Consider the following 288,358-nt stretch of genomic DNA (forward strand, 5'->3'; position numbering starts at 1 on the left):
CTTATTTTCATCTGCAAAACATCTTGGAATTTTCCTGGGTTGTATATATATATTGGGGTCTAATTCTGTCTGACTGAGCAATGATGAATGGCTGATATCATCTGGCAGTTTTAGGGCTGTTATGTCAGCAACTTTCCCTGCTGAGACGTACAAAATAATCCCTTATTTTTGGAAAGTCCTTTAAATAAAGTCACAAAATCTATAGTAACATCCAATTAACCTTTTCATTGGGTTGACAAATTCACTGGAATTTGGTGTGATTACGCCCATTATCCTGAACACTTTAATCCTGCAACAAATATTACAGTTCTGCCTCCATCTGCCTTTCATGAAAGCAGGTTTGAGCAGAGTCACCCATGTGCCAGGCACCTGGCAAACTTGCAGGTCATTACCACTGAAGTAGAGCGCATACAAAGAATAATAGCAAAGGTATTTGTCCAACATTGACAATTTTAGGGAAGATGCTTTTAAACAGAACTTTATAGTTGCTAAAAAGATTTAAGTTGGTATCATTTTTTCCCCCTCTGGCAATCTATCACGACAAGCATTCTTTCGGTTAAATAATGCCATTCATGTATCACCTTAGTGACTGCATACTTTGGTTAACAAACATCCAGTAATTCCTTTAAGTTCACATAACAGGAAACTGCACATACTTGCACACTCTGAGATTGCTTATCTGGAGTTCAGGTAAGGTCAAAATGTGTGCAGGTTCCATGGGATATGAACCCTGACCAAAAGAAGGGAAGTATCTCATTTGTTACCGGCTCCAGAGATTAATTTTGTGATTGAAATGCCATGTTTTTGACCTAAGTAAGAAAAAAACATTTCTAAGTGTTTGTAAAATACTTTACAACCATATCAAAGGCCACATAAGTCTGCTATTTTTTCACATACGATGTTGAAGAAAATGTTTCTTTGGAAGCGAGGGCATCCTTTTACCAGGGGTATTTTGGGATTTGAAAGAAGCTGGTAAACCTTGATGGTGTCCTCATTTTTGTGTGAGCTGAAGATAGTCTAGCCATGCATTATCACAGTTTTGGTCCAGTTCAGAGACCTGGACAAAACATGGTGCGATCTGCCCAGTTTTGTTAGTATTTCTTCTGGGTTTTAAGTTTATGCATAGATTTACTCATATCTGGATGCTATTCATATACAATTGAGTTACATGGTCAAATAAATAAATAAATAAAACCAAAAAGCCTTAAAAATGTATATAGACACAATTATAGCAATTTTTTTCTGCTTTCTGTGTTTACAAAGTGGAGAAAGATTGTAAACAATCTGGAAAAATGCTAAACTATCAAGAATTAAATCTAGTTTCCCCTAAAAATTTGCCAAGGTATAAAAAATTACAAAATCATGATAACATTACATTCCATAAATTATTATTGAAGTGTAAATTGACCAACTTTTGACTGGAAAATAAAATAAATTCTGTGAAGTTTTGAACTGGTATATTGGAGTAATAAATACATCTTACTTTGCACACTAATGATTTTCATTTCTTCTCAGCAGTTCCCTTCTCCAGACATCCCAGCAAGTGTCAGCTGATGCTGTTTTACCTGTATTATTTCTACTGCTATAGCAGAGATTTTTCTGAGATAGCTCAGAAAAATACTCTGAGCTTTGAAGCTCATCTTCACCCACCTTTTTAGTGGCCACTGGCTTTGCCACAGGGCAATGGAATTCTCTATTACTTGAATATTTGAGACACTGGGACAGAGGAAACTGCCCTTTCCAGTCTGTATGCATGGCACAGGAGAAGTGCAATATGGACACACCCAGGCCTATGCTTTCTTAAAAGATTGATCATTTGGTACCTGATGAAAAAGACCTGCTACTTTACCCTGTTGCTCTACCAGAATTAAAAACCGCAGATTGAGGGTAGGCAAAATGGAGTAGATCAGGAAGTAAACTCTATATAATTCTGTTTTTTTCCTTCCCACTGGGTTAACTGTAACTACCTCAGAACATGGTTCTTAGTTTGAAAGGATAATCCTGTTGTACATTCATGTTCTATTCATTCTTGTATTAGCTTCCACTATTACAAGGTGGTAGTTGTCACTGAGAGGCACCAGGAGACTTAGATGAGCCTTTAAGTCAAAGGTAGCAGAACCTTTCATGTCACATGAAATGTCCACGTGTGCCAGATCTGACCTGTGTGCTCCCAGTTTGCCTTACATTTGCTCTCTGTGCTCTAAAATTGTGACAGGTTTAAATTAACTAGAAGACCAGAATAAGGAAAGCTGAATTAGCTGATGAATGGAGGCAAGGCTTGTCTACCAATTAGGAATATTATACATACATTCATACAGATTGGTTCCTTCTCTGAATTTCTCTAACTATATAACATAAGCCAATGATTTTCTTGTTTCAGAACCTTTCATTTTACAATTTAACAGCCAATTAAAAAAAAAAAAAAGTGACAAATTTCAACAATGTGAGAGAGAATACCCTAAAGGCCTCATAAACAGTAAAAAGATAATACAAATTTTCAATGGTTTAATAAAAAGCTGTTGAGTGTTAACTGTACTTTTCATTTGAGGGCCTCCTTAAAGCCTTTTTTACTGCTCAGAGTTGCCAGTACAGGGTACAGTTACTCTCAGCCTGTTAATTAATTGCACAGCCCCTAGAAAATGTTTGATGTCAGAATCTAATTTGGTGTTGCAAAAGCGTCTGGATTGGCACAAGTTCCACTATCATCAACCTTATTAATTTGACTCTCTGTGTCTGATTCACAGGTAATTTAGGCAATCTAAGACATAAACTTGATAGAAGTTTCACATATGTAGGAGGCTGGGCCCTGAGTTTTATGCTGTGCTGAAAACCATGACATTAAGGAATAGACCTTGGGGTGTATCAGCACATGGAAGCCGGCAATATTTTTAACCTTAAAACGTGGGCACTCTTGGTCAAATCTAGAATGGAAAGGCGAAAAGGAAGAAAAGGGAAGGGAGAGCAAAGGTTGAATAGCTAAAGAATACAACCATGCTGACCTAATTGTCAGATCTGAGAAAAACTAGAGCTTTTGTCCTACCCTCAAACCCTGCCCAGGGAAGTCTGGCATACAAATGAAACATTTTCTCTCTCTTCACACCAAATCATCAATGAGGCTTTAAGCCAAGGTCCATAAACCTACAATTGCCTTAAGCCAAGAGGTTTTCCACAAGTTCCCAGGAATCTGTATTTTTCTCTCTGTCTCAGTTTCTGTTTTCTGCTGCGTCTGCTTGAGGGAGGTAGAAGACGATGTGGGCAGGACCTGTGTGAAAATACACTGGTTTTCTGTGAGTTTCTACCTTTGATGTAAGACTATTAAATTTAGTTTGCTCAGGTTCCACTAGTAATGACCAGCCAGGATGAAAGACATATAGTTAGCACCTTATATATACAGCTCCTTACTGATGTCCCTACAAGGATGGTCCCATATGCCAACCCACATCCCATAGCTCAGTTCACAGCCCATGTAGTTAGAAGCTTCTTTTATTTTTAAACATATTCTAATAAATAGCAGTTTGGGGAGCAGAAAACCCGTTTCTCTAAAATTTAATCTTTACATGAAGTGTCTGGAATAGACATAATCAAGGGTTCTTGCCACCTTCCTCACCTCTGTTTCTATGTGAAGTCATAAACAAATGTAAAATTTAACCAAATTAAGCACTTGGATGGACAAAAGAAAAATTGTGCAAATGGGTTTCTGGAACCAGGGAGTTTTTTCTCATTTTCTCTGGGGGTACTGGAAAAGTAATATTTCTTAATTGTCCTTTTTTCCCCTGAAACACTTCCTCTTATGAAACACTTTCTGAAATATTTTATTTGAGGAAAAAATGTGGCAATAAAGAAATTAATGAGAGAGCCTGCTTCAACACATGTCTTCTCATTTATTCACTCCACTTTAAGCATGCTCTTTCCTTGCAGAACTTTTTCAGGAGATTTATCTGTAAAGCCCAGATACATGAATTATGTGATTAAAACTACTGATAGGTTTTGTTTGTGACTCGTCTGTGATTCTGTGGAATGTGGGTATTTTACTGAGTAAGGCTAATTATAACATATAGGTGCCAGTTCTCTGTAATGAATGCAACACAAAGAATTTCAATGGCAATCTGCAACTGAGCTGTCAGATGATAATAAAAACATTAAAGTATATTGAAAAAATGGGGAAGAACAGTCTCCTCTTTCTCACATGACAAGTTCTGAAGCGCAGTTGTGGAAGTCATTCAGGTCTGAGCATTCATGCATGCACACTGAGCTCAAGATTCACAATTAGTTCCCGTTTCCACCTCCCCCACAGCCTGGCCATCCCTTCTGTTTGTGCATTAGCGGGAAGCCCCCACACTGCCCGGTGCCCCAGGCTCTGTGGCAGGTCACCTGGCTCACCCACAGCCCTGTCTGACAGGGGGAGTGCAGAGAAGGGGAACGGCTGTTCCGTGCTGTCCTGGAGCCCCAGGCTGCGGGGCATTGCCTAGCCCCGTGTCCAAAGGATCCCATCAGTTAAGGGCCTCCTGCTCTTCAAAAACAGAGCCCAGCCACAGCCCCCAAGGGCGACCACGTGTGCAGAATGAATGTGACTGCAAGGCCTTTGTGAGAGATCTGTGCCTTCCTCTGGTCACATCATGTTTCACAGCAACTCTCTAACTGACCTATTTTATCTTTATTTGCTGCTGTGTCCAGTCAAATAAAGAAATGTGCCTGAAGTGCCCTGTGTTTTCTGACCCACAGCCGTGCTTGCCTACTCCTCGGGAAGAACGAGCTCAGTGTCTCATTCGCAAGATCTAGCGGCTCAGATCTTTGGGAACCCAGAAATGTGTGGAGACACATTAATGCAATCCATACAGTGATAAAGACAATGCAATTTTGGCAAACATCCTAAACCAGTTTAGAGACATAAAATACACATTTATTTTTGCTCTTAGCAATTTTAGGACGTTTACATTGGCTTCATATGATAACTTTTTTTTCCAGTAGGAACATATTTTTTCCTATGATAGCAGAGCTTTTATTGGGATACAAACCATAATGCAGAGAAGTGATTGATTTGAAAAGAAGATATAATGCAATTTTATTTCCACTCTGAGCTGAGGAAAGTTTTGGGAATTATGCCACACAAGCTGAGAGCCAAATGCCCAAAGACAGACCCAAAAATAATGTAGTTATAACCATACCCTACACTGCTGAGTTTTTCCTTCAAACTGTTCACAGAATTATCAGTAAAAATGCCCCACAGAAAAACCCTGGGCTTTGTGGAAGATGGAAACTGGCTAATCATGTTAATTACAGACCACACAGCTTGTCTTAGCTCCCATTCAAAGGAGAGATTTATTAACGAAGCCATCACATTTCAATAAAGACAGAAAGAAATCCATTTCATGTTTGATGTCCTTCTTGTTGTTTTATGTCCGAAGGTCCTTTGGGGTAGGAATTTTTCATCCGGAAAAGTAAAGCTGATGCAAGATAATTTGTCCTTCAGGCAGACATACTCCTTCAGTCCTCTCTTAGAAACTTATCTGAGTTGCTGAGGCAACAAACACTTTGGTTTGCCATAGGTCACACATACAAACTGGGAATCTCATCCACAGTTGTTTGAAGTTAATAGGATTTCTTTTCTGCTGGATGTTTACTTAGGCCACGTCATAGAAGACACTGAGTCTCCATGAGGGAAATTTATTAGAGACTGGGGGAACTTGACTGGCCTTGCCATTTCTCATTCTGAGAAGTAAGGACACCATCCGGTGACCAGACAAGTGTCCCTCTCTCCCAAACATGTAGTGACAGCACAACACAATAATTCATGGATTCCACTCAAATGAATCCGAGTAACCTTGCTCAAGTCTATGAACTCTCACAAGGAGATAGAACCTTGGTATTTTTCTTCGTATGTTTTTATTAGTGCAATACAAGTGTCTGAGTGGGACTCGTGTAACATGATTTTGGCCATCTGAAAGTGACAGCCTCTGTGGGGGTAATGAGCTCAAGGAATAGGATATGTTCGGTGCCTGCAGAGGTTAATGTTTCCACACTCCCCTTATAGGTACAGGAGACAGAGTTGTTATCAGCAGCGCGGCCTGGACAGTGATTCAGCTGAGCAGTCACTACTCCAGGGTGAATCTGTGTGTTCTTCTCGGCTTTTCATCTAGAAAATAGAGAGTTCCTCTTGAGATTAATTTTTTTTCTAAAACGCAGGTCATTTAAAAACCAAACCAAACCAAACCATACCCAACCAGGTGTACTCTATACACTGTACTTTGTAATCAATATAACTAGTGGTTTAAAAGGAAACACAACCATGGTTTAGCCTAGACAACTGATTTCTTAAAAGCTACCGTTGGTTAAACTGACTCCTAACCCTAATATTTGTGGAAGTTCTGAAAACTAGATGCTGGGAAGAATGTAGATCTAAGAAAATTATGTCCTAATGACAACAGCCCAATAACTCAGTGAGGATGTTCTGTTACCAGTATAATTTCCACTGCCAGCTGTCAACTTTTCAGCTCATGTGAAGCCAAGTTTACTGTGGCTCTGTCCCCTACAGTCAAGGAAGGCCATACCAGAGCCATACCAAATACTCTGGCAGGATTCCAGTTGTTGTGCAGGACAGCTGCTGAATTGCCCCACCCAAAGCCCAGCATGGCACTTCTAATATTTTCTCACTTTTAAAAGACCCTGGTCTCCATTGACTCCCTCTTGTATTCTGCCAGGCTTCTTCTTCAACAAAGCTTTCAGCAGCAGCTGAGGTTAGTGCTGTCAGCCAAGTACAGCACACACAAGCAGGAATCACCCAGGAAAAGCTGGCAGCCCTTGGGCATGCAGAAGCCCAGTTACTACTGGTACACTTTTTTTTTTTTTTTTTTTTTTTTTTTTTTTTTTTTTTTTTTTTTTTTTTTTTGTCACTGATTTATCTTTTGTATTTATCTGGACTCTTTATCCTGTAAAACAGAAAAAAAAAAAAAAAATCCATGTACTAAAACAGCGAAGCTTTCTTCTCCTCTGCTGTAAACTGTAAAATAATACAACTGATTCACTACATTGTTACGCTGTGATATTTCTGCCACTTCAATCCAATTTTGGAGATGTGATCTAGAAGAAACAAAGGCAAGAAAAACCTTTGGGGTTATATATGACTTCATCAATATATAATATGGCAAAGAGTTTATGGGATATATAAACAACATGGTAATATTTCTGACGGCACAGAATTGCCTGGGATGTTACTCACTGATTGCAGTACATAAATACCCAGCAGGTGAATGTTAGGCATGAGTGTTATGCTTGCTCACAAGGTCATTTTGAGGATTTTTAAAAACAGAAAGCGACTTTCAAAGCAAGTACAAAAGTCAGCCCTCATATTAATCTGCTCAATATCCCTCTCATGCCAATGCTGTTTAAAAACCTGGTGGTCAAAATTAGTGTCAGAGTGGTGAAGCTACTGTTGAAAAAGCAAACATGACTTTGGCTTGCTAAATTTTACATGTATTGGAGAGGTTCTCAGTCTCTCTTATGTTAATAAAAAACCTGTTTATTTCTGTTCATAATTCATAACAAGTGATGTCTGACAAAAAACTCAAAGAAAGATATTTTCATAGCATAATGGGACCTTAGTAACACTTCCTTTCCATAGGTGCCTGTGAAAAGGCTGACATTACACCAGTGACAATGAAAAATAAGGACAAAGGAATTCAGATGTTCAAATGAGTTAAAATTACTTGAAATGGGGTTCACCTGTTTAAGTCAGTCTTTTTCATGACATGTAGATATCTTTTTTTCGTCTTCTGAGTGATGCATAAGTCATCCATGGTTCTTTTGTATGGACCTTACTAGAGACAGCTTTGCTAAATATTAATAATAGGACAACTTTAACCAAGAAGCCAAATTTGTCACATTGTTACTCTATACAGCCAGGTTTCACTCGGATACTTCTGTCTGTTTTGCACTTTTGCTCTCATGCCTTTCTCTCCATAGTAATAGCAGGAGAGCAACCATAGGCTGGGCTCCCTCAGAACAGTGCTATGAGACAGAGCTTGGCATAAGGGGCTCCTGATGCTTTGTATGTGGAAATTATTTTACAGATGCTGCAATCTGTGAAGCATGAAATGTTGTCTTGGGGCATCAGTCCTTATACCAAAACACAGAGTTAGCTGAACAAGGAAGACTGTGTGGCTAGCAGGAGCGAGGATTGTTGCCACACATTGCAAGGAATGTTGCCCTCCAACACACCAATACATACCAAGGCACACAGAAGTACAGACAAATTATACACTGAACTGCTTTTGAAATGGGGTTGCAGGTGTCCAGCTGTCTAGTAAACCAAGTTTGTGCCTTTCCTCAGAACAGGCTTAGTGTAGCACCTCTGCACTCTCTGCTTCTCTGGGCAGAGGAAAAGTGTCCAGATTTACCAGTATTTCTTCTGCCCTTCCTATGATTTGCTATTTCTGCTTCTGTCTCAGTTATAGGAATAAAATGTTCCATTAAAGTGCTTTTCATGATGTATGGCCAGGTCATGTTCTGCGGGTGAGCCCGAGGGCCCCCATCGTCCCCAGCCTGAATATACCTTTCCTCCCCTGGTACTTCCAAGAGCACAAGTATGATCCAGCACATTCTACCCTGAGTATAGAAAAGCCTGTGAAATACTTCTTGGTGTTGTATTCCAGTAGGATACACTTCAGATGCGAATGAATGCCATCTCTCCATGGTGTGAAAAGTATTCTTCACAGGCGTGCCAAGAACTGGCTTTTTACTGCCAAGTTTTCCTTTACATTTTTCAGGGGCAATGTGCATAAATGTTACTACCCTTCACTAGGCAACTTGTAGCTGTTAGAAGGAAGAAAACTTCAGCAAAAGCTTGCATTTTTCTTCAGCTCTTTTAAGGGGCATGAAATCCTGGAGCACAGGGAAAAGCATTTTCCTATTGCTGATGTTAATGATAAGCCATTATTGCTGATGAGCTCAGTGTGGAGCTGGAGAAAAAGGGTCTGGCTGCTCATCAGACTGAAGGTACAAGGCATTAAAGGGGATTAAACCAGCACAACCTCTGCCAGCCTAATCCACTTGGCACCAATGAACTGTAGGGAGGCCTGGCTGCTTTGTGCTTATGGCATGTACAAGGAGGCTTAGAAAGAAAAGAAGTAGTAAGTTTAGTTGCTATGGAGTCTTTTGCTGGTGATTGACTTTCGTGATCCTTCCTTTTCTCCCTTCTCTTTTTTGTAACTGTTGATTAGAAACTGTGAACCACTCTAATGCCCATGAAATAAAGGACGTTGTTATTTCACAGTGAAAAGTCAGGACTTTAGGGCAGTACAAGGGCTTGTGAATATGCCACGTATGGTCAGAGCACTGCTGCAGCACTGCCTTTGTTCTGACTCTACTAAGGCAGGTCCAGGTTCATTTGAGGCAATGGAAACACTCCATGAAGTTAACTGAGACTGAGATTGGATCCCTACACCCTTTTTAAGTGTCCAGAAGACAGTATACCATAAACCCAGGAAGGCAGCTTTCAGTGGTGGTACATTGTCCTGCAAGGAAGCAGGAGCAGCAAGAGAAAATCAGATCTTCTACAGTGAATTTGATCCTGATGGAAACAATTTCTGTTTTGAATGTGACTGATCCACATCTGATGGCTTCTGATCCCAGACACATGCTGGAGACAATAATGAAAGGTTGTATATGTCTGCAAAGAGAAAGAAAAAAATATTCTTAATATTCTAGGGATGGAGATAGCCTCTTCTCAAAAAAGGTCACAAGAGGAGCATAATGCTGGGTATTTGCTCTTACCCAGGGAAGAACTATCCCGAGCTTTGACTGTGAAATGAGTGTGGAGAGTTTATGTTCCAGCCTCCAGTAGAGATTAACCTAGCAGCATCTCCAGAGAAAAATCTAAAAGCAGTTTTTTTCATCTGCAATCAGCAGTGAGGAATATATAATGTTGCAGCTATCTGCAAAGAAAAGAATGTTTTTTTCTTTTTTGAGCACTGGATGTTTGGTTGTAATTTAGTTCTCTCTTTATTAACTCAGTGCCTAAATTCAAAGGGTAACATGGTTCAGACTGACTCCAGCAGGTACGACGTGTGTGTTATTCTCGTAATTAAGCTGTTGGAAAGAACTGAAATTGCATTGTCAGTAGGGACAGGTCTGGAGTAGTGCAGTATTTGCTAAAAGGTAATTTTTAGGGATTAATGTAACAATGGTTCTGAAGACGTTTCCTCTTTTCACTTTTACTTCTGACCTTTTCTGTCTAACAGAGTTTTCTGATTAAGGTTTTGAAGGGTGTAATATAAAACCAGTGAATTACTCCTTTGGAACAAGAAACCTGTTAAAATAAAGAACTGGGTATATTTATTTGTAAGCTGAAGAGAAAGACGACATCAAAAAATCCACTAAACACACAAAAACTCAGAGGCAGAAGTTTTTTAGAGGAAAAGCTATTTGAAAGGCTTTCAGTTTCTTTGCTTTTGGAGTAACCACTATGGATGTGAAGATAAGAGATCATTAGACCTACATCAGTATGTGGCATAAGGGCTGCTCCTCTGTAGCCCATCAAGCATGCAATAACCCAACTGAAATTCCCACAGAGGTTAAACAATAGCCTCCTGTTTGTAGCTGCCTCCGGTTCATTTAGTAGAAAATGTATAACCCAAGTTTTATCAGATTCAGCTATAAAGACGAGGTGCTCAATATTTCCTGCGCTAAGTGGAGTTCTTTGATCCATTGTCCTGCTAATTACCAACGGGGTTGACCTCTTCCTGGATTTAACTGCTCTTGCCCATTTTTTTTTTTTTTTTTTTGGCTCCGTGTATTTGCTTAATTAGACACAGCCATGAATGCTCCCACAGTTCAAGCCATCTTGAAGCACTCTGACTTGTCTGTGTGGATCCGGCACCTTATGAGTTAAGAGTCAGTCCTGCTCAAGGACTTGTTGCAAAGGCCAGGGAAGTCAAGGGGAGACTCTAAGTCAAATGGCCAGACCCTGGTATGATAAATAAAATCCAGCAAGAGTCCATGAGTGTAACTGGAGCCAGGCCAATTTGTACAAGCAGAGAATTTGGTCCAAAAGTTTCCTTCTTAGTTTTAAATTCAGAGTAACACTGTTTACACAATGGACGTAAGAAAGACCGAATTAAGTGCTGTGGGAACACTCTATGTACAACTAGCTGAGGAAGAAAATGTTTCACTGTCTTTAAAAATGTTCCATTTTCTTTGCGTGATTCAGGTGTGAAATGTGGTAAGAGAGCTTATTTTCCAGTCTATTTATTGCTGATTTTTAGTTATTTGTAGACTTGTAGACAGCTGATCTGGAAGAGATGCTGAAAGGCATTGCAATCCCAGCCCCAAGGAACGTGCTTGTGTCATTTCTGGCATTTATTTATCTACTGCACTTTCAAAACCATGATAGGAACTCCTTTCTCCTTTAGTAATCTGTTTTTGCACTTCTCTGTGCTCGAAAATAGATTTTTTTTTTCTCTCCTTTGTATCTAATTCTCCACAGCTGCAGTATAGACCCATTAGCTGTTATCTTCTCATTGGATAAGGAAAATGATTTACTCCTCTTTTTTTTTTTTTTTTTTTTTTTTTTAAATTATATCCTGTTATAAATTTGAAAATGGTTCCTATATTCTTCTCCTTCCAGATTAAAGAAACTTCTCTAAATCATCTCTGTTTCTATCGGTCCTGGCAGTGTGTAGGACAAATTTGTAGGATTTTAGGGTAGCAGAGCTTGGGTTAGACCTTAATTTAATGTGAAGGCCCCAGGATCTGTGGGAAGCTCAGATGCTTCCCTTCCTTAGGAAGAGCTCCTCTTCTTAAGTGTTGATTTTCTGCCAAAACCTACACACAGCCTTAACAGAATGCCTGGACTGATGATTAGTTCAGGGAGAAGCCGTATGGCTTCCTTCTCACTTTCTTTAGGGACCTGGGCATCCTGAGGGGTGTAGGAATGCAAAATCCCTTGTAGAAATTATCTAAGTTTTGCACAGTCTATGACAAGATGCATTAATGGGGGAAAACCATGCAGACAATGACCATTTTAATAGTAACCCATGCTGATGGACCAGACAGAGATAGAATCTGGATCTTCCTTCCATAAGGGATAAACCATGCAGGTCACTCCTGTGAACAGGAACTGGGTGGATTGTGTCATGTTTCATTTTCAAGAGAGGTCATGAGAAGTTTTTCGCAATTTACATTCTGGGAACAAAGATCTGAGATAGAACTGGTTTAGCTAGATCTAAATTTTATAGGTAGAGAGAAGGGAAGTAGAAGAGAATGGAAAAGGAGAGTAAAAACCAAGAAGGCCTCTTAGTTTTATTTCTTGTGTGGTTGCATGCTAGATATGTTTAAATAAGTTTGAAGATTTACCTTTGAGAATAAGGCATAGATTAGATATCATAGAATATGTGGTCCTCCTTTCATTAAATATGTCATTATCAGGCTTTTGGTGCCTGCAAAATTAGGTGTGAACATTCAGTGGATCCATAGCTCTGTGTGTGAATTTATGCTGGAGAAGAGCTTTTCTCAAAACTTAGGATATATCAAAGGCATTGCCTGAGACAGCCACATTGACAAAGGTTAAAAATGAAGTGTTTTAGCAGCTTCAAAGTACACCACTGGTTAATTCTGTCTCAGCAATATCTTGAACAGGAAGCACAGAAAGTTAGGATTTGCGTTTTTTTCTCTGATCACAGTGCACAAATGATTTCAAAAGTGTTCTTCAATTTGTTTATATTTTAAGGAATCCATGTGGTTTCTCGTATCATTTGTAGCTTTTTCTTTAGAAAACTGCATCTCCTTTTGTAAGCTTTCCAAAACCTGTAAAAAAATCCTGGAAAACAAAAAGCACGTGTATGATGTCTTGGTGTGATAATCAAATGCCCCAAAAGGCTTGCTATGATGTGGGATTCAGAGGATTACTCACTTCTACAAGCAACACCTACACCCATATCTCTTTTCATCCCTAGATCCCAGTGCTTATAAATACAAAATATTTTTTATAGTTCTTCCTGTTAATTTTTTTCTTAATTTCCACTTCAGAAATGGAGTGAGTGTCATCATCCATGTGTTACCAACAGACAGTCAAATACTAGGCAAATTCCAAAGCTACACAGTGCACATGTAGGCATTACCTCTGTGTTCTCCTATATCCAGAAATATTCTGGTTCTAGGGAATTTTGAATCTCAGATGCAGAAAACCTTCAGAAGATTTCAGAGAGTGTAGTATATTCTTATCATCAAACTCCTAATTAATGTGTGCTATGGCTCATGAAACAGCTACAGACATCCTCTCTGGGTCACAGGCACTCCATGAAAACACTGAGCCAGAGAACATTTTCCTCTGCTTCTCATGAGTTGCTGAATACTAGTTGCTTTTACTTGGTTGGTTGATTGGTTGGCTTGTTGTTGTTGTTGTTGGTTTGGTTTTGTTTTTCTTCCTAAAAATAAAAAACTGTTTTGCACTTTCAAAGCACAGTTCAGTTGAGTGTGTCATTAATGCTACAGCAGCTTGGGGAAGAGCTGAACTTCTTATATTCTCATGGTTAAGGAAACCAATTTGGAGAATTGAAAGGAAGGATAACTGAATTTTTTACTGTTACTGTGCACAATCAATACAAAAAACATGCTGCAATTAAAATTCGCTGCTCCTAGGAGCATTATGAAGGTGTTAGAGCACACCAAACTCTAGAGCAACGGTTTCCAGAGAGAAAGATGTTTTTTGACTGTAAAATTTAGATTGCTGGTCTTCTGTCCAGCACACTTGTTTAAATGATATCTAAATGTTTACCTGATGAGCCTTTCTTTGGCAGAGCACTGGTACAGTTTTCACATTAAGTGCTCACACTCTCGGCATCAGAGTGGCAGGAGGAACATGCAGCATACCCATTCCCTTCCCTTCCCTTCCCTTCCCTTCCCTTCCCTTCCCTTCCCTTCCCTTCCCTTCCCTTCCCTTCCCTTCCCTTCCCTTCCCTTCCCTTCCCTTCCCATGAGATACTGTGTGCTTTGCAGACAGCCATATGGTTCCTAATCAGCGAAAATTAAAAATTTCATCTGACCATTCTTGAAGTGTTCATCCTCACAGATTAAATCTTTTCATAAGTTTCGGCTGAAGGATCTTAACATCTCTATCACTACAACAAAAATAACGTCAGCAACTGGCAAACATCAAAACGGGTTTTTTCCCAGCTGATAGAAATGTCTTTTGAAAATGATAAATTACAGCTGTACTTCTACTGAGCTTCATGGAGATTGATCACAATACTGGCAGACCTTAGGGACACATCTTGTCAGGACTGACATTCCTGGCAGCACTGTCACACTCCTTGCATTTATCTTTTCTTTTACTCTAAATTGTAATTCTCAAAATAGCATGTGACAAAAAACACTCATCAGCTTCTCTCCTTAGTGGAGACCTTTTGGGCAGCTGGCTCGCTGTTCCTTTCCCGGACAGCGACTTCACCTTTCTGCAGAGTTCAGTAGGGGTGTAACATGAAGACATATCCATGGTAAGAGTTGCCATGCAGAGGGAGAACTTAAATTTAGGCCTAACTATTCTTGCCCCAAGTAAGCAAATGCCTAGAAACTAGCTATATTCAGATGCTGCAAAGTGCTGTACTTACACAGAGAATCCCATTGTTTCACTAAAGATATACAAGCAAAAAGGTGGTTAAGTGTGCTGACAGGTCTCACTAAGGATGGGGTGACATAGGCAGATGTCATCGTGCTGTTGTGACAGCAGAGACCAGAGAACTGTGCCAAGATGCAGATAGCAGCCATTTTTTTGTTCCTCAGAAGATGTAATGATAGTTTCTAATACTGGAAGAACTATTCTGATTAAACAAACAAACAAAAAAAAAAGTAAGAATATTTTTTTTATAAAAGGGATTCCTTTTTGCTACTTGCTGAGTAATCTTGGTGATGAAAAGGAAGGACTGAAGCAGCCAAGTTTTGGAAAAAAAAAAAAATTAATCTTATTACCAATACTAGAACATGTTCAGCATTTCTGTTCAATGGAAGCTTACATTCAGTGTCCGAGTCTGTGCAGGAAAAGATCCAGTTACTAAAATGTGGGAAAATAGGTAGCACATTGTGAAAAATGAGGTAAAGATAACTGAGAACAAAGATACACCACATCTTTACAGAGCACAGTTCTAACAAATGTGCAAATGTCTGTAGTCCCATCACATCCATGCAAATCAGACAGAACAATCCAACTAATTTGTTTTGTTTTGTTTTTTCCTTGTGTGTTGGTGTTTTTTGTTTTCTTATTTTGTTGGGATTTTTTCGCATCTATGTATCATGGCATTGCGAGAGACTTCAAACAGAAAGGAAATGTTTGAAGGTCCTTATGCTGCTAATATTAAATCAGCCTTGGAATTTTCTAACTGTAGAGACTATGGTTTCCTAATTCCAAAGTCTTATAACCTGAGAAGGGCAAACACTGAATGAAAGCTCTTCACAAATGATAAGAGGTCACTGAGTTAACAGTCAGACAGTGAGAGTAAGCATTGCTGGGTTATTTTCAGCTCTGAAAACAAGAAAGTCACAATGATTAATACTACTCACAAAGCTAAGAATGACTGTGAAGTGAATGAATGAAGGGGACAGGCATGGGGAAAAAAAGGACTTACTTTTTACTATTTATTTGATATTCTTAAATAAGATCTGGTAAAATAAGGGAAAAAAACCAAACCAAAACAAACAAACAAACAACAACAACAACAACAACCAAAAAAAAAAAAAAAAAAACCCACACCAGAATCCTAGTCTTAAAAATAAGATTAGAAAGCACTCACACAGCAAAAAACCCCCCACACATTGTCCATGCTCAGGGATTAACTGGAACAGAGTTAGGAAAACAAAATGTAAATATAAATTGAGGGGGAAAGAAAGTTGCTAGGCATGAACATAATTTAGAATCTAGTGATTGTGTACTGTGTCAATAGAAACAAACAGGTGAGTATAGAGAGCTAGTCAGTGTACTTATGAACAACAAGAAGGCTTTGAATGATTTCTAACTTTTCCTCGAATAAAAGGATCCCCTGTAGTAGGAAGGGGAGGTTTCTGCATTGAAAAGAGTGAATTTATCAGTTAGAGAGAAACAGCAGTTGTGCTCAGAATGCATATGTTTATGTCATCTAAATAAATGCATTCCTGGACAGGATTTCTTAGAGCTTTCCTTGGCCCTGGGAAGAAAGAGTTTTAACACTGATAATTCATCTAGCTAGTATTAATTGCATTAATGTATGAATTTTTACATTTGAAAAGTGGTGTTTAAGGCAGATAAACTATTCTACAAGATAAATCAGCTTATCTGCATTTTCACTGTCAAACTCTTTAAGGATGTCAGCATTATTCCCAGATAAAATAAAGGTCTACACTTAACACAAAAATAGTTAAAAAAAAAAAAAAAAAAGGTTGCAAATGAGCTAATGTTTCTTTTCTTTCTTTACCAAAATTAGAATTTTCCATTTCATTCTAAAACTTGCACAAATCAGTGCCATTTTTCTTGATTTGTAGAGTCAATTGAAAAGATTTTTCTAGCTTTGAAGACTAATAACCGAGCATTTAAGAGGAAATAAAAACAGTAATGTAATGCTACAAATCCACATCAAAAAAATTGGAAGGAAAATTTTTGTTCTCTACATTCTTTCTGCAGAACTAGTTTATAAATTCTTTTATGCAAATAAGAAGAGAAAGCCCTGGGATCTCACTGCTTTTTCAGGACAATGATTTGAAGGCAGCATGAATGGGGCTCATTTAACTGATTATTGGTATCTGTATCTGATACATTTAAGTTCCTAACACAACCAGTGAAGGTCTAACCAGTGAAACGAGGTTCATTTCACCAAATGTAGGCTTCTGCTTTAACATAAGATGAATCTCATGCCCAGCTTCACAAACTGGGTTAATGTCTGACCATCGAAGGAACTTGCATAACTGCTTTGGATGTGGCTCTTTGGATTGCATAAATCCACATCTGAACAGCAAAAATCAAACTCTTCATGTGTTAATGCATTCTCTTTTGCAACTTATAAGAATGTCCCCAACTAAGAACAGCATTTGCTAGGTCATAAAAACACTTCATTCCTAAGTACTGATTACCTTTTTTCAGATTTCTAGGTAATTTAATAATTTACTGATGAGAGCAGGAAAAAAATGTCTGAGAGCAGATGGTTTCATTTTGGGATTAAAGTAAGGAAATACACAAAAGTAGTCAGTAAAAATAATTTACAGCTTTATTGAGTAATAAAGATACCATTCCTCAAAGTGTACATTCTCACTTCTGAGGGGCTCATCACTTCCCACTCTCTTCAGTGAGGATTGCGTGTGCTGAATCTTTCTCAGAAAAATGTTTAACTTAAATGCTTGTAAGTCTAGATTAAAAACATTGAGCTGCTCACAGAGCAGTTATACTAAACTTCTGAAAATCCAGTTTGGTTCAATGATTTGGAAACTTTAGATAGGAGCAATGTCCTTCTGCCCAGGAAATAAGGCCCCACAATTTATGTCTTTGTTAAATATTTAGTCATGAATTAACAACATGTAGTGCCACACTAAAACATTCCATTTGAGATCAGAGACCAGAAAGTTTATTTGAGCCTGCAGTCGTGCTTGACAAGATTTGTAGCATACTCTTACCAAGCCAGTTTTGGTATATTCACAAAGGTACAAAAAGGTTCCCCCTCACACATAGCTATGGATGCCATCCATCTTATGATGCATTTTAACTCTGCTCTTTTCAGAAATACACAGCCTGATGCCAAAACATGCTTAAAATAATCTACTAGAAATCAGACATAAGGAAATTAAAAGAGAAGGGGTTTTGTTTGCCATCACTTTCAGAAAGTAACTTGGGAGAGTTTGACCAGTATATTTTGAGTATTGAAACACATCTATCAAAGAGCATAGCAGTAGCCTTTGGAGTTAATGGATTCATTCAAGGATAGTTCTGAGGTAAATGGAAGGAAAGGAGAAAAAAGAGCAATCACTTGAGCTGTAAATATTTTATTTATTTGCCCTTGTTTTCTTGAATGCATCTATGATTGACCTGTACACAAAGATGTTCCCTGGGAGTACGGGCAGCTGTTCCATAAGGATCACACAGGGCTGGCCACAGCTCTTTCTATGATTAGGGGAAAAAATAAGCTATCTGCCTTTGAGTACATGGGCAGGTGGCAACACCAGCAGAGGTTTCTTCTCCTGCAAAAGTAACATTCATCTTGGCATTTACATATTTGTGAATGTTTGACTTTGCAGATTTATTCATCTATTAATCTAGCAGGAGGAGTAAAGGGAGGAGAGAGGGAATGTTAATGGAAAATCTTGGGTTTTTTTTAAAAAAAAAGGAACTGACCCCCTCAGAAAATCCATTATGCAGCATTACAGAGATCCACAAGGTTCATTGTCAGAATTTTGCTCTTTGGATTCTTTTTAATTAATAGTGGCGCTTTTGTCAACTTCTGCATAAATCAAGAAGAGACACATTTTACCAGCAGTGTTTAAAGCTGACAACAGAGGAGGCTAAGGAATCCTGAATCACTTCCAGGGCCCATTTACTAGAGATCCTTCTGACCACATCCAAATTTTGCTCCATTTCCTCCCTTGTTCTAACAAGGAGGAAATCTCTGCTCTTTCCATATTGCCATTGTATTTTATCACTTTCAGGCAATACTTGTGCGCCTCTCAGTCCCTGCTGCTTTCTGCTTTAGTTACTTCGATGTTTCTTTTTCAGCTAAGAACAAAACAGAAACAATCTCTTCCTGTGTCTGGTGCCACAGGGGCCATTAGCAGCCAGAGGATGATTTGCAGAGCAGGTCTGGCTCACCTGATGGCCTTCCAGACAAATCCCTCCACCTCTTACCATCATGACTCATATTGGACAATGTAAGTTCAATGCTTCTTCAGACAAACTTCAGAAAAGTTCTCTTTCAGCTTCCCTCAGGGCTGTGAGGGCACCAAGAGGTCTGACTCACTGTGTCCAGCCTCATATGGGTCCTGCACCCCTGAACCTGCTGCTGCAGGAGCTCACAGCAGCACTGTTGGTGCGTCTGTCTCATGCCCTCTCTCAAGGCTGTACCTTGTGCCTGTCTGCTGAATGGACCCATCATAAGTATGTCTCATGTTAAATGAAATGTGTGTAAATCACATGGCTCCAGGGTTAATACTTCTGAATCTTATAATATAACTGAAATGCTAAGAAGTTACAAACACATTACCAACACGGAAAGTTGTGGAAGTTACAAAAGACTAATATATTCATCTAAAACAACAAGCTTCTCAAGCACTGAAGCTACATATCCTGAGATTACTAACTGAAGTATTTTAGAGTTTATAAAAAGCCTTGTAATGTCTACCAGGATCACGATTAGATGGCTTTCTGAAGGTCATCCCCTCTCCAAATGGAAAAACTCTGAAAGTCTATCTTGGTTCACTGCTGTTACTGTCACTGGATACTTACATACATGCACGTGAAAACACCAGTATATTTAGGGCTGGCTGCTGGGCGTGTGCATATGAGAAAGAACAGAGCTCCACTCTACTGTAAAGGCACTGCTAAGGTTATCAGGCCTTCCACTTGTTCTTGTACTTATAAATAGACCATAAATTTTAGTTACTGTACATTCTTGACAATTTAAGAATTTCTGAGAAGGAAAGTCAGGAATAGCTGTGGGCAGGAACAGCCAAACCCTTTTGCTGAATTGGTATAAAGCACTAAACCTTGCTACTAATGCTCACTCTGCCAAATTACCTGTCAGAGTTAAGCTCTGTTATCTTTGCTTGGCCTGCACATAATAAAAGCAAGCACAAGCTTTCAGTTTTAATGACAAACTGTAATAGCTGTAGTCATCCTAGCATTTAAAAACACAAACAAAAAATCCCACTCAAACCAGGCACAATGCAACTTTTCATTTGCAACAGCTACTTTTGAGACCTCTGCTAGCAAAAGAAACAGTTTGAACCTAACACAAGAAAGCAAGGTAGAAACAAATGTATACAGACAGTCACTAATGATTCAAATCATTATCTCATACTATCCTAAGTTTCCTTGTCCATTCTTGGCGACTTCTGGGGTTTTTTTGCCCCACCTCTCTCCTTTCCTACCCAATTTAAAGAACTGTCAGTATTTCACAAGCAAGAATAAGAGTACTATGAGATCTGTTAACATCTGTGGCGCCCAACCCTGACATTCCTCCATCCTCCTGTCCTGTTGTTTACCCCTCCCCTTCCTCCCATCATCTCTGCTCATGCAGACCTGAGGCCCTTGTTCCTCGAGAGCAGCAGCAGGAGGTAGAACATGCTCATCCCTGCTGTGTGGCCTCTCCTCACCTCACACTTGTTGCAGCTCTGAAGAGATTACTTTGTTCAGGCAATGCTCAGGTCTGTTCTGCAGCCCTTCTTTGGCAGCCAACATAAGCCCCCCACACAATTTTCTGATCATGCAACTGTGTGATTTATCAAGAGATCACGGTCCAGTCAAATCTAAATGAGTGATTTCAACACTCTCCAGCTGTTTCGAATACAGCACGGGCATATTTAGTCATTCCTGGTATTACCAAATTATGAATTCTACTGAAATTACCTACAACAGTTCTCTATTATTTCTCTGATTTTCATCAGGCCCAAGCAGTCTTGTCCTGAAAATGCAGAATGAACTCCATGTGAAATTATTGGGACTGCTCCCAGTGCAAGAAGGTCTCCTTTGTGTCTTGGCATGAGCTCTGGTGTCTGATCTTAAGGAACATGCTTGAGCTGGACCAAGGGTGGGAATGCCCATGCTGTTCCCTTCTCTGCTTCTCTCAGTTGGCAACGTGTGCAGCTCTTATTCCACCGTGCTAGAGGCACAGCAGAGTAGCTGCAGCCCTTCATGGTGTTTGAAGGGCAGAGAGAAGGTTAAGACTGTGAGAGCAGCAAGTACTTCTGGTGAATTAGACACCAGGGAAAAGAGGAGCTGCAGGGGGTGGTGGCACCTGAGCTGTGTTTTTGCTTTAACAGTGAAGAGAAGAGGCCACAGTGTCTTTTTTTGGGTGTTTTTTAACAAACTGAGGCAGGAGGGATCAGGCCAGCTGGTGATGTTGCTGAGTCTTGAATCTGAGGGTAGTGAAGGAGTGGAGTTCAGTCCCTGGTCCCATTTGCTGATGACCTGAGAATTCTGGCCTGTGTGTGTTTAGGAGGGAGCTGCTAATAAATAATTTATAATGGACACAGGAAAGATCTGAGACATCTGAAGGGTGCTACTAAACACGACCGGTAGCATTGTTTAAGATGCTTTGTGGTGTTTTTCTTGCCTCTGTGCTTCATAAGACTGTAGCTGCTTTTCCATAGGCCCTGTCACACATTTACTAGCCCAGTTTGATGTCTCAGGCGTGGCACCTGAGACCACTAGACACTTATGCTTAGGCATTTGAATACCTCTCAAGATATCTAACCAAAAAATCTGGGAGAGAAAGGACATAGAGTGAAGACATGAAGACCTAAATAGCTGAATTTCTCAACTTTTTTTTTTTTTTTTAATTACTTTACTCTTTTTTTTAAAGAAAACTTGATTTTATATCAACATTTACTGAGAGTTTATATAGTACCAGCATGACATGCTACACAAGTGCTATAAATATCTAACAGAGCACTCCCTGAGAGATTTCTGAGGGTGATCTGATCAGCCCTGGGAATCATCAGTTCTCTCTGCTTGATTGCTCGTTAGGGCAGAATTAATTTCTTTAAATAAAAATAGATCAAATTGGTGGAGTAGGGGATGTTTCTATGCGTGTGCTTTTGGGTGGAAGGGAGTTTAATCTGTTCTCTCCTGAGCCCTGTAGTCTACTGATCATGTTGGCTCTGGCTTATGAGAATCTTCTAGGAATACCTATGGCCTTTTGGAGACATACTGGGCACATTTCAGATGCTTTAGAGGAAATTCAGGCAGTACAGCCCTGGAAGGACTACAGGACAAGTTTATAAACCCTCCAGCCAGAAAACAGGATGTCATTGTTAGGTTGCCTGTAATGCAGGAGTTTAGTGTGAGTGCTAAGATACGCATCTAAGAACCTTAGACAGCACTTCTGGAACACAGCTTGAACCACATATTTGCACTGAATCTTAGTAAGATTAGGAAACTTTTGTTTACTCTTCTGTCTCCAGGGTTGTGCTTTCAGTGGGAGATACTAATACAGATAAATGTATTTAGAGTTCGAAGGAAAAAATAAGAAAACTCTGCTAGCTAACTCTGCTTGCTAACAAATATAACTCCATGTGTGTAGTGGGTCTTGTATCTCTACTGCCTATTAAAGTTACATTTTATATAAAACAGGCTTCATTTCTTGTGCATTCCATTGTATTTACATTTTAGATCCCATATTTTACCAATTTTTTGGTCTGTTTTCCCTGTGCAAAAGCCCTTTTATTAATACAAGAGACTTGTCTAGAACCACCCAAGGAGGACACTTCTGAACAGAAACATAGATTCCTTTTAGATCTGTTTGGAAAGCAATGGAAGTAGGTATGAAAAGTAGCAACTGGGAAAATGTACCAATAACTAGAAACAGCAATTAAATAAAGACAGCAAAAAAAGTTCAGCCAGTGGCAACACAGGGGTATTCTCATTATTCCAATCAGAGAACTTGAGCACCGATGCCAAAATATTTAAAACAGCAGGAAACTAAGACACCTTCAAACAGAGTGCTGTCATTTCTGCAAAATACAGTAATAAAATTTTATTCTCTTCAAACAAATTGTAACAAAGCTACTAACACAAAGTGTTAGAGGGCAATATTGATCCTTCATGGACACATACAAAGCCAGAACATTAAAGAAGCCACTCCCAAAGCAGCACATGTTCCATTAACACCCTTGTTTTCAGATGGATTGACTATTTAAAATGGAGTAATGGAAAAAAAAACCCATTATTTTTTTCTTGGTTCTGTTTCTTTTATGTAAATAAGTATTCTTTAAGACTGTATGATAGAAATACATGTTTTGGCACAGGCAACCTTCTTTCTGAATTGCTGCAGTCTCTCCTATGCCATGTCAGGTGGATCTGCTCCCATCAAAGAGTTTAACTGACATCTCAGCCTTTAGACTGTATCATTAAAAATCTTCTGGGATTTAGCTTGTCCTTCCTTGAGTGCACCATGTGGTCATGGTTGCTCCAAGGCAGAGTGAGAGGTTTTGATCTGCACTGTCTCTATTTATGATTGACTAGCAGAGATTGCATGGCCTCCCCAGGCAATCTGCTTTGTTGGATTAGACAAATAGGTATTTAGTCTAGGTTGAGTTAATCCCACCCTAAGGCAGGAAGGTGGACTACTTGACCACCTGACATCCTTTTTAGTCCTATTTTTTCCTACAATTTTCTGATTCTTTCCTGATAAGTAGGCTGCTGGGCGCTTCCTAAGGTTAGGCACTGGAAAAATACGAGGATGAAAGGCTGAACCAATGAACGTATAGACAAGCTTAAACCTAATTTATTTCTGTGGAAACTGAGACTATAAACACTGCTCTAGGTCACAGACCAAGCCAAAAATTATCACTGCATCCTGAATTAAAAAAAAAGTAATATAAAGAGATGTCATAACTTGCAAATAGAAGCAGGAGAGTCAATTATCATAGATGAGGCTGGACCACAATCTTTCCTGAACAGCACTTGCAGGCTTTGACCTCTGAATATTACAACTTCATTTTCAGGTGTACATGATAATCTACCCAGCAGAGTTATGTCTGGCAGCAAGCTACTCATTTGATGATATTTCTACAGAATATATCAAAGGAATGTCAACCCACTTTCCTTAGCTGTTGTTTCAGAAATAGGGAAAGTTTCCTGATGGACTGATGTCAGATTGAATACCATTTTAACAAGGAATTTAAGCATACTTTGGGCTGCTGCCAGATCTTGAACCAGGTGCTCCCAAGGTCACCTCACACCCAGTCACCTAGCATGGGAAAAGACCTACCTCATAGGTTCTATGCTTCAATGTTTTGTAAATAAGATCCTTACCAAAGGAGCTATAACATAAAAAAACATAAAAAAACAAAACAAAACAAAACAAAACAAACAAACAAAAAAAAGAACACTACAAAGATCTAATCCTTTAGAAAGATTCATGTAAATGTTCTATGCAAAGCTATTGAATTTCTCTAAGTTAGAAACTATATTTCAAGTGTTCAGCAAAGGTTCAGTGCAATTTTACTGCATATTTACAAAAAAAAGAAACACTTTAGGTGCCCATAGCTCCCTACCTCTGAGCATTCAATCCTGTGAAATATTCCTGCAAAATATAATAAGGATTCCACCTAATTCAAAGTATATAATATTATACTTTATATATATTTTATAAGTGTATCTTATAATAAATACTTTTCCAAGACATGTATGCACATTAATATTATGTATTTATTATAAGATCTGTGTAAAATATAACTATAACTATAACTATAACTTTAACTTTAACTAAACTATAACTATAACTAACTATAACTATAACTATAACTATAACTATAACTAACTATAACTATAACTATAACTATAACTATAACTATAACTATAACTATAACTATATAATGTATTATATATGATATATAACATAAAATATTTAAATATATAAATATACATTATAACTATATAAAATATGAAATATAAATATAAAATATAAAATATGGTGTAGCACCTAATCATGAGTGCTGCAAAAAACCTCAAATTTGGAAAAACAACATGAAATGCACTGTCTTTTACTGTGTTTCATCAGTTATTGTAAAAAAAAAAACACAAAAAAACCCTTCTTTTTAGTAATATGCACTTCGGCTACTGTAATTTCAGGGCATTTCAGGACTTCTAACATATTGTCCTCTTCAAAGATTAAGTGCCATTATTGCTACTTTGTAGCATATGGGAGAAAATATTAATAACTGCACGTAAACATTAGGCCTCTGACATAAGCGATGTTTTCAGGTTCCCTGTAGTACATTGCTCAACACGGATAAAGGGCAATTTGGTCTCATGTCTCCAGTGTTCCCATTTTCAGGATAGGAAGGATGCTCTTTTAGAAGTGTCTGTCTCTTTTCATCCCTGTACTGCACCTGACCACTCACCCAGGCTTTTCTTGTAGTAAATGGAGACAGAGACGCTTTCAGAGCATTATTCATCTTATTCTAAAGTAGATACCCAGGGCAGGCGAGATGAATTGCAAATTAAAGCAGCTTTTCTCTCCACTGTTAAGAAAAGGAGCCTGGAGTGATGAGCACAGAACCTTCACTGTAGGCATCTGCACTCAGGTACAATGAGAGGTTTCCATGCATCCGAATTCCCAGCTATCTTGGAGGAGTGCACCCACTTGAAGGGGGTGATGGGCTTTGTGAAGTACACAAAGAAAAATTCCAAAGGATATTTCTTCTTTCTTTCTTGCGTCTTGTCTAATTTTCAGGGCTGAGGTAAGGGAGCCGAGTCTCCAGTCATTAGATGGGACAGTAACTGGCCCTTCCGTTCTTTTCTCTGCTGGTCTAGCTTCACTGGGCAGCACAGATCTCAAAACTGATCCGTAGCTGAAAGTTCAGGTAATTGAGAGGAATATTTTAAGTCCTTTTTCATAGTCAAAAGTCTAAAATCAACCTCCAGTATTTCTGGAGAAGGTGCTCTAATCACTAGTTTATTTGTACATACCAACCGCTTTACCTCTTCCTTAAAATAAACAGACCATAAAGACTCAAAATCTTCATGGCAAACCACTCACCATCTTATTCAGACATTTTATATGACCCCAGTAACAACAATGAAATCACAGTGTATGGTCTATGATACTGACACTTTATTTAGTAGAGAGATTCAGTTGTAGGGATTCTGTAGGGATTCAGTTGTTCGTGTATATGTTTCGGGATTTTTTTCAGCAGATATCAAATGCATATCCTTTTCTTTATTTTCTTTCAGACCATTTATTTTAGTTATTGCTTCCGTTGCTTTACAATATCCTGAAATGCCTGGTCTATGATCTGAGAAAGAAACATTTGCTTCTCAGCTGCCTGGAATACTGCACAGAGAAATGGCAACTTGCTTTTTGAGACTCTTGGTTAATTCGAATGCTTTCATAGATGAGAAACCCCAGGGAGGGAGAATTCTCCTATGGATATATATTATGTGTTTAGTGCTGATTTGGACCATCAGTGTGGGATAACGTGCACAGAACAGATTGGGGCGGGGGGAGGGAAAAGTAATTTCTTAAAGCCTAAGTACAAAATATTAGACCAAGAGCTTAAAAAGTAATGGGGAAAACTGCCATGTCTGGCAATGGTACAAAGACACAAAGGTGCTTGTTTGGGTGCAGGGCAATCACAAGGCTGTAGGTCCCATAAAGTCCCGGCACCCTTTATAGAGATACAGTGAGCATGCCTGATGCTGATGCAGTGCAAAAAATATTCTGTGAACAGTGGACCTAGCATGTGTACCAACCACATGCACCTCACCTTCTGGCTGAGAGTTTTTCAAATAAAGCTGCCAATTTTACTTCCCTGAACATGGTTGGAAATAGTGTTTGCAGTGTTTAGGCTAAGGTTATCCAACTGCAAATGCTTATTTAGCTGTCTAAGGCAATTGGCAGTGCTGTTGCATGGCCCCTGATGGAGATCTTGGTTTACTTGCTTAGCTGCAGGTTTACATGCTACAGCAAGAGTAAAAAAAGTTTATGGCGGGTCAGATACTAGTGACCTCTGACCCTCATTGTTTGGTGAGCATATGTTTGCTAGTTGACCTTTTTTCAAAAGAAAATAAGTTCTATAGGTAACTGCTTTTAAAACTGGTGAAGGTAGCAGTATGTGTTGTGTGTTCAGTTATTAAGCACGTCCAGAAACTCTTACTGCAAAATTCTACTTGCCCTCTCTATTTTGTGCCATTTGGCCAAATATGTCCCCATTGGACTTGTCAGGGATTAATTTGGTTTATCAAGTTGTGTTATACAGAGACATCAGAATGGTGGGCAATGTTTTGAAATGGACAGTTAATTATTTTTGCTTTCCTGTAAACAAACCACTAAGAAATCTCAAAGGTCACAGCACCTTTGAACATGCTAAAACACCTGGGCTTTGGATTCCATTCAATATCAGAGCATTAAAGAGAGCTGCATCAGAAGCTAGCCTGAGGATACTTCCGATTTGGCTTCTCCAGGAATCTAAGAGCATATGAAGTAGCAGAACTTCTGGAAGTGCATCCAAAAATATTTTTTTAAAACAATTTTAAAACAGAAGTCCTGGAGGCAACAGGCTTAGAGCTTCTGAATGTCTCATAATGTGGAGTGGCCTTTATCACATTCAATTTTGCAAGTTTGGGATTTAAGCACCTAGTCTAAGCCAGGAATGTAAGCTTTTCCACAGCAGGGATGGAAAGACATGGGCACTTTTCAAACATCTTTCACAGGATGAGATGCCTTTAACTACAACCTCGCTTCATTTACTATAGGAGGAGTGGTATCTGACAGCCGTCAAAATGTCTTCATTTTTAATATCAAGGCAGCAATAAGTGATTCAAATCTCTTCCCATCAGGGCTGATAGACCCTGGTTCAAACATACTATCAACAGAGGAAGTGAGGTGCAAGGTCTAAGTCAGACTTCAAATATGGCCTGAAGGCAATCTTTCTACATCCAAAGGGGTGAGGAAAGACACATCTCATATACTCTTATTTCATGTACATTTGAAAGACTGTCTCCTTACTAAAATGCTATAAACTCATTAAACTACAAAATTGGAGTTTAAAAAGCAGCATGTACCATAGGATCATTCAGCTTAGGCAGCCATATCCTGCCTCTCACACATAAATGATTGAGATGGGGAATCCAAAACTGCCGTGCCCGAGGTTTTGGGTTGTTAGGGTTCTGTTTAAGGGCAGCCAGTTGCATGTTCCCAGCTCTGTGGTGAGCACTTTCTCTGAGAGACCTGTACCTCAGTGATGCTGCAAATATATTTCTTCAAATACAAATACCAGCTATTCTTTGGCTTCCAGATAATGTCTATGTTGCTTGAAGTTAGGCACTAAGCACTTATCCACGACTTCAAAAACCTTTCCTCTAAAATGCAACGTAACCTGAAAATGAGATTCTTACTTGCTAACCACTGTCTTTTCGATGGTGAACACCTGCAATCGTAGCCAAGCAAAATCAGTTTGATCTAATGGTTCAACAGCTGTTGCTCCAGAATAGTTCCTATTTTATAGTATATGTTGACACTGATTGATGGTTCATTTGAAAGTCCTAGAGAACTGGTTTGAAACAATTTTGCAGAAAAAGTCTGGAAATCAACTTGCAATGTTACAAAAATTACAATTTTTTATTGGTATGCAGGCGAACAGACATCTACATCTACATATGACTTGTATATTAATGAAATCCTCAACTATCATGTTTTGAAATAACTGCGATTCTTACCTTGACAAAACTCACTGAAGACAATACAAAGCTTATTTGAATGGAAGTAGCCATATCAGACCCAAAAGTTTAAGATGTATTTATTCCATTTGTGTGTAAAATGGGAGTAAAGTTAACATTGGCTAACTTAGGGAAATCTCTATGGATAAAGAAAACATAGTTAAGTGGTTGATACCTCTACCTGGATATGAACAGGGAGAGGGGATGCTGGTTCTTGTCCTCTTCACAATCTTAAGGCTTAGTTCTCATTTATTTTCCAGCCTGTGGCTGTCTAACATAAAGAGCAGTAGTTTATAGTCACAGGAAAATGTATACATGGCAGTGATACTGTTTGAATTATAATACGATGAAGCTGCCTGTGCAGGGTGGTTTTGTTATGACAACCAAAGCCACAAAGATTAGGTAAAATTTCTTTTATAAAGCGGGACAGAAAAAATTACAGTAAAGGGAATCTTAAGTGATTAAACTGCAGTTTCGTCAGCCTTTGATATGCAATTTTAATAGTTATCCAAGGTCAGCTCAGAGATGGCAGGAGCATTCTTCAAAAGACTTTTGTTACATTTTATAAAAAATACCATAGCATCCTGAATTATTAAAAGCATTCAATTTGGGGATACCTGACAGCTTGTTTGACTGAAGTTCTGGACCTAGTTCAACAGCCTTTGTCATGGAACATGACTGCATACTATATAATATGTGCACTATGTCGTGTTTATAGCATAGGTGTATAAAAAGTATTTAGTTGATAGAAAAGAGTTCTATTAATAGGCAAAAATCAACATCTTGGCTCAGATAAATTAAAATAATTCTAAATATTTCTAAAAAATATAATCCTCTGTCAGCTGCAGAATAACTGCACTATTTCCATCAATTAACTCACACACAGCAAATATACCTCCTTCCATAAAAACAGAAGACATCCAAAATATATGTGATTGCAGCATTCATCTAGACATTGTTGCAATTGTTTTGACAACACGTCATGCTTATGTTATAAAAGCCTCACAACCACTGAGCTCACTCCTCTAAAGAAAAATGGATTGACTCTTTGAAAGAACCACTTTATCATGATGTGAGTACTTGGTACAATACAGTCTCCCCCCACCACTGATCTTTCAGCTAAACATGAAATATACAGAAAATTATTAACCATAGGAACGCATAATGATGAAAGATCATCTTCTGAATTAAATTTCAGCATGCACAGCTTCATTCTACAGGTACACAAACTTGTGTCAAACTACTTCACAGATTTACCATAAGAGTTAAATTCAGGAAAACATTCTTAATGCTCTGTTTCTAGGGCAGGCCAGAGGGTAAGACAGGCTTATGTGGTCAAAGGCTTTTCAACTTTTTACATTAAAACTTCTGTTCAATCTATTAAACAGTATTACTTTTATGTATAAGTCTTCCCTTGCTTAAGGGGGTAACCCTAAAATCATAAACTGAACACTAAACCGAATATTGCCACTAACAAAGATATTAAACTGTAGCCAGTTTGTACTCCAAAGAGTTTCACCTCAGCTTCCTTTAATATCCATGCTAGAATAAAATGTTTTACCAATAATTCCGTGTTGATAGACAATTCCAGTTATAATTATGATTTATAAAAATATATCTAACAGTATACATAACCACAAAAAAGTACCCATTCTGGATTGTACATTGAGAGTAAATTGTCATTGTCATTGGTGACAGTACTTGGCCACTTCCTGTCAAAAACATTTCCAATCCCTCCAATTTTATCCAAAAGCAATCTGAGAGAGACTCTAGGTCTTAAAGTCTTTAAATATTTTTTGGAAACCTCAATGTTGCTTATAGTGTCTTTTTTCTTGCCTCCATTACATATCAAAGAACACGCATGTGTGTGTCAGTGTACATTTAAAAATAATGTTATACGTTCCATAATCACAGTAAAAAAACTTCAGAGTCCAAACAGAAGACATAAACTCTGGGCAAAGAAGCTTGATGGAACAACTTATTTAGTCTAATAAATAACCATAACCCTTTGTTAATAAATAGATCAATAAGCTGTATTTTGGCTTTGAAACAAAAAAAGTTAGAGTGATCAAAAGGGAGAGGAAAACAAGAAACATAAAGCAAAACACGTTGCTTCTGACAAGATCTAAAGTGGGAAGGAGCTTGAAGACGGTTGACTTGAAAAATAGGTTTTCAAAGAGCCAAGGTTGAAGTAAAAATAAAAACACGGAGGGTCGGCAGAGCACCAGTGCCAGACAGGTGAAAACAATTACTGAGACAGCAGCAAAAGAAACACCACAACCTAATATGACAAAATCTAAGAAAAACTTTATAAAGATGGGGGATGATTTTGGACTGGGTTTTGGAGTGAATGTTGGTCAGGTCATGTGGTCACATTTACTGTAGGTACAGGAAATGTACAAACCAGTGCTATACTCATCCCAGCATCAACCCAAAACAATTTTGAGAACAGACTGTGTAAGTTTCACTAGTCAAGGAATGCAACCTTATTCTGACAGAAACCCGTTACATTTCTTCATACCGCAAGGCAATGGCAAAAAACCTATGGATGTCAGATTTAGCAGCGTTAGACTTTTCACAAACATCTCTGCCTGTATGGCAACAGGTATTTGGACTGAAACAGAAGTCATGAAAGAAATGGAGAACAGGTTCAGGATAATGACCCATTTACAGAATGTGATGGTAAAGAAGACATTTCAGGGACGACTCTCGAGGCAGCTCTCTGCCCCTAGAAATACCTGGCAGGAAAAGGATGACTGAAAGTTACAGCTTAGCAATGCTCCTGCATATACCCAGGCAAAAAACTATGCCTGAAAATTTATAAACAGCCACGTGTGTAATAATTCATTAATGAAATAATGAACAAAAAGTGTATGGAAGCAACAGAAAGGTTGTTGGTTAAATACAACAATACACAGGCAACTGAAACACACTCTCAGCTGGCTGATATAAAATTTTCAAATTCTTACTGTGTTTCAGCAGACTTTTTATACAGGATTGTTCTTTGGTCTTTGAACATCAAATTACTTGACATACTGTGAATGATGGACATTTTCTCTGAGACACAGTAGATACTGTACACCTTGCTTCAGAGTTGAATTGTAATAGCAAAATTACTTATGCAACCAATTAAGTATCCAAATACTCCCATGAATCCCACTTGCTGTTTCCATCCTCTTTCCCTGCTCTCCTAATTTCCTTGGCAAGACAGTAAATACATATTAGCAAGAGATGGCAAATCTTTCTGCACTTGTAAGTTATGAAATTTACTGCTGGAAAACGTAAAAAAACCCTGACATTTGTATGTCATATTTTGCCTCCCTTACTCCTAAAGAACCGAAATTATTTCATCTTTACTAACTTACATGAAGAGTGCATCTGGAATGGTTTACATTGTTCAGTACAAACCAGCTATGAAAAGTAATGTAATAACAAAAATCAGGTATTGCTGCTATTTAGACGTTAAGATTATTCCTTATCAACAGAGGGCAGTCTTTGATAACTATACATTTGAATGAAGACTTGGAGAGCAATAAACTTCTGTTTGCTTTACATGGGATTGAGTTCTGTAGGTTTCAATTAAGGAATATACATACATCTGTGATCCACCACCAAAAGTAGAAGCCAGATGCTCCTAGGAAGGGTTGCATTTAAAATAAGAATATAGGTGGACAATTTTTTAAATAAACACATGTCTTAAAAAATAGATTTACCCTGCTCAACCTCACAGATAATTTATTTCAGAGGAAATATTCATTGCTAGATTTCCAGAGCATACATTTATTAATTAATGCTCTGTTAAATGAGGAGGTCTTCTGTGCCCTAAATCTGTTTCTATTTAGACTTGGAAATAAAGTTTAGTAATATAGACAAACTGCAAGCTTTCATGCAAAGATATATATATATATATTTTCCCCCTAGTCAAATACCAGTTCCTTTATTCACTAAAAACTTATTTTAAAAGATCAATGGACTTGTTATTGGGCCCAATTCTGATTTGCCATGCTAACTTCAGGGACAATCGGTAGGAAAACAGTTTGGATTTACATCTATGTTATTAGATCAAAATTTAGAGAAAATGAATTTTCTTCAGGTACAAGTTGAACACAACTCTTGGCAAAAGCCAATGAAAATAATTCCAAAATTCTATATAAATTCTATAATCGGGATTTTTTGTTTATGTTGTCCTGTGAAAAGAAGAAGAAATAAACAAGTCTTGCACTTTGTACTTGGACTGTGGCACAAGAGCTCACTGACTGGTTTGACAAGACAGCAACTCTTAAAAATAAAGAGGATTTCTGCTGTTTGTACATGGAGATTTACTACTTGGTGATGGAGATAACAGAGGTCAAAGAACCAGACCCTGTATCAATGGAAAATAAGAAATTTCTGCGTGAGACTTGGGGCAACTCCATCCCCTTACTATTTTTTTGATTTCTCTTTTTTTTTTTTTTTTTTTTTTTTTTTTTTTTTTTTTTTTTTTTTTTCCAGAAGCAGCAAAATATCTCAAACAAATTAATAATTCAAATGCTTTGGTCATTGATGCCTGGGACTCAATTGAAATATCTTCCTTTGAATCTTACAAATGAGACATTAATTGCTGAAATCCAGGGTGAATGTCTCATAAGGGTTGACAATTAGTGTTGCTTAACTTGCTAGATATCTAACTACTAGAATTACTAGCCCCTGTAGCAGCATCCAAGTTTGTAAGTCTATTGTACAGACTTACTTAATAAAATAGCTTTCAGCAGTATTCCACAGACATGTCAGCAATAGATTTAAAAATGTATCACAAATTACAAAAATCCAGTGTTGTAGAACTGAATGTAGATGTCTACTGAATGTAGATGTTCCTCCCACCCCAAACCAAGCTGAATTATTTATTAGAAAGAATACTTAAATGTGAATGAAGCTGACTGTGCCCACACTGCAAAATTCAAAATCCAAACTCGCGTTTGGCCATACAGAAAGCGAGAACACGTGCCATAGTGTTGCTCCACCACTGCAGGATACTGTAAAAGATAATTTTAAAAGAAGGAATAAAAAAATTACACAAATGTCGGGACAGCTTTGTGCTGTCTTTGAATCTCTGTCGTATTTTTGGCTTTCTTAGAAACCTTTCTTAAACCAGCGTGCGGATCACATTTCATAAACAAGAAAGGATGCTAGCAACTGAGAGACACACTGAATCGAAACTCGGAGCGTGCCATCGGGAATTTTAAAAAGCAAGGAACTCCAAGTTCGGGCTCTCATTAATGTGCTTTTAGCTGCAGGCACAAGGTGGCAGAGGTACCATGAGGCTTTCATTCACCGCTTCTGAGACTCGCCGCCTCCGACGGGTGACCCTGGGCACTGACTGGTACCGACTGATGCGTTTTGCCCCCGACATATTTATCCAATATTCTCTGTGGCGCACAGAACCGCGGTGCCCACAGGCAGCTCCCGGGCCCCTTGCCCTCGTGTGACCCGTCCTGCTGTCCCTCGGGCACTTTTGTCTCCCCTCCGTTCCCCGTCGCCCGGAGCCGGCTCTCGGGCAGCCCCGCTCCTGCTGCCGCCGGATCCCGGACGGCATCGCCGCCTCCCCGCGCCCACCCGACACCCCGACGGGAAGGGGAACCGCGAGCACTGCCCGGCGGTGAGTCGGGAACAGCCCGGCCTTCGTTCTGCCCGCGGGGGCCAGGCGGCAGCGGGGACGCTCAGTGCAGGGGACGCTCCCGGGGCTGGCAGAGGCGCGCTCCTACGCCGCGGGACAGCACCGCCGCCCTCCCCCCGACAGGAGGGCTCCCTTCCCGCGGCGGCTGGCGCCAGCAGAGCCACCCGTGCCCACCACCTCCCCGCTCCCGCACCGCGGAGGCCATCCCGCCGGCTGTCCCGACGCCTCTCCTCCGCAACCTGTTGGGCGGCCGAGAGGAGAGGAGGAGAGGAGCGATGGCGAGCCCTGCCCCTCTCGTAACCTGCATGATTGGCACGCAACCCTGCCCAATCGCGCACGGCGGCTTCTCCCCCCGCGGGTGCCCATTGGCTGCTCGGACGGGCGGGGCGGGGCTCCCGGGCCGCGGGTCTCCCCTCCGGAGCGGAGCGCGGCGCGCTCAGAGCGCAGCGTGTGCGCGGGGTGAGCGGCGCCGCGCCGGCGGCAGAACCGGGGCCGCGATTCGGCTGCTGCCGGAGGTTCCCGACGCTTCGCTCCGCCGGCAAGGATGATGCAGCCTCTCCCGGCCGGGCCGCGGCGGATGCTGGCCGGCTTGCTGCTGCTGCTGGCCGGCTGCGCCTGGGCTGGGGCGGCGGAGCCGCCGCCAGGCAGCGGCGCCGCGGTCTCCTCGCCGTGGTCGCCGGAGGCGGCCCCCGTGGTGGTGGCCAACCGCGGGCTGCGGGTGCCCCTGGGCCGCTCCGCCTGGCTGGACCCCGCGCGGGACCTGGTGCTGCAGGTGCAGCCGGGGGACCGGTGCCACCTCACCGTGCTGGACGAGGACCCGCTGTGGCAGCGCCCGGGCCGCCTGAGCCCCCGGCGCTTCCCCTGCGACTTCGGAGCCCGCGAGGTGCAGTACTCGCACCTGGGCGGCCGCAGCCCCGCCCGGGACCGCGTCCGCCTGCAGCTGCGCTACGACTCGCCGAGCCGCTCCCTGGTGCTGCCCCTGGTGCTGGAGGTGGAAGTGCTCTTCACCCAGCTGGAGATCGTCACCCGCAACCTGCCCCTCACCGTGGAGCGCCTGCGGGGCACCAGCAACCCGCTGGACGCCCGCAGCCTGGAGTTCGCCTTCGAGCCCGGCCGGCAGCGCTGCCGGGTGGGGCTGCTGCCGCTGCTGGCCGGGCTGCCCCGCTACGGAGAGATCCTCAACTACCCGCCGGGGGCGACGGGCGGGGCCGGGGAAGCGGCGGGGGGCGGCCCGATGCCCTCCGCGATGTGGGACTGCGAGGAGTTCCTGCGCCTGGGGCTGCGCTACCGGCACACGGCCGCCGGCGGCTCCCCGAACCGCGACCTGGTGCCGCTGGTGGCCGAGCTGCGGGAGGCGGCGGGCGGCGGGGCGCTGCTGAAGCGCGAGTACTTCCAGGTGCTGGTGCGGATCCGCGCCGGGACTGAGAACGTGGCTCCCAAACCCAGCTTCTTGGCTATGCTGATGATGGAGGTGGACCAGTTCGTGCTCACCGCCCTCACACCTGACATGCTGTCAGCTGAGGATGCGGAGTCACCGCCCGACCTCCTGCTCTTCAACATCACCTCTCCCTTTGGTCCTGGACAAGGCCACATGGTCAGCACAGATGACCGGAGCTTACCCGTCACCTCTTTCAGCCAGCGGGATGTGCGGGAGCTGCGCATTGCCTATCAGCCACCCATGGAGGACTCTGATCGGGAGCGGCTCTTTGAGCTTGAACTGGAAGTGTTGGACCCGGAGGGTGCTGCCTCAGAGCCCTTTGCCTTCGTGATCGTGGTGAAGCCCATGAACACCCTGGCACCTGTGGTCACCCGCAACACTGGTCTCGTGCTCTATGAGGGGCAGTCAAGGCCTCTCTCAGGCCCAGGTCCCAGCCCCAACCTGGTGGTCAGTGATGAGGATGACCTCGAGCAGGTGCGGGTGAGTGTGGTGGCAGGGCTGAGGCACGGCCACCTCACTCTCCTGGAGGACACTCCAGGACCTGCTGCCCCTCGTAAACATTTTACAGTGGCTGAGCTAGCAGCAGGCCGAGTCATTTACCAGCACGACGGCAGCGAGTCTCCGCTCAGTGACAACCTTGTGCTGCGGCTGGAAGATGGTGGCTCTCGCCATCGCGTTGAGTTCCTTTTCCCCATTACCCTGGTGCCCACCGATGACCAGCCACCCCTACTCAATGCTAACACAGGGCTTGCCATGGCTGAGGGGGAAACAGTGCCCATCACCACCCGTGCTCTTAGTGCCACTGACATTGACTCACAGGATGCAATCCTGCTCTTCACAGTGGAGTCTGGCCCCATGGCTGGGCAGCTCCTGCTCCGTCAAGCACAACCGCCTCCTGGCTGGGAAGAGGAGGAAGAAGAGGAGGGCTTTTCTTGGAGGAAGGTGCCAGGTGTAGCAGGGAGCTCCCTTATCTATGAAAAGCCAGTGAGAGAGTGGCTGCAACAGGACATTGTGGAAGGGCGACTCTTTTACCACCACTTTGGGGCTCACAGCCCTGGCCCTGGGGTTGTGTTGGACCAGTTCATCTTTAGAGTCCAGGATGACAATGACCCACCCAACCGCTCTGGACCACAGACTTTTGTGATCAGGGTACATCCTGTAGACAGATTAGCCCCAGAGCTCCACAGCAGCAGCAGCCTGCATTTAATAGTTGCAGAGCAGCAGGTGACCCCCCTCCGCAGGAAGCACTTGTGTTACACAGATCAGGACTCTGGGGACCGTGAACTTCGCTACACAGTAATCCAGCCCCCCACTGACACTGACTCCAACCACCCTCCCGAGGCATATGGAGCGCACCTTGGATCCCTCGTGCTGACTGAGGATCACTCTGTGGAAGTTACGCACTTCACCCAAGCCCAGATCAACCATCACAAGATCTCGTACCGCCCCCCACAGGAAGAGCTGGGGGTGGCCCCTCATTTGATTCAGTTCCAGTATCAAGTGCAAGATGCGGCTGGCAATGCAGCCAAAGGGACTTTCACCATCTACCTGCAGCCGGTGGATAACCAGCCCCCCGAAATCACTAATACTGGATTCAGTTTGCCTGAGGGAGGCAGCCATGTCCTTAGTCCCACTGAGCTGGATGCCAGTGACACGGACACTGAACTCGGCCGTCTCAGATTTATCCTGACCCAGGCTCCTCGGTATGGCCAGTTGCAGCTCTCTGGGTACAGTCTCGTTCCAGGAGGTATCTTTGGCCTGGAGGATATCAGACAAGGCAGAGTGGTGTATGTGCACAGCGGAGCTGAGACAAGCAGTGATATCTGCAGGCTTGATGTGAGTGATGGGGTTCATTTTGTGCCCATCACACTGAAAATGAGTGTGCACCCGGTTGATGATGAGGTTCCTACGCTACGATTGCCCCCAGGCACTCTTGGATCCTACCTAGATGTGCTGGAGAATGGTGCTGCTGAAATCACTGCTAATGTAATTCAGGGCACGGATGAGGATACAGATGACTTTATGTTGACCTTCGTTGTAGAGGATCCTCCTCAGCATGGGAGCATCCTGGTTCAAGGGGTGCCTGCAGAGAGATTTTCCCAGAGAGATCTGCTGGATGGTGCTGTGGTATATGCTCACACTGGTGGCGAAATAGGCCTTCTGCCCAAGGAGGATGCTTTCAACCTTACCTTATCTGACCTCTCTGAGAAGTGGCGTGTCAGGGGCAATGTTGTTCAAGGAGTTTCAGTCTTGGTGACCATTCTTCCTGTTGACAGTCAAGCTCCAGAGATTTTTGTGGGGGAGCAGTTCACGGTGACGGAAGGTGACAAACGGGTCATTACTCTTGCTCACCTCAGGGCTGAAGATGTGGATACTCCTAGTGATGATATACTATGCACAATTGTTTCTCAGCCCACATCTGGGTATGTGGAGAACATCTCTCCCGCCCCAGGATCTGAAAAATCCAGGGCAGGTGTAGCTATAAGTGCTTTTACCTTGAAGGACCTCCGTCAAGGGCATATTTTTTATGTCCAGAGTATACATAAGGGCGTAGAGCCTGTTGAAGACAGATTTGCTTTGCGCTGTTCTGATGGCATTAACTTTTCTCAGAGGCACTTCTTCCCCATTGTTATTGTGCCGATCAATGATGAAGAGCCGGAAGTCTTCCTGCGAGAGTTTGTTGTGATGGAAGGCATGAGCCTGGTTATTGATACCCCTATCCTCAATGCAGTTGATGCAGATGTCCCTGCTGATGTGTTAATGTTCACAATCACCAGGCTTCCCAGGCACGGCCACATTGTGAACCAGCTGGTCAACGGAACTGTCCTGGTGGAGAGCTTCACCTTGGATCAGATAACGGAGAGCTCCAACATTCTCTACGAACACGATGACTCTGAGACAAGGGCAGACAGTTTTGAGGTGCAACTCACAGATGGTAAACACACTGTTAGGAAAATGGTACCTATCATGGTCGTTCCTGTAGATGATGAGACGCCCAGAATGGCCATCAATGATGGTTTGGAGATTGAAATAGGGGAAACTAGAACTATTAATAACAGAATATTGAAGGCTACTGATCTTGATTCTGAAGACAAAACCTTGACATATATTATAAGTTACGGGCCAGGACAAGGCCTCTTACAGAGAATAAAGCCTTCAGGTGGAGCTGAAAATATCACCCTGGGAATGAACTTCACCCAAGATGAAGTGGATAGAAATTTGATTCGATATGTGCATTTTGGCCAACAAGGAGTCCGTGATCTTATCAAGTTTGACGTGACAGATGGAATAAATCCTCTCATTGACCGCTACTTTTATGTGACAATAGGCAGCGTTGATATTGTCTTCCCAGATGTCGTCAGCAAAGGAGTTTCTCTGAAGGAAGGAGGAAAGGTAACCCTTACTACTGATTTGCTTAGTACTAGTGACTTGAATAGTCCAGATGAGAACTTAGTTTTCACCATTACCAGACCACCTGTTCGTGGTCATCTTGAATGCACAGATCAGCCTGGGGTACCCATCTCCACTTTCACTCAACTCCTGTTAGCAGGCAATAAAGTCTATTACATTCATACTTCAGAAGACGAGGTGAAAATGGACAGCTTTGAGTTTGAGGTGACTGATGGCTATAACCCTGTGTTTCGTACTTTCAGAATTTCTATCAGTGATGTGGACAATAAGAAACCTGTTGTCACAATCCATAACCTGGTGCTGAGTGAAAATGAATACAAACTGATAACCCCATTTGAACTGACCGTAGAAGACAGAGATACACCTGACGCACTGCTAAAATTTGTCATCACTCAAATACCAGTTCACGGCCAGATCATGTTCAATAACTCCAAAACAGTCACCACCTTCACTAAACAAGATCTGAATGAAAATCTAATCAGCTACAAACATGATGGCTCAGAATCAGTTGAGGACAGTTTCTCTTTCACTGTTACAGATGGCACTCATACTGATTTCTATGTTTTCCCCAACACTGTGTTTGAAACAAGGAAACCTCAGACTATGAAGATTCGAATAATGGCTGTGGACAACAGTGTACCTCAGGTTGTAATAAATAAGGGTGCTCAGACTCTCCGTGTTCTGGCCACAGGTCATATCGGGTTTCTGATTACCAACAAAGTCCTCAAAGTGGAAGACAGGGACAGTTTACATGTTACTCTTAAGATCAAAATCACAGAGGGTCCACGCCATGGCTTCCTGATTCACCTGGGGAAAGGCAACCATAGCATCAGCCAGTTCACCCAAGGTACTACAATACATCACGTGCTTTCTTTAGATCACTAGAAATATTATTTTTTGTGCTAAATTTTATAATGATTGATAGGAGAAACTTTCCAACAATGAATTTATTTCTAATGGCTTCATAACTTTTTACATCTGCTTATTTTTATTACATCTGTGACAGCTTTGAACAGGAATTGTGGTCTGTTGGGTAAACATTGATTAAAGGAGCTTCGTTTCTTTGGAGAGCTTAGTCCAAATAACTGTGATGTGCGCTTCCTGTCAGTCATAGTGATAAAAGTATGGATAACAGAATTGGGCTGTACGTCTTAAGAGACAGTGCTTTCTTTAACCAGTTTTATTTAGAAAATGCTATGGGAACGGCCAAGCTATTATTAACTAATGGCTAGGGTGTCAGTTGCTGTACAGTCTGAACACACCTAACTGTAAAAGCAAAATCATTTCCTCACCAGTGGGAAGTAATATATTATGAGTGCATTTGTTGTCTTAATTGCACAAAGTGTTTGTGGTAAATTAAAAGGTAATGTAAACATTTTAAAATTATGTTAGTGGTACTTTTATTTATATGGATCTAAAACATTTGGTGATATAAATAGGGGAAAAACCACATGTGTCATATATTCTGAAATAAAGCCTCAACCCAAGGCTGTGAAGTAACTTTAACTGAAGTGGGAGCATTAGCTATTCTGTGGAGAATTTTCCATGTTACTTTGCAATGATTTAACAGCTAGTTAACTAACAATGACATTAGGTTTTTTTGCAGCCTTCTGCAGCTGTGGAATGAGCAAACAGCTCCAACAGCATGGACACTCATAGTTAAAGGGGCCCAGCCAGGCTGGGCTGTGTAGGTGGAAAGGCTTGAGGTGAACACTTGCAGTTGGCTGTGTTTCATTTCTCAGAGCCCATACTGGCACATATCCATGTTACAGTCTTGGTGGTAACAATCTGTTCTTGTCAGATATACCAAATTTTTCAAGTAGGCCTGATGAACTTTCCAATGGCTGAAGTCTCTTAAATTTTGCAGTACTAGTACAAATAAGAGGATAAGAGGAGACCAATCTCTGTCCAAACTTTGGGGACCACCACAGTTCCTTAAATGTAAGGCTTCAGCAGTGAACTGTGAGTAATATTGAGAGTGTTGTCAGAATAAATGAGAAACAAAAGAGAAAGGGAGTGAGCAAATAAACAGATTATCACTTCTTTTAGAGGGTTTTCTCTTATATTGAAGAATGTAGAATTATTGAACAGGTGTTCCTTGAAAACAGAGGAACAGTTTGGTTTTTCGAGGGCTGGGAGCACTTGGGAGAGGTACATATTCCATTCCCTCCTGTGCCATGTGGCATACGTTTGCCTGATGACCAGAATGAAAGTGCTACTTGGCTTTGAATTGGCCGTCCAGCCATATGGCATGAAGGCTATCTTGGTATCCTGGGGCTGCCCAAGATGGGTAAGAAGCATACAACCCTGAGGAAAGGTGGGTTTTAAATTAAGCTAGTGAGTAGCCCAAGAAAGTGGTGTAACTTCACAAGTTCCCTGACAGTACTAGCACAAGCACTCTTAATTTGTGTTGAAGAGTGTTTTTAAGAAATACACATTTCTTCAATAATATTGGCCATTGAGAAGGTCATGCTTATCGTGCTCTGAGACAAACGACTGCCTAATGTTCAGGGCAAAAATAAACAAGACCATCTTTTGTCATTCATTATGATCCCGGTGTAAGCGCAGTTTATGCAATGAACTTTGGGAAGCCTCTGCATTGACTATTGGACCTGTTGTTGCACGCTTTCTTTTTATGTTTTGATTTTCCCCTCTCTTTAGGCCTCTTATCCTGTCATGTGACACTTCTTTCAAAATGCTGAATCGTTCCATTTTCATCAACATGTGTGGGTTCTTATGGGGCTTGTAAAACTTCATTAGGGTCTTCCAAATTATGTTGTAAAGGACCTCTTGAGGTCATTTGATCCTATCTCTACTCGAAACTGGGACTACTGGAAGTCAAATGTGGCTGTTCAGGATGTCATGCAAAAAATACTCAAAGTCACATTTCTTGGATTTGTGCCTGTGGTTGTATGAAAAGGGAGCCTGACCACTTTGAGTAGGGTAACAAGATTCATTGTGTGCAAGCAGTGGGAGCAGTCTGGTTTTTCAGATTCTTGTAACTGAAAGAGACGGCAGAGCAATTGTTTAGAACACAGCTTTCTGCCTTATACTAGTGGGGATAATTAAGTTTTTTGAAATAGAAAATTATGCTTGATGTATTTCAAAATTATATTGGAGAATTCCAATATAAAATTAATTTTATCAGACATTGTAGTTACATGGTTATGAATTGTGCTTATAACTTGGAAAGTTTTGATACAGCTAGCACAACCTAATCAGCTGTGGAAGGAAAGCATAGACTTGCTTAAGTTACTCCAAACATGTTCTTAAGGGACAGACAACAGATCATCCTTTGCAATTATTTTGACAAAATTTAGGTCTTTGGATGGCGAGTGCCCTTTTTTTCTTAGGAGGTGGTCCTGGTCCTGCAAACACCAGTTCAAGTGCTTATCTTTATGTGTGCTGGAACCGTGTGTTTTGATAAGGCTACCCACATGAGCAGGTCTGAGTACTTTTGTATTTGCTGGATGAAAGATTTATGTGCTCCACTGGAATGAAGAAGTATTTGTTTGCATCCTCTTTATGGCCCCATGAATTTTTGATCTTTAACTTTCAAACATTTATGGAAGAGATTCTTCAGTTGCATATGTTTCTGATAATGCTCTTAACTTGTTTGTGCTCCGGTTACTTTCGGAACTGAAGATTTTGTGAAGCTCTAACAAAAGTGCTTTTGGCTTCTTTTTACTCATGCATCCATCCTGACATCAGAGAAGTTGGGTGGTACTTGAGCTCCACTTTAATGCGATTAATTTCTAACACTTTTTCTTGAAAAAGCTACCAGACTCGGATTTTTACCAACAGCAATCCTTCAAAGAAAGTGCCAAAAATTAATTTTTATATATATTAACGTTTCTCATCACTACTCAAGGAGACCAGAAAAAACAATATTAATAAATATTTGTTATGCTTTATGGTAACTGCTGGTTCAAATCTGTACATCAGGGTATGGGTTTGTTTCTTACTGAAGTAATTTCTGTTTACTTTAATTGCTTCTATTTGGGTTCTTAAAACAGTCAATCACAGTAACTGTCCTCCACAGTACTTCGCAGGTTGAAGAATGACAGAATCAATATCAATATCCTTGTGGAGGTACACCTCTGTTTAAGAAAATGGACCACGAAAAATATGAAATAGTTCTGACTGTCAAGTCATGTTTTTAAATTTCATTTAATTTCTTTTTGAAAATGCAGCTTAAAAGAAAGAGAGCACTGGGGAGGGGAAAGTAAAGAGAGAGAGAATGAATGATATCTGTAAAACTTCAACACTGTTAATACTGAAATTCCTCAGTTCTGCTGTAGGACCTTGTCCTCTCTCTTGTTGAGGCTACATTATTTGATATATGTCAAGTTTTTCTAAAAAAGTTTCCTACCTTCATAGTTTAAATTCTATTTTTTCCTGACTCTTTCCAGCGGATATTGATGATATGAAGATATGCTATGTTTTACGAGGGGGTGACAATGCCACCAGTGACATTTTTCATTTTTTGGTTGAAGACGGTGGTGAGTACTCCTAAAATCTCAGTTTTTCTTGTGATTTAAAGACAAAGAATTTAATTATGCTTTGGGAGTTGAAGAACATTAAATTTAATTGAGGGAAATCTGTGTTATCTTCTGGAATGTGATTTTTTTATGGCTTTCCTATATTTTGAACTCTTTCTGATGAAGATGAAAAGAGGTGTTGATGAAATGGTATTTGCGCCTAATGAAAAAACCTCGACCTATTCTAGCAAGACAGTGAAATTCTGTAAGTCTGCTCACACAACTGGACTTTCTGTAGTTTTACCTTTGTAATTCCTGTCCAAGCTCTTCACACGTATATTCTCCTAAGTCTGTCTTGATAAACTTTTCATTTATGGTTATTGTCTACTTTTTTAAAGGTTCCAGTTCTAAGACTGTTAATACCAAAACATGTACCTGTTGTGTAGAGTTCAAGTTTTGATTCTATGTACTTAACAGAATCCTCAATGGCTTGTCAAAGGTCTTTGTTAGGTGACTGTTGTGAATTCTCCTGGCTAATACTATTTTCTGAGATTGTGGTGGATGCAAAAGAAAACTATTAAAAAAAAATATTAGCAAGAGAGAAATATGATTTGAGAATTTGAGAAAGAAATATGTCAGGGGTTTTTTGTTTGTTTTAAAAGCATGAAGAAAGAATGGTTTAATGGGTAAACAAAATGCATCAACAGGCTTTTTTTTTTTTTTTCCCATCTGGAGTCTGGCTTAATGTTTATATTCCTAAATATAGATATTCCTGTATGTGGTAACAGGTGTCTAGATTAGCTTACTTTAATGCCTTTTTTAATCTGTGATACATAGCTCTATGAGTAATTTGCAATGAATTTTATTAGTTGATTTAATAATAGACCTCTTAGAAAGAATGCTTCAATTTAGCTGATTGCCAGCTCGTTTACACAGCTTGTGTTACTGCTTCACAAGAAGCGTAGCCAATTAAGAGTATTAAGATCAGTGAACAGGGATGTGTGCTGTCTGTCACAGACTGGACAGTTTTGTCACCACTTAACCATTGCTGGAATGGGATATTAAAACATGTTTTACTATTTATTGTGCTGGACAAAGGAAACACTACCTTTTGAGAGTTTTGGAAATGTCTTTGCAAATCTTTGTGACATTAGAGACCAGGTAGTGACACAAGAGTTTGCAACACTTGACTTATTTTCTATAAATATTTCCTTTTCACTGAGATGTAAGTTAGAGAAGGTTAAAGGTATGTAAAATGGAACATGGGATGCTGTTTTTTCATAGTAATACTTTTTTATGACCGGTGTTACCCCAAGGTGACATTGTTAGTGATTTTCAAGTTATTCTTTTAGTAGATGAAAAGATATTCAGCCTTGAGATTGTTTCAAGGTTTCATGTGATGGGAGTAATTAAAGCTGAGGGAAGCTTGCTCTCAGTGAGCTGTTTAATACTAGTTCTTAAAATTCAGTTGCCCCTCAAGAGACCAACATCTGTGGGACTTGTTTCTGGCTATTTAATACTTCACAGTGGCAAATACGTAGTTAAAGCAAATTGCACCTAATATATTCCAACTTTATACCAAGAAATTTTTTTTCAGTGGAAGGCTTACCTGTCACATCTGTTTCTATTTGGCAGAGTTGTAACAGCCTGTCAATTGTAACAATATGCTATTTTTCAGAATACGAAGGATCATGATAGCAAAATGCTTGTTAATATTTTAGAGCCTTTGGAAGTTTTGACATTATTGTCTTAGACACTGCTTAGCTAGATGGTAAGATGGTTTTTGCTTTCCTGAGGCTGTTCGACAGAAAAATGAGCTGTGTTGCATTTCAGAATATTTCTGATTTTGAAGAGGGTAAAAGCGCATTTAAAATTGATGAAATTGTGATCAAAACATTAGGAGTTGTCTGTCTGAGATATCTCAAATTTATTAACAATGTCTTTAGAATCTGTAACAGATGAAAAATCCAGCAATTTAATCTACTTCTTTTTCCCGCCCTCCTTAGAAAGACTTCAAAGCCAGTCTTTTGCAACTCAGATGTATTTTGGCAGACTTTCAGTTGTGCCAAGGCTATTGTTTAGGGTTTTTTTGATTTTGAGCCAAATCATATTAAGAGACTCCACACAAGAGCTGAGTGAAAGATGGAGCACAGGTGATCAACATCCTTTGTAGAAAGCCACACTTCAGACTTCTATCTCCTGTTTCAATATTTTTGCAGTGGTAACACGTTTGTGCTACCCTACAGTGCCTAATGCTATAAATTAAATAAGTGGGACTTCACTTAAACAGAATTGTGTGGTAGTTCCTGAGTGATCTGGTTCAAATCAAGAAGCATTTCAAAACATGATTCAATGAATAATTATATGTTTGTATAATTCAGCTAATGAAATTTCAAATAACTTGAAAACTCTAAAATAAGTCACATCTTGCAACCCAAGTATTTTATATCTTTTGGGCTTTCATGCCTCAGCAATGGGAACATACAACAGCAGTTCCTGCTCTTTTCATGTGACACGTATTACAAAGTTATTTTTGCCTCAGATCTGTAGTGTTGCCTGTAAAATACCATTCTACACGTCCTGTGATATTTGTTCATAATCTCTGAACTGCAAATAGAAGAAGAGCATGACTTCCTCTAGGTCTGTCTTTTGGTGGCTGATCTGCCATATTCATTATACCATGACTTATGAAAACAAACGCAGAAGCTCTTTTGTCGGCCTCTTAAATGACGATAGTCTGATTGGGGCCTGAGGCTGTTATTTCATGCAATTGCCTGGAGACCAAGAACAAGGAGTCATCAAGCTACTCTGGTGTGAACTTTGTTGTGGATTTGGAATTTTGTTTATCTTCTCACATGCAGTAGTATTTATGGTAAGCAAGTTAGGGCAACAGCAGACTAGGTGGGTAGGTGAGGGGGAAAGAGCCAAGTCAGCCCTCTGCCGGCTCTTGGCCCCTTGCCTGCTCTGCTCCTCGCAGTGGGAGTAAGGTGAGTGCCATGCTGCATACCAGCGTGACCTGGGACCTGAAAGCATGAAATATGGTCCTGGAACAAGGCTGTTTGCTTAGTGGCTGGGGGAGAAAACTGAAGTAGAGACAAATGAAGAGTAGCTTGAGGACTATGGCCAGCTCATAATAAACTTTATGATGATACTAAAGAGAACAGAAGTGGACTCAATATGAAGAGAAAGGAAGTCCATTTAAAAAAGGAAAGCAAGCCCTTAGGACTATAATTAATGAGCAAGAGCATAAGCCTGCTGTATTCATACCAAAATTAGAGGTTTCACTGGGAAGAACTGGTTCAGGTTTAAAGTGCTGAAAGAGTCTTATTGTCAGCATCAATTACCTACGAGTGTATGGCTGCAGAGATTTTCTGGCTCTAAATGGTATTTTTAATAAGAGTAATTAAAAAGTAAAATAAATTGGACACAATTCACCTATTTATGCATGCTAATGCTTTTTAAAGATAGAAAGCATTTTTACATTTCCTGTATAGGGATTTAGCCTCAAGATGGTCTGCTCTACAGTGGGTGAACACATGCATGTCTGTTGTAGAATAAGATGTCTGTTCTTAGAATAAGAAGACTCTGTAGTGTATCAGATGCTGCTGAGTTAGATGTGTGACATTTTGAAAGAAACTATTGTGGTTCATATTAAAAATATACTTTTCACTTTGTTTTGAATTCTTTGTTTTGAATCTTAAAATAATCATGTGGAGACCTTTTGATACCAAAAAAGTGTTATGAGTCCATTTTCACAAAACCTTGAAGAAAGTGTGGAATTTTCTTTTTCACAATGGTTGGCAAATAGTCTCAGTTGAATCACATTCCTCAAGAGTGGCCTCTACATTCCATTAAGAAGGTGGAGAAAAAACTCTTCTTAGCAAGTGCAAGCATGCGACAGTCGTGAATCCTGATGTTTACATTAATAAATTCTTAATTCAGTGGATAATAAAGGAGTGAATGCTACCAGAATGCAGGGAAAGCAGGGTTTTTATTTCTCGTAGGGAGGTAAAATGCAAATCTAGACTGATGGTTGAATTCCTGCATGTATTTCTGGTATGTAAGTTTCAACACTATTGAAAGACTCATTAGATTGTAAAAAAGATGCAGTTGAAAATGCTTGAGCCTTTTAATAAGTGAAAAACACACTTTCAGACTAACTTATATGTGCTGATTTTAAGGAGAAGCTGCAGTTTCTGCAGCAAGTTCATATTACTGGAAGTTTGAGAAAATTATGTGTGTATGGCACTGCATAGAGTTGGTGCTTCAGCTGTGCAAAATGGCACTAATCTGTATGGAATGAAAGTTGACACAGAAATTTGCTCCAGTGCGTTGAGCTCTGGTGCCTACTTCAGAAAACTGCACACTACAATTTTACGCTACATCCCTTATGTGCTGTCTGAGGCATTTTTACTCCTCATGTGAACTGGGCACAAAAAATGCAGTTAAAACTGAAGTCCATTGTTTACCTTCTCTTGATTTTTTACTTGTCTGAGATTCATTATTGCCACGGCAATAAGTCATAATATTTGACTAAGAATATGGATTTAATGCTCAGCTGCCATTCTGTAGAAGATATTTTCTCATGAAAGGTGCTGTTTCAAATAATCTGAAACTGGTTGAACTGGTTGAAGGCAATTTTTTCACCAGATTCTGCTGACTGTGTAGTGTAAAACAAACATACCCCAAAAATGGCACTAAGCGCAAACCCACCCCAGCAAAACCTCCATGCCTCCAGAGGCAGTATCAAGGTGAAATACATTTCTCTGCCCAGCAGCGGGTGTCTGGGGTAGCAGTACTACTGTGGCAGCATGTGGACCGCCTGTTAGAGAGCAGCTATTGTATTCTTTTTTGATTCACATAAGAAAAATCCTTTATTCTGTTTAGGTTTTGTAGATAACTCCAAAATGTTCAAGATCAGGTCATGTAAAGTCAGTGAAGGAATGTTCATCTCTTTTGAATAGTGGTCTGCTCCCAGATCTTTTTAAAAGAAGACCTTGTTCTTGGCCTGCTTGTTACTTGACTGGTGCTCTCATCGCAGTAGTTTGCTGTGTTTGTTCTCCCTCCTTCCCTGTCTGTCTTCTGAAGCTTGGGAAACTGTCAACCAGGATTGCAGCATCCATGGCAGAAACTTCTGTGTTGATCCTTAGTATTTTTTGTTGCAAGAGGCTAGTGCCACACTAGTAATATTTTGCATTACAGTCAGTTCCGTTATATTTTCTTGTTTTGAGTAACAAAATGAGATAACCCTGATGTGGGCCTTTTGGGTCTGGAGCATTCTGAAAAACAACCCCCGATCATGTGAGGGGAAACCCCATTTCCTATTCAGCTTTAATTTGAGCCATAATCTGCCTGTCCCTTACCTAACTTCATCCTCTGCTCAGTGCTTAGGTAGAGTCCGCCAAACTGCTTCTTTAGGACTGCTCTGATATTTTGCAACACCTTGCCTCAAGGGTAGAATAGTTTCAAAGGGGAAGTTATGACATATTCTCATATCTGGTTTTGGAATGTGAGGATCACTAGGGAAACAAGAATTGTTTTATTTCAGGCTCTTTGGGCAGCTTTTCTGACTAAAAGCCAAAGCATCGCAAAGCCAAGGCTCACTAAAACTGGTGATTTACATCATTAGCTAAATCTTACTTAAACTTTTCATTGCAGATCCCTAAATACCTTAACACAGCACTGCATTTTACTGTAATAACATTTGGCTAAATCCCCACTGAAGCAAGAATCTTTCAAAACCAATTCCCTGAAGTTTGCCCTTAAGCCCACTTTATGGGAAAACTTCATAGATTTTTCCCAAACATGTTTATGCAAGAAATTCTGCTAAAGAATCACTATTCCACTGCCTAGAGAAAACTCTCCATTAAGTTTGGAAAATACAGATATTTCATCTGTCAACCTTTGTTTTGCTAAAAAAATAATTTATTTTTAGGAACTTCACCATTCTGGTATGCCTTATTAATTTGTGAGAGAATAATATTGCACCCTTGACTTTAAACTGTAACAGCTGTCAGTGCTCTTTTTCAAAGCCAGAATGCTGATGTGTTTTCCTGGGTGAGCTATAGTAATAATATTGTATCAGACCTTTTGAACTGACTATTTGATAGTTCTTAAAGTTGCAAACTGGTAAAATATGATTGGGAATTATTTGCAGCATCCTTGCTTGACTTCACTTAGGCCATTTAGGCACACCGCTCTTGGCAATACGCATCAGCTACATTTATCTTTGGCTTAAAAATGAGAGCATCACATGATGGTTTGTTTGCCATCATTTGCTAAGTGCTGTATTGGATTCTGGTCACCTGCCAGGCTTGTTGCTGCTGTTTTAAATACTCTAGAATGGTGCCCAAACAATTTTCCACGTCACACTTCTTACTGTAAGTATTACTAGGGGATTTAAATAGTTAGTTTGATACTACAATTTATATTAAACAAAAAAATCAAAATAAACTTTACTGTAAATAAAAAATAAGTTTATGGGGACATTTTTGTGAATGTGGCTGCAAGGTCTCAGCAAAATTAAGTATCTGTGAAAATATACAGGAGTAAGAGATGGGGCCCCTTATGATGGGGCACATAGAAAGTCTGGTACAAGCCTTACTCATCTCAGTAGAAAGATTTTCATTGTCTTCTGTACTAGTTATCATATTGGTCTTCTTGTCCTGTCCAAAATATTAGACTGAAACATGGAAATTACTGAATTTTCCATTTGCAACTTGAATATCACATTATCTTCCAAATATGTACATAGAAAAGGTCTGCTTTTTCTAGTTGAAACAAGATGGCTTTTTGACAGGAATTATGCTAGCTGTGTGATTTGGCAAAAGAATTTTTTTTTGTTTTAATTATTTTAGTTCAAATGATGATTTTATCAAAAAACAAAGCTTTCCCTCTGCTCTGCATCCTGGATTTTTAATAATTTTCTTAAAAAAGCAAAGCAGTGTAATTGAAGGGGTGGGTTTAGATATTGCCTTGGGTTAGTGAAGGAGAGTTACTAACATTTTGGCCTCTTTTGTATTGATTTGCTCTTTGCTGCCCAAGTATATGAGTTCTTAATTACTCTTTGGAATATTGCCTGCACTTGGATGTTCCACTTTCAACTAGGTATTACTGTTACGATGGGAACAAAAAATTCTGTCTCTTTGTTGTTGTTGTTTTTGTTTGTTGTTGTTGTTTGTTGTTAGTTTGTTTGTTTTGGTTTTTTTTGTTGTTGTTTTTGGGGGAGGCAGAATAGTTAGAATAGTTTGTTGTTTTGTTGTGGTAGGGGTTTTTTGGTTTTTTTGGGGTTTTTTTGTTTGTTTGTTTGTTTGTTTGTTTGGTGTTCATTCATCTTCTCTTTTTTCCCCTATATTTCTCCTTTGCTGGGGATACCTGCTATGTTCCACAGAATGAAACGGCTTAAACAGGCCAGTTAGGATCAGTGCCTTCCGGAATAACCCATAGGCTGGTGGTTTAGGTCAGGGTTTAGAGCAGGCAGATAACTGATTGCATTCCAGTTCTCCTTGAGTCAGAGCCAATGGTCTTTTCTTCCGTATGGAATGAGCACCTGGACTGAAGGGGTTGTTGAATAGAAAGGAAATGTCTCAAACACCAATACCTGTTGATAGTATTTTTCTCGTTTCCAACTGAGATCACTTGCTGGGTAATCACACTTTCAAAGAGCAGATACAGTTACAACAAAGTTTACCAGTTTGGCGCTTAACTCTCAATCAAGCTTGTTCTCCTGAGCTGAAAAGTGCCATTGATTTCGTTTGACCTGGTCAGATGAGAGACAAGGAAGGTATAAGGTGGCCTTGTAAGTACTTAACAGGCTTTTTACTTAAAAATAATCCACAATTTAGCTTTTATATTCTTGTGATATAGAATAAGGCTGAGCTAGCAGCAAAAGAAGCATGACAATGAGCAGTAAAATTAGGTCAGAATGCAAGAATTAAAGGGATTAAGGAGACACACTAGGCTTAAGTAGAAGAATTGAGAACTCTCAGTAGTAACGCTGATTGCCAGTGACATGAGAACCTGCAGAAAGACGCTAATTCCTGAAGTGAACTATAATAAGCTTGTGAAATTATCTTGGTAGTCAGTTGGAAATATTTTTGATTTGGATATTCTGAAGAGCTCTAGAGAAAGGACACTGGCTGCTGTCAAGAAATCCTGCTCACAGCTTGTTTAATTTCCTAACTTGTTTTAATCAGGGATTCTAAACAGCCCTCAGGATAAGTTTGGCTTTTATCACTTCACTGGCCAGTTAACTGTGTAGAGTTCTCTAGAGATCCCATACAGGTTCATTTGAGAAGTAAAAAAATGTATGCCAGAAGTTTCTAGATTTCTTTAAAAATTAAGTTGATATTTATACAAAGAGTGATAAAAATCTCTGAAATAAGCAACAGATACATGAAAAACAGTATTCCAACAAGGAAAGTTAGTGAGTATTAATCTATGGAAAGACGGTAAGAATCAAGTTAAATTAAAAATGGAGAAAATATAGTGATGGCATATGTTGTCATCAAAGTTTCGCAATTTGTGCATCTTAATTTACAACATTCTCAGTGGTGCAAGTTTCTGTTTTCCTTGCTAGATATTATAAGGGCAATTCTTGCCTCATCAACCTCTGTGTTTTTTCTGGAAAAATGAAGACAATTATTTTTGTTTCACAAGCCAAAATTTTTCTTGGATACTGTTCAAATTTTCCCTAAAATTATATTACCTGTTATTTATAATTGGCATTGAAGAGTGTTAGGGAGTGTTTTGGTTGACTAGAACTTAACGATGGTGGCAGTAATGTAAAGTGTTTAGGGGTAGGAATCAAGGAAAGGCCAGCAAGGTAGATACCCTGGTGAGAGTCTATTATAGAGCACCCAACCAGGATGAAAAGGCAGATGAAATATTCTATGAGCAGATGTGAGAAGTCTCACATTCACTAGCTCTTGTTCTGAGGGATTTCAGTTTGTAGCATGTCTGCTGTAGGTCCAGTACAGCCAGGAGAGGCAGTGTAAGGAGGTTCCTGGAATGTATGGAAGATAACCTCCTGACACAGCGGGTCAGTGAGCCAGCCAGGGGAGGTGCCCAGCTGGACCTGCTGTTTGTGAGCAGGGAAGAACTGGTGGGAGGCATGGTGGTCGGAGGCTGGTTTGGGCACAGCTATCACAAAATTAATGAGTTTAAAGGAACAGGATCAGTAGGACTGCCACCTTGGACTTCTAAAGGGCAGACCTTGGCCTGTTCAGGAGCCTGGTTGACAGTCTCTTGGGAGATGGTCCAGAAAGGCAGAGGGGGCCAGGAAAGCCTCACATTCTTCAAGAAGGAAATCTTAAAAGTGCAGAATTAGGATGTCCCCATGTGCCAAAAGTAGGGAAGAAGACCAGCTTGCCTGAACAGAGAACTTTGGCTGGAACTTGGGGAACAAAATAGCTTACCTTTGGAAGAAGGGGCAGACAAGTTAGGATAACATGAAGTTACACAGGGAGAAAATTAGAAGTGCCAAATCCCAAGTAGAGCTTAATCTAGCTACTGCCATGAAGTTTCTATTAACACAGTGGTGAGAAAAAAAGGACTAAGGAAAATCTCTATCCTGCATTGGATGTGGGGAGAAAAATAATGGCAAAGGATGAGGGACCAAGTTCACACTCAGGAAGTTTGCTGATGACACTAAGTCAGGTGGGAGTACTGGTCTTCTTGAGTGCAGGGAGGTTCTGCAGAGGGATCTGGATAGGCTGGATTGATGGGCCAAGGCCAGTTGGAGGAAGTTCAACAAGGCAAAGTGCTAGCTCCCATTCTTGGGTCAAAAACAATCCCATGCAGTGCTACAGGCTGGGGGAAAAGGACCTGAGTGTACTGGCTGAAAGCAGCTGGACACAAGCCACAGTGTGCCCAGGTGGCCAAGAAGGCATCCTGGCCTGTATCAGCAATGGTGTGGCCAGCAGGAGCAGGGCAGGGATTGACCCCTTGTATTCAGCACTGGTGAGGCCACACGTTGAATTGTGTGTTCAGTTCTGGGCCCCTCACCACAAGAAGGACATTGAGCGGCTGGAATGTCCACAGAAGGCCAACGGAGCTGGTGAAGTGTCTGGAGCACCCAGACCTCTCTCTCAGGGGAGACCCCACTGCTCTCTACAGCTGCCTGAAAGCAGGGTGTAGTGAGGTGGGGGTCGGCCTCTTCTCCCAGGCGACAAGTGACAGAACAAGGGGAAGTGGACTCGAGTTGCATTAGGGAAGGCTTAGATCGGATATTAGAAAAAAATTTTCATGGGAAATCTCATCAGGCATTGGAACAGGCTGCCTAGGAAAGTGGTTGAATCCCCATCCCTGGAGGTATTTAAAAGACATGTGGATATCATGATTTAGTGGTGGACTTGGCAGTGCTGGGTTTGTGGTTGGACTCAGTGATCTTTAAGGTCTTTTCCAACCTAGGTGAATATATGATTCTATGAAATTAAAAGCCAGGAATGATGAAAGCAGAGTGAAAATCCTATTAGGGGAAATTAATTAATTTGTCTTGTGTTGATTGTTGTTTGGGTTTGGTCTAGATCAAAATATCTTAGACTGGTATAGTGTGGCTTGTTTTCTCTAGGGTTTCCATTTTTTTTTTTATTTTTTTTTTTTAACAGATTTAACAGATTAATTTTTCGGCTTATTACTGGAAAGGTTTACATTTAGCAGTAGGCCCTTAGGAAGCTCTTTGAAAAGACAAAAAAAAAAAAAAAATTCCTGAAGAAGGATTTTGACTTGTTTAAGTTCAAGTCATTAGTAAAACATTAATTCAGTCAGCTTGATACACCATTGCCCTGAATGTTTGCCAGGATTCCAATCTCAGTAACTCTTAAAGTTAAGTACCAGTGTAGTAGCACTTCTGTCGCTGCTGTGTAATGCACATTTTCTTCAAGACTGTAGGAATGCTGTTACCACACAATGCTGCCTCTCTAAAGCTTTGCAGTTAGGGAATAACATAATAATTAGAGGAAATTGCAAAGATACCTTTAAAGAAACATCTGAAGCCTAATTCAAAGGCCAGTGCCTCTAGTGAGGCTCTTTGTGCCTCAAGCTTTTTAGTTTGATCCTCCATTACTAAAATTGGTGAGAATTTTTTTTTTTTTCCACTCACTACTGTGGTGTTCAAGAGCAAGTTGTGCAAGATAAGATTCTCATAGCTAAAAGCATTCAATGTCCGTAAAACAATTTTGCCCTTTAAGTATTTATTTTATGGCCTTCAAGTATTTGATTTCTTATTCTTATTCCTATTCCTATTCTTGTTCTTGATTTCTTATATTGATGTCTGCTTTTGTAGGTAGAATTTGTGAACTCAAGAGCCTGAGACACTGTAGCCAGTTAAAAAGCAAAAAATAAAACAAAGCAAACAAAAAACCCCAAACAAACAAACAAACCAAACCCTGAAGTACTCTGAATAATATTTCAATACTTTCCTGGGCTTTGTGCTTAATTCAGTTAATATCTATGCTGCTTAATCTCTGTAATGCCCTTCAAACTGGCTCATCCTGACCATAGAGGATTTGTAGTACTCAAATACAGTACTACAAATTTGAATACAAATAGTACTCAAAATGTGTGCAAATACTGCCCTTCTGAGAAAATGGCACTGTGAGTGTTTTGGGCAGAGATATAAGATTCTAGTGAAAAGGAAACTAGTTGATCCTTTTTTTTTTTTTTTTTTTTTTTTTTTTTTTTTTTTTTTTTTTTTTTTTTTCCCTGACAGATGAAAAGTGCATTATACTCAGCTTCTTCTTTAGGGATAGATGATGCAGTGTTGTACAGTTAAGGTCCAAATGACAGAATTTCTCTAGTGGGCATTTTGGGTGGGATTTTGTCTTGGATTCATCCTAATTATAAGTGGAGGTCCTTAAGGTGCTGAATTAATAGCCATAATAAATGTAGGCTTTGTTGATAACCTTGAGGATGAGTAGATTTAGATGTGGCATAGTATTAGAATTGCATAAATTGTGTGAGTATTAAACAGGGCAGTGTTCTGCACTGGCAAGGTGTACATTTTAGTAGGTGAAGTGGATATTTTTGAGCTTGTTGGCTGACTTGGGCATTACACTAAATGTAGGAAAGGTCAAGAGACCGCCAGCATCTTCCTCTTAATTATTAAATCATTGCATATTGTATTTGTTGCAGATATTTGAGACCTGTGCTCAATTTTCCATGCTGCCTGAGGAATCTTAGAGATATTTCCTACAAAACTGCTGTTACCATTAGGCTGTAGGCAATGTGAGTTAGCCTGTGCTCCTGCAGAATCCTGCAGTTATTTGTACACCAGTGGCAAGTAGGAATGAGACAAAGCAAAGTATTGCTTTTGTTACTGTTTTGCCACCACTGGAAAAACACAGTCAAGAAGAGAAAAGAGTAGCTGGCATAGGCAGACTTTATGCATTAAACTAAAGTTTTGTGACTTCAGTGGCCTAAAAATGAGTGATTGCATTGGGATTCATCAGCCAGCCCAGGGATTCATCAGCCAGCCCATGAGCTCAAATATTTTCATACAGCTCTCATTTCCCCTTCCCCCACCCTCTTAAAGATAGGCAGAAGGTCATTTAGTAGTATGTCCTGCAGGTATTGTAGCAATAGCATGGAACAGTCCTGTGTGCCTTTTTAAGCTGCACAGTTACTGTATGCTTGGTTCTTATTTTAGAAGGTACTACTTCAGACCTGTTGAAGTATCACAACTGGGATAAGCAAATAAGCAAGACAATTTTCACCAGCATTGTTCTGCCCTGAATCATATAATGCATAATTCTTGAGTTTTAGTTTATGAAATATGGAGGATCAGATCACAATAGGAAAATGTTTTATTCGGTCACTTGCTTATTTAAGGGGAAATAACTCTTTAAAAGAAGAAGTACTAATGCACTTCTAACATGTAAAGTATCTTATTTTTTGTGTTCCTATTCCCCATTCAACACACACAACCCAACAACCTACATCTCTACACCAAGGTAGTGAGCTTGTACTAATTCCTGTATCATGTCTCCACCAACCCAAATTATGCTGCTGCTTAAACTCTTTCTTCTGAATTGTTAGATTCATAGCACAAGTAATTTCAAGATGATATGATTTATTTTGATCAGCTTATGGAGATATGATTGCACTATATTCCAGTTAATGACCTGCAAATGTTTACTAAATCTTCAGGAAAGAGGATGAGACAGGGAAGAGAAATATTTTTTATGAGGTCAGTCTTTCTTTCTCTTTATTGAGTTTCCTCCCGCCTCCCCCAAAATAGCCTTTAACTAATTCCCTTTTTCTGTCATTCAAGAGAGCTGTTTCTGAGTAAATGCGTTTTGCTACTCTTAGTGTACTTGAAAATTGAAAGAAGCCTCGAAAGAATAAACAGCTGAGAAATGTAAACCCATTGAATGAAACGTTGAAGTTGTAAAACTTTCAACAAACTGAGTAATAAACAAATGTAGTTTTAGACTGTTAGTCTCTATGTAGTTGCTGCTATTATTTAAAGTAGTTTGATATTCATCAGTCATAGGAACTCTACTTGAAATCATATGATAAAATTATTTCCTTCCCTCGCTTGCTACTGTTACCACCTATTAAAGCAAATAACTCTTAAGTATGCAACTTCAGATTTGTCATGGTTCTTTACACTTCCCTTAATTACACACATAAGCCAGGCCTCCTTATTCATTGTTCTGAGGTCCCCAAATTCATCTAAACCTCTGAGGAGGAGACAGTCCTGCATCAATAGCTGATTACTGAATTACTGAGATCTCATGTGACTGCCTGACTTTCTGATGCTGTCTGCTTCTAGGGAAACCTCATTTAACTGGGGCACCTCAGAGATTGCTCTTACGTGTGTTCTGTTTGTTGTTGAACAGACTTCCCTTGGCCTCCACAGCTAAAAGAGAATAAATCTAAATCTTCTGTGGACTTGACTTATATTTTTAGTAAGACTGTTTGCAAAGTCTTTGGGATGGAGCTGCTTTTCCTAGCTGAGACATTCTTCTGCAAATGCAAATGGAACCTGATTTGACCATGCATGGCTTTACTTGATTATCCCCATCAACAGGCAATATATTATTTAGGCAAAAAAGAGCTTCTATACGGTTTTTTTCCTGCACTTCTTCAATTTTGTGCTTTTCATGGAATATAAGGACATTGGAGAAAAAATATTTTGTAAAGCATCTATATATTCTTTGTTTAAAATTTGTGGTTTTCATATCTTTTGAGTACTTTGGAAACACTGTAATTTTAGTGTACTTTTTTTCTTTCAAGTATTCATTTTGACTTTTGAGGGTTGTTTGGGTTGTTTGTTTGGTTGGTTTGGGGTTTTGATGCTTTTTGTTTGTTGTTTGGTTTGGTTTTGTTTTGGGGGTATTTTTTTAGTCATGTTTGATGACTCCAAAAAGAGTATCAATATGGTAACATTGAGTGTCAGGTATGCAGATAACTATAAAGGGTTAATATAGGCGCTTTTTTTCCACAGCAATGCATTAAAAAATTACCTTAAACATTTAGCAAATACTGAGTTTCATAAAATTGACAGTTTGGACAGTTTATAATGTTTTCCTTGAAGGATTGTGGAATTTGTCAAGTTTCACAAAAGGTGGGGAGTGCAATTTCCTGAGAAGCCTTGTTTAATGAAACTTAAAAATAATGGTGATTTTTCTAAACAAAGAGTCTAAGCTGCTTCTGGTCTGCTGGCAATTTTTGGATGCTTGATTTCTGTGTTTCACCCATGTTAGGAAGTGGCATCACAAGGATCAGTGGTTGGAATTTGAATATAGAACAATTCTGCTTAGAGATGAGAATGTAGATTTTAAAAGTGGGTAATCTTAACTGATAACAAGTTTCCAAGGCAAGTGGTGAATTCTGATGTCCTCAAGAGCAGGTATCTTACAGAAAAAAACCCACCTATGAAACTACATCCAACACAAGGTTACTGAACAGACTTCTATGTTCTCTCCATACAGAAGATCAAGCTGAATCATTACAAATGCCTTGAAATCAAGAGCAGGAATTTGTACAATCTCTCAAATATTACCGAATTTGCCCGCTTCTAGAGACAGCAGCAAATCTCTCCTGGAAAGTTAGTGAGAAAAACCTGAAAAGAGACTATATCATTTGCCGAAAATTCTTATCAGTTCTGCTCTTCCACATTGTATATTTAAGAAACAATTCTTACTCCTCCCTGACCCTCCTCCAAGATCCTTAAGGAAATTAAGAAGTGCTATTGTGAGAGTCATAGAAGGACCTTAAAGTCACATAGCTAAGAAGCCAAGAATTCTAAGATAAAAGGAAACCTGAATGGTACAGAACTCAAAACCTGTGGATTGTTATAGCTTTTCATATAGTCAGTAGTTATTATTTGTTTAGTATTTCAACATACGATCTTATCCCTCTCCCACCTACACACATTCTTGTAAAGTATATCTCTCTAATCTTAATGTTATCATAACATTTTTCACCTCAGGGAAGTTTTTATGAAGAATTCTATAAGTAAGCAGCACTTGGAAAAAAAACCAGCCAAAAAGAACACAGAAACCTAACATATTTGACCAAATTGATTTTTAAACCCTTTTGTATTTGACAAATCCTTAAATTTTGAAAACTCCTTGAATTTGCTTTTTTTTTTTTTTTTTTTTTTTTTAATATTCAGAACCCCATAATGTGCCAGATACTCCTGAAATAATGTTTTATATAAATGTAGGTAACAATATTTTTATAGAATTCCATTGTTTATCCTGTTGCTCTTAGCTAGATCAGGGTTATTCTGACATAATCAAGTGAAATAACTCCATCCTTATGTAAATAAATGTAGAACCAGACTAGCCAGATTTCTATCCTCTTCTCAATGAACTTATTCCCACAGAGGTTATGTGCCCTGCCTGATTAGTGTCTTGCTTGGAAGAGTTCAGCAGATCAGAGATGTCGTGTTCATCGCACTGCTGGCTTCTCTGTGGATGTGCTGTCACATGATACCAAACGTGGGGATATGGATGACTTTCTGCTCTGATTATGGGATGTCTTTCTTTCCTGCTTTGCTCTTGTTTCTCCCGCCCCCCTCCCCATATAACACTGAGGTTGCTTTGGTGAGTAGCACAGCTCACGGTTAAGTCTTGACTTTTGGATTCTTGACATGCCTGAACTGGCTTTCCACCTGAGAAAAAGCAGGTATTCCTCCTTCAGTGTTTAGCTTTGCATAAATAGTTCCCTACCCTGACCAGTGCTTATAGACACTGTTACCCATTCAGCTATGCAGCGGGGAAAACTGAGAGCATACTGTTTCAAGCAGCAGTCAGGTTTAAAATATATAAAAAAGCCACATTTCTTCTGCATGAGAAATACCCCAATTTTTGATGAAAAATAATTATTTGGAGGGGAAAGATTGTCAAGAGATTTTTTCACACTTCTACAGAACGCTTTTTAGGTCAACTTTTAGTTCTCACTGATCACAGTATCTGAAACTACAGCTTTCAGGCCTAACCCACCTTTCCAGTATAAAACTGATAAGAGATTGTCAAGAAGCTGATAAACACAAGCTTAAGGATTAAGGGTAAAATAAAGTATATGGAGTGGGCTTTCAGTGCAAATTGGTGTCCATGAGTAAATGCAGATTTTCTCCTTTTTTTTTTTTTTTTTTTTTTTTTTTTTTAAATTTATATCTCTTTCTCTGGGCTTCTTTTAAAATCCTTCTCTTAAATACACAGTTTAGTAATCCTTGCCTTATTTCTTGCTAAGATTAAAAAAATATATATATAATAATTTCTTTTCCCCTTCCACAAATGCATTACCTCTGAGAATTCCCCTTTGGGCAGTGTTGTTCAGCTTCATTCCAAAATACAAGGTCATGTGCTAAATGACATAGAATAGGATACATGGGAGGAACAAAGGCATGATTAATTGCATGTGCTAGCATATTTGTTTTACTTCAAGCTAGCTGCATATCTTAGAGTAGCAGAAGCCATGGCATGAATTCTAACATATGCTCGTTCGTCCAGGCACAAACTTTCTGTGCATTGTGGTTTTACATGCTAAATAAATAACAAGCATTGCTAAACCCCACATTTCAATCCCTTAATTGCTAATGTTTGAATGCTAGCTAGATCAAGCTAGCACAGGTACACTGTCCCTAGTTTCTTAATTTTTCTCAAGATTTAACCAAGTTTGGAGGGAGCTTGTAGCATACTTCCCTGGACACTTTTAGTTTTTGGGGTTTTAAGTGCAAGATCTGAAGAGCCATATGTCTTTGTAGTCTGCTCATTTATTACATTTTAACAAAAAAAAAGTATTCTCTATGTACAGACAAATGTTGCTCTTTCGAATTCAGAAAAAAAAAAAAGATAGGAGTCATATGTTTTAACAGAGGTGTCCAAATGTATGGTTGTAAATCTAATGGTAATTTTGGGATCCCTTTATAATTAATGGAGTTGTTAAGCTGGTTAAATAAGGATGATTCATCTCAATCTAAGAAACAAGCTAATAGATTAGTTGAATTGCTCTCCTGAGGTGCTCATTTGTCCATTTATGTCATGGTACATCTTGGCTATTAGTGGAAATTAGGAAAAAAAAAAAAAAAAAAAAGTTTTATCTACATATACAGCTCTGTAACTCCCACAAGTGATTTTATTTGCTGAAATTCATATTGTGGAAAAATGTAGTTACGAATAATATTAAAAATGTTTATGCAGTAATTTCAGTGCATTTGTTTAATGTTAAGTATGTGTTGCTCAAAAAACCTAAATGCAGTTTCTGTATTTTGCCTTTCCTAGAGCTTGGAGATGGTTCATGGTTTTACTTTATTTCTTTATAAACTTAATTGCTGCAAAATATGCAGTAGATACTGAGAACAATTTTAATGAGTTAAGGAAATTAATAAAAGTAAGATTGTGTTATCTTTTTCTTCACTGTAAATTTGGCAAGCCCCTTTAATTTGCAGTGGCCATTCCTTTTATCTAAATAGTTGGGAAAGAACACAGATAATTTTTGATGAAATACCAAGAAGTTGTGATTCAGATAAAGAAAATGCTTAGAAGTGCAGGGAAAAATTTTATCTTATATAGATATAATCCTTTAATACATTAAATGATTAGAACAAATAGGGAGTTGAGCACCGGACTACAAAATTGAAAGCAAAATACTGCAAACACTTCTTTATGAACCTTTATCTATGTTTTTCTAAATACTTATGTGAGTATAGAGTGTCCTGATCATGTATGTTTATATACATGTGCATAAAAAAAATGCATATAAATGAAAATATTAGCTGTGAAGTTAAAGAAAGACATACAGAATATTCTGAATATTCTTGGCTTTTAGGAGCATAATAAATAATATGAATAGAAAAGAATCTGTAGAAAAGAACTTTCCAGTTCTGTTTGTGTCTAAATGTAGAAAGGTTGGCTTTGAAATGAAGTTGCTAAAATAGATTTTATTCCTAATTTTTCACACCTGGCATGTGATTTCACACAAGTCATAGACTCATAGAATAACAAAGTGCTGGGCCCATCTCTGGAGGTAGTTTAGTCTGACACTCCTGTGCAGAGCAGCATCAGTTAGAGCAGATTGTCCAGGAATGAGTCCAGTCAGGTTGAAAGTATCTCCAAGGCTAGAGACTTCCACACCCTCTCTGAACAATCTGATAAAAAGCTTGGACACCCTTACAATAAAGAAGTGTTATTGTCATGTTTGAATGCGTCTTGTAATTCAGTTTGTCCCCGTTTTCTCTTGTCCTGTCTCCGGGCACCTCCAAGAAGAGCCTGACTCCCTCTCATTACACCCACCCATCAGGTACTTACGTACATTGTTAAGTTTTCCACCTGAGCCTTCTCTTCCCCGGGCTGAACAATAACAACTCTATCAATCTTTCCTCAAAAGTTAGGTGCTCCAGTTCCCTAATTACCTTTGTGGCCTTTCTTACCCCAGTCCTTCGTGTGTTGGTCTCAGTGCTGGGCCAACAGTGCAAGTGTGTCTCTTCATGAGTAGAAAGGAAGGAACACATACTTCAGCCTGCTGGCAGGTCACCCTAATGCAGCCCAGAATACTGATTATGTTCATACTGCCATGGGTCAAACTAGGTAAGTCCTGGGCTTGTATTGTGGCAGTAAGAAAAACATCTATTCCCTGTTACTTTGTTTGTGGAGAAGCAAAAGTCTAGTATTCAAGTGTACAAACTACCGCAGATGTGAGTGGCTTACAAATTTTATGTGCAAGGAGCATTTCCCAATTAGTGTGAATCACTGAGACAGGGCTAGAGACCATTTTCCATGTTCCACGTGGAAATGGAGCATGGTTAGGAACCACCAGCTGTAAGTAGAACTGTAAATCCAACTCACAGTAGGATTCTGGGGAAATCCCACAAAAGGCTTTGTCAGCTGCTCACAAGATCTACTACCATTTATTACGTTGGCTCATGGCAAAACAGCTGCTAGCTGTTGTTTTCTCTCTTCCTTCTCTGCATGAATACTATAGGCTGGAACAGAGAGATTCATATCCATAATGGCTGATAAAATAAGAAGAATCAGAGTTGGGAGGCAAACACAAAAGTGTCAATTTTTCTTTCAGTTTAACTGTCTAAAATTAGGAGTCTTTAAAAGAATAATGTAAGATAGAGGTATGAAAGGATATTCTGAAAGTGCCTGAACTATGATAAAAGTGTACCCCATTATAGCTGGAACTAATTCCTTCCCAAATTTTTAATTTAGATTAACGAATGAGATGCTGTTTAGGTGAGAAGAGTAGGAGAGGGAGAGGAAATCCAAAATCCTTGCCACCTGGTTCTTAACACCAAACGTGATGCCTCCAGAGTTTTACTGAGGAAATGTAGGTATCTCTAGAGGATATTTTAGGTCTTATGCAGGCCAAGTAGCCCTTTGGAGTTTGTTAATTCTCTCCACCTTCTCTTTACAGAGTTGGCAGTGGTTGGGTTCCTCCTTTGAAATGTGGTTCAATGATACAGTAAAATTTGTCTTGATGCCGAGCAAGCAAGATCCCCCTCTCCCTCCCTTGTCCTTTCCTGTCTCATCTCACACCAGTTTATAGCATGCTAGGTTGATTCAACTAACTGTTCTGGCAGAAAGCCAGCGGGGTTTTAAGCTAAGTGAGTGGTAGGGTGCTGAACTGGTTTACCAGGCAGGCAGGGATGAGCAGCAGGGAGACCACGCATTTAGGAATGCAGAGACTGGAGGAGGTGGGAGAGAAATGGAGTCTCCTCAGATGAGGGCTTGAGGTGCTGTATTGGTTCAGCTCAGTTGTCCAGCTGTGCTGCTTCCCACTCAGTTCAGATGGGCCTTCTCTGGCTGCTCAGGCAACAGGAAACTGTGCTGCGTGCCACAGGGGACGTCCCACCCCTCATTTCATCTGGCTGTACCCATTCTCTCTGTGTGCAAGCACAAGTGACAGTGCAGCCACATGTAAAAGCATGGATTCCCCCTATCAGCAGCCCATAATTAATCACCCTAAAACCGTGTTAGAACTGCATTCTTGGGCTCCTCAGGCTAAGAAGATTTGATTGATGAATGAACAAACAGCTTTCCGGCTACTGTTTTAAAAACAATAATAACACACATTTGTCTGACTAGTGGCTTAGCAACAGAGAAAAGACAGTTTATAAAGTTAAGTTATTTAGTTTGTGCAATGATATTCCAATGTGACATCTCCATTAGCACTTAGGCAAATTTTTCTTGGAGATTAAATATGCTGAAATTGACTGTACATTTTGTAATAATTATCTAAATATTACAAAGAAGAAAATAATAAAAAAGTAGGTGAAAAATTATATATATATTTGTGCTATTTAGGAGAAAAATTCTAAATCTGTACAGGAGAAAAACCAGGTACAACATTACACACATTATAAAATAGAGAAAGTTTTATGTCTTCTAGCAATATTCTAAAAATTTTTATTAAATGTCAACATTTAACGAAATTCTAATTGCTTAATAAAGGAATCTCTCCCATTTCATTTAGAATGTTGCACTAGTGTTGGTGATTGATTCAGCTTAGAATTGAGCTAATAAGTGATGAAAACAACTTAATTGCTCTAACGGAAGGAGCATTGTGCTGCAAGTTGATTATCACTAGATCAAAAGTGGGTTAAACATTTTAAGTACCTTACACAAGATGGTGGTAGGAGATGTGCAAGTAAGATCTTTGAAATAATGGGTTGTGCACCTATGTGTACTGGGATTACAATCCTATAAAACTTGTGCAGTAGAGAGATCCAGCTGGCTACATCTCATGTTCTACCATAATAAATGGCATACTTTACATCAAATATTTAATTACCAAGTTAAATATGGCATTCATGCAATGAGTACATAATCAAAACAATCTTCTTTTGAGATGGAAAATTATGCAAGGAATGGTGAACCAAGTCATTAGGCAAATGCTTTAATGTTTCATCTAATCATAGAACCGTCAAGGTTGGAACAGAGTTTTAAGATCTTGAAGTCCACCTATCAACCTAGCAGTACCACTGAAACCACTAAACCCTGTCACCCAGAACTGAGTGAGAACAGGAGAACCACAACATCACAGGATTTTTCAAAAGTAGATTGTTTTCCTTTCTTTTTAAAAAATAAATCAATCAAACAAGCAAGCAAACACAACCCCCCCCCCCCGCCCCAAAGTGCATCCTCCTAATTTTAAGGGAAAAGGTAATGCAATTTCCAGATTTCATACACGTTCTCTATTGCTTTGTGTAAGTAGTTATTGGTGGTGTGCATGTCAAGACACGGTGGTCTTGCACCTGGTACTGCATCAGTGGCTTTGCGGTGCTGGGGATGAAGGCAGGAGCCCATGCTCGCAGGCCTAAACCCAGGAGAGAAGGGCTTCTTCAGAAATCAGCTGAGACTACTCAACTTGTGCATTAAGTTTGCACTGAAGAGGCTTTTCCTTGCAAGGATTTCAGGGGGAGCCATGGAGGCAGGTCCAGACAATAGCCAGAGATAGTGCCATAATAAAACAAGAAATTGCAGCAGGTCTGTTCAGACATGCAGTGTTTGTAGAGATGCCAGCTATCCCCTTTGCGAAACAAAGGCAGTGTTGCCTCCGGAGATTTCTTTCTGAAGGTATCTCTAGAGACAGTGCATGCACATGCATGCCGTATTTCCTTTTTGTGTTTATGCTTGGTTGCATTTTTTTTTTTTTCCATCTAATATAATGTCATACTGTACATCAAATTACTGTACTTTATATTTTCATATGCAGCCGTGATGAGCTGTTTCAAATTCTCCATACCGTATAACAAGAAGCTATTTTATAGCTTAATAGTTTGATTTTGGTTTGATTTGGTTTAAACAGAGTATCTGAAAATGTTATATTATTGTTGCAGATAACCAGGTTGGTTTTGCATGAAAATAAAATGTAATCTTTTTGTACTTCTAGAGAAGGTGATCTGGTAAGCTGACTTCTAAAACTCTTTTGAATATTCATAGTGATCCTGGTCTGTGTCAAAGAAAACCAAAATCCTCTTTGCTTGATAGATTCTGTGTGTCAATCACTGCAGACTGTAAGATGGAATAATGACTATACCTGAGCTGAATTTACCATCTGGATGAGGTACCAATAACACTGTAGCCACAATAGCTTGCGATTCAGATTGATCTCCAAAAACACTCTGCAGGTGTTCGTGCTGAGTTCTACATTGCCACTGCCAGAGAGGTTTTTTAACTAACTAGTTTAAAGCTGGGTGCCTTGTTATCTGTATGAGCTGCAATTGATTATTTGGATGCACAGTGGTGATGTGTGGTACCAAAAATTGGGAGCTGTTAGATGGTTAGAGCTCTTCTTCTCTGTGCTGAGGGTAGGTTATGGTGAAGAAACTGCTGTTCCTCCACAGCACAGCAGCGTTCTGCTCCAGTGTACTCACTGAGACACTGGCAAAGCAAAGGAGCCCGTGTGGGGACAAGGCTCTGAACATACCTTCTTTTGCAGTGAAAAAGCATGACACTTCTTCCTTTAAATGAAGGAATGCAAGCTTGCTGACTCTGCTTGTCACAAGTTTTGTTCCTAAGCTCTTCTTGAAGATAGTAGTAATGTAGTAATGACCACATTTGAAAAAACAAGTTCTGTCATTTACTGAGGAAACAGGTGTGGTGGTTTAATATGTTACTAAATCTCCTTTTGCCAGAGGTAGCAGCCTCTTTACAGAGTCAGCAAAGTGGTATGCATACGTTAGTAGGTCCAGAGTTAGTCCAGCTCTGTAGCAGTGCAAGATTAAGATGCTGAACTGTGGGTTTTTTAGGGCAGGGACTCACACTCTGCTTCACTAATGCTGCTACAGGTCTGCCAGTGATATAGGAGGGGGTGAACAGCTGTGGAGGCTAATGTCTTAGAGATGCTATGGCAAAATTTGCCAGGGCTTTCCTGTCTGCTATGGTCATGAGATCAAGATTCACATCAGAATGTACAGTATCATGTAATTCATTAAGAGCTTTTATTCACCACTCATTTGAAGTATATGTTGGCTTGTCTGGCTTGTCCAAGTTAGGATAAGCTGCCTAGATACCTATCCTGACTGCACACAGATTTAAAACACCACCGTCTAATTGTCATTGAATCCACCACCCTCTTAATTATACTGTTTCTGTATGCAGTTATAGACATTTTCATGTTAGTACAATACAGGACATAAAAAATGTTATGAAAAGCAATCCTGTTTTTTAATGAGCATAGACAAATTCAATTTTAAAATTTAATTTGAAAAGTATGTAGTTTTAGCAACATAAAATAAGTTCAGGTTCACCTATGAAGGGGTTGTTTTCAAGTCAGCAATCTTTGGTCTCCGGGCACAACATAGATGCAGTCATACTTTTGCACTTTAAAGAAATAGTTCTTATAAATAGTGCTTCATGTTTAATGAAATAGGATAATATCATAAACATTACAGTTCCAGCAATTCTTTTTACTACAGAAATATTTGTATTGCCTGTACCTGTCATATCAAATGAAGAATATATTAAAATGTATTTATATCTCAAATGCTAAATTGTACTTAATGGTGGAATGCTTTGTTGAGAGGGAATTGAAGTTTGGATATAGTGATTGCCAGGTAGAATTGTGAATATGAATATCAAGTACAATAGGGAGTAACATGCAGTATAAAATAAGAAAAATAAGAATAAAAGCAAGAAAATTGTGGTTTGGAGGAAATGGGCAGATGTGTTGGTGCAGATGCAACTGCATGAGAAAAAGCTTTACTTTCAGATTTGAATAGTTATAGGGAAAGAACAAAGAAAAGGTTATTAGCAGAGAAATAGAGTCAGTCTGAAAACAAGTGCTATGCATCCAGCAACAGCTTAGAAAAAAAATTGGGGGTTTAATTTGTTACAAAATTAATTTAAATAATAGAAGGAATTTTCCCTTGCGTAATATGAAATTAAGGTGCTTTTTGTGGTACTGCAGAAGAAAAAGATAATGGTTTATGAATCCTTCAGAATTACAGTAATCAGAACGTGATTTCTATGTAATTTTTCTTCCTGTGCTGCCCTTTCTTTGCCAGATGCAGCTGTAAGCTATTCGTACACATATCTCTTCCATAACTTACAATGTAAGCTAAACTGGGAATCCTTTTGTTGGTTTTTTTGTTTTTTTTTTAATACGGGCTTAGTTTGGAATATCAAGTTTAAATGTCACTCTTTACAATTTGGTTACCTTTTTATGTCTTTTGTTTCTCCTTATGTGTTTTAATGAGAGACCTATCATCCCAGGCAGAAATGTGTTCTTGACAGTTTTACTTTAAAAGGGGAAAGGTCTTTGGGATCTTTGAAGCTTTTTTTTTTTTTTTTTAATGTGTGACTGAGAATATTCTCTGCCTTCTACTTTCATCATCAGAAATATGTCACACTTTGTAAGACATATGACAAGAATCTGGAATTATGTGTGTGTTTAATCATCAAGTCCTTTATTAGATGAAACTACGAAGTTTCCACAAAGTAGATTGGAAGATTTACTTGGATGCAGACTGGCCATTAGAACTCCCTGAAGGTGTGTTTCTCTGCACTGTGACCTGGGTCCCAGAGGAGATTTCGGCCTGCAAAGTGATCCAGGTCTGCTTGTGAGCGTTCATGATGCAGGGCTGAAGTCAATTCACAGCATGTAGCCATCCCTGCCAAGCCTTGCAGTGCTGAGCTTGTTGAAGCACAAGAATGGGCTCTTACAGCCTCACTGCGCTGAGCTGCTCTGGGATGTTTGTTTCCCGGAGTTGTGAGGGTCTCTGGTCACACTGGCGTTGAAGTGGTGTTCTTGGCTTTCATGGAAGCGTCCTACACTCTCTGTCCATTCCATCCATTCCAGTATCCAGAGCACTCCAGTGACTGCCTTAGCCAGAATGATCTAGAAATCCAGTGGTACAGGAGCCTCAGAAGGTGGGATAAGTTTTAGCAAGACGATTGCGTAGTTTGGGTGCAGGTGTGGCAAAGTGGAGACAGGCACTGGATGAAGCAATACCTGCAGGTTTCCTAGATGAGGAGCTGAGCTTCCACTGCAAATTGCAATATTAGTATTCTGACCAATCTCCCACTGCATCTGTTCATGACTATTCTTGTTCAGTCACATGCCTCTTTTTGAAGAGATTTTAACTTTATAAGTAATCAGATGGATGACTGCTTAACCAGAGTAGTTCCCCCAGACTGTCTTTTTGTTTGTGTTCTACCAAGTGATTACGATTTTAGACATCCCTGGAACAAATGGAGCATGACAATTAGAAATTGTACATATGGATGTAGAGCTCACTGAAGCTTTTTGATAATCTGCCATGAATGCTAGTTTGCATTAGGCTGCCAAGAGCTGTGGCTGATCAGATTGTTATCATCAACTAAAACAGAGATGTTCTGTGCGGAGTTGAGGGCTTAGGAGGTGTTTTCTCTTTTGGCTGCCATATTCTTTGGCATATGCTGCAGGCACTGAGCACGAGGCCTAGAGCTTTTGTTAGGCACTTGCAAGGCAATTTCACACTCTGGCCATTATGGAGGGTTCGGAAAGTACTGTTGTCATCATGTAGGCTGCTTCCAAGGAAGCAACCAACATAAGGAATGCTTTGTGCTTTCACATCCCTGCAAAGCAGGAGAAGGGGAAGCCATTTCAACAGAAAATTGTGATGCTATTAAACACTTGTCCACTTAGGTGCTTTTGGTTTTATAAGGAAAATTATGATTATTCATGAAAATTTAGACTGAAATCTTGTTCTCTTTCCCATGTTCTTACGGGGAACAATTGAAGGGAAGAAGTCACTCATCAAGGTTTGCCAGCAAATAAAGTGTAAAAATCTGAAATTACTAAATCAAGCAGGGGGAAAGTTAAGTGTAAAAAAAAAAAAAAAAAAAAAGTAGACCTAAAGCCTGGGAATAGTGCAACCCCTTGCAAGACAGGTAGGGTTCTTCATTATCCTAGAAATATGAATTATTTTATTGTCTTCATGATTGAATTCTGCAACTAAAGCAGTCAAATCCTCTGGGCCTGTCACCTCTGGGCCTTGAGAAGTGGAATTGACACATTGCTGTATAACTGGAGATCTTTGTGCTGTTTTACTAGTCCCTTTGTACTGGAGATGCAAGCGAAATTTCACCAAAAGTTAACAGCTGCTGAGTCACTCAGATGTTTTTGAAAATTTTATCTGGTAAAGAGGAACTCCAGAGAGGAATTCAGGATTAATTATATAAGCAAACTCACAGTTTTTTGTGAGCTCAACTAATTGCTTCCACCCTGAGCTAAACTTGACCTGATGCCCTACAGAGTTGCTTGTCTATCTGCACATCATCCTCCCCAGCATGTCTCATAATTCCCTTGTTATTATTTTTTCCATTTTCTGGGTTTTCCCAGGCCCCTTAACCTTAACCTTGAATAATACAGAGTTTAGTGTAACTTTGTATTACTGGAACGGCACTTCAAAATTTACAAGAAAGAATAGAATGTTGGTTATAGCCATTCCTAAGTTTTAAAACTTTATGCCATCTGATTTTTCTTGTGGTGAGAGAAATGTCAGCAGACTGGTCTTTTGTCACAAGAGTGTATACAGTTACATGTGTCCTTTGTGTGACAGGATTTTTTCAGTGACCTGATTAAGGAGGCTTTTAAAAATGCATTTTTCATTTTAATAGAAAACTGATCCTACTTTAAATAATTGAAACAAAAATAACTTAAACCGAGTCCCTTCAGTGTGATCACAGAGACGTATTTTAAAATATTTTTTTTCTAAACCTACCTTCCCATCTCCCTTCTGTCTTCACTTCAGAAGATCTTTATCTATTGTGCTTGAGGAGAAAATAGGGGGTTGGAGAAAGGCACCAGACCAGGCAGAGATTGAAATCTCTATTCACTTTTTCAGTCATGTTTCACCTGGCTGGTAATCTTGGATAGCACCCTTAGTCCCTCTGTTGCAGTCCCCATTGGTAGGAAATCTCCTTTTCATTGTCCTTATTTAGCCTGCAACATCTTTAAAATGTCTTTCAAGGAAGGGATTTATTTCATCTAACTTAGATTTAGTTTAGATGTATGTTTTGAGGTGAGATGAATCCCACATTTTCCCTCTGTTGACAAAAGACACACCTTGAAGGAACTGAAGTGTGATGTTTATACTGACTGGACTGCTGTGCTACGTTTTCAGTGTCCTGAAATTTTATTAAAAATTTGTATGCATAACAAATATGGAGTTGCAATACGGATATGGGCTATAGAAATAAAAACAGATGAGATCTGTTATGATGAGGCTGCAGAGCCTCAATTTGTTAGCTAGCAGGAGAAACTGCAAACACTACAAAGAGATGAGCTACACTGAGGGGTTGAGAGAGGATGGCCAAGATGAGGTGGTGAGCAGTGTGCAGGAAATCTGAAGAACAGAGGTTTTACTGGAGCACACGTGGTAGGGAGCCAGGGAAACCTCACCTTTGTACTCCTACACAGGACTGCCCCAAGGAAATATGTCGGAGATACGTGTTTGATGTTTTTAGTGGAACTCTTAAGGGCCGTGATGAACACACGCGTTTGTGCCGTTTATTATTGGCAGGCCTCGCAAAGGAATTTTCATTTTATTTGGAATCCAGGAGTGGTTTGGGGAACTGGCAGAGGGTTAGTGTCTGCAAAGCTCCAAGGTATGTGAAGTGCTCAAGGTGCCTGCTCACAGCCTGTTTGCGAATGGCTGTGTCATGTCACTTGATGGGACATGCCAGGTCCTATGATAAAAGCTGGGCTGTGACGCTAAGCTGTTGATGGAGAACATATATTTTAGCGGGACTTTGTTAATCATGCATCACTTGTACATTGTATCCTTGTGGCTATGTAACAGAACAGCCTCTCTCTTTCTCTGACAAAATAAGCCAGATTCTGGGACGTGGGTGTTGTGAAGCAGAAAAAGAGACAGTGTATGGTTCTGCAGGTGTTCAAGGTACAGGCTCAGCCATGGGCATCATGGAATGGGGTGTATCTATATTGTATTTCCTGGTCACTTGATGAGTTCTGCGCTCACAATTAACCAACCCCTCCGTAAATAACTAAGCAGCTCCTAACAGCCTCCTGAAGTGAGGCTGCATTATGAGACATTGTGTTGGTTTTGCCCCAGATCTGGCACATTAACAATGCACTTTTTAAATTGTCTCTCCCTCTTCCCATTTTTTTTTTTTTGTTTGGTGTGTTTATCTGACCACTGGAAAAGGGAGCTTCAACTTGTGCTTTCTTCAGGATCAGCTGTGGGATGTTTGCTATATTTGGGGCAGATTTTTAGGCAACTTTGTAAAATTGAGAGATAATCGCCTAATTAAAAAAAACCAAAAAACTGATCATTGCCTCCATTTTTATCTCTCAGAGTTGGAAATGTGGAATAAATCTTGTAAGTACCAAAACAGAAATTGCGTGAAAGCTTCTGTCTTTTTATAAAAAATTATGCTTAAATCCTCTTAGGAGCTACATTAACTTTAATGTTTTTTTTTTTTCCTAGGTGGTAGACTTAGCTTGCACATAAAAAATATTTGTTAGCAAACTGACAGATATTTTTTGATTACTGCCATTTTGTTTCACACATGTAGGTTAAACATACAACAAGCAGGGGTTCTATTCAACCTTTTTTTTTTCTTTTTCTCCTGCCCTTTCTAGCATAAAGTACATAAACCTTGGAAGATAATTTTTAACCTGGGAGTTACCCATTCATTAGCAGAGTTGAAAGCAGGATACATTAAGTAGTTGTTTCCTGACCTCAGAGAGAGCAGCCTGTGTGCTCTCAGATCTGTGTCCAATAATTGGTCCTACCTAGGGGGAAGAAAAGAAAAAAGAAACTACACAAACTGACTGAATGACCACTGAAGGGTGCTTCCAGAGTAATAGCTGGCTTCTGGCAATGCTCCTGTTCATGTGACATAGTTTGAAATACCTTTCTTGTTACCCAGGGGTACCTTCTGCCTTAAGCTTTTAAAAGGTCATTGTTTAAAGCAGGAATATTGATTAGTTACTGGGCTGAATTTTTAATCTTAGTGTTTATGTTGTGATTAAAAGATGTTAAAAGGCCTTTCAGTAAGTGACAATGTGTGTGTGAGAGAGATTTAATTTTCTGAACTTCATTGTCTACAGGTATACCGAACTTTGCTCTTTAGATAAATTACTTAAAATATTTTTTCTGCAAGTCAGGATTTTAGAGTTATCTTTAGATTGTGTTATGCCTATGTACAAAATCTGCTCTATCTGTCAGGTTAAAGCTTTTGCCTGGAGCTGGCTGCCATGGCCAGGCATTCCATCCTAAGTCTCTTTAGTGTAGCTCCTCAGCTATTTGCACAATGCCTTTGTCCTGGAGAATCATTCTGGAGTGCGTTCAGTTTTGTCGATTTTCACTTAGCCTAAACTGACTTGGATGGAGTGCAATCAATTATAATGTGAATGCTATGTCAGAGGAGAAAATAATCTCTGGAGGACCGATGCATTTTCGAAGGTTTTGTATGTGTACTTTAAAAAGGAAGTATGCTTTGATTGATTCTTTCACATTTTTCTTCTGCTCTTCTGAAGTTAATTAGCTCCAGGATAAGTAGGAAGGAGAGCATTTGAAAAATCTAGCTTTTTTCTTTTTATGTAATTTGTTTGCATTTTACACTTCGGATGCCTTGATTGGTGTGCTGGATTTGGCAAGGGTAGAGTTAATTTTCTTCACGGTGGCTTGTATGGGAGCACGTTTTGTATTGGTGCTGAACACAAAGTTGATAATATGTTTTTTTTGTTAGTGTTAAGCAGGGCTTACACAGAGCCAAGGCCTTTTCTGCCTTTTGGACTGCCACACTGGCGAGGAAATTGAGGGTTGGGAGGAGACATAGCCGGGACAGGTGACCCAAACTGGCCAAAGGGATATTCCAGACCATGTGACTTCATACTCAGTATGTGAGGAGAGGGAAGAAGGAAGAAGGAGGGGACTTTTGGAATTATGGTATTGGTCTTTCCAAGTCACTGTTACACATGATGGGGCCCTGCTCTCCTGGAGATGGCTGAACACCTGCCTTCCCACATCAAACAGTCTAATTAATTCCTTGTTTTGCTTGTGTGCGTGGCTTTTGCTTTCCCTATAAAACAGTCTTTATCTCAACCCATGAGTTCTCCAGGTTTTACCCTTCTGATTTTCTCCCTGATCCCACTGGTGGGCGAGTGAGGGAGCAGCTGTGTGAGGCTTGGCTGCTGGAATGGGTTAAGCCACAACAGTCCTTTTTGCCCCTAAAAAAGGGGCAAACCACAGAAGGGAAAAAGGTAAGACTGAAAAACAGCAAAGCTGAAAAACTGCTACAGTAAGGGAAAATTTGTACCTACAAAACATTCCAGATAAATATAATCACTTGTCTGTTTTGCATTTCTCTTCTGTGGGAGAAGGTAAAATGTGCAGTCAGAATAGGCATCAACAGCAGAGATAAGAGTTTCTCGATGAGTCCTTATTTTCTTTTCGATTTTAACCATAGACCATGTATCTAAAATGTTCAAGAATGGATAACGTTGAACCTCCCTGCAGGTGGGTTAGTGCCTTTGAGGTTAGCCAGTAGATGTCATCACAAGACTGAGTGTCTATGTCCAGGAGCTGTGCAGCACCCTTCCCTAATCCTGCACACACTTGCCAGCTCATGACTGGCAGAAACCTCATTGCAGCACCTGAGTGTGTATTTTCTGGCTGGCAGCAGGCATGGGCTAAGAAAGGGGGTTGAAGTACAAGTCATCTACAGAGGAAGTGCTACTAGCTGAGACACCTTTCCAACACGCTGATTCTCCTTGAGCTCTGCTGGTAGTGTGTGAGAAGCTTAAAGGATGCTTTTTCAGTAGAGAAAAGTAACAGGGATGCCTGTGGGAATTAGGAAATAGCACTGGCAGTAAACTCACTAACATAAGGGCTCACTAGTGTCTTATAGATAAGATCATAGGTATATTTGTACCTACACCTGCAGAATCTTCCCCGTGTACTGTGTTCCAGAATGGAAGGATAGTATCTGAAAAAATGTCCAGTATTAATCTTATTCTGCCCTTCCTGAGTAATTATAGGAAATATACCATTGATTTTATGAGAGGAAAAGAAGGCTTTAAAAAAAAAAAAACAAAAGCCACCACAAACTTTACTGAGTTTTAATTTTAAAAATGCATTCCCAGCCCTCATAGTCAAGCTAATTGTTTTAAGAATGAATTGCCTAAATATACGTATCTTGCAATAATCCAAATACAGTAGAACCAAGAGGCAGCCTTCTGTCTCTAGCTGTCCCTTCACAACAATCCAGGTTTTCCATCGGCCCCAAAGCCAGCCTGCATTGATGTCTGGCTTCCATAACCTTAAATTGCGCTAGTTGTCAGCGCTTTGGCATTTAAATCACATCAATGCAGTATTCTTTTTCTTCTGAAATCTGTAAGCGTGCTGTTTTGTGGTAGCATATGTATGACCCGCTCTCAGTAAGTTAACACTGAGGCCCTCTCAGACAATCATCACAGAAGCAGCTGTGGTGGTTTAAGATGTCCTTGTCCTTCAGCTGTTCAGTACTAAACCGCTGCTAGAGGCTGCATCCCACACAGGATGAGGAGAGGCAACAGGACTCTTGTTTTTCTCTGGTTCAGCGTAATGCTTACCTCAGTTACCTTAACTTATTGGTGAAGAGGCTTTAAGTTAAGCTGCTTAATTTGTGCTGGAGTAGATGAGACTCACAAGATCTGTTGATTTATATTGCTAGAGGAAGCCTGCAGCAAAGGAGCAGAAACAAGTAGCCAAGGTATATCAGCTTCTAATACCATCTCATTCATTTCTTTAATGAATGTCTGGCTGCAGCCTAAAACTAAATATATCAATTTAAACAGCTGCAGTGGTATAGCTAATCTTCTTCATATGTTCACTCACTGCAGTGTTTTACAGTATTGCCCCTGTCCAAGACTAACTGGACACCAAAATCTCTGGCTTGCCATTTGCTCACCACTCAGGATTCCCAGCTGCTCCTGTCCAATAAATACATGTATATTGGAGTGTGACTTTAGTGCCCTGAAACCAGAAATGAAGACGCAATATTAAATGCTCAGCATTTTGCATCACAGCCTTATAAAACAGGAATTGTATTGATGCTTACAAGAGTTTACTTGGACTAAGGAATCCTTTTGGACTTTGGATGCATAGCTGCATCTGCTGTGGAATTTCCACCTGTCTGTAGTAATTATTATTCTGCCTATAGCATCTAAGTTCAGTTTTCCATGGAGTGTGCAGCATTTTGTTTACTGCAAATTGTCCATGACAAGTCCCACAAGAAAGCAGCAGGGCCCATGGAGAGCTGCCAGGGAGATTCTGGCTCAGAGAGAGAAGCCCATCTGAGAGTTTTCTGGCATGAATGCTTGTCTGGCCAGCTTTTCCAGTAGTGGGGAGGACAGGTGGGAAGCACCATCTCCCCATCTTCGTTTTGTATTCCTGTATTCTGTAGTGCCAGTCCTTCCCTTCATGAGAGGACAAGATCTTTAAGGATATCCAGTCCACAGCAGTGAGATGACTCCTTGTGTGCTACTTCAGTTATCTGAGACAATCTGAGAACAGACTAATACTGGTGTTGCACTAAGGACAATTTAGCAGAAGGAAGCAAAGTAGCCAGGTATGAGGAAAGTATCAGCTCCAAAGGGGAAGCTGACTATAGTAGTGGAGAGTACTGCTTGTACAAATGCTGCAATAGAACAAACTTACTGGTTACTTGCCATAAATTGCTTTCACAGTGATCTTTCTTCCAAGATTTTTAGGCTGCCTGATAATAACCTACTCGTGATAATTCTTGTATAAAATGAAATGTCTTGTGTCATTGTCTCTCCATTATTTTTTGCAGGAACCTAATTTTTATTACTAAAGACCAATTTTGACATTTTGAAGTTTTGCAAATTTCACATTTATTTCAGTGCCCAAATTGAGTGTTTGTTAAAGACTTTAGTCCTAAATGTACAAAAAACACCAACAAATCTCTTTACTATGCAGATTATTGGTATTGAAACTGTCAGTTCAAGAAATAGGATAAGATTACAAGGTCAATCATGACAGAGGCTTTGTTAAATGAAAACATATGTGACACAATAAAGCATCTAGCATAAAGTTTTATTGTCAGTTTGTTCAGTTTGTAAAACTGCTTCATGACCATTTTGCAAGATACACAGTATTTTCATGCTGTCTTTAGTTTTACTTATCAATCAAAGTCAACTGGTCTCTTTCCTTCCCCTGTGTTGGGGAGTGCCTGCAGTTGGATGAGGAGTACACAGATGTTTCTTGTGGTAAAATCATGCAACTGTCAGCACAAGGCAAGTTGGAGTGGAGAATTAAAACTGCATTTTAGCAGCAGTTTTCCGGCAGAGGATTAATAATCTACTATTAAATAGAAATGGATATCTGAAAGTTTTACAAGCTACATGGTTTTGAAAACTCATTGAAAGGGCATTAAAGGATTTGCGTCTGAATAGATGTCCAATATGTTATTCAGCTGTCTTGAAGTAAGAATGGATAAACTAAAAAACTTCAGAAATGTTTTGGGAACTGGAAAATAAAGCTTAAAAACCATATTTGCTTGATAGCATATGCAGAAATTTGTGGAACTCTATGTTATTGACTGAGTTTATGGATAGCTCCGTGTACTGTCAGTATTACTTTACATTCCAAATTATTGTTTGTTGATAATCATAGTTAACATTTACAGGATTCATCGTAGTGTTTTTTTGGTTTAGGAATCTGGCTTGATGGATAAACTGTCAGGTTCATTTCAGATGTGAGCCTGTGGAGATGACAAAGAGAATGGGTTCCTGATGAAGCACAGAGCATTGCACTGGGAGAGGGAAGCAGCCTTACAGAACATGTCGGGACATGACTGATGGTGTGGCTGTTCTCTGCTGTGTTGGTTCTTACTGCATTCCCCCCCGCCCCTTCCTATAGTATCCAAACACCTTTCAGTAGTACATGAGCAAACACGATTAGCATCTGTCACAAAATGTTCTTTCTTTCATCCTTTCCTTGGGGCAGAATTGTGTGTGCAGTGTAACTTAGCACTTTTTTAAATTTTTTTTTAATGTATTTGTTACATTATTATTATGTTTGTTAAAGAGAAATCAAAGGTGTATACTCTGACTCAAATGAGAAGATTTGTGCTTTATTCCTGGGGGAGCTCATTTCACAAACTCAGACCAGCTCCCAAGCAAGCTGTGTTTCCTGCACAGACAGGCTTTACCTTCGGGAGAAAAACAAAATCTATTATGCCTGAGGAGTATTGACTATCCAGTTGAACTGGAGCTTTAAGCAGTGTTTTAAATACGGTCAGCCCAGAATAATGAGCCCCTTGAAAGAATGTTTTTTGGTTTAAACGTAAGTCAAAGTTCACTGTGAAGTCATCAAAAACTGTTTAACAAAAACACTGGACACACCTTTTAAAGTCTCTGTTGGTCAGATGAATGGGAGTGTTTGGTTATCATTTAGCATTCTCTGCTGACTGAAGGACACATGTTAAAGATACATCACATCACTGTGACCATGACAGAGTGATAAAAACAAGTATAGCCTTTTTTTTTTCTGTAATTAATGATAAAATCAAAGCCTTTCCCCGTGACATAATCATTTTGCCATCAAACAAAACAATCTGTGTTATTTCTGAAGAAACCTATTCTTGATACATTATTACAACCAAAATTAAGCCTAAGTCACCATCATCAAAATCAGATATAAGCCAAATACACACTAATTTTTCTAAGTTAGTATCTTGGACATGATGAAATTTAGTTTCAGTCCTGGCCTACCACAAAACCTGATTTAAAGGTTACGGGCACAATACAGCTCTATGGTAAAAACACTTGCTGTGAAATGTTCAATCCAATGTGCTACCTTACACTTGCTTTAGAGATGCCACCTCTCGTGCAGTGATATCTACAAGCAGTGCTTCCTGCCATCTGTGTGCTCATAAGTTTGCCCTCTTCCATTTCTTCAGCATGATAAACTATTGCCCAATTAAGAGGAAGGTTTAAGACGTGATATATATTGTATCACATACTAGATATATCTGTCTCCAAAGGGAAGTTTGTTAGTGTAGAGGTTTTTTACCTCTGAATCAGGTGAGGAGATTCCTATTTATGATTTCACAGTTATAAGACCAACTTTCATTTATTGTTGCAAAGAGACAAATTTTTGGGCCTGACTGATGTTTAAAAAGATGTGAGATTTCCTTCTACCCATTGATCATGACAGGATAGCTATTTTGTGCATGTGATCTGTTCTTAAAAAGCAGACATAGAGGAACATAAAGCAGATTTCACAGATTCACAGAATATTCTGAATTGGAAAGGACCATAAGGTTCATCAAGTCGAGCTCTTAAGCAAATGGCCCACACAAGGATTGAACCAACAATTCTGTTGTTATTAGCACCGTGCTCTAACCAACTCAGCTCATCTCAGTTTTATTTGAAAGTATACTCAAGGCCATTTCAGCTAATTCACTTCTAGTAGCTGATTACAGTTTTGAGAGAAATCTGTTGTATTATGCAGAGGCAGTGTCTGTTTTAGTGGTGGCAATACCTGCAGGAAAAGCAATATTTTCTTTTGTTCTCTGTTGGTTTCTGGTGGCTTTGGAGATGTTACTGGAGAGAAAATGTTGCATCTCCAAAGTGTGAAAGCACAAAAGTGTGGGCTAGCTGCCCATATATCCCAGAATTGCCGTGTCACCTACAGTGCTTTTATATCTTTAGTCAATTAATACCTATAAATAAATAACTAACTAAATAAATAAATAAATAAACAAATAACTAAAATAGAGCTGTTTTGTAGTTCCTTACTTGACTGAATGATTAGAGCCCCAGTTAACCTTTCTCCATCATTTTTCAAAAGATCACGTGCTACCAATGTTTGGGTGTATAAAAGCATTTTTTATTCTTTGCTCCCCATAGGTTCAGAAAATGTTTTCCATCCTCTTAAGTATTTCAAACAGTAGCTGGAAAGACTGAAACAAAGTTAGGACATGCATTTTCCTAATGAAAACAAAAGCTCTTTATATACGTTTCCAAACTCTACTATAAGAATAACCTGCAAACAATTTCTTACCCATTAATTTATTCTTAGTACAAATATATAGATCAAAAATGTAGTAACATTGACCTTATACTTAACATTCTACATGCTGAAAAAGGAAATTGTTTTGTTTTGCTTTGTGTTTTTTAATGGTATTATGCTTCCATAGGGGGGTAAAAAAAAAAAGTTGGTGAGAAATTGTGAAGTTTGCATGTCTGGATTTATATTCTGGTGACTGGCATCCCTACCCATGGCAGCAGGGTTGAAACGAGGTGATTTTTATGGTCTCTTCCAACCCAACCCCAAACCAAACCTGTGAAAAAGCTCTCAGAACTTCTTCTTTCTTCTCCATCTATATTCAGGGGATATCTGAGATTCCTACAGTTGTACTGCCACCACAATGTTCTTTTATAAGACAAGGTGCTATGCGTTCCAATGTTTGCCAAGCAAAGCTATAAAACTCCCCTTTTGAAGTAAAAAGGCAACTAGAAGAAGCCTTTTTTTTGGGGTGTGTATTTGGCCTTGTTAGGTAGTTGTATTTTGGATTTTTCAGTATAAGCCAGAAAATATTTCACAGGGTTTCTTGTATATAAAAATAAAAAATAGCTATGTGTGAAAGAAAGCCAAAGCAAAAAAATGGCACTCCGCAGGAAGCGACTCTTCAGGTTTGTAACATTTATCTATAATTAGCAAATAGAGAAACTGATAAATACCTGATAAAATTTTTGCATTTAAACAGCCAGTGAGATAATTGTATCATGAACCCAGTTAGTCTTGGGGCTTGGTGTTGATCCTTATGTTTCTTGTAATGAGGTACAGAAATGTCATGCTGTTGCCCCTTATCCTTCAGATTTCATTGCTGGTTTTTGGGGTTTTTTTTCATTCATGGACCTATTTTCTATGTGTCTGGAATGATTGCCATCACCTTTTGTGTGTGGATTGTACGTTTTAAAGATGGATTCTTACATTCTCCTAATGTTACCAAGCCAGAAGCAAGCCTTGCTTTGTTGTAGGCTCAGATTAATCTAAAAACAATGCCATGGAATCAGATATTGCGATTATTTCCATACTCTCCTTGATTTTTGTGCTAGAGAATATGGTGATTCTCTTGCATGCACTGTCAGATACTGTTAAAGCATCTCTGCATTTAAAACTAATTTGAACAAACATGAAATTGTGAGAGAATTTAATTGTTAAGGAGGTTAATGTGAAATTTATTTTGCATGTGTATATCTTAGTTACATTTACTGTAACACAATCAAGAGAAACAAAGAAAACTAAAGAACACGTTGTTCAGATTCATCGTGCTCTCAGTGCATTTTCTTCCCTGTGTTTGCCCTGGTGTCTGTCACAGGCAGATCTGTTTATTCTCTAATATAAAAGTAAATAATGAAAAAAGGATTTTCCAGCAAATATCTGTTTCTGGGTCATTCATTCACATACCTTATCTATATGAACACTTTAATATGCATATGAGTACTATACTGGAAAAGGTCACTTGTGTTTTTGCAGGCTAGTGAGATAGAATCACAGAATTGTAGAATGCTTTGGGTTAGAAGGGACCCTAAATGTCATCCTAAAGTTACAACCCTCTCTGCCATGGGCAGGGAAACCTTCTACAAGACTGGGTTGCTCAGAGGTCCATGCAATCTGGTCTTGAACACTGCCAGGGATGGGGCATCCACAGCTTCTCTGAGCAACCTGTGCCAGTCTCACCACCCTCACAGTGAATAAATTCTTTCTGATGTCGAATCTAAGCTGACTGTTTTATAGTTTAAAGCCATTTCCTGTTGTCTGTCACTACATGCCCTTGTAAAAACTCCCTCTCTGTATATATACAGTTTTCATGTATATATCGTACATATGGAAGGGGCACTCAACTGAAGCATTGCTGAAAGGGGAAATAATACACAGATCTTGATTTTCAGATGAGACCTGTATTCCTTGTCCTTTATTCCCTTGTGAGCTCAAGATGCTGAGTGGTTTAGTAAATAGGATACAATTATGGATACATTCGGAAGTGACTCCCTTAACATATTTCTCAAGATAATGACATCTGTGAAAAAAAAAAGTATGTTTTTAATTTCCTAATACTTGTCTAAATTTTCATATTTAACATGTTAGTACAAGTAAGTCAAACAAACCAGGCTTCTGTCCATTTAGTTTATTTTTTTAAAATTATACATTCACTTTAGAATTCATTCTGGTGGATGCTTGATAAGCTACGTGTTTGTGTGTTTTTAGGTATCTGCCAGTGTGTATATAAAGCACAAGTTTAAGAGAATTTATTTTTGTAGGGGGTTAGATTTTTTTTATGTATGTTTTTCCTGTTAGGACATCAAATCTTCGTTTTGTGGAGTGACTTCTTATCTTTAGAGGGGGTGGCTGGTGGGCAGTTGGATGTAAGGTGATGCCTCAGAAATGATCAAAAGAGCAAGGTGCAATGTTTCAGAAAGCTCTGTTCTTCAGTGACACTAGTGTCCTAGCCTGTGGGTCTGATGCAAATGGGCCTTAACAGAAAGCCTGTTATCTGTAGGAATAACCTTGGGAAGTGTTGTGAGGCAGGAACTTTTATGACCTCTTTGAATGGTTGCCACAACAACTCCTGCTTTCTATCAGGAATCATTTTCATGTTGTTAAAAGTGATGTGATTTGTGTCACCATCAAAGCACGTGTTGCTTGGTTTCACTCTCTGTTAGGAATCAGACTTAGGGATGAAGTTGTTTCGTAGTGGAAATAACATGGAAAACTGGCTTTTCAGGTTAAGGGCCAGATTTACATTCTAACACTGATTTATACCAGCAAGGAATGTCAGCATGAGGGCTTGCTTCCAGCATCAAGAGACAGCGACGCTGCCAAGCACAGCAGTCCCACTTTCTCTCCACTCTGGTATTTATCACTGTGCTGTTGCCTCCCTTACACTGGCACAAGCACTGTTACTGTTGTGCCATGAACTCTGGGTCAGGGAAAACACCCAGATTAAAAATAAACTCTTTTCTCTCCTCATTTAGTTTACTGGAGATGGTTTCCCTGGAGCGGTTCCTTAGATGGCTGTACAAGCACTGGGGAGGGGACAGAGCAGGGGCTGGGCTGGGAGCCTGCGGGGAACAGGGAGTCCTTGATTTCTTAGGCACTGCTTAGTCTGCATTAGCTGGATGCATGCAGGAAGCTGTGGCTCAGGGATGCATTTTCAGCCAGTTTAATCCAGTCTGAGACCAACACTTAAATGGATGCTGCCTCGCTTAGAACTTGCCCTGCTCTGAGATGTGTTGCTGTCCCACCCTGTTTGCCTGCTGTTTCAGGCTGCCTGTTTGATGCAGGCACACATTCATCTCAAAGATATGTTGCCTAGTGGTGGGGCTTGCAAATTTCCCTTTTAGTAGTAGTAGTCAGATGCCATGTAACATGCTTGTTTTTCAATCTGTATACTCCCCTCTCTGAGGAAATTTTTTATGTGTAGTTTGTGCTAGATTGAAGACAGGTTAAGTTAGATGATTAAATGCAGGTTTCTGAATGCATCTAGCTGTCAAAGGTCCATGAAAAACTAGATGGTACAGTTTGGAATTACAAAACTGTTCAGCCAAGGCAAGTGTCTTCTTTATGATGAACTGAACAGTTCTTCAGGCACTGCTGGGCATGTTTCACTTCCCTCAGCATAGGACCAAGTGTACTGTGAGGGCTCCAGCCAACCTGCCTGACCTCTGTCCAACCCTGCCAAAGGACATGGGATTCCTGTTAATCATGTGTTATATTTGCCAGCTGTCTGCAGATGTCTCAGATACCTTAAAGGGTCTCAAATGACCCTGAATACCTATCTTTAAACAGTAGGATACAAATCCTCTGACTAGTCTTCCCTGGATATACCTCATCCAAAGTTAGGTGAAACAAATCTCAATAAATACTTTTCAAAAAAAACCTGTCTAACATAGCACGAGTGTAATTCAATGCAATGTCTCCCTACATAGTGAGTTCTGGAGAGAAAGTGTACGAAGACTTCCAGCTGCTGCTGGCAAGAGCAGTGAAAGAACTGAAGTTACTAGAACCAGAAAGTCCACAGCCTGGAAGGGAGAAGGATTTGGGTTGTGATTATAACTATGAGAGACATATAGCTCACAGTTATAATCATACTTAGTGAGGTATAACTGTCATTATTCCAGTAAAGGGTAGCACAAGTGTAGAAGTTCATTGGAGAGAATAGAGAAAAGAATTCCACATACATCAAAAAGTTTTCTGCTCAGGATAGGTTTTGTTTGTTTGTTTGTTTGTTTTGGGTTTTTTGGGGTTTTTTTTGTTGTTGTTGTTTTGGGGTTTTTTGGGGTTTGTTTGTTTGTTTGTTTGTTTGTTTGTTTGTTTGTTTTTCCCCAGAACATTGCTCTTTACGGTGCCTTTACTTACTGGGATATTTCTGGTGAGTCAGGCTGTGTGGAACCAGCAGTGTCCACAGGCAGTGTAGTGTCCAGGCCAAAGGCTCAATGGACCAGGTCAAAGTCTGACTAATGGGAGAAGAAAGGTCAATGAGTTATACCAACTTGAACTGTAGTATTGAAAGTAGGAGAGAATGCCTGACATTACTGTGTTGTTTTTGCAGAAAGGATTTTTCCCTTCAGAACAGGCTGCTTAGTCTTGGTTTACTGACAGAATGTGAAGTTTTAGTTATGTGTCTTGGGAAAATGTATGAAATTATTTCTCTTGTGTGTGCTGTGAGAACGTGCTGCAGTCCTGGACTAGGTTCATGAAGAATTGCTCTCAGAATTGCTTTTTACAGGGTTTGGAGTGTGAGTCAGGTAGAATGGAACCATTAATACATAAAGAAATTACTCTGGAGATCTGCAGGATATTTTACTTTGCTTCATCCAGAAAAATACTATTACTATCCATAACTGTAATGTTATCATCCATGTTACTGATTTATTTTAAACAGACAAAGAGTCTTAATCCTCAGCCTGTTACATAGGTTCTTCCAGCCCTGAATGAAGACTTGAATTCTCTGTAAGATGAAAAATAATTCCCAATGCATCAATTCAACATTTAAAAAATGGTATGTTTGTGTGGATATGGTGCTGTGAGCACATTTATTCCCATTTACATTGGTGATATGAAGTGAATATCACTGGTAAGCAGCTGCTACGGATTCTGTGATGGCAGAGAAGCACAAAAACTGTGGACCAGGTCTTCACCTTAATGAGCAGCTGTTGCTTCATTTGCTTCAACTGAGCTGCAGAATGAGACTGATTTTGAATACAGAGTGAAGGCACTGTACTCAAGTTTAACTGAGTTCATTCTTACATAAGTCTGTGTGTATGTATCTATAGGAACCTACATATACATATAGAATTATTTTGGATTATATATACTCAGAGAGAAAGAGAGAGAGAGAGACTTGCAGTGTAGGAATATATTACAGAGTGTTCCATGAAAGTAGTGCATCTCAATTTTCTTTATTAATCTAAGAAAGAAAGCTGGCTTAAGTTCATCAGTTGAAATGCACATGGTTTCTTAAAATATAGGATACCCAGCTGCTGGGAAGAAATCTGTATTCTTCCAAAAATTTCTATGAAAAATGTAAATCTCCATGGTTGAGAAATGTGGTGTCAATAATTTAAGCATATCAAGTGTAAAATTTTTTAGCATTAATTATATTCTCCATATTTCACACAAATTACCCTTAATACATTGGTGATAGCTGATACTGTTAACTCATGTTAACTTATAAATTAATATTCATACTGCATTGTTTGATGATGATTGCACTTCAAACTGGCTATTGGGCAGATTCAAACCATAGAAATGACTGCTGGCCTGGAGTTCACTGCTGGTGCTTGCAGTATAGGGCTGAAATGCTAGGAATGGAGGGAAGTGTAGAAATAATACTCTCTGAAACATGCATGTTTATAATATTTCTTCTCCCGTGTTAATAATAATATTCTGGCATAGGTTAGAACATATAAATATTATACTTACTACAGTCAAGAGATTTATACCTTGTTGAATATGTCTCTGAAAGAACTCTAAGCACTCTAAGCTATTTGCTTGACACACTATTTAGTTTTCATGGGAAACTAATGAAAGTTTCCACTGCTTTATTATTGACCCAAATAATGCTGGTTTCTTGACTACTAAGTGTCAGAACATTTTGTGTATTGACTCAAATACAGAACTGTAAAATCACAGAATCATTAAGGTTGGAAGAGACCTCCAAGATTATAGAATCCAACTTTTGACGGAACATCACCATGTCAACTGAGTGCCATGTCCAGTCATTTATTGAACTCCCAGGGATGGTGACTCCACCAGCGCCTCAGGCAACCTACACCTGATCACTCTTTCACTGATTCTTTCTTTTTTTTTCCTATTGTCATATCTGAACCTCCCTTGATACAGTTTGAGGCCATTTCCTCTTGTTCTGTCACTACTGCTTCAAAGAAGAGACTGACCCCCACTTTGCCACAGCCTCCTTTCAGGCAGTTGTAGAGAGGGATAAGGTCACCCCTGAGCTTCTTCTCCAGACTGAACACCCACAGTTCCCTCAACCACTCCTTATATGATTTACTCTTTAGACCCTTCTCCAGCTCCATTGCCCTTCTCTGGTCATGCCCCAGCCCCTCAACTTCTTACCTGTAGCGAGGGGCCTGGAACCAAACGTGGGATTCGAGGTGTGCCCTCACCACAAAGTACCAAGTACAGGGGCACAATCCCTGCCCTGTTCCTGCTGGCCACACTATTGCTGGTACAGGCCAGGATTCCATTGGCTTCTTGGCCACCTGGGCACACACTGGCTCATGTTCAGCTGCTGTCGACCAGCACCACCGGGTCCTTTTCTGCCGGGCAGCTTTCCAGCCCCTCTGCCCCCAGCCTGTAGCGCTGCATCGGGCAGCTGTGACCCAAGTGCTTGTCCTGGAATTTGACCTTGTTGAATCTCACACAGTTGGCCTCAGTGCATCGATTCAGCCTGGCCAAACCCCTCTGCAGAGCCTTCCTGCCTCAAGCAGATCTGCAGTAATCTGCTGCATCATGTCGCACTTAGTTGTCTTTCCGTCATGCTAAATTACGATTCTTTGAAACATTTTACAAAATTCCGCAGAATAGTTGGTTACTACTGACATTATATGTATTCATAGGGGTTCATTTGTGTGTCAACCATAGACAAAAAAAGTGTAGAAAATATTAAATAGTAGATTGCAGAAAGCATTCAGGAATTCACAGGAATAATTCACAGGAAGTGTGGCACTATTTGTATTAATATGGATTTGTGGGGGGTTGGGTTTTATTTTTTTGTTTGTTTGTTTGTTTTTATTTTGTAAACAGTAGGTGTGCAAAAACACTGTGAAAGGGCATATTTTGTCATCAAATTTGATTTTGTGTAAGGAGACATTTAGATATTATAAAGCCAGATTCACTCAGCATTGCACAATAGAAGAAGAGAATGCATGTTTACATTAAAGTTGAAATGGAGTATAGTCATACTGGGATATGCTCAAATTTCAACTGTTAATCTGGAATATTTTCATCTTTATACATGTATATGTGAGTAAGTATTACGTGTAGTACAAATCAATATGCTTTTATTTTGAACTTCCATGCACTTCGGCATGACATTTCTTTTATTCAGATCTTGTTGAATACTTGGTAAGGGAACAAAGAGTTAACCTAAAAGGTTGTAGCTTTCCTGTAGAATGTACGGTCCAAATCTCATTCTCAAGACCTCTTAGGAAGAAAAAGTTTGACCACAGTCTGAATGAAAGTCCAGGCCCATTTTCATGCTGTGAGTTTTGACAGCCTGTTCTCCAGTAGATTTAAATAATTGTTCTGCTTATCAGAATGTGACTCAGAGAAAGCCATGCCCTTTGAGGACACTGGTGTGAAAACTGGCTGTGAAATTTGTCTGACATGTATGGCTGGCACATCTTTGGTTGTTGAATAATGTTAAAGGAAATCATAAGAAAAAACGTTGGCCCATATTGTATGTCTATGTAAGCAGCTGCTGCATTTACCCTGAGAACAACGTGTGATGGCAGACTGGGGAAAAATGGTTTCTGTGGCCACACATGAGTAGGAAAGAGGGAGACAAGTGTGTCCAACAACGTGTAGAGAGCACTGTCAAAAGACACTGAGAGAACTCAAGATCAAATCTACCCTCATTTATTTCACTCTAGGCAAAACTAAATCTTTTCTGTCTATGGAGCAACATTGTCCCTTAGTGAGCTACTCAAGACAGAGCTTAATGAACTATCTCAGGAATCAGCAGGGTTGAGGAGGCCCAGCAGAGCATCCATCTGGTAAATCTTTGTCTCTGGCAGGGCTGAGTCATGTGGCACTATCCTTTGTGCCATGAAGAGGTACCTGCTCAACTGGAGCCTGTTTGCGTCGCTCTAACAGGATGCACATATTGTGTCTTGTCCCCATGCTCATGTGCGAAAGCACGTTAAGGTGTCTTGGTGACTGTACATTGAAATACCTGTTCAATAAAAGAACTACAGCCCTAGGGCTCTTAATGTAAGCACGTACTAGAGCAAGTGTGTCTGCATTGAACAAGTAGTTTTTGAGACAGTACACACACATTTCTTTTCCCTTTTCCCTCCAATGTTCTTTAACATAAGGACCTTTATCAAACTTATCCTGAAAGTTGCTCATTAACTAGAAAGTGAAAAGAAAGTGCTTTCCCATGGTTATGTTAGACTGTATTACCTTCATTATCCTCTCAAGAACTTACTCGTGGAGTATGTGAAGAGGTGAAGAACAGAGGTATTGCTTGTGTCTCAGCAGCTAAGAAATCTAGAAGATATATTGGCTTATTAACATGAGGTAGGAATCATGTCCAAAGGATTAGAAATATGATTGGACAAAGATGTTTCAAGGTCATAATATGTTCTCTTGAGTTATTCAAGTTAAAGTGTGTAAAAACCACTTATTATGAGACCTCCTTTGGAGTACAGCACCCAGTTTTAGAGTTATAGAATGATTAGGGGTTTAAAAGGACCTTAAAGTTCATCTAGTTTCAAACATTTTGTTCCATTTAGTCAAAAAACATCTGGTTTCATCTGTTCAACAATTTGTGGAGTGTTCCACCGTAGGAGTTGGAGACAAGGGCAAGAAGTCCCTGCTTTTGTAGGTAGAGATTAGTGAGAATATCCCTTTGATCAATTTGGATTAGCTGTCCTATTCGTGCCCCCTGCCTAGATCTTGCCATCCCCAGCCTACTGAAGGGTGGTGGAAAGTTGGAGAGACAGTTCTGATGCTGTGGTAGCGCTGTTCAGCAGCAGCCAAAACCACTGGTTATCAACAACCACCAGTGCAATGCACACCACTGTGAGGGCTCCTGTGGGGAAAATTAACTCCATCTCAGCCACACCCAATGCAACCTTATGAACAACATTAGTAATATTTTCCCTCTTCGAAAAGGAAGGAGAAAGTGACCTAGGCAGACAAGTGATTTTTTTTAAATGGACAATGTAGCAGATACTTCTTTGGAAAGCTTAAGGATAGAGCCCACTCTTCCAAGTGACAAGATAGGACTGACCAGTATAGTTAAAGCAGGAAAATTTCTCTGACATGGAGAAACCAGCCAAGGATTTGATTTAGTGAGGGTATGGGCACGAGTAAAGTTACATGTGCTAATGTTAGAATGGTTGAAACTTTATGGTGGGTCACATAACTTTTCAGATCTATCTCTAAATAAGGGGTCACTGCCATATTTTTCTTTAGAATGTGTGGCATAGATTGTTTTGCACAGGAGGATCAGCAGAGTATTGCTTTCAAATGACCAACTGGTCGCTGAGCTTTCATAGATAGGCTGAAATCTTTCCAGAGGTTTCAAACGGGACCAGCAATCAGTGACATTTCATATATTGCACAGTTGTCTGTATGAAGATTAATACCTTTGACATCTTATTTTCTGCTGTTAATTTAACTCATATCCACACCTGTTTGATCCTGTAGAACAGAGAAAAAAATCCTGTGAGCGTAAGTTATGCACCTCCTATGTACCTCTCATTAATCAATCCTGCTAATTAAGACATCCATTTTTTTCTAGAATTAAGGTAAGAAGAGAAAGAAGTATTCTAAAAAGATATCCAGGGGAGAGGCTGTGACTACAGGTAGTTCTATGGCAATCAGTGGCTAGAAGGGTTTCTGGAACCATCTATACTTAGGCAGCTGGAGGGCTGCCCAGGTTGATTCCATCTGAGATGTCCTGTTAATCTCACTGAGCAACCAGTGAGCTTTGTCTCATCTTCTCACCTTTGCCCTGTTCTCCAATCTCTGCTTTATCCTCTATTCTTCATGGCCCTATGGTGCCTGGGGGCTTCAGTGGCATTCCTGGAATGGGTTTCCATCCGTCATGTTGTTGCATCCTACAGGAAGCAGAAATCCTAACAGGTAGCAAGGGCACTGTCACATTTAGCGGGGGAAAGAAAATAAATATTTTGAGCAACCATGAAATCAGTTAAAAATAACAAGTTTAACACCCCCAGCAAAAGGCGGAGGTAGGTGATGACAGCTCGGCACTGTGCCATCAACTTTGTTCAGATTGCTGCAGGCAAGAGTTTTCCCAGCGACTTGCCAAGTGCCCCCCATTGTGCTGCAGCCCAGGGAAGTGCCCTGGTTTGTGTCTCAGCCACCTCAGCAGCTACAGCAAGTGACATGTGGGAGGCTGAGGTCATGTCCAAACAGGTGAGCGCTGTGCAGCTCCCTTTCAAGAAAGGGTGGGAGACAGCTTTCCTTAGAAGCGATAAACATTTGTGCTTGGCTGGCAAGTTCAAACTGCTGTGATAACACCTCTGCATATCTCTGTATGAACTCTAAGGCAAAAAATGTAAACTTGAGACCAGAGATAGCCAGGCCTTCACCTGCCTGTATACGGTTGCCAGCAGATTTGGTGGGAGCCAGACTTGACTTGAGAAAGGCATTGCCTCCCTGACCCCTGGGAAAAAGCTGAAGGATTTAAATTTCTTAATACATGTCGGGGAGCAGCGGGGGAAATCTTCATCAAGGATTTTTCAGAAGATTGAGGGATGCCAAATCAACTTAAATAGCTAAAACAGTAGTCTCTTTTCAAGCCAAATAAAATGTGAGCCGTACATCCATAAGTTGTTAAAATCTGTTGAATAATAAAAACAAATTTGATTGTAAAAATAGAATTTTTCTACTGCTGATTTTTATTTAATTGCTACTTATCTCAAAGTGTAAGTGAAGATTTTATGCAGAGGAAGGGAGAAAGAGATGATGTGTTGGAAGGAACATACTATCCAGATTGAGTTGTCGTAATTTCACAGTCAGTTCTGTCCCCTGTCCTTCTGCTTTATGTCTGTTGAGCTTCTTTCTTGGAAAACTCACAGTGCTCATATTATTCTGGACTCTCTACTCTTCGTTTGTACTTTTGTGCACTTATTTTTAATGTTTAAACAGATTTCTGACATCTTGGCTTGAATCTTTTAAGGAATCTTTGTCTTTTTCCAGTTTTTGGGGTTTCTTCCCTTCTTACAATATACATTGTGACTACAACATAGGAATTTCAGATAAAATAATACAAGAATATATTATAGTTACTGCCATCAGAATATACAGTTTGCGCCTTAGAATAGACATCAAGTAGCGCTAAAAAAATTGTCATAATATAAAATAATAACACATTATTGCAAAAGTATTTCTTTCCTCAGCAGAACTGATACTTTGGACTACTCTGCAAGGCTTGTCTCAAGTCAAAGTTAGTGACTTCAAAAGGAATCCTTTTATGTTCTTGTTTTTATCAACAATTTTATATGTTTTCTGTTTTTTAATCTGCCCTTGCTGAGCAGGACTAAATCACCTGCAAAAGGTTATAGGTCGGAGATAGCTTAAAAAGGATGAAAGGCACCACAAAAGAGTTTCTCTGGTCAAATAATATTAAAAGTTAAATATTTGAGATTACTTGGTACAATTACTCTGAAATAAATTAAAAATAAATGTTAAAAGAACCTGCCTGACATTTGTTCTCCTCCAGTCAGTTGGGCATTTTATTTGTTGTATTGCCAGAACAGAAAAGAACCAAAATTCAAGTCTCTGGAAGTAAATTCCTAATAACAAAAAACAATTCAATCACTTTCACACAGAATTAAAATAATGTTTTTAGTGTCAGTGCTCAGTGAGTTATAGCAAGTCCAGCTGATAAAATGGAAACAGTATTCCAACTTGTTTAGAGTAGGTTTTCCAAATAATAACAACCTCTTTAATTCCTCTTGCATTCATTTCCTCTTAAGCCTGTAAAATTTGAGATTTATGAGTTTGGATTGTGATCTGAAATGGAGGGGAATTTTCTGCAAAGACAGTGTTCAGCAGCTAGAAAAGAAAAAAAAAAGGTTGAAAAGTTCATTACTTCTTCAAGGGAAATTTGCTAATTTGACACAAAAAACAATTTAAAATTAATTGTGAAAAATTAGAGGTCTCGGTTTCAGATTATGTCTCCTCATTCACCCTGTTTTTAAGAATGAGAATGATTTTGCAAACACTGAAATATTAGGTATGTATGTAGCAGTTTGCAGTAGTGGGTTCTAAATGAAAATGTAATTTAATGAAAGGGAAATTGGTCTATTCTTTTCCTAGAATAGAGGAGTTTCTTAAAATAGTAAAATATGAAGTGAGATAATATTTTGATTGTAACTGTATTTCTCCCAACTCCTGTTCTATTGTAATGTCTTGCATTTGTGAGGTTGCAGTATATTTTCTGTTATTACTCAAAAATTGTCTGGGGCTTAGGACGTGCCATGACCCTCAAATTTAACACTTTGTCTGAGAAGGCTTTAAATGAGAGAAGTTTTCCTGTGGGCTAATACATGTGTAGTTTAAAGTTATAAACCAAAAGAAAAGTCCCCCATGTGACAGTGACTGAGATGGTTGAGCTAAACCCGTTATTCTGTGAGCCGAGGAAATGAACCTTGCTTCAATTCAGGCGGAGTCTCTTGGGAGAAGTTGTCTGGCGCCACAAAACAAATTAGTAAGCAGAGACTGAAAACTATTAAGTTTATTTTAAGAATGTGTTGTCAGAGATCTAATAAATTTACTTGTTGCTGCGGGCCATGCGTGTATGAAGCCTTAACTAGTCCAGGTGGTGTTTTTTTTCCTTCAGAGGGAGGTGCAGGGTGTGGATCTTTAGGAAAAAGGTACTATGCTTTAGGTAATGTGGGCATTGTTTAATGATAGACATGACAGCTTGAGTGGTATGTTTGGGTTTTCTCTTTTAATACCCACAAGGCAATTTAAATTAACTTTCTCATGCAAAGTTAGTTAGTGACTACACAAAATGCTAATTAGTTTAATGACAGCTTGGAAATAACTTTATAGTAACAGAACAGTTCTTCTAAACCAAATAATTTCTTTTGCTGCCGTGTTTGAATATTCCAAAGATTACTTTTGAAGTGTTTAATTTTACAAGTTTGCCATGTTGCAATTCAGAACCAGTTGTGTCTTTGAGCTTTTTCAGGACCCTCCTTTGTCAAGAAGATAACTTAACTGGCTTTAGTTAGCCATATAGACTGGTGGGTTGAACACACTCCTGTTTCATTCAATGCAGTGGATCAAATCTTTTCAGAAGGTGATCCAGCTGTTTGTATAAGATGTGCCTGCAGTTCCTGAAGGTGAAGTTCTTTCCATTCCTTGTGCCTAGACAGCTAGCTTTAATTAAACATAGGATAACATTAAATAGTATGAATCCTATGTCTAAGAAAGATCTCTTGTAAGGATCTCTAAGGCAGATCTCTTGTCTTCACCTTTTGTGCATCAGGAGCCAGTTGATTATGTTCCTGTGCTGTGGAACCTGAACAAAAACAAACTGTGTTTTGCCAGGAGTGGCTATTCAGTGCAGATATTGAATTTACTTGCTCTGAGTTCTTTTCTGCTCAGAAGCAGTGGTCATCCTGCAGAGCTACTCAGTGTCTTATAGGACAGAATCCAAAACCAGCAAGTGGAACTTTTGGATTCCCTAGAAATCAGTTACAAACTAAGTACATAAAGACTTTCAAACACACACAGAGCTCCAGGATTTTTTTTGATGATTCATATTGGGTTTCACTTTATCCACTTCGCTCTTTCCTTTGAAAACTCATGGTCTCTTGGTGCAGCCAACAGAGTGACAGTATCCTGGCTCTCAGTGAACTAATTTCTATAGAACTGATTTATACTGAAATTAATTTAAAGCTATGAAATTAATTGGCTGAAGAGCCAGTGCCTATTTTCTTGCACAGATTTTGTTAATTAAAATAAGGTTAATCTCTTAATCAGAACCCAGTTAATCTCCTGCAGAAGAACTGGACATTGTCTTGAGTTGGGAATTCCTTAAATTAACCCAGCGTGAATCTCCAGACTCGGAGACATCCTTAGTGATGCTTAGTTGAATTTTATGAGGATCCAAATTTAATACGCACTAGATAACCTTGCCATTGATGTCTTGACGCTCACTTCCCCCTCCTTTTTCCCCTTCCTTTTTGTAACAAAGCAGCTACATGGTATTCTTCAGATACTTCTTCTGCGACATGACTTCAGGCATTTGCTTATTCTGAGCCCTGGCAAATGTGGCCCTTCCAACTTGTTTCTTGGGGATAGACATAAAACAGAAAAAAGAGTTACAGAAACTACTGAAAGATGGAAACTGTCTGCAGTTCATTGGATACCAGCAATTATACTCCAGGCAAGCTAAGTCCATAATGCTGGGAAGTGTGTGTTTTCTCATGAGAAGTTCAGAGAAAGCATTGTTTTAGTCCCTAATCACTAGGGGCTGGTTTAAGGGGTTCATTTTGGCTGTTCTGCAAATATATTGAGTTACAGTGGCAGACAGAGTGCAGGAGGGTGCAGAGTTCAGGAAGTTGTTTTAGTGATTGGGGTCTATTTCAGTATACTTGAAAGACACTTAAAAAGGTGAAGCATTTTAAGCTTTTCTAATCTGGTAATATCATTAGGTTATCTTATGCATTTTTAAAGTCAATTCAAAACATTCTAGTGGCATGTGTTATGTGCTGTGTTTACTTAGGCAGTTCACTTCTGTAATTTCCATATGAAATTAAGGCAGTTTTACAGGATATACCCTTTCTGATGGTCATAGCAGAGGGAATAGCATTTCATCATAGAATCATAGATTAGTTTGGGTTGAAAGGAACATTTTCAGGTCATCTAGTCCAATGATGTGCTGCCCCAATGCATTGAGAGCAGAACATTTGTTGTCTACTTTATTGCTGGGGGCAGCAGTGGGGGGATGGATGGTTAATAGTTTGGCAGAAAAAAAATATTTACTTGAGACCTTTGCCTTTTTAACCTGAAGCTGAAATGTACTGGGACCATTACACAGTATGGCAAATCAGAGCTGTTGAAACTATGTGCCTTGAACTGGGCATATAACGTCCATATACTTATTTAGACTAGCAGAATCACGTAAGATTTATATGTTTCTCCTGTAGTCAGGTAAAACTAGGTTTATACTTCCCATGAATGACTAGGAAAATAGTGTGGGGAAGTGGAAAGTGCTGAGGTTCACAGGAAGGATGGGGAATCATGATGCTGGGGAATAAAATTTCTTCATTTTATATCAGATTTTGCTTCTAATAAACCTGTTGATGTAACTTTATCTTGGTGTATATTAACTGGCTTGACACAAAAGAGGCTAATCAAAGGTTTAAAAATGGAACAGATGTCTCAAAACGGACAATTCACCATTCTTCCCTCTCTGCATCTTTGAATTCAAGTTCAGAAGTGGGTTCCTGTTTTCAGATGCTTCATGTCCCTACTACAAAGAGAAGCTAGAGTAGTGCCAGCTTAAGTAACCCTGTCGAATGAGGTACCAGATAAGGTCAAATATTTAGAATCAAGAAGAGTGCAGCAGACACGCAGACAAGTCAACAAGTATTGCATTGCTGTACAGTGATTCCTGAACTGTAGGCAGACTGTTAATGCATCACATTTGTTTTGATTCTCCTTGTTAGCATCCTTTTGAAGTTAGTTTAGAAAGCAAAATAAGAAGAAGAAGGTGAAAAGACCAGTAGTAAAAGTTTTGAAGAAATTCTTTTTTCTTAGTGCTTTATTTACTAGTTGTTTCTTTCCACTATTTCTTAGTTTTGATATATGTTCTTTGTCCTGGAGGAATTTATAGGTTGGGGTTTTTTCTCCATTAAGCAACCTTAGCTAGTGACTAAAGAGAGCAGATACATTGTACCTTGAAGCTCTACAGGTCCCAGATAGCTGTGTTTGTGTAGACATATCTTGTGCACACAATGAGTCTGTGTGGCTGTGGTTGTGCAGGGTAGGCATTCTTTTGCTGATTCTTCTCTGATTCTTCTCTGATTCGTCTCTGGTTTATGCCATGGATAGTCAGCAGGAAAGTCAATATCCACATCAAGATGCATCAATTTCTGTTGTGTCAATAAGTGAATACTGAGGTGCCGTTACATGTTTTTATATATGAATTAGGATCTGGGGTAGCTCGTAGAGACAGCAAAACCACAATCAGACTTTCTTTACAGAATGGCCATTTTTTATGGCCCTCAGGTCAACCGTGCTCAAGATACAACATTTAGTGTTAGATTTTTTTTTTTTATACTGTCTTTACATAGCTCTGTGATCTGTGGTGAAAACTGGGACTGACTGTTTCCTTCTCTGAGCTCTTTGCACCATGATAGAAAATTCTGACAACCTAATCTGTGGGGTTTTTTTGTGGAGGATTTATAACTGAGATAGCTGAGCAGCATAGCTGAAAAGATGGATGTTTGAATGGGAATATTAAGTATTTTCCCTTCAAGCAGCTGACTGACCAAATCCTCTTCTCTCTCCTCTTTTATTCATGTTGTGTAACTGAAACTGTTTTTTCCAGATGACTTGATATTTTTAGGAATTTCTTGTTTGATGACCTATCCAAAAATAATGCATCACTGTTTTCTGACAAGCAAACAACTTGCTGACAGGATTTCTGTAAAGACTAATTCCAGGTTATTTCTATCTTTGACTTGTCTCATACAGGCAAACCTTTTCAGAGGGTTTTGTCCTCAAAAGCCTCATTCATTAAGTCACTTTGTGCCAGCCTTACTCTAGATCCTTACCTTCAGCTCCTTACAAAGTTTCTAAATGTGTCTCACAACCCTTGCCATCTCATTTCTCATGAATCTCACTGCACCACCTCCCATCTGTCATCTTCTGATTTAGCACTGCTGCACTCTGAGCTCTGGCAAAATTCAGGAAACAAGTTTCCGTGCCTCACTTTTGCAGCATCTTGCCAACCATGGCTCACTGGCGCAAAGTTCCTTTGGATTTACCTTGTTCTAACACTGCCCTCCTTCCTTTTGTGTAGTTTTAAAAGTATTGGCTTCCCTCTCTGGACTTCTGATGCATTTGTGCTGCCAGCACTTGTTTGGAAGCAGAATAAAAGCAAAACCACCACTAGGGTAGAGTAGCTTAATGATCTGCCCAGCAGCTGAATGTCTGACTGTGCCTAAGGGCAGTGCTTGCGAGCAGCACACAATCCATCTGCTGATAGAAATATTATTGTAGCACACATACTTATTTTAATAGTGAGCCAAATTAAAGTGGCATGTGCTGTTTTATTTCTGACAGTTTGTAATTTCTAAAAGCTATACTGTTGATATTCTTCACAGGCTTTGTATTTGTGTGTTGCTTGACTCTACTACATTGAAGCAGTTTCATCCAGATTAGGCAGGTGGGATCCATTTCACCCAGCATAAGATGGCTATAACAAAAGTGTCTACGATGTAAAGGGTCACAACAGGAGTTTTTAAAAGCTGCTGAGGAAAAATGCATGTATTTTTTGCATATTTCAAGGCAAAGCTAATCTCATTAAAAAATAAATGCCTAAATTAAGTCATAGCCTTACAAAATTCCTCTTTCCTGGGTTTGGCTGTAAAGACATCATCATCATCATCTTTATCATCATCATCATCATAATAGTAATAGTAGTAGTAACAATAGCAGTAGTAGCTTATAATAAGAAGAGCAGTGGCTTTACTCTATGGGACACTGGATTGTGAAATGGCTTGAATAAATTAGAAACCATGTCTTCTGAACATGAAAAAAACCACAAAATGAACACACAAAGGTTTGAAATACCTAGATTCTTTTCTTAAAATTTTAAAGCTGATGTATTTACACATTCTAGAAGGTGAAGATTATATATTTTAGGGACAGAAGTAGATCTGTAAAAATGGAGGCTTGCTGTAACCCCCTTAAGAAATACACATTTCTTTTGGTTGTTAGGGTTCTTTTTTTTTTTTATTCTGTGGGAAAAAAAAAAATAGAAACAAACAGCTGAAAGCAAGAAATAAGTAGAGTGAAGACAATACAAAATCTTTTTATTGTCTTTCTCGTGCTTTATTTCTTCCTAAACTTCATTCATAAGAGACCTGTATATAAGATATAGATTGTCCACATAGATTTAACCTTGTGTTCTTTGGATAAGAGAACAAATTATGCCAGATTTTCTTTTGCTTTCTATCCTCTGGTTAGATTACCTTTTGTGTAAAAGGATGCAACTTCTGCTAGAAAATTTTGCTTTACCTAGGCAGTTTCAAATATCTGACATTCTCGTTTGTAGTTAGCTCATGCAGCAGTATTTCTTCTCACTAGAGGTACAAATAGGTCGTCCCTCCTCTAAAAGACCGTAAATTTCCATCCTTTTTAAATGTCAGAAACTTTTATCCTTCTGTTAAATTATGATCAGATTGGGCAGTGTGTTCAAGGGTGGCACACAAATGGGTTTTCTCACTGGATTAGAGAACAAGACATATTCTGTTACATTTGTCCCCAGAAACTTACGGGAAGACACAACATAGGGCTAAGCTGAAGTAAGTGCTGTTGTAGTTACTGCTGTAACACTATAGCTGCTGGTTCTCTGTGGTGCTCATTAGTTTTTGATATGTGTGTTTGCAGCCTTCCCCTTTGTCAGTAACAATAGAGATCACAAGAGCAGAAAGGAGCAGGGTGAGGAGTGCAGGGAGATACCCCAGTAACCATTTCCCTCCTTTCATTTGCACAGTACCTTTGCCTCCAGGTGAGATTGCACAGCTATAGTTCCTGGCCTTTTTCTAGTAGGCAGGTCAATAAAGAAACATAGAGGCTTATCTTTGAAACAGAGAGAAAACATACAAAGTGGCTGCCTCATTTTTCAAGAGTGGAAGAAACTGGAAGGGGTAAAGCAACCATCATTTGTCTCTTCCTCCAGTAATTAAGCCATGAATTAATTTAAATGCTTAGCTATGTCTCTCTGCTGTTCAGAGGAATTACTTTTTTTCACCAGCTTGGGTACAGAAGTGTTAATTTCTAGAGGAAATTTCTTGCACATTTAAGATGGTTGCTACCTGAGCAAACCTTGTTCTGTAGCAGCACCTTGTGGGAAGGAAATCAGACTACAGTCTCCCACACAGGCCAGCATTCCCAGAAGACAGTTGCCAAGTGAGTGTCTGCCATCCCTGAGCTGGGCAGCTTACTTTATTATTGCCATAGAATTTATGGGATTCTAGAGTAATAAAAAGCTCATCCATTAGGATGATATACAGAATGCATCCCAAATACATTTTTATTGATTTTTGATCTTTTTCTCCAGAAAAATAAGAAAATTAGTGTACTGTTTGTATGCATCTAAGAAAAAGTTTACTCCTATGTGTAATTTCTCCTAGCAAACGTGATGTGTTTGAGTTCTTTATTTGTAATTTCTTAGTTTTAAATTTTTAAAACATTTGGATTGTGATGTCCAGATAGATACATATCTTACCCAGGGTACAAGGTTGCATTAACCTCAAAAGACAAAGTAATTTTTAACAAAAAAAAAAGTTATAATCATATCTTTGTTTTCCAGGAGGCAATAAGCTGAATAATCAACATTTTCGCCTAAACTGGGCATGGATCTCCTTAGAAAAGGAGTATTACTTAGTAAATGAAGACTCCAAGTATCTTGATGTTGTTCTTAAACGGAGAGGTTACCTGGGAGAAACCTCTTTTATAAGTAAGTACGATTCAAAATTTATCTGTTGCTTCTGTAAATCACTGCCCAGCCACTTGATATAATGTATAATCACAACTATATCCTATTACTGCTGTTTCATGATAAGCAAAATATATTCAAGGGAATATATTTATTGAAGAGTGTATCTCTTATATGTCATGTATATGAATGTTGTAGCTAAATAATGAAATTATCCCTTTTCTGGTTTTGTTTTGTTTTGCTTTTTTCTTTTTTGTCTTCTGCAATTAATTTTTGAATAAACAACCCAAGACTCTGTCCTTCTTTCTTTGATTTGATTGATACCACTGTATATTTGTTTCACAGAATACAGTTCCTGTCCACATCTTCTTTTCCCTATAATGAAAAAATATAGTTGTAGCAATTGAAAAGACAATAATAAACATATATCATTTTCCAGGAAGGCTGTTGTGAGCTGTTCTGACCAGCAGCTACAAGCATTAGGCTCGTTTTCTTTACACAGTGTTGGCAGTCAACTGAGGCTGATACAGGAGGTGTTGAAAACTTTGCAGTGTCTGCGGAGGGTGAAAAAAAAGGTTGTGTTATCACATTCTGCAACCTCACACCTGTTTCTAGCTTCTGGATCTGTTTCCTCCTCTGATGCATTTGCACCAGGGAACATAATCCTTGTACAATTTCATATTGAAACTTATGGTGAGCTTACACTGCTTAGAGGAAACTCAATTTAAAGCCGTTTTTTGCAGAGATATGGAAGCATTTACCTGGCAAGTTTCAGGTTAGGACTTTTTCTGATTAAAAATCTGAGTTTCAGGTAGCGAGATGCAGTAGGGACCCCTATTTTGACATGAGATTTAGGAGATATAGACCTTAACCAACAGGATCTTGCTTAAAAGACTGTTTCGAACAGTGAACTAACTTTGAAAATACATTTCTTTTAAAGAAAGAAAAAGAATGGAAAAGAATACATAGTTAAGGATGTGTGGTTTAAATTAATTGCTGATAATGAATAACAGATACTGATGTGACTTCTGATCCTTCAGATAGAGTGTTTACAGCATTTTCTGCCTCTGGATTCAAGGTCAGTTTCAGTACTGAGCTGACTACAAAATCAGTGAAACCAGATGGAGTAACTTGCCTCCAACTACCTTAATCCTGCAAATGGAATTACAGAATTGGAAAGAGCATAAAACATACTGGTCAGATGCTTACTGGCCTTTCTGGTCCGTATGCAGTGCCAAAGTGCCTGAAGGCTTACAGGTTATATAAAATTGGCTGTGATTTAGGATGAGGCACAAGCCTGAAGAAAGTATGGCAAGGATTGTAGGGAAAGGTCATGTGTTTCAATACATTAAATAATACAGTTGAAAGAAACAATCAGAGAAGGAAGAAGTTTTAAGGGTTTTTTTCTGAAAACCTGAGAAAAGCCTTTAGGATTTCAGTTGTACTGTGAGATTTAAACAAGACCAAACACATGAGTTGGAGACAGCTCTGAAATACTGTCTAATCTCCGTGAAGGTCTTTCAGAAAAGTCTTAAACTGAGTGTGAAAAGCCTGTGAAAACCAGTTTCAGAGCAATCTGAATCTGAAGCCGCTTCCAGCAGATGGCCTGTGCCATCTCTCTGGATTGAGTTGGTAGAATTTTTTGCCATGGACTTGCAGCTTCATTTTAACCAAATGATTGTCATTATGCAAACACTGAAATAAGAGGATAATATTTTTAAAAAATTCTTATTGGCATGGCAATGAGTGCAGTGGTTCAGGTTTTGTATCTTCTTTCATTTTTATTCAGTATATTTTCCTTTGTCTCTTTGTACTTTCTTTAGTTTTCCCTTTAAAGTCTGAACTTTCCAGTGGTGTTTTTATTTTTTCTATGATAAATATTTTCTACGGTTTCAGGCAGGATGCTATTCACATGTTCTGGAAAAGAAGAGAATCCAGAGGACTAAAAGGAGACAGAAAAGTCTATTATCCTTTTTGGACATCCATAATTGAATTATGGGGAAATGGAAACTTGATGTAACTTCAGAGAATGTAGCATTTTTTTCACTTCTGTGTGTGATACCCAATATAAAATTGATCAGGAATAATGGATTTAGTGCGAATATTCTCAGGTTGTGAAAAGTATATTTTTCTACATGTCTTTTAAAAATGACACAATGGGAGAAAAATTACCTGTGATGTTTATAATGACCTGAATTTTTGATTTTAACAGGCATTAGCACCAAAGATGGTACTGCCAAGAAAGATAAAGACTTCAGAGGAAAAGCTCAGAAGCAAGTGCAGTTTAACCCTGGTCAAACCTTAGCTACATGGCGAGTACGGATTTTGAGCGATGGTGAACATGAACATTCTGAGTCCTTTCAAATTGTTCTTTCTGAGCCCGTCATGGCAATTCTGGAATTTCCTGCTGTATCCACAGTGGAAATTATTGACCCAGGAGATGGTGAGAACCTTTCCAAAACTGTACTGCTAATATGCGCATATACCAAAAGATAAACTGGAGGGCAAATTGTGTGAGTAACAGTGAATGCTAAAGGTTGACTGTCCTCAAAATATTCCTGAAGACAGACTTGGGCATCAGGTAGCCACTTGTACTCTATCACTTAAGGTGCTTGATGAAGGGCTTACTCAGGTAGCATGTTTTTATGAAATACTTGCAATTTTTTTAAGATATATTATTTCTAGGGGCTTTGTTTGTTTTCATTTTCGATATAACAGGCTTTCCATTAAATGTGTTTACAGACTGAATGTGTCTGCAGAGTTGGCTGGAGGCTGACTTGATTTACCCGCCATGGTAATTCATGTGCGGGAGGATGGTACAGGGAAGTCTAGGCTGGTTGATCACAACAAGTTTGATCTTAGAGCAAACTATTTGCATCAGTTATACCCTGTTATACCAGTTACCAACCTGAGAAGCTCAGTAATAGTAAAGTTTATTAGGCCAAGCATAGCACGTGCTGTGTCAAGAACAAATAAAATTATGGTTAAATATAAATTAAGAAATACGCTGTTTAAAAAAAAAAAAAATAGGTAGAGTGGTAGAGTATGCTCTGGTTGCTTTGCATCTTTTCAGCTGCATCCAGATGCTTGAACCCGTGGGCTGTAGTCACACAAAATTGTCCTTAAGAAACCTTTTAAGCACTGGATGACCATAACAACACTTGAATTCTATAGTCTTCCCTAATTAACATTTGAAGAATGTTGGGCATGGAAATTATCAGTGGTGTCTTAGTTCATAGTTACAAATGCAAGTTAAACCAGAGCTTATCTCACATCCATTTTTAATCACTGAGAAAAAATAGTGCTTAACTTGAAAAGCAGCATGCATGAGACACAGAAATAACTTGAAGGTGTGTTAAATCTCTTCATCTTTTCTATGATCAGTAAGGTAGCACAGTTAAAGGTAATTGGCTGAGTCTTCTTTATACCAACAACAGTATTTTATATTTCTTACATTAAGATAAAATTTTTGCAGTCACAGGGAATTTGTATTAATTATACGTAAAGTGACGCTGCAGAGGGCAAAATCAAAGGCTCAGCTGCAAATCAAGGAATACCTAGAAGAACACTAGAGAGGGAAGTTTGAAGGGAAGAACTGTATTTCCTAACAGTCTTTTGAAGCTCAGGGTTTACCAAGCTCACTGAATAGGAACCATCCGAAGTTTTATCCTGCTTCCAGCAAAGAAATCATTGATTTGAGTGGTGTAGCTTTAGGACCAAAACTGTAAGTTTGTTCAGAAAGCTGTACCGGCCTCTTGGGTTGTGGGACATTAGTTAATGTTTTATTCAAAATATAGATTGTATAGTGCTGTGTGGTTTTATACTAGCTGTGATGGTGTAGCTCATTCTCCTCCAAGTTTTTATGTTGTTCATAAGGCCTGTTAAACTTTTATAGTGCCATTTTACTCCTAGCTGAATAATTATGAGAGGGAGAGAGGAAACTGAATAAATCAGAATCCTGCATGCTTTGGAAGGTTAGAGGTTTTTATTTTGTGAATTAAATTCTAAAGGGAGAAGAGAAGGACCTAAATAGGAATTTTTTTTATTATTATTATTTTTTTTTTTAGTGCTGTCTTTTGCTTTACTTCAAAACAAAGAAGTAGGGATTTGATATTTTTCACGTTGAATTTTTGTCTTGGCAGAGTGGTGGGTAGTCTAGATCTTTTCAAACCTGAATTACAGCATTTTTAAAGCAGGCTTTTGACCTTAAGTTATGCTAGTAGTAGTTGGAGAAATAAAACCTGGAACATGTTTTCAAAGAAGTCACTTGACAATTTTCAGAACACTGTTTGCCAAAGTACTCTGAAATGGTGAAAAACTTGTGTTGTGCAGTCAGCTGATATCACTTAATTTGATATTGTACAGAATTACATTCTGCTTGGGTTGCAGTCACACTAATGAAACTGTAAAGCTGCTTTTTAATGATGTGCGTAGCCACCTTTTGTTCTTGAGTTTTGGAGAGAACAAGAACAAAATTGATCCTGAGTCCCAGTAACAGCATAAAACCCAGCAATCTGATTAGATGCGCATAAAATATCGAAGCATCTTAGTGGGTTTTTTTTTACCTGAAAAATGACGTGATATCCTTTTATATGATACATTTTAGGGTGAGATTGCTCCTCAGTCTTGATTGGCTATATGGACTGGATCTCTTTTTAGTAAAAAAGGAGTGTAGACATGTAACCAACTCAAATCAAATGTCCAAGTCAGAGTAAGATGTCAAGAGCTCAACCTTGCTCCTCAATGCCAAATGATTTTCCTGATTATCTTGATGCAGTAAGTTAAGGAATGGCCTTGGTGAACCACAGCCTGTGTATGAGCTATGCTATTGATACTTCTGTAGTTAACAGTTAATAATTAAATACCATGGAAATAATAAAATTATTGACTTTGTGGGCAAATTCTCCAAACACTGTCTTGCACCCTTAACCCTAGATAAACAAATCAGCCATCACATTAGAGACCACTTAATAAGGACTTGTGAATTCAGACCCTAATGATCTGATTTTCTTTTCCATTTCTGAAACACTAAGAAGCTCTACTTCTCTCACCCTCCAAGTTTTACTTACAATTTAGTGGCATTGCAAATAAATGTGAGTTATTTGTTTCACTTTAGAATATTCAAAAATGCTCTTAGCTAATGTACAGGTGACTTTATGAGGTTCTTTCCTTTGCAGAATCAACGGTCTTTATTCCTCAGTCCACCTACACTATTGAAGAAGATGTTGGTGAGTTATTTATTCCAGTCAGAAGAAGTGGAGATGTGAGTCAGGAACTGATGGTCATCTGCTACACACAACAAGGTAGTAGAATCCACTACAGAATAAAAAAAATGTCAAGAGTGGAAAAGAGACAGAAATTTAAAAATATTTATTCCGTCTATTTTTAAACAAAATTGTTTATAACTCTGTTAATTACTTTTTAATCTAAAAGTCTTCAGTCTCAACTGGAAATATATTCATCTCTGCAATCCGTCTAAGAGTATTACTGAACACAGTTTAAAAATCATCACGGAGAGGTGAAGAGGATCTGTGTTCTTTATATTTCTGCACGATTTTTTTGTGCAGCCCCATATATCTGAAAGTGATGGGAACTGAAAGCACTGCAGTGATTGCCCTGGCTATTCTTCAATCATTAGTATCTTGAAAAAAAATTACACAAAATAATATTGCTTAATTGTCATGCTTGTCCTTCCTCTGACTTTCAGTCTCTTACTAATTATACATGTGCACAGCATGGGGTTTCTACACCTGTGGTTTTATTATTATTTTTCAATCTGGAGAGCAGAAGCAATATTTTGCGCTAAGTGATCTGGAATTCAAATAATTTGTTTTCATGAAATTCTATCTGTTCCAGTCCACTGGTATCTTCAATATGGATAAAATATACCAAGGTAGTTAACTGGTAATCCTCGCAGGTGCTATTTTGTCAGTCTGTATCTCTTGTGATAGGCAGTATTCCTTCTGCCTGAAAAGGTGAAAATTATTTGAAGGTGGAAGTGAATTTCCATTGTGTCCTGTACAGAAGTAGTACAGACCACAGAAGTGGGTCTGTGGACCTCTGATGTTGTCCACAGCCCATCTTATCACCAAAAAGTAAACAGAAATTAAAAGATAATGAAAATAAAATTCCACCTCTGTGAGGAGATCACCATAACCATGGTATGTAGAGTGACTGTTTTCCTTTTATGCCACAGGAACAGCATCTGGCACTGCCCCAACCTCTGTGCTTTCCTACTCTGACTACATCTCCAGGCCAGAGGATCACAACAGCGTTCTACGTTTTGACAAAGACGAACGAGAAAAGATGTGTCGTGTCGTCATCATAGATGATTCCTTGTATGAGGAGGCTGAGACCTTTGATGTTTTGCTGAGCATGCCCATGGGTGGAAGGATCGGTGCAGAATTCCCAAGCACTCGCATTACCATTGTACCTGACAAGGATGATGGTAAGAGCATAGAATTGAAGTGATACTCCCAATGCAGGATTGAAACTACAAATACCACACATTCAAATCAGCATGTAGAAAGTGAGTTTTGTTTTTCTTCCTACTGGTTAAAACACATGCTGCTTCCATCTTGAGATTAGAAAATACTATTGGAAAGTTATGCGGGTTTTTGAAAGTTTTTAGTGTTGCTATTTTTTTGTTTGCGAAAATCACATGAGCAGTGATTCAGAGTGAGGAGCTGCACCTTTCTCTTCTGTCCCATTAACAGACACAACCCAAGATCTCACTTCGCGTGGGCAGGCTTGTTTCTCTGACTCTGGGGCTGTGTCCACAAAACCTTTGGCCCCACTCAATCATGCTGCAGAGGGGCCTATTGGAGGTCCTGATGGGGCAGAAACCATCTAGCAGCTCCCCAGAGGCTTCTGATTTGATGCTGCATTTCAGTTTCTGAGTAGAAGTGTCCATTTGTGCTTTGTCTTTTTAATAAAGCAAAAATTCAAATAAAAGTAATGTTGCTTTAGAAATTGCCTTAGTAAGGAAACGCTGACAGAATTATGTCAGAATTTGTTCAACTGGTTAATAGGTATAAGGTATTGCTTTGAAAGGGGCACTTCTGGTGGTGATTACAAAAAGGGATGTGACTAAGGCAGAGTAGAATCAGCACACTGTGTCACCAACTGCTTTCAAAAATACATGTATTATTGCTGCCTCGAGCCTCTCCTTTAATGCTTCGGCATTGGTGTGACAGCTCTTCTTCTAGGAGAAGTAGCATGAAAGCTTCCTGGTACAATTGCCCTCATTTATGGAGACTGTTTGGAGACTGACATCTCAAGTGTAAATTCTGTGATAGGACTTCTGATAAGCTGTTCTAGTCCTCTCGGTGAGGCCATAAACCATCTATTATGACACCATCATATTTCCTAAAGTCTAAAGGGAGGAATTAGATAGTACAGTACTCTTTGAAAATCTGATGCCAAAACAGACCATTATTATCAGCACAGTGGTTTCTCTCTAGGTAAGGACACAAAAGGCAGGAAGTCCACGCCCATCTAATTGCCTCATAAATACTCAGTCTGCCTGAAATGTCTCACCTGTAATCCTGTGACAGAGGTGACTTTGTTTTCTCTGTGGAGCATTTGGGTAATCACATAGCGTTAATGACTACAAGAGGTTGAAAAAACATATCTTGTAAAGTAAGAGATCATATATCGAATGCAAGCCAAAAGAGATCTCTTTACCTGACTCTGCTATTATAGCAAACACAAATTTATTCTTTTAGGAGCTTCTACAACAGTTTGATTTGGATGAATAATTTTGATGAATTTTAAAGTTTGTACATAGCAGAGTATAGAAAATTTAGAGAGTACCTATTAAAAATATTCATGAAGAAGCTGATTATCCAAAAATTGAAGGTGTTCTGACTGCTTAAAATGTATATGGAGAGTTTGGGATAGAGGGAATGATCCTTCAAGATAATATCACAGATGAGCTGAAGTTAGACCATCCAACTTCAGTGGGAATGTCAGTGACTCCCAGTCACAGCAGAGTATAAAACTTAATATTATATGAAACTCATGGATATTGGGGAGTATTAGGGAAGCTGATGAGAAATCTCCTTTAGCTCTGCCATTAGAAAGCAGGACAAGTAATTTAGTTTGTGTACCACTGTTCAGTTTTAAGTTTCTGCATTTATAAGCACAGGCTGCCTCAGAGCTACAAACTTTTCACACAAATTAATTTAACAAAGAATAATCTTATGGGATTTATTAAAAAAGCTGGGGAAGTGTTTGGGAAATTAGAAAAGAATATTTTTGCTATGTAGCAACTGAAATATCTATGTTTGTTAGTAGGAGTAAGGAATATTTGGGATATTGAAGATAAGGGGTCTTTGAAGGATAGGTTTGGAGCACTTCTTTGCAAACATTCACTTTTCTTTTTACACCCAAAATGTTGCATATGTGGTATTTGGAATGATGTGACAGAACTCCTTTTTAGCTTTCTGTATCAGTGAAAGAACTCCCACAAAGAATTCCAGCACATACAAAAACTTACCGACAATTCACTTACCAGTAAAATTTCCTACCACGTTCTTTTTAGTTTGCATAAAAATATAACACATGAAAAGTCTTTGTTTTGTTTCATCTGGTGTCTGTTGCACTGCCTTTTCTGTAAAAAGCAGAGCACAGACTACAGAGTAGATAAATTACAGATTAAACCTCGCATATTTATTTATATATTTGCACACATACACAAATATATATACAAGCACATATTTATGTAAGGTGTGAGCAATTTAGCACCCTGGCAGTCCTGACTGAAATTCTGCATAAATAAGCAGGGGATTTTGAGCAGCATTGGTTATTATTGTTTGCAGTGCACAACATTAATTTTACTGGGTTAAACCAGTGTGGTATGTGAAAAGAAAGGAACTTTTGTTAGCTTTTAACAGTAAGATTTATTTCAGAAGGTGCCTAAGATAGAGGTCAGTAGAAGCTTTCGCACATATGTAATAGTCTATCAGCTGTAGTAATGCTGTAATGCTAAATTCTGTGGTCCACTTTAGTCTCTACTTCACATCTACTGATGTATATTTCTCATTGTTTGTTTAAATTCATCTTCTACCTAACAGAGTTTGTTTGGACAAATGTCACAGTGTGTCATTAAGTGATGTCGCCAAGTACTGTGAGTGGATTAACATTATGTATTGGCTTCTTCTGGCCAAACAACGGAAATAGCAAAGGTCAAAGTTTAGTAATACTACATGAGATCTTTCCTATGGAACTCAAGTCAGCACTGGCAACATTGACTTATCTCCTCTGGCATTCCATGTGACTTAATTAGGAAACATGCACCTTCAGCACCTACCATCCAGATCATTTATTTCTAGAGAATGCCCTTGGGGTCTAACTAAAATGTCTTACTTGCTATATAATCATAACAATAAAAAAAGTAAGAGATTTTCTCTGGTGAACTACAGTATATTCCCTAAATTCCAGGCAACTGAAAAGTTTAATTGGGGATTATACGGTTGTGCTGTGCTGCCAAAGCAAAATCTGTGGGAAAAAAAAAATAAAAAAAATTGTAGTGTGTAGAACATGCACTGGTACACTTACATGTTGTGAATGGTGATTTTCAAATTGGTGCTGTTATTGGGACATTTCCTAATTTGGAAGGGACTTTTCCTGATAGGTACTAAAGTTGGAAAAAAAGAAAAGGATTAGGTTAATGAAGGAAATAGCAGAAAAAACTTCACATGGAAATCTTGGATTCAAAGTTATACATGCCACTACAGTTAAGGCACTAAAAAGTTAAAACATGGTTTGTTTGAGTCAGATGTGATAGTTACTAATTGTAAACCATGGAAGAAAAGCATACATAGGGAAAAGACCTATGGAAATCATCCAATTCTGGGGTGGCACTAATCTCATGTGGTATTAGCCCCTATAACTTTAGACTTCGGGATTCTTCTATAGTTAATGGAAAGAGATGTACTCCTGGGAGACATCCCATCCTAGGACAAATACCTAAATATCTGGTGCATCTGAATATATTGATTTATGACAGTAGATATCAACCCTACTTTAGAAATTTAATTAGCAAATAGCTTAAAAATGTTTTAAGCACATCTGGGCATGAAGGGTATAACTTATACTGCATGGAGAGCACAGAATTCAGCATAAAGCTTGTTTGAAGGAGGAACTTTACATAATCGATAAATATTATGCATCTAGGAAAAGGAAGTGAGGTTAATGTGCACTTTTCATTCCCCTTGGACAGAGGAATCCTGGAATTTAGTCTAAGACTCACAAAAATACTCAGACCCTACTCTTCCATGGAAATGCCTTAATCCTCAGGCACTTAGCAACTAAGCTATATCAGCATGGAAGTGCTTTCTGTTTCTCCAGCTGAAGCAGTGACTCTGAAATAATTTCTTAGAGAGAGAGAGAAAAAAATGAGATCTAAGTCTCTGGGAATGAAGAGCCTGTAATTTGGTTCCAGCACTAACAAAATTACTGTGTTGTATGCAACAAGTTTGATACAAAATGCTTTAAAAAGTTTTGAGTCAGAGCTCTGCTTTTTCATTGTCCCAATATTTTGATTACTGTGCTAATTTAGACTCTTTTTTACTTACTTGGTATTTTGTTGCAAACAATTTAAAATTCAGTTTGTAATCACATTTGGAAACCTGAAGAGAAGAAGTATGGTGAATGCAGAGCTGGAAGTTTGCACCTAAGGGAAAAATACTTACAGTTATTTTATGTGCTGCAAGTTTTTTGTAAGTGGAGGTCTCCCCATGTGATTTTAATTCCATGCTACTATATTTAGTGTTACCGTGAGAGCACACAGCCTTACAGCCAGGCTGACAAACACTCATCCTGCCGTAGTGAAATTGTTGAAGCCTCATGCTGTTCACAGCAGGAAGTACATTAAATACATTTCTTCCACTTCATTCACATTAGATGGGCAAGAAGCTTCTCAAACTTCTTCTTGACATTTCTACATCAAGGCTGGGAAAGCAAAAGACTCAGGTTTATGTCGGAGATTTGCTGACCATTATCTTTACACCTGATCAACAGAATCAATCGCTCATACCATCCACATGATAGAGGATAGCAGCGTCTGGGAATATTTTACAGATGAGTAAACTGGATGATGGTATCCTAATCTAGAAAGGGAATGTTAGAGGTCAGACAGAACAGATTAATTATTTAGTCTTCTGGAGATTTCGTTAAAACACTTGCTGTCACTTTCCCTACACTTAATTAAATTTTGAAAACCCTTAGACCATGTTCTGGAAATTGGCACCCATTAACACTTGTCCAGCTTCCTTGGAGTAGTAAAGTACAGGTTGATATTTACTATCAATAGCCTGAAAATTCAGCACTGCAATGTTACACTATAAATATATGCTTTGCATTGGCTTCTAGCAACCAGGCAGTATGAACAAAATTTCAGTGTGTATACTGAGCCAAATTTACAGCTTATGATAAATAAGTGTTTTATTAGTAACAGAGCATATCAGAGGAATGTCCTTATCTCACAAGGCTGGTTGGAATCTCCTTATTTCCATTGGCCTCCAAGCAGGCAGTCAAATGTGCCTTTTTCTCTTTGCCAGTAGGTCTGTCAGACCTTAAACTGAACAAGTGGTTGATTAATCTTGGTAGTTAACATCTGCTAGTCTATTTGTCCAATTTTAATTAAAATCTGAACACTACAGGCAGAGCATGCCCACTGTTACGTTACGGACTGGAGTCATGATTTGACCAACTATCTGTCACCACTCTCTGGAGATGCCTGAAATAGTGAACTAGTTCTTTTTTCCTGTGTACATCCATCCCTAATTAATTTCTCCCTTTTATGTTTTTGCATAAGCTGATGCCTCTGGCACTTCTGTGTAGCTTTTAACTTCTTTTGTGCTCCCATTAAATAAAATCTCTGTATGACCCCTCCCCTTTCCCCAGTCTGTGGCAGGTGGCCAGGTTGGCAACTAATCAAGGGAAAAAGTGGATGACAGCCAGCTTATGACACATATTATACTCCCGGTTTTCTTTACTAATAGCTTCTTATTATCACCAGTTCAACAGAGTGAAAAATGTTCAATCTATGATGGTAGCCTAAAAGATTTTGGAAAGTGCCTGTTTGCTGCCTATCACAGAAATAAATGTCATGCCTTGCAGTAGGACATTCTATAGGGCAGCCAGGCACATTTATGATTTGCTTTCTTGCCATTATTTTTTGCTTTCAGTTTATTATGTATGTGTGCCCCATTTTATAAGTGTGCATGTGTGTATATATGTGTGTGAACTAGAGATGTTGGTTTCATCTCATCTTTTGATGATTTAGATAATCAAGTTGAGTAGGATGTCTTGATGCATTCAGTTTTCCTAAGGCTTCTTCAATCATCTACCTTGCTCTGAATCTCCTATACAGAGACTTTGCCCGTTTGCTCATAGTCTTTGCAGACCCTAAAGATACTGTAACCACTGTAGCCCATTGGGCTTTAATGCCGTGGATTCTCCTTTTGAACACATAGATCTTCAAAAGATTAGCTCAGTTACTATCTCACTTCACTGACACTCTTCACTCTCTCACTCAAATGAGATCAAAAGTCCAAGAGACAGAGTTCAAGAAGTTTTCACATACAGTAGAGCATATTTTCTTTTGATAGAGCTCTGCCTTTGTGGTCTGATAAGTCTGGCTGTTGCTCTGTTTTCACTTCTGCTCTATCTTCTCTGCCAAGTCCCATCTCAACAGTAGCACTGCTAAAGGGATCTCTTGCACACTTTTCTTCTACAGCCTCGGTGAGCTAGGTGTGTTCTGATTGTATGTGGGCAGAAAAGCCTGTAAGAAATTATTTCCACTGGTTAAGCAAACTCAGCGTAACTAGCGTTGTGACTGAATAGTAAAAGTGCAAAAATCTAAAGTCGGATCAGCCAGAAATGGCTGTGTACTGTATCTTTACCTAGCCTGATCTCTAACATGCTGCTGAACTTCTCATACCGTTTCTGTTTGTAGCCCTCATTTTTCACCTGATGTGTGAATTACTGACTGTAAGCGCCCTCAAGCTTGGCCCCATTGTGAAAAATCTTGTGTGTGGTATATTTAAATGCTACTGCCAAGCCTTCCCATTTTTCTGGCTGACTCTGTTTCATCAGTTTGTTGAGAATTTGTTACTGATCCCATTTTCCAGGCCTGATATATAAAAGTAATCTAATTCATTTTAAAAAGAGAGCATGTAGAAGATTCTGAGTTGGTTTCATGCTCTGTGGGAGGTATAACCAGTAGGAAAAAGATGTGTGGAATTCAGATGCTTGCTGCAGGCAATATGATCATGTTTGGGTGTGTCCCGAGATTCCAGTGTCTGTTTCTTCATCTGTTAGTCTTTATATTTTTATTTCCATTGGTAAATGAGGCAAATACCTGCATTATGGAATGGTTTAGGCAAGTGATTTGAGCTTGATATACTTACAGCAGGAAAAATCTTTTGGCCCTGTCCTCAGACTGAACATAGGAAAAACATCTCCAACACATGTAATAGTTCCAGTGATATCAAGGTCTATAGGTTATACCTTGAAGATAGGTGGAAGAATAATAACAATACTACTCTACTAATAAATATCTTCATGTATATGTTAGTTCACTGATATATGGATTTGGTATTTTGGAAAGGCAGCAATGCTTCTTAGCAAACCAACAAAGGTAAATTAATTGCTTCAAGGAAGGTCACTTATTAGAGTGAACTGCACACATTAGCCTTTCTACTAGAATGCTTTCGTAGCTGGGAACCGATTTAAGATTGCTCATTACTATCTTGTACGTAATAATTAACTAATTGTTGAAAAATTCATTTTCACTTTAAAGGCACACATCCTCAATGAGTTGAGCTACAGCTTGTCCTCATACACTCGAATGTCTTTATTCTCTGTTGTTTGGGAATACTCTGTAGCTCACCGAGCTCTTACTGCACCATTTATGATCAGAAGCCTGACATTAAGCAAAATCAGAATTAGCTCTGTTCTCCAGGCTACAAAGAACACTGCAGGCTGTCAGGAAGGAAATACAAGTGACCAGAGATGGGGTATCACTGTAGCCATCTCACTGCCATGCTCAGTCTTGCTGTTAGAGCTGTAGTCTGCTTCCTTTAGCATGCTACTTTGCTGACATTTGAGTTTTGCTTATTGGCGTAGCAGAGAGTTTAGATATGGCCTCCAAGACTGCCAGGCAGGTGCTGCTTGTGATGCTACTGTGTCTAGAGAAACAGAAGCGTGGATGCACTTTAACAAAAAGGGTGAGTTAAAATGTAAAGTGTTGTGCTAAATTAGTGTGTATCACAAATTAATTAAATGTGAGCCATATATCATTTTGTTCATAGCAGTTGCTGCTTCACACCATGTTACTCTACTGAAATTACTAGGGTAAGTTGCATAAAATAAAAGTGATTAAGTGATGAGCCAGTCTAATCAATGTATGGCACTGCCATTGTGGATTAAAAAAGAAACTGCAATTTCCTTAGAAAACCAAAGTGTGTTTAGCAAAGATTGCATTAATTTGAATCTGTCCTGTTACTTGTTACAGCATTAGCAGAATTGTTTTAAAACTTTTAAATCAATAGATAGAAATGCTCTGTTGAGACAAATGGAAAAGCAGACATTATTTGCTTAAGATAATGTCTGTGGCAATTTGGCTGAAACTACCAATTTTGATTCTGAGGTGAATTTACTTTTTGATTGCAAAAGTTATGACAACACTGCTAAGAAGATGAGAGCTGTTAAGATTGCAACATATGAATTTGAAAAGTAATCTGTTTTGACCACATCAAATAAAAAGCTATTGGCATTTGCACAATAGGTACCTGCTACAGAACTGAGCTTTGACTGTAATCTTGACCCCTGCTTCTACAGCATTCAGTGAAAATAAATGACTTGGCAAATTAAATTCATTGTGCTAAGTGCAAGCTCAGTTGCTTGCATAGTTTCAAGTGTGTGTAAATAGCTGCAGAATGGTGCTACCTAGTTTCAGATTTTAAAGTCCTCTTTGATATTGTCTTAATATGAAGTTTTTGTAATGGATGGTTGCTCTGGGCTTTTCTTTTGCTGCTATTAACACACGTATATGAGAGACATTTCAGAAGTTGACCTTCACTGCTATTAAACAGTAAATGCTCATGCCTTCTTACATTTAATGGAACTCTCATTCTTAACTGGTCTACCTACAACTCACACACTTCATGTTTGTAACACTGGAATTGGTTATGTTACAGACTCATCAGATCAGTCCTTTAATGCCAGCTTTGATCCTGAAATGCGAGTAGGCATTGTGTAGGGATGTATATGTTGCCTGAGCCATATCAGGTCCAGCCAAATCTGGCCATGTTTGCCTGGTTTTGTGTCCGAGTTAGTTAGCTGTGCCAGCCATCAGGGCTCCTTACTTTGGATTCAGCATGACCCTAGCATGTCCAGACTACACCAGAGCAGGCTTGCAGGCTTGCAAAGCACTGGTTTGCACCTTCTGTGTTACCACAACAGACTGCTGCTAGCTCTGTCAACTCATAATGTTCACATCATAGCCTTGTTTGTACTGTTCACAGAAAGAAGGAAGGCAAAAGCTTTTAGGAATAAATAATCTTAACCATAGAAAAGAGTAACCATAAGTTCATTTGTAAAGACTGCTTCTCTTGGTTCCAGTATCTGATTTGTCAGAGTGCCATGTGTGTTTTCTTCTATTATTTTTTTCCTCCTAAAAGTGTGTATATATATATATATATGTGTGCATGCGTGTGTGTGTGCATCAATGGCAGCATATATCACTGAAATTCACTTTAGTTTTAAGCCTTATCAAGGTGTCAGCATGAAAGAGTCTGTTCTTTTGTGTTTGTCCTAAACATCCTGCCAACAGAATTTTTTATGAACAACCTACTCTTTTGTAATGTCTCCCTAAAGCAGTTCATAAGGATATAGTTTTAGAAGGTAAGGCCTCTTTGGAAATAAACATTTTTGCACTATCACACTGATTTGATGATGTACCTTCAAAGTCAGATATGTTCCTAACAACAGGAGAAGTGTGTTTATTTTCCTGCTTTGATGACTGACTAGTGCTGTAGTTGAGATATGCCTCTGACTCTGTAAGTACAAGGTCAAGGCAAAGTTTTCATTTCTGTGCCAAGAAACCTGGGACTAAAGCTCGTAACCTTTCTCCTCTGATTATTGTAACTTCATGCCAGTGAAATCCGTGGCTCTGAACGGAAAAAAAAAAAAAAAAAAAAAAAAAAAAAAAAAAAAAAACACCACCCTTAGAAGACTTCCTCTTATTTCTCTAAGAGGAGCCATTAAATTTGCAGTAGTCTCTCTTCAGAGTGATTACCAGATTAAAGGTCTGCTGTAAGTGAGCCTGCAGTCATTGAGCAGAGTGTTTTCCAGACATGACCTGAGATACACAATGCTTTCCCTGTTAGGAGCTTGGCTTTGCTGCTTCCCCTGGGGAGCTACTAACACAGCTTACAGGAAATGAATTTCGAAAACATTTGTAAGGATTTGTTTCCTAGGATGGGTAACCATGCAGAATGTGTCTTTCATTGAATATACATACCTCAAAGAGTGTGAAAAACTCAGTCTGAAATACAAGGCAAGCTAGCTGAGGGTTTGGATATTTTTTTGTTTGGCTGTGACTACAGGATTAAATAGTAAGCGAGGATTCTTATTCAGCAGCAGTAAAGCAAGTGTTATTGTGCTGGTTTAGCACTACAGTTAGGATAATGCTGTGAGAAACAAACAATATTTTATTTTATGCCTTCCATCTAGTTTAAGGCCGATCAGCTAAGTTTCCTGTGTAGCCAGTAAGTGGAAGGGGATGCTTCCACACGTCCTCAGATTTTTCTGATTCCTGTGAGTGAGCCATTCCTCCTGTCCTCCTGTATGTTCATTTGTGCTGGGGAACCTGGAATGGCCTGTCTTTGTCCTTGCAAACTGAGAGCAAGCAGGCTCCATGTGAGTACCTCTCACCAAAGTGCTTAAAATGAGGTGCAGCCAAGTCCAGATCAAGTTCTGGAACCATTGGGACATAACAAGATTAGACTTGGGAAAGTGTGCTGAACTCTAAGCATACCTGTTTAGAAATAACATGTGTTAGAACTGATAACTTTTTAAACTGCCTTTATGTAACTATTGGCACGTTAATAACCATTTGGTCCTTCAGTTTTTTCATTGATGAGGAATATTAATGGAGTTCTTTTTTGCTTGTTGGTTTGTTTTTATTATTATTATTTTATTAATTATGAAATACAGGAAAATCTTGAATGCAGAAGAAAAATTTCTTTTCTACAAAACTTGCAATTTCACTCTTGAATACCGTTCCAAAATGCTTATTAACTGCTGCTTTCTCAGATGAAATTTTGGCTTACTAATAACTAAGTTAGTTTTAATAACTAACCAGTAATAACTTGTTAGTTTTAATTAAGTTGCTGGTTTATGTTGTTCAGCAATCTACCAGAGGAGATTGTTGCATACACTGTGGTGATTCTTCAATTCCAAGACATTTATTCCATTGTAAGAGAAGTCATAGCTTTTGCATCAGACATATAATCTTATAAAAATCTGACTTGTGGAAATGATGGTCCCAACTTCCACTTAACATTTAAAAGTATTTATGTCTCCTTCTTTGAGTAGGTTGTACCTTTTCTGTAAGCAAAGCATAATTCTGTAGAGCCATAGCATTTTCCAGTCCTTTCCTTTGAATCTTTTGCTATTTTCTCTATGGTTGGTGGAGGGGAAGTACCCATAGTGCTACTCACAGAGCACTGAGCAATTCCTGTGATCTTTGCTGACTGAACTCAAGTTGGCCGTATGCTGCATGGTATTTCAAACTCATTTGTGATACTGTAGCCTCACGATTCTAATTAATAATTCTCACAAGACAGCATAAGAAAATTGTGATGAAGCCCAAGGAGAACTTGGATAGGTCTTTCTATGCTTGGGGAGGTAGCGGTGATTTCTGCTGTGCAATGGGAAAGCTGAGGCATTGGCTGTGCATGATTCATCTTGCATGTTTGAAACAGGAATGGAAAGGATAGGAAAGGGGAGATGATATACATCCAGGGTGAAGCTAGGGTATGTGTTTAAGGCTGTTTACTTTGTGAAATTACTTGTGGGTAGGAAAACTGGAAAAGGGAGGAAAAAATGAAGCTAAACAATGTGTCTGTTAAGTGGAATAGCTCTTAATTTCCTTTGCTTTTTGCTCTTCTTTCTTATGAATGTGGAATTTTAGTATTCAGATAAAGACTGTTCACATTTCAGTTTACATAAAATAAGATTGATTTTGTTTTAAATGCTAGATGTGGGAGAACTAAAATAAAGTATTTTCCCCTTTAGTTAGCTGGAAAACGTTACCAAGAGTAGCTCCAGTTACATGTCATGTTCCAGTCTGGTTTTAGCAACAGGAATCTGTGAGAACATTGAAGTTAAAGTTTCATTATCTGTATTCACCTTTGTATGTTTGCACCACAATGAAAAATGCAAGGAATTTTCTGGCTTATGTGCAGGACTCAACTAAAATAAGTTTAATGAGATACCACATTTGGTTTTGTACACAGATTCATATATGCTGACGCAAAAAGTTGAAAATGTAGGAGGCAAGAAAAAGAGCACAGTGCTGATATAACAATTTCTGTCTAAAACCATAGAAATCAATACTTGAAAAGAAGCCAAAAATAGCTAGAAGAATTCCAAACCTTAAAAGAAGTTTTATTTCACTTACTGAAATGGGCAAAGTACTTTCCATTGTTTAATGTGGATTTTATGGTCTGTTGTTAACTTCAGTGTAAGGTAAAGAAGCATTTATGGACATTATTCCTCTTTCACCAGAACCAGCATTCTACTTTGGAGATGATGAATACTCTGTTGATGAGAGTGCTGGCTACATTGAGGTCCGTGTCTGGAGGATGGGAACCGACCTGTCCAAAGCTGCCTCAGTTACGGTGAGGTCTCGCAAATCCGAACCAGTAACTGCAGAGGGTGAGTGATTGCTTCGCTCTGGTTTCAGACTGCCACTGCACTGCACAGGCTGGTACACACTGCTGGCACATGCTGCTGCACTTCACAAGGGCTGGCTCAGTGCGTCTTGCTACAGTTTCAACCACATAAAATGAAAATTGGACGTGTCTTGCTCTTAGCAGATCTCTTCTTCTTAGATCAAATTAAGTGGTTACATAATTTCAGAGAAACGGGAGTAAGAGCTGCTATGAAGTATAGCAGTAAGGGAAATGCCTTTAAATCCTCGTGCAAAGACTGCTACAAAAGCAATTGATTGCTGCCTCAAGAGCATACTCTGGGCATGGTTATGATCACTGGCAGCATGCTGAGTTTGCTTCTCTCATTTTTACTGTAGGCAATGAGAAATCATTACCTATTCTCCTATTCTGGAACAGCATTGCTTCAGCTGTGTGGTTCTTGGATCCTTTGGCAGAACCTTTTTCTGCAGAATCAAGCATTAGCATGCTCTTTTTTTTTTTTTTTTTTTTAATCTAAAAGCACATTGTAATGTTTAAACTAAGATATTCCTATAGAGGAAGCATAAAAATTATCTTCCTTAGATGCTTATCCTGAGTTTAACTTTACTTTTATTTCAGGAATATCTAAACATAATATATATGTATGATATATGCATAACATAATATACATAACATATATGTATTTTTCTTACAAAAAATTAAATTATTAAGTCTGAAAAAATACATGATTGCTTTAGTTCTGAACTTGCTTTTATGATCTGAGGTCTTTATCAGATATTGAATATTTATGTTATTTCTGGTAAAAAAATAGCTTTCCTTGCAGTAAGGATCTTCATTCATTGTGCCAGGACCTCTAGGATTAAAAGCTGGGAGTGGCTCAGCTCTTGAGCTCTCTAGTCTGTTGGTCACAGCATGAAAGCTCTGACATGGCTGGCTGCCTGTAAAACCATGAACCTGGTTCTTTGCCTTACACAGTGCAGCAGTGGATCTGCTGCTCTCAGCTGTCAGTCCTGGAATCCTGCCTTAGAGGCTTAGCTCTAGCAGAGTGCAGCAGTAGGGCTTTTAGGCAGGTGCCCATCTGATGATTGCCTTTAATCTGGCCAAATTTTATAAAATTCACAGAATTCCAAACCTGATTTCAGTTGAAGTGTTTCCCCCAAAGCTTTGTTTCAACAGCTCTGCTGCTTATTCTCCCCAAAAACTAATGCTAAAACTGAGTCCTTCCCTAAAGTCCTGGATACCTTTAATGCCTTGGTTCCAAGACAGTGTCATCTTTTAGTCAGTATCTTGTTTTGTTTGCCTTCTTCTCATTGACATGTTATGGATTGGTTTGTTTTGCTTAAAAGAAAACAAACCAGATCAATCTTCCTTTAAGAGTAAGGTGGCAGACCTCACCTGATATGCTCTGAGCAGAATTTGATTTGTTTGTTTTCCATTCATTCTGTTTCACACAACTCCTCTAAAGAGCAGTTCTTACCCCAGTCAGCTCATTGGCCTTGTCTCCTTTCCTTTGTGGATTCATCTTAAAACTTCCATCTTTGTTACAAAATAATACGAAATTTCTTTCCAAAAGACTTTGCTTCATCTCTAGAGTCTCTCTCAAAGCTTTTTGCTTACTTTCATTTCTCACTTCAAGCAAATTTCATTAGTTTTTCTAGAATAACTGTTGGTTTACAACAGAACAGAATCAGCTCATTTTGTGACTCAAATCATCATTAAACAAAAAATTAATTAATGTTGACTTATTTTATTGTGTAATCCAACTTAATGACCAAAAGATAGTTTTGCTTCACATGAATGCCAGAATTTGACAAATACTAAAGTTATAAAGGAAAAATATTTGCCTACAATTAACTGCCTAATCATAGATATTTAAACTTCATCTCTTTTCCATTGGTAGCTGGAGTAGATTATGTAGGCATCAGTCGTAATTTGGATTTTTCCCCTGGAGTCAATATGCAGACATTTCGTGTGATAATTCTGGATGATCTTGGACAGCCAGTCTTAGAAGGAACAGAGAAGTTTGAGCTTGTGCTAAGGATGCCCATGAATGCTGCCCTTGGAGAACCCAGCAAGACCACCATCTTCATTAACGATTCAGTGTCTGATTGTGAGTAATTTGGGGTTTTTTGCTTTCTCCTATTTTGGAGATGATGTTTTAAGTTATTTGCTGTCTGGTTGCTTCTGTTCTGTATCTGGTGCAGTGTGGCATAAGTAAATGTGAAATGGTGGAGGGAAGATATGATAACTTCTGCAGTTATACTTTACAAATCCTTTCTATGTTTTTCTGCCCAGTGCCAAAGATGCAGTTTAAAGAATCTGTGTATATAGCCAATGAAAATGATGGGCGGATTTCTGCCATGATATATAGGAGTGGGGATATCCGATACACATCCACTGTGAGGTGCTATACAAGACAAGGTTCAGCTCAGGTTATGATGGACTTCGAAGAACGTCCTAATATTGACAGTTCCATCATCACATTCCTTCCTGGTAAGTTCTTGATTTTATTTTAGAAGCCTTTAGTCCACTGTGTTTTCTTTTGTTTTGCTTTGCTTTGTTTGTTTTGTTTTTTTGTGTTTTAATTGTGCCTTCTCATAAAGTAGTGCCAAAAAGATCACTCTGGAAAACAAAGGTTTGGGGCTTTTTTCATATACAATGGGATGATGTTGCCTCTATTTTCTTCACTTCTGACTTAGAGGGATAATCAATAAGAACCAAAAGAGTATATCTTCATTTAGGTTCAGTGCCAGGCTGTTTTTGACAGCAAAAGCAGGTTTGGCATAACACAGTAGAAGCACAGATCTGCTCCCAGAAAGGAAACTTCAGAAGTTCTGCTCTTTGTTAAGCAGATTCCTGGTAAATGCATTTGACTTGCACTGAAATGAGTAATAGATCTTTCAACAGGTATATAGCTCCCTAATTCCTGTTTGAATTTTTTCTCCCATCAAGGCTTTCCTAAGACCGCCCACAAGGTACTTAATATCTCACATCAGAAATGAAATGCAAATAAATCAAATGTTACTCTGTTGAAAGAATATTGCCTAATTCTTTCTTCTTGTGCAGAAGGCAGTTTGGTCTTCTAGTCTTTGAAGTTCAAACACATGTGATATTTTTTACAAGTCTCAAACAAGTTCTGTCATCAGCATGAAATCTTTGGTATGCCCTTATCACAGAACTTACAAACTTCATGTTTCTGTAGACATGTATCATACTTCTCTTGAAAAAGTGAGATGTTCAGTCTTTCTTTATTTAGGGCTGGCCTCAGCTTTTAGTGCTGTCTTGTATTCTACACCTTTGCAACTACTTCTGTGCAACCAGGAAAGAGTCCAGCTAGTAAGAATTAATGAATCTGGGCCACTTAGGAAATGAATTTTCTCTTTTTTTGAGTGTTCCCCTACCATTTCTCTGTAAAGACAAGTAGCAAAGAGGTCTACTAGAATTCTATTTTGTCCCCATAAGCTTCTTAGGCGTGTTTAATATGCAGCAGTTTTACTTCAGTTTTCACATTTCCCATGCAACTATAAGCAGGATGAGTATTTTGCTTTTTTTTCTCCTCCTAAGGGGTAATTTATTTTCTATAGCAGGGGGGAAAGGATTATGAACACAGTCAGCATCTTGGTCTGGTTCTTCGTCTTGAAGAGCCTTGATCTTATTTGCATGTGTAATGATGAAAAAATACAGTAAATTTACCTCATCTCTCTGCTGCTGTGCTGTTCCCCTGTCTGGGGTGTAGGAGTCAGTCTCATGATGCAGAGCCCACCAAGACAGGCTGAGTGCCAGACCCTGAACAACATCCATAGGTATTTCTGCTTGTGTAGAAGGCGTAAGACAAGGTGTTTGAGTTTCTGAACATCTAGTAAGTCAGGGCACGTCAATTTGCAAGGGCAAAATGGAGAGGGCTGATACTCCAAAGCATTTTTAAGGCAATATTCACATTCACTTGGAATCAGTGAGAGTTGAAAAGACTTTAAAGTCAAACAGAATAAAATACGTGAAGGCCCACATGGTTGGAGAGTGTCCAATCAAAAGAGACTTGAAACATAAAACTTCAGGACAAAATTGTCGTTAGTATTAGTAGTGGTAGTTAATAATTAGTATTACCATTAGAAAGGTTTTATTATTCTGCTTCCTTGTGCAAGTATTTAGTTTTTAAGTGCACTCTGTAAAAGAAGTCACTGAGAAGGATCATTTTCTTCTTAGGTAAAACAAAAGCACTAACACATGTAAAAGTGGACATACCAAATAGAAACTTGTCTTACAGAAGTCCCAAAATGAGGGATTCCACATTAATGAGTTTCCGTAGAAAGGTAATGACTGCTAGTTCTGCTTTCACTGCTGTCATTGCTCATTAACTTGTATGTTGTCAAGGTGGATGCCTTGGCCAGCAGGAGCATCCTGTGGTGCCTTGGGCTTGGAGAGAAGTGCTGTATTAGAGTAAAGAACACCTATGTTCTGCCTGATACTACCTTCAGAATGATTGCAGGTGAAACTGAGAAGCCTTGCACACTGGTGCTTGTGGATGATACTTTCCACGAGGAGGAGGAGGAACTACGCCTGGTTCTTGGCACGCCAAGAAGTGATTCTTCCTTTGGTGCCTCTATTGGCGAGCAGAATGAGACGCTGATAAAGATTCGGGATGACGCAGACAGTAAGAGAATAGTTTATTGTCACTGGCTTTTAGAAGCCCATTTGCATGCTCTGAAACCATTTTTTTCCTTCTAATTACAGAGGCTATTATTAAGTTTGGTGAGACCAAATTTAGCGTGAGTGAACCAAAGGACACAAGGCAAGTAGCAATTGTGAAAATCCCAGTGCTTCGTCTGGGAGACACTTCCAAAGTTTCTGTTGTGAGAGTTCATACAAAGGATGGATCTGCTACTTCTGGGGAAGACTATCACCCTATATCAGAAGGTAGGATCATACCACATCCAACTATTTGTTTTCATTCATGACTGTAGCATAATTTTTGAAAAATGAAATAACTTTGTGGTTAGAATACTTTGCAACCACATCCCAAAATGCATTTTCCTATTCAAATTCAGTGTAGACAGATCCCCTGTGGTATACAACAGACAAGTACTGTTGGAAGACCAATTATCAGTGAAGATATTTGCAAAAGAATTGTGGCTCCTTTGAAAAACATCTGTAGCTCAAGAAATTGTAGAAGATGTTTGAGTTAAATCTTAGTTATATTTGCAGAGTGTAATAATATTACTCTGAAGAAACTTCTACTTATAGGATATAATTGTGTGGTCGTTTCTTGAACAATTCAATAATATAACGGCATTTGCTGCATGTAGGAATTAATGTATATTTCTTTTTATTTTTCCATGTTCATAATATTAAAGCTTTCCTTCTGTATTTCTGAATTCTGCCTGCTGCTCCACACTACTAATGAATGAAGAGAGCAGCTGTGCAACAGAATGATAAATTTCTTAGCTGATAAACTTCTTTCCATTAATAGCCCACCTATGTGCTTCAGGCACTGACTAATGGAGTTTGTAGCATTATGATTTTTTTTTCTTTTGAAGTTTATGATAATGCATGATATTACTCTGTGGTTTAAGATTAATCATTCATTGCTGAAGTGTTTTCACAGTTTTGGATAAACTATTTTGGATAAACTATTTTGGATAAACTATTTTCCAGTCCAGTAATATATGACTTGCCTTTGAACATCCGGCAACAACGTTGTGTTATATTTTCAAATTTCATAGGAGTGGCATTTGCCACTAGTGGTATATGAAGAGGCAATTTGTTAGCCACAAGAAAATCATCAACCCAGAGCTTGGTAATTCTGGTCACTTTGCTTCTGCATTTTAGAGTTTTGCTCTTTCCCCCTGGAAACCACAGGAGCTTTTAGTGTCAGCTGATGCTTACCCTGTATGCACATTGCCTATAGGCATTGTCATGTTTACATGCTCCCTGCTGTGCATCAATAGCACATGGGAGCCAAGTTTTCAGGGGAAATGTGCTACTGCAAAACAAGAGGCTCTTGGCCTCTGCCCCCAAGCCTTTGAGAAAGGTCTGTGATGTGCAGAATTTCCCCACAGTTTTCAGAATACCTGTTGGTTTAGGGAACCTGCCTATTCAGCCATAGGTATAAAACCTGCATCCTTAACTGGGTTTTCTGAAGGAAGTGTGGCAAACTGAAAATTGGTAATTTTCTTAGCTATGTGACAGCTAAAACTTCAGATTTTTATTATAAACAAGAGTATTTCCCTGGCTTAATAACACTTGGGAATGGAAGGATTGTTAGATCACTTAATCAGACTCTCTGTGGATTGCAAGATTCTCCCAGTTTTCCCAAATTATTTCTGTATTGATCCAAATAACTTTGGTTGGGGAAAATATATCCTTTAGAAAGGGCATCCAGTCCTGGTTTGAAAGTTTTGGAGAGGAAGACTGTTTCTTAGCATTTTGCTTCACTGATCAGTCTCTGTCACCTAACTATGTCTTACTTCCCATATACAATTCAGCTTTAATGCACTATTACTTTTTTTGCCTGTCCCTTTAGAGTGCAGAACTCTTTATCACCTGTTGTATTTTGATTATGGTGGTGTTTCTATGGTGGTGTGAGAACATCACTCTCTGCAAGTTCTTCTGGTCCTAAGTTTCTCTTGGTTGTTTCTGTACATCTTCAAAGTGAATTTGACATTCTTTAAAAATAAAAATATTAGAAATACACTTATTATTTTAGTTGCTATCACTCTCACACTTTCCAGGCACAAATGTTAAATAACTTCTGTACTTTTTATTTCTTTGGTAGTTAATACAGTTGAGAATAACAGTACTCCCTAACTCGGTCAGTGTGGTGGGTTGATCTTGGCTGGACAGCAAGTGCCCACCAAAGCTGCTCTATGACTCCCCCTCCTCAGCTACAGAGAAGAGAGAAAATATGACAGAAGGCTCGTGGGTTGAGATAAGGAGGGGGAGAGATCACTCACCAATTACCAGCAAGGGGGAAACAGACTCAGCTTGGAAAAATTAGTTTCATTTATTTCCAATCCAGCCAGACGACAGTGATGGGAAATAAGACTAGATCTTAGAACACATTCCTACCACCCCTCCCCTCTTCTTAGGGTTAGCTTCACTCCCAAATTCCTTACCTCTGACTGGCTAGAGGGAATGAGGGTTGCAATCTGTTTATCACACGTTATTTCTGATGCTTCTTTCTTCTCACATTCTTCCCTGCTCCAGCACCAGGTCCCACCCACAGTCTGCAGTCCTTCACAAACTACACTAAGGTCCTTCCCATGGTCTGCAGTTCTCCATGAACTGCTCCAGTGTGGGTCTCTTACAGAGTCACAAGTCCTACCAGCAAACCTTCTCCGCTGTGGGCTCTTCTCTCCTTCTCCGCTGTGGGCTCTTCTCTCCTTGGGGCCACAGGTCCTGCCAGGAGACTCCTCCATGCGGGCTTCCCCAGGGTCACAGCCTCCTCTAGGCGTCCAACTGCTTGATCATGGGTCCTCCATGAGCTGCAGGTGGATCTCTGCTCCACCATGGGTTACAAGGGCACAGCTGCCTCACCACGGTCTGCACCAGGGGCTGCAGGAGAATCTTTGCTCGGGCTTCTGGAACACCTCCTGCCCCTCCTTCCCCACTGACCTTGGTGCCTGCAGAGTGACATCTCACACATTCTCACTCCTCTTTCCCAGTTGCTGTGGTTCAGCAGTTTTTTTCCCTTCTTCAATCTGTTATCCCAGAGGCACTACCACTGACACTGCTTGGCTCAGCCTTGGCCATCAGTGGGTCCACCTTGGAGCCAGCTGGCATTGTCAGGTATGGAGGATGCTTCTGGCAGCTGCTTGCAGAATCCCCCCCTGCAGCTCCCCACTACCAAAGCTTTGTCATGCAAACCAAATACAATCAGCTAAGATTGAACTTTTTATCACCATGACTTATGAAGGTTTTTTCAGAGACAATCATTTTCAAAATGCAATACTCTTGTGTAGCTACAGCTTTGTTCTTTATTTTTGGTATATACCATTGTATTTAATAAATTTGTTGGAAAAAGACCTAACAATACTATTTATTTATAATTTTTCAGTCTTTTTTCATTCACATATGTTACCAACATCTATGTAACTAGTCACAGAAAACTTTCAAAACATTGAGTTCCGTTGAGCTAAATCTTGGGCTTTGCAAATCTCTTGATTTATGTCTTCTTTTCAGTGATTTGCACATGTGCCTACAGCTATGCATTATTATTTATAGCATCAAATAGGTTAAACTAAATTTGCAAGCATCTGTAATTTGAAAAGTGAGTATAAACTGCCATCTCTCATGGCTAGACCTAGAAGCACAGCTTGTTACGAGCAACAGATTTATTTTTAACTGTCTCATGTTTTTAGAAATTGAGTTCAGGGAGGGTGAAACACAGCACTTTGTGGAGATTGAAGTTCTCTTTGATGGAGTAAGGGAGATGAGAGAAGCTTTCACTGTTCACCTGAAGCCTGATGAGAACATGGTTGCAGAAATACAGGTAACACGTTTGTGCAAAGTCCTGAACAACAAAATCTGGTAAACAGACCTCTTACTTTCTGTCTCATAGTTTTATTCTTCTTTTAAGATTTATTCACACCATCTTGGCCTGTATGTTAAATGACAAAAAGGCCATCCCAGCTGTCACAGTAACGCAGTAAACAAAACAGTTTTTTGTCAAGGCAATAATGTTGATGGGGCTGTGGAGTCAATGAAAGACTGAAGTCTTCAGGATAACGTTTCAGACCTATTCTTCTCATACAATCAGTCTTAGAAACTTATGTCCTCTTGGAAAGACTCTCTGGCTGTACAATATAACCTCTATGCTGTAAAAAGAGCAATTTCAGGTGAAATATGACTTCTGCTGTCAAAAACATATTAATATTATTCCTATTGTGTAAGATCAAATAGCGACAATTTAGCATTGTATCTTACATACTTTATATGTTCCTCTGATTTGGCATAAAATGTTGTTGAAACTCCTTGTCTGCTTCATCAGTGTCACACCAGTCTGAATCCAGGCAGCCAGACAGAAGAGACATAGCCTTTGCTGGTGACAAACTCCCCATTTCCATCAGTCATTAAAGCATACAGTGCACATAGGAGGCTCTACCCTATGTAGGGTATCACTTCAGAATACTGAAGTGATAACAAAAAAGCTGGGAGACAAGGCTGAAGGTCTGGGATCTTGCCTGTTCTGAAAAGAAAAAATTCATTTTAGCTCTTCCTTTTGTACTCTGTAGCATACTTTCAGTGCCTCAACCCTTTCTCAATAGCTCATCCAGCTGAGGTTTTAGAACTTCTTTTGGAAAAGTGTTTCAAAGGCTAGACCTCTGATCGAGGTCCAGCTTGTTTATTTAAATTTTCACAGAGAACTGTTTCTGTTCTTTTCATTGTCAGACAGCCAAGGCCATTGTTTACATCGAGGAAATGAACAGCATGGCAGATGTCACCTTTCCCTCTGTCCCTCAAGTTGCATCTCTGTTGCTATATGATGATACTTCTAAAGCCAAAGACAGACCCAGTCCCATTGCTGGCTATCCTGTCATCTGTATCACAGTGAGTATCTCTGCAAAAACAGAACAAAATCAGTATATGGATTTTGTACAGTGGATTTTAGGCACCCAGTATCAATCCATATGGTGAGGAGTCACACATATTAGTCACACATTCAAGCTAGAATTATCCTTAGAGCTAATCTAATTTGTCTGGATAATGAATCCATTTTCAGGAGGACAAAAAGCATAGAAACATGTTTCACTTGTTCCTCACTGAGAATAATTTGATATTGATACTCACACTGTGTCTGTGATTGCATGACCTTAGTATTTCCTGCATTATCCTGCCTTAATCTGCAGAGTTAAAATCACTGGAGATAACAGATGAGCCATTATTTCAATGGGTGCCACAGACTGTAAAATGAATGCTGAAGGAATGCAGGCTTCTTTCATTTTTTTCACTGGTAGTTTTGCAACTGAAAAGTTTACATAAATATTCATATACCTTGAAGAATGTTTTGTCCATCTTCAATTTGGTTTTCCGCACATTCCTTTTGCACAGGAATGTCACAAGTTGAATGGTTCTTCTGAGTAAAAAAAAGAATCAAAGAAAATAAATCTTTAAAGGCAAAGTGTATTTGCAGAATTAGATCAAAGGGAGAAGTTAAAGTAACACATGGGAGTGTAGTTTGTGCCTTCATAACTATGCCATGTTTTTGCCTATAAATCAATTGAAAATAATATTTTTTATTTCAGTAAGTATAATTAGATACACCTTTTAATGTACCCTAACAGGGCTAAATACATCACTGTCAAAATAAGGTGATTTCTTATGAGATTTAGTGAGATTGTCAGTTCCATGTTGTTGAGTTTTGTGACTCTTGATGAGTTGAAACTCCTTTTCCATGAAGCAAATAAATTCTTAACACGTGTGCCTTGTTCTGCAGGCTTGTAATCCTAAGTATGAAGACTTTGACAAGACTGGTTCTATATGTGCCAGTGAGAACATCAATGATACTCTGACACGGTACCGGTGGCTTGTAAGTGCCCCCACTGGCCCCGATGGTGTGACCAGCCCCATGAAGGAGGTCGACTTTGACACCTTCTTCACTTCCTCCAAGATGATTACGCTCGACTCCATTTACTTTCAAGCTGGTTCTCGTGTCCAGTGTGCAGCTCGGGCTGTGAATTCAGATGGGAATGAGGGTCTTGAGCTTATGAGCCCTATTGTCACTATAAGCACATCAGAAGGTAAGACATCATCACCTGCTGCAAAATTCACAGGTCTCTTCTGGATCCCAAATTCAGTCCTAAAAAAGCTGGTTACATGATCAGGCGTTTTAACGCTACCTTTGCAGCTTTTCTTCTGTTGTTCATAGAGGTGGTAAAAAAAATGTCTTGACACAGCAAAGCACTTTATAAAGAAATTTTTTTCCCCTCTCCTAATTCTCCACATCTTTAAATAATAATCCACGTTGCAAACTTCATAAGAACAACATATAACAGGCAATGGAATTAGTGAAACCTGGTTTCTATTGACTTTTGAATTCAACTGCAGTAATGATGCAGTTCAGTCTCAGTTCCTATTAGACATTGGAGAATCCACTTGAAAGCCTAGCCAGAGGAAACACCTCATTTGGCATTCAGGCCTCACTGAACATCTGAGAATTGATATCTTCCTTGACTAAAGGCTAAAACAACTGGGCCCTATAACAGGGCATGGACAATTTTTTTTCCCTGGTCAAAGCATTCATAATTATTCATCCTTCTTGTTATGTGAAACAGACTGGCTTTGTTATTGTAATAATGCATTATTTGGATTACACTTGACAAATTAGCAGTGCTAATTAGCTTAATCTCAGGACTGAGTTGTCATGCATAAATTACTTCCAGTACCTGAGCTAACTTGTGATGTGGAAGGAAAGAAGTGCAATGATCAAAGCAACCTGCGAAAATCCTGAATATTTTCCACTTTGAAGACGCCTGACCTCCAGTGCATAGACCAAACTCTCAAAAGAAATTCAGATTGTGCAAAAAAAAAAAAAAGTATTTAGTCTCTTTAACAGTGTTATTTGCATTTGAGGGAAAAAAAAAAAAACAACAAACTAAAACCACCAACCTAAAAGCTGTCATGTACAGAAAAGAAATTTTGTTTCGTCCTGACCGAAGTTTCCAACTTGGAGATGCTGAGCAAGATAAGGTCCTTCAGAACCTATAAGCTCTCCAAGAGGAGATTATATTATTATATTTCTTTTCTTGAAATCCCTCAGAAATGGGCAAAGAGAGCTGTTTCAATTTTCCGCATCTGCTTTCTTACTTAGAGTACCTTGTAATCCTTTGGCCATCACATGACAAAGTGCCAAAATGCAAACACTTCTGCATTGAACTATGCAAGTAGAAGTTGCATTTATCTCAGATCATATGATTACAAACCTAATTTTCTGGTCCTACAAACTTGGGCTACTACTGGAACACATTGAACTAACACTGGAAAAGGATTACCAAAATAAATTACACATACTCCTTTCTTGGAGAAATTCAAAATTCAAATTAACAAGGCCTCAAGCAACTTGATCCAGCTTTGGAGCTAGCTCTAGTCTAAGCAGGCCGTTTCTAGATAGCCTGTGACACTTTCTAACTGTGACCTTTCTAACTACACTTTTGTTACTAATGGATCAGGAGACTTGTGAATTTCCATGGGGGCATGTCACTGCATACTCCAGTTCAGTGCCAGAACCAACAACGCTGGTCAGGTATCTTCCATAAAACTTAGGATGGTGGGAGGAATTAAAACATACGCCTCTGAAGACCTCTCTGAGAAAGTATGACACTTGACACTGGCTTTGTGAGTAAGGCTGACCCATGCAACTGGAAAGACGCTGATGCAGTATCATCACCTTGTTCTGAAAATGTGATCCTGTTGATCAAGTAATCATTTCTGTTTGAATCCTCTTTTGCATAGTTGAAACCTCGGGAACATGCTTCTCAAAGTGTCTACCTATCGTTCAAGAAAATTCTCATTGTTTTGGATACCTGTACCGTGGAAGAAAAGTACATCTAAAATAGTGCAAGGGAAAGTGTAGATTGTTTCCTATGGGCATAGAGTAAGGGTGCGTTCTCTTTTTTCCATTAGGTCTTTGTCAGCCTCGTATATCAGGAGTAGTTGGAGCAGAGCCATTCTCTGCCAAGCTGCGCTACACGGGCCCAGAAGATCCTGACTATGCCAACCTCATCAAACTGACAGTCACAATGCCACATATTGATGGTATGAGAAAATCAGCTGTGGAGTTGGGAGAATTTATACAATATGCTGTATTTGATCTATTTTATAGGTCAGGTTATTTTGAATAGACAAGTCAATAATGTAATCTTTTACCAATAGGACCAAAGAAAAATGTTATGAATGAATAAGTGCAGTTTGCAACAAGGTGCATAAAATACTGTATTGATACATAGTCTCTGATATGAAGAATAGCATTTTCAGATTAACTACATAATTTACATAAATTGAGCTAGACCTAGGCTTTGTAAAAATCCTTTGAAGTGCTTAGAAATATACCATTTAATTACTATTCACACTATTATTATTTAATAATAATTTGAATATTAATATATTTAAATATTAATAGTTTTAGAAGTATTTGTCTTTTTCATAGTATACGGACAGTTATTGTGGGTCAAATTCTCATACATACTTAGCATTTCAACTTTCTTTGAATTCTAAAGTACAGCAATTGGTGTAAGTGAAAAATACAAAAGCACTGCGTAACATGCTTAGTGTTTGACAAAGTCTGGCTAAATTAAGCAAGTCTGACAACTGACATGTAGTGATAGTGCTGTAAATTAATGCTTTTAGGCATGCTGCCTGTTATTTCTACAAGAGAGCTCTCCAACTTCGAGCTGACACTTAGCCCTGATGGAACTAGAGTTGGAAACCATAAGTGCTCCAACCTGTTGGACTACACAGAAGTAAAGACCCACCATGGTTTTTTAACTGACTCTACCAAGAATCCAGACGTGATTGGAGAGACCTTTCCCTATCAGTACAGCCCGACAATTAGAGGCTTCAATACCTTGCGCTTCTACCGCAACCTGAACCTGGAAGCCTGTTTGTGGGAGTTCATTAGCTACTATGACATGTCCGAGCTCCTCACAGATTGTGGAGGCACCATTGGGACAGATGGGCAGGTATGGAACTGGAACTTGATTTTGTACTGCATTCTTGTAATAAAATATTTCCCTTATGATACATCTGTGCTAGTAGAAATAAGAGAATAATTTGTTCTGAATGAAATTTGTTAATGATTTTCTCCCAGTACAGTTCTGAGGTATTTTGGGCCAAACCAATCCCCCTTTTACTGTATAGTGAGCCAACTTCATTTTCTTAATATGAAAGCCTTCTGAAGAATTGCTTTTAGCACATGGGTAGCACTGGGCTATTTAATATTCGTTGTGGTATACTTTAAAAAGCAGTTTTAAAATGTTGTGGAGAGACCTCTTGGTGATAACAATGGACTGCAGTGTCCTACCAGCAGCTTGGCTTTGCTGATCTCTTGTTCACTGGATAACATATCAGTGCAGACAGCACAGTGCTCTCACATTACCCAGCAGAAAATTACTTGTTCAGGAAGCAAAAAATGCTGCCAATATGGAATGGCTAAAGAGCAGAGCTGTGAAACTGGTTGGGGAGTTAAAAGCAAGAGATTGGAGAGAACTTCAGATGTATTATGGAAAAAAATTTCTAGAAATCCATAGTAATGTGAAAGGAAAAGGGTGCAGGATTTCTTCTGGAGCAGTGACAGTGAAATTAATCCCTGGATCTTCCCTGTATGACTACTATGTAAGCCTGTCTGATCCCACTCAGGTTCTGGAGTACAGAGGCTATAACTTTGAAGTTTATGTACAGAAAAAATATATTTGGGGACTTGTTACCTTGACACGCAAAGCAATCACACGAGAGACAAGTTTCGCAGGGCAGAGAGTTCCTCCGAGCCAGCTCAGGCTGAGCCAAGGAAGAGAACAAGGTGGAGAACAAGGCGGAGAGCCTCTGCCTGTTTATTTCTTACTTTTTGTACATTTGTGGGTCTGGCTGAAGATTGGCTTTTGGAGTTATCACCCCTCAGCCTCAGTGGCCAGACCAGCCATCAGTTACAATTGTTTTCAGGTTAGAAATATGCAAACAAAGGACAGAGAAAGAAAAACAAAGGATTTGTTTATGTTACATCTGTGAGAAAAAGGTAGAAACTGCTTCTAATATTGTACAGTAGCTAAAAGGTCTGACTCCATTTTATGAAAATTCAAAAGGCTTTAAAAAACTCAGAAAAACCAGGGTAACAGGGAACAATCCTACAGGCTGGAAGAAGGACTCATATCAGAGAAGTCTATCCACAGGGAACTCACTTTCCTGGTACACTAGCATTCCTTGTTGAACCACTATGAAAAGAATGAGCCTGCTTTGTGAAGTAGCCATAATTTCTCTGCTCTTCTGACATTTTGCCAGGGATCCATCTTCTGTGAGACCCCAGTGGACTTACTTGCACAAATTCATATTTTTTTCTTCCCAAATGGCATAAAGCAGATGTGAAAAGTGTGTCGTTGCCCACAAAAACACAGAAGCATGTGCAACAACAGGGCTAATTTACTACTAAAAGTGTAGTAGTCACTAAAAGTCAGATGGACATGGAGATATCTAATCAGATAAACTGATTTGTTTATTTGTTTTGATATTTTTATAATTACATGCCTAAAGTCCACCTTACTCCATGGGTGTTTAGAGGTAATCATACAGTCAGTTTGCTGGACAAGAAATTGCACCAGGATCTCTTCAGCACATGGTTAACTTCCTAACATTCTGCCCCTCTTAACTAGAGATTATACACTCTAAATCAGAGGTGAGAAGAAAACAGAGCTTCTGCCCATCTCAGATACAAGAGCCTTGATGGATATGTCATCTCAGTGCTTTGTCATCAGTTCTGGTTCGTTGTTTCTTCCAGAGCTCAGTTCAAGGTCTCTGCCTTCAGTGAGTTGGAAGCTCACTGTCCATGCTCTGCTTGGGCTTGGCCTTTGTTGCAAGCAGATCCTCCTACAGGTGCATTCCACAAGATCTATGAACCTGTCAGAGGGAAAGGGAAGGCATCCAAGTGTGGGATGTAAACCTTACACATTCCCACACGATAAAAACGACAGCAGTCTTCACTGTTCTTCGGATGATTTCATTTCTTCAACTCATCATTCTTTGACTATCTCCTTATGCCCTGGCAATATGCAGCTATATATTCTTATTTCCCATACAACACAGCCATAAGCACACACAACTTGAAGCATCTCTAACTATGCAAGACACTTCTCCTTTCCCTCAGTGAAAAGGAAGACCTGGTATGAATCCTTTTCATTTTAAATACTTCTGTGTCCTTTAGAGAAAAGGCCGCATAGCTGCTTTAGACAAATATGTATCTAAACAAAACCTCGTTATTTATGTTTATGTTCATATAAACAGAGGAGGAAATAAGTACCATTCCAATGTTTTAGTAAATTGGAAGAACCTGTATCTTCAGATTTGGAGGACATGCATAAGTGGCAATGAAGCCAGAGAAGAGAGCTGTACTTTCCTTAGGCTTCAGAGGTATTATGTACTTTATGTTAGCTCTCTCATTTACAAGCAGAGAGGAATCAGCATGAGCTGGAAGAGCCATGAAACTGCAGCTGAAGTCATCCTTTAGTGCCTTCTAGGTTATGGAAGAAAGGTTACAGTGTGTTAAGTGAAATATCAAGCTGCATTACTTGTAGCGGTGAAGCATTGCTCCACAGCCGGTACGCGCTTCACTGCCCTCCCTGTTTTCCCCACCTCCATTTAATTCTTCTCCAGGTTTGGTCTTTATCTTCACATGACCCCCTCCAGCTGAGAGGGGAGGCAGTCAGTGCCCTATCTCTGTGGTTGTCACCATTGTTGTTTTTTTCTCCTTCAGTGAACAATTAATAATCCTCTTCTGTGAGAGGAGGGCTGGCAGCTATGGTTTGCACCATTTTTTTAGCAGACAAAGGAAGCCTAAATTCAGACAGAACAGATAAATAACAAAAACACTCTTACCATATCCTGTTACCACTGCAAATTTAATACCTTGAATTTAGCAGATACTTTGGTTAGATCTTTAGGCTTAAAATTTTGTTTCTTGATTCTAGTTCTCCAGTACCTGTATGGTCAAAGACAGCCATGTTGATTCACACAGAGATTTCACACTAAGAACTGGCAATATCTTAAATGATGTGGACCTTCACTTTATGGGAGCTCCTGCTATGGTAGGGGAAGAAGATGAACTTTAGTAACAAGAAGTGAGGTAGGAGACCTGCAGCTGGTGCAGTTCTTCTGGCACAGCTCCTAGTGTTTGCTGAAGGCTGCAGCTGTCTTAGCCAGTTCCCATGAACTCATGAACTGTCATAATACATACAGAGAAGGTCTTAGTTTTTTCTTTTTTTTTTTTTTTTTTCCTTTGAGGCCTTTTGATTGTGACCCACTCTCTCAATTATTCTGTGCATGAGCAAACCCTGTGTGAGCTAGATGCAGCACTCCTTTCAGTGTACAGCTTGACGGTTTGTTCCTGGGGTCTGCCCACAACTGAAAAACTGGGCATTTATGTATCTAAACATGGACTTAGATGTGCAGTTTAAAGAACTTCTGCTTAGAATTAATGACCTGATCCTCTTTAAATTGAGCTAAGTAATTTGAATTAGAGTTCTATCCTTGTTAAAATTAAAGTCAACTTTGATATTTAGCACTTTTCTTTAGGACTATAGTCACAGTCTAAAATTCGGTGTCTACATTTGGATATGTATAGGCCTTAAAAAAGGGGAACTCACCTATTTGAGGGCAGTCTTCCAGTATTTTCAAGTAGCTCCCAAAGGCTGGATTTTACTTTGTGGGGACATTGTGAGAGTCAAGTACGACAGACATCTCACATTCTCACAAGACGGGTGCTGAAACAATGACAGATATTCATGAAAGGAAGTGAAAAAATGAGACAGTGAAAAAATGAGACAGTGAAAACCAAGCAAGTGACCGTACTTTAATGAAGCATACCTCAAAGTACTGGTCTACACTTATTTCATGGAGTGTGAAGTATCATTTGATCTCATTTTCTACTGTTATTATCTGTTTGCTATAACCAGGCAGTTTGGCATCTGAAGACTTCTGTGTGGTTCTGGCCAAGTATTTATATATGGATGTGGTTTTCCATAGTTCCAGTCCATTGCCAGACTTGGAATAGGGAAGCAAGGAAATTACCATTCAAACTAATTTTATTAATGACAGCTCGTAAATCAAGTCTTTTATAGGAACAAGAAGGTGAAGAACATGTATTAAAATGCTTGAATGTATAACATTATACCTTGAAACTGTGGTAATTGAGTATAACTGAGCAGTTCATTTTTTTCTCTTCAAAAACCAGTCATTTTTGGCCCAAACTGAAAATGTCTTTCTTCCAATATGTTCAGTTCACATTTATGCTACACGTTATGGCACTGAGCATTTCAAAAACCCGTCTGCAAACAGGTTTTAAAATCACTAATGTACTGCTTCACCTTATACGAGACAGCTTGCAGAGGGTTTTTATTACACAGAAATAGCATATTTCCAGCTTTATTGGAACTAGTTTTACCAAAATCATACTTCCAGCTTTATTGGAACTAGTTTTACCAAAATCATACTTTAAGAGGAAAACTCACCTATTCTGAAAATCTCACTAGATGTTGTAAAATGCAAACAGACAGAAATGTCTGTTTTCAGATTTTTATATTCACTTTAGTGACCCCAGTCAAGTTTAAGAAAACTCTACAACTCATGTTCCCTTGACAAGAAACCTCACTAAAAGACAAACATTTTTTCTCTAGCTGCAAGCATGTGCACTTAGTAAGCTGTAAAGAAAAAAAAAAAAAAAAAAAAAAAAAAAAAAAAAAAAAAAAAAAACTGTTAAGTGAATACGCCAGCTGTGTAACAAAGTCAGAGGTTAAATTTTTTCAAGGGACTGGCATTTCAAGGTTGTATTGCATTCTCTTCTCCATTCAGACTTCTTTAAACAAACCTGCTTTGCATTTCACCTGTGACCTACCTGTCTGGGTGTCTTCTTAGGGCTAAATCTTAGTTTTGCCATACTGACGTTGTGCAAACAGTTAATTGATAACATTGTTAAGCTTGTGTGACTCAATTTCACAGACATCACAAGTAAATCCAATAGAAAATGAGACTTAGGGTGATTTGGAGAATAGAAGTACAATTTTCATGTAAAGCCTGTATTATTGAGATATACAAAACAAAACACAAACTTGTGTTATTTCTAATGTCTAATTCTAATTTTATCATTACTGTCAATGTACACACACACACATACACTGACAAGCTCTGCCCTCTGGAAATGTAAGACAGATAAATAAATGTAGAACAGAGCCCATGCCACAAACCCTTTATTGAAAATATTTTTTATTATATATATTCTAAATTGTTACTTGACAGGTTCTCAAAATAATTGTGCATTTTACTTAATGAAGTTTGACAGATTGCATCTGAAAGGGGAAGAAAAGAAAAACAGTTATAGAAACTCCCATTCATACTTTCATAGTCTTAAATGGGAATTGTCAGTATTCTAAACCAGACCTTGTGATCTGTGATAATCCATCTTACAAAAAAAATAGTATGAAGCTCTACTTCTTAGATCAATGTCCAGTATAAATCATGTTCTCTCACACGTGATTTCTTTTTGGTGCACTCTTTGATTTTTTTTTTTTTTCCCTAAATTTTTCCAGATATTTTCTGTAAGTGTCTATTCCCTCCCTGGAACAGTTTTGTCTTGTCTTCTCAGGTTCTCCAGACCTGGCATTGTCGTGGAGTATAAGACACAATTTTCCCAGTTCATCTGGGGTGTAGCTGTAGTCTGTATTTTTCTCCTGGTATCAGAAGGCTAAAATTCGCACCCACTTATATTGTTTAAAATCCATGTTACTGAATGTAATTTTGTCAGTGTAACTGGTAAAATCTCCTGTATGTAGGATACATGGATACATAATGCACCTGTCCTGTCTCTCCACTGCAGTTGAGCTGATCCTACATTTACACAGCTCTAAGTTGCCCTTTTGGTTTCATCATTGTCACATCGAGATATAAAATGAACAGCTGGCCATTCCCAATAGGCTTTGCATGCAGTGCTGGAAAAGAAAGATAACTCAATGGAAAGAATGTTTTCTCATGTTTGTCTAAACAACATTGTTAGGAGGGCTGGAGAAGTCAAACTCCTCCATCTGTGAAACACATTCCATCGATTCATTTTGGGGGGTTGGGGTAGTGTCTGCTTGCTTCCTCTGCGGTTTACTTCCTCTTTATTTTACTTTTACTATATCAAAAAGATCCTTTCATATACTATGTCTTGAGGTTTTTCTCTTCTGCCTACAGAAGAGTAGATTTCCCATTGCAGGAATGAGAGGCTCTTAAGAGTTTTCCTTTACTGTTAGAGAGAATTATTTATTCAGTAATCCTCTGACTATCATTGTTGTAGGTTTACCTTCAGACCTGTAAATCCATGAGTGCCTGTAGAAGGGTTTGTGTGCATAAAAACTCAATAAGCTTTTAGCATTAAATCCTTCCTCCCTCATCATGCCATGAATCACATGAAAGGGCAGCAATACTGATGGAAGCTACATGAGTATAAAAATAAATTCCCAGGCTGAGGCAAGCAGCTCTGATGCCCAGACGCCTCTTTCAGTTTTTACTAAAAGGGAAGAACTTTTTAAATTCTACAGTCCTAGAAATGGAGAGATTTCAGATTTCTCCCCAGAGCAGTGGTGTTATGTCAGAGGAGCAGTGTTCCTTTGGCAGACTTGCCCCAGAAGGGATCCTGCTACTAGATTTCAACCAGTAAAAATAAGCTGAGCTCTCTAACACTATGGTCCCATCAAATGGAGGCAAGAAAACCCTAAAATGGGGCTTAAAAACCTCGTTAGTGGACTGCTTTATGTACAGTACACACAAAGAGCCAATGATACATTGAAAGCAAAGAAAAGCTTTGTAATGAGGGGTGTTTTTTTAGCTTGATGTGTCATAAGGTACTGAGCTAGAAGGAGTTTTGTGGATCATCCTATCCAGTCCTCTGCTTTATGTCTATAAAATATCATTCCAACACTAGTAAACGAAATCTGAAACCTAACAGGATTTCGTGGCCTCACTATTCTTGTGGAATGTCACCACACTGAGGGCTGGAAACTCTTCTGATTTCTGGGTTCTGTTTGTCATGGCCCTCTTATGGCCATTTGTTCCCATGTCAGCACTATCTTTCATCATCAGTGGCCCTTCTCTGCACTTAGTCTCCTGATGGATATAGGCAGCATTCTTATTCCCTCTCAACCTTTGTTGTACTGGGCTCAACAGCACAGCTATTTTAGACTCTTCTCATCAGATAGTTTTGCCATTCCTCTGATTATGTTGATTTCTTTTTCTGCAGTCTACAATGCAAATTGGACTTTTTCAAGCATGGATGATCAAAGCTGTTCCAGATAAGCTCTCACTAGTGCTCTGTATAATGGCATGCATGCTTCTAATTTCCACCCCATTCCTCAGTTTATCTTAGGATCATAGCACATGGAGAGGGTAGGAAGGTCATAGTTATGATGTGATCAACTCACATAACAAAATTTCTTTCCCCTCTATTGTATCTAATGAATGTCTTTCATTTCTACAGAAATCCCTGTGGCTGGTTTCTATTACCTTATATTTTAAGCTATTAGATTTCATCTCACTATTATTATTCTAACCCTCAAGGTCATTAAATTCTCACTTTGATATTCCAGTCCTCTACTTCATCATTAAGTTTTATGTATGCTTCTATTTAAGAAAATAATGGATGTGTATTAAATCCTCTACCACGTACTTTTGTGTCTTCCTTATGAGCAAACTAAATTTCAGATCACTGGCTTCAATGTCTAATTGTCACTGTACATCATGCAGATATAGAAGAAAAACACACAGAGAAAAGCCAACACAATTTGTCTGGGATGACCTTACAATAGTAACATATTTGTTGTACAATCAAATTTATTCATTCAATCCCTGATACTGCTCCAGATAATGAAAAATTTTTGGGGCTACCCTTGAATCAAAGACTATAAAACACTCGAGAGCTGCATCATCAGTATATTTTTTTAATAGAAGTGAGAATATCATGTTGGAACATTTGGAACAATTTAGTGAATCTGTGTCCAAAATAATTGCTCAGATACTCATGCAGATATCCCAAAGATAAACTTGCAACTTGAATGGTACAAAAAAATATTTTGTCTAACTTTTATTGGTCATCCAATATATAGAGAGAATATTTTTTTCCTGTTCCACATAGAAGTTCCTGATTTTGTTTATGTAAAACCAACAAAGAGGCATTAATATAATCTACAACTGTAGCATCTCATCTACCAGTCTGTGTTAGTGTTTTATTTTTCAGTGGTGCCAGACTCTTTTCAGCGGTGCCCAGTGACAGGACAAGGAGCAATGGCCATGAACTAAAGCAAAAAGTGTTCCACCACAATATGAGAAAGAACAGAGAGGCTAGCAGAGCACTGGAACAGGCTGCCCAGCGAGATCATGGACCCTCCCTTTCTAAAGACATTCAAAACCCACCTGGACATGTTCCTGTGTACCCTGCTTTAGGTGACCCTGCCTTGGCAAGTGGGCTGGACTGGATGACCTCCTGAGGTTCCTTCCACCCCTAAAATTCTTTGATTCTGTCATACTGTGTGTTTCCAAATGACTACTATCTAAATGCTAGCACCTATTATGGAGTCAAACAATATAAATCAAAAACATTTTGATAGCGCAGCATGCAGATCAAGGAGAGTCACATGTGAAAGTGAGTTGTGGCAACTATGAACATTTGCCTTAATGAAGTCCTTAATTAGCTCGAAGTATTTAGTTAGTACAAGCAGTAAATTTGTGGTTATGTTATATTAGTAAAAATTCTGTCAGGCATTTGAAAGTATAAAGCAGCTGTAAGGTGATGGTCATTCAGCCTCTTGACTTGCTGCTGGTTGAACCCAGCTTATAAGTTTCCTTGAATGCTGGGGATTTTTGACATTGCAAAACACCCTCTAAAAGGGTGTAAGGTAATCAGGAAAACATTCAGATGTGGAAATTTATATATGGAATTTCTGTTGGAACTAAATGAGAATTCAAGGCCTTTTATGACTTTGAAAAGTTTCCCATGGGGAGATGATGTCTTTCCCCCCATGTATTTCTAAGAAAATCCAGGTCTGAAAGGATCTGGATTGCACATTTCTAGTCAGAGATACGTGAGTGACAAAGTATTTGTAACTAAACATAAACACAAAGTCTCTTCAGACAGGTTTAGATCTGAGTATCATGTGAGAGCTATCTGAAGAGGTGACAGTTCACTGACGCCATTCTCCTTGTCTTTTTTAATTTAAAAAATTATAAAAAATATGTAACTCTTTAATAATTACATTTGTTTGGTATATATAAAGAAAGGCTTTATTTTTAAATCCATATCAGCTTGCTTATTATTTTTAGCTCCTCCAGACAGTGATGAACAGTATGATTTCCATGTTTGCATGCAGCATGTTAGCTATTATCCATGCACAAAGGAAGAAAGAGTTCCAGAGGTGACTAAGTAGAGTCTGAGGACTCAGTCTTGCAATGACATCCGAGCAGTTTCAGCATCTTACAGAAGAGTTTCTTAGCTGATAGTAACAAGAATATAAGCAAAAGAGTTGGTTAGAGCATAACCGTAGAGCAAATGCAAAAGCATATTTGAAAAATTTCTAAAGCCTTCATTTGTAGCTGTGTTGTTTATGTCCTTAGAAAAACTGAGCAAAAATGATGAGTCAAAATCGAGGGGATTATGTTTTATCAGTTTGAAGTACAAAGATGAAACTTGAAGTGATGCAAGCTCAGCTGAAAACCACTGAAAAGTGGTTTTGCACGTCACCTGTAGTTTACAAAGAGAGAATTTGATTGAGTCACGGTATTTATTTCAAGTTCTGTCTTCCCTTTCTCTTGCATCGGCTTACCTGTGCGATGCTGCCGTTCACGGTCACTAACCCTAATACACAATGCTGTTTTTTATAGGTTCTCAACCTAGTGCAGTCCTATGTCACGCTGAGAGTCCCTTTGTACGTCTCTTACGTTTTCCACTCTCCTGTGGGCGTCGGAGGCTGGCAGCACTTCGACCTGCAGTCAGAGCTCCGGCTGACTTTTGTGTATGACACTGCCATCCTCTGGAAGGATGGGATCGGCAGCCCACCCGAGGCAGAGCTCCAAGGTGGGTGTTGCGTCTCTCGGCGTGGAACTCATGCTCTGCTACTAAGAGGAGAGTTTGCACACAGTAGGATGGTTCTTCAATCATTCCAATACTAAAAACAAATTTTGAAATTTTCATTTATTATCAGTTGCAGTCTGTCATTTCCGAGCACTCACAGGTGTCTGCTGGAGTGTTTAGGAGAATCGTGTAAAGTTGACATCAGCCCTTTTACTGCAAAGAAAGACAATTGTATTGCTATGTTTGAAGTACATGTGCAAAATTTAAAACCTTAATAACTATTCAGAACTTCAGGGTATATTATGGAACCAAATTCCATTAGCATGCAAGATGTTTGCACTTCAATGAAAATAATTGAAGATTTTCTGTGATGCCATTTTTTTCTTATGATGAATGGCCAGTTTCAGAAACTTTTGATATTTTGAAAATGTTTAATGAAACATTCAAAAGAAACAGAGCTGTGTAATGGGGGCCTGTTCTCTGTGTGAAAGTAGTAAACGCTGAGACATTCTACAATATGTTAGATACTGCCAGTAAATGTTTGTGAGTATAACCAGTAGTCAAAAAGTTAAAATCTATCATTGCAGAATCTTTTTAAAAAAAGATAATTTACTTTTTACAAATAGTGACACAGATGTATGTGCAATATTAAAATATATAGTTACACCTGTGTGCTGCATTGTTCTTTTTATGCAAATTTACTTAATATTACGCTTCAGGTGTTTCCTATCTCTCTCAACCTAGGGTAGAATACAGATACCTGCTGTAATTATGTACATACACAATTTCAGGGCTCCTGGGAACCTAAAGTCACTTTTTGCTTCTACTAACTCTGTATATGAACTAGAGAAATCATTGCTGTGCCATTTCTGTCCTTATGTTAAGAGCAGGAAATGAGAAGCAGCAAGGGGAATCTGCAGTGCATGAAGAATGAGGCACATGTCATGCCATGACTAAAGAATAAGCCACATGCCACAAATCATGTGATGTGCTCATCACCAAATAACAAACAGATCTAATCCTCTGTCTCATTTGGGTAGTATTTTTTCAGTAGTTGTTCTTCTGGGCAGGGAGGGATTAACTAGTTTCCAGTTTTTTTCCGTACCTCTTAATTCATATAATTGCCCTACATAAATTCTAAGTAACACTGTAAACCAGTGAGGGTCTTCTAAAGCTCTAATTCATACATGAATATATAGTTATTTCTGTTGTACCAAGAGATATGATTGGTACAGATTAATTTATACAGGTGGTATACATTCACACTGGTGTTTTAGATTTCCAGCACATTCATGGGGGAACGTTCCTGTTTCCATCTTTTTCCTGGCAAGCAGAATGGTGGTACATCACTGGCTGTTTGTAATGGAGCACTGGAGGAGATGCCTGAACTTCAAAGCTTTGCAGAACTCCAGAGAAAAAGAGTCTTGGCTGCAAGCTACAGAAACAAACCACTTCTGTTGTGTAAACAAGATCTTGTAATATGAGATTAGAATACGTAAGGCCTGTGTTTTGTGCCAAATTCATGCCAAAAATTGCCAGCACTGGAAAGCCTGTCAGAAGGAGTTTCACAGATTGCAGCACCCTAGAGCAGTTCACTGTGGAAGTCACAACCAGCTGATGCTGATGGTTGCTGCCTTGGCACAGTAGGCAGGGAGGCACTGATAAAGGGTATCTCTGAAGCAGCTTTCATTGGTAGGAGTCAGCTTGAATACTTGGTGAAAATAAAAGTCTTCTTTCTGCAGAACCCCCTGAACCCAAGCACAGACTCCTGTGTGGATTCCTCAGCCTACTAGGGCACCTGTGTGGGTCCATGAAAAGCATGGCTTTGCAGCAGAGTTCCCTATATGCTTTGGAAGCTGCATCACGTCCTGAAAACTTAAGGCCTCCCTGTGTAAATAGTTGTTTGAGAAGAATCTGGAGTCAACTCAAAAAATAGCAGGGGGCCCCTCCAAACGCGTGACATGGCAAGGGTAGATGAAAGAGTGTGTCTGGTGTTTCCCAGGAGTGTGATTTCTTTGTCAGCTGCAAGTGGAACGCTCCTGTTAATTGGGTTTTGCTGGCAGGTTCCCTGTTCCCCACCAGCATGCGCATCAGTGAAGAGGGGCGCTTGGTTGTCAACTTCAAGACTGAAGCCCGGTTTCATGGTCTCTTTGTTATGTCCCATCCTGGTAAGTGTAACCTACCCTTTAGGAGTTCTACAGCAATAAAGACACCCTTCCCAAATTTGATACTATTCTTTTTTTCCCTATTTCTGCTTCTGATAGCTGTTTTTTTTAATATATATATATATTTATACTGTGCTCTTAAGATACAGATTTTTCTTCTGCTTTAGATTTCTTACTTGTTGATGACTGTCAGGTTGTCAAACTTGTTGAAATATACATTAATCTGATGGAAGGCAAATAGTTCCACTTGATTAAGAGCCTGATTTATGAAGGATGAAGATCTAGACCATTGTGTCCATTAGGGGTCTATAGATACATGTTTTTAACCCCATAGTTATAATTACTATTTACTTATATTGCCCTAGGAACTTTGCATTAAGATTTCTTTTCTAACTTGAAGATTTTCTAGAATATTTAGACCTTCTTCAGAGAGCAAGAAAAAGTCTTGTGTGGGCATTGTATCACTCTGTTAATATAACACTCTCACTGACATTCAATTAGTCGTTGCTGAGGACCTGTTCCTGCAATTTAATCTGTTTAAACCCCACTACTCTTACTCTGAGTAATTACAGGTGTATGACTCTGTCAACAGACATAAATCTGAGCATGAATGCCAGCCATGGAAAATAATATCTAACTAAATTAAATCTGCTGAACAACAGTGAGAAGAGGAAAAAAAATAGGAAATCTCTTTTAGTTTAACTTAGGTGTTTTTAACCCATAAAACTCCTTCCTGGTGCTTCTACTTTTTCTCAGCTGTCGTCCGGTGTGTTTGGTTTTGCCTGAGACAGAGGCAGAAGTGTTCAATTACTTAGAGAAATTACGTTGTTTCCCTGGGCTGACATTCCAAGTTTAAAACAGGATTATAGATCTCTGCCACTCCACTCTCACTCTTTTTACTGTCTCTTAAATTTATTGTTCATACAGTTCTCATTGTGTGGCCCAAAAGCATCTGCTGAATAGGCACTTGAGCTAGAATCAAGGAGGCTCATCTGAATTGACTGTAATTGATTTTAGTTTCAGTTAATAAACCCAGTGCCCTGTGAAGGTATTAACGTCAGCTATGGCATTATGGTTTATGAATTATTGGGAATGTTTTTCAGGCTCTGAGAGTTTGCAATGAAACACTAAAGGTGACATATCTGTCTCTTTGGCATGTTTCCAGCTTCATCTCTAACTTCCATGGTTATGTCAGCCGACCACCCGGGCCTGACTTTTAGCCTCAGCCTCATCCGAAGTGAGCCCACCTACAACCTGCCCGTCCAGCAGTGGAGCTTCGTTTCAGACTTCGCGGTAAAACCTCAGCCCTCACTAAGTCTTCCGCTGCCCCGGCCTGTTAGTTGGGATGTGGGTGGTGCAGCTCCCTCTCTCTCTGTGTCCAGGTTCGAGACTATTCTGGAACGTACACGGTGAAGCTGATAGCCTGCACCACTGCCCCACACCAGGAGTACAGCCTGCCAGTGATCTGCAATCCTAGAGAGCCCATCACTTTCGATCTCGACATCCGATTCCAGCAGGTGCCCTTCCGATGACATCTTCGTCATGTTTCCTTTCTAGTTTGATTCCCATTTGTTGGTCTTGTAATAACAGTACTAGAAACTGAATTTCTTGCTAATAAATAAGGCATTCCTAAATTGGTGGGAGAGCACATACTCCTCTCCTTCTAAATAACCTTTGGTTTAAGGAAAGTTACTGTGATGCAATAGTAACGTTTGGGAACTCTTTTTTTGTCTGTTAGCTTTGGTAGTAAATAGTTTCATCAGGTAATTAGTAAAATATAAAAGCATTACCAGAAGGTTTGCATCTGACACAAAACCAGAGTTCGGTCTCTGGTATTTGAAGTGGAACCTCCACAGAAAGATTCCCTCAGTCTTAAGATCTTCCTTTGCTGAGTGTAGAGGGAGGTGTAGATAGGCAACGCTGGTAAAATGCTTAGATTTAAAACTCACAAAAGTGACCAAAACAAATCCAGTCCATAGCAATATGGACTGGATCATATGGGAACATATGGTAACAGGCAAACAGCATGCCTTTCACAAAGCCCAGCTGGGAAGCTCTGCAGCTGTGAACAAATTATGGAGAAATGGATTCCGCTGTAGAAAACATTGGTTTTAACAAAAAAACTGGGGGTAATGTTGGATATTTAAGGGAACATAAACTGCCTGCTTTCCAGGTTATCAAAAGGGCTAATGCGACCTTGGGATGTGTAAGGAGGAAGTTACATAATTTCTGTTATTTGGAGCCAATGCAGCTAATACTGGAACAGTGTGGCTGTGGTTTCATGCTCATTGATAGTATAGATTATGCTATTAAATCATCCTACAGAATAAATCCATGTCAGTCGGGTACACAATCACTCTTCTGTTGAGTTAGCCAGAGTATACAAGGGAATGTATGCAGTCTTTATGCTTTCATTTGGCGTTATGCCACCTGTGGGAGAACAGATGATTCCTGATAGGGCATTAAGTCCTGGCAAAGAAGAGAGATGATACATGATCTGATGTGAAACCTGCCTTCGCAGAGTTAACCACATTTCAGCATTTTGGAGAAGTTTAAATGGAATGGGTGAGGGAAATTTATACTAGTTCGGCACTTCAGCCTTTGTCTGCCATTTCTAATCTACTTCTAGGGACTCTAAAGCAATTCCTAGTAATGCTAAACCACAAGTTGTTCCTGATCCTAGTATAAACAACAAGATGTTGATATTTCAAAGAAAGGTCAAAAAATGTGCAAAAATCATTGCAGAATGGGCAAAGTAGCCTAGAAAGAGACCTAACTCTTAGGCTGGAAGTAGCCTACAAATAAAAGCTATGGCCAAGAATTTGAACTGCCTTGGAATAAATAAATGAACACTGTAGGGGTTATTATATCAGATAAGCCTTTAATAATAAACTATATGGAAGCTTCAGGCACATCAATTCAAAATAGGCATAAGGTGCAAAGTTGCAACAATGTCCTAGACTGTGGCCAGCTGAACCCCCATCACCAACAATATTCAAACCAAGACCATCTCTTTTTCTTGAGATACTCATAGTAAAAGGGGCTTGGGCTTTCTCTGGCCCATGATAGTTTTTCCGTCTGATCACAGATTGAAGCACTATGTTCCAAAGCAGGTCCCAAAAAAGCAGCAGTACAATAGCACAAATTCAGTGGGCTGTATCTAACACTTTACCACTAAGATTTTTTAGTCATTCTCCAAAACTGAATAAGCATTGGTATCCACTCTTTTACAAATAAGTAACAAAATACTAAGGATGACACTGAAGGATGCTATTCCTTAAGCTAGGGAACAATTAACATCTTGCACAGGTGCACTGCATCCAGTCCTCTGGTGCCCAGTGCCAGAAAGACATGAGCCTGTTAGAGGGGGTCAGAGGAGGAGCAGAAAAATGGTCAAAGGGCTGAAACACCTCCCCTGTGAAGAAAGGCTGAGAGATTTGGGGTTGTTCAGCCTGAAGAAGAGGATGAGCTAAGGAAACCTTGTTGTGGCTCCAACATATAAACAGAGCTTATAAGAAAGATAGACTTCCTGCCAAGGGCTGCAATGACAGGATAAGGGGAAACTGAAAGATGGAGAGTATGTTTAGACTGGATGAAAAGAAGACACTTTTTACAATGAGGGTGATGAGGCACTGGCACAGGTTGTGGATGGCCCATCCCTGACAGTGTTCAAGGCCAGGCTGGATGGGGCTCTGAGCAACCTGTTCTAGTGGAAGGTGTCCATGCCCATGGCAGAGAGGTTGGGTGAGATGATCCTTAAATGTGCCCTCCAACCCAAACCACCCTGTAACACCCTGAAATCAGTGAGTGTAGGTGTCACAACTGGACCAAAATTGCTTTTGACTGCAAAATCTAGTGGCAAAATCAGGAGGCAGGACAAGAGCTGTGTCCTTCAATTCTTAGTCTAATGCTCCAGCTTCCACACTGAATTATCTTCTTGGGCTTTTTTATATGAAGCTTTACATTTCCTTGGAAACTTTTTCTTCTAATTTCCTTTGCAATAGTTTTCATTCCTTTCATTCCTCTTTCCTTCCTGTCCACACAATTATTCATATATATACATAAATATACATATATATGTTAGCTGCTTTTTTTTGTGGTTTAGTGGCCTCTTGGTTTTTTATTTTCTTTTTTTGGTTATATTTGTCTTCCACATTGTTTCCTCAGTTCCTTGTATCCTTCTGAACTGTAGGCTTCCCCAGTTCTTCTATTCACTGTATAATTTACCTTTTATTATGCCATGTCTCTTTATGGTTTGCCTTCTCTCTTTTTTTTATGGTTCCATGAAAAACTGCTGTTGATAGTATTGACTAATTTTATACTTTACAAGTAATAGAGGAATAACCATAGATAAATGTGTCAAATATATAAAGATAAATGCTAGCATAAAAAGATGTTCAAATGGTTTGGTGCATTTTCATATGCATGATCTGATATATCCTGCAGCACATTAGAAGAGCTGATACTTGCAAATAAATTCTCAGCAATGTGTGCTTTCAAATATTGATAGAGGACCGGAAGCAGTGGTGGCACTTGTGTGTAAGAATGAAAATGGGATAGAGAAAACAGGCTGTGATAAGTCAGAGACAAGTTAGTGAGGGAAAAATTTTCCTCCTGTTACTCCCACATGTAAGTAGACCTGGACACCTCCTTACCTGGGATTTGGAAAAACGTGATGGGAAGAAACTAACCTAGAATACTATCAAATATTACAGATGCAGGTAATCCAAAGGTTGTTTGCATATAAAATACATAGAAATATGTTTTTAGTAGCAGGAGATCTTTTTGTTAAGCTGCATTATTACATGTAGATGTGCAGAGCTTATAAGTGATGTACACTGGAAGAAGATCATGTTTTGTTGTTTTGTTTTAAGAGTTTAAGATCATGCTATGTTTTGGTTTTTTTTAAAAATCTTGTTGAGGAGCCTTATGCTTTTGTGGTTTTAGGTCAGTGACCCAGTGGCTGCTGAGTTCAGCTTGAACACCCAGATGTTCCTCCTGTCCAAAAAGATGCTGTGGCTGTCTGATGGCTCAATGGGCTTTGGGCAAGAAAGTGACGTTGCTTTCTCAGAAGGTAAAATTGTGCACAGATCATGCACATTTCATTTGTGTTCCACACGACAGGATCCTGTTTGCTGATCTGTCAAAACCAGACAGGAGTGAGGGTTTGTTCTTGTTGCACTAAGCTTCTTGACAAGGCTTTATAAGCTCAGCCTCAGCTGTGCTGAATGTTCCAGTCCAGCTGGATGTGAACTGTGTGCACTGTTCACAGGTGATGTCATATACGGTCGGGTGATGGTGGATCCAGTGCAGAATTTGGGTGATTCCTTCTACTGTAGCATCGAGAAGGTTTTCCTGTGCACAGGAGCTGATGGATATGTACCCAAATATAATCCATCCAACACTGAATATGGGTGCCTTGCTGATTCTCCATCCCTTCTGTACAGGTTTAAGATTGTGGTAAGTGTTCTAATTCTGGGAAGATTCATATATAAATATATATATATTTAAATTTTTTTTCTAACTTGTCTTTTATCCAAAACCCAACTGTTCTTTACAATGTTCTCAGTAGGACCAAATTTTTGACTCGAGCTTCAGGCTGACATGAACTGATGGAGGCAGTATCTTGCCTTTTCCCCTCCTGGTTCTTTATCTTTCTGCCTTCATTAAGAGTTTGACCTAAGTTAGAATCCCAATATATGCTTTTTCTCTGCATTGTCTGTTCTCTGCTATGTCTGACCATAGAGAGAATTTTAGGAGACATGCAAGTGAAGTGAAGGATTGGAATTTGTTTCATATTTAGCCACCCAAAATCTAGTGTATAGTGTAAAGTTAGTCATCCAGGTTGCCTCTGTAGTCCATAGGGAAAGAGAAATACCTCTAAAGTTGGCTTGGATGATCTAACTTCCTTCCTAAAAATAACTATAGAGGTAGCTACAGACCTGATGCCCAACTTTTAAAGTTAACTTTAAGTAAGATAAATATATAATAAGCGAAACAAATTTATGTGACTGGCAATTAATGAAACAAAACGTAGCTTCTTTAGGCTGGGAAATAGACTTCTTACTTTCATTTCAGACCACATTTACTTTTTTTTTTTTTTTTTTTTTTTTTTAATTTATTTATTTATTTAAGAAATGTAGCTATGGTTGTTCTCTAGTGTTTTACCCTTTTATTCCAGAAAGACAAACGATTAAATTGAAGTTAGTACAAGTCAGATGGGAACACAACTGCTTCTCATGTCTTTTCCCTTGTAGTAGTATTTACCTAGACTGCATGAAACAGCATGTTTAAACTATACAATTTACACATTGCAAGTAAATACTAAAACTGTTTTTCCTCAAATAAATAAATCTATGTTTTACAAACTTTTTTCTCCTCTGTGCAGGACAAAGCTCAGCCAGAAACGCAAGCCACAAGCTTTGGAAATGTACTTTTTAATGCAAAACTTGCAATAGATGATCCTGAAGCAATTCCATTAGTTAAACAGCCAGGCTCTGATGGATTTAAAGTAGACTCAACCCCTCTGTTTCAGGTATGATTTCTGTAGCTTATTAGTAAGAGTACTGAACCAAGGAAGAAACATTTGCACAAGTATTGTTATTAACTGTTAAGTCAAATTGAAACCAACAGAAAGATTTATTCTGATTCCGGCGACAGTCAAACACAATTACAAATGCTTAGAAACTTCTAGATATAAAATCTGGAACACTTATTAAAGTGTTTCTGCAGGGATACTCTTGCTTTTCTCTTGTATAATTCCAAAGGCTCACCAGAAGTTATGAAAATTGTTCTCATACATTTATTTTAAGAAATTAGTAAGATTCTTGTTGCACAGCGTTGTTTTATTGCTTCCCATCTCACTTCTCAAAGACAAAAAATTAAAAATCATAAGCATTTAAAGAGAACTTAATCAAGTTGATACTTGACATTTTCTGTGCGATTTTTTCCTTGCAAATTTGCACAAATTTCCTTGCAAATTGAAGCACTGGAAAGCCTAAAAATTTACAACTGAAAGGTGCAACTACTTCTTAATTATATAAAATCCTTCAGCTGTGTGCTTTCAGCCCTTTGATCTATATAACCCAGCCAAAAAGTTCTCTCTTCACTATTTGTCTCCAGTATTTGCAAAACTGCATGCACAACTCAAGTGTATAAATTAGTAGAAAAAATATGGAAGAGACATTGATTTTACTCTTGGCCACTTCAGTATTAAAGATCCCATTAAACAGTAGAGTATTTAACAAAAAGGCCTACTTAAAAGTATAAAAAAAATTTCAAATCTGCTCCCGGGAAAATGAAATATCATTTTTTAGGTGAAGAATCCATTTCCATGGATTCCAATGCCATGATTTTTGGTCCTCTTCCTGTCCGAAAAACGGAACATGAAGAAACAAAAGTATATCCTGAAAAATACTTGGAAAAACAAGAGTAAGATAGAAAATGTGTTATTTCTCAAAACAACAAAACTGAGCTGCAGCCATTCAAATTAAGAGGCAGTAGCTTTAGGACAGTGTTCAGACAAGCCTGCTGGATCTTGTGGAAGCCAAATCTGGTATGGATCCAGGAAAGATAAGAGAAATTGCAGGAAGGTAGTATCATCTCACACAGATTTGCAGGGACCCACGCAACCCAGAGTGGATGAAGTTTTCAGGGACCTGTGGAAACTGACTGTTCCAAAACCCTGCTCAAAGCAAGGTCACCTAGAACAGGTTGCCCCAAGCCGTGACCAGTTGTCTTTTGAACGTCTCTGTGGAAAGAGACTCCACAGGCTCCCTGTTCCAAAGTTCAACCATCCCTGCAGTAAAAAATTGCTTTCTTATGTTTAGAGGGAATTAGAGCCAGGGTCTAATCACTTGGTAGGTTGGGTTTGGAAGGTCCTTTTCTGTGGCCCATCCACAGCTGATGATACTTTGTATGGCTTTTGGTACTAATAGTACCAAAACCATGCCAAGGCCATAGCCTTCTTCACCTGCACTTGGTAGCCACAGAGTCTGACTGTGGAGAGAAATGGAGACTAAACCCTCTGAAAATTTTAGCAGAAAATACAACTCCTCTGGTTGGCACATAGTCAGGAGTTATCTGTGCATGAAAGTGCTTGTCCAAGCATTCAGTTCAGAACAGAGGCTGACTTCCTCTGCATTTAGCACTGCCCAGATTTAGTATGTGTGTGTTTAAATACAAAAAAATGTTTCTTCCCAGGTGTCTTTGGGTAGGGAGTGGTATGTCCACACAATCTACACTGTGCGTTCCAAGGAGAACGCTAACCGCGGAATCGGCAAAAGAAGCGTGGAGCACCAGTACCACTCTCTCCTCAGTGCTGGGAGCCCAGGAGCCTCCACACGGAGAAGGCAGAAGAGGGGAGCTGAGCAGGCCCCAGAACTTGCAAGAGACATTGGAGCAGAGAACAACCGAGGAACAAATATACAGCACATAGCTCTGGATCGCAACAGCAGGAAACAGGTGCCTCAAAGGGAGGTGGCACTCAATGGTGTTCTCCCCAGGGAACTGAATAACCAAAGTGCAGGAATCAGCTTAGTCACAATCATTGGTGGAGCTGCTGCCATTTTCCTTGCCATCTGCTTAATTGCAATTATCATTTTGCTGCTAAAATGGAAACAAAATTCTGACAAGAAGGAAAGCACAAACGAGTCAGGCAGCAACGAACCAATGATGCTGCCACATAATTACAGCAATGACAGCTCAGAGGTTTGATTCCAAGACCACAGCATTCAAGCCAGAGAAGCCAGAGTGCCTCAAAAAAACTCTTGAACTGCACATTTTTAGCAGCAGATAATGGTGACTCATGAGGAGTTCACGTGTTTCTAGGTGTACTTGAAATTTATTACCCTGAGCTTTTACTGCCGTTATCAACAGAAGAAGCTGAACCGAACCTCCCACTTTGCACAAAAGGAATGCTGATGTCCCTATATCATGCACTAATTTTAAGCAGCAATTCAAGGGACTGCATTGTAAGGGAGAGATTATTGTTGTGGTTTTGTATTTTCTGACATTTCAAAAGAATAAAAGAAGCTGAACAAAGGTGCTATATATCCTGTCTGCAGTAAGAGATATCTCTTTCTTCAGAAACATATAATACTTGAGAGGAGGGATCCTTACAGTCTTCTGTACACTTTTTTACTCTTTCCCACAAAGAATTCAATGTCTACCAATAGTTTGAAAGGTGATGGAATTCCTGAGGCATGGTTCCTCCATCCTGTAAGTCTTTGACTTCACTTAATCTGTACCAGTGATTTTTTTTTTTTTTTAACTTATATGTAACTGAACTTTTTCAAAAGACAACTAGATTATACAGCATAGCATTATAAACAGTTGTGTGTCACAGGATCCAATTCATACTCTTTCCTACAAATTCCTATTAATCTACTTAACCTGAGATTTTTTTTTTTTTTTAATTTATGTTTATATAAAGCCAAAGAATGCAACAAATCCAGAAAAAATTTTTGGTTTTCACTGAAACTAGATGCTTACGTCCTCTTAAGTTTATAATGGTTCATGGAAGTGTTGTAAGGTAAATTTTATTTCTTAGTGCATGTCCACTGCTGAGAAATGCAAGCATTAATATTTCTGTACCTAGAGAAGATGATAGTTAGATTCAAAATGCAGAGGACAAAGTTCTGCTGAACTGAGCCTGGGAACCTTGATATTGAATCCAGCGTAGTTAGTTGTCATACTAAATAACAAAAAGAGAAGAAAAAAATTAACATTTCATTGAATTAAGTAGTATTTATTGCTGTATAATCATAGCACATTTTGACAAACATGCTGGGTCATTGTTGCGCATTTTTTAACAAGCAACTACATCTGCAAGAGTAATTCTAATTTTCTCTCACCATTCTTCATTTATGTTATATGACGAGATTGGATCAGCAGTGTCCTGTGTCAGTTTTTATCCAGTTGCAACCTGTTCTGTCCCAAAGATGTTTTTTATCCAGACTGTACCTGTTCTGTCCCTGTCAAATCCTTTGCTATGAAAGCTATGTCATGTTCAGGAAACTGTCCCTTTTGTCACACTAGAGTTTTACGTACGTCCTTTAAGTCATACAGTCGTAGAATGGCCTGGGTCAGATGGGACCTTCAGGACCATCTAGGTCCAACCCCACAGCCATGGGCAGGGAGACCTTCCACCACACCAGGTTACTCAAAGCCCCATCCAAACTGACCTTGAACACTTCCAGGCATAAGGCATCTAGAATTTCCCTAGGCAACCTGTGCCAGTATCTCACCACCCTCATCGTAAATTTCCTCCTAATATGTAAACATACACTCTTTCAGAGTGAAGTCATTACTCCTTTTCCTATTGCTACATCCCCTTGGGAAAAGTCCCTCCACCGCTCTCTTGTAAGCCCCCTTCAGGTACTGGAGGGTGCTCTAAAGTCTTCCCAGATCCTTTTCTTGGGCTAGACTAAACAACCCCTGCTCTCTCAGCCTGTCTTTATAGGCGAGGTGCCACAGCCCTCTGATCATCTTTGTGGCACTCCTCTGGATGCGCCCCATCAGGTTTGTGTCCTCCCTATGTTGGGAGCCCCAGAGCTGGATGCAGCACTTCAGGTGGGATCTCACAAGAGCAGAGCAGAGGGGCAGAACCATCTCCCTCACCCTTCTGGCCCCACTGCTTTGAATGCAGCCCAAGATATGCTTGGCTTTTTGGCCTGGGAATGCACGTTGCCATGTCACGTCCAGCCTCTCATCCACCAGCACTCCGAAGTCCTTCTCAGCAGGGCTGCTCCTAATCCATCCTCTGCCCAGCCCGTGTCTGTGCTTGGGATTACCCTGACCCAGGTGCAGGACCTTGCACTTGGCCTTGTTGAACTTCGTGAGATTTGCTCGGGCTCACCTCTCAAGCCTGCCCAGGTTCCTCTGGACGGCATCTCTTCTCTCCAGCATGCCAACCACACACAGCTGGGTGTCATCTGCAAGCTTGCTGAAGGTGCACTTGATCCCACTGTCCATGAGATTGTCAAACAGCACTGGAGTCAATGGAGTTCTAAAAAAGAATCCATCCAGACAGACCTGACCTAGTAATCCTGCACGGTTGTCCTGTGAGCCATAAGGCTCAGGAGCATGAAGCTCTGCTAGCTGTGATACGTGTGGAATATCTGTGCTGTGATTCGTGGCGCTGTGTGAATACGCCCACAGAGAGACTCATGCTGGTATCTCTTGCTCTGGATTTTTGCTGTTACGACTTCACTCATTTAACAGGATTTCATCAACTTTTCACAAAATGAGTCAGGTCAGAATCTGTCCTACCTTTTCTAGGTTTTCTGAAGATGGTGATTAGTTGACAGCTTAATTGAAGAATGTTTTCAGCGCCTGAAGGGTCAAACTCCATTACTAAACTCTTGCAGTCATCTTTTATTTTCATTAATCCGAGTTTTAACCTGAAACAATTATCTGTAACCCATGCGCAATGCTTTAGATCTTTCCCCCAGTCACCTGACATCCATTTACTCTTGCTCCTGGTTTTGTGATCCATGTATTATGTGTGCAAGATTGAGCAAAGACTTAACCCACGGGTATTTTTTATATTTAGTAAGTTTACTACTAAGTGGCAAATGTACACTAAGATCAAATTTGCCTTTGTGCCTATGTGTGACATCTCTATGAGAAAAGCAGAATTTCTCTCCTAGAATCTGCATGTTTGGATAATACCAGTCAATGATTCTACAGTAGAATGGGACACATGTAAATAATAGAACATTTTAATATTTATGAAATGCCTGTTTTGTATAAGCAGAGATGATCTTTTTTAAAAATATATATATAAAATACAGAAATCAGGTGTTTATCAGTAGAGCTGTTTTTCTGCTTTTGAATGTTACCAGACCAAAATATCACTAAAGGTGCTTGCAGGCAAAATATTTTTTTAATTATCACTTGTTTTTATAAAATCATATCAAAGCCCATGTGTTCTACAAGCCAGATATTTAGCCCAGTAAACAACTTGATCACTGCTTTGAACAGTGTCTGATTAAAACATTGTGAAATATTTAGGTTGATGGGGATAATCAGAATAATGTTTTTGAAACAATATATAAAAGTGCAAAATAGTGATAACAAAGTAAAGGACAAAGCAAACACTGAAAAGTTACAAGCATGAGTAAGATTCGTGAGTCAGATACCAAAGTCCTCTTCCTGGGAAAAAAATCCTGGTGTTTTCAGTAAGGCATGCTGGATTGTTCCCATTCTTAAGAAATTGGATTTTTTACAATTCAGTGAACTATAAATACATCTGTAACAGCATGCGCTTTTTTTTGCTTGTTTTTTAATTACAGCTTCAAGGTTTCAGATTTTGGCAAGATGTTTTTGAGGCTTATTAACATTTTTCCTTTTACTTAACAAGTGGCCTTGTTTATACTAACCTGAATAAGTGCCTCGTTCCCAGTGATGTGCACAAATATTTTAATATTTATCTATCCAAGCAATAAGCTGAGTTTATTTTATATATATATATTTAATCTATTTCCAGATTATGTATTCAATCCTCTTTTCCCTGGAGATGCTTATTCTGCTAGCAATAATAACATTTGTTTAATCATTTATACAATAATTACTGTGTTTAAATTTGTTATCAAGCTGTCATATTTATTTGGTACAACTTTTTGCTGATGTCTATGGCGGTGATATTTGGCATTTGTATCAGGAAAAAATAAAACTACTTCTGTTTGGTTACTGATCTAAAGGTTCTGTATGATTATCATGCCGTGGAAAGAGGTCAGTAATGCCATGTTAGGAAATCTTAATTTGTCACATTAGTGGAAGAACACAAAGTTCCTGTGTTTGCAGTAAACCTCACTGCTTTGTTCCTCAATTGATAAGTTTTCTGGTCATGAAGGGTTTAGCACAGGGGTTGTTTTTAAATCTTTGTGGTTGCTCTCATGGCTCAGAGAAGGATTTCTCTTTCAATTCCAGATCAGAAATCACTAGATAGCTGCAAGTCCTTTGTAGGCTGGATTGCCATGTTCCTGTGTGCTGCTGGCAGGTTTTATTTTATCATCTCACTGACAAGAGAAAGTGAATCTTCAGGGAGCAGTTTCCTTGTTCCTGTAGGGCTGGTGCTGCTCCTTGTGCCAGGTCATCAGATTGTTTTTTCCCTGTTGCCAGAGGTATCACTGATAGATGTAGATGCATGCGAAGAACTATGGTGCAGAAAGGAAAAACTGTTTGAAATTTTCCCTTCTCACCCACCCTTTGTAAGCACTGACCTCTGACATCTCACTGAATTTAAGCAATCTCTTACCTCCTTCATTGTCAGAAAGGCCATATTTCATGGCTAGTTACATGAGTGACACAATATATTTATCAACTTACCTTGCAGTAAGGAAGGATAAGCCTGCAGGCAGTGATTCCTTATTTGCTATGTGTATTCCCTTCTGCTACGTAAAGTTGCTCATGTGGATCATGCTCAGGAGAAGCCCTGTGTCATATCTGCGAGCTCTGGGTTGTGATTTCTGCCAGGGCAAATCAGACTGAAAGTTTCTCTCCTGCTCCAATATAAATAGCTACATATGATGTAAATGAATAAGGAGGCTGGTCCCAGAAGTATAGCATTATCAATAAATCGAAGGGCATTAATTTCCCTCTACAAGATCTTCCTCAGCAATCAAGTTATGTCCATACACATCCATGATCACTCTCACTTTGGCACTTAGTGGAAGGATTTTGGTACTCCTGAGGTGTGCAAGCATGTGTCAACAGGCTCTGGATGGCTTGCATTTCAAAGCCCAAGAATAGTCCCATTTCAGCATCTCTAGGAGTCAAGGGTTTTTAATGCATCCTCACTGTCTTTTGAAAGAATGCCTCAGCTCTTAGCCTGAAGGAACTCGGTTCGTCCCATGGAATGCTTTAGCTTTGAAAGCTGTTAAGTAAATTTCTCTCAAAGTTGACTGTTTGGGTTTGGGGGACTTTATTATTTACCTCAAGAGGCAATTCTTTCAGAATTTACCTTGCACCACTTTGCTTTGGTAAGTAACCACTGACTTCCATTGAAACTGAAGCAAAAGCAAACAACTGGAAGATTCTTAAATGACACATCTTGTTTCATTTCCTGGCCAATACTCCAGCCTGTGCTGGCTTCCTCTTGCCACCTGTTATCTGCAGTTTGATGATACGAGTTTTCCCTAGTGTAAGTTTACATGTAGAGCACAAATCTGCATCTGTCCAAGTAAAAGTGCTCAAGTTAAACCAGTGCCATCAGAAGATCATGTGTAACAATTGTCGTCTCAAGCCTCTTTTTGAGCACTTTTGCAGCAAAACTTCTTACTCGGCACAGAAGGCAAGAGGAGGCAGTCTGGATAAGTGTGGGATGTGCCTCCTCTTTGAGAATGTATCACTTTCTACTTTTCTTCCACTTTCATTCCCTCTCCCTCCCGCCAAAAAAAAATTTAAAAAAACCATACAATGGAACGAAATGATACCGCAAATGACAAACAGGATGATAAAAGGTAAGGAATCTCCTCCACCATGAGGAGAGATTAAATAGATACAATTCTCTTCTGCTCTTCAGCCTTGGGGAGAATTACCCAAGGTACGGTATGACAGGGGTACATTAAATCCTGAATGTTAAAGAGACTCTGAGTAGAGAGCCATGGTTCACTGTTTCTTGTAATATTTTAGAGAGGTTCCACACAATAAAATTTGCTGGATACAAGAATGAAAGTAGTCAATACCTAACCATACAACCTAAAACTAAACTTGCATCACTCATTACTGAAGGATGTTGTGCATACACACACACACACACACACACACACACACACACAAAAAAAAAAAAAAAAAAAAAAAAAAAAAAAAAAAAAAAAAAAAAAAAAAAACCACAAACAAACAAACAAACAAAAAGTAATTCATGGAGAAAAAGTCAGTTGCAATCAGCTGTTATGTATCAACAGCTGGTTCAGAAAGCCTGGACTAGAAAAAGCCAGTAGGATTCAGGGGAAGGGTCAAGCTATTCTCTTTCTGTTCCCTACAGCTCCAGCCCTGGGCACTGCCAGAGGCAGATGAACTGACCCAGAAGAGCCACTCTAAGGTCCTAACAGTTGTACAAAGAGTCCCAGATTTGGAATTGGTAATTTGAAATACAACTACCATAATGTGCCTTTCTGATTTTGTTTTTCTTGGAGTAAAAGAGGAATGAAAGTTTTCATTTTTTAGCAGCCTAGGCCTCTAACAGCTGGTTTACCTGCATCTCACATCTGCCAAAACCTCCTGCTGAGGACTGCTTGAAATGGTAGCAGGATCCAATAGCCTTTTCCTGGTGCATATCCTGTGTAGGCATATGATCTGGGCAGAATGAGGTAAAGCATCTGGATGAGGAACTTGGGGGCCAAGGTAAAAGATACTGTTGATGATTTTATTTACCTTATAAACATGCTCCATTTATTCTCTGCTGTTTGTACTAAAAGGTTAAAATAATATGTCTTGGGCTCTCAAATTCTCTTTCACTGATGTATTTTTTTTTCTTATGTTTCTAATGGCACCAGAATGATTGTGGCAAGAAAGAGACATAAATACCTAATTCTTTAAAAGTAATAGCTCGTGGGAATGTGGCTGGGCTCTGCTTCCATTTCTTGGCAAGGCATCTGGACTTCAGTGCAGCAAGCTGCCCTGTGCCCCGCAGGGACTGGTCCCCAGTGTTGCCAAGCCTGTGAAACCAAGGGAGGAGTATGATCAGGCTAATTGTTCAGAATAAAAAAGCTTCTGTCCTTGGGGACAAAATGGTGTTGCTATATCAAGAGGCTGGCTTTACAGGTGTCATCCAGGGCCCGTATCTCAAGACACAGCTGTGCCACAGACTACCTCATCAGTGGTGTGCCTTCCACAGTCTTCTGGAGACAGAATTCCTGGTCTCCTCTTGTCAGGATTTTGAAACACTCTCTTCCAGTAGGAGGAAAGGAAATATTTGGATCCACTCTCAAAGAGCTGGAGGAACTTGTAATGGCTTTATGGACATCAGCAGCTGCCCATCCATCACACATCCAGCAACTTTCATCTGCCCAGGATTTAGCAGAGGTGCCACATACTGCCCTCAATATCCCAGACAAACCTAAAGCGTCAGAGCGTGCAGTACAGCACAGGGACTCTGAGGGCTCCTTTGCACCCCAGGAGACTTCTTCCATCCCAGGTTGTAATGTCAAACACAACATTGCCGTGCTGCACAGGACATGTGCTCTTGTATGTTACATCTTCCAGAACTTTAGTGGCAAAAGGCTTAGCAGAGCATGTTCACCTGAACTCCTCTCAGATCCTAACTCAGGTGAACTTTAGTAGCAAGGTCCAAAAAAGCTCCTTTATGGGCAGCATCATGTTGGTCACAGACACCGATGGTTTTCTGAACACAAGTGCGACAGAGAAGTGCAATTCTTAGTGCAGACTGAGGGTCTACAGCTGTGCTTGGTTATGGGAAAAGCTTGGTTGATCAGCAGTGATTCTCAGCACCCAGTGCACTGAGACCTAACTCATCTGCAGGAAGTAGCCCAGAGAGGTGCATGCCTGAAGCTGTTTTGTTGCTAACTTAATTGTTATTAACCTGGCTGGCACCTCAAAAAAGATGAGCATCAGAGGCAGAACCCACTTCTTGCTTTTATGTAGCCAAGCTACGTGTGAGCAGTTCAGTACCTGCTTTCTCTAGCTGAGGGGTTTTTCTTGAACTCGTTGGGTATTTAGATTTTCTGAGAAGTTCACATTCTGATATCAGACATTAGACTGAAAATGTTTGTCTGCACACCTCCAGCAACAGTTGGGGCACTCATTTATTACTCTTTCCTCAGCTATGGTGATTTCTATACCCTGCAACACTACCCTCAGAACAGGAGGTTCCACCCACAAAAGCTTCTGCCCAACCCATTTGACTCAGTACACTTGTTGCTGGGATTTTCCTTTCCAATTTGGCTCTCAAAATGAGGGTGCCAGGGAAATATTTCTCCCCCAGGAAACTTCAGTTTCCTCAGGAAGCGCATTTGACATCCGTAACATCACTCTGAATGGTAATTGTGAGGCCAACAATTAAAAAAAAATCTTGCAGCACATTGGCATTGCCTTTAGTTCACATCTGGGGCTGTCAGCTGTGGTAAAATGCATTTCCCCAGTCTTCTCAAGAAGTGCTGGCGAGTTCTATTCTCTAGCAAAATGTTTGTTTTCAAAGCAAGTTTGCAACATCTGTACATGTGCACACAAATACACAGACACACAATACGTTTTTATTATTATAAATTTTATATAGATTTTATCACATTTTAAACATACCTGTACAACACAGAGTAGTATCTGTGCATTTTATACGGTATGTAATAGATACCGATATATGTAAATTGTAGGTATTTTATGAGTGTGTCTATATTTTTGTGTTATATAATACAATTTTTTAAATTATTTTTTTGTAATTCCTTAGATAAGATCACAAAGAGGAAGAGTTACAAGGTGGGAAGAAAAATCCAGGGTGTATTTGCCTGGAAGTAATCAAAGCAGCCAGACCCACAGTCAAAACCCGAGAATTCATCTCCCAGAGCCTTGGGGTCAGGGAGACTGATTTGATACACTCTCCTGGAGTCCAAAATAAGCAAACAGGTGGCATTCTGGACTCTTTCCCTGAAGGGGACCAGCAGTTGTAGCTGGCTGCAATCTATACCCCCAGCTTCTGAGCTTCTCAGTCCTGGTCTGCTGCAGGATGTCAAGTAGAAGCACAACCATTCCTTCAAAACACCTCATGTTTAAAGAACAGCAAGTAAATGCATCGAGAAAAAGAGAAGTTAAATGACAGCAGTTTTCCAAAGTCCATGCTTCCTCTATTTACTTTTTGTTAAGACGCTGCAGCACCAGAACTTCTGCATCCCAAGAACCTGCAGTGAGTGACAGGAAACCTCTAAGGCACGGCAGCAGCTTCTCCTTGTGCCCCTCTCCTGAGCTGTGTGCTCTGGGCTCCCCTCCTGCGACTGCTGTGAGCTGGTTTTGGTCCCTCATGAGCAGTGTCCTGGAAGTGCTCCCAAAGGGGGGGATGCAGCAGGCTCCCTCAGTGAGCACGTGTCTCCAGCGGCCCGTGGCAGGGGATGCTGCCAGCCTCTGGGCCACCTGAGACCTCCGTCCCCGGTCCCCAGACATTCTGAGGGAGTCTTTTTCATCTGGTGAAGGTATGGAGTTAAAAGCGAATCAGCTGCCCAGGGAACGAGGGCGTTTGGCTGCTAAACAAAGAAGGGCTGTCTGCCGCCAGATGCTCTCCAAGATTGCTCAAAGGAGCAGCAAAGGAGCCGCTTTATTCCCACGGGATGCGATCCTTAGCTCCTTGGTGGCTCCCGGCACCCCTGGCTGCGGCAGGAGAGGGTGTTTTGGTCCTGCTCAGACCAGCCCTTGCCACCCCTCCGAGCAGTGTGATTCCCATTAAAGGAGCTGCGGCAATTAGTCGTAGAAGAAAGTGAAAGGAGAGCTCAAGAAGAGGAGCTTCCTACCTGGTGAGTCGCCAAGAGTGGCTGGAAACTTTAGGGGTTTTTCTGCTGCTGCCACTCAGGGCGTGGGGAACCTGTTGCTTCTCATAGATTGATGGGTCGGAAGAGAGAGTTAAACCTATGCTTTAAAGAAAAGCAGGTGAGACGTTAATTTTGAGGAACTAAGGATTTTTTAGGAAAGTTAAGATAATAAGTTGCTGAATTAGCTGAAGTAGATAGGTAAGCTTTGTTCGCAGTTAACAGAAGCCGGATCTTAGATAAGCTACCCCGGATCTTGTAACTCATTTCTTGTCAGGTTTATGTTTATGTAGTTGTCCTTGTCATGAAAAACAGAATGTGGTAAATAGGACCTAAGATAGCTGCAGATTTCCTGCTTAAAGGACCCATTGAACACAGGAAACTGTAAGTTCTACCAAGGAATCATTTGTCATGAATGCATTGAAAAGGTAGAAAGGTCAGGACAAGGAAGACTCATCTTACTTCCTCATTTTGGGTGACCCCTCCCCAGAAGAGACCCCCGACTCATTATAAGAAAAAAACTACGCATGCTTAATAGCCTTTTTGCCAATTAGCATACGAAGCGAGGAATGGGACGTGACAGGGGTATGAATATGCATTTGTATTTTGGATATTCAACACTTTTGTAAATAAAAGGCTTTGTAATTACCTGTGAATTTCACAGTGCGAATTAGGGAAATATCCTGCGTGCTGCCCGCAATAAACATACACTTTCTAACTTTAAACTGTTAGAGAGTTTTTGTCCGTCACGGTTGGGTATCGATACTAGATCAATACCCATATTTCTTTAATAAATCACAGGCAGGCCAAGAGGGTGCCCCTGCAGACAAAAGGCACCTGCTTGTGGTAGGAGTTGCACAAAGCGTGATTAAATATTCAGAAAGGTCTTAATTTAATGACTTGAGAACACACGGTTCTGTGATTTCTAATTTATTTCTTGGGGGTTTTTGCTTCATAACTTTTTTGGCAAATGTAAATCAATCCTCTTTTTTTTGCTTGGTGCTATCTCCCACATATCTGCGCTTTAAAGGGAAACTGTCAGGGCTACTTTTATCTTCCGAATATGGTTCTTGATTTACTGGCTATACTGTGTGAATTTTATCACTAAAAAAACCAAAGCCAAACAAAACCCCAAACGAATAAAATCAAAACTCAGAAAAAATTACACACCTGCATTTTGCAATTTTTATAAAAATATTACAGTAGTGAACTGACCAGGTATTTTCCAAAGTCTAGTAAAATCAGCCCTTAGGGCACCAGTGAATCACACTGCTAAAATGAAGAACGTAAACAGCCTTCAGTATCAATACAATCATTAACAGCAGAGATTTATCTAATTGGGTGTGGTCTGGGTTTAGCTGTCTTCTTTCTCCTGTATCCTTTTCCCTTTACTGTCGCTCCTCTCATTTCCTTTACTGCACTTACTCGCTGGATGAAAACGCTGAAAACATGCCACCTTCTGTTCTTTTCAGCTATTGCACAGCCCAACGAATATTTATAACCCCTGGAAACTTGTGTAAAATGTGTGCACATCTGTGCACAGATACAGGCAGGCACACACACACTCTCATGTAAAGCTGCATGTGCACACATCTGTGAAATCCCTCTCAACTATAAATCTCTTTGCTCACCGGCTTTTCTATAGTTACAAGGTCAGGACTCCAGCTGTTAAAATAATTGTGCTTACTAAAGGGTTTTCAAGGAAACCAGAAATCGGGCCAATTCTGACCACTGTCACTGGAAAGTAAAGGGAGATGAGGAAGCTAAGACTTTATCCAGTCTCTTTAATCACTGCAACGAATGAAGATCTCTATCTGCTTTTTTAAATTGCTACATCTCCTTTACAGCCAGGCATACACCCACATGTACATATTTCCCCTCAGAGGTGCTGTGGGAAAATCTCCCTCCTCTCTTTTCACTGATGCAGGAATGCTGAAGGTCTTCTGCTAGGGCAGAAGGCTGGGTATCCTCACTCTCACACCACAACAAAAAACAGTGGTATGGGGAGATGGAAATACAGCTCCAGTCCCACAGTTGTGCTTTTTTTCTTGATTTTAACACAAATTTTTGTATGGTTGATTATTCCTTAAAAAAAAAAAAAAAAAAAAAAAAAAAAAATCCTCAACGAAAAATACTACAAGAGAGAATTTCTTATGTCACAACTCTTCCACAAGTTTATCCCAGTGTCTTAGTCTTCTGTTGTTCCAAATACAGCTCAGCATTATGGGTATGAGCAGATTCCTCTGCACAGATTTTTCTACCCATGTTTGTTCTATTGCCATTTAAGGAATCTCTGTAACTAAAGATAAATTTGGACTTTGTCAAGGCCAGGTTGACTCTCCAAACTCCAAAGTACGAGAAATGCTTTATTTTCTTTTCTCTAATTACTAATGAGATGTAAGCTTCATTCTAAGCAGCTAGAGCTGTGTTCTGAGGTCCCAGATTCTTTTCACTCTGGACTCTGCAGGGGAAAGGCAGGAGGTAGTTCTGTGCTAGGTGACAGAGGTGATGGGTAGCCCCATGGGAGAGGGCAGGGGGATGCACACAGCCACGTCAGCGGTGTTTGTGGGTCACCTTTGCGCACAGATGGGGAGGTAGTCACAGTGCCTCTCTCCAGGCTGCAGAAAAGGGAGGAATGTCTTTTGCTTTATCTAAATTTGCATGAGGAGTGTTCTCCTAAGTGCATAGCTGCATTCTTCTGTACCCACCTTGTACCTATTATCTTGGTTTTATATGGTGTTGCACTGCTCCATGTAGTGGATCCTGCCTGTCTGACTCCTTAGAGAGGGCACTCCCAGATATCTCAGTTACAGATAGGGTTATTTATTCCTTAAGAGCATGGTAAATATAATTAACGCAGTCTTTACTTCTACTGTAACTCCCACGTCAGAAGGGCTATCTGCAGACTGCAAAGAGGAATAAGTAGTAAAATCAATATCCTCAGAAAGTATATTTTTTTCTCTGTTTTTCTTAACCTCAGAGATACATGTTATGACAGAGAAGACAAAGACCCTCTCTGCCTATTCCTCTTTGCCAGAAAGGTGATAGCATTCCTAAACAGCTGGTCTTTTATCACAATACCTTAAGGCACTTTAATTCCTATTAGAAGTGAAGTCAGTCCTCTGCCGACTGTGAAATAGGGGGATCTTAAAGATGGTTTAAAGTAATCTTTTACCCTCCCTTCTAGTTATAAGTGGAATTTAGCTGGAACAGAGACTAGGGCCCCCACGTTTTCAAGGCATCTGTTTTCCCAGATAAGCTCTTGACTCTCAGGGGGTGGGAAGAGTGTGCTGCAGTAAATCTGAAACTCCGTAAGGTGTGCAGTAGGGTCAAAATTCTGAGTGCACTAATCACTCCAGAAAGGACTCAAATGAGATAAGCCTTGTACTTGGCAGTAAACTGTGGTGGTCAGCACAAACCTTTACATTTTGCCTTGCACAGTCTAATGCCGTGAGGCTGATGCGCCCGGGCAGAGCAAGGTGCTCATGACTGGCCTTGAACTGCGCTGCCAGCTGAGAGCACTGACTTTATAAAAACTTACCCTGAAAATTTGATTTGAACTGCACTTCTTTTGCTGGTTCATTTCTTTGCAAAGTAGTAGTAGGTCAAGCAAGCTGGATAATAACCTGGACTTTTATCTAGACAAGGTGAGTAAAGGTGATGATGTGATGCCAAGAGGTGGGCAGCTCTCAGTATTCCGAAGCGAATCCCACCAGAGGTGTCTCAAAAGATAACATTTGGTTCTGAAGTGCCAGTGGGTTCCCTGGCACTGGTTTGGGGAGTATTATTCTATTTTTCTCTTCTTCTTTTTTTTTTTTTTTTTTTTTTTTTTTTTTTTTTTTTTTTTTTTTTTTTTTTTTTTTAAACACACAAGTATTTAAGCAGTCCTCGGAACGAACCCGGATGGAGACTCTCCTTTCGGTAACCCAAACTGCTTTTTAAAAGCCGCTTGGCTGTGTTGGCTGTCACAGGATCCGCAGCTCATGTGCGAGCATCCTGCGCTGTGGAGAAGAGCCACCTGAGGACGCGGTAATCCGCAGCTGAGTCCCCGTTACTCCACGCACGGTCTGGGAGGTGGAAACCCGGGGTCTCGGAAAGCAGGGCTGGCAATTGCAGAGTCCTTCGGGAAAGCTGCTGCGCGGTGCAGGGCGCAGCTGCCCGCTGGATGGCACCAGGACTCCGTACGTGTGTGCGCTCCCTTCCAGCCTCCCTGAGCCGTCCCATCCATCACTGGGATAAGGGATGCTCTGCAAAGAGGCGCGGCAAGACTCTGGGAGCGAGGTGGTAGGGGGAAATTACAGATGTGAAAGCTGTGCATGACGCTGTCACGGCTAATATTTTTAAAGGAGCAAATGATCTTTTGTGGTGTATAACCGAGATGGGAATATTCTGCAGAATACTTTATGTTCCCATCCATACAAGCTGCTTTTTCTAAGTAATCACATAGAGAATGATCACAGGTGTGGAATGCACTACTATAGGATAGAGGGCAAAGCGTTATATTTTTTGTAACTATGTTGTTACAAATCTCCCTTCTTTGCTTTGCTTTGCATCAGTAACAGCAGTATATAAATGCTGCAGGCTGTGCAGATTTTGGCTGCAGGATTCCATGTCCTAAAGTATAGTGTCATCCCACGTGTGAGCCAGGTCAGAGGCATTAATGCTGCCACTGTGAGTCAACACTTTTTGAACCTTCAGTGGAGAACGTATGCATATGCAGCAAACTTCTGACAGATATTTATAGAATAATGTACAAGTTTATACTCTTCTCCACAGCCCCTGGAGCTGGGCTTGCTGCCTAAATGTACATCTGCAGTGTATTTACTGAAGCCAAGGAGCTTTACAGAAGTCATCAAAGAAAAGGGAGCTCTTTGGAAATTTAAGGATCCATTACATTTTATTGTAATCCTTAATGATCTCTGATGACTGTGTCTTTATTTATTTATCACTGCTCAGGCAGAAGTGTAAAAGCCCATGAAGTAGGAGCCAGTCCCAGATATAAAGGAACTGCTGCTGGTGAGGCCATGCTGATTTTTGCCTTTTTATTTTGTGTATTCTCTGAATTTTTTACACATATATGTACCCTATTGTATCGGTGGCTAGTTTTCCCAGTAGTTTTCCATGCCCTTTCCCTAGGCAGAAAGACAACACATTCCAAGGGCCCCCATCCTATCTTGCTTCTTCCAAGAGCCCAGGCTGAAAAACAGCTCTTCGAGACACATTTTCATCAACAAAGTACAGCTACTACTAAGAGGGGAAGGCTCCAGAAAAGGGTTGAACCAGAAGGAGGAATTGATGAGAAAGGCACCACTGGTGGCAGCAAGGAATGAGAAAAGCCTGCAAGGCAGAACACTGCAGCCCAAGGCTGAGCTGCTTGGTAAGGGGCCAGCCCTGGCAGCCCCAAGCTGTGTGTAACCTCGAGGAGGAACCTGCTTCACCATTTAGATGACAGAGACCAGTGGACTCCAGGTGCAGGGCTATATGGTGTCCAAGCCCAGGAACAGCATAAACAGCCAGGGAATTAGATCACAAATCTGGACTTCTGCCGGAGTCTTAGAGTGCTACAGGCACTGGCTCTTTCAAAGCTGCCTTTATCTCTGACACAGACCCAACAGTCACCCCCAGTGCAGGGAGAAGAAGGAAAGCTAAGAGCTATGCCCAGATGAGGATGGCACCACAAGCCAAACCTGCCTGTCCCCCCACCCTGAAGAGAGGAGAGCAGAGGTACAGCCCCAAGCCTACTTTCACAGCAGGGCTGCAGACTGCACTGCTGCCAGTGCAGCAGCAGGATCCTGCTGGGACCATAAGCTGAACCAGAACGGTGCAGACGTGTTTTTCGACCACATCCTAATGTGGCTGAAATTTCATCTTCCTCATTCGGAGGTAAAAATCAAGGATGAACAGCCTAGAAATGTGTCATAAGAACATATGCGTGTGTTTTAACCCCAGGCAACAACTAAGCACCAGACATCCGCTCACTCATTGCCCTTGCAACGGGATGGGGAGAGAATTGTAAGAGTAAGAATGGGACAGTGGGAACACAAAGGCCATCATTCCGGTTGTCCCTGGCTTCCACCCTTCTTCCCTCAGCTTTATGTGCTGGGCATGACACCATATGGTATGGTCTGGAATGTCCCCCTGGTCTGTTGGGGTCAGCTGTCCTGGCTGCATCCCCTCACAGCTCCTTGTGCACCCACAGCCTGCTGTGGGTGAGAGCTAGAAAAGGCCTTGGCTCTGTGTCAGCAGCGCTCAGCAGTAATGAAAACATCCACGTTATCAACACTGCTTTCAGGTCAAGTCCAAAACACAGCCCCACACCAGTCACTCTGAAAAAATCAACTCTTCCCCAGACAAAACCAGCACAAAGTAGAGACGCGTAGTCACACATTAACAAGAGCAGATCCATGTGCCTTCCAAGATGCATTGACTAAATACATGCAAATATCCTTTTTGTTCACATTTTTTATAGCTTCACCTTTTTTCTGTAGGTACAATGTAATGTCAGCTGTATAATCTGTGCAGGGTGTGTCTGACCCATGTACCACCGGCAGGGCTTTGGGACGTCCAGTCTGCCCCCTTTTGAAGGCATCAATATTCCCCTCTGCATCTGAGCCCTCTGAGAGGGCAGCTGAGCTGACCTCCTGCATTATTTTGCTGGAGTAAAACTGGGATTGTGAGGGAAGATTCCTCCTGTGACTGCCGTGTCCAGGCTGGGTACAGTACCTGTGCCTCACAGGACAAAGAAACACATTGCTCATCCAAAGAGCTTCCTAAAAAAGCAGTGTCACAAAGAGCCAGAGCTCCGTGGCTAAATTTCTGAGAAAGAAGAGATCAGCATACATTACCTGAACAACTGTCCCACTGAGCTGCTACAAAAGTCATCCAGACTTGTCCCCCCTCTACCAGGAGGGCAGATGCCAGGCCTGCCACCTGGGGAGGTGCTGACACTGAAACTGCTGTCACTGCACCGCTTCTCCTTTACAATGAAAGCAAATTGCTCCTGAACCTTATATCCTGTCCCCTTTCCTCCTTTCTCTTTGTGTTTTATCCTTGAACATTAAAACTGATGTCTGAAAAAGGAGGGCAGCTTCCCATCTGCCAGTGGAGCTGGCTTAAACTTGCTTGAGTGTGATGGAGTTGGGAGCTGAGCATTTTCCCAGCTTGGGAAAGGAGTTGCTTTCTCCTTTCCGAGTTTCTGTGAGTGGCAGGTAGGCACAAGGTTAGCTGTGGTTGTACATGGGATGGGATTTCTTTTCTCCTCTGCTGTGCCTGTAAAACATTTTCTTGCACAATTGTGCAATAGTCTGAAACTTTAGAGCATCTCCATGCAGTAAGTCAGGAAATCCTAGGAATGAGGGTCAGCTATAAATTACTTTCTCTAAAATTTTCCTGCAAAAGACTGGCTTTACTTGATTTCACAATATACCTTCAAATCCACAGAACTGGATATGCAACCTTTGTTCTTATTCTTCTCAGCTACTTAAAAGTTTATTTTTTTCCACTGATGTGTTCAAGGTGCCTTTTGCTTCTTTAGACTTAGTCTTACATTTTGCTCCTATGAAAAGGTGAAGAAAAAAATTCCCTACAAAGACAATTGGGCTCATTACAGTCCAGAGGAATGGAGAAGTTGAGAAAGATCAAATTATTTGAAATATTTTAATTTTTCTGGGTAATTTGTATTTGTAACAGTTGGTAACAAGGAAGAACTGGGGTTCCTTTCACAGAGCCAATCATGAAATTGGAAAAAAAAAAAAACACCACAAAAAAACCAAACCAAAACAAAACAAAAAACCCAAACAAACAAACAAAAAACCCCCACAAAGGATGGATTTGAGAACAAGACTCCAGGCAGAGTATAAGGATGTTTGAGTACAAGGGCAGTACTCCAAATATTCTGTATTTTTTAGGCCAAGTTATTTTATTTGTTATTTCCAGCAGCTCTGTGCTTTCACCTGGGATGGGAGAGTCACTTGCATGCTCAGGTGTCTCCTGTCCTCCTGACCAGTTAAATGGCTTCCTAAAGGTGCCAAAAGCACAGAGATTCTGAAAAATGTGGTTTGCCAAAAAAAAATTACAATATGGGGAAATATTATGTCAGTAGTGTTATGCAATTATTGCTTGACCTAAAAGAATCCTTCAGTCTTACATACATCACTTTTACAACATAATGATTCTCGAGAAGTAATGTTGGTTTTGTGTGGTTTTTTCACAAATCCTTATTTTTATTTTTTCAACATGATATTCAGAAAATCACAGAATTTAGAGAATGAGTGAGATGGGAGGGAGAAACCCATGAGAAGAAAAACTAAGGCTGGTTGCTTAATCCCCCTGAAATCAAGACTCATCAGTGAGAGCAGAAAATTCCAGGGAAATATTTGTTTTCCTCCTTTAACTATGTGATTTTTTTTTTTTTTTTCAGCAGTTTTAATGCTTAGAAACACTAATGCAGAACTTTTAAAGTATATTTTTTTCATGGCAAAAGCAGCCACAGCCTTTTCATTTCATTACCTCGATTATGATAAGAAAAAAAAAGTATGGCTTTAATTTACAATTCCAATTTGTATTGACACTAAAGAGAAGCTACCCTGCTGTTAAGAGGAACTTTTCCAATTAGACCCACACTTCATGGTCTGCTGTCGGAAAAGGGATTTCAAAATCTAATTTTCTGAAATGTCAGAAGTGAAATATTGCCTTTTGTGTTTGCCACAACTCCCCGTAACTCGGCAGAGAGGATGTCACTGCAGTGTTTATTCGTGAAATGGGCTTTGTGAAGCTGTCCTTTGTACCCTTCTGCCAGCGAGAGGTTAAAGAGCGCAGGACGAAAGTGAAAGGAAGGTTTGGTCTCGTTAGTATTTAGGCTGATTAAGGGGAAAAAAGCTTCTCAACCCGAAGAACAAAAACTGCTGTTGGTGCTCAAAAAACCACTGTGAAATCCCACCAAGTTCAAACGAAGGTACTGAAAGGAGACTGAAAGGAGACTGAAAGGAGACAGCGCAGACTCAAAATAAAGCAATTCTGTCTCCCCAGGTTTGGGGTTCACACACACATCCATCCTCATGGGCTATGCTGCACTGCAGGCCAGCTGAAGGATCAATAGGTGAAAAGTGGCTGAAGAGTAAACAGGAAAGGACTTTGCCTTTAGGAAAAGAACAGGCATATAGGTTATTTTAGAGGGAATTTTCTGCATTCTCTCTCATGCATGCGCTGGAGACCTTAAACCAAGATGGCCTTATTTTATTTAGTTTTGTTTCGGTGTATTTTAGCGTGGCTTTGGACAGGAATATTTAACATTATGCTACGAATCACACGGTGAAGAATCTGTGACAGCAGAAAACTGGTGCAATGATTATTTTATACCAACCCAGAGACAGAACCATTGAGCTTAAGGAATTTTACTTCTCATTATATAAGTGGTTATGCATAAGTTTGTTCTTTGTGAGATACAGCGAGAAAAAATATTCTATTGAAGTCACTGGTTTATGTTTTGGTGGAAAAAAATAGCTTTATTAACACCTCCTTAAATTCAAGTATAAAATAGCTATGCAGCATATTGCTACGGACAGCTCTTGTATATTCACATATATTTATTCATACTTCACTTAAGGAAGCAAAAGTGAACAAATCCAATCAAAGACAAGTGAAAGCAAAATAATAGTTTTTCCAAGGTCCCCTTTAGAGGGTGATCTGTGAAAATGTCTAGCTGTGAGTTCATACGTGGCTATTTGCATAGCTGTGCAAACAGACCTCGGTCCCTGGCAAACAAGCCAGCCTGGACAATGCAAAACCCTTCCCTCTGAGAGAGATGGGCATGGAGCAAGATTTTGGTGTGACCTCACACTGCAGAGGTGCCTTTCCTGTTACTTCAGGAGTAGGACATCCTTGATGATTCTGTTGCAGCCTTCTGGAAATTGTTGGCTTTTCGGCTGGGAGAACTCCCTTATGTCTTTCTCAAGGAATGGGCACTGAGCTTGCAGAGGTTATTTCTTTTTTTTATTCTGTATCTGTCTGTAGAAAAGCAAATGACCCACTCACCGTTATTTCTTGTCCTGTTTTAGTGACTAGAATTGCTCGGTGGTTGCATCAGCTCCAACCCTGGGTGGCAGCAGTGCGAGGCGGAGCAGCAGAACCGTCCCTGAAGAGGGCAAGAGCCTTAGGATGCTCCACTGCCACTGCTGCTCTTAATTAACTCTCCCATTATCTCTGCGAGAGTGAGAACCCTTGTTTTACCAGCTGCAGGCCCTTGTTTTACCAGCTGCAGGTTTAACAAGACTCTTCTGCTCCCTAGGGAGAGCACAAGCCTAGTTCCCAAAAGGACGTTTTCTTCCACATATCTTTGCCTTGAATACGGACCAGCTTTATGGTGGAAATCTCTACTCTTCCTCAGCATCCCTCTTGGGCTTGGCAGGCCAGAAGCCCTGAGGAAAATGATTCTGGCATGGAAATAAATCAGTTTTGTGAGTGCATAACTGCAGAGGGAATTAGTGGGTAGGAAGGGAGGGCAGAGAGAAAATAACTTTGTTCTTAATGGTTGCCGAGTCTGAACTCCTATAAACATCTCCCAAAGAGCATGGATTTTTACCCTGAGGATCTGCGTGTATCTTTCCAAAAATTTTTCCTCCCTCCTGACAGCTGAAGTGAGAGTGAAAACTAGAGGAGGTGAAGGAAACTGACTGTCTCTCAGGGAACCAAAAAAGCCAAAGAAACCAAAAAACAAATATGCCTAGAGCATGCAAAATATAGCTTTTCCTGATGTGAGTTTGAAGCCAGCTACTGCTGCCCACCCTTTCTGTGGCCACCAGTGGACAGAGAGTATTTTCTATCTGGTTTTGTCACAGAGGGAGCTCCCACACTTGCAGCACACTAAGTGTGAAATAGTGAGCTGGTTTGTAGTCAGCTTCTTCTCTTTCCCTGTCTCCTTGTCCTGAAAAGCAAGGCAGGAGATGTCACTTAGGCATGCGGTGGGGTGAGCGGAAGGTGCCGTGACTGTGGGCAATGAGCCTTTGCTGTGAGCATGAATTCACCTTGCAAATCAGGGAGTGTTGATTTAAGGCATCCATTGCTAATAATTAAAGACACAGACTTAACTGTGGTGCATTAAAGGGCAGTTTATCACCAGAGCCTGGGAGTAGCCATGTGATCATTTCTGGGATTTGACCTGCCTGTAAATCAGATGGGCATGTTTCCATTTTCATGGGTCAACAAAATTGTGTTTGGGAGACAACAGTTCAGTAAAAGTTTGCAGAAACGAGACCTGATGAAGGTTTCACTTCTTTGATTTACCTTTGATCAAAACTGGTTCCTGTACAGTTATTCCTCAGATGAGCTTTTCTTCCACCTGTTTATCAGTATCCTACCATTTAAGACATTTTGTCTGATGCAATTCATCTTACATGTTTATGGTAAAATGAGACTAATTACCCTCTGGAAAAGCCCATTGTCTTGGGCATAAAGGAAAGCTGGGCTGAGTAGCTCAGACAGAGGCATCAATTTCATTTTCAATGAAATCAAAGCAGATGAATGCCTCCATGCACCACAGACTGAGACTGAGTTGTACAGGTAGATTTCCAGCACATTTCCTTTGGTGTTGTCTAAACCAGAAGGAATTTTCTCTCACCTTTGCTGGACCACAGAGATGCCTGGGATTAAATAAAAGCATTGAGAAGGAACCTGCCACCTGCATCTATCCCCATTTAGAAATACTCTACAGCCACTCTTTAAGCCACAGTGTCTTTTTTTATTATTATTATTTTGGGATGCCTTTCCAGTATTTGTGAACACTTCTCTCTGCACTTGACTTTTAGTTTACTATCATGTAAAAACATTGAAGCTGGGAAGAGAATGGATGAACAACAAAATATAAAATTGTGACTTAGTCCAGAACGTTTCTCAGTAGGGTATTACTGTGTGCACCACCAGCACGTCCATCATTATTGCTTGCACAGTTTTGCAAGTTATTAATAAATAACCAGGATAGGCGACATTATTTGCTGCAATGTGCTGTCAGCCCATTTCCTACAGCCAGATTGATGGTGGCTCTTTGGTGCTCTTGTTTTGCAGATGTTGTAAGAGTTTTCCAATGGAAAGGCTGCTATTGTTGATGAGCTTCTGTTTGCTGCCATCCAATACGCAGCAAGCACCATCGTAAGTATATTTTATTACAAATTCTTCAATCCTAACAAATCCCTTGAAAGAGAAGGTCTTGATAGAGAATAAAAAAAGCCAGTTTCTTGGACCACTGAAAATTTGTGTAACCTTAAGTAGGTAAGAAGTAAAAAGCTTAAGACTACCCTTTTAAGGAAGAACTCTTCTCTCAGGAACCAATAATTAAAAACGTGCTGTTCTACTAAAGCATGTTGTTCACTCTTTTGTTGCTGCTTGCTCATCTATTGTTTGTGACATTTACTGGATTGAAAAATCTTGGGGAAAAAAAAACTCTGTAATTGATTTATACATTGCAGAAAGCAAAGGTTTCACTTCTGTGAGACCTTCAGTATTCTTCTGTATTTATTCTCTATTTCAGTGGAGAATTACTTAGAAGCCAGACCTTGTGTCACCTTTTGCTAGAACCAACAGATTCTGAGTGAATAAAATTAAAAGTCAGCTTTAATCCCTGATTTTTATACCCCACCTTTCATTTTATACATTTAAGAAAGAATAAATTTCTTTTTTCAAAAAGTAAAAAAGAGAATTTAGCAATCCATTCTGATAATAGCAAAATCATTCACCTTTCATTTTAGAAGTCTCCTGCAGAATAATCATTTTCCAAAAGTACCTGTCTTGAGCTCAGAACTGTTCTTTTTCTATGTGACATCATATGTGAAGAGACAGGACTTGGCTCTTCACACAGTTCTCTGATTTTTGTAAAATCGTTTTGTGTAAAATAGACTTGAAAAAATGAGAGCAAGAATAATGATCTACATTTTAAGGGTCATGAAATCAATTACTAAGAAGCACTAAAGTGGGGTTAAGAATGAAAGAAAATAATAAAGAGGAAAAAAGAAAAAAATCCCAATCAGCTTAGCCTCCAACTCAGCCCTTCCCAGGGATGTGGTCTTACCTTTTGTGTTCTCTCATTTCCAATATTTCACAGCGATATTGCAGGGAAGACCAGCTACTTGTAACCCCACACATATGGTTATATAGGGAATTGATACCTCCTGACACATAAAGCATAAGCTGGCATTATGTGGGTGCTAGTACATGAAGATACATAACTTCGTAGCTTTAAGTGTGTCTTTATGAATATGTATTCAGTGTTTTTCAATGCATGGCCTCGTTTTGTTTCAGAAATTTGAGTTTGTAGAGCTTTATCTGAGTTACGTCAGGTTATAAATTGCATTGGTAGTCCCTGGGATATTTTGCAGGTTTTTTTTCTTGTCTATGTATAGTGATTGATGTTTTATAGGACTTAAATGGAACAGTTCAGAATTTTGAGATCAATCAGAGAAAATTATTTTCTTTTAACCTCTACTCTGACAAACAAGGGTGATGGATTAGGTGATCTCCATAAGTCCCAAGATCAGCTATTGTGTGAGAGTCTGTTTTATCTTTAAAATTCATATTGTTTGCACATTCACTGAACATACTGGACAATCTGTTTTTCTGTTGTTTTAGATTTCTTATTACTGCCCCAAATGTGGTGCATTTGGGCACAGATGAGATGATAACAGTTCAAGTCCACGGGGCACAGAGCCCTGTGCAAGTTACTGCATACTTCAAAGATGAGACAAAAAATCAGCTCCTATCAGAGAGGATCTACTTTAACCTTAATGAAAATAATGGCTACCAAGAGATGAAAAAAATAATGGTGAGTCTGCCATCACAGTGATTTAATGTTTTTATTTGCTGATAAAAAGCACATAATCTCTACTTGGAATAGGCTGGAACCGAGACAACACTGATCCAGAGAGACGTGTGACAAGACCAGTTCCAGTGATAGCAGCAAGCTATTCACCCAACCAGATAATAAAAAAATGCCTAATGTCATTTCAGTGGTGATTGTGAATTTTCCTTTGTGCCCACACAAAAAGCTCAAGATTTTGTCACATGGTGATAAATGAAATTTAATTTAAACACATTTAATTGTTTTATCACTGTAGGGTTTTCTGTCTCACTTAAACTATTACTGCATTCGTGCCTTTGTTACTACTGCCATTTTACAATACAGGAGAAACCTTTAAAAATGTGTAGTCTCTTAGACCAAAGCCTGTGTTCTTTGTGCAGATTTTTAAGTTGATTAATTCTTTACATCCTGTGTTGCATCGTTTGCTCCTGGCACGATTCTTTGAATTCTGGCAGGATTTAGTTCAGTAGCACTAGTTTGGGTTATTTGGTTGGGAAAAAAGCACACAGCAATCCTCAGTTTAGCTCTGGTTGGTTACTCCCAAAGCTAACAGCTGAGCTTTCAAATCAGGTTACAGTCAAAGGTGATGTTTAGAAGCATCACATTAAACTGCAGGAAGTAAAGCAGCAAACTCACAAACAAGATTTTAGCATAAATAAGGATTTTACAGGACACATGGTAAATGGAAATCAACAGGCATGTATACTGAACTCTCCACCTGGATTTATTGACACTGAACAGAAGAAAGTGTATTTCTTTGGTGGAAAATGGAGGATTAGAGAATATTTCTACTTTAAAAGAAATATTCACCTAGTAAGGAAGATTTAACACCCAGTAAGAAACATATAATTGCAAATCTTCTGTTGAATGGTTCTAAGAGGATTGTTTAAGCTCTTCAGCTGTTGTAGGGCCTCAGCTATGATGTCCCAAAGTTACTAGGCTCATCTCTGACTTTGTGGGGTTTTCTCCTTTTTTTCTCTTCAGGTCAAGCCGGGGGCTCTGCAAAAGAACCTGTTCAAGAAGAGTAATCTGCCATATGTTCTGCTGGTCACTGAGAGCAAGGAGCTTGATTCGACTGCCAAGAGCATTCGCATCCTCCTGTCCTCCAAGAAAGGCTACATTTTTATCCAGACAGATAAGCCCATATACACACCAAGTTCTCAAGGTTAAAACACAAACGCTGCTCTCCAGGTGTTGAATATGGATGTTACAAGAGCAGGATTTAAAAAGTGATAATGACCCCGGTGTTCAGCAGCCAGGGTTTCTGCAGGGTCTGTTCTGCACATTGCAGCAACTCCTGTAGAAATGCCTCCAGAGCCAGAGTCACTTTTAAGGGAGACAGACAAAATCTGCTCCTTTTTGTTCAAAAAGGTTAATGATGACTTTCTTTTGGGGGAAAAAAAAAAAAAAAAAAAAAAAAAAAAAAAAAAAAAAAAAAAAAAAAAAAAAAAAAAAAAAAAAAAAAAAAAAAAAAAAAAAAAAAATTGGCCAAAACCCGACTGCTTCTACTTGTAACTCCAGCAATAAGTGACTTTTGCTCTTTAAGACCACTACTGTTCTTTTTACTTTGTTACCAATTTATTTAATTAACAAAGGAAAGAAGAAAAATAGTTTTTGAGTTTGGTTTCAGGCCTCAGCTGCAGAAGGAATACCAAAGTGAGTGAAGTTCCCTGAGTAATTTTCAAAATTTGCTTCAAAAAGTTATCTAGTCATGCAACATGATAAGGCTATGGAAGAATGCAATTATTTTTTTAAAATTTCTCAGACTTCTTTTCATTAAAAGAAGGTGTTTTATCTTAAATTCAGTAACTCAGTTTACAGATTGCAATGATTAGCATCTAGAAATGCCAGAAAGAAATTTGTGAACATATTTATTCTTCTGTTAAACAGTCAGATACAGGATCTTCATTCTGGACAATGCTATGAGGCCGACGCATGACACGGTTACAGTTGCTGTGCAGGTAAGCGTACAAAAATGCTATTGATCAGCGCTTCTTCAGCACTGGAGCCATGTACAAAACATCCAAGAGCAGAGCTAAAACTGGGACTCCTTTCCAGAAATCTGTCTTTGCACATAGTGAGCTATCTGTAGTTATTTTTGGCCCGCATGAGAAACATGGAGATACGTGACGTGTGAATATTAAAGTGGGAAAGTAAACAAAGCATTTTCTCTTCCATAGGACTAGAATATAACCTTGAGCTTTTGGAAGTAAATGTTTGACACCTGCTGCATAATTTCATGTTTGCTTCTTCTGTCTCAACAGAACTCCAAGGGAATGGTGGTTAAAAAGTCAGATCGGAAAATAAACGCAGTGTTTGGTGAACACTTTGATATACCTGACATTGCTGAGTATGTTGCTGCTGTGCCTTCTGCATCAAAACCTGTAGATTAAGATTTTTAACTGCTGAATTTCTTGAATTACCTTTCAAAATTGTCCTTTTTTTCACCATGGGGCACATATTGAGACTATGATCAGTATCTTTTTACCTTTAAGCACTTCATCTTGGAGAGAGGAGTCCAGAATTTACAGTTAATACGCTGCAATTAGCAACACGTATCTTGGTAAAGAGCAATTTAAAACTGCTTTAATATCTGCTCAAAGGTATGGTTTCGTTCAATAGAGCACTTTTAAAAGGGCTAGTCTGCAAACAGTCATTAATTATCTGTAATTTCAAACAGTCAAGCTTTACTTAATATTCAGGGTCTTCTGGCATGCTAGGTTGATTTTGATATCTGAGTGAAGATAAGCTGTAGGAAATATTTGATGCATTCTCTGTTTCTGCAGACTATTCAAAGGTAGTGGTTTGCAAATCTTCCACTTCCTCACACTTATTTTGAGTGTTTCCTAGGACATTTCAAAATATGTTGTTGGCTCCTCCCAGCAAAAATAAAACCGTTAATTAATTAATTAGGGATGACATCAAAACAAGGAAAATATTATAATTCAGTGATAATTTATAAGTTGGCATAATAAAATATCTGAGGAATTTGAATTAACTATTTTCTGCTGAATCTGGACTTTAGGCCTGGAACTTGGAAAATCAAAGCCTGGTTTCATCAATATGAAATGTCTAACGTTTCCACGGAATTTGAAGTTAAAAGATACGGTGAGATATCATAAAATTTGCATTATAAATATAAGAAATTATCACTATGTGTTAAAAATATACTGCAGTGGTTAAATCTGGCTGCAGTTAGGCACTAAGAACAACTTTCAGGTTGTTTCAGTGCATCATTGTTATCTCTGATGCACAGAAGAAAAACTCTGGGTTTGTGTGGCTTCCACTTATATTTAAAAAAAGAAACACCTCTGATTTTATACAGTTTTGTTAACTTTTTAAACACTTTTTTAGCATTTTGTCACAAAACATTGGAAGGGCTTTTCTACTGCAGAAAAAAATAAATGAGATGGGCTCCCTTTCGTAGGCATTACAATTCTGGCTAAAGCTTGCAGTGAAGACTAGGATGAGAAAAGGAAAGGAAAGGAAAGGAAAGGAAAGGAAAGGAAAGGAAAGGAAAGGAAAGGAAAGGAAAGGAAAGGAAAGGAAAGGAAAGGAAAGGAAAGGAAAGGAAAGGAAAGGAAAGGAAAGGAAAGGAAAGGAAAGGAAAGGAAAGGAAAGGAAAGGAAAGGAAAGGAAAAAGAAAAGAAAAAAAAAGAAAAAAAAAGAAAAAAAATGAAAAAAAGAAAAGTTGCCCATTTTGTCTCAGTCAAATTCAGTCTGGAAATTTATTCGAGTTATTTCTATCCTCAAGGAACCTTTTTTAAGGAAAATAAGAGCCCTTTGGATAAAGTAAAAATGAAAAAATATAACAATTTGGGATAAGAAGTGGCTTGATTTATTTACACTGAAATTTTACCTTCTTGTAAAATTAATGTGGGTTTGTTGTTTCATTGTTTTGGTGGGGGGGGGTTGTTTGTTTTGTTTTTCGGGGTTTTATTTGTTTGTTTTTCTTTAAAGAGAAAAGAAAGCCTTGAGATTGTATGAAAATCTCAAGTTTAACAAAACTGATTTTGCTTTAGCTAGTGGAGGTAGCAGAATCGTGGAGATTAGTGCCTCATCTCCAAACACCTGCAAGTAGGAGAAAATCACTCTGAACTGCCTGCAGGAGCAAATAGTTTGTCTTTTTAGGAGAAAATTCAGTGTGACACAGCTGATGCTGAGGAGCTTGTATCCACACTCAATCCATTTCATGGTGGGTTTAGTTCAGACTACTGCTAGTCCAGGGCTCTTCATACCCATCAGCAGTTAGAGTTTATCTTCTGCTTTATTTTCAGTGTAAATAAATAAGTTTTGTATGCTCGGAGACTGCTCCACTATGTGAAGCAATGCAAAATAAGGGAGAATGATCAGGAAATTTGCTTCAGAAGAGCACTGCTAATTCAAACTAAAACATCCCCTCAGTGAAACTGCATTGTCTCTGTGTGTATTGCCACTACAGGAGTTTAAGGTATGTTTGAAACTCACATGTCATGACCTTTTGTCTTCTTTTTTTCATGCAGAACTTCCAAGCTTTGAAGTCAAACTCATCCCACTTCATCCGTACTACCACATCTGGAATGAAAGCTTTGTGTTTGATATCGAGGCAAAGTAGGTGTGCTCAGAGCCAGGCTGGTTTAGGAGACAGATAAGGAGACATGAGTTTTGTGACTTCTTCCTTTCTCTTGTCACTAGCAATTAACTAGCTTCTGGCTTGACTTGGATCTGACTAATCTCATATACTCTCTGTTTTCACCACTGACTTGAGACATCAGTGCCAAGTGCTACCTGGGTCCAGGCCATGGTGATCAAGCTGGAAAATGATTTTCTGAATATTTCCGTTTGCTAGCAAAGGTGGATGTTTAGGATTCTCCTCTGTTTTGCTAGCAAGGTTCCAGGCAAACTGATCTCCTGGTTTTCATTTTACTTTTTGTATAAGCATTTAGAAATGTTCTAAAGGCTCCAATGTGATATGTAACATAATTCAAGTAGAGCTGGATTCAAGTTGGGGTACAGAATTTTCTCAAAGCAAAGTGAATCTGTGCAGTAACAAACTAGTGTTTGTTTGAGAGCAATGATTTATGTAGAAAGTCTTCCAGGTAGATAAATACAAATAATCAGAGGCGTTTCCATGACCATCACTGCAGCATCTCATGTCCATTGTTGAACAGCTGTGCCCTGGTCTGGGTGTGCCATGGTTACAGAACTCTCAGGCTGGCCAGATCATGGGGCAGGGCTCAATGGAAAGTGAATTATTCCAGGTCCCACACCAAACTAGAATAGCATCAAACACAGAGAAACTTAGGAAGGCAGACAATGAAAATTTAATCCATCAAAATATTTTTAATAAAAATAATATTTTGGCTGTTGAATTTTCAAGTCTCATAAGAGTGGAAATATTAAGAAACTGCCTGTTAGGAGAATGACTAAATTAGAACTTGATACTTTTAGGGTTTTTTTCATTTTCTAAAGAGGAACAAATATTATGAAATGAGAACAAGGCAGGTGGAAGAAGCTGGCCTTCTTTCACAGTTGAGAGAAATATATTCCCTTTCAAAGGAGTGAGGACTGTTGGATTTCTGCCTGCTGTTATTGACCATGCTGGTGCTTCCATTCCCCAGCACACCTTGAGAGAGCAGACAGAGCCTGTATGCACCTCCTTGTGCTTGCCTGAACAAACTCAACTCTTCTTACCTCCTCTTGATCACCTTCAATTCTTTATTTGGTTCTATTGAATAATTACTTGCTTTAATCATGATCACTTGATAGTGGGATATGAAGTGATTTCAAATCATTGGCTTTAGGAGATTAATCCCTTCTAAATTTTTCTCTGTGTTATTGCAGCACTCTATTTTGAGTTTATGAACTTCATATATATTTGACTCCTCTTTACTATCGTAATTATTTAAGAAGAAAAATTGATGTTCAATAACTGGATACCATTCCTTTCTTTATTGGAAAAGGTCCTAGAGGTGTTACACAGGACAGCATGACTTTCATCGAAGTCAGTGCATGGCATTCCTGATAATTGAACTTATTTCTCTGAACTGGCCATGCATGTAATGAAGTTACTTGGTGTAATTGACTATTGTTTCCCGTTTATTATCTCTGACACTTAATTCAGTTCTCATAAGAGCTGCCTCTCCATTGGCTTTATTGGTATAGATCAGTGTTGCTGATCAGGTCAATTTGAAAGAGGCTTGTTTAAACAAAAATAAGCCATCACAGGACTGAGGTGAAGCAGGATTTCCACAAGCAAGAGACAACACCATGGCCGTGACGGGTCTCACGCAGCACATTGCACACTGCTCCTGGAAGATGCTGTCTGCCAGGGCTTTCTTGAGTACAGAGCCAGGCGCAACTACATGCCCTATCCTCTCTCCCCACAACATTTATAAAATGTTCAGGGGTGTCCTGGCCAGATGCTGACCTGGGAAATATTTCACTTACAAGAGGACCTTTATGCCATACTGCCTAAATCTGTAGGAGCGACGTGGGGCAGAGGGTGTGCACTTTACCCAATGCAGGTGTTAGAATATCAGCAGGTAGGATCTTCCTGCTTTAGGTCTTCAGGGATACCAAATATTTCATATCAATCCCTGAAATGATTCTCTGATCCCTTATTTGTTATGCTCTGCTCGAGAGGTGTCTCATGCAAAGGAATCTGTTGTTCATCCAAGCTACATGGGCTGAGTTGTGTAAGACCACCCTGAGCAGCTGAAGTTCTTGTTAATTTGTTTAAAAAAAATGGAAAAAAAATTGACTCAGATGATGTCTCCCCATCATGTGATTTTGCCAATGTGATTTACTCTATGTATATATTTGTATTTGAAATCACCACTTGGTACAAAGAAAAAGTTTTCATGGTTGAGTTAATATTCCAATATTTCTAGAGCATAAAATGATTAGTCTGACTTATGCTTGCTTTTTATTAAGATAATGATCCCTCTCCTCACTTCTTCTTCCTTCCAAAGACACTCTTATGGGAAGGAGATTCAAGGCGCCGCATATGTGCGATTTGGCATAATCGATGAAAATGAGAACAAAATATTTATTCCAGGCCTGGAGCAACAGCTGTCAGTAAGTATTCAGTGGAACTGCTCTGATTTTTCCTACCTGAGGCGAGTATTATCAGCAATTCTGGAAACTTAGAAATTCATAGTACTGTAGCAGTGATATAAGCAACCCTTTTATTTCTAATGGCAACAAACCAGTAAGAGCTGTCTCTCTTTCCAAATTTTTTTTTTCCCCACATTTTTGTTTTAGATCCAAAATGGAAAAGGAAGAGTTACTTTAAATACACCACTGTTGGAAGAGAAATTGAGAAAGGGTATTTCAACTCTGGAAGGGTTTCATTTATATGTCGCTGTTACCACTGTAGAAACTGCAAGTGAGTACGGTATGGCTTAACTGATACACTCTGTAAGGTTCACATGGATCTTTCTCTGGTGTAATCTGTTACGTGGGGAATCTGGTCTCACTGGATCCATCTTTGCTGCAAAACTTGCTCATGCTCTAGGGAATTAACTAGAAGACTCTCAGATGGAAAACAGCTGCTCAAGCTCCAAGTTGCAGGATATGACGTTAGGTAACATTAACTCTCGCCAGTAGCTGTAAATGAAAATAAAATCTTTCAGGAAATTAGATATCCTTAGTCCAAGTTAGTGCCCCCACAACAACACATACTCTTTGATATTAACAGGTGGTGAGATGAGGGAAGAGGAACTCAGCAGTGTGAAGTTTGTAAAATCTCCTTATGCTGTTGATCTGTCTAACACCAAAAAGTACTTTGTGCCTGGAGCCCCCTTCTCTGTTGTGGTATGTAGTGTTCTGACTGTATCTGTCTGCCTCCGCAGAAATGAACTTTCTGTGAATGAACTGCTGTCTTTCCTTTTCTGATCCACTGTGAGCTCTGTAGGACAGAGGACTTCAAGAATAGGTCCAACACAGAGCTACTGTTTGTGCATCTGCTTTGTCTCATTTCTGTGTACTCAGAGCCTGAACAGCCAGAAAATGCTGGTTTTCTGTTCTAGAAGTCAATGTGCACTGTTGCACCACAGGGTTTTATAAAACATAACAATCTCTTCCTCACTTTCATATCAAAAGATTGAAACAAGAATATTGTAACAAATTAATCTCATGTCAAATTAAAATTCTGCATAGTAAAACCGGGTATTGCCTTTTCAAAAAAAAAAAGTGTTTATGTGGCTTGAAACTTCACGCCTTCATTTTTCTAGAGTTTTCTACAAAGACGTAAAAGCAGAAATTTGCCTTATAATGGTTGATGACAAGTATCTCTGGGACCTGCTTAGACCAGATAGATGCTAAGTGAAAATCTGAGGCATTGTGTAAACTGTACTCACAGATTTTTACCTTAACTGAAGTCCAGACTGAGTTAATTGCTATCCCCTTTTCTCAAAACTCAAAGTTTTGAATGCTGTCATGTACAGTTTTATATTTTTTCTCAGTTTATAAAAATCATAATTATAAATTTTAATTGCTCCTTGTTTATGGATGTTTTTAAACATAGGTTTTCTTTTAAATAAAAGATTATTATTTTTTTGACAATAGGCATCTGCCACTTTGGTTGATGGTGCTCCCGCTGCCTTCCTATTTATCACTGCCACTGTTATTTTGCCTGGAAAACCCCCAGTGAAGAAGACTGCCTTCTGTAATAGAGAGGGTCTGGTCTCCATTACATTCGACATCCCCAGAGATGCTCAAACGCTTGAAATAAAGGTAAAGAAAATGCAAACACCCATGTTTAAAATCATCCCACTGAGAATTGCTCGAAAGGCAGTTATAAACGACCGTGAAGATGATCAGTTTTCATTTAATTAGCACAGAGTGTGGAACATGATTTCTTACACCACTTGCAGTTCCTTTTCCAGATAGTGTAAGATATGTTAGAGAGAGCAGGGGCCTGAGGGATGTCTCAGGTGAAGGATGCTCTGGTACATCAGAGCCTTGGGAGGACATGCATTGGTTATTTTTGTGTTCTGGGTGTGCATTTGCCTGGCATGAAGGACAGAAATGGGGTTGTAAGGAGTAACACCACACAAAGCGATAGACAATCATGAGAAGAAAGTGAAGGAAAATGTCCTGAGCAATGCAGACAGTCATTCACCTGCCCACTCAGAGGGTTCAATTATGTGCACAATACAAAATGGGAAAAAAACCTGTCTGAGTACAAAATCGCTTTGTTATTTTTGACCCTTGGATTCTCATTTAGAAAGAGCCAAGGGTGAAAAATACCAAATGCAAGTACAGCAAGAGGCAAAATTGGGTGAGAAAATAAAGTAACTAAAATCCTGGGGTTTGGTGTCAGTTTCTGCTAATAATGTCTCAGCAGTTATTCCTCTCACTTCACAGCGTTTTCCAAATAACCTGGCACAATATGAATTATTGGCGACACTATACACTGTCTCCTGTGGGACACTTTACTGACTCTGTCCTTTTCTTCCCTGACAGGTAAAGGCTGAAGAGGGTAAAGAAAGGTTAGAATCCCCTGAAGCCAGTATCAGAGCTGAAAGATACCAGTCTGCTTCCCCAAACTACCTCAGCATCAGCATCCCGCACACCGTTGTGGCACCTGGAGATACCTTACCCATCACCTTGAAGGATATTCATCAGTCTGGCAGTGGAAACATTGGCTATTTCTATTATATGGTAAACAGAACTGTGTCATATCAGTAATTTCTTTCAGAGATTGTACAGCCTGGAACATTTACCTAGTTGTTGATACAAGGGAAAACCAAGGGGGTGTCCAGCAAAGGGCGAGTGGGATGATTGGTGTCCTGGCACACCTGACCCACCAAGACAGGCTGAGGGAACTGGGCTTGTTCAGTTTGGTGAAGAGCCTAAGAGTGAGTTATCAGCAACCTAAAATTACTTGAAGAGGAATTAAGTGGAGACAAGATGTCCTAGGCGGTGTCATACAATCTAACAAGGGACCAAGGTTAAAAATTATGGCCTGGAAGATTAATTTTGGAAAAATCTATTCACTAGTGATGATTGCAATATAGGAAGAGGTTCCCCAGAGAGGTGAGGGATTTTCCAGCCTGAGAAAAATTTAACACTCAACAAGAGAAAACCTCACCAGTCTCACCTAGTCTTACCTTGGTGATGTCTCATCTTAGAGGAAGCAGCTGGACTAGAGATTTCCATAGGTCCTTTCCAGAAATTATTTTTATGATTCTGCTATTTTTTGTACATTTGCATTTATTTTTGGGCTTGTAAAATTCATAGTATTATTTTGCTGAATGAGACAAATGAATGGGTACGTTCCAGGAGTGAATTTGTTGAATGTGAAATGTGTTCAATCCCTTCTCCCTCTCTTTGTCCTAATTTCCCTTGGCAGCCTAAATCTCATGATAAGTGCCAAGATATCAGTTCCCATTTATTTTTAATAGGACTCTGATGTATTTGAATGATTGTATCCCTAGGAGTTAAGTTTGTTGTTTTTTGGGGTTTTTTTCTGTGGATGATGTATCACAGGTCTGGAATTGGTGCGGCCAAGCTTTGGGAAGTTGTGCTGGGCAGGCAGGACATGTGGGAGGGATGCTGGCAGACACTGCTGGAGCTCAGCAGTGAGGGTCTCTTCCAAACTTTGGTCATCTTACCAAAGGCAGTGAGGATATCAGGCCATGCTGTAGCATGCCTTTGTTTCCTCCTGAAAATTTTCACTGTGTGTTTAGGAAAGCTTCATGTATTTTGCTGAGGGAAGAGCACTCTCAGTCCTGCCACTGTGCCTGTTTTTTCATTCCTCTGACCACCCATGAATATAGTTAACATAATGTAGGAGGGAAGGAGTTATTTAGTGAAAGATGGGCTGAAATCAGTTAAAGACCAGACTGTGGTACTTTATCTTGAAACCTCCTGCTCCAGCTCTTTCACACCATCTGAAAGATTCAGTACTGATTACAGATTAATTAATGCTGGTATCTTCCTGGGAGTGGTGACCAGTCATTGTAGAAGACAAAAATAGACTACTATCTGGGTATCCCTTCTAAAGCTGTAAGATTGAGTGGAGGGTGACAGATTTGTGTTCAAATCTGGGTCACAAGACCAGTGCAGCAGAGATTCACCACCACAGTGTGCTATATAGCTATATATACTATATATAGCTATAGCTACTATATAGCTTGGCAATCAAAACTGTTAATGCCACTAGAACAGAATCTATTTTAAACAGAAATTGCCTCAAGGGGGAAAAAATAAAAAATGTAAAATTATGCAGCATAATGCCCTTTCTGGCATAGTCACAGTATTTGATTTCTCTTTGTTTCTGCCCTGCAGGTTGTGGCAAAGGGACAAGCTCAGCTTCTGGGAAGGGTGCCATCCTCAGACAAAGTAATAAATCTCAAAATCACTGAGAAGATGGTGCCTGCCTTTCGGTTTTTAGCCTACTACTTCATTGGAAACAAGGGCCAGCAAGAGATCATTGCTGATTCTGTGTGGGTGGATGTCATGGATGTCTGCGAAGGAAAGGTGCGGTGCTTTCAAAGCTCATGACTTATGTTGTTGCATACCAAAAAAAAAAAAAAAAAAAAAAAAGGTACTGGCAGACCTGGGATTATAAAGTGGAAGATGTGTCATTTGTATTGAAAAGGTGTCATCAAGAGTCATGCCAAAAAGCATAGCTTGGAAAGGCTCCCAAGTTGTGTCTGAAAGAGGTGAAAAATACAGTTTCCTACAGAAAAAATCACCTCCTGTGAGTGTCTGTATTTTAGAAATCCACAAAAAGCCCTAGACTTGTTGAGGGGGAAAAAAATCTCTTTATAACTTTGTCTTTTTGTAGTGATGTATACCACATGAAAGATGGTAAAGCCATTTATTGGGGAAAAAAAGAATTTTAGTATTTTAAGTAATATTTCTAGCTTTCTAATTTATATTAAAAGTAGTTTTCTAAGATTGGGTAGCACTAGAAAAGCTAACTTTAAAAAGTTAGTTCATGTTAGAAAATGAAGCGTGGATAAAGTAGGAGGCCCTCTAAGCCTTTCTTTAACCTCCTTCCTCTTCCTCCTCTTCATTTTGGGACTGTAAGGTAAAATGAAAAAAAAAAAAAAATACAAGACACAGGAATTTCCTCCCAAGACCATGAAATACAATTGCTGAAAATTGTCGGCTAAAATTATTTTTTCCACTGAAAATGTTTGTTTGGGGAAAATAATATGATAGTCCATTGGGGGGGGGGGGGGTAGACTTCAGTAAAAAGTCATCCATTTCCAGCAGACAAAGCAATCCTTCATCTGTACAAGGACAAAATTCAGTAATGTTCACAGACATTTCTAGTAATAATTCCCTATTATTTCATAATCATTATGGCTACTTCCTCTTAAACCACAGAAGTGTGTACATCAGAACCAGATCTGTGTTTACTCAGTCATGATAAAACATTCAAGTGTGTGATAGAAAGCAGGCAATATTACTACAAACTGGTTTAAGTTGGTTACCTTTGTACATTAATTAATCTTTTGCTGTCTTTCATGGTCATTTTGTTTCTACTGGATAATAACAAAATTATATTGAAGGCCCCAGTTCCACAAACCCTTAATACAATTTCCCTTGGTGCTTAAACGTTATTGAAAGCCAGCATCCAGTATTCTGCAAGACACATCTTTTGGTTTCCTGTGATTTCCCTCCGTGTGAAATATCTGCACCTACGTGTTCCAAAATGCAGCATCACAAGCAGAAACTCCATAAAACAGGAACATCTCCCATCTTCTGACTGCTGACAGTATTCCTGGCCCAAAGAATCTTCACTTCTAATTAACAAATACGATAATTTTGTTTCAATCTTTTCTATTTAGATTAAAGTGAGAACAGAGCAAGACACATATGAACCAACAGACCACGTCAATTTACAGATTGAAACAGACCATGCGGGAAAAGTTGCCTTAGCTGTGGTTGATAAAGCAGTTTTTATTCTGAATAAGAAAAATAAGCTTACAGCCAAAAAAGTAAGATACCTTTAAGAAGAAAATATCAATAGTCAAGCAAATTTTTCCATGACTAATGAGAGGCTCAAAATGCAATTAACAGCTATTAATTGCTAAGATAACACTTTGCTAAACTTGAAATTGTTCTTTTCTTTTGCAGTTTAGGATCTATTTAGGATAAATGATATGCTTAAGATGTATGGTATATTTAAGATGGGGATTTCCATCCTATGGTAGACAAGTTTGTAAATTTAAAAAAGCTTGGCTTGAAAGCACTCCCTAACTAAAACATCCCTCAGCTTTAATCTGCTTCCAAACGCAGCTTGCACCACCATTTTTTCTTGCTTCTGCAAATCAAAGGCTACAAGGCTTTTTTTGATATATGTATAAACCCATTACAAGCATGTACAGTCCACCTGTGCCATTTTATTTGTCAGGTATTTAATGCCATGAATTCGTATGACCTTGGATGTTCTGTGGGTGGTGGTGCAAATAATATTCAAGTTTTTACTGATGTTGGTCTGGCTTTTATATCAGACACGATTCAATCCAACATTAGGGAAGGTAAGTGCAATCTTCCCATTAGAAATTTGTGTAAGACCACTGTAGATCTGGGGGGGGGGGCTGATTGCTTAATAATCAGAAACATTTTTACTATGATGCTGTAAAACCTTCTTTGCCTTTGGATTTTTCTTCTGCTCTTCCACCAGAGGCTGGAAGCTCAGATATCCCAGATGGTGGGTGCTGGTCCTTTGGTGACCACCTCAGCTGGGGCAGGTAGCAGTTGGCTAGGGCTGGAAGATTTGTGGGACTCTCCTTCAGCTTGTGGGTCTTCTGTCAATGAGATGGGTCCTAAGACAGGTCTTCATGAATGATGTGAATGAACAGGCTGTTCCTGTCATATCATTGTGACCAAGCACTTCTGTTCTGCCTTCCCAGGATATAAATGCCTCCAGGGCACCAGAAGGCAGAAGAGATCTTTGGATTTTCAGAAGAAAATGTCAGGAATTGGTATGTCTGCTCCTTTGGGTGGCCTGAAAATCTTAGCAGGGGGAGGCAAAGGGATGTGTCTGGGATCTAAGGTCAAGGGGTGATGGAACAGCGAAGGATGCCAAGATATTCTCAGTCCCAGTTCTTGCATTACATGACGTAAGCTAGCACAAGCGTATGTACTATACTCTGACATGATGCATCACTCAGAAAAACAGCTGAAAAACCAAAACCAAATAATGTCTGTAAATGGAAACTAGTTAACCACTTTATAATCCCAAATGTGGAACACTTCTACTAGATAACGTCATGTCACCAGTCACGAAATTATTTGTATGGTCAGAAAATGTTTTACAAATCCTGTTTTTTCTTGACATTCTGCTCTGAAGCTGTGCCAACTTTGGTACTTTGTGCTTCAATTAAGAGAAGAGTTAGTATAGCATTTGGTATAAAATGTCAGTCTGCGCAAATTTTTTTCCTAATTTTCATGCCAGAAAGCATGAAGGCTTGGAGTTGGAGTCTTCCTTATCTGAAATCAGACCCTTTATTCAATAAAGAGAGTACTGAAATTCCTATTTCTATTATGAATTCCAGCCTGCAAAGAGGATTCAACTTTTAATTCAGTCTGACTGTGAAGAGAGGGCTTAGAACGGAGTGTCTAGAATGCCATAGAGCCTATGCTTTCCTCCTGTCTTTGTGGGCTGTTTTTAGTATGGACTGTTTTCAGGGTCCCAGGCTGAAGCTTGGCTGTTGCAATAGAAACTAACACTAACAACAAAGAATGACATGGTTGAGCACAATGAACACCTTTACACTGTTTTCCACTTACACAGCACTAATTCTGGGCTTTCATTCTATTGCAGCCAGCAGATACCAAAACACTGCTCTACTAAAATGCTGCCAAGATGGAATGAAATTAAATCCCATGAGGTTTTCTTGTACAAAAAGGCTGGAAAAGGTGTCTGGCTCCCAGGAATGCAGGAACGCATTCCGGGACTGCTGTGAAAAAGCCACAGCCCTCAGGAAGCGGGCGCAGCAGAGGACCAGAGTGGGCTTGGCACGACGTAAAGAGCAGTGGCATACAACTCTGCCACTTTTACCCTTCTTGTGGTGGCTGGGGAGGGTCAAGGGCCGTTTTAGTGCTGTGGGGCTGGGGAGGAAGTTCTGACATCAGCATTTCAGGGAGCCCTGGGACAGTGTAGCAGCCACGCAGCCTTGCATCTTCACACCTGCACACTGGGGAGGTGGGAGTGGGAATGGGATGGGATGGGATGGGATACCTTCTTAGGATGAGAAAAAGCAGGAATCATTTTTGCCACTACTGGCTCCTCCAGTCTTATGGAGGAGCTCATGGCCGCACCCCAGAGACAGCAAAGCAGGTAAGGGGGAGGTTGTCTGTGTTCAGGGCTCTGAGTGGTCTTGATTTATGACTCTTTTTGGTGGTACTACAACACCCGGGTACCTCCAAAATGCTGTCATGAGAAAGGTCCACTTTAGCTAGAATAATTTTTGCTCCTTCTTCTTTTCTTCTCCCTAAAGTCTATCTCTGACTACATACTATGTCATCTCATGTTACTAAAAAAAAAAAAAAAAATTTACTTTGCATCTAAAATGATCTCATTCTGAGTGTAATTTCTGCTACCATTTCTCGCAGATTTCCCCTTTCATCCTCTATCTGCCACAGGTATGGGGCAGTGGTAGCATCTTTGCTAGCCTTGCTACTGGGGCCTGATTATTCATTTGGTAGCATATAGTTATTGATGTTGGGAAGAGGAACAATCTCTTTGTTCAGTGACGAGCTATGGTCATTGCTTCTCTTTTTTCAACATTTCTCTTTAATGTACAAGATGAAACACAGATGAAATCTTTTCATTCAGAACATTTTTTTGTGCTCCTACAAGTCGATTCTCTGCAAGACAGTGTAAGATCATCAGCCAAAGTCTTCCTAAAAGAAACCTCACTCCTGTTTTGCAGAATACAATGAACACGAAGAATTGTTTGATGAAATCTCTGTCAGCCTGCGTAGTTATTTTCCTGAGAGCTGGTGGTGGAGTTTTGAAGAAGTAGAAAGCCCTGGAAAACACAGGTACTGTGCTGCCTGACTAGGTGAATATGTTTAAATTTGTACCATCAAATGCATATAAACGTTGGCTTTATGCAATATCTGATGCAGAGGACTTCAGAATATTTGCAAGTACTTTGTCTCCCTAACTGAGGGAATAAATTTTTCCCTTACAATACTCAAACTTCATCAAATGAAAATGTTTACATTTTATACATGCCTTCTAAAACTTTTTTTTTGTGCGTTTAGCGTAAAAAACTTTGTTCCGGACTCTATAACTACCTGGGAAGTTCAGGCAATAAGTATATCTCCTGAAAAAGGTAAAAGTATTGGGTTTTTTTTATTTATTTGCTTCTTTGTATGGATAAATAGACAATGTGTATTCTTTAAAAGTGAGATAAGTTATGTAGACAGAATAAAACAGTCTGTACTGAAAAAACACAAAATGTTTTGATCATATATTTACTTCTCTGTGTAATGCCATGTTAAAGCCCAACTACAAGTTAAAATATAGATTTATATTTATAAAAGCAACATGAAATAGGCTCTCAAGGATGATGGATCATACAATCAAAACTGTCTTTTATCCTTTCCACTCTATAAACCACCTCATTTCAACTTCCACATGGCCAGGAAGCCACAAGAAATGTAGCAGTAGTAACACCACTTTTCTTTGAATAATTCTGGAACCATCTCAAAGCATGAACATCTGTGGCTGCTAAGGCAGAAAAGAACACCAGGGAAACAGCAAAGGGGCCAGCCAAGGCCAGACTCCAGAGTGCCCAGGTTCCCAGGTGTTGCCCTCCAGGAGTTCCTGGGAGTTGATGAGGACTACACAGGATGGACAAAGGGTCAATCTTGTACTGCCCACTCCCCTTTGGAAGGGGAGGATCATCCACGGGTGCAGTGATGGCCATGGAGTTTATTTTCAGAAAGCAAGGAATGGTCATTGTGTTTAAACAAGAAAAACAAACAAACAAACAACAAACAAAAAACAACAACCAAAAAAAAAAAAAAAAAAAACCAGAGAAGAGAAAACTGGGCCACATTTCACTCACAAAACATACAAATGCTTCTACCAAGTTTTACCTATCAAAAACCATGGCAGTGATTCCAGGGGGCAAAAACTGGAGATAGGTCTCTAGTGCAGATGAGTTTAAACATGTTCTGATTATGCCTATTTTCTTCTCCTGCTCATGACCTCAGGGGAACCCAGGCACTGAGTTTTGATTAGTCATTTAACATTGCTATTAGCTGATGTTAAGTGTGTATTTTTCTCACCCCAGGGTTCTGTGTAGCTGACCCCCACACCTTTGCAGTTTTCAAAGACTTTTTTGTGTCCCTGAGATTACCGTACTCAGTCAGACGACACGAGCAACTGGAAATAAAAGCAGTGGTTTACAACTACCTGCCCAAAGATCTCCAGGTAGAGTTATCAACTACTGCTGTATCTTGCATGCCTCAGTAGCTAGATTTGTAGTTTTATAATAATTTAATGTGAATGACCTGGCCACTTTACAGTGTCCCCCTTCCTCCCAGATATAATGCTCCTATCTTGAAATCTTTCCAAAGGACAGGATCCAGTTCTACTTGGTAATCAAACTTACCCTATAAGGCAGATTTTACTCACAATGTTTCATAGCCATATCCTTTGTCTTTGAGTACTTCTTCCCCTTCATTGAAGCAATCTGTTCCACTTTTGCTGCCTGCTGATCTGGACAATACCCAGCTGCTGACACTGACACTTACTGGCACTTCACAAGGTACACAAGATGCAGAGGTAAATGAGTATGAGTGCACCATCCAGTGTTAGCTACAAAACTCATTGAGCATACAACACAGAGGCACTTTTTCTCTTCATGTGACTCCCATGCAGACTTGCATATGGCCACAATTGTCCTAAGGCTGATTCTCTCCTTTTCACTTCTTCCCATCTCCCAACCAGCTGTCCAACCAGCATCCTCTGAACTGCATTGAATTGTGTAGAACTGGGATTGTATAAAAACACACTATCCTTCTTTCTTCACTGTGATTCAGGGATTCTGTTTCAAATTCAGTGTAATGAAGAAACGTTAGCTGATTTGCCTTCAGAGCCCTAATCAATATAGCTGAATGTTAACAGACCAATGGGGTCACAGAACAATTTACATTGGAAGGAGCATCCAGAGGTATTTTCCCTGTGCAGTGATGCACCAGGACTGATCTTGGGCGTGGCCTTGTCCCCACAGGTGATAGTGAAGATGGATGCAGTGAAGGGGCTGTGCACCGCGGAGACGACGGCGAGGGCAGTGCAGCTGCCGCTGCTGGCTAAGGGGAACTCGGCAACGCCAGCCTTCTTCTCAGTTGTCCCTCTGACTGTGGGAGAAATTCCAATTACCATTACTGCTTTTGACCAAAATTCTGGGCACAGTGATAGCATTAGGAAGAATCTCAAAGTTGTGGTACGTACAAGTAACTGAGGGCAGGCACTCACAAATTGTCCTCAAATCCAACATTGACTCTGTGTGGAGATCTTCGGAGGGAGTGAAATGGTACAAACACGAGGCTGGAAGCAATTCAGGAAATCTGTTCTTCAGCAAGGACTGAGGGGAAAAAATTTAAGCCTATGTGTGTGTTGTATATGGAAAGGTTTGTTTTCTATGGCAAAAAAACATCCTTTACCCATGACATAGCAACAACTTCTTCACCCGGTGCCCATCTTAGAATCTTTAGCTTCTCCCTGTTTAATCTTTTTTCCTTGTGAAGCCAAGACTGAAGATGTCCATCTAGCAAACTTTTGAGAAGGAAATGCTAGTAATAAGGTTAAACCCAATTTTATTCCTTCTGGTCAATGGATCAATCTTCACTCTTAACAATTACATAGTTAAAACATATGTAGAACATGCAAACAAAGATGTTGTATTGATTATTTAATACCTTAGCTCTCTTTCAAAATTATAAAAAGGAGGAGCCATTTAGAAAAAATTACTTTTCAAGTGCCAACACCGCCTCATTACAGCACCTAAGTCATTCATGGAGGGCTTTTTTCCATCCACACAAAGTGCAAATCATGAATCCTTGCACCCCTGATGTCAGGTATTACCATGTAGGTAAGAATAAGACACAGGATGATGGGAACCTGCTGTTGTTAAAGGCTATAACTTTTGTAGCTATAGATACAGTCTCAGAGTCCAGTCTTACACCAAAACACTAAAAGTAGCTATAAAAATAGCTTTATTAAAACTGAAAGTGTAGGAAGAGGGACATAAGGAATCAGAAGGAAAAAATGTTTAAGCCTTACACCCAAGATGTACTCAGAATTTAATGGATTTCATACATGAGAGGTTTATAAAAATGAGTCCCCCTGTGAACTTGCCTTAATGGGTCACAAAGCTGAGAATAAACTCTGAAGTTTAATTTTTGGGAGTTGGTTTTGGCTAAAGGAATTTCATCCAGGGAAATGTTTCAATAGTAGCACAAAAAAATCAGGAAAGTTTATTAGTATTTTAATTGGGAAACTGAAATTCTGATTTAAGGGCTGAGTTTTACCTAGAGAGAAATCTCCCTTCAAAATCATTTATTTGTGCCACCTGCTTGCCCAGTGCTCAGGAGGAGCTTGTTGGTTTCTTGCAGCTTAATTTCAGGTGTGAGTGCTTGCAAACATTTTGGCTTTTCTTTCTTTAATTGTGCAGGCTGAAGGTGTTTTACAGAGAGAAGAAGAGACCATTTGCATTAACAGTGCCTGTAAGTTACCCAGAAGTGTTAGATACAGATGAGGTTTGGAGTAAGAATGAAGAGTGAATTGTGGGTGCAGTGAAATATTTTTTAATGCACAGGTGTTCCTTTGGTAAACCAGAAATCTCTCTATCTAATACATAGCAAAAGACTTGTGAAAGGAAAAAAAAAAAATCTAAATTTTTAGAATTTATTTATTTTACTTTTGTTTTTCAAGGTATTATTCTTTATATATTGACTGGGAATCTTTTTAATGCACTAATTTGTCTTAAAAAGGTATTAAAAACAAGGGTTTTTTCAAGCCTAAAGTATTGCCAAAGATTGAAAATTAAATTACTATAAGAGAGATAAGTATATTTTTTAAAATAATTACAGGTTTGTTTTGTTTTGTTTTTAACGTCTGGATGTTGTTATCTATTTATTATTTATTTACAGTGAAGTCCCATGCAGTGGACCTGAACAGACCATCTAATATGGTACCGGGTTCTGATAGCCGCGTGTTAGTTAGCCTGAAAGGTAAATACAGTTTTTTTGTCAATAGCTTCTCCGTAGGTGACAAGGGACAGGTCCCTCTTGTGCTGCTTATTCCTTCATGGCAAGTATCCATTCCCTCCTGGTTTTTCTGTTATGACTCAAATGGTCTGTGCTACATGACCAGGTCATAAAACAAAACATCCCCAGGGCTGAACCAGTACCTTTTCCTCTTTCTAATTACTCCTTCTTACTTGTAGTGGGTGTAATAGCTTTATGAGATGCACCCTTCCTCACTGTGCTCCAACTAACATAATGGGAAAGCCAGAGGTGAAGGGAAGAGTCCATCTTCCCTAATAACCCCATAACTCATGCAGGGCTGTAGAAATCTGCTTTAGATTTCAGAAATCAGGATGCCAGACTCTGATGTATAGGCTCTGGTGAGTTCTGTTTTTCTGAAGAGGAGATATATACAATCATTTAATCAAATATAGTTGTATACATGCATACATACATACATATATATATATATATATGCACTCATACTCATGCATACATATTTTAAAAATATCTATTAGCAAGTACTAGTGGTAGCAAGTCTTGATGATAAATATTCTCCTCCCCAAGGAAATGTAAAATGATGCATTTGTGACACAAAGGGCATTGGCTTCCATTTCAAATCCCTGTTCTAAAATAAAGGGATCATTGAATTCATAGTTATAAAATTGCAATGAGGAAAAAAACCCACATAAAATGTTTGTCATGATTAATGCACAATCTTTTTATCCCTCTGTGGGAGGATCAGGGCTGGTTTGACGAGACATTTCCAGCCCAAACCTGATATACCAGTCTTTCTCCCTTTCCTTTCTCCCCTGCCTCCAGTAGCCTGAGGACTCGCTCTCCTTCATATTCCTTCACTGTGCCAGCCTGCTTTCTCCAGGTTTCTAGGGGCCTGGCACCCCATCCTTGCCCTTCTTTAAAGAGCTTTATGAAGTCCCAGGTAGCTAAGAACAAAGTTGAGTAGTGAGGAGTATCAGGCCATGCTGGAACATCAGCTTGTAATTAGGATTGCCTTCCTTCTTATGGCAGCGATCAGTTTTAAATAAGATGGGTACTATGGCTTGTATTTTTTTACAACAGGGAACATTATGGATGAGTCTGTTGAAAACTGTCTGAGTCTCAGCGGAGTTGAGAAGCTGATTCAGGTGCCCACAGGCTGTGCAGAGCAAACAATGGTGAAAATGGCCCCTGCAGTCTACGCCATTGAATACCTGGACGCCAGCGAGCAGTGGGTGAACTTTAACCCTGAAAAGAAGCAGGAAGCCATTGGTATGATTGAAAAAGGTAGGCAGGAAAAACAAAACAGGACAAACCAGCCAGAAGCCAAAGGATGGGATCCTTGTTTTCCGTTCTCACTGCACTCTAGCTGCATACTGGCTCCTCCTGAAGGAGTGCCCACTGCCTTAACACAGCCCCACAGAAATGCCCCTGGCAGTCTGCAGACAGACACACGTGAGAGGGGCTTAGGACACTAATTGCCAGCATCTGGCATTGGATGGTATTGACATTGACACCCCATCCCCTCTCTTGCCTAATTTAGAGGCAGAAAGTAAAATCCGAGCTGATCAATGAAAATTCTTTTCCAAGTAAATGGATAGCAAAGGCCAGTTGTTCATTGGCTCCCAGTGTTCAAAATCAACCAAGATAAATCACATCCTAAAAATGCTTGTTTCTCCCCATGATTCACAGACACTGCTTAGGATAGCCAGCTGGGAGTAGATATCTCTGACTGTGGTTGTGAAGAGGAGTACGACAAAGGAAATTCCCAGTGCTAATCATGATATTGACACCTTCCCTTTCCCATTCCTATATTAATCATTACATAAGCTAGAAGGATTTCAGCAGCCTTGGACCAAGCTGGGGAGGGAGTTTCCTTAGGGAGAGGACACCTTCAAGTCTGCTTCTGGAAGATTCCATTTCAAGATGTAATCCAAAGCTGGTATTAAACATACAGCAAAGCCAGGACCACAGTACGTGGAAGTGTTCCAGCTCACAGGAACTAACACAGGGAGTTGTCAGTATTGGAACAGGTACAGCTGACCTTAAACACATTTCATCAATGAAAAACAAGTGTAAAACAGAGATTAAGAGCATGCTAGCTGTTGCTGTATGGAGATCTTTTCCTGTTTAACCAATACTGCCAAAAGTGATATGGGATCCTGCTAATAAGTATTTGGTATTATCAGCATCATTCAGTCCCTACACTATGCTTTTATTGATTCTCATTGAAGTTCATCAGCCACAGTTCATGATTTCTAAGACTATGTCTGACCTGATATATGATGTTTTGTATAATTTTTGATTCAATGCACCATAATATCAACAGTTTGAAAAGTTGTCAATAATGGGAAATAATTTTGTAACCATAGGTATCTGCAGTTTTCAGGTTATTTTCACAGCTCAGTCAAGTCAAACAAGACAGAGGACCTAAGCCCAGTGATTTTTCTGGGTCATATCATATTCTGCTGACCTGCTCATTTCCTCCTTAATGCCCCAGTGAATAACTCTATGAACTCTTCCAGCAGTCAATACAAAACATGTCCATTATAATACAAGCGATGTAGAAAAATGCCCAATAATTATGGGTGTTCTCTGAACGTGCTCTCCTGTTCATGCAGGTTACACTAGACTGCTTGAGTTTCAGAAGGAGGATGGCTCCTACGGAGCATTTAAAACAACACCTAGTAGTGTATGGTAAGTGATTTTCTTTTCCTGGGGTTTTATTTTGGGGGTTTAGTTTTTGTTTATTTGGTTGGGATTTTTTCCATTTTACTTCTGTTACCATTTGATGCATCAGTATTTCTTTGGCAATGGATTTGGAAAATCTGATGGTTGCCTATGTACTTTTGTCATGAATAGTCAGCCACCAAATTCTCTGAGTGTATTCAGCCCTGGGTGAAAGAGATTTATACTGAGACACTGATTATTTTGCATTTGCCACAGAGTAGAAAAATTCAAGCTGATGCTGAACAATAACTCACTCAGTTGCAGTGAGTGCACTGCATTGGATATGAGTCTGTGCATAAAATTAGTATGTTTATCTTCCTGTCAATGTAGTCTTCTATAAGTGTCTGTCAGCACAAGTTTGGAAAATCTTCTTTTGCGCAGGTTAACCGCATTCATTGTTAAAGTGCTCACAAGGAGCAGAGAATACCTCAGTATCCAAGACAGTCACATAAGAAACTCAGTTTCCTACTTGGTTAATCAACAGCAGACAGATGGTTCATTCCACGACCACCACCCCGTAATGGACAGGTCAATGCAGGTAAGTCATCCCTATTTAGAAGAATTTGGGTACGTTTAGAGCTATTAGGGATTGAAAGAAATACTCTGAGTTGTAGAATAATAAGAAATGTACCTAAAGAGAATAAATCAATAATGTAAGTACAAAATCTGCAATGTAAAATTTATTTGTTAACAGGTCTGTTACATCAGATGCACAGCTAGCACTTCACCACCTTTATCGTTTTATACTGTCTTAAATATTTTTTTCAGCTATGCCTATAGAGCACTTAAAAGATTATTTCTGAGGGTCAAATATTTGGTAAAAATGTAAGCCTTTTATTGCCAAAGGCAATGGAGTGTAGAATTGTTACTTTGTCCTGAAGGGGCATCCAGAGCTCATCTAGTCCAAATGCTGCTCAAAACAGTCCTAGTTAGATCAGACAGTACAGGGCTGAATCTCCAGTACATCCCAGTCTGTCTGGCTAACCTGTTTCAGTATTTCACCAAGCCCATGGTGAAAAAACAAAAATGTTAACACTTAGTCAGAATTTCCAATTGCATGTCTTGGTCTTCACATCCTCTGTAGCTGTCCAGAACACAAAATTGTAATACTGTCCATGAATTAAGTCTAGGAAAGTAATGTCCATCTTCCAGAACTCATTGAAAATGCAAGGTAGTGACCATATAGATATGAAAAAAAATGCATCGATATTTTTAAGGATCTGTGTCAAATAACTAGTGAGGTTTTCACCCTCAAAGCTAGTTTCATAGTTGATGTAACACTGTTGGGGGAAAAGAAACAGGTAGCTCAAGGACTGGTCAAAGAGTTTCGGGATTTTTTGACCTGTGTCCAACTGAGATAATCTACTTTACATACGCTTCAAGAGCTGTCAGGGGAATAAAGCTAATGAGAGCACTGTGCTTACTTTATCAAGAAGAGGGACAAGAAATGATCTAGTATTGTATAAATACCTTTACAGGTGAGAACTCCACCCTCCTAGGGACTGAAAATTGAAACCTTTAATGTCTCAATGAGAAATTGTAGATATTTAGCTGTAAGGTAAATAACTAAATATTTGATTATCAGCTGAAGGACATGGTGGGTTCCTGATCTATTACACTGTTAATGCAACCTGGCTGCCACCACAGAAGATATACTTTAGATGGACACGTATTATTGAGAAAAGTTTAAGGCAACAGCTACATGGTGTGTGGTCAGAGGGTTTCCAGAGAAAATCCGTGACTTTATGAGAAGTTATTTTCTATATTTAATCATAAGCGTGTGTGTGCACATTTAACTTTTCCTTCTCATATTGCATCTTCCAGGGCGGCATTAAGTCAGCAGAAGAGGATTTGGCTATGACAGCCTTCGTAACCATAGCATTGCAAGAGACCCTACGTGTCTATCCATCACCTGATGTGGTAGGAAGCCTGACTCTTTAAGTCTGCAGGCTATTGCACAGTGGCATATCCACCCTGCCATCTCTTGGAGAACTGCAAATGAGGAGTTTAAAATCTGCTTACATCTGTGGTGGATAGGAAAAGATGTCATGGCCTAATATAAAATAAGGTGTTTCCAGCCAGAGTGTCATTCATCAATGGCTTTAATCACTAAGCAAATATTATTATAATTTTCTTAAAAATTACTACGGTGAAATATTCTAATTTCCTAGTACTAGTTTCCTAGTGCCAGAAGTAAGAGTTAGCAGGTCTCAGTGATCTTTACAAATGGATCCATTCTGTTTTCACAGGCACGAGTGATTACAGGAACAGTGGCTTACATGAAAAATCAATTTTCAAGAAATACTGACTGCTATTCTACAGTCATCACTGCTTATGCTCTGACACTTGTGCAGTCTGATAGTGAAGATGCTCAGTTTGTGAAAGAAAAATTAAGAAACTGTTCTTCTTTTGATGAAGGTACTGGTAACCATTCTTAAAAATCTCTTTAGAAACACTCTGAGCACACTTACATGAACAAAAGAAATTTAAGTAAATGTAGAAAAATTAATTTTATACAATTGTGTATGTTCATGTGCAATATATTTAATTATTTAAATTGCATAATTGAATATTTCAATATTTGACATTTTAATATGTAATTTTCAAAATTAATATCACTGTAAAGTGACAGCATAGTGAAGCTTGGATCATCTTGCTAGTGTAGCTTGGACTGTGACCTCCTATGATTTTGGAACTGGAACAAAACCACAGTAAATATTCATTTATGTTTTCTGCTTCCCTTGGGAAGAAAAACAAAGTCCAAGCCAAATGAGAAAGAAGAAACTTCATATGAGAAAATAGCTACATACAGGAGTAGTCCAGAGAGGATCTGTGGTCAAGAGGGAAGGTGTCTCTTGCAGCCCACCTGCTTTCAAAGCCCCCCACCAGTTCTGAGTGCTTTGTCCCAGCTCCCCATGGATGTCACCCGTTACCCCCACGGGGTGTGGCTGTGGTGACTGCTGAGTCAGTCAACTGTGTGGCTGCACCACCGTCCTGGTTATTCCTCCCAATGTGCTTGGGAAATACAGTACAGTTTAACTGCCCCAGTTTAAGCATAGGGAATATGCTTCTCCTTAACCAAGGCTCAATTTGTGACCATAATTAATATTAATTATGTCTGAGGGACCACCAGACACAACCGTCCATCAGATGCACAGCGCTGTACAATGGGATCATTAGACTGTGATGGTTGGAGAAATCCAAATTTAAAACTGGGGGTTTTCTTTTCCATTATCTTTGCTTCCCAGCTGATTTGTTGCTCTCAAAGCAGCATCTGTGTCTTGTGGTTCCACAGTGCCATGACATGAAGTATCCACTGTGTAGAACAATAGGGATTTTGGACAAATGTCTCTGCCAAGGGGATTCAGGACTGAGTTATTCTTGCAGCAAAGCAGCAGCGCTACTGGGGAAATGGCAACAACGCAATCTCAGTGGAAACCACTGCCTATGCCCTGCTTCAAACTTTGCTCCTGGGAGACATGGAATATGCAACTCCTATTGCCACGTGGCTGACGGAAAGGAGGAACTACGGCGGAGGGTACTGCTCTACACAGGTGCCTGACCACCAGTTCAGGGGGAGCCTCAAGGGGAGGGGAGGAAATAAAAGCCCCCTAAAAACATTTTTGTTTTGATTTGAAAGCATCATAACAGTTAGTTTTCAACTTCTTTGGTGTATGAAATAGTAAAGATTTTAAATCAATTAGCAATGGGTCAAAACAAAATAATTAAAAGCCAGCAAAGAGAATCCTTTGTCATCATGAAGAGGTAGGATAATCTACGGTCAGGACTCCAATGTATTTAAAATTTTAGTTCTATAAGAAGCTGGGAAATTAAATGAATAATTTCTGCAAGTAGGAACAGACAAATGCAGGAGATCTTCAAAGTAGCAAAAAGCATAAAACTGAATTCAAGGTGACTGATAATGTCATCTCACATGTTGTTGAAATAACCTGGCATTACTGCTAGATTTTTTCTTTTCTTTCTCACCTAGGACACAGTGGTGGCCTTAGAAGCTCTATCAGCATACAGCATACAGACACTGAACTCTGCTCCCACTGACCTGACTGTCAGACTGGGAACACCTGGAAGGCAAAATTACTACAGCATTGTTCTGACTGATGCTCATGAAGAATTTCAGAAGCAATTAGAGGTATACAACCATTGGTTGTTTTGAAGTATTTTTCCCTCAAAAAAGAGAAATCAAATCCTGTAGGTTTTGTTATGTTAAGCAACCATGATGTAGCTGATTTAATATACCTTGAAATAATTTGATCTGTAAAACAACAGAATCTTTTTAAAGTTAAAAAAAAACCCCACAACACAAACAAAAAAAAACAAAACAAACACAAAGCAACAAAACAAAACAAACAAACAAAACCAGCAGGTGCTTAGCAGCACAATTTAGAGGTGCTTTCCTGCCTCTTTGAGGACCTTGGTGGCATGAATCTCTCCCAAAATTGAAGAACAGCCAGGAGCCCAAGTCCTTCTAGGGAATGAGGAAGAAGGGGAATATTCTGATCTTCACTGTGCCTAGAACTGTGAAAAAGTGAAATCCAGGATACAAGGGAGGGACAGAAGTTGGTAAAATACATCTACTGACTCCTAAAACAGCAGAGTAAGATGCATTAGCTCAGTACATTTAAAATCTTGAAGCATGAGGTCCCATAATTCCTTCCATAGCTGAAACTTTTTCCTACCCAGGTTTCAGGGAGGTAAAGACAGAGAAGACTGTCAAAATGTTAGGAAAACAATAGATCAAATGCTGAGCACAGACTAAATCTTTTTTGTTCCCTTGGTTTGCAGTTTGAACTTGGAAGAAAACTTGAAGTATCTGTACACGGCAAAGGAAATGGGACAATGAGTGTAAGCTGTAAATTCAAAATCCAGAGTCCAGATGGACTCCTTTTGATATCTTTTTGAAACCAAAGTGAAAACTTGCATGCCATGGCCTCAGCCTTTGTGTTCCTACCTCCAAAATTCTAAAATTTGAGGCCTAAAGCCTGCCCTTACAGACAGTCAAATTTTCTTGTCTTATATTTATTAAATCCATAAAATGTCAAGGGTGATAGAGGTGGCTGGAGTTTGAAAGACCTATTTGTGTTTGGGAATGGAGAGTTATCTCAAAGGAATCCCACACCATTTGTGAATTGTACGTGGGACCTGCTTATATTTGTGACAGTCCTCTGTGATCAGTCTGCACCACTGGGGGTTTGGACTTTCTCCACACTCCCATCTCCCATCAACATGTTCTGAATGGGTAAATTCCTTGTAATTTAAATGGTATTTTTAGTGGTTTGCTGTTTGTGTGCTCATCTTAGATATTAAAAATGTACTGGACACCTGAGCTGAAGAACAACACCTGCAATGACTTGATTTTGACAGTGGAAGTGGAAGGCAGCGTTAAGTACTCTGGTGAGTGAAAAGGGCAGGGGCTGGGTCTCAAAGGTGACACATTTGGCCAGCTGCTAATGATACTTCATAGCTTCCAGACTTGGAAAGTGGGAACAAATTAAAGAAACAGGGAAAAAGAGAAGTCCCTGAACTCTACACAGTCATTATTTCATTTAGTTTATTATTCTTGTTGTTAAATAGTATAAAAACTATCTGAGTGGCTGTAGGTGCAGCAGGTACTTAATAGTTACACAGATACAATTACCAACTGTTCTTGAGAAAGGGGAGGTGAACTCCCTTCACAGAGGGGAAAGGAGGGGAAAGCCCTGCTTAGTTCCCTGGCTAATAAGGGACCTACCATGTGGGCTTAAAATTCTTTGAGGCAGATCTGTCATAGGTCTTTCATATGAGCAAGAATGTGTTTTCCATCCCCTGAAGTGTATGGTCACCATCGTCATCTCTGCCTATGTCTGCATTGTTTTTTTTCTGTTTGAATTATTAACTTTTGGAGGGAGGGATTCTCCTTTACATATTTATACATAGCCTAAACCTCATTCTTAGCTAGGTTTGTTAGTTATTTTTACTATAGTTATCCCTAAAATTCTAACTCTGAATGAACTGGAAACACTGAGACAGTGCACAGTGAGCTGTTCTGAAACTCACAGTGGTGAGTATTATCATTATACCAAAAGGAACCAAACTGCAGGCAAATTTGTGCATGGCTGACCATGTCCCTCACCTCCAGAAGCTGAATACTCTGATGAAGATGATTATGAGGACTTGACTGCTGCAGGCAACAGCACATTTGAAACACTGTCTAAAATGGATTGGTTTGACATCCGCAGCAGAAGAAAAAGGGATGTGACTGCTCTCAGCAAAACAGAATCCTTGCAATACAAAGTCTGTGTCAGGTAGGTCTGCAAGATCAGCTCTTCATTTGTTTGTAGTTGTCCTTTGTCATCCTCGTCATATCCACAAACTCAGCATCCAACCTAGTGAACTTCTGTGAGTCTGCATACGCTGTGTGCGTCCTGTCTCCCATGGCAGGAGAAAAGGTTTCCAAACAATGGATGAGATTTATTTACATGGCTTACATAGAGTTCAAAGGTCTATTGCAGATTCTTCCCCATCAAACTCTGGGGAGACTTTAAAACACTTGGCAGGCTAATAATGTGAAAGAAATCTTTCATTTAAAAAAGGTAAATACAGCTGGAATGCAGTGGTAGCATATTTACAGGGTTTCATCACTTTCTGGAGAGATGCTGTTACTTCTTTTGTGGTCACACTCTGGCCTCATCAAAAAAAAGAAAAAAATTACTAATACTGTGTAGGAGAGAAGAGAAGGCAGGTGGGATATTCTGCTGTGATAAGAAGTTGGCAAGGAAAGAGGTAGTAAAAAAGAGACCCTCCTATGCAGCATAACACTGAAACACCTGTCTTTCCTCTCATTTACAGTCTGGCATTGGTCTCAGAAGCACAAGTCTGTGGCTGTCCTGGGTTCCCCTTCTAGAGAGGAGCAGGATAGAAGAAGCAGGTTTTGCTCCCCAGTAGAATTTTGGTTTTCCATTGGGTTTTGTCAAAGCCTTGAAGACAGTGGTTTTATCCCCTCTTCTAAACAGTGACATGAACAATGGTGGGAGAGGACTGAAGTTACCCTAATTCCCATTTTTGACTCTTCCTTCATTAAACACATATTCAGTGAATTTTGTACTGGCCCAAGCATCATCTCCCCCATTAATTGCTATGTAACATTTATCATCTAGCAGATCCACTGCTCTGCATCACTGTTCTGCCAAGTGTTAGGCTGAGGCTTAGTCAATAATGTGGAATTCCTTGTGATTAAGACATGGGAGAAAAACTGAAGGCATGAATTACATCACCATTCTTCTTCCCTACACTGTTTTGCATCCTTTATGGGAAAGGGAGAGCTCCAAAATTAAAATTCCTGAAGTACCACTAAGTGCATGTAAAACATCTCATGTCAAGGCACCCCGTGTGAGTGCAGAACAACTTTATTTTCCAGCAATGACACAACTACCTGATTTTTGAGATGGTGAAGGCTGAAAGATTGGAAATACAATACATATATTTAGCAGATAATTACAGCAACGAGGATTTTTGCCTCAGACAGTAAAGATGATGTAAATTTGACTCAGTCCAAAAAAAATGGATAAATTAATTTCCTATCTCCACTTTGTAAGTAATAGAGAACAGATACTTTGTCAGTGCTGTTTACCTCCCCAGCTTCAACAATGCTTTCAATGTGGGATGAACTGTCATTTACAGGTGGTTTTTTTCTGCCTATGAGCTCCAAGGAAAGACTGTATGAAAGGCTCAGGCAAGGCACCTGGTGTTTGGATGAGCATTTGACCAGTTTAGATGACTCATTTTACCTCGTGACTCTTAATGAATGAGGCAGATAATTTTCAAATTAAAATCCACTTAGGAAAGTTACATGGAGCAGAATGTTTTGCTTCACCTTTAGCAAGCCTGAAAAGCCAGGCTCTTCAAAGAAACCTGGCTGTTCAGTGCAGGTGTTCACTGCTGACCATCTCCTTCATAAAGGTCCACAGGTCCCAAATCACCAAAGATGTCCCTGGTTGATCTCACTCTGCTGAGTGGGTTGGAGCCTGACACAAAGGAACTCGAACAGGTTAGAAACACACTTTTCTATGCAACCTTTAATAGAGCCTTTAGAAAATTTTTTCTTTCAAAATCCTTCCAAAAACAGAAGAGACATGGATGGGAAAACACGTTTTGGATGGATGGCTAGATAGATAGATTTGCTCAGTTTCATGTGCTCAGGGACTGTCTCCTTTAGGGAGGAAGAAAGTGGGCTGAACAAAGCAAACTAGAATATGGAAGATGGCAGCAAAAGTGTTCCTGTTCTGCCAGGGGTTTGTTTCTTTGTTTTCTTGCAGTTGGTGACAGCTTCAGACAGGTATATTCAACACTTTGAGTACAAGGAAGGGAAGGTTTTGCTCTACTTTGGTGAGGTAAGCAAACCCAGCAATTTTCTAATCCCTGCCATTTCAGATAGCATAGAGACTTTAAAAAAATCTAACCATTGTGTTTTTTGCTCTCTGTTACCTTTCTGTAATTTTTGTAATTTATTATTATTGAACAGCTCAGTGGAAAGAACAGAGGAAGGGAAGAAGGGACATATACACTTTCATTTTCCGCTTCTCTATGTCCAAGGAGATGTAGTTCATATTCAGGATTTTGCTTCTGGCCCAAGAAAAAAGAGGAATCCTCTCCCTTTCTAGCCAGAAGGGATGCTTTTCTTACATGATAACAAAAGTGTTAACTGGTGGTCCTGTAAATTCCACATGGACATCTTGCATGTCAAGACCAAGATCCATATAGTGACAAACAAATGTAAACATCAGGACCTCTAGTCTCTCTGTATATTTCCCAATATTTTGGATGATGACTCCACCCTACACCCACTTGAATTGCTTCACCTCTGCAACCAAAGCAGACATCAGTATTAACTCAGCTATGCCATCAGAACAAGAGTTCAACAACTAGCACAGGCCAAACATTGAGGAATTGACTGAAGAGAGAGAGTCAGTCTTTTCATCAAAACTGTTCTTCCTTTTTCCTCCAGCTCCCAAGTGGACCGGACCCAGACTGTATATCATTTGGGGCAAAGCAAATCAATCCCATGGGCTTGGTTCAGCCAGCAAATGCCATCCTTTATGATTTTTACAACCCTGGTAAGGACACAGAAAAATGATACATAACTGCTGGAAAGAGAGACTCTCAAGAACCCTCTCCAGTCTATAGAAAGTTGATTTTGATGTAGTGTGTGAAACCACGTAATTTTCTTGAGTGATAAAATAACCAGCTTTGCATAACTATCTTCCAGTTACTTCAGATTATCTAAACAGAGATCTTCTCAGGAATGGCCCAGTATTTCTAATGGACTGAAAATATGATTTTTTAATTTTAATTTTAAATTTTAATTTAAACTCATGGATTTTTAAATCAGATTTCCTGAGTTCTTGTTTCTCAAAGGGCTTTCAAACATATTTCACTCACATTTTGTTTTGTCAGGCTGTGTCTTTATATATCTAAGACAGACAGTCTTAGGGGTTTGGCTTTTGTAGTGTGCTAGCCAGGGAAAGCAGTCTTGTTCCTCATTCAAAGAAAGGTTAAATGCAAATCATCCCCATTTGCCAAAGTTAGGCAAACTGTATTTGAAAATTAGGTCAAATCTCTACTTCGCTTTAACAGAGGGATCCAAGACAGTTTACAATGGGTTTAACCACTAACTATTGGTTGATCCTATCTTCTTCTGAAACAGTGCAGTGTTCACTGTTGTTCTATGGTCAACAGGCTTTTAAGATGTATGGTTTCCAGAAAAAAAAGGGGGGGATGCAGGGAGGGAAGAGTTCAACTTAAAGAAACAAACAAACAAACAAACAAACACCCCAACAACTAAGCAATGCCCAAACAGAAACTATCCAAACTGAATGGAAATAACTTCAAACTGTTTCCCAGCTGAAAGGCAATGCTGTGCTCTAGGTGCCTAAGCTGTAGGTCTTTGGGAACAGCTGATGTACATCTGACCTCTTGGTGCTCTACTTTCTCTGGACCAGGGAAAAGCATGTAGTTTGTACTGTACAGGCTTTTCCACCTGAGCTCTTCCATGGAAGCTGTTTTGTTCCTTGCCCACAGACAGGAGATGCAGTGTGTTCTACAGCGCTCCCAAGCACAGTGCCATGCTTTCAAAGCTGTGCCACGGCAACGTCTGCCAGTGCGCGGAAGGTAAGGAAAGACTACACAAGCTGGTCTAAAAGAAGAGAGTTACTTCTAGGAAAAAATTACATGGGAATTGTTAAGCCCAGAAAGAACCCTTAGAATTATCCTAATGTGTGATACAGGATACATTCATCTTCTAGGATGTTCAGTATCAAATTGATTTTTTTCTAAGGTATTCAGGATCTTTTGATAGCTAAATGCAATATATATACTCATGTGTGTGTAAAAACCCTCTATTACATCACTCAGAAAATTGTTCATTTTATTCTCTGTTATATTGTTGTGTGAATATGGATGTGTAAGCTGCATCTGTCTACATATCCATGCCTGCAGGGGTGTCTCACTTATTTTCTTCCTTCCAGGTCCCTGCCCAAGACAAAAATCAACTTTCAGTAAAGCGGTACAACAAACCACACGCTTTAATTTTGTCTGCTACCAACCTACTGCAGATTATGGTAAGGCATAAAATACAACTGTTGATTTCAGCATCATTCATTTTAGTAAGGATAAACTTGTAGTTTTACGTGCCCAGACCTCTCCTGAACTGAGTTGGATTTCTGTATGTGGCCGAGAGGCCAAGGAGAAATAAACGAAGGCATGCACAGTTGTAGTCATCAGGGCAATGAAGTGGGAAGTAAAGGCCTTGGAAAGATGCAGCAGGATGCTGGGGGAAGGAGGGGTGGGCATCATGTTACAGGGTTTAGAAAAAACCCATGGTGTAGTACCACAATCCCCTACTGGCCTCATATAACAGGATGTAAATAAAGAACAGGGTTTGCATGGCATGCCATAGTTCAGTAGCTCCTTCTGCAGAGCTATATGAATATTTTTTCCTTTGTTAACTTGCCTTTCTGGCATCTTCTTTGGATACAAAATTAGACAAACTACTGAAGGAAAACTAGATGGGCACCATTGGTAAGTTAGATGCTAACAGAAGGACAGGAAAAAGATTGGAAACCCAACCACAGAGGAGCTTCCTTGAAAAAATACAAACAATGGAATACAAATCTAGAATCCCTTGATTAATAATTCCATGGTTTGTGAGTAGTTGGTACACTGGCCTCTGTTCAGACACTTGGTAAAAGCACACTTATTATTCAGTCTTTGGATGCAATTTTATGTTGCCATCTGGCATCACAGAGTTGTTGTCTGTTGCAGCATACGAGGTGGAGATCCTCAACAGTACAGAGAAGAATGTTTTTGATTACTATGAGGCCAAAATCCACAAAATTCTTAAAGCATGTAAGTATCAAAATGTTTGACTCCTTTCATTCACCTGTAGGAAAACTAGGCTGACTAAATGCTAGCCAGCATGAGCCATGCAGATTCCACCTTCTGCCACGGAAAATTAGGGTCAGATATATTTCTACAGTAGGTTTCCAAGAAGGCTCATTTATTACAAGGCCTGTTTGGTGCAGCTGCCTCACTGTTCCGTTCATCCCTGGGGTAGGTTTTGGTTCACATTGTGCAATCCCAGAGCACACGAGCTTCAACCATTTCAGATGAAAATAAACCAGAAGACACATTCCAGACTCATTGAGTCCATGGTTACAAACTGGGGCTAGTCTAAGATAAGCCCTCAAAAAACATGTAGAGTGTGGATATTATGTCTTCTGCATCAACTATTTCATTTTATAGACTACTGACAGATCCTTATTTGTTCTCGTGTGGACGTATCCACTGAACTCTGTTCTGATACCAAATGAAGATTTGAAATTGCAATTACTTAACTAATAATTAAGCAATTGCAACCCTTGTGGAACAGGCTAAGAGTTGTCCTCAGTGGCTTGCCTGAGGTCAATGAAGACAGGAAAACTTCTGGAACTTCAACTTAATCACTGTGCTAAAGAAATATAAAGGCTTCTTTGTTGTTAGGTGCAATGTAAAGGTTTTCACAGCTTTTAGACAACGTCCTTTTGCAGGCCTGTCATCCCAGCTGCCCCCATGTGAACTTAATCAGCAGCCCCAGCGAGCACTGATGCTCTTCAGAGTAATTTCTGGGGGAGCTGTCAGCTGACACGTCAGACTTCAGCTGCTGTGGTGTCATGTGGTTACAAGTTTTGAGTTTGGCAGCCAGGGATTGCCTTTAAAAAGGAACTTCAAAGGTTTAGAAATCTTCCCTCTCTGGAACAGAGTAATTAACTCACTCCATCAATCTTTGCCCAGGGGCCTGGCAATGTCACACAGTACTTCATGGCACACAACTCGTGATCTGTGCCCAGTGTTCAGTTCCTGTAGGAAAATAAGGTCCGTGCTTCCTGGGTCCAGAGAGAGCATCTGACATCCCCAGGGCTTTCCCTATGGAGATAATGTACCTAGTGGTCAAAATACTGACTGTAGGAGATTATAGTAGCCTGATGGAAAGTTTTGTTAATGTCTTGGGAATACCTACAGGATTTAAAGGCTTTAGGGCTCTGGGTCCAAATGCATTTGTACTCACAACTTGCAGGCAAGCACTGGAAAGATTTGGGGTTTTGGTAGCTGAGAGAAACATCCTTTGAATATAAAGTTGAAGAGAAAGGATATCTTCCATTCCCATGTACTTGATAATTCGTTTTAGTTTGTGCTGTCAGATGCAGCTTCTGAGCATCAGGAAGCTTTCAGGAGGCTTGGGAAAGGCTGGCAGTAGTCATGAAGCCATATGAGGATGAAGAAAAAGCTAGATGTTGCGCCCAAATCAGCCTGTGACTCAACTAGTGTTGTTATTCCTTGCATTCTCTGCTTGGAGTCAGCAAAAGAGAATTTTGCAGGGGTGTGCTTCTCAGATTAATTTGGTTATTGATAGAATTAGTGTGTATGTTCTGGATGGCTAATATTTTTGCTGTCCTATGAGTCTTCCAGGAATCCTTTAGGGGAAGGATATAGCTCATTAAGTAGCACAGATTCTTTTTTTCCCCCTCTTCTTCCATGCCCCCCCCCCCCTTCCCTTAGACATTATTTCCCATTACAGATGCTAAAACTTGAAGTAATTGTTTTCCTTAAAATCTGCTTGAATGCTTTGAAACATTACATTTCAACTTTTTTTTTTTTTTAATTGGGGATTTAAAATTTAAAATTACATAATAAGCACTTGAGGTAACAACTCAAAATGCTTATGATCCCACTGTCTGAATTGTATTAGGCCATTTGTGAAGCATATGAACCGAGAAACAGCTTAGTAATTTAAGCCCAATGAGGCATAACATCATCATTTTCTCAAGTAGTTCTGACCCATCTCTGCTTTCCATGAACAAAATGATAATTCAGGACACCATGTAGCATAGGAACAGCAAAAAGATCTTGGGTTACATGCGAAAACCTACAGGAATTTATATTCTCTCTAAGAACTAAGAATTCAGTTGTATAAGTAACATATTAAACTGAAGCAAGTTTTAACTAGCTGGTAGATAAGGTTCTTAAAGCTAGGTTTCACAGATTAGCAGTCTATGTAAAATTCTCTGAAATCTAATTAATGTTAGAATATTCTACTTCAGGTTTTTTTCTACTTTTAGGATTTGGATGACTAGTCTTTCCATACTTGTAATATAATACTCTATATTAGCGCAGATGCTGCACAAGATTCTGTTAATTGATAAATAGACTGTGGTGTAATTTACCTGTAATTTAAACTGGTTTAATATTTGTGCAGGAAAATTCGAATTATAGATAGAAAGAGAGTAAGAAATTAGAATGTTGTTGTTAATTGCCTTTTTTTTTTTTTTTTTTTCCAAAAGGACTTTGAAAATTGTTATTTTAGTTAAACAACACAGAGTCCTTGTAACCTGAGATTGGTCGGATGAAAAAGCATCTTTTCAGCTCTCATGCCATTGCAGTATCTGAGCAGCCACCTCATCTGCCTTGGATGCCCAGTTCTGTAGTGGGCAGTACAATTCTGAATGAACAAACTTCTGGGCCAGAACCCAGATCAGAATCTTCTAAGTTACTTTAACATGAACATCACCAGGAGATTGTCCTGTGTATCAGATTCAGAGGGAATAGAATAAAGGCTGCATCAGTAAAGTTCAGGTCAGGTCTGCTAAGGAGAGTGAGATTTTAATAGTGTCTGCTGCATTACTGAGCCTCAAAATGTTTGAATTTAGTTTGCTAGCTTTTAAGACCACCTTGAACCTGAGCATTCTGAAATGGAAGATAGTAGCATGTTTTCTATTTTCCTTGGCTTTTCCTTTAGTCTCTGAGATTTAAGCAAATTCCATAAGGTCTGAAAGGTCCTAAGATCTATAGGAAAACATCTCCTTCAATAATTCCTGCAAAGGCCAAGACAACCAGCTAAGGCAAAAGTGGCTTACTTTTTCCTAAGTCCTACTAAGGGAAATATATCCTACCACAGCACAGCCATTTATTCACACACAAAGCCCCAATTCCCAAGTGAAATATTACCTTGGATTAGCAGTGGGGCAAATGATCACAGGGGGTTGTGTGCTGTCGGCTACAGTTCTTCTGTCTGTTAGAAAAGTTCATGGGGTTTTCCCTTCTTATCCCACAGCTGCGGATGAAAGCATCCAAGTGGGTGAGCACCGACAGTTCCTGTCACGTTCCATGTGCAAGCTGAACATTGTCCCTGGCAAACGCTACCTCCTCATGGGGAGAGATGGGCAAACAGCTGATTGCAACAACAAGTAAGTGCAAAATGATCTCTGGGCAGCAGCAGCTGCTATCATGGACCATAAACCCAGAAGATACTCAGTCTATTAGAATACCTCCAGAAAGTAAAGGCAGCACCAAATTTCCCAGAGACTGATTTTTCTGGATTTACTGAAATGCATAGTGTTTCCACTCCATAGCCAAAAGTGGAGCTATGGGGAAGAGCTGAGCCACCATTCTCAGAATCAAATTTGGCCCTGGTTCCCCTGGGTTAAAAACTCACAGCTGGAAAAGGAGAATGGGAAAAGCTACCCAGCCCATCTACTGCAAATGCCTTAAACAGCTCCTGTGCTTGCAGGAGAAATGTGTGGGACCATGAATAAGAGCAGCTCCCAAGGCTGCTGTTACATCATGCATGCGAGTAGCATATTCTTCTCATTTCTCACTGTGACATTAATGAAAAAAGGGAATTTATCTGAGTAGGAATTTAATATGACACTATCAAATATTCAGTGGGGAAGACATCCTAGATGTTTCATTTCCCTGCACAGAACTGGAGAAAGGTAATGTCTCTGAAAGCTTCTAGGGAAGAGATCTCCACCAAGCTGTGAGTGCCGCTTTCCTAAAAACTTTAAAAAGTCCCATTTTCATCTCTAGATGGCACCAAAGTGAGTGACAAATCAGTGGCCTGCTTCAAAAGACGCCTGATAGACACCATCTCTGATGGTGTCCCAGTAGAGGGACACCTGTACTGGTTGCCTCCAAAGTCTTCTCCAGTTCAGGCATGAAATACTGGAAGTTACATGGCTTCTCATCACAGAAAATTAGGAAACATTTTGGGATAATCTGTTGGAACTAAACTTCTCTTCACTGTCCCACTGGTGTGCACTTGGGCCTTTTGTGTCATTCTGGAAACTCCAACAGAAACTTACCCCAAGCTTACCTGACATACTCAAAACACAAGTACAGCCAAGCCTGTCCCAGCTTGGCACTGACACTTCCCAAACCTTTGTGCAAAGCTCAGTTAATCTGCTGGTGAAAGTAAGTTTCTGGCAAGTTTCTTGACTAGTACAACTCTTGATTTCAGAGAGGCCTCTGTGGAGGGGTGCAGCAGCTCAGGGATTACACTTGCCCATTGCTCCATGTCAGGAATCATGACTAACCTTCTTTACCTGTCCCATCTTCACTCAGGATGCAATACTTACTTGATGCACAAGCCTGGGTGGAGAAAATGCCAGAGGACAGCGAGTGTCGCAGCACTCTGCGCCGGCAGAGCTGTGCTCACCTGCAGGACTTCCTGAGCACCTCTGACAGCCTGTGCCATGTCTGAACCACGGCTCTGACCCCCACATCTCTCTGTGGGACTGCAGCTCACCTTCTGCCAGAATTCCTCCTGCAAAGCCTGTGCATCCCAGTGGCACCTGAAACATTGGAGGGCTGCTTCCATTGCTGTTTTGCTGATGTGTGCATGGGTAATAAAACAAAAATGCAGTTCCTCTACTACTTATTGTGTTTATTGTACCTGACACTGGGGAAGAGAGGGCAGGAGTGCCTGTCTCCTTGAGCTATTATACAACAGTGCAATTATCCTGTGAAGAGTCAAAAGAAAAACACATTGTGCATTGCCTGATTAATTCCTGCAGTCCTGGGCAAGAAAAAAAAAAAAAAAAAAAACTAAAAAGGCCAAGAAATTTTCATGGGTCAAAAAGAAAACTGGGCATTCATGGACTTACCTGTGTTACACTCCTGCTTCAAGTAACAGCTTGTTTCTGGTTGTAATTTTGAGCCCTGCTGACCCCATGGCTCGATTTCATACACTTCTAAAGCAGGAACTAGAAGTGGTACACTGAGCACTTCCTTTGCTGGACTTGGGAGTCTTCCACAGGCTTGTTAGGCTGGGTGCAGAATTGCTTTTAATTGCACTCTGTAGCCACATGTCTTTTAGGCTTTTCTTTTTCTAGAATTTAACTCAAAACTGCTCTTTTCTTAGGGTAAGAAAAAACCTGCGGAAAATGTTTTGGTAACACTAATAAGCAGATGACTTTCAGCTACAGGTTTTGCTTCTTTAGCTTGCCAACAAACTGCCATTTGGCAGTCGTGTCTGAAGCGGAGGAGAGCTGGGTAGGTCACCATCCTCAGATGCTCATACCACTGTTTGTGCCACCACCTACTGAGCACAGACCTTTGGCACTTGGAATGCTTGTCCTACACTGCAGTAAAAACAAGAGCCTGTGTCAGTGATAGGATAATTAATAGATCCATGCTGAGGTGGTTGATTTGGCATCAAATGACCCCACTGATAGAAGGGGCAGCTGTGACGCTCATGTGCCCAATTCATTACACTGGAGCAGCACCTACCAAAACAGCTCCATCACAAGAAATTTCAGATTCACAGAAGAGAGTTCATCTCTGTGTGCCTGAACTGTGAACTGAATAGCTATCATTGAAGGCTGCAAACTCAAATTTAGCATCAGCTGAACCTGGATATCAGTAATATCTTCCTCTCAGCTGTCATGCATTGCTTGGATGAAGGGTAGGGAAGGCTTATTTCAGGAAAACCTGCATGACTGCTTCATGGCATACATAAAGGAAGATAAGAAAGCCACTGAAGGTATAAGACAGACACTTAAATTGACAGAGGACCTCAAGGTTTGCCCCAGCCTTCACATTTATGAAATGTGATTGTAATGTCTGGTCATACATTCTCTATTATATAGCTTTTATATAAACATCACATATGGCAAAATACAGCTGAGGTCAGTAAAGCAAGTACTAATTTCTATTAATATAAGATAAAGAATAGGCTGTTCCACTGACATATCCATTATCCAGTAATTCTGCCAATATTAATGAAAGAATACATCTAAGGTTAAGAGCCAAATCCTTCCTTTCCACTCCACAGGGCTTGAGTTAAATACCACTGTCTGACCCTTCTGCTGTGGGGAGTAGATCAACAGCACAAAGGTTCTCGCCTAGTAGAAAAATCACCAAATAACTGTAACACTCTGTAAAGTGTGGTGAGAGCATCATTAAAATTTTATATTAGGTCTAACATACCTTTCACATATTTTCTTTCATTTTATTTTCAGTTGAGTCTATGCTGGAACTGCTTAGTGTCTGAACTTTTCAAATGCAAAGGTTCTCAGTGTGGGAGCTGTGTGTGATTATTAATTTTTTTTTACTCTTATTTTAGGGACAGAGGACTCAAACATGCTTCTCCTTAACTCTGCCAGTCAGGACCCCCTTACTTCCTAGGAAAACCTTTAAATATCTGTGGCCTAAGAGCTAGCATAAAACAGTCTCTATCCCCCTATATTTTTCCACCCCGAACTCCCAAACATATTTATAGGGAGAGGGAAGACAATGGTGGAATTATTCTGTGCTGCCACAGCTGTTAATGTTTGCAGGTAACGCAGTGGCAGACCCGCTGGAGACTCGGCCAGCACCATGGAGGCCTTCTGGAGAGCTTTGGAAGCATTCACTTCTCCTTCAGCTGCCACAACCTGCAAAGGAACAGAAATGGAAATGGCACGGAAATGCTGCCCAAGGTGGTGAAAATCCAGTTTTATAATGAGGAGAAAACAAACTAGCTTGGATTACTGGAACCATAGGACAAGAGGAAATGGCCTTTAAGTTGCCCCAGGGAAGGTTCTCATTGGATATTAGGAAAAAAAATTAAGTTGTAAAGCATTGGAAGAGGATGCCCAGAGAAGTGATGCAGTCACTAACCCTGGTGGTCATTTACAGGGTATGTAGAAGTGGTGCTTAGGGACATGGTTTAGTGGTGGACTCTGCCGTGCTTTTAAGAGTTGGACTTGGTGATCTGAGAGGTCTTGTCCATCCTAAACAATTCTGTGGTTCTACGACAAGGAAATGAAAGCCTGGAAGCGGACACTGTCATGGGTCTCACCTTAGCTTTTGTCTCTCGAGCAGCCTCTGCTTCAGCTGCCATTGCCCTCTGCATGGCCATGGGGATCCGGACATCTTTGACCTCCACACGGGCCACTTTGACTCCCCACTGCTCCGTGGCACTGTCGAGGGCAGCCTTGGGGACAAACAACATGCCAGGAAGAGCACAGTGCTGGCTGGGAGAAAGCCGTGTGATGTACCCTGCTTGGACAGAAGGACAGGGCAGGCCTGCACAGCAGGAAGAGGGATGCTCCAGGGGCACCAGCACCCAGCACGGTGTGTGCACAGTGGGCACCACAGCCTCATGAAACACTTGCTGGTCAACACCAGTGTCTCCTGTGTGGCTTCTCTCCCGCCTCCTAAATTACAATCCCCGTACTTTCCTTAGGTGGGCACTTACTAAACTTCTCCCTTTTACAAGGAAACAGTACAGCATCTTTCTTAAACAGCCCAACATGAAAAAAGTACACTGTGGGTGAGACCAAGACAGCCCTGCAGCACTGGCAAACTCATCTGTGCTCCGGCTCCTGGGCACTCCTGCAGTCCACACCACAACCATGACCCTGCCTCTCCTGGCTGCAGAGGGTACAGTCTCTCTTTGGTCTGACTATGCCTTGTCTCTGACTGAAATTAGTAAATCGGCTGTTGGATTTTTCCTCTGCTCTCTGCTTGGCTGTCAAATCAAAAAAGAAACCAGATGGCATTTTAAAGCATACAATAACTCCATTTTATGCTCTTAGCTGTAATGACAGGAGATATAAATCTTGCCTCAATCAAGGGTTTGCTCAAGATAGTTTCCCATAAGCAGCAGCCCTCTTTCTCCATGTTTAAAGCTGTCTCTGTGCAAAGGCTAAGCTGATATTTTTTTAGTCACTGATCATTTCAGAATTTTAATTGCTTTTTGATAGAGATGACTCTACTACAAGAGCATGGGGAAATACCTTTAGAATAACTCTTTCTGACTCTAAGCAATGAGATGCATAATTGAAAAAAAAACCATAAAGGGAGATTTTATTATCTTTCTTGAAGAAAGAAAGATTATTTCTAATTTGCTACTCCTCAGAAGACATCTGTGTGCTTGTGAATTTTGAGTGCCAGATTTACCTGGATCCTGTGTGCAATCTCCCCACGACCTGCCAGCAGCTCAGCCAAGCTCTGTGTACCCAGGACGTTTCTCAGGGTTGTCTGTGCCAGAAGCAAGGTCGCAGAGTGGACATCAGTGACATTGGCAACAGCACTGACAGCGCTGTGGATCCTGTAGCTCACCACCCCATCCACCTGGGCAGTAACAGCATCTCTCGTGAGAATCTGCAGTTGAAAAATTCACACAGTCACAGAAAGATCCAACAACGCATCCTTTGCCTAAAAAGAGGATTTTTTTTTTTTTTTTAACCTTAGTGGGTAAAAAGCACTGATAACTCAAAGAAACTAAGAATTTATTTTGATTTCTTTGCCATTCCCCCAAGAAATTACTTCAAGAGAGCTGCCCAGCATCAACAAATTTTACCTGGAGGAAAATGTTTTACATACCCTCTAAATAACTGCTTCAATAGTAAGTGAATCTGATAATTTGAATTCTTTTTTTTTGCAATAATAAATGATGGCTATCCTCTTCCTTTCTTGTAGAAAGGTCCAATTATGAGTTTATGCATTTCATGCAGCTTGGAAGATCTGTGCTACTTCCCCCAAAAAATTTATACACCAACAAATAAAAGCAAAAAGTGCAAGAAATCATGAGAACAAACTGATAGAAATATCTAAGCATTCATAGAAGTGTTGTCATGTTTTACGAGACAAGTTCCCTGTGCCTCAGAAGGCAACTGGCCTCAATGGAGAACAGATGATGCTCCACTATCACTTCCCTCCTCAGCATCTTTTGCCTGCAAGTGAATGTTTCACAAAAACCCTGCCAAATGCTGCAGAAGCTGGGCCAAAACCTGCTAAGCCTTATACAACACAAGTTGTGCAGCCATCTTCCTTCCAACCTCACTTTTTTGGGGAGCAATTTTTCATTTCACACCACACACCCCTGCACCCTGTACTCTGAGAAAAGATTCTTTCTGTTTACGGAAATATAATAGCCCCCAAAAAAAAAAAAAAAAAATCTTCTGGGGAACACAGCAGGAAATTCTAGGGGCCCAAAGGGTCTTGGAGTTGCCTCTTCTCCCTCTGCTCTTTAAGGAAGAGGACAGCAGTGCCAGCTTCATAAGCAGAATAATTGTTCTGTCATGGAGCTGGGGCCACACGGAACCAAAACTTGATCAGAACAGGACTGCTCAACAACTAATTCTTCAGATTAAATTTTTCAGTCAAATTGCGCCAACAAAATGACTGAAAATATATCTTGCTTGGATGTATCTTGCTTCCTGCATCCATTCCTGCTTGGACCTGAGTTTTGTGGAAGGTTGTCTGCTAATTCCTGTTAATTTAATGGGATTTGCTACCCATGTGTAATTTGCCTTTTCAGACACATGTAGAAGGCGCTTTTGAATGGTGAGCTCCATGTCAGATCCAATTTCATTAGGACATTAATTTACACCTGGGAATTTTGTAGCCCTCTCCTCTCTGTCTCTCATTCACGCTTGTAACTCCCTTTCCTTGTTTTGAAACCACAGTTCTGAACGCCAGCTTGACCTGCAATGATGCAGCTTTTTATTAGAAGAATCATCACCCCCTCCCATGGGCAGGCACACCTTCCCCTAGACTGGGCTGCTCAGAGCCCCCTCCAATCCGGCCTTGAAGACTTCCAGGGATGGGGCAGGAAGTTGTTTTGTAAGCAGCTTGAAATCCAGAATACACATCAAAGAAACTGAATTCCATATGGTAGCTCAGCACGGCAAAAGTAAAAAACGTGCTTTTTTTTTTGATTGTGCCATGAATCTGCTGCATCTTTTGTTCCTGACTTAGCTGGCCACTGGATAAGTTACCTCTTGTGGAGGAATCTTACAGGTAACGGTCCTAAGATCAACCTTGATAAACGTATCTGTACAAGGAAGTACAAGGATAATTCCTGAAAAATAAAAAATTATTTGATGAAACACCTGTGAAACTGAAGTGCAGAGAGGTACCCTAGAGAAAATAAACAGATGAAACACCCACAGGATGGGGAATAACACCCTGCCTCATCACTGCAGCTATTCTTTCTGCTAATAAGACATGACAACAGTGACGTTTTTCAAATAACAGAGAGAAGTGCAGAGAAATAATGTGAATTCGTTAGAGCTTAATGACCTAGGACTCTGGTCTGGAAGTGGGCAGCGTGAAGCTCTTGTCTGAAGTCTACCAGGAGACTTCTGGCAAAAATTCCTTCCATGCCTTTAATTTTCCTTTCAGTATGTGTCCTCAGGAAAGGCATTACCCAGGTCCAGAATCCTGCACCACATGAGACACACTGTCCCAAGATGTGACAAATCCTGTGAAGGAGTCCCCCACTCTCCATCACTAGAGATGGAGACTGGACAAAACTTCTAATCTTCTATTGTAATCTCAGCACCTTGCTTTGGTGCCCAGAGCCACACAGAAGAGCCCTGTACCAGGCCTAGCTGCTGTTTGGACCACATGACTACTATTCAAGAGGAAGGACAGTACCTGAAAAGGACTTCTCCTGTTATTTCAACTTCCAGTTCACCCATTTCATTGCCCAGTGGGAGTAACTACACCAGTGCAAACTCTTCATGGAGCTGGGTTTGGTTTGTGATTTTTAAGCTGCTCCTAAGGGACTATAACAGACTCAGGGTAGCTGCTGTGTGCCCCTGCCCTGACACATTTAACATTTTCAGAGCAGAGGACAGCTAAAGAACTAGCAGAAACAAGTTGTGTCAGAAGTGAGGTGCAGGGAGAGATGCCAGAGTCACCCAAAAAAGACTGTGGCAGACCTGAACATTGCATTTAAACCTCCCTGCACTGTGCCTGCAGCATGAAATCATCCTTCTGTTGTCCAGACTACTCAGCAGCAAAGTCATTTCTGGTAGCAAGGTACTCAAACGTCTGTACTATGACAGGAGGGTGTATCTTCTTTTCAGAAAAGATAGTCTGCAGGTAAAGGAACTGCACTAGAGGGGACATTCTCACTCCCCTCTATGCTATGAAGAAGTATTTCATGGAACCTCTGCAATTCTCTATGTGGTCTGAGTGCACTGTAATAACATAAACAAACCCAGAGGACTTTAACAGAGTAAAACTGCATGTATTCACCTGGTCCCTTTGCTTTCTTAGACAGTATACGTCCCAGACGAAACACAACAGCACGTTCATATTCTCTGACAACCTAGGAAAATATTTTAAATTTACAATTTTACAACTAATTCTATTCTCACTCCCATGTCCTTTAATCTTTGGCACCCATATTAAATGTGAAGTACAGATAATATAGGAAGAAAAAAAGCTGCAAATTGCTTTCTTCACATTTTCTACTTGACTCACGATTTGCTGGAAAAACTCAGCCCCTGTCCTTGGAAACAGGTTACAAAACAGATCACATATGAAAGAATTAACAGTGATCTAAAAAGAACACCCCAGAGCTTTCTCATCAGCAGCAGCACACTCAGAGAAGTTGCAGGCAAAGGGGCTCTCACCTCAGGTAATCTAAACTACTTCGCTTAGTGCATCACAACTACTGAAGGCCTGGCATTCAACTGATGTTTAACTGGAAGTTTAACTGATGATGAATGTTGAGACTGGAAGAAATTAAGTGAGGAAGTTGTGGCAACACAGACCATCTGTGAAAGAACCAGCGTGGATCTCATTTCCAGATCATATCTTTGCTACAAACCCTTATGATTCCCAAAACGTGAATGTGAGGCGCCCTGTCTAAACTAAATCAGTAAAAAAGTAACAGCAATGATAGTACAGCATTCATCATGTACTTCAAATCCTGCTAACTTACCTTAATACATGTCCAGATGGAAATAGGAAAAGTAATAAGCACCAGGATGAATGAAAGGGAAACCAGGATCCAGCCACAGACACCAATTCCTTCCCGCCTGTCAGCTATAAAAAATACAAAAAAGAAGAGCATTGAATACAAAATTGAGGAGTTATCCCAGGGATGTACATCCATCTCAGTGCAGTCATCTGGGACCACAAAGTCCACAGAAACTCATTCCCTCTTCCTCCCTCCCATCGCTCAAAGAAAGCCATAAAGACCTAACCAAACATTCAACTTTATGGCCCTTCTGCACATAAGGTAAAAAAGGTTCAGAAAATACATTTTGCAACAGGAAAAAAAGAGGAAAACGAAAGGTATTACCAAAGCTGGGGGCTGTGAATGAAATGAAAATGGGTGGAGTAACCATGAGTATGAAACTCTTGGGTGGGGCAGGGGGTTTAATTTGGGTGAAACAGGTAACAAGGTAAATGAGGGGAACTCCTGCTTTTTTTAGATTAACATTTTGAGGAATATTCATGGACCAGTCCATCCACTGGACCATAAACTTCAAAATTAGTGCTTGTCAAAATGCATGCCCATGCATTTTAAGCAGTTGTCTCAGTGCGTTCAGCTCATCTCATCCCAAAATTTCATTTTAATGAAATAAAACAAATATAAAACCAATTTCATTATTGTAGTGCCTGAAGGAAAGGCAGTAGTAAGGTAAGTTATTTCAAAGGTGTAAGGCAGCACTGGAAATTTCTGATACCAGATAAAACTCACAGGCAGACAGAAATGATAAAGAGGAAATAGCATGAGGCCCCCGGGTGTGTAAGGCACAAGGCGGCAGACGAGCAGAGCAGGACTGACAAGTTTGTCAGAACGCTCCCAGCAGCCTGGGGAAGGAGACAGAGAGCACAACCCTCCTGATGCCCCTGCCCCTCCTGGGTGCTGTGCATGGCTGGGCTGTGCCTGCACTCCTGGGTGTTGCATCCAGCCCTCTGCTGCTCGCAGCTTTGCCCGTTCTCCTTCGGAGGCCCCCGATGCAGATTGAATCACCCACATGTAAACACATCGGCATTCAGAAAGGCCCGGGCTCAGGTCTCCCCGAGAGCTGGGCACAGAGCTGGTGCACCAAGAGCCCAGCTTTCCTTCTCACCCTTCCCAAAAAAACCCCAGCAATTTCAAATCCCTGGTTGTTGTACGAGGTATCATCAGACACTCTGCAAACAGCAGTAAAATTGATTTGAGGAGCTTCCCTAAGCAAATTACTGTAAACCTTAAGGCTATGTGTATCACAACAGGATTATTAGTATTTTATGTGAAAATCTTTAACCCTTTCACTGCTATCTGCTCTCTACACATGTATCTCACATTACACAACTGGTGTGTCAGGCTACAACAGGTACATAAAGTACCAGCAGTCAAGTGTCTTTTAATCAGTGGAAAGAGATCAAAGAAAGTCACGGAATAGGCATCATTCTTAATCTGAAATCTGAACAAATTAATCATGAAGGGATTTTTTTTCAGCAGAACTCAACATTTTTACTCACTCTCTTATTTTCACATAAATTACCAGCTTACAGAAAATGTCTGAGGATTTTTTTCTCCAGTAACAAATTTGGTTATGAAGAACCTCCTCAAAAGCAATTTTGGGTTGTAGCATCATCTACTACCACCCACCTGAACCCACTGTGAAGATGTCTGGTGGGAATGACACAATCCACAGACAGGGGGAATAGACGGGAAAAAATTCTAGCACTCAGCAGATTGACACTCAAGCAGCTGAGAAGAGTTAGGGGTCAACATAACACCCTTAACCACCATGGGCAAATAACATGCATCCAAAATTTAAAAAAGTATGATTGAATCCTTCTCCACAAGAACTGTTCTAGAGATCCTGATGCCAGCTAATAATGTAGGTTACAATTAGAAAAGGAGAACTTGAAAATATGCCTTTGAATGAAACTCCTAGCTCCCCCAAACCACCTCAGATCTTCTCTGATTACCCCAAAGTTTCAAACCATTTAACCACACAACAAATCAAAGACTCTAGAAAAAAACAATAGTGAAGAACCAGTCACAATCCCATATATCATTGACCTGATTTTCCATTCCTGTGTGTGGATTTTAATAGTCGTAACTACCAAAAACCTCACTTGACTCTTTAGTCCAGAGCAAACCAGGAGCTGCAATGCATAACAAAATGTGAGAGCTCATCACTCAGCAGTTGCGGAAAAGCTACAGGGTGCTGGAATAAGATTCACTTCATTTTTTCTTGATACACTCAGGCTACATCACAAGCACACTTGGTAAACAAACTCATGATGTGAGTTTCACACTCAGAAAGCAAATGAAAAACTCAGTGTGGGCAAAAGTCTCCTAAGTCTCCTACAGCAGCAAAAAGATGGAGCAGACCACCATGTACCTTCCTGCTTTCTAGTAGAGGCTGAAAAATTCTTCTGTCTTCCCTAACTTGATCCTATTTTCCTATCTTCAGCCCATCCCTCCATACAGAAGTATATCAATAGCTGAATCAGTCTTTTTCATCCATGTGACTTATTAAAGAAATATGGGTATTGATCTAGTATCGATACCCAACCGTGACGGACAAAAACTCTCTAACAGTTTAAAGTTAGAAAGTGTGTGTTTATTACGGGCAGCACGGAGGATATTTCCCTAATTCGCACTGCGAAATTCACAGGTAATTACAAAGCCTTTTATTTACAAAAGTGTTGAATACCCAAAATACAAATACATATTCATACCCCTGTCATGTCCCATTCCTCGCTTCGTATGCTAATTGGCAAAAAAGGCTATTAAGCATGCGTAGTTTTTTTCTTATAATGAGTCGGGGGTCTATTCTGGGGAGGGGTCACCCAAAATGAGGAAGTAAGATGAGTCTTCCTCGTCCTGACCTTTCTACCTTTTCAATGCATTCGTGACAGATGAATCCTTGGTAGAACTTACAGTTTCCTGTGTTCAATGGGTCCTTTAAGCAGGAAATCTGCAGCTATCTTATGTCCTATTTAGCACGTTTTGTTTTTCATTACAAGCACAGCTACATAAACATAAACCTGACAAGAAATGAGTTACAAGATCCGGGGTAGCTTATCTAAGATCTGGCTTCTGTTAACTGCGAACAAAGATTACCTATCTACTTCAGCTAATTCAGCAACTTATTATCTTTCCTAAAAATCCTTAGTTCCTCAAAATTAACGTCTCACATGGGATCATGTTGGCAGAAGGTAGATGCCGATGCATCCTGGCTGGGCAGAGTGAGGCAACTTGCTCTGTCACTCACAGTGGCAGATTCTAAGTTTTCATATCCAATCTATGATGAATATCAAATGTAGATCAAATGTACTTTTTTTTTTGTTTGGTTAGTTCTGCTCCGTTTTAATATTATTGAGAAAAAGCCCACTCGCACGCACAGAACCAGGCTTACCAATTAGATGTTCTGTGTTCACTTCCTTGGGTCTCTCTCTCTGGGGATCCATCCTCTCTCTTTGAGGGAAGCTCTGATGCCCTCACAGATGATACAGCAGTGTACCTTGAAGCTGCAGGGCTCGTGCAAAACGCTGAAGAGGGAGGCAGGATGAGAGAAGGAGAAAACCCCTGTACAAGAGTCTTCTGGGAGTTAGTTACCCTGGTGAGGAGAGGATGTTTACAAACACCAAGACTTGTTCCACTGATGCAACTGGATGGCATTTTGTGGCCTCCTCTGTCTGGGGTGCACTTGGCCCAGCTGGTCTTAGACCCCACAAAATACTAGCTGGAAATAATTTCTATGAATCCATTACCAGACATTAAAAACCCACAAAAATGACAAGATAAAGTCTTGCAAGGACCAGCTGAAGTACAGCCTGAAGAAAATGAGGCTCAGGGGGCATCTTAACACTCTTTTATGCCTGCCTGAAAGGTTGTATCAAAGTGAGGATTGGTCTGTTCTATCAAGAAACAAGCAACTGTGTAAGAATAAATGGCCTTAAGTCTGTGCCATGGGAGGCTTAGATTAAATATGAGGAAAAACTTACTTCACCAAAACTGGAACACACTTCCCAGAGAGGTGGTAGTCCCTCTCCCTGGCGGCATTTCAAAACCATGTAGATGTGGCACTTGAGGATGTGGTTTATTGGTGAACTTGGCAGCGCTGGGTTAATGGTGGGACTCCATCTTAAGACGCTATAAAGCCAGAAGGCAGATATTGCATACTGCTCCTCTACTGTTTCGGGGCTCAGCTTCAGCTCAGATCTCAAACATCAGCATAATAAACAAACAAAACTCCAGGTGAAGTCTCCAAACTGTGTAGAATAGCTCACCTCACTTTCCTTCACGCTGTCCATCAGAACAGGCTGAGCCCTGTTGAACTGGATAACCTCAAAATCACAGCGGAAGCATTTCAGCTCCCAAGCCTTAAAATTGTCCTCCAAATAAGAGATTTTGACCATCAAAATATTTTGACAATCAAACTAAGCACAGCATTTCAGACTAAGCCATTTCTAAAGGCTGTGGCAGCAGAGGGCAACCCTCTCAAAGGACAAGGCTGCTGCTTGTTATTTGAATAAAATATGAGAGGGTTTTTTTCATATGTAATTTATGAGTTTGACATATAGCTGCATTAATTACAGGCTGCTTTTTGTGGGTATTTGTTATCTAGAATATCTGTGAAGATCTGGCTCCAGCTTCACTTCACCCAAGTCTTCCCCCCTGCCATTAATAGCCCTGGCCCCAGATGGGTCATTCAAAACTGATTGTTCCCCAGAGAATCCTTTTTCAGTCTCACAGAGAGGAAACTACACCCCTGAACAGACATTTTAAATCCCACTGAAAGCCATATGTGCAGCTGGAAAAATCAGGATTGATATTCTTATTGCAATATGCTCCTAAACATGTGATAATTTTAGGCCATTTGTAGCATTTTCCTCATTATTTGAAGAGGGATGATCACACCTCTTCAGGACAGATGCTCACTAGCAGGGTAGCATGGGTGTACAGTGACATGAGAAACATGGTTTACTTATTTCAAAAGCAAAAACATAATATGCAAAACTATCTCAAGAGTTTTTGGGTTTTTTTTTCATTCTAGAGCAAAGTCAAAGTTACTGAAAATAGCTGAATTCTGAACCATTTGAACGCCACAATTTAAACAAGTGCCCATACCATCAGATAAACAAGCAACATACTAAAATTAACAGACATAATTGCTCCCTGCTTTTTGACAACTCCCCGAGGTGACTGTAAATATAGGTGAGTAAAGTAGATGGTGGTTTTTTTGTGCTCAGGAACATCACTAAAATATTAGAGGGTTTTTTCATTTTAACTTAAGCTGCACTTTTATTCCCTTTTCAAATTCTGAAATCAAAGAGCAATCTTAACGCTTTCTCCTTGGGGCTATACTGGGGCACGTGGATAACTCATGTCCCAGAGCACTATGGAACTCAGAGATTAGAACACAAGAGCTCCGGTACAAAGCAGTTTACAAGCTGCAAGTTCACTGGTGCTGAACAGCCTGGTGCACTCCTGTGACACAGGGCACAGACACAAAGACTGAGCTCAAAGCTGCTTCAGCAGAACTTACTGACTTAGAAGCAATGTCGGATGACTGTGGTTAGGGCTGCTCACAGTTCTGCTATTCCTACAGAGTTTTGTATCTGTGATATAGCTAAAGCCTTCAACTTCTATCCCAAAAGCAGCATGAGGGCTCAGGTGAGGGCTCAGGTGAGGCATGATCAGGTGCTTACCTGTAAGCACACCATTCTCCAACATTCCTCTGCACCAACTGCTGCATTCACAAATGGCACCAGGCCTTTACAATGTCTCTACGACGTCCACTTTCTCCCACTTACTTCATCATCCAGTTATAGAGACCTAATCCACAGCCATTTGTAAACAGTGCCAATCCCAAAAGTACAAAAGAGAATTGTCAGGCAGTCCCCACACGAGATTTGCAAACAAGGTTGTAGGTTTAAGTTTGTCTTTTTCTGACCTTCTTAGGCCTGTACTACTTTTCTTCCCATGCACCGGGCTTTGGCCAGTCTCTATAGACTCCCCAGCTTAGTCTTTTCCTGAGTTCTGCCTACGTGCTTCAGGTTTAGCATTCCTTTTCCCCAGGCCAAAATTCAAGAGACAGGACAGGACAGAGCAGATTAACAGTACTGTCCTCTTGCTTTTAGGAACATCCCCATAGTGCTGTTCCTCCTCATGAAAACCGTGTCAGCTTTCAACAGCTGAAGATCTGGAGATGACGGAAGGCCCCTCTCTGGCCACTGGAGTAAATATGGGAGAGAGTCAAAGGTATTGCTCCTCCATCAATACAGAAAGGAAGGCAATTCACAAGGAAGTCAGAACATTTATACCATGGCAAATTTCCTTCCAAGCCCAGGCCAACTCCCAACACCCATTTGCAAACCAGAGGAAAAGGATAGAAAATTACCTTCTTTCTCTAGTCACTGCAGCTGCAATTGAAAGAAGCATTGAAACTTGTTTGCAAACACAATCCTGGTATTTTCTTATATGTTGCAAAAAAGTTTTTATTTCAAGGAACACTTTACTACACCTTATCTTTGCGGTCTGCCAATACACAAAAAATAAAGCAGTAATAGGCAACCTGAACAGTGAAAAAAATCAGTTAGTCCAGAATTTATGTCATACTGCAGGAGCCCTTTCCAGGCACAGGCTCAGTTTAGGGTGGTTTGTCTCAGGAGCAGACATTTCCTTGGCGGTCTAAAAATGGTGCTCAAGTAAGCATGAAAGAGCTCAGGACAAATCACTTCCTTCAGAAATTCCAAGGCTGGGTCACAGCAGTCTGCTGCAATGCAGAACACAGACTTTATTCCTGAAGAGGAAAAAAATTAATAAAAAACAATTTTACATCAGGAGAAATATTTAAATAATTGAATTTTTAATCCTAACCATTGGGAGAGTTCCATTTACAAAATCCAGCTCAGTACGATTCAGTAGGATTCAGCACAAAGCAGAGACCCCATTCCAGACATAAGAACTTTACAACTGAACACTTCTTAACCTATTCACTTGTCTAACACTGATGGGAGCGTCACTCTTCTCTGGTAAAGTGGCTGGACACCACCCAGTAAATACATTGCCTCAGGAGAAGAGCACTTAATATAGTGGATTTCACTACATCTCACCTGTTCTCATTTGGAGAAACAAGGTTTGAGTCTCTTCGGCTCTCAGAGCTGTCCAGTGCTCTGACAGGAACCCCACAGCCCATGACCATTCAACAGATATTTTTAGAAAGAGAGGCATGAAGTGCTTACTTTCTGTCAAAACAGTATTACTTGCTTTTTTTGCTCAGGCATTACAGGGTGATGTGAATAAGTTCAAACTTTGATTGCTTGATGGAGAAACCAGGATTAAAATAGGATGTCAGACTCAGCACCTCGGTAGGGTTACAAAATGCTTACTGACTTGGAACTGCTTTACATTCACATCTAGGGGAGAAAAGCCAATTTGCTCTTGATAAGGTACCTGTATCATTATTTTCTCCAACTGATCTGCAAATCTACCAAGAACAAGTTATGGAAAGAATGACAAGCAGAGTAAAATAAAAGATGGTAGAGACCTCTTCCAGAGATTTCTTAAGTCAAGATATCAATATCAAAGAAACCACTTTTAAGAGCAGTTCAGCGTGGAGAAACATGAGAATTTAACAGGTTTCAAATAATAAAAAAATGTAAGAATACAGATTTTTTTCTTTTAGATTTAACAGAATACATAAGTTTGATTACTAAAATGTCAGAGAATTTAAGTTTTTCATCTAAAAATTAAATAGACTATTTCTAATATCACCCCTTAGGAAGTCAATTTTAGAACTTTAGACAGAATTCTGCATCAAAAAGAAACAGCATAAGCAAGATCAAGCAGTATAAGTATCTTAGTAAAAACAAGTTTATTCATTCATATTTTAGGTAAATATGCAAATAGTCAGCAAAGCCTTTTTGCCATGACTGTAAACTTTTTATTTAAAAAAATTATGTTAAAAACCAATACAGTAATTTCCATTAATGTTCTAAAAAAGTTTGTTCACATCTTGAAAGAAAATACATTAGCAACATCTCCCAGCAGAATCAATCTTTAAAAAAGTAAAACTCTAGGTGCAGAACATTTCTACAGTGTAGTATCTCTACATTTTAATTTAATCACATGATTGAATATCATTCATCTTTATTGTCTCAAGACCATGATCAAGGGCATATATTAAATAGATGATATTCAGTGATGTGTTACACATTGCCACAGATACTAACATTATTGGAAGAGTGCACAACTCAATTTCACTAACAAAGCAAGACCTTTCTATATGCTGCATTGTAACAGTTAATTTAGCTATATGCCTTTAAAATCATGTATGTTTTCCAAGGAAAAATACTAAAAATATCCATGGTCCAAATTCTGCTCCCACTTATATTCACAAGATAAGGTAAGCACCATCAAAGTTGCAGTTTATAGCTGAAAAGCATACAGAGAACCAGTTTTTTATGAGTATAAGGGAGAGAAGAACTTGCCCCATGTCTGTAAACATTCACATAAGTCTGCAGCCAAAAGTGCCAGATAGGCAGCCTACCCGCAGTTCAATTATTTCATTCAGAGGGGTGCTGAGGGCAAGGAGAATATTATGGAACGTTATTTTAGAGGCAAGTTACATTTTTTCCATGTACTTTGGGAAGACATATTCTCAGCTAGCTAAACCATACTCCAGCAAAACATAATCCACTTCTACCCAAATACAGTACAGCATCATATCCTAGCTTTCTTGTTCAGACGAAGGAGTACTCAATTCAGCAGCAGGCCCATGACAATATTTCGAAGCATAAGAAAACCCCCACACACCTCTGACCTACCCTCCCCCTTAACATACTGCTGATGCTAACAGGAGATCCTAATACATAGGAAGAAAACATCTGAAAAACTGTTAATTGACCTTGATTTGCGCACACACAAGAAGTGTGCTTCTTGACAAAAGGTCGTCTACAGCTTTAATTGGCTAGTTTCAGTCTAGATCTCAGTCTATATTAACCACATATACCATACAGAACATAACAGAAGGATAGGTGCTTATTCACACTATTAAGTATACTTGGTCTCCCTATTCACTTTGACAGTCAATTGTCCTATTTACACAAACATCTGTTTGAATGTTCCTGATCCTGTAAGACACCAATCATTGAACTCTATAAATTAAAGGAGTCAAGAATGCTCAGCAATTCACAGGATCAGACCCTGAATCAAATCGAATGCAATTCACAAATTAAGTCTGACATCTGACACAGCCTCCTGGAAACATTTTACCCTTGTGTTTTCCCTTTCTTTCCCCAACTCAGACCGCGCTCCCACTATCACAGAGACAGCCTTCAAAGTGAATAGGATCAGTCTCTGTCAAGCAAACACTGCAGTCTTTAGAAATGCCTGGTATTTACTGCCATCCACTCTGGGGCAGACTTGTCTGCAATGGAAATGGTGTTCCTGGTGTTGATGGGTAGTTAGCAAAACCTTCAGGCTGAGCTGTATAGTTCTCCAGAGCAGAAGCAGAATGAGCCTTTAAGGAAGATAAGAAGTTAGGAAACAGCACTGATAAAAACAAGAAAAGAAAAATCTAAATTAAGCAAAATTTCAGCCACAATATCAGTCCTACTCAAGCCAAAACAAATGGATTATAATCTGAAGTGTGTAGAGAATAGAGATGAGCAAGGCATCTGTACAAAGATGTTAAACTGTAGTGCAACTATTGCTCTGAAATACCAGAGAATGAAAAAAGCAGTTGGAGGGGGCAAACAAAGAAGTGTTAATAGCATTTACTTTCCAGTGGAGTAAGCACCAGCTGATTTGGAAGGCACAGCTTAATCACAAGCTGTAATATTTTAGTGCCTCTGAACTTTCCTTCTCTTCATTGCTTAAGTATATAAGCATTCATTTTAGTGACTGGATCTTATAATCAAGAACAATTATATTCCCTCAATTTCTACAGAACAAGTAGACTCCTGAGCTGCAAAAGCAGCAAGGCCTAAATGAAGTAACATGCTTCTTTCCAATCCCCTGATATTCAGAAGATATCTGACAATATGCTGCACTCTGAACAGTACTTAGACACATGCTCCATTTCAACAACTGATGTGTCACAGAAGAGAGAAAACATTAAGACACTCAGCTCTCTCTTTCAGTATTACGTGGAGAAGAAAAGAATTCTTAAATTCTTACAAGACTTCTTAAAGAGGCTGTTTTTAACAAAAGACAAGCTAAACATATAAACACAAAGTCTGATGATAGTTTCAGTAAACTCATTAATAACGTAGGATGATAGTTTTAGTTAACTCATGAAACAAGCTGTTTCATGGATAAGAAATTAGGAAATTACACATTACCCAAAGCCACTTCAAGCTTATATTACAGTTCTATTTGTGGGAACTATCAAGAGAAAGGCACAAACAGACATAAATTCAAGACAACCTGATTACACGGGCAGAGGCACACAACTTACAACAAACAGTCCACAGAAATCTGTAAGTTATTCAAATGTCAGACTGCAACTGAGCACAGATTTTGAGCACACAGCAATGGTGTGATCAGCTCATTAGCTTTAACACAAACTCAGCAAAAAAAATTAATTTACATTATCTTCTCTTTTACTTCTCCCCATTTTACAAAGAGCTTTAGATAATGTTTTAATTTCATTCAGGAAGCATTGGACACTGGCCTTGAGTAAGAAGTTAGTACAAGTTGTTTTTTATCATCATCCCTGTAATCAGTTCTCACACAATTTAGGGGTTCTAATCATTTACTGACTTAAACTAATCCCAAGGAGTTAACAGACAAGTACATGCTCAAGAGATCACTGGAAACAGAACTGTGTTAACAAATAGGCACATTACCTGTAGTAGTGCTGACTGTGCAGCTGCACTGTGCTGCAATTCCTGTAAGGAAGATTGTGCGGCACTTTGGGGAAAGCCAGGGATACCAGGGAGAGATAAAAGACCAGGAAAAACTGCATTTCCTGGTGTCTGTAGTCCAGAAGTCAAGCTGAAGGAATGTCAAAAGGAGGCTATTATTAGGAACATCTGCACCATGTTTTACTCTGTTTCCCTCTCTAAAGCTTGTCTATATAAATTACAAAAGCAGTTCTTTTTCTAAATCTCATAAAGGCCAGGATTTCTAAACTGAAGTCCAGTCTTTACCAACCTAAAAATTATTCATACATACACAAACCAAGGCTGCCTGGAATACGCCTAAGGGGACTCAAAACGTTTTGTACCTCAACTGTGCTGACGATTCGCACACACAAAAAAAAAACTGTACAGACAAGAATTTATGCTGACTACTTCCTTAAACCATCTAAGATATTGTCTGCTATTACCTGTGCATGCCAATGGATGCCCACGTGGAATCCATTCTTGTAAAAGCCCAGGAGGTGCCAAGTATCCTCATTCGAGAAATAAGATCATTGAGCACCACATGGGATTTGACTGTTTTAACAGGGACTATTGGGGCCAACCTATTTAGTCACTACTCTATCAGCTTCTAAAGACAAGTGGAAATGTAGCAGTGAACTAACTTTGAAAATTATCTGCAATTAGTAACTATGAGTGAAAATATTGTCTACACACCTAAAATAAAATCAGCGTTTTGCTCAAGAGAAAAAGAAATAGTTCTGACTTCCTCCAGAAACAGTAACATACCCAGCCTGTGCCACAAGCGCAGAGTTGAAGTTTGAGCTAAAGGCCGAGGCAAACCCTGGCAGGACCGGAGCCGGAGACGGGGCTGTGGCAGCTGCCGGCAACGGTGCAACTGCTGCTACTGCAGAAGATGCCTGGAGGCCAGGGAAAGAAGGGAGAGCAGGAGTGACAGAGGGTGTGTTAGAGACAGGAAAACCAGGGAAGGATGGGTTTGATGATCCCAGAGGTCCCTGGGCAACAGAAAAAAGGGAAGGGACAGCACTGGACAAGTTAAGCGAGAAGGGTGGAGCGGAGACTGTTGCGGAGGCGGCGAGTCCTGAGAGTACGGCGGCGGTGGAACTCACATGGGGGGCGGACACGGCTGAAGCGCTTGTAGCCGGAGTGGCCAGCAGAGACCCTGGGAGAGTGACGGGCGGGGTCAGTGCTGGGTTACCAGTAAAGGCAAAGTTACTGGTTAGAGACGTGAAAGGGGGAAGTCCATTGAACACGGGGGCAATGGGAGCAGAGGAGCCATGTGGGGTGAGGGAAATGGAAGCCAGAGAACTGGAGTTGTTCAGAGGAGCGCTCAAAGAGGAGAGCCCTGACAGCGCTGGATTGAGGGAACTGGGTAAGCTGACGGGCACTGAGGCTGCTGAGGTGTAAGCACGCCCGAGCCCTGACAGTCCTAGAGTGCCATGAGAAGGGCTGGCTGAATGAGAAGGGCCTTTGAAGGCCGACAGGGTAGGACTCATGGGTTCTGTTTTGACCAGAACTGGGACACTTGTGGCAGCTGGGGCAGATGAGAGCTGCTGCTCGGGATTAGTAGGACTCGTGCCATGCAAGAGGGAGGCTGATGAGCCGCAGTTGACTGGCATAATCGATGGTGAAGTGGTTAAAGGTGACTGTGCAGGCAACGTGGGAGGAGTGGAACTAGAATTGGCTACAGATGGGGATGGAAGACCTGGAAAAATAGCCAGCCCAGGTGTGGAGGAACGCTGTGTGTTGGGGGTGGCTGATGGAGTGTAACATTTGTTGACAGAGGAAGTGGGAGGGTCAGAGCTTTGATTAGCAAGAGCAGAAAAGGAAGCAAGCTCACTTGTCACAGCAGAAGGTAAAGCAGATGAATTGATTAATGAAGTGTCATTTGAGGTCAGAAATCCCTTTAGGACAGACAAAATTGGGTTAGGTAAGCTAAGTGAACCAGGAATGGTAGTGGCAGGAGAATTGGCAATTGTAGATGGAACAGGACTAGAAATCCCTTGGGCATTGGGTGGCAAGGACAAAGGGAGGCCAGCAAAGACTGATGACAATGGAGCAGGATTATTAGCAGAAGCAACTGAAGAGGTTGCAGGGAACGGGAGGCCAGCAAATGGTGTAGCAGCAGATGCAAAAGCTTCAGTGGGAGCAGGTGTGGCACATGGAGTGGAAGAACCTTGTGGAGTAGGCATAGCAGCAGGGATAGAAGCCAGCCCAGAAAAAACTGAGGGGATAGGGGTAGAGGTTGCACTGTGAACAGATGTGACAGGAACACCGGGCAATGAAAGGGATTTGATGACAGTAGGGGTTGGGGTGGATGGCTGAGATGTATGGATGGAAGAGGAGACCTGTCCTGGGAAAACAGGAAGGACAGGGGTAGACATGTTCATCCCAGAGATGAGTGGAGTTGCAGGTGCTAATGGATGGCTTATTGCCTTGACAGGTGATGGGGTAGGGACTGGAGTAGCAGCAGGTGTTGAAGGATTAGAACCATGAGGAGTAAAGAGCTGATTCGCTTGTGCAGAAAAAGCTGCAAAGAAACAAAACCAGTAAGAATACTTGAAACTGTCAGAAATGTTTGAAATCAACACAAAAACATTTTATACAGCATTTCAAAATAAGATACACAGGCAATAGCTAACACACAATGTCTACATATAAACAATAAACGGGTGGGGGCGTATGAAAACAAACCAAAAAGGTACACACAAACACATCACACAAATCATACACCATATGGGCTAACACTCCTTTTTAAAACACCCTGTGACATCTGCTACCTCTTCATGATCTCATGCAAAACAGTTAGAAACTCAAACACACTCTGTAAGAACATCTAAGTGATACAGGTAAACACCCTCCCTCTGGTCCCTAACATTTGGCAGTACCCAAACCAGATCTAATACTCAGCATCAGATCACCTGGGCTCCTCTGCATCCACTCTCACTGAAGGCCAGAATTTCCTTCAGAACCAGTTAATTCAATGTATCATGATTTCAGAGAAGTTTAGTCAACAACTGAAGAAAGCTGATTTCAGGTGCTGGTAGTTTTCTTTCCTTCAAAATCAGGTCATTCTCTTCACTGTGCTTCCTTCAGATTTTGATTCTAAGAAGGTACACTTTTAAATTCATTTATCACACTACAGAAGTAAACTAACATTGGTGCTTGACTTTATTAACAAGTACTTCTAGGAGTCTTTAGTCAGGTGTCTGTAACAAAGGCAAGCACCTGCCACTAAAAATATCAGCTTGTGTCAATCCTACAAAGTAAGTTAGACACATCAGTCAAGCTGCAGGAAAACAGGCAGGCAAACTGTGAATGGGGAGGTGGAGGTTAATGGAAAGGAGCTGCATTTATGAACACTGGCATGTCAAGAGTCTCGATATGCCTGCCTCTAGTTTCCCGTAGAACATGAATATGTTAATAAATCATTCCTCTCAAACAACCTTTGTGCTTTATTTTACTTTTGGAACAATCTGTTCAAATGTAAGCAAGACACTCATCCAACCAGTCAAACTTAGCACCCACAACTCTCTAGCATATAACTTTACACACAAATCCAGAAAATTATTCTTTAAAATCTTGGACCTAAGTTGATATGACAAACTCCCATTTTGTGTATCTTGAAACTCTAAAATGAGCAAATCTGCAAAAAACCCATTTCCTTTGACATACTCATTTCAATAAAATCCTAGACTGCTCAGCTCTGGATTCTGTTCTTTTCTCATTCCATTTCCAAGCTGAATAGTCTCCTTAAGATCACAGTTATTTAATACTGACAGCCAAGATAATCACTAATGAAATACAGCTGTACTAGAACCCAGAGTTGTTACTGAACTTTTCTTCTTAAGAGAGTATTTCATTCCTTATACTGTATTCATTTACAGAATCACAGAATGTCTAGGTTGGAAGAGACCTTCAAGATCATCGAGTCCAACCCATGCCCTAACACCTCAACTAGATCATGCCATTGAGTGCCACATCCAGTCCTTTTTTAAACACATCCAGGGATGGTGATTTTGTAAAAATATATGCACACCTAAAGAGAGGTAAATAAGAATGGAGTGATCCTTCAAAACATTTCTGTAGAATCATCCCTGGACACAGAGAAGGAAAGACAAAACATACTTTTTTTTGGTCCCTAGGATTATTTACAGTAGCTAAACTTATCACAGTCATTTTATCTGTTTGCAGTATATGTTAATATGCCTGACTCAATGGTCAGTAAATTCTCAGTTTGTATTTGTCAAATCTAACAAAGTGTTATCAAAGCCTTTTTATAGGTAGTTCCTGATGGAACTTATTATTACGCTTTGTACTAAGCGTAAAAAGCACCACACAAATAAACAATAAAAATGCACAACTGTTGTGGTAAAAAGAACAGGGTCTTGCACGATAAGATGAAAGTGCAGGTAGACATCTAACACTCCGGGATAAGGCATTCAAAAAATCTCTAAATGTCACTTGTATTCCTACCTTCTTATTGCAACTGATCTATGAAATTAAAATGCCAATGAGTTTTCCAACAGATGTCCAAAGTTCTAAAAATTGCAAAGACATACTGAAGTATTTAAGTGCATGACATTGCAAAGGGTATTTTGATTTAGTTTTCAGCATGATTTCTCACATACTTATATAATGAAGAATATAAAAAACTTTGATAAGCTAACACAAAAGAATGAATTTGAATGTTTCAATGCTTCTAAGTATAAATGTCTGATGATTTTTTTCTCCACTCTCATGAGATCCTATTCCACATACTGTATACTTAGAAGCTTATGAAGTTCCCACTAAACAAGTTGTTAACATCTTCTGAACAAATAACAAAGATACAATCAACACAAAAATCCCCCTGTGGATTTGCAATTTACCTTGATTTTGGGAAGGTTTTGCCTGGGAGGAAAGGTCCTCATTTTCTAAACAGAGAACAGCAGACTGTTATTGAAAGGCAAATGAAACTCCAGCAGTGAAAGATCCACTCCCAGCAATGAACCAGGAAAAACAGTATGAATATTTTTAAAGGTATGCATGCTTTACCTGATACCACTTGATTAGCAGTGTATGGTGGAGGAGCCGGTGGTAAGCCTGGAGCTATGACATTGGCCATCGGAACTAAGCCAGCATTGTTGTAAGCACCTAAAATAACAAAGGCAATACACATCCCCGTTGGCAGAAGAACCTGTATCTAGATGAACCAGTAAGCATCTTCTCCTTTAGAAGAATATTTTCAAGACTGTAAGACATTCCTTCATCAAAAAGCTAGAACAGTTAATTATCCAAGCTGGATGTTGGCTTTTGCCAATGTCTGCCTGAATGGCATGCATTGTGGTCCAAATTTTACTAAGGGCATTTCTCTTAGGAGAGCATGAAAAGGTCAGGTTTCAATTCCTTTCAGCTTCCTTTTGCCTGTAAAAACTCCAAGAGGAGGAGTGATACAGAGTGTCAGCAGCATCATTGGTTCCTTTCCTATTCCTATTTTAAAGGCTGTTGCATCTCCTTCTTAAACATTAAAGCCAGAAAAATAAAGGAGCCAAACACAAATCAGTACCCATGACCCTTCTAACACTAGCCAGAAAATTCTGAGAAAAACATCCATTCTCATATACTCAATCTAGTAGTCTTCAATATTTCTTTAAATGTTAAGAAATTCAAGCGGGTTAGCAAAGTATTTTAATATAAAATTCTTACAGCAATTAACATATTAAAGAAACCTTTCTTCCTCTGTTATTTTTTGGAGCAACTCACACTGCTGTATTGCAGTAGTATACAGTTCTGATGAAACACATCTGAATCTAAACTGCAGGAGCACAAACACATTTCACAGTGGCCCTGAATTAACAGTTTAAGAACATAAGAACTTGGGCTTCATTGGAAAAGGTAGCACTTGAGCAATACTGAAAGTGCACTAATTTGTCATATAGAGGTCCTTTCTGATTTCATACTTTCATAGTAATTCCACCTGATGTTAAGATTTCTTGCACAACAACTCTTGCCTGAAAATCAGAAAAGCAACTAACAATCACAGTATCACTCAGGAAAGAAATGTTCAAGAAGTGGAAAACAATTCACTGTTCTAACCACTGACTGAAAACAATCATATTATAGTCTCAGATCAGCATCTGCAATCTCATTAAACATACATATATATAATTTCACCAGTTATGAGTTCTATTGTCACAAGAGCTTTCTTAAAAAACATTGCAGCCTAGTGAGGCCCTGAAACCTCAAAAGCTCTTTCATAGCCTAAAACTGTACTAGTATTTCTACTTCCTGCCACAGACCAAATGTCGTGCTGTAAGATACTTTGGATAGGAGTTATTCAATATAAATTTGAGTTAGTCTGCAAGTTCCCCGTACAGTTTTTCGGGAACAAGTCATCTCCTGGGCATAAATAATCAATCAGTCTTTGTTTAGGCACTAGTAGTGCCCATTTTTCTAAAATGGCTATAAAAAGACTTGCAGACATCAAGTTGATTAAATTACAGCCTTCAGCATGGTTGCCAGTTCTGCTTCACTTTCTTATCTTACCTGAAAAACTTCCTGAGATCAGTGAAAAGCAAGCATCCTAAGCAGAGCACTCCTTGTTTTGCAGTACAGAATTCCAAGATTAGAAAAGGTTTTCAGCTGCCAGACCTGAATCTGACTAGTTTAAGTATTCTAAGCTTTCTTCCAAAGAAAGGGCAATTGCCTTGCTCCCTTCCAAAAATGCCTCAAGTATAACAACTGATGCCGCAGAGCAAAGAGAGAAGCTTATAAACAAAGGCTCAATCTTACCTAAGGCACTAGGCTAGAAATAGAGCAATGGCAGGTAAAGACAATCACTATTTCCCTTCTGAGACTAAAATCTACTATTCTTTTAGGAAACTGTTTACTCTTCATTATGATGGAGAGAAGCTAAAGCTGAAGGCAACTGAGAAAGAGATTACAGCCCTTCAGCAAATTCCTACACAGTTCCACCCAATTCAGGGCTGTAACTGACCATATCCCAAGCTGGGTTCTACAGCAAAAAGTTAAGACTTGTCAAGCCCAAGCCTTGGCCAAACATTACAACAAAGCCAAAGCCCTTGTCTTGTCTAACATACACAACGCCTCTCATAAATTAAATATTTTGTCATCAGAACAGGATTGTGACTTTTTCTTATGGATGTTGGAAAAAGAAGTCAATATATTCCTCTTTTTATAAATTCTGCTGACATGAAAGAGAAGGTAGAAACCAGAACCCAGAGCACACTCAGGGAGCAGAAGCCAATTTCAGATATGACCATGGTCAGAGAAACCGACACTTGACACATTACTTAAAAGGCAAATGCATGAAACAACAGCATCAAGCTAGAACACACAGAAACCTTACTTGGTGCAATAGTTGCATGTGGCCGACATGGTGGGATGGGGTATGGAACTGGTTTGTGTGGATTGTACGTTGATGGAGCCTACATAAACAAAAAACAAATGGAAAAAGCAATAGTGAAAGCATTACCTAATGTTTCTCAGACAAAAAGCTAACATTCAGATACTTCTACAGACAAGCATTCTTCACTACAAATATATGTGATACGAAATTTTTTCATAATATCCATAGTGACTGCAACTATTTCAGTCTTTCTGAAAGGAGTGAAACAAACATCACTAGTATACTTTTAGATTTTAATATAAAACTGAGTACAGGTGGGAAAGGGAGCTCCTTTCTGCCTTGCAGTTCACACAATGCTGTCTTGGACTGACTTCTCATTTTAAAGGTTAAGCACATTTAAAACTAGCAAATATTTCTGAAGGTACCTATTTCTTTAAAAAATGTCTTTCCCCACAGCTGGGTGGGAAACATAATAAAAGTGTTAAAACATTTGGATAATACTTCAAAGCAGTAACAGTTCACTGAAAGTTTGTCCCACATGCTTAAAAATTTTGAAATACAGATCAGCTGTGTTATTAAGAAAGGCACTGCTGTAATTCAAGTTTCAAAGATGGAGGCATTTACTGTGTTCATGTGAGAAATCCACAGAGAGCAGCTCATGATGGATTACTACAAACGTCTTTAGCTTTCTCTTCTGCTACTGTAATTTAAATTCTGTCTTCAAATGCATATACATTGTATCCAGTAGAGAATCCTGCCCCTCTACAAATAAAAACTAGAGCTCATATTCATTACAGAAGTTAATGTCAATTAAATTGCTCCTCTACAGTCTTCTTGCAACAAAACAGCATTTTATAACAAAGCCTTGTTGAATTGGCTGTTAGTTGTTTTGGGGATTTTTAAAGTTTCATTAATTTATTAATTTTTTTGGACATACTGGTTTGGATGGTCCAAGTATACGGGCTGCTATTCCCTTTCCTTCATTAGTACATTCTTCTGTGTCCTTTTTGATAGGGGTTCCCTGAAACAAAAGAAAATTAAACAAACATTAATTTAGAAACAAATCTGGCTGTACAATTTCTGCCCTATTTTATTTTTTTCCTGAGCCACATTTGAGTTTCTGAACATTCTGAAAGTAACCACGTTTGTCAGGAAAAAAACAACCTAACCAACCGTTTTAAGCTCATAAAGCAATAAGTAAGAGCCTTCCAATAGTTTGGTTTGTAACATGGAGCTTTTGTAAAGAGAGGCATTTTAAACAGCGCATGCTGATGATGAAATACTGCATTTTGACTTGTGGACGTGATAACATTAATTTCAGTTAATTTTGCTGTCCCTTATGTGTTCACAGGAAATGTTTAATATGCTTAAGAGCCACACTAAGATCAGCAGTAGTACCGCAGTGACCATACCAGGTCACTTTATCAACCTACCAGGAAGCCTCTTAACACCTCTCCTGATTCTGCCAAATACTGCAGGAGTTTACAGTATTTTCCTGATATGAACAATGTCTCATTTATGAACTAATTTCTACCTGAAGCAGCATAGAAAGAATGGGCAAATAAAAATAAGGCAAGTTCCCTATAAATGTGGAATGGGGTGAAACAAACCCAACAAACACACTTTGGTTTTGATTCCACTCCTCCTTCCATGTACATGAATTCTGGGTTCAGTTATACTACAGTGGATCTTAAATCAAGGGTTAATTTGTGAAAAGCAAAAGCATAGGATCATGCTTACTGGAAAAATTCCATTAATGCGGCTTGGTTTACCCTTGGGATAAGGATTGCCAGGGATCATGCCACAGGATGATATCATAGCATGAGGAGCCTTACAACCTGTTTTTGAAGCCTGCAAAATAATCAAGAAAGAACATTATTTGCTACCAAATCCAATGCTCTAAAAAAACTAGTTACTATTTCATGACATTTAGACTGCATGAATCAACATACATGGAACAACTGAAGTTTGTGTTTCAAGTCTTACTCCAAATAATCCAAACAGCTCAAACTTCTGCCCAAGTCCCCCTCTGCTTATACTGAACTTGGGTTTAAGCACTTGGTGTTCTCCAAAACAAACACAAACTGTTTCCTCCAGCACCAGTTGTAATTCTGTGTCCCTTTTTTCCATATGCTCCTAATGCCTGACAAAATTTTCTCCTTCTGTTGAACATGCTCTTATCTTTTTGCAGTTGTTTGTTTCAGCTTGTCTTACACCAGCAGCTCCCAGAAGTCCTCATGCTAAGCCCTGACCCCACAATGACCAAAAGGACGTAAACAGAATCCTAACAGAAACAAGGATATTAGTTTGTCTTGATTACCTGTTCTAGAATTCTTCTGCATCTCTTCTTCTCTGACATATTAATTCTGAACAGATCTTCAATAAGGCGGTAATTCTGAGCATCAACAATGTTGCTGTAAAGACATTGACAATTACTGCCATTCCATCTGCATAAGCTGAAACAATGCACCACTGAAAAGTGACCCACACTTCATTAGCTGCTACCCAAAAGCCTATTAAAAAACCGTAATTATTTCAGATCATAATATTACTATTATTATTATTAAAGTAAAATTCCTAGGCTTAAATATGGACTCCATACCTGTAAGTAAAACATGGTATTAGAACTAAATATCAATACAGAACAATGGATGATGATGGCTAAACTTTACTGCATGATTAAGTATGTAGAAAAAATGGTTTTTGCACCACAACAGTTCATTAGAAAGTTTTAATTTCTACTAACACACAATTCCTAGCACAGCAGAAAACCAGCAGCTACTCAATTTGCCACTGCTTCTTGTCAGTCTGGTAGAAAAATAAGTTTTCAGTTAATTTACTTTAGAATGAAAAAGATAATTCCTGGTAAATATCTCTAAATTCTGCAGAGCTAGTGAAAGCTTTCATATAGTTCCAAAAGGTACTCTTCCTCTCTCTACTTCCCAAAACAATACTAGATGCACCACAGAGAACAAAATATGTGACCATAAGGAGACCAATGCCTGATTCTACCCACCTTTCAAAATACTGACCAATACTATATCAGTACTTCTCTGTCAAATATTACCTGTGCCATCCAAACAGTATAGCACCAAAAAGGAGGACTCCTCAAAGGAGGATATTAGACAGAAATAAAATCAGCAGAACACTGAATGAAGCCATGAAAAACACCTCAAAGAACAGTATTAAATGTGAATGAGCTTCCAGCTTTGTTCACCATTCCTGATTAACGACATAAGCAGCACATAGATTTGGGCTAGGATCCTGTAATCATGATTCCCTTACTTTGCTCTTGTACTGTAGAAATTCAACAGTTAAGGAAGTTATTGTACTCTCCCCTCACATCGAAGTGTAGCAACTGAAGAGTCCAAGGGCTCCAGTCTCAGCCCAAGAAGATAACAGGTTAGTCTAATGCGCTACTAACTTTCCTTAGGCTGCCCTGTTTTGTTTTGGTCTGAAATAGACTAGGAGCACTGACAAGGCTTCCTTAAGCTTAACTCCAAAGGTAAAATAATGTCTGCATCCTCAGTCTTAATTGTTTTATAGATATTTGTATCGTGAATTTATATGCCCCTGGAAGTTCAAGCAGGCTGTAATACAGCATTCACAGGGAAGACAGATATGCTTAAAAAAAAAAAAAAAAAAAACCACAAACAAACAAACAAAAACAATACCCCCCCCAACATTTTATAAAATAAATCCCCTGAACCAAGCAGACGACTTTTATTTTAAATATGTGTAATAGATCCTTTGAAACAGCTCTGCTCACTAGGAAAACCCCAACTTTCTCTGCCAATATAAATTTAGAATATCTATACTTTTTTTTATAGACAGCAATTTGTCAGTTTAAGAGATCCATTCCCTTAACTCATTTCTACATACGTAATATTTAGAGGACTTTTCAAAAAAGGGTGAGTTCCCAGAATTTCCTGGTCTCAAGTCTTCCAGATTTCAGTGAGCAGAGAAATAAGCTTAAGGCCCTCTCTGTTCTCTACAACATTTGAAGACCACAGCAAAAACACCACCAAAGTGGCAGTCTTCCAGCAGGCAGAAGCCCACATTAGCAGCAAGCGCAAGACTCAAATGAACTATGGAATTTTCCACAATCATAGGCTGGAAGGACCTTAAATATCATCTAGCTCCAAAGCCCCTTCAGGGGAGTAGGGGCACCTTTTACTAGCCCAGGTTGCTCAGAGCCACATCCAGCCCGGCCTTGAACATTTCCAGGGATGGGGCATCCACAGCTGCTCTAGGCAACGAGTGCCAGTGCCTCACTAGCCTCACAGCAAAGAATTTTTTCCTAATATCCATTTAAAACCCATTGTCTTTCAGTGTGAAGCCATTCCCCTTGTCCTGTCACTACACTCCAGGTCTCTTGCAGGCACCCTTCAGGTACCAGAAGGCTGCAATTAGGTCACCCCAACTCATTCCAGGCTGAACAAACCAAATTCTCTCAGTCTTATGTCCATTTCTACAATGTCTGCTTCTAATTATTCTTTTAAACAGCCCCATCAGTAATGGATTTGTCCTTTACCTTAACTAGGCACAGTGCTTCCTTCTAGGGTATCTAAAGTTTTATATCCTCAGATATGAGCTAAACCAATACAAGTTAAGGAACACAGCAAAGGAGATACTTACGAAGCTAAGATTTCAAGGGCAATAAGTTTATCTTTACTGAATGTGAAGCAGTTGAGAATATTAACCATTTTTGATGCTGGAACTGCCACTATTTTCTGACAAGAAAGAAAGAAAAAAGTGTGTATAAAATAAAGCAGTACAACTATTTTTTTAAACTCAGAATACAATTCAGTAACTCTTCATATGGTGTATTTCAGTAAACTTTTAATAAGCTCTCCCTCCCACTGGAAAGGAGACTCTATATGCTAAATTATGAAAAAGCAGCTCCAAAAAGCACTCACCAAAAGCAAAGAAATCAGGAGACTTAACAAGAGTTACAAAGGGTTACATCTCTTCCTGTGATGCACAGGAAAGTAAAAATCACTTCAGTCAGAAAAGATACCCCAAACAGAACTATGAAATTTCATAGCTTGGTAACACTGAAGGAGATGAAGAAGAAACTTTGAAGGTTTTAAAGGATTCATCAGATTTAAAGGACTCATCAGTTGAGAAGCAGGTGTCATAAAATTAAAATGACATTAAAAGGGCAAATTTATTCCACAAGATCATGCCGCAAGAACTTACATGTTGTAAAGCCTTTATTGCCTTAAGCTGTGGTTCTGCCCAGGAAAAGTATCTCAGTAATTCAACAACCTGCAACAGCAAGACCTTCAATTAATCTTTCAGATATATTAAAAATGAATGCTAACAGCACTTATATGACTTTTGCAGCACATTGGTATACAGCTAAAAAACATCTGTCTCTGATGTCTAATTGTTGGTGCCTATCAGCATCTAACCTTCCTTTTATTTCTAAGTAGGCACTTAATTTTATTTTATGAGATGAAGATTTTCCATGGAAATATTTAAAATACTGTTTGACATAGATTAGCATATATGAATAACAATACCACTGTATTAGAATAAGTGAAAAAAAAAACCCCAAAAAACAAACAAACAAAAAGGTAGCCCTGAAAAAGCTGATCAACAATCAGGATCCTAAACAGCATATTCCCAAAGATACACCAAAAAAAGCCATCAGGAAAAGAAAGAGGAAAAAGAAAATCTATATTATCATATTATACGTTATCACTACATCTCTGTTTAGACAATACACACAAAGTAGTCCTAAATTCCATTACAATAAACTTACATACCATTTTCCAGACACAATATGAAAATGTAGTGATTGTGATGACAAAGCAACTCGGAACTCTTTTTAATATGTCATGCTGATACAAAAATAAGGAATTAAATCTCCTCAGTTAATAAATACAAAAAGCTAATATGATCAGCCTCAGAATGACTGGAGACAATCAGTTTGTATTACTAAATACATAAAAACAATAGCTCCCATTAAACCCATAACAGTGTTGACTTTACCTGTTCACTGGAAAAGTATCCATGAACATATTCAATAGCTTTTAACTTGTACTCAGTCAATACAGCCTAGAAGATATAGGAAAAAAAAAAAATAAAGATGCATAATTAGTGACTGAACTTATAATTATAGCATAACCATCTGCTAATCATCTAAAATCCGCCCCTACAAAGTGACATTTGTATTAATTACGCTGCAACATTTTGAAGTAACAGTGTATTTCTTAGGTAACTGAGAACAGTGAAAAGCAGCAAGACATGAGTTAATTCTTCTGTTAAAAAAATACTCTTTTTTTATTTAATTGATTTTGCTTTTTTGTTGTTGCTTATAACTGTGCTGAGAGAACATCATCACTCTTCTCTTTGCTCCAGTGATTTACACCAATTTTACGTTAAACAAGATATACAGCTGATTATTCAGTCAACTGCTTTGTATGGCCCCTGTAAACCATCTGACAAAGTATTTTACTTTGGTGAATTTATGAAGAAATTGGATAATGAGACTATACAGACAGAATTAAATACACGACAAAGCTTGGTCCGGAGATGGATACTGTCTTATCATTATTCTTACACATTTCAAATTTTAACATGCAGTTATCCTAAACAAACAAAGCGCAGTACTTCAATGCAGCGCTGGCCTTCTGACTTTGTGGCAAGACAGCTGTGTTGACAACCACGTGAGCCTACAGCCAGGACTTCCTCCCTCCCCTGCACCCAGCCCTCTGGGACAGGTACAAGATGCAAAGAAGACAGCTAACAGCTGAATTCCTACCCCAAAGCCTGCGAAAACACCCTTCTTCCATAGTTTCCAAGTCCCCCCTCTAATGCTAGATCTTGTGTATTCTAAAACCACCTTTAGCTTTACCCACACACCCACTTCTGCCTTCCTCCCAACAGCCCTAGAATCCAACCCTACCCCTTGCTTTTTTGCCCCTGGTCTCCATCACTGCAGCCCGACTGTGAATGAGTAGCACGGGTGCACAGAAACCCGCCTGGACACTGTTTGAGGCAATCCTCTTCCTTTCTGCACCTCATCAAGAGACAAACACGACCAGACACACTGAAGTCACAGGGGGGAAAGAATTTCTGTCTTTGTGCTCATTTTTTCTTCTATACCTTCCTCTTCCTGATGTGTTTTGGAAAAAAGCAGGGTATGTATTTTTTTTATGGAAACAAATGTTACTTTTCCTTCTTAAATCAACAACTGAATGACTTTATAACAAAAGTACAAACAGAAAGCTCTGCTATGCATATTTATGAAAGGAACAAACAAACAAAACCCCCAAAGTTTATTTTTCAAGTGTTTGTAAATACATACAGGGGAAAACAGAAGTAAGCTACACATGAAGACATTTAAGTAATTGTTCCTGCTAACTGTAGGGCTGAAAATGAAACATGCCAATACAACAAACTTGTAAATCACATAATAAAGAAGGTTCTACCACAGAGGAAGAAATAAAGCTTAAACAAAAACAGCAAAAAAGACACTAAATCAGCATTTGGACAATGAACGTTACACCACAACAGTGCAGCTATTATTAACACAGCAGAGCACTGATCCTTTGATCAAAAGCAAGCTGGAATACAGGAATACAGGCAGATAGCATAGAGGAAACATAATTGCCTAAAATCACATGTCTAAACCCTTTTGTCTGAAGTCTTTAGTAATCACAGAGCATATTCTGAAGGACTGCAGTGCAGTAAAATAATTGAAACATTACTCCCTCCCACCATCAATCATCAGAGAAAGCATTTACGTGCTAGTCATTATTTATTTTTTTTTGTGGTTCCCAGATTTTTCCACACAAATTTGTAAGTTGGGAGGGAAGTCCACACCCTGAAATATCTTAGACTGTCATGTTTTTAGCTGTTTTATAAAGGAGATTTTATGACCATGACCTTATGCAAAAATGTAGTTGTGATAAGAAAGCCATCCCTGGGGTTTCTGTTGGACAGTTCTGTACCTCAATATGGTTTTATACCTCGATATTTTGCAAAATAATAATACTGCAATTGCAGCCATCACTGGGCTCATGCTGAAGAGAAACTGAACTGAAACTCAACTCCAGTACTTGAGTCCAAATAAAGAAAATTCACCTCTTCTAGACAAACCAACACAACAAAACCTTCTGCTTAATACAAAAATGCTATGGATGGCTGTTCTGCCACAAGGAAATCCCACCTGAAACAAGCCCTTCAACACCACACCAAAACAGCTTCGGAGGTAAACTGCTCTGCTGTGACACTTACACAACCTCTGCTTAACTGCAACAAAATACATCATATCACAGGTTTCTGCTTCCCTGGCAAAATAAGAACCCTTCATCTCAAAGGTTCTGATTTTTTCACTCTCGGTTCCTCCTTCTAGCATTCGGGGAAGTGTGCCAACGCCAACCACTAACCTCGGGCTTTCCTGTTAAAGGAGGCCCCCTTGCACAGAGAAACCAGAGCCCTGCCAGCCACCAGGAAGCCGAGGTTTGTACCTCTGCTCCCCACAACCAGCAGTATTTTGCTCGGAGAGTTTTTTAAACAGGAAATGCAGAAGCACAGCTCAGAGCACGCATCAAAACACAGGATTCACATGCCAGAGGAAGAAGCTGGGCACACACTCCTGAGCTCTGGGAGACGTGGCTTCCAACAAGGACAACAGAGTGCACCTCAGAAACCAGCGTTCTCACGGCCTATTTGCACACTCTACCTCCTAAACTAGCGCATAAAAGGCGGGTACTTCACACTGTTTCTGGACAGGCCAAGCAAACGCAGCCCTTCCCCCCAAAGAAGACATGCTTGGCTACTTTGTTTATCTTCTTCATCTTCTTTGAAAGTGAAAATGCTGCGGTAACCTTATTCGAGTGCTTATTTCAATTGCGGGCTGAAGATCATCCAGTCCCAACCACCCCTGCTATGAGGAGGGACACCTCCCACTGGACAGGGCTGCCCAAGGCCTTATCCAACCTGGGCTTGCACACTGCCAGGACTCGGCATCCACCACCTCCCTGGGCAACCTGTTCCAGTGTCACCACCTTCACAGAAAAGAATTTCTTGTTAATATCTAATCTCAATGTTTCCCCCTTCCAGTCCGAAGCCATTACTCTTTGTCCTACAGTCTATCATCAAATGACTCAACTAGCACACAAAACGAGAATTTACCTTCCTAATTTCATCCAGCACGGTTTCAAATGATTTCTTATCCATCTTGATTATTGCATTCAAGCCCGACACTTAAACGTGGAGGAAATAATACCAGTAATAAAAATAAAAATTAAAAAATAATAATATTTTAAAAAAACCAACACCACCAAAACTTAAGTGTCTTTGAGCATACAGGAAAAAAGGATTAAAAAAATAAATAAATAAAAATGCCGGGCACGGAAGGCGGCCGGGGCTGTCCTCGGCCCCGGGGATGGAGCGCTGCCGCCCCTGCAGTGGCGGACACGGAGACAAAGGCGCTCTCCGGGAGCCGCCCGGCGCGCCCGCTCCCCGCGCGTCCCGCGGGCGCTCCGGCGGGAGAGGGCGGGCGCGGCAGCGGCAGGAAGAGCAGGGCGGCAGGAAAGGAAGGGAAGGGAAGGGACGGGCGGCAGCGGCGGCCGCCCCGCTCAGCACGCGGCACCGTGGCCCGGCGCGCCCCCGCAGAGCATCGTTCGCGGCGCCGCCGCCCTGCTATCCCGGCGGGCAGAGCCGGGGCGGACGCGGGCGGTCCCCGGGGCAGGCGAGGAAGGCGGCCCGGGAGCGGCGTGAACCCACAGACAGCGCACCCCCTCCGCCGGTCCCGCCTCCCGGCCGTCGCGTCCCTTTGGCGTCACCGCGCGGAGCGAAGGCCCTTTTCCACGCCGGGCGTCGAGAGCGATGCCTGCGCAGGAGCGGCGGGAACTCTGAGCGGACTCGCCCCTCGCCCGGCTCTCGGCGCCGCGCCGAAGCGCTGAGCCCCGTTCCGGGGCCCCACCTCGCCCGCTCCGAGCCGCCCCCGAGCCGCCGCCCCCGGTCCCGGGCCCGGCACGGCGAGGGGAGCAGCGGCCGCCGGGGCGAGGTGGGCGGGGCGGCGGCCACGTGGCTGCCATGGCAACGGGCCCGGCCCCCGGGAGACGGGAGCGGCCGCGGGGCCGGGGCTGCCATGGCCGGGACGCTGCTGGCTCTGCTGGCCCTGCTGGGCGGCTCCCAGGTGCGCGGCGGTCGCCCGGGGCTTCGTGCCAGGGCCTCCGGTCAGGGCGGACAGCGGGGAGGGCCCGGGGCGGCGGGGCCGGGGCCGGCGGGGCGGGGGGTGCGGGCGGCGCCCCGGGACACGTTCGCTCTCGGTGCCTCCCGCGCCGCTTACGGGTTCCAGGCGGAGGCTGCGGCACTGGGCGGCTCCGCAGCCCCGCAGAGGTAATGCCTGCGCGGGGCGGCTCCTTCCAGGGGCTTCCAGGCGCTGTGCCGTGTCCCAGCGAGGAAGAAGGAGCTTATGGGGGAATAACTTGATACTGTCAGGTGTTCTCCTCGCTTGATTGCTCGCGGTTTTCCTTAATGTAGCCCGGCCTGTCTGTCCGCAGCTCTGTGTCGTCAGTGTGTCCCCTGGTCCCGGCCATGGGGAGGAACAGAAATGTCGGGTGGCCGCGGGCCCTCAGGGTCTGTCTCCGTTACTTCTTAGCTCTGTTTCAGTGCTTACCTTGCAGCAGTGCTTAGCTTCCACTCTTCTGCTGGAAAAATTGAACAAGAAGGTGGAAGATTATTTTTTTCTATTATCGTTTAAATTGTGTACATTGGCCCGAGTCTGATTGTTCCTGGTATTTTACACTTCTTCATTTCCAAGGTGTAATTTTCTTTCTTGACCTGTATTTTTACTCTTTTGTATTTTCACCTCTTGAAGTGGCTACTGAATCTGGTGCATTTGGAATCTTCTGTACTATCTTCTCATTTTGGAGACTGACTTACAGATATTATCAGCAACTCTGGTGTAAGAAATTTCAGGGTGTGTGATTTGCCTTCTAATTCCAGAGCTCCCCAGTCCAAAGGACTCGATTAGCTAGTTTTCAGATTGTTGAAGCTTTCCCACTTGCGGTCCAAACCCCTGGCTGCAAGCCTGCTTCTGTTTATCTGTCTTGTTAATTTTAATTGAATAAATGAATTTACGCTGCTTCAGCACACAGTTCCTTTTCAGCTGCTGTTTCCTTTGATCCCACCCTCATGGATTTTAAATACTATGTATTTATTTTGTATTCTCAGGTTTTAAAAGCAGAATACTTCTCTCCTTGGAGCGGAGAGCAACAGATGTACAAGCTGGACATAGGCTGGCCTAAAACTCCAGAACACTTCACTGGCCAAACATTTTGTGTTGCTGTTGACTCTCTCCATGGTTTGGTTTATGTAGGACAAGTGAGTGGGAATACTGTATTTCTCTCTTTGTTGTTTTTGTGGGTTTTTGCCTTTAAAGCATCTGGTTAAGATTAGGATGTATATGTGTATGTTTATTTACATTTTTATATGTATAAATAATTATTGTATCAAATTCAGAGAAAATATGATGAAAATATTGTCTCAAACTCAGATATGTCTCTGCTATATCTATTTTTGAAAGCAGTCCTAGCACAACGTTTGTGGGGTTTTTTAAAGCGTTACATTTTTGTGGCATGAAGGTATGAGCCGACTTAACTGAGTTACAGCAGCCTGTTCCCTCAGCTAAAGATAAAATGTGATTCTGGGGCAACTGAATCTTCCATTCTTTGAGGCCTTCTCCCCCAGAAATCACAACCACACTGCTCTTTCAGCCAGTTAGAGTAACTGGAGTTAAAATATTTCCTCTAGCCAGGTCCATGTGTGAGTATCTCTAGGGTGGGGATAAGACATTGTCTCCATGGGACGTGGTGGGAATTTCTTGTAAAGCACAGCATGAGTGAGTGCCTGATAATAAGTGCAGCTAATAAGCACTGTTGCAGTTTTTCACTCCCGTTACATTGGGCTCACTTTTCAGCAGGAACACAAAATATCAATTCAAGCTAAACACCAGGATAGCTGCAGGCACTGGGCTGCTCTGAAAGCTGGACTCTGTGTGATGTAAGGTGAAAGTCCAGACTGGCTGGAAGGTTTTGCATACTAAATTTAAACCCTTATCTCTTTTTCCTTTTCTAGCTGGAAAAAGGAGTTCTAGCAGACAACTATGTCAGGACATTCTTTCAGTTCATGAAACATTGCAAACACTTCACAAAGAGAAATTTTAAACTATAAAATTACTTACTCAGTATGTTTTCTTTAGCACTTTTTTTGCCTTTTCAGCGGGGAGACAATGTGCCAAAGGTACTTGTGTTCTCAGAAGAAGGCTATTTTCTTCACTCCTGGAATGATACAGTTGAAATGCCTCATGGTATCTTTGTATGGAACACTGCAATAGGAAGTTCAGTATGGATCACAGATGTTGGAACAGGTAGGCATGGTGGTGATATGAGAAATATTCGTCAGGGAGGAAAATGTAATATTGCTTTAGACTTAAGTCTCTCAAGCAATTCTGAGATAGATTTGTGCTTTTCTTGCCATGAACAAACTTCTCAGGTGCTGCACAAAATAGTCTGAAGTTTCATGAATTGTGCTGTGTGTCTTCACAGTTTATAGCTGCTGAGCTTAGTCAGCACTCCTCCCTGCTGTCCAGAAATATCAGGGAAAAAAGCCTGATATACCTAGGTTTAGTGACCCCAATACAGTGGATGAATGTTGTTACAGCCTGTGGATTTTCTAACCCACGGTCATAATCTCATTGTAGAATTTTATCTGTTGGATGTATTAATATCACTTTTGAGTATCAGTTTTTCAATCTTTGCAGTCAGTTCTAATACTTAAATTTCGTTTTGTTAAGATGTTTTTGCACTTTGTTTTTTCCTTGATTCAGGGAAATACGGCCACACAGTGAAACAGTATAGCCCTCTGGGTAAACTTATGCAGGTCTTGGGCACACCGGGTAATGCGGGTTCGAGTTTGATTCCCCTGCAGTTTGATCAACCAGCAGACATCTTTGTGGAGGAAACTGGAGAAGTCTATGTTGTTGATGGAGACGGAGGAATGAACAACAGATTGCTCAAACTATCAGACGGTATGGAAAGAGGAACTGTTGCAGTAGTTGACCACTGAAAACTGGATTTTAAATAACACAGCTTGGGAATATTTTTAGACGAGTACTAGGCAGAACCGTCACTTAACTTTAGTTTGAGGACCTTCATGAATCAGATCCTATTTCATAGCTTATCACTTCAGGAGAAAACTCCTAGTCATTCATGAGAAGAGGCTGAGAGAGTGACTTTGTTCAGTTTCCAAGAAAGAAAGATAAGGGGGATTCTTATTTCTGTCTTCAAGTCAGTAAAAGGAGGCTGTAGAGAAGAGAGAGACACGTGTTTCTTGGAGATTTAAAATGACGAATGAGGAACACAGAGCAAAAGATTCAAGAGGGGGGAATTTCAGTTTGATTTTTGTTAGAAAACATTTAGAGTAAGGGTGGTCAGACAGTGAATGACAGGGTTGCTCAAAGATTATTGGTACTCTCCATTCCTGTAGATGCTCAAAAGCTGATGAGTTATAGGCAGTTTGATCTAACTTCAGAGTTGGATTTTTTATCAAGTCTAGTCCTGCTTTGAGGAGCAGGTTGGACCAGGCAGTGTCTGAAGGACTTTTATACTTAAGTTGTTCTGTGATTCTAATTATCTCATACTCCTCGGTTAGGGCAGTGACTAAAGAGTCTGCACATGCCCACAGTTGGAGTAAGTGGAGGATGGAGGAGCTACTGTTTCTCCAGTGTGCTATCATAAAGCAGATAGTTTCCTAATACATAAGTATTGCCAAATGGTAAATTGTTAAAAGTAAAAACTTCCAGGTAAAAAGTGTTAAAAATCAATTTAGGAAACAAATTAATAGCATAATCAGCCAATTTTCCTTTTCCTTTTTGTTTTTTTGTAATTTAGTGCTTAACACAACCTTGGATTATGGCTCTTGTGTATTACTGGCTACGTTTTTATAAACATAATCCTGAAATTACTAATAACAATTCAGTAGTCACTGCAGTAGTCATGTTTTCTCTCAGATTTATGTATTGGGAGTACTGTGTTTAAACAGTTTAGAAATCTCACCTTTTATAAGCTACCCAAAGTAACTTTGCAAGAGAATTACTTAAAAGCTAGTTTATTTGTTGTTTTCTCACTGTGTTTTTTTTTTATTTTTATTTTTATTTTCATGGTGCTCACTGTTTAGACTACAAAGAGATATGGCTGACTGGAACAAATGGGAGTGGCATTGGTCAGTTCAAGATTCCTCACAGTGTAACAGTGGATGCTTGTGGACGGGTAAAGAATTAAGGATTTTTTTAAATTTAATCTTTCAACAGACTTGTTTATATGTATTTGAACAAAACAAAATGTATTTCCTTTTTGTTTAAACTGCTGTGATCCGTGTCGCTTTGTGGGGTTACGGTTTTTGGTGTGATAGTCCTGAGCTGAAGTTTCATGCTGCAGTTTCTGTGGGAGCAGCTGACTCCAAGGTTAACACCAGGATCCTGACCATTTACCCTGTCAGTGTCCATGCAACAACAGTGTTCCTCCTGCAGTTTGTAACAGGTTGCCATTGTGAGACTTCAGGAGAAGTATGTTCTATAATAAAGAAAAGCACTTCTCTTTCTTCATGTAGAAGCAGCAGCCTGCTTGGGCCATCCTGACCTTGATTAACAGCTCTTCTCCCATGGGAAAGTGCATATCAAAGGATCAAGTCCAGCTGTAAACGCCTGTGCTTTGTTGTACAACCCAGAAAACTGGGCTGTGAATGTGTGTGGGATGAATGATAAAAGGTAGAAACATCAGCTCTACTCCTCTTGGCTTTTTTGTGGTTACTTTCTCTCTCCTGTTGGCTGGCTGCGTAGTTAAACCTAAAACTTTTGCACAGAAGAAACATAAATACTTCAGTGTGTTTATTAAAGACGATCCTGCTAGATGACAAAGTGGTGGTCTGTTATCCTCAGTTGCTGTACTTCAGGGGGGCTTTAATTTCATATTTGGAAATTCCAAATAAGCTTGAGGTGATAGTGAGGCTCTAGCTAGGTTGTGATATTACTCTCTTTTACATGCAGCCCAAGGCATTCCAAGAGTCTGCCTCTGCCAGGTGTTAATTGTAGTCTGGTTTTCGGTCTGCCAGTCCTAGAGAGGAATTAGCAGTCACTTGTTAATCTGTTTCAGGGAAAATAAGATTGCTTCACTAAAACACCCCTGGTTAAAGCTAATTCTGCTGATGCTGTCTGAGTCAGAATAAAAAGTGTATGTAAAATCAATTCTCAGCAAAAACTGGTGGAGTGGGAGAAAAACAGAAGAAACATGGTCACTTTATTCCGCAGGGTAACCGTGAGTTTATTCATTCAAAGGTAGTGACTGGGATGAGCTATGATTTTACTGCCAATGTAGTGTTGATCTTCAGCTTAAGCTGAGAATTAATTGTCAATTCATAAGAAATCTAAGAGAATGCTGCAGTAATAGTTCATTTAAAAACAGTGATTAAAGATCTAAGATTATGTTTATTGCTCCCTTTTTGGTGATACCCTAGAAAAGTCATGAAGTTTACTTATCAGACTGATGACTTGTCAACAGCTAAAACTTCAATGATTGTTCAAAAAATGCCTTCATTGGAACTGTCTAGTGGTATCGCTAGCTTGCAGTGTTTGTGAACCCAGTTAAACACAGGGTGGGACAGAGACAAAACTGGTTAGACAAAACCAGCTAAACATGCTCCAAGTGTTCAAATGGCTCTATTTGTAGCAGTATTAGGCATATCAGGAGTGTTTGCAGATCATGATCATGAAATGAGACTACCACTGGGAAAAAAAGTGCAGGTGACACACCTTTAGGCGGATCTTCAGAATTTAATAGGTGGAAATATGTCGTCATTGTGGGGATAAAAATCCTACCAAATATATCATGTAGCCACAAAACAAGAAGAGAAGGCATTGATTTCTTTGTTAAAGTAGTATAAAATAATTTGTGTCTGTCTTGGTTTATATCTGGAAGTCAGACCTACTGATTTAGTTTTGAATGGGAAGATATACATTCTTCCAGGGTACATTCTTCCATTTTTACTACAAGGAACTTTGCTCTTGTAAGAAACAAATGCATTTTATTTGTTTGATTTGTTGACAGCCATGATTTTTCTTTTTAACAGGTATGGGTTGCAGACAGAGACAACAAGAGAATCCAAGTTTTTGAGAAAGTCACGGGAGAATGGCTTGGGTCGTGGAGTGGTTGTTTTTCAGAAGATGGGCCCTCTTCTGTCAGGTATTGTTGAACAGTTCTAGAAGCACACAATTATGTAAATGAGGTGTACTCTTACTGGTGAATTAAAATGTTAATATTTAATGCCTGCTGACAAGGAGTTAACTGGTGTAGTAAGATGCTGAGTGTCCTAACATGTGCAAAGATCTGCACAGTTGCATCCTGACAGGGAAATCCTGGCTTTATAACAAGCCGTGTGGATTTGAGTGCAGGATTGGGAACTTCACTTTAAAGCTGTTATGTTATTAGCCTTACTGTTGCAGCTTGTACAGGAAGAAGGATTTTCTTGAATGACTTTTCTGTAGCATAATGTGTCTCAATGAGCAGCCATATGAAGAACAAGGCTTACAACTTAATTCCCAATGTTACATTGCATTCTGTCGGTCATAGACTTCAAAACTGTGACTATTAAAGAGGTTTTGTTTGTGCTAAATGAGGTGTCATATGGAGTTCATAGTTTAAAAATATGTTTATCTTTTCACAGGTTTACTGCTGATTACAAGTACCTGATTGTAGCTCAGCTGAATATCAACCGGTTGGCAATCTTGGCAGCACCTCCAGTTGGCTCCATTGGGGACTGTGTCATGGTTCACAGTGTCCAGCTGGCTGATGAAACCAAACCACACCTTGTGGATGTAGACATGAGAAGTGGAGCAGTCTATGTTGCAGAGATTGGAGCCCAGCAAGTACAAAAATACGTACCCTTAAGCTGATGGTTTCCCACAACTGCCATGGCACAAGCTGTGTGACATTTAAGACCTTATGACCACATTTTCTTGAGTTCTTTATAGTTTGTGTTTCTTTAGACAAGCACAGAAGTGCACAAGTGCTCCCAGAACTCTAGAGCTAAGACTCTGTCCCAGCTGTTCTGGAGTTCTGGAGAAATACTTGTTTTGAGATGTTACTTGCTTAAGTAATGATATGGTGGCTTTTACTTTTGTTGCAATTGTAAAATGATAAGCATTTTAATTTTATTATATAAAACTTTGCAAACACAACTGTTGATCTTAAATGTATGGCATCAACTTGGGGCTCTATTAGCTTGTGTGTGTTGTTAAATGGTCAGAAATGTCTGAAAGAAGTTTTATAAATTATTTCCTAGGAGAAGAGCACTTAATTTCAATGTTTCTTCATCTTGTTTTTTGAATGATTGTGCTGATACTGTCCAACAGAGAGTATAAGGATGTGTTGCAATGTTAAATTAGATGCTGCTGGATATTGGTGTCAGTACTGATACTGCCATCTGCCTTAGGTGGTTAATGACATAAGTATTGAAATTTTTTTCAGCTCTAGCTAAAGCCATGAAGTCTGTAATAAGCTTGAGCTAAATTGATATTAGACTTGAAACTAAATTAAAAGTATCTGCACAGCAGCCAAGATCTGATTCTTAATTAAATCAGTTCTTAACCCTATCTGATTTATATCAGTGTGAGTTTTCTGTTCCGTAAGTTTTCATGGTGGAACATATTGAGGTTCAAGTCATGTAAGTTCCTCAAGAAAAACATACTGCAATTTGCTAGGAAAGTCTTAATCAACAGTAGGGACTGGGAGACATATGGTTTTTCTTCTGATTTAATTGAAGCTCTGTCAGTTAACAGCAAAGCATCTGCTTTAATTTATTTCCAGAACCCAGACTTCATCAACTCCATTAATGTGTAGAGTTAAGTTTCTTACACTATATTATAGCAGATGTCTCTAAACTCTGTCCTAAAAAATCCTGCTTCTCCATTCCCAGAACAAAGTGGTTCTGCTTTCCTTACATGTTGCTACAAGATTTTAAGTTCACTTTATAGCATAGAGACAACCAGGTATGGGAAACATGGGATGGGGAAGATGGCATGGCAAAATGAGACCTTGGATAACTGATTACCATGGTAAAACTGTGGATCTACATTCCGTATTTTCTAGCTCTTTAAAACATTTAAGAGGATTTTTGCTGTTTCCACACACTTACTCTACTGTGTAGATTATTTTAATGCTAGTTACCATCTAAGAGAGGTCATTTTTTTTCTACTTGCTTAGAAAGGGAATATGGGGAATGGAATTGTACCTACTTCAGTAAACATTGTCAAAAGCAAATGCTACATAATTTGGTAGGTTTCAACCTATGATCACAAATTTGTAAGTCAGCAGATGGAAAGAGGCGTTGGAAAAGTCAGATTCATACTTTCTCTGAAAAGTAACTCAGTTGTGGAGCCTGACTGCCTGATTTCAGCACTACTTGAGATTAGTGCACTAAATGTGAATGCTTTGTTGTTGGTTACATCCATAACAGTAAGACTAGATCCCACCTGGGGCTGCCCTCACTCAAGCCTTAGAAGCAGAGCTTCAAGGTTATACACTAGCAAATATGGTCCATCGCTCATGTGGTCTTGAATGGGAGCTAGTAAGCAATATTTATTTGCTGAAAAAGTACTTCCTCTAGACCTATGTGGATATGTGCACACAGTGTGTTGTGTGGCTTTTCTAACTAGTTTTTTGACTAGCTCAGGGATCTCTGTTCTGTGCAATTTAGCTATTTCTTGTCAAACAAGGTGGGTTTATTTTGTAAAATTTTACTGTGAAATAGCAATATCTTGGTGGTGTAGAGGGTCCAGGCATACCCATCTTTCTTCACTACATCCTGTCCTTATTTATTTTTCCTTTGTCACATCCATTTGAAAATGGAACTCCAAGCTCTCTGGGAACATGTTTTTGTGTTCAGTAAGGCAATATAGTGCACTTTTGGATGTTGACAAATAACTTACTTGCACAAGTTTCTGTTTGCTGCATGGATCTCCTCTCAGCTCTTTTTCCTGAGTTTTTGCAGCCCCAAGAAATGGGGAGCATCTGTCCGGTTTTGTGTGGCTTTACTGAAATAGGCCGAGGTGCCAAAATGTGCCTTGCCATTGGGTATCTGTGGTAACAAGGGACAAGGGATGCTTACTATTGATAATTGTGAGATGCTTAGACTCTATTTTATCTCTGTGTCTATGACCAGACTGAGAAAATAATTTTGTGCACTAACTTGCTAATTCTCTGAATGTTTTCTTATGTACTGCCTTGAAACCGATTTCTGAAGAAATGCATAGTAGGAGAAACTGATAAAATAAATTGAGAATTTCCCATTATTAAAGTCTTGAGTGCTTTATTTCTATACTAATATAAATATATTTCATTGTAATTGATTACTCTCCTAAATACAAGGCCTTGGCACTTAAATAAGGTATTTAATAATTTCTGATACCAGCATTTAAATGTAATCTAAAATTCCATGTTATCTTTGTACTTCACTATTTCTGTGGCCAATCTTCACTATTTCTGTGGCCAATCTCTTTTGCATTCTAATTTATGTATGAACACAGACATAAATATCTGTCATATGTTTCCCTCCAAGTAATTAGTAAAATGGAATGATGAGTTATGTAAGTGCCAAGTTTAAAAAAAACAAAACATTTCAAGTGTATACCCCTATGATGCTAATAGGGAAATTTAAAAGAAACTAACAAAACACTTCTTATACCAAATCAGGTTTCATTTTCAGAAAAGATTTACTGAGCAGTCTGTCTAGTTTTAAAAGACCAGGAAGGTCTAATCCCTATGGATTAGAAATACTTGCACAAGAAAACAAGTAACATACTGCTGTATTAACTAGATAAGAGAGAAACCTAAGGTGATTGCTAGAACTGTCCATAAGTCTAATTTTGAATAACTAAGTGCCAGCTTTTAGGTGTGAACAGCAATCACTGGAGTATTCAACTAATGGAAATAGAAATAACCTGTATTTTGATGTTCCCAAATCTGCAGGGCTTTTTTATTGATCCTTTTCTTTGATTAAGTACCTAAGTTGTTAACTGGATGATATTTCCAGGAGGTAAGACCAGATCAGATAGTCCTCTCTCTTCACGGAATCGTAGATTAGGGTTGGAAAAGACCTTAAAGATCATCTGGTTCCAACCCCTCTGCCATGGGCAGGGAACATTGCGCTAGATCACGTTACTCAGATCATCCAACTTCCAGAGATGGGACATCTACAACTTCACTGAGGAAACTGTGCCAGTGCCCCATTATTCATGATTTTTTGTGATGCTCAACAAGCTTGAGTCAGGTTTGTGCTACGCAAGATCAGGTTAGTGAGGCTGAACCACCTCAATAAAACCTGAAGTGGAGGGTACAAAAGTATGTTTGTGGGTCTGTTTGTTGCCGGAAGTTCACTGCCTCTGGGGATAAGCTCGCTGCCTTACAGTGGTTATTAATGTTTTTGAAGCATTAAGTAGTCACTTATCTCAGTTAGCGTTTACTTTCTTAATAATTTGTATCCCAAGAAGCCTTCTCAAGCAATCTATCAGCCAGAAGTGTGTTTGCAATCGCTCAAATTGCCTGTATCCAACGTAAGAGGGCACCAAACCCCTGCTGATACTTGGGGGACTCACTGTGAGGACAGTCCTGAGAGCTGGTGCTTCCTGAACGTTTTGAGTACGTCAACAAATATAATGAATTCCTCCACACTTCTTTTCTCTTTTCAAAATAGAATGCTTTAAGTGTAAGCTGATCATGGAATCATAGTAATTTTGGCCTATTATTACTGGATTTATGTCCATCCTTTAGTTTCATGGTTTTCCTAGGGAAAAAAAAAAACAGTAATTCAGTGTCCAGAGAACTGGATATCATTAATTGATTCTTGTAGTCCTAACACCCTTGGTTTCAATGGAATTAGTACTGATATGTTGCTTTGGAAACATAATAATTTATAATAGTATAACTGTAGCAGCATAATTATACCAAGAGAGCGATGCCAGTATATTTCCCTACAGAGGTGACCCTGAGTGAGATTAAAGCTAAGCTTACTTAATCTCATTCACCAATTTTATTCTACTCCTCCTTTCTCAGCCTTTGTTTAAAAAAAATATTGCTCTGGTTTTGTATTACTATTTTATTCTACTCCTTTGGGAGATTGCATCTGCAAAAATTCAATCTTCCAGTAGTTGCCATAAAAAGATTGGAACACAGACTTTTCTTCAGGTAAATGATTCAATATATTTGAGTCTTTCAGTCTTTCAGTATTCATAAAACATCAGTCACATTGCTTATATGGAATTTTAAAGTAGGAGCATATTAATTTATGCACACAGGATGATTTGTTACTACATTAAAGCCAAAGTAACACTGATACAAATGAGATATTAAATAGACATTCTTTATCATAGTGTCACATGTTTCAAGTCTGAGGAAACCACGTATAATTGTATAACTGGTTCTGCAATACAGGGGTGAAAAATACTGCCCAGTTACAACAGGAATAAGCCTGGTAATTCAGTCTCAGCTGTGGTGGAATCTCTTGACTAACTAGAGTCTGTATACTTAAATTCTTCCTAGTAGTCAATAAACATTATGAAGGGGAGGCTTTATATTTAATCTGGATTAGTCTTCCACACCCTGTGTTCTGTTTCCAGGTATCTTAGAGATTTAATATGACTTTTTTGTTCTCTTATCACCCATGGAGTCAGTTACAGATGACGACCGAGTCATCTCTTGCTCTGCTCTTTATCTAAACTGTATAGAATGAAAAATTTCACTTGCAGTGGAAAACTGATAAGACTTTAATTTCAAAATGTTTTCATAGCACTTTTTAATAAAAACAAACAAATGCAGAAGCATGTTTGCTGTGCAACAGGAAGTCTGGATATTAGAACTGCCAGCACTAAACCAATCTGTGTGCTGTACAGGAGTAATATCATCTCCCCATGATTTGATGAGGCTGGATTTATTCCTGCTACTAGCTCTCAGTACAGTACTGTCTCACAGTTGTCAAAGAGTTTGGGTGACTATGTGGTCAAGGTGTAAAAGTTCAAGAATGGACCAGAATGGATACAGAGTTTATCTGTGTTTGCTGTTGAAGTGCTTAGCAAACTTTTCACGCTGTTAACATTTTTTGACAGAATCTTAATCAGAAGATCTGGCTGAATTTCGGTGTCAGTAAATGGCTTATTGAAACAATCTGATAAATTACTAGCAGGTGGTCAGTTAATTAATGTCATTAAGTATTTTCAGGAGATTTCTGAAATACTGACTTGTGCTTAGAACTGCATTAGAATCACCGGAGAGAAAAAAAAAAATGGCAAATATGGTTCAAAGAAAGAAAAAAAATCCACCACACACAAACAAACAAAAAACCCCCCCACCACACCTGTGTGTGTAGAGGGTCAAAAGAATTGATGACTGTACCTTGCCAGTTGGCATAAACCATAATAAAGGAGTATTGTATTGGATATACAACCATGAAATCTATTACAAGTCTTTGGAAGAATCTCTGAGCATGTATGTCAGAATGATCTGGCTAATAAAGTTTGCTTAAATCTTAAAAGGGCTTTTAGAAACGTCTCATGCCAAGAGTCCAATTGTGTGAAATTAAAAAGAAGGGCTAATTATGGAAGATTAATTAAAATATTGTAAATGAAGTTAAAAACTAGTTCTGTCCTGGTCAATGTATTGATAAATGTTCTGAAAATTAATTTGGGAAGTCAGGGACAGAATTTACTGACAATACTAAAGTACTCAGACTTGAGTGTAAAGACAAAAGCTGCAAAGAGTTGCAGAAGCATATCATGAAATTGAATGACTGGGCAATAAAATAGCAAAAGAAATATAACATGGATAAATATAAAATCAGGTACAGTTACGAAAAATAAATCAAATTTTATACATTGTGATAGCTTTAATATAAACTGCCATTCAGGAAATTATTCCAGCTCATAAAAGATGATTCTATGAAAAAGCCAGCTTCCAAACTCAGCAGCAGTCAGGAAACAAAGAGAATAACGGGCAGTACCAGGAAAGTACCAGCTGATCAAACAGAAAGCTTTGCAATGCAGTTATGTGAATCCCTAGTGCACGCTCATTTGGAATTATACCAGCAATTCTGCCTCTTCTTCCCCCTTCTAATCTCAGGAAGGCTAAAGCAGAACTAGAAATAGTAGAGCTTTTCTAATAGTAGAGGGGAAGAAAAGTCTGCTAAAAATCCTTGTCTGTACACAGGTTCTGTGTAGGGTATTGTCAGCATTTCATGGCATAAGGCCTCTGCATGAACATGCCTTTCCCCTATAGGAAAGCTGCTGCTGTAAAGTGGTTTGGCTCCAGAACTCGGTGAGGATGTACCTGGCATGCCACGGTGGGGTGGAGGATACAGATGGGCAGCGACGTGTGGCATCTATTATGCAGGAGCTTGGAAGGAAGATCAGATTTTGCAAATATCTAAGCTTTTAGTGGCAAAGGTACTCTATGAATAGGACAGTCACAAAGTCAGGTAATTTGTCTCACTGAAAATCAAAGTTTCAGCAAAGGGATCAGTCCTCATTCCAGTCTGATCACCTCTGATGTTCCTCCCAAGGGTCATGCTCTGCCTGCCTGTGCCACCTGTCCACTGTCCCAAAGATGAAAAGCACTATACTCTCTGCATCAGGTACTAAAATATAAAAAAAAAAAAAATTTTTTTTTTTTTGGTAACATATCATCACCCTTGGTCTGACACAAACACAAGGTAGCACAAGCCAATTTTTCTTCCAAGATTGGAGCCCTTGAAAAATGTTGGAATTCAAATGAAGATGCTCTTAAAATGTTTTAATGATTTCCAGCCAAGGCACAATGCTCGTGGGTGCGCTGGTTTATCTCATGTGCATTGGTGTAGCTGGAACAAGCAGGCATAAGATGACTCTTGGCTCCCAAATGAAGCCTGGCTTCATTGTCCAATGTTCATGGCAGTGGGTGACTGCTCTGCAAGCAAATACCCAAAATTTTCTCTTCAGGGCTGCTGTAAAAGAGAAAGAAATCATACTAGAGGCATGTAATGAAAACTAGAAAATTGTTTTAAGAGCAGGAGATTTTATTATAAGTAAGAATAAGCTGTTGCCTTACCAGGGCTTTGTGATGGATGATGCTACTAGATGAAAACAGAAAAAAAGTTTGACTTATATATAAGACAGACAATGAGCAGGAGGAGGTAATAATATTTGGGATGACTTTAGAGGTGGTACATTTCAATTGATATGAAAGTATTTGCCAGTGTTCTTACAGGGACGCATGGTGCAGCACACAGCTCCTGATTCTCATTCTGCCCAATCTCCTTGTCATAGATGTCCTACTTTCTCATAGACAGTTGAGTCAGGAGGAAATACAGGCCACAAACAATATTTATCAAATATCTTTTACAAATTAAACTTAACAGGGTCAATTTGCTATTTTCCTTACAGTTAAGTCTTACGGTCTGACCCAAGAAGATTTACGTCCAGAGGTCACCCAGTTGCAAAGGGCTGCCACAGACAGCTCCCACCATGTATTTACCTTCTCTCTGGCCTGCTGCTTTCCAGTCACAATTTCTCCATTCTCACGTGGGTGAAGCAAGGGGGTTAAGAGTTAAGGGGTGATTAATCAAGGGTAGCAGTCTGGACAATGTACTTCACTTAACATTTACTGTGCTTGCAAAGGCAGGTAAGGCCATTGCTTGCAAAAGCAGGATGAAAGAAAACAAGGGTAGAGGATAAGAAAAGAATTGCCTGCAGAAGGATGCGATAAGGAAGACTGTTTAGACCAAGACTGGCCTTGCGGCTTGAAATGCAAACAATGAGCATGAGCAAAAGGACAAAGCAAAAAGTTCAGACTTGAGGAAGACTTGTCTTACTTCATCATGATCACTACCGATCACCACCAGAGAGCACCTCCAGAGCTCACCCAGCTGCAAAGGGCTGCCACAGACAGCTCCCACCATGTACTTACCATCTCTCTACCCTGCTGCTTTCTCCATCCTCACACGGGTTTTGGCAGTGCACAAGTCTTCTTCCCTGCACACAACTCCCCAGCGGCGCACAAAAGAGGACGGATTGTACATCCGGAAGCCCTGACAGCACTTGAGGGGTTTATGGTAAAAAAGTCTCCTTTTTTTAACCAAGCACTGTGAAGAAAGGCGTAGCTTACCTAAAAAGGCAGATTTGCTGCCAGTCTAGGAGAGGCCACCTCAAAGCAGAGCTGGCCACGAGGAATCCTAGGAAGGTTGCCAGGTGCTGTGAAACCCACTCAGCTCTGCAGAGCAGTCACCTAAGGTCTGGTGTATCCCATCTGCTTCTCCCTGTGCCCTTCCTGTCGGGCGTGGAACCAGAGGGACCTTCAGTCACGATGGCTGCTCTCTCAGCAGCACCCTGCTTCTCCAACACAGGAAGCAATCACACTCCCAGTATAAAACCTACAATGATCTGCAGACACAACTTTCGCAAGGAGAAATATTATCTCTTCTTAGCCCATTTGTGGCAGTTTAAAAGCATTTGAGTATGCAAGGCCTTATGTAACTTTCTCTTTCTTTTTAATCAACTTTCTCACTAGCTATAATAAAAGATATCACCTTCCCCAGCAAATTTCAACTTGCTCAAGATGATGTGACAGATTTCAGATTGTATGGATTGTATATTTTATGTATCCTTAACACAAACACACACACATTCAGGCATACAGATAATTTATCAGGAGAGGTGTGCAGCAGATGCAGTATATAAATAATCTAACATTTATACATATGTATGCTATTTTAATTTAATTTTTTATTGATCTAGTCTGTGTCCAAGACATGCTGGGAAGAGCAGAGTGGTAGCAAATGCTTCCATAATGAAACAGCCTAAGCCACCCAGCATCAGCAGTAGTTCCCTGCTGTGTTTGCTCCGTACAGAGACAGCCCTTGCCCTGGAGGCCTTCCCCAAGGAAACGGGCTGGTGTTAAAGAAAAGCAATATATAATTCAGTAAGACAATCTGAAACTTCAATCATTTCAAAAGGAGGTTTGGTGTGGTGTGAGGGATCCATGAGACCGGCTCAGGTATCCCAAGGAATGCTATTGCACCAGTCTAACTCACTGCAGTAATTACAGTGTATGAGTTTTAATGGATTTTATGACATCCTTAGATCTCACTCCTCTGCTTGGCAGAAATTTCAGCTAGGAAAATAAAGGAATAATAGCTGCTGACATAAAATCTTTATCAGAAAAGAAACATTTGCAGCTTGATCTAAAAATCTCAAACCCCACCTTATTTCAAAAGGAAAAAAACCAGCACTTGGCACTACCCAATACATGAGATAAAAGCCTGCACGTTGCCAAGAGGGCTTGACATAAGAACATTGCAGATAATGAAACAGTGTGAAAATTAATAGAGAGGAAATGATGAGCATCCTCTAAAAAGCTTTATTATAAACATACCTGTTAGCCCATGGAAGAATTTCTTTTTCACTGCAATATGGTTAGAGGTGAATCCAAGTGAACAAAACATTTAAAAATTAAGTGGAACACAGTGGCATTTCATGGAAGTACAAGTCAGTGACACAGGCTGGAAATTAATCCTTTTTGTTGGGCAAAGATTTATGCAAGCCTCGTTGAATGTTGCTCCTGGTGCACACATTTAAAGAGCTGGCACCAGGATAGAGCTATCCCTAGGATAGCAGTCTCGAATCTGAAGTGTAAATTAGGCTCCAAATCAGGAGTGGCTATTGGTAATATTTAAATAAACACCAGCAGGCCGAGTGACTGATAATCCCACTGCTCATCCCTCGCTAGCCTGTGCCTCCTCGCTAAGGGTGAGTGACAAAACTGGGTACATCCTCTGAAGCGAAGTAATTAAACGGGCTGAATCCTGCATGGCTGGGTGTTCAAAATGCAAATACTGCTGCTTTTTTAAATTCAGCAGAGGATTTATTAGCCTTTTATACAGATAATCAGATGCAGTGGGGGAGGGATGAATGGTAAAACCGAAGCAATACTGGCAACCCAGAAACTGTGGGACAAATGGGATTGGGTTGCTTCATTCCTGTTCTGGGATAAGACTATTTTAGCTGCTGCAGTTGGTTTAATCACTTGGCCTTAGTTTTTTAAGTAGGTGAAAGCAAACCTGAAGGCTTGTGTTGGTCCCTTATTTTTTTGCTTTCTTGCTTGCTCTGCAAAGAAAGGAAATGAAGGGAAAGGGGAAGCTGACACTCCTCCTCCAGCCTGGAGAGGTCTCCGGGTGACCATCAAGGATTGCTCTGCAGCAACGCCCTCACCCACAGACCACCCTGAGGGGACAGAAGGGAAGAGAGAATGGAATCAGCCTTGGACACTCCTCCCATTTTGGTTTTTTTTGCTGCTATTTTACTTGGAGCCCAGTCTCAGACCCCAGCCTCTGGTGTCCTGTTCCTCTTCTTCAAGGCTCTTGAGGAAACTCCAGGACTGCAGTGGGCTTATCAAAATCCGACCTGAATGATCAGTAAAGCCGGTCATGTCACCCAGCCAAAACCTTCCAACATTCACCTTTATTAGACATTGGTTTTGTTTACTTTTGGCCTCTGAAGGTAAACTATTCAGGCTGAAGTCATCAATGCAATGGATTCCTTTATCTTCTCCTTAAATCAGTGACTCCTAAGAAAGTATATTGTTTTCCACTTATTTAGAAGAACTTTAAAGCAGGCAGAAGCTCTAGTACCTTCCTACTAAATATGGCTTTAAATTAAGCTAAGGTCATGTCCTCTGCATGAGATGATTTCCACTTGTTATTCCTGTGGAAAATATGTGGATGTTTGGCTGTGCAGTGAGCCTGGAGATGTCCAAGGAAAGGGAAGCTGAAGGAGGACCACCCAGGAGAGGACACTAAATGGGAGAAAAGCCCCTGGGGAGAAAATAATTTGGTGATCATGTCATTAAAGATTGTAACCATGAAGCACATGGGGAAAGGGCAGATTTAGAGTTTCGCGGATGGCATTAACTCTGACACTTTCTAGGCTTTTGCCTGCTTGAGTTAGTAGATTTAATAAGGTATTAAATGTGCATATGTGCATGTATATATGTGCATAGCATTGTTTTCTGAAAATGTGCCTTTAATCTGGTTTGCAATTGACAATACCTCGACACAGGATGCCACTCAGTGAAAATAACTGTTGTGTAAAGTGATCCCTAAGATATAGCTGAGGAGAACATAAAATTACAGTGCAAAGTGGCATTTCATTGTTACTGAGAAAGAAAATAATCCATGTCACCAGAGGCGGGCTGCTGCTTTGGATCTTATTCTCTCTTTACAGTTTTCCTTACAGCTCTGTCCGATAGTGTGTACAGTGTATGTGTCTAAGTGAAAGAGAGAATACTGTTCACCAGAAGCCTCAAGAATGCACAACAAAAACATTCTTCTTGGTTTGTCAGTTACTTGTTTTTGTTACTTCTGTAATCAGCTCTTTTACTCCTTCTTAGCTTTAAATTTTATTTAGCTGACCTTGCCTGTACACAGATCCACAAATAGAACAAGCCAGTCTCCCCTCTCAAAGTGTGAGATTCAAAAATTTGTTTTTAATGGAAGATGCTTTCAATCTGTTTAAAAAAAAAAAAAATAGTAATTTGAGTTACAAGAAGGACTATTAAACAATTTCCTGTACTGAGCTACAGTAGGTGTTTTCATCTCTACACCTCTTCTAATTGCTCGCTATTATTCTTACTGCTTATATATCTTGATGGATTTTAATGTGCTTAAGATGCCACTCCAGAGTATTTTCCTAGATTGTGGTGTGCAGAGTTTTTATACGGTTGATCCTTTCGTCTTCCGAGCATCTTATTACTTTATCAATTAAGATTTTATGAGTAGTCTTATCTTGCTAAAATTTGCAAATCAAATAACTTTTAATTTAAAGGAGAATGATTTGATGGTAGTGTCTGCTGGGTTTTAGCTAAAGTAAATCAAAACACACACAGCTGAAATTGTCTTGAAAGCAGAAAGGCGGTTGCAATGTGAATCTGTGGGGGTGGAGGTGATGAATTACACTGTGAAAGAAAATGAAAACCAGATGGCACTTGCCAAACACCAACACAGGGCAGTTATGCATAGTGGAGGCACAGCCACATAGCACTTACAAAAACCTGTTACCTACAGCCTCACCACGCTGCTGAACAGCGTGGTGCCTGAGTTTTCCTGAGGTGTCTGGTGACATCGGGGTTTTGTGAGATGAAGACAAAGCAGCAGCTCGGGCTGAATGAGCCCAGGCTGCAGATAAGATGAGGGACAGGCAGTTTGCCAGGACCTCCCCAGCACTGGTGGCTTTGCCCAGAAACTGCTGCACCATTTGGAACCCCCAGCAGTGCCTGCATGGCAGGGAGCTGCTGGCTGCTCTGATAATGGGGCATCAGGGCAGGTTTGAAGTCTGAGATTGAACAGCATGTTTTTTCCCTTTTACAAGCTCGGGCATCGTTTTGGTGGCCACAAATAGTTTGAAACTCACAACTTTAGTTGCATTATGAATCTTAGCTTGGTGTAGGAGGAACTCAGATTTTATATAGGAGTAGATAAAACTTGTAGGAAAGGTTAAAATACTGACTGCGCTGCAACCAGGAATAAAATTGTCACTAACAGCTTCAGCAAAAACAGGATTTTCCCCTGTGCAAATACATCATATATTTTGTGTCTCTAATATGACCCCACTCACTAGGACCATAGTAAACACAAGAAGATACAACCTGGTGATGAGAGACTGACATTGGAGTTGGGTTGGTTCTGCTGCTCCAGAGTATCCACAGTTTATAAGCTGGGGAGTGCAGCTGTAAGTGAACAGAAGCTTTTTGCTCAGCGAGTTATTGCTCATTAAATGTTGTTATTTGAATTTCTTCTCAACTTTCAAGTAGATTTTCCAATCAACAGATGAGTCACTCCCCTAATCCTCTTTATTTTGCCAACAGACAAGTAAGAAGACTCAGCTGATATACACCTTGGCATACTGCCTATCATAATTATTTGTTGTTCTGCTTTGTTTCAGTGAAAACGATGGATTATAATAATTATTTTGCATATTGTACATCTTTTTTAGTCCTTAGATCTAGAAAGGGACTTGGACCCATTTTCCTGCAAGTGAACCACAGCAGAGATACCTAGGTTAATCTTTATTATCAACATCTCTTTATTAGCAACATTAGAGAGGAAAATCAGTTCCCAAGAAAAACCTTCTGGGCACTTTCCCATCAGTAAAAGGTCATGGCACTGCAGAGTTAAAGCCTCATCATCTCTACACGACTATACTTGCTGGGTTTGTTCCAGTTAAAATATCTTGTGAAATGGTCATATGATTGCTTTATGATTGAATTCAGCAATTTATAGAAGATTTCCTTTGGCTAGAATTTTCCAGCCAGCAGCTGAGATGCAGTAACTGACAGCATGCTTGGGGCAAAGGAAGGAACAAATTTTAACTGGAGATCCTAACAGCTTGTGTAGGTACACATTTTTAGGGGTTCTGCCATGCTGGGCACCATGCTTGGAGCTCAAGGTGAAAAAGTTTTGATCCACTAACACTGCAAAACTGACCCCTCCTTCAACTTGGGTGAATGGTACATGTCACAATATAGACAACTTCTCTGTGGGAGAGTTTCTCTCATCCAACACATTGTAAAGGCAAGGATCCAATTAGCTGTTTCTCTTGCAAAACCCACCTGCAAGGTGGGGCTGACCTGACATGTGCCTCTTCTGGCCATAGCCCTGATTTACACTTGCCTAATACTCTCCATGGGGAAAAAAATATTTACTCTTTTCCCTGGGCAGCTGTAGGAGGGTTTGAACTCCAGTATCTCGGGTTGAGAGGCTGGATGGCAAAGACTATGTCCACTGTATAAAAAATAACAGAAAAGAGAGTTTGGTTCCTGACCCTGAATGACATGGACTGTCTCACATCCACACAGTCCAGGACATATTCCTCTTGTAGCACTTCCACCCCATCCTCTTTCAATGTCCCCTGGCACCCTGTTTGTGCTCCTTTGGCAACGGAATTATGCTTTAGAGGGCTGGGGAACTTTACCTTGTTTTCTTTTTCTGAAATAATCTAGGGTTTGCTCTGCAACTCTGAGCTTCAAGAACCTTTAAGTGGATGTTTTATTCACACCAGTGTGTGGCACAAGGACATACACCAATGATGGAGGGTCAGGTTCACTCATGGTACCTTCTGGCAGGAGCTGCTGAGAAAAGACTCTCCCCAGAAGTACTTCTGGGCTCTCTCTTGGAAAACATTCATTGGAGTGGCCTGGTCATCCCTTGAGCAAACTAAAAATTCAGCAGAGAAGAGTTGGGGACCAGTGCTCAGCCCCACTCCCTGCCCCACATTTGTTGAGCTGTACTAACACACCAGGAGGCAGCACCTTATTTTCACCAAAACACTATTACTAAATGAGCAGAAAAGGAATGATGTGAGTCAAATTCAACATCGCACACACTCTCTCCCTGCCAGGAAGCAAATATTCTCATCAAATAGTTTAATCCAGAATAGAATTATATATATATAAATCTGGCAGAGACAGAATCTTAAGTCTCAAGTCAAACTGCCTCCTGGGACGACTCCTGGGAAAGTCAGCTTGTGCCCCACCTCCCACTCAAAGTCCCATCCATAATTATGGTTTCACCTTATGCAAAATACACTAAGTTTTTGGCAGAATATTTGAAAATTAATACTGCAGCACAATCCTGGAAATTCCTCTCTTTATAATGGGATTTTCTGCCTGGCTAATAAACAAATTGTCTTTTAAATGAAAGCTGCCTCTGAGTTTGTTCTCCTGCTGGATTCCAGCCCAGCTGACAGAGAAGAAGACTCCAGAGAAGTTCTGTTCTCTGTGATGATGATCATGCTGTGATGTGATGTGTAATGGTTATTCCTTTATTTGATTGCTTACTGATTTGCCATAGTTAATCTCTGTTGCATTGCTGCCTGCTGCCTGCTGCCTCTCCCAATTGTTTTAAAAGGAACGCTACACCTTGGGTTTCTTTTTTCTCTCACAGTACTTTAGCCACCCAAATCTCTTGGTGTTGGTATGTCCTGTCTTCTAGCCCCGGGGATACTTTTCTGCCATAATCATTCTTTATCTGTCTTAGTGTTAACTCTTGCAGTTCTTTTTTCCCCTAGAGGTGAGGGAATGGATAGACGAATGGAGCCCACAATGAATGAGAGCACCAGGGCTGCACCACCCAGCAGGGTAAAATGCTGACTTAACCAGCACTGCTTTAGACAACCATAGTTTCTTCCCAGTTACCTTACTGGTCACAATCTCTATAGGTCATTGCTCTGCTCTGTAGTCACAAGCTTCTCAGACAAAGAGTTATACATTTTAATTTTTCTGTGAGGCAACAAGCACAGCAGCAGTGCTTCTGAACTTAGATGATAATTCATTCTGGCACTGTGCTGTGTTAATATGAAAATGCAGTGCTGATTTTGTTTATTTGTTTTGTGTAAGGAGATTGATGCTAAATTTACCCCTGCAAATCCAACAGGATCATTGTGGTTTAAGATAATTGCATAGCTTAGCATGGTTGTAAAACTGCAGTTGATTCTGGCACTGGGAGCCTGCCTTTGATCTGTCTCAGGTTCATCTCCTGGAATGGAGTGCCAGTTTGTCCCACAATCCATCATTTATTTATTTAAATCTAAAATAATCAAGATCAGTTCCCAAGGCCCTATGGAACTGCCTTAATAAATTATGCAAAAATACTGTCAAGTCAAGCCTCAGCAGTTCAGCCAACTATCAGCTGGAATGCATGTCTTTGCCTCCTCTGAAAACCCTCTTACATAAATGCCTTTTGCAGTGTGCCTGGAAAGTCAGCAAATTCGGTATCTTTAAAAGAAACAGAGGAAACATTTCCAAAACCATCAAATATAACACTGCAAGTGCTGTGTTCTTCCCAGTTAGTGGGAACTTCTGAGGAAAGGCCATTTCTTGGTGTTGCAGACCCAGTCCACAGAGGACTTCAGCGTGCACGCAAAACCGAGTGCGTGGACAAGACACTCTTAATCCAGACACAGAGAGTAAGGAAAACTGCAAGGGATGACTACAGATAACATTCTGCTTTCCCAGAAGAACATCGTAAACTCCAAGAAGACTCTGAAACACTGAATGCAGCTCCTGAGATACCAATATCTTATCTCATCTCTGTACTGAGTCTGTGTGGCAAGGTTCTGGTCAGGGATGCTACACAGGCTGGCAGTTGTGAGAAGCTGCAGGGCGCTTCACCATGTCCAACACAGCCGACACCAGCTGGCTCCAAGACAGACCCACTGCTGGCCAGGGCCATCAGACAGCACCTCTGGAATAACAGAGTTAGGACGGGAAAAAACCCATAACAACTTCATCTGGAGGGAGGAGTGAGAGTATGTGAGAGGAACAGCTCTGTAGACCTCAAGGTCAGTGGAGAAGGAGGGGGGAGGAGGTGAGGAGGTGCTCCAGGAGCCAGAGCAGAGATTCCCCTGCAGCCCGTGATGAAGACCATGGTGAGGCAGCTGTGGCCCTGCAGCCCACAGAGGTCCACAGTGGAGCAGGTATCCCCCTGCTTCACTGCAGCCCATAGAGATGTGTGATGAACTGTCTGCAACCTCCATTCCCTGCCTTCCTGCACAGCCGGCAGGAGAAGGTACAGAGTTCAGGAGGCACATTAAACCCAGGAAGAGAGGGGTGGGAGGAAGTTGTTGTAAGATTTGTTCCTATTTCTCATTTTCCTACATGGATTGACAATAAACTGAACAAGTTTCTCCAAGTCGACTTTTTTTTGCCCGCGAGGGTAACTGGTAACATAATTGCCCTTATCTCGACCCACAAGCTTTTTTTTTTTTTTTTTTTTTTTTCCTCCTGCCCAGCTCAGTAGGAGCATGACAGCAGTTTTGGTAAGCACCCTGCACCCAGCCAGGGTTAAGCCGCCACATACTCCCAAATATTCAGTCTGAATTTCAGTTGTTGAGCTGCATGAATCATGTTTACCAGCATCTAACCCTGAGACAGCCATCACGTGAATCACATTGTCGGCGTTTGTGCCCAAGAAGGAAGGCTGTGTATGTCTCATAAGACACATATTATGAAAACTGTCTAAGAGAAATGCTAGCAAAGGAAGAAGGAATTTATAAATAAAGTAGGCTTAAAATAGTGAAAATATTTAAACTATTATTTTTACTGTAGAAGTAAAACTCTCACTTTCTTCCCCTAAAGCCTATGTCCCTGGTATCTCCTGAATAACTTTGCAGTATATCCTACATCTTCTTCCTCTTGTCAGTACTGCGGCAAACAGTCAACTGTCACAAAATGCTATTAAATTCCTTTAGCCTCCAAAATGCTTGGCTGCGTCTAGTCTGCCTGTTGGCACTGCTCTTTGTTCTGTAGTAACTCCTGTGCTCATGAATTGTCCGGAAAAATGCTTGTGGGCCCATTCCAAAATCACAACAAGAACTTTTTGCAAAAAATACAACACAATTGTGGCAATTTCAGTTGTGTGAAGCACCCTCTGCAATCAACAGACCTTGTCCAGCCGAGGATGCTGCCCATCCAAAAAAGCTCTTGACTCAGGGGACTTGAGATATGCAGCTGCATCCCAGCCTGTTGTCCATGTGCATCTTTGGTCTCCATAATGTTTGTGGCTTGGGATGGATTCTGTGAAAAGTCTAGGCTGACTATGGGCCCAGTACTAAGTGGAATGAAGCACCTTTCTGAAATCTGGTTCCTAAACACAAAAAAGGGAATTGTAATGGAAATTCGAGTGAATGGAGGCTAGATCACTAAGTCCCGTTTTTCAAGATCTTATCTCTAGACCTTACAATACCAAATAGAGCCAAGTAAAAACACTTTCAATTATAAATGAGTTACAGCCTCTTTGCAAATCATCCTTAGCCAAGGCCACATCCCAAATGGGTTCTGGTTTTCAGCGTTTCAGTAAAAAAGCACCCTCATGGGAATGCTAAACACCCTGGGGCCAATACTAAATATTGTGTTGTATTGGAAGGTCACTTACCCTCCTCAGTATTTTCTGAATTAAAGACTCCTTAGAATGGGGGAAAGTAAAAGGCTGTAGGATCACTTGTAGACATCCTATTAACTGAGGCCATGTATTGAGTTTTCTAACATGGCACTGCTGAAGTCTCTAAAACAACTCAGCTTTCAAAACTTGCAAGACCACTAAAAGATTATTCAAGGATCAGGGAGCACAATCCAGGAACTGAAGTGGAAGAGTCTGTAATTGGTTTTGATGCAATTACCAGTATGCGTAGTTAAATCATACACGTACATGCTGTGTGTTGCACCAAAGTTGTGTTTAAGCTTCTTTTCATATTGAAAGGCAATGACTGGCCTGCCTTTTGCACAGGTGAATGCAATTTAGATATGTTCATAGGTAAAGCAGACACAGCAGCTGGAGGATTAATTAAAGGTTTGCCTAACTACGTAAACAGACAGTGATATATCTTCATAGCATCTGGCAGTTTAACCATTCACTAGTCATCCCATAATTAGCATGCTGATGATTTTAATAGAATACTGTTCTAATGTAGTGCCAGATGGTCCTTCTGACTTACGAGGGGAATGACAATCTCTGTCACGTTTACTTCAAGGGTAGCAGAACAGCCAAAAAGATCCTTTTCAGACTACAGCACTGATTACATAAGAGGTTACATTTGCTGTCCTCATAAATCTTTAAGTGTTTCTATATGAAGTAAGCATGGTTCAGGAACTTCACATGAAAATATGCCTGACTTGCCTTGTTTATTTCTGCTATTTGGTAAAGACATTAGCTTGCCTGCTAATGTTTACAGATGAACTTTGTGTAAGACAAATAAGCACCAATCCCAAGGTGCTGTGGAACAGGAGGAGGTGGAGGATATTGAGTGGTTCTTGGAGAGGTCTGCTCTGCAGCAAGGCCTGTGAGATGACCCCTGGCCACCTCAGTGGAGCTTTAAGTTAGTCCAAACATTACACAAATGATTCTTCGTTGTAGTTCCATTCATTAGAGAAGTTAAATTTACAAAGCAACTAGTGAAATGACAAAGACAATAAAATGAGGCATATTCACGGAAACTAAAAGACAGAGATGGTGACATATTTGCTGACAATAAGAAAATGGATATGTAGCCAGCAGAGAATTTCAATAAACTTCAGTATAATTCTGGAGTTTGTAACAGACTTCAGTGGAATTAGTAGTCAGACTACAGCAATCTTATTATCAAAGAATGTCTTGTAACTAAGAACCTCTGGGAGAAGATACCGTGCATGACAGATAAATCCCAGCAGTCCTTTCATTTTGAAGCTGGATGCAGCCTGCTAGGCCAAAGCCGCCTTCATGACAAGTATTGATCATATTCCAGCTGAGCTCCAGCTAACATTCTGAATGTTAAAACTTGCCTCTGTACAATCCTTTTCTCTTAAATATCAAATTACACTGTCAAAATGTCAATGTAGGGACTCTGTATAGACTGCTACCTTGTCAGCCATAAGCAACATGCTCCATGCTAATAGCCAGAATCCCCTGCTGCAGAGATCAATTGCTTTTAACTTCAGGATCTCCCAAACTGTATCTAGACTGATGGAGATCTCAATCTACTTTCATGGGCTCCTGCAGTGATTCTGATTTAGACCATTGCACAGTGCAGATCAGTGACCCATGGAAGAGTGAATCTGTGAAGGCTAAGGCCGTGCTGTGCTGCACACCAACAGCATCACCTTCAGGCCTGTGCCATGCTGACGCTTCTGCCTCTGTGCAGGGCGGATTAGGTCGGGTGATGATAACAGAGGAGCCTGTGGTCAGCTCCCACCCCATACCAGTGATAACACACCTGCGCGGCCTTGCCTTTATCTCACAGTGCACCAAGGATGTTCTCATGTGAACATCCTCACTGTTTGACAGTAGAAATGATGAATGGAGTCGTTTTCCTGTAAGAAGATCCTATAAAAGCTTGAATGACCAGAACAGACTAACCCTTCCTTCTGATGGGGTCTACAGGGCATGCTGCTGCTCTCCAGTGCTGCGCTACACGGAGCTCCCAGCATCTAAAGGTACGTAAGTTCAACTCTACTCTTCTCCTTCTTTATACTGGTAGCTTTTATAAGCCTTTTTTAAATTATGCTTTACAGAATCCAGGTGCCTTTCTTAGTGGGATGGTAAACCCGGCGTGCAAACCCCTTGTTGCAGCCAGCAGGTTCCAGTCAGAAACACCTCTCTGGAGAAAGCATCCTGAGGGAAGGGGATGCACCCCGGGAGGGTGCGCGGGTCATTGATTGCCCAGGGTGCAGCCGCGGACGGCCTGGGCTGCAAGGCGAGTCGCCCCGACGGCTCCCGCGGCGGCCAGGGAGAGCCAGAAGGGGCTGTCGGGACGCTTCCCCCAGCCGAAGCACTGGGGTGTCCCAGCAGGGATGGGGCAGGGGAAGGGAAAGCCGGGGGACGCCTGCCCTGCGTTTGCTCGCCTGTGAAGTGGGGCCGTCCCGCGCAGCCGGCGGGCAGCGGGCGCGGCGTACCCGGCCCGGGCACCGCGGCGGCTCCGGGGGCCAAGAGGAGGTGGAGGGCTCCGGCCGCTGGTGACGGCCGGGGCGAAGGGTACCCGCGCCCTCCGCCGCCGGGAGGATGCTCCTAGCCCGCCACCAGCTCTGCCCCGGCCGGGTCGGGCCGGAGCGACCCCCGCCCGCTCGGTGCCCGGGAGGGGCGCGGCGGAGGGACCGGCGGGCACAGGCTCCGCTCGTGATGCCCTGGGGATGGCAGGATATGCGATGGGTTACTGCTGTGGCAGGCGGCGGGGCACGGGGAGCCCCTGTGCACGGAACCCCTCGCCATTACCGCAAGATGAGCGTGGTGGGGGGGGCTGGCAGGGTGAGAGGGTCGTAGGCAAGGATATCATGCTGGACAGCGTCAAACACTTAGCACAAATCCAGGCAGACGATGCCTGTTGCTCTGCCCCACCCACCAATGCCGTAGCCCCGGCACAGAAGATCACCAAATTTGTCAAGGCATTATTTCCCCCAGTAAAGCCATGGCGGCTGTTACCAATCACCTCTTTGTTTTCCATATGCCTTAGGATAATTTCCAGGAGAATCTGCTCCATGATCTTGCCTGGCACAGAGGTGAGACTGACTGGTCTGTAGTCCCCTGGGTCTCTGACTTTCCCGTTTTTAAAAAAGAGGGTTATATTTGCCTTTTCCCAGTCATTGGCATCTTGGTTTCAGACAACTTAAAGAACACTCTGAAATGAGTTGTCTCCCTTTATAGGAGAATATATATACGTGCATACCTGAATTGCATTCACCTTTGGGAAAGGTGAGGCAGTTGTGGTCACCTTCAGGCTAGTTTGAGATAACTCCCAAGATCCCCGGGCAATTTGTATTTCCTACTAGAGCTTGTATTGAAATGAGGGCAATCCATGTACTCCAGGTAGCATTGGTGGTATGACGTATTGCAGGGACCTTTCCTTTAAACATCCAGCCCAACACTGGTAGTCAGGGTGCCAGAAGAAGCTGTGCTTCAGTGCCAATCACTTCTGAGACAGCTTAAACCCCTTCATAGGCTTCGTAATCTCTTCTGCAGCTGGGGTACAGCTGGCCTCAGATCCTCTGTATAGCTGACTCCAAAACCCAAGAGGTCATCCTCGAGTCTCTCCAGGTACCTTCTGCTAGAGGCTCCAGGCTGTGGTGTACAGCGTGTTATTCATATCCTGTCCTGCCTGGCCCAAGGTTAGTTGCATGAGTGATTTCTTGTTTGATCTGTTCAAAGGCTTGCTGTTGTTCAGGGCCCCACTTGAAACAGCTTTCCCTCCATGTCACAAGATAGAGGGCTTACAATCTGGTTGTATTCTGAGATGTGCATCCTCCAAAAACCTACAGCACCTAGGAAAGAAACTGGTTTTTTGTTTGTTTGTTTGTTTGTTTTTTTTAATTTTATTTTTTTACTTCTTTCTTTCTGGTCAGTGAGGATATGGCAGCTATTTTATTAATCACATCTGCTGGAATCTGTTGAGAGCCTTCTTTCCACTTCGCTCCTAGGAACTGAATTTCCTGGGCAGGTCTATTGACCTTATTTTGTTTAATGACAAAAACAGCTTTCAGGAGAATCTGAATTATCTTCTCCCCTTTCTCAAAAACATCGTCTGCTATGTTGCCCCATACAGTGAGATCATTGATAAACTGCAAGTATTCTGGAACCTCACCCTTTTCAGTGCAGTCTGGATCAGTCCGTAGAAAATGGTGAAACTGGGCTTCCAGCAATTCAGTTGATGCAATTCAGTTCCAAGTATACTGCATGCCCTTCCAGGTGACAGCAAACTATGGCCTGCTAAAGAAAAAACACATTCGCACTGTCCAGAGTGGGGTCCCATTTTTCTGCCTTGCACTCCAGTTCATACTGAAGTTCCAGCATGTCTGTCACAGCAGCAGTCAGTGATGGTGGAACTGCATTCAGAATCATAGAATCAGCTAGGCTGGAAAACACCTCTGACATCACCAAGTTCAACCCATGACCTAACACTGCCTTGTAAGCCACACCATGGCACTGAGTGCCACATCCAATAATTTTTAAGCACCTCCGGGGATGGTGACTCCAGCACCTCCCTGGGCAGTGTATTCCAATGCCAATCCCCCTTTCTGGGAAGAACAACTTCCTAATGTCCAGCCTAAGCCTCCCCTGGCACAGCTTTAATCTGTGTCCTCTTGTCCTGTCACTGGTTACCTGGAAGAAAAATCCAAACCTCTGCTGGCATCACCCTCCTCTCAGGCAGTTATAGAGAGCCATAAGGTCTCCCCTGAGCCTCTTCTCCAAGCTAAACATCCCCAGCTCCCTCAGCCACTCTTCCTAGGACTTGTGCTCCAGACCCTTCCCCAGCTCTGTTGCCCTTCTCTGGACATGCTCCAGCATCTGCACATTCTTCCTTCCTAAATTAGAGGCCCAGAACTGGACACACTCAGTGAGCAAAGACTGATGAAAAATGATGGAGAGCAGCTTGGAAGGTTCATCTGCCAGCTCACCCATCATCCTAGGATGGACCCCATCGAGTCCCATAGACATGTGAGCATCTCATTTATCATCATTGAGATGACCACAGCACTCAAGAGTGCTTCTTTAAAAACTTCAGTGGGGCTCAGGTATCAGTTATCTAACAATCTTTCATAGTTTTTCTATGTTGCAGTCCCATGAGTAGCTCCACACAGCTCTGTGTCTTTCTCTCCCTCTTCTACCTTCCTTCTGCATTTCCAGCTCACACCTTCCTGTCCCTAGCACAGCTGCTTTACCCCTTCTCTCCCTTGTACAACCTCCTGTTCCTTCCTCCTCACAACACTGCCAGCCAACTCCCAACTGGCTCCTCTCCCAGCTAATTCACTCTTTTACCACACCAGTAGCTGTGAGGGCAAGGCTGTTGCCACTCTTTGTTTGCCACTTTTTAACACAGCTGCAATGTATTGGGGGCAAGATTGTCTTCAAGCACTATCGCTGTCTGTCTTCCCACACTCGGTGGCTCAGGAGGTCTCTGACTGCTTCCACCTGGATAACAGGGGGAACATTCTGCTCCCTGACCCCATCTGCCAGCCCAGGAGGACAGCTGTTCTGCAGATAACCTGTCTTACTGTTGAAAACTGAGGCAAAGAAGGTGTTAAGTATCTCTGCCTTTTCCTCATCTTTAGTTATTCTATTCCCCCTTGCATCCAATTAAGTATGGAGGTTGTCCTTGCCCCTCCTTTTGCCAATAATGTATTAATAAAAATATTTTTTATTATTGTTTACAGAAGTGGCCGAATTAACTTCTAATTGGGCTTTTTGCCATTCTTTTTTTCCTACAAGACCTGGCAACATCCTTAAACATTTCCTAAGTTTCCAGGAGACTTCCTGAGTTAATTCAACCCTCTGATTATTACCCAAAAAGAACTGTAGTGGTTTGACCTTGGCTGGGTGCCAGGTGCCCACTAAGCTGCTCTATCACACTCCTTCCCAGTGGGACAGGAAACATTTTCCCCATCAGCCAATCTTTTGGCACATAGGGACAGTCTACTCCTGCACCTTCAAGATTTTTTCTTGAAGTATGTCCTTCCTTCTTGGACCTCTCTGTTTTTAAGGGTTGTTTCTCAAGGCACTCTCCCAATGAGCATTCAGAATAGGCCAAAATCTGCCCTCTGTAAGTCCAGTTTTCTGGATGCCCCTCCTTGTTTCACTGAATATTGAGAACTCCTATTATTTCATGGTCACTGTATCCCAGACAGCCTCAGGCCCCCCCTCTTCCCCCTGCCCTTCTCTGTAAACAGCATGTCTAGCAGAGCCCCACCCCTGGTAGAAGAGGTGTGAGAAGTTTTCCTCCATACACTCTAAGAACCTCCTAGACTGCCTCTGCTCTGCATATATCTGGTAGGTTAGTCTGATGCCTTTTTCAGCTCTGAAATCACAAACCAAAAAAACAGTAATGGATAAAAAGCAGATCCTTCAGGTGCACTTATGGCAAAATGCACACCACAATGCACACTAAAGATGCACTTGATATAGGGCTCGGACACTTTTATAAGTTTAGCAGATAGGCATAATTGACAAGAATCCCCAATTAGAAGTCAGTTAATGATGTAACTTACCCCTTGGCTTGGCCCCCTACTGAAGCTTCCCCCCTTCATTCCAGCCCCACATTGTTTATGTCTACGTACATGAAAAAGGAACATACTGTTGGTTCAATGAAGAAGCAAGATTAGAATAGGATTTCAGAAATGTATTTGTCTAGAATGTGTTTATTCCTCCACTTCTCCCTGGTCAAGCTCACCTCCATTTCCAACAGAATAAAGTGCTGTGATCCCCCTGTCACCCCAGCAATAGAAACAGGTTCTGCACACACACATGCCCTCTCCTCCCCCCACCACACACACGTCCCAATGGCATTAGGGTACACTGCACACCAGTATTGACCAACACATCATATTTCTGGGGCTCTGATGTGCCTGGCCATTGGATCTACACAGTCCAAAAGACTCAGTTAGTTCCCCGTGTCTCTTCCTGGCTAGAGGCCGGGCCCTTCTAGCTCTGGCTATCATTCCTTCTCTGGGCATACATTCTGGAGGTCTCTTCAAGGGGATCAGACATGTCATCCTCCCTTCTGTTACACCTAGGAGCCCTGTCATGGGAAACTGGAGCAACATTCATTCCGGTGGAACTCCCCCCGTTAGTGGTTTCCTCTTCTAGCTTATGTACTCTTGCCAGGACAGAAGTAGGTTTTCCATCCCATCTTCTTGTGCTTGCCCATACACAGTAAGAGCCACAGAGTGGGCAGGTCACCAGCAATTAGTTTTAAATGTCCCCTCCAAAGTCGCATCAACATTTTTTATTGGTTAACTTAGCTGCCAATATCCTGGCTAGCTTTTTGATAGGTCCCTGTTCTCCTCCCCAAACCACTCTATGGTAAGGGCAGGGAAAAAATATCTCACATTTTTCTATAATTAGAAAAAAAAATGTGTCAGCCCATGATACAGTACCATCAAAAATTGTATCATCACCTGCAGTGTCAGAGACTAGGATCAACCAGCTCAATACAGACTTGAGCTGTGGGGTGAAATCTTTTCTCAGATGGTGGAGACTTTCTAAGGACAAAGACTCAGTGATTATTTCTGATTCCAATTCCTATGCTGGCTGTGAGGGTCCTGACTCCCCATCATCATCCACTGGACAAAAGGATTTGATCTTGTGTTTCCTCCTCTGGACACAGGTGACCACTATTAGCTTAGGCTGCCCTTCTGTTTTTACTGCAGACTCAGTGACTGGGGTGTCTGCTGATTTGTTCTCCTTCCCCTCTGGCTATACTTGCTGCTTCTAGGGTATCGCGCAGTGTGCAATAAGCATTAGCCAGCACAGTGCAATGAGCTGCATTTTTGCAGTTGTCATTGCAACTTTCTTTCAGATATTTCTCTTTCTCAGCTGGGTTCTAAATTTATTCAAGGGGAAAAATCCAAACTATTGGGGCAGAGGATTTCTTCAGGGCTTGGACAATATTCTTTATTATGCCACACCACTCAGGGTTCTCCACCACTAGGGCAGGTCTCTCTGGAAATCTCAGCGCTGATTCTAAACATGTTGTAGGCCATACAGAGGAGAGTTAAGAGAATTAACAAAAATATGGCATCTTTAATAACCAGAGGGAAGTGAACACTCTCTAAAGGTGACTCTCAGATCTGAAGGGGAGAGGGTGGTAAAAGTCTGGGAAAAATAATTTCCTACTGGTTTCCCAACAGGCTAGGTGTGATTAATAATAAACACCCAAAAGTAGCAGCTGAGACCAGGACAGGCAAACAACAATAAATATACATCTCAAATAATTCTAACTACCTCTGATATTATCTTCATATAAGATGTTATTGCAGAGTATATCAACACAGCAATCCTTGTTTGTGTCCCTGATCCAAAAAAAGGATCCACATCTTGGGGAAAATCACCCCTATATATGGAGAAGTGTGGGAAATGGAGGCACAGAAAGCTCCCAGAGCCTTGTGCATACAGGCTCAGAGATAGAGATGGATACAGAGTTTGATCTAAGACCTTGGAGAAGGCTTGCAGATTTGGAGCAGTAAAGTTACACACACATGAAGCAAGATTGTGGGTTTGTGGTTTAAACAGAAGTATGTTTTAAGCAAGCAGAGAATTGCCTTAGGTGAGAGAAAAAATGTACTGAGCAAGATAGTAGAAAATATTAAAATTTAACAATAAAGTTTGATATAGAGTTAGTAGGAAGCTTATGATATAGCAATGTAAGTTTGTGTAGCATTATATGATTAGATAAGAAAAGATGCATTGCAGTAGAGCCATGTAAGGCAGAGTGATTTGTGTAAGAAGATACTAATGGGCTTTGTGGAAGTAGTTGATTGGCTAATAAACCGATATGAGGCATTGTAAATAAAATTAGAGTAGCTTCTGATGTGATGGCATTTGGATGTAACAGGCTCAATGTCTCACCTCTCATGAGATTGACTAAGCAATAAACCATCTTTTACAATGTCTTCAGTCGTCCCCGTCTCATCAGTCGCAATACTCGGTACCCACTGTGTGAGGAAGGAACAACTTTGTTGACTGTTGGGACGCCCTGGATGACTACTTTTAAGTACTACTGGAAGGAAGCAGGACACTGTGCCCACTGGATCAAGCCTGGATTGAGCCCAGAAGGATCATCTGTTTCGAGATTACAGGTGAGCTCCTGTTGCCATATTCTTTTTAGCGTTCTGATTGTTTGTATTTTTGTAGTGGAGTTTCTCACGGATTGTAACATAAACAAAGTGATTGTTTTCGCATTCCTCTTTGGAGGAGGGACAATTAATGGACTTCTAGTTTGACCAGTGAGGTCAGAGAGGTGGCAAGCTCATTCTCCAATCCCTGGTCATTGTCCAGAATCTATATAAATCGAGGTTGAGAAATAAACTTCCTTCTTTTTGCTCTGACTACAGACTGAGTATCGTTCTTTTCATGTCGAACAGCAACATCTGGTGAGGCCGACGTGGAACTGCAGTCTGTGGATCGTGTAGGTGCGGTGAACCCCCCCCACCCCGCGAGGTAAGCGCCACCCGAAGTAACTAGGGTTTGCCTGTAGTCTTTGTAAAGATGATAGTTCCTGCATCCTCCACAGATGATACCTTGGTCTTGGACTTTTGGCTGAACTTGCTGCAGAGGAAGCAAGCTTCGGTTTCTGGGGACGATTTTCAGCGGTTGTATTTTTATGGAAAGGACCAAGGCTTCTTTCCTAGTCCTGAGAAAACATTCTCTAAGGAGATTTGGAGCAAGTTAGGTGACCATATGCTCCAGATTTTGTCTGCAGGCTACGATGCAGACATGGTGGAGTTGGTGATGTTCTGGAAACGGTGTTACACGGTGTTAGCAAGCTATGGAACTTCTAGTTGTAGTTCAGCAGGGGATCCTTCCAGCTTGGACAGTGAGGCTGGGGGTAAGGAAAAACCTCTCTCCATAGCCAAGAGAGAGCCCTCCCCTCCCTCCCAGGCTGCTGCGCTGGGGGACGTTTCCGTCCCTGGGAATGGGTTTGGTTCCACAGGGGTGGATGGGGTCCCCAGCCAGCTGGTCCCGGCCAACCGGCAGATGGGCAGGAACCTGCGGGTTTCTGGGGACCCTGCGGAGCTGGCTGTGCCGACTCCGCCCCTCCCTGCACCCAGGAGGCGGAAGAGCGGGAGGGAGCCGCCCTCCCTCTCTGCTTTCCTGGCAGTTGGGCGGGATGGGGAGTCGCTGGCCCCGCCTGCGCCTCTGCTGGAGCTTGATTCTGTGACGACTCAATGTCCACATTGTGGCGTTGCCATGAAATTCTCCCTTGGGGCGGCGGAAGCCCGGGAGGGAGGGGTTCTGATTGATTCTCTGTCGGACCCAGTCCCAGTGGGCAGGGTGTCCGTCTCACTCCACACGGCGCGGGCAGCGCCCGCTGTGGGTTTCCGTGTCACCGGCAGGGCTGTGCTGGGGGTGGCGCCGGCTGCTCCGCTCCCTGCACTGCCCCCGCCAGGCGTGGCAGGTGGCGCTGATCGCAGTGCAGGGGCCAGCCCGGGATCGAGCGGCCCTGCGCTGTGTCCCACCCCCGCTGTGGTTTCTTCCACTCCCGCACTGCCCGAGCCGGCCCCGCCGCCGCCCTCCAAGCCTTCGGCGGCAGCGCGGGGTGGTGCCGCAGATTGTCAGGCCGCTCCCCTCCCTGCGTCCCGTTCCCTCCCCGTGCTGCGGGAGGGGAGCCGTGGGCCGGCCCCGTTCCGTCCCACATCAGGGTCGTGTGCCCTGCCTGGACCCACGGCTGGTCCGACCTCACTGCCATCGCCTCCCACAAATGCTGGGGCTGCGGCAAGTGCAAGCCCTGTAGTGTCCACCTTTGGCACAGGTGGAGACACGACCGTCATGAGGCCGGTGCCTCCCTGGGGCAGAGGGTCCCGGGGTGATGGGTCTTCTTCAGCTGGCTTGTGGACTTTACCCCCTTGTCAGGTGACTGTACCCCCTAGAGATCATACACGATTTTGGGGGGATGTGAAAGCCAAAGTCAAGGAGATGGCCGATTATGACTCGGCTCATCACCCCCTGGAGGGCAGAGATGGATTTTCTAGCCCTGCTGGTGCAACAGAGACCGCTGTGGTATCGGGCAGTGTTGCAGTGCCTTCCAGTCAGGCATCTGCCCCTGTTCCTGTGAAGTCCATGGGATGGGACTTAGCAGGTACGGCTGCCTTCCCAGGAAGTTACCAGCCTTTCCTTGTACTTCGGGGAGCAACTCATGGTACCCATCAAGCTTTATCATGGGAAGCCTTTAAGGAGCTCCGGGACGTGGTTGGAAAATATGGGCTGGGGTCTGCTGAAGTCATGCAGGTGCTTCGAGGTTTTAATGCTGATGTACTGCCGCCCTATGTTATCCGGTATCTGGCTCGTGTTCTTTTTCAGCCTGTTGAATACGATATCTTTGAATACAAATGGACTCGGTTGGCAGGCAGAGTTGTAGCGCGGAATACTGCATTGAGTCAGCAGGATCCCAGGCGTGTGATTGGAACTGATGTGCTGCTGGGTATGGGTAATTTTGCTGATCTTCAGAGGCAGGTTGCCCTTGATCCTCTGGTGCTTGACCAGTGCCAAAAAACGGGCATGGCGGCATTGATTCAAACCATAGAAATGGCTTATCCTAAGGAGCCC

The 288,358-nt window shown here is 40.2% G+C and overlaps 6 protein-coding genes across 15 annotated transcripts in view; 4 read left to right on the top strand and 2 right to left on the bottom strand.

Moving 5' to 3' along the window:
• Nucleotides 1-34,578: 34,578 nt before the first annotated feature.
• On the top strand, nucleotides 34,579-154,090 carry FREM2 (FRAS1 related extracellular matrix 2). The gene is made up of 24 exons (XM_040056611.2): nucleotides 34,579-39,727; nucleotides 43,293-43,382; nucleotides 99,629-99,775; nucleotides 101,967-102,197; nucleotides 104,932-105,057; nucleotides 105,951-106,202; nucleotides 118,559-118,708; nucleotides 120,605-120,814; nucleotides 121,000-121,197; nucleotides 123,191-123,355; nucleotides 123,436-123,618; nucleotides 127,062-127,192; nucleotides 128,092-128,250; nucleotides 129,137-129,440; nucleotides 131,323-131,454; nucleotides 132,046-132,377; nucleotides 142,303-142,495; nucleotides 144,556-144,660; nucleotides 145,823-145,950; nucleotides 146,040-146,174; nucleotides 149,605-149,731; nucleotides 149,930-150,117; nucleotides 151,046-151,192; nucleotides 152,860-154,090. The coding sequence occupies exons 1-24, from the start codon at nucleotides 34,579-34,581 to the stop codon at nucleotides 153,370-153,372; spliced, it is 9,495 nt and encodes a 3,164-aa protein (XP_039912545.1). The 3' UTR covers nucleotides 153,373-154,090.
• Nucleotides 154,091-162,925: 8,835 nt separating this feature from the next.
• LOC120749473 (complement C4-like) lies at nucleotides 162,926-216,156 on the top strand. Of its 6 annotated transcripts, XM_040056905.2 has the most exons (42): nucleotides 162,927-163,118; nucleotides 175,188-175,271; nucleotides 176,745-176,937; nucleotides 177,958-178,138; nucleotides 178,864-178,934; nucleotides 179,238-179,323; nucleotides 179,999-180,081; nucleotides 181,476-181,563; nucleotides 183,927-184,032; nucleotides 184,219-184,342; nucleotides 184,655-184,770; nucleotides 185,524-185,691; nucleotides 186,424-186,621; nucleotides 188,251-188,442; nucleotides 189,765-189,914; nucleotides 190,331-190,457; nucleotides 190,833-190,904; nucleotides 191,747-191,947; nucleotides 192,858-192,969; nucleotides 193,195-193,265; nucleotides 194,232-194,371; nucleotides 195,174-195,386; nucleotides 196,617-196,668; nucleotides 197,095-197,175; nucleotides 198,271-198,474; nucleotides 199,809-199,884; nucleotides 200,299-200,455; nucleotides 201,742-201,837; nucleotides 202,167-202,335; nucleotides 203,305-203,471; nucleotides 203,909-204,067; nucleotides 204,721-204,780; nucleotides 205,236-205,329; nucleotides 206,054-206,219; nucleotides 207,874-207,961; nucleotides 208,230-208,304; nucleotides 208,919-209,027; nucleotides 209,992-210,081; nucleotides 210,438-210,530; nucleotides 211,234-211,317; nucleotides 214,559-214,691; nucleotides 215,848-216,156. In XM_040056905.2, exons 2-42 carry the CDS (start codon nucleotides 175,207-175,209, stop codon nucleotides 215,984-215,986), a joined length of 5,049 nt encoding a protein of 1,682 aa, XP_039912839.1. In that variant the 5' UTR covers nucleotides 162,927-163,118; nucleotides 175,188-175,206; the 3' UTR covers nucleotides 215,987-216,156. The 6 variants fall into 6 exon arrangements, 5 of the variants coding, with proteins under 5 accessions (XP_039912840.1, XP_039912841.1, XP_039912839.1 ...); XM_040056906.2 differs by lacking the exon at nucleotides 189,765-189,914 and having other exon boundaries at nucleotides 162,926-163,118; nucleotides 215,848-216,142; XM_040056907.2 differs by lacking the exons at nucleotides 214,559-214,691; nucleotides 215,848-216,156 and adding an exon at nucleotides 211,998-212,115 and having other exon boundaries at nucleotides 162,926-163,118.
• A 1,802-nt stretch (nucleotides 216,157-217,958) lies between these two features.
• STOML3 (stomatin like 3) lies at nucleotides 217,959-226,971 on the bottom strand. The gene is made up of 7 exons (XM_040055255.1): nucleotides 226,881-226,971; nucleotides 223,451-223,554; nucleotides 222,760-222,832; nucleotides 221,493-221,575; nucleotides 219,670-219,873; nucleotides 218,567-218,701; nucleotides 217,959-218,159 (listed from the first exon to the last, which is right to left on the bottom strand). Exons 1-7 carry the CDS (start codon nucleotides 226,930-226,932, stop codon nucleotides 217,959-217,961), a joined length of 852 nt encoding a protein of 283 aa, XP_039911189.1. The 5' UTR covers nucleotides 226,933-226,971.
• A 3,004-nt stretch (nucleotides 226,972-229,975) lies between these two features.
• Nucleotides 229,976-251,151, bottom strand: PROSER1 (proline and serine rich 1). Of its 2 annotated transcripts, none has more exons than XM_040056189.2 (13): nucleotides 250,859-251,151; nucleotides 247,709-247,774; nucleotides 246,911-246,979; nucleotides 246,347-246,441; nucleotides 244,029-244,122; nucleotides 243,449-243,559; nucleotides 242,646-242,729; nucleotides 241,709-241,787; nucleotides 239,395-239,493; nucleotides 239,229-239,273; nucleotides 235,126-236,887; nucleotides 234,322-234,469; nucleotides 229,976-230,270 (listed from the first exon to the last, which is right to left on the bottom strand). In XM_040056189.2, the coding sequence occupies exons 1-13, from the start codon at nucleotides 250,901-250,903 to the stop codon at nucleotides 230,265-230,267; spliced, it is 2,703 nt and encodes a 900-aa protein (XP_039912123.1). In that variant the 5' UTR covers nucleotides 250,904-251,151; the 3' UTR covers nucleotides 229,976-230,264. The 2 variants fall into 2 exon arrangements, with proteins under 2 accessions (XP_039912123.1, XP_039912122.1); XM_040056188.1 differs by lacking the exon at nucleotides 229,976-230,270 and adding an exon at nucleotides 231,391-232,991.
• A 620-nt stretch (nucleotides 251,152-251,771) lies between these two features.
• On the top strand, nucleotides 251,772-261,082 carry NHLRC3 (NHL repeat containing 3). 2 transcript variants are annotated; one of them, XM_040056697.2, is made up of 7 exons: nucleotides 251,772-251,867; nucleotides 252,908-253,057; nucleotides 253,955-254,102; nucleotides 254,562-254,762; nucleotides 255,911-256,002; nucleotides 257,858-257,970; nucleotides 258,452-261,082. In XM_040056697.2, the coding sequence occupies exons 1-7, from the start codon at nucleotides 251,820-251,822 to the stop codon at nucleotides 258,678-258,680; spliced, it is 981 nt and encodes a 326-aa protein (XP_039912631.1). In that variant the 5' UTR covers nucleotides 251,772-251,819; the 3' UTR covers nucleotides 258,681-261,082. The 2 variants fall into 2 exon arrangements, with proteins under 2 accessions (XP_039912631.1, XP_039912632.1); XM_040056698.2 differs by lacking the exon at nucleotides 251,772-251,867 and adding an exon at nucleotides 251,974-252,070.
• Nucleotides 261,083-278,584: 17,502 nt separating this feature from the next.
• Nucleotides 278,585-288,358, top strand: part of LOC120748768 (uncharacterized) — a 24,737-nt gene continuing 14,963 nt past the window's right edge. The window contains exons 1-3 of one of the 3 annotated variants that reach the window (XM_040055546.2): nucleotides 278,585-278,763; nucleotides 285,711-285,891; nucleotides 286,177-288,358. The exon at nucleotides 286,177-288,358 is cut by the window's right edge and continues 4,245 nt beyond it. In XM_040055546.2, coding sequence (XP_039911480.1) covers nucleotides 286,301-288,358 — 2,058 coding nt within the window. In that variant the 5' untranslated portion in view covers nucleotides 278,585-278,763; nucleotides 285,711-285,891; nucleotides 286,177-286,300. Of the gene's footprint in view, nucleotides 278,764-279,721; nucleotides 280,429-285,710; nucleotides 285,892-286,176 lie in introns of those variants that run through there. The other 2 variants (XR_005699410.2, XM_040055547.2) reach the window with 2 other exon arrangements.

The sequence above is a fragment of the Hirundo rustica genome, chromosome 2 (genome assembly GCF_015227805.2).
Source record: "Hirundo rustica isolate bHirRus1 chromosome 2, bHirRus1.pri.v3, whole genome shotgun sequence".
NCBI lineage: Eukaryota > Metazoa > Chordata > Aves > Passeriformes > Hirundinidae > Hirundo > Hirundo rustica.

Excerpts from the sequence above, each read along its gene's own strand:
- FREM2 (XM_040056611.2), top strand. The coding sequence starts at position 34,579 with ATGCAGCCTCTCCCGGCCGGGCCGCGGCGGATGCTGGCCGGCTTGCTG. Across the intron at positions 39,728-43,292 it reads CATCAGCCAGTTCACCCAAG|CGGATATTGATGATATGAAG; the intron begins GTACTACAATAC and ends GACTCTTTCCAG. Across the intron at positions 106,203-118,558 it reads TGTACCTGACAAGGATGATG|AACCAGCATTCTACTTTGGA; the intron begins GTAAGAGCATAG and ends CTCTTTCACCAG.
- NHLRC3 (XM_040056697.2), top strand. The coding sequence starts at position 251,820 with ATGGCCGGGACGCTGCTGGCTCTGCTGGCCCTGCTGGGCGGCTCCCAG. Across the intron at positions 254,763-255,910 it reads ATTGCTCAAACTATCAGACG|ACTACAAAGAGATATGGCTG; the intron begins GTATGGAAAGAG and ends CTCACTGTTTAG. Across the intron at positions 257,971-258,451 it reads GATGGGCCCTCTTCTGTCAG|GTTTACTGCTGATTACAAGT; the intron begins GTATTGTTGAAC and ends ATCTTTTCACAG.
- PROSER1 (XM_040056188.1), bottom strand. The coding sequence starts at position 250,903 with ATGGATAAGAAATCATTTGAAACCGTGCTGGATGAAATTAGGAAG. Across the intron at positions 234,470-235,125 it reads GCGCTTGTGGCACAGGCTGG|CTTGACTTCTGGACTACAGA; the intron begins GTATGTTACTGT and ends ACATTCCTTCAG. Across the intron at positions 232,992-234,321 it reads CACAGTCAGCACTACTACAG|GCTCATTCTGCTTCTGCTCT; the intron begins GTAATGTGCCTA and ends TCTTCCTTAAAG.
- LOC120749473 (XM_040056905.2), top strand. The coding sequence starts at position 175,207 with ATGGAAAGGCTGCTATTGTTGATGAGCTTCTGTTTGCTGCCATCCAAT. Across the intron at positions 181,564-183,926 it reads GTGTTTGATATCGAGGCAAA|ACACTCTTATGGGAAGGAGA; the intron begins GTAGGTGTGCTC and ends TTCCTTCCAAAG. Across the intron at positions 205,330-206,053 it reads AGGCAGCGTTAAGTACTCTG|AAGCTGAATACTCTGATGAA; the intron begins GTGAGTGAAAAG and ends CCTCACCTCCAG.
- STOML3 (XM_040055255.1), bottom strand. The coding sequence starts at position 226,932 with ATGGATCCCCAGAGAGAGAGACCCAAGGAAGTGAACACAGAACATCTA. Across the intron at positions 222,833-223,450 it reads CCATCTGGACATGTATTAAG|GTTGTCAGAGAATATGAACG; the intron begins GTAAGTTAGCAG and ends ATATTTTCCTAG. Across the intron at positions 218,160-218,566 it reads CTCGAGAGACAAAAGCTAAG|GTTGTGGCAGCTGAAGGAGA; the intron begins GTGAGACCCATG and ends GTTCCTTTGCAG.